Source organism: Patiria miniata, unplaced genomic scaffold (assembly GCF_015706575.1).
Source record: "Patiria miniata isolate m_02_andy unplaced genomic scaffold, ASM1570657v1 HiC_scaffold_7, whole genome shotgun sequence".
Lineage (NCBI taxonomy): Eukaryota > Metazoa > Echinodermata > Asteroidea > Valvatida > Asterinidae > Patiria > Patiria miniata.
In genome coordinates, this window is record NW_024037074.1 from 44,607,936 (window position 1) to 44,883,510 (window position 275,575).

Below are 275,575 nucleotides of genomic sequence, written 5' to 3' on the forward strand. Positions count from 1 at the left end.
GTGGGGTACATTTTGTTTTAAAGGGGTGTTATAGGTCAGCAGCATTCAGTTTTGTGCACTTTTAGAGTGGAAAATGGAGACTCCTCGATAGGGCCTTAATTGACAGCTAATTAGTGGACCGAATTGGCCCCCTCCAAAATTTGATCTTCCCAGTAGATGGATCAAATGGATTATGCAATAAAAAATCAAATTTATAAAACTATGTGGGGTACATTTTGTTTTAAAGGGGTGTTATAGGTCAGCAGCATTCAGTTTTGTGCACTTTTAGAGTGGAAAATGGAGACTCCTCGATAGGGCCTTAATTGACAGCTAATTAGTGGACCGAATTGGCCCCCTCCAAAATTTGATCTTCCAATTAGATGGATGAAATTGATTATGCAATAAAAATTCAAATTTATAAAACTATGTGGGGTACATTTTGTTTTAAAGGGGTGTTATAGGTCAAAGCATTCAGTTTTGTGCACTTTTAGAGTGGAAAATGGAGACTCCTCGATAGGGCCTTAATCGACAGCTAATTAGTGGACCGAATTGGCCCCCTCCAAAATTTGATCTTCCCAATAGATGGATGAAATGGATTATGCAATAAAAATTCAAATTTATAAAACTATGTGGGGTACATTTTGTTTTAAAGTGGTGTTATAGGTCATCAGCATTCAGTTTTGTGCACTTTTAGAGTGGAAAATGGAGACTCCTCATTAGGGCCTTAATTGACAGCTAATTAGTGGACCGAATTGGCCCCCTCCAAAATTTGATCTTCCCATTAGATGGATGAAATGGATTATGCAATAAAAATTCAAATTTATAAAACTATGTGGGGTACATTTTGTTTTAAAGGGGTGTTATAGGTCAGCAGCATTCAGTTTTGTGCACTTTTAGAGTGGAAAATGGAGACTCCTCGATAGGGCCTTAATTGACAGCTAATTAGTGGACCGAATTGGCCCCCTCCAAAATTTGATCTTCCAATTAGATGGATGAAATGGATTATGCAATAAAAATTCAAATTTATAAAACTATGTGGGGTACATTTTGTTTTAAAGGGGTGTTATAGGTCAGCAGCATTCAGTTTTGTGCACTTTTAGAGTGGAAAATGGAGACTCCTCGATAGGGCCTTAATTGACAGCTAATTAGTGGACCGAATTGGCCCCCTCCAAAATTTGATCTTCCCAGTAGATGGATCAAATGGATTATGCAATAAAAAATCAAATTTATAAAACTATGTGGGGTACATTTTGTTTTAAAGGGGTGTTATAGGTCAGCAGCATTCAGTTTTGTGCACTTTTAGAGTGGAAAATGGAGACTCCTCGATAGGGCCTTAATTGACAGCTAATTAGTGGACCGAATTGGCCCCCTCCAAAATTTGATCTTCCAATTAGATGGATGAAATTGATTATGCAATAAAAATTCAAATTTATAAAACTATGTGGGGTACATTTTGTTTTAAAGGGGTGTTATAGGTCAAAGCATTCAGTTTTGTGCACTTTTAGAGTGGAAAATGGAGACTCCTCGATAGGGCCTTAATCGACAGCTAATTAGTGGACCGAATTGGCACCCTCCAAAATTTGATCTTCCCAATAGATGGATGAAATGGATTATGCAATAAAAATTCAAATTTATAAAACTATGTGGGGTACATTTTGTTTTAAAGTGGTGTTATAGGTCATCAGCATTCAGTTTTGTGCACTTTTAGAGTGGAAAATGGAGACTCCTCATTAGGGCCTTAATTGACAGCTAATTAGTGGACCGAATTGGCCCCCTCCAAAATTTGATCTTCCCATTAGATGGATGAAATGGATTATGCAATAAAAATTCAAATTTATAAAACTATGTGGGGTACATTTTGTTTTAAAGGGGTGTTATAGGTCAGCAGCATTCCCTTTTGTGCACTTTTAGAGTGGAAAATGGAGACTCCTCATTAGGGCCTTAATTGACAGCTAATTAGTGGACCGAATTGGCCCCCTCCAAAATTTGATCTTCCCAATAGATGGATCAAATGGATTATGCAATAAAAATTCAAATTTATAAAACTATGTGGGGTACATTTTGTTTTAAAGGGGTGTTATAGGTCAGCAGCATTCCCTTTTGTGCACTTTTAGAGTGGAAAATGGAGACTCCTCGATAGGGCCTTAATTGACAGCTAATTAGTGGACCGAATTGGCCCCCTCCAAAATTTGATCTTCCCAATAGATGGATCAAATGGATTATGCAATAAAAATTCAAATTTATAAAACTATGTGGGGTACATTTTGTTTTAAAGGGGTGTTATAGGTCTGCAGCATTCAGTTTTGTGCACTTTTAGAGTGGAAAATGGAGACTCCTCGATAGGGCCTTAATTGACAGCTAATTAGTGGACCGAATTGGCCCCCTCCAAAATTTGATTTTCCCAATAGATGGATCAAATGGATTATGCAATAAAAATTCAAATTTATAAAATTTTGTAGGGTACATTTTGTTTTAAAGGGGTGTTATAGGTCTGCAGCATTCAGTTTTGTGCACTTTTAGAGTGGAAAATGGAGACTCCTCGATAGGGCCTTAATTGACAGCTAATTAGTGGACCGAATTGGTCCCCTCCAAAATTTGATCTTCCCATTAGATGGATGAAATGGATTATGCAATAAAAATTCAAATTTATAAAACTATGTGGGGTACATTTTGTTTTAAAGGGGTGTTATAGGTCAGCAGCATTCCCTTTTGTGCACTTTTAGAGTGGAAAATGGAGACTCCTCGATAGGGCCTTAATTGACAGCTAATTAGTGGACCGAATTGGCCCCCTCCAAAATTTGATCTTCCCAGTAGATGGATCAAATGGATTATGCAATAAAAAATCAAATTTATAAAACTATGTGGGGTACATTTTGTTTTAAAGGGGTGTTATAGGTCAGCAGCATTCAGTTTTGTGCACTTTTAGAGTTGAAAATGGAGACTCCTCGATAGGGCCTTAATTAGCAGCTAATTAGTGGACCGAATTCGCCCCCTCCAAAATTTGATCTTCCCATTAGATGGATGAAATGGATTATGCAATAAAAATTCAAATTTATAAAACTATGTGGGGTACATTTCGTTTTAAAGGGGTGTTATATGTCAGCAGCATTCAGTTTTGTGCACTTTTAGAGTGGAAAATGGAGACTCCTCGATAGGGCCTTAATTGACAGCTAATTAGTGGACCGAATTGGCCCCCTCCAAAATTTGATCTTCCCATTAGATGGATGAAATGGATTATGCAATAAAAATTCAAATTTATAAAACTATGTGGGGTACATTTTGTTTTAAAGGGGTGTTATAGGTCAGCAGCATTCCCTTTTGTGCACTTTTAGAGTGGAAAATGGAGACTCCTCATTAGGGCCTTAATTGACAGCTAATTAGTGGACCGAATTGGCCCCCTCCAAAATTTGATCTTCCCAATAGATGGATCAAATGGATTATGCAATAAAAATTCAAATTTATTAAACTATGTCGGGTACATTTTGTTTTAAAGGGGTGTTATAGGTCAGCAGCATTCCCTTTTGTGCACTTTTAGAGTGGAAAATGGAGACTCCTCGATAGGGCCTTAATTGACAGCTAATTAGTGGACCGAATTGGCCCCCTCCAAAATTTGATCTTCCCAATAGATGGATGAAATGGATTATGCAATAAAAATTTAAATTTATAAAACTATGTGGGGTACATTTTGTTTTAAAGGGGTGTTATAGGTCAGCAGCATTCCCTTTTGTGCACTTTTAGAGTGGAAAATGGAGACTCCTCGATAGGGCCTTAATTGACAGCTAATTAGTGGACCGAATTGGCCCCCTCCAAAATTTGATCTTCCCAGTAGATGGATCAAATGGATTATGCAATAAAAAATCAAATTTATAAAACTATGTGGGGTACATTTTGTTTTAAAGGGGTGTTATAGGTCAGCAGCATTCCCTTTTGTGCACTTTTAGAGTGGAAAATGGAGACTCCTCGATAGGGCCTTAATTAACAGCTAATTAGTGGACCGAATTGGCCCCCTCCAATATTATGACGTGCCCAATAGAAGGTTCGGTTAGATGAAAGCATAAAAAATAGTACATTTATTGTATAACTTTAACATTTCGTTGGGAAAGTCCAAGTAATCCTTTCATTACAAACAGAGAAGCAACCACCTTTTACTGTATGTGTTTGAGATTTTGATACCGCGGTTGAGAACGCGGCTAAGAACGCGGCTAAGAACGCGGCTAGGTTTTGGGCTCATAACGCGGCTAAGTTTAGTTTGGTACTAGAGGGCGCCCTGTAAACTTGCTGCTAAAACTGTCTGGCTGCAGACCCTTACCAATTTAAGTAAAATTGCAGGTAGACTGGTTGCGGCACCGGCATCGGATAAACACACCTTTACGACACAAATCGCTCAATCGTCGTCGTCGTGGGCGGAAGTCAATCGATGTAAAAAGAGAGTGTCAGATTCTCGCCAAAATTAATGGTAACCCTAAACTTAAAGAAAAACAGGTATTTTATTCGGTGAGTACAAGTCTCTGTATAATAGAATTTTTAGTAACACAATAGTGATCAATGAAATGAAAGTCTCTAAATCAGGTAGGCCCCTAGGCCTAGGCCTAATCTTATCTTGTGAAACTGTTGTTGTTGAACATGCTGAAAGCCTGAAGTTTTACTTTGGCAGTGGATATTTTGCCGGAGACGGCAAACCTTCAGTAAACGTTAGTTTGCCGGATATGCACTGAACATGCGCAGTTACTGTTTTTTTGTACTTAAACATTTTCCGGTGACAGATTTTAGTCTGGCTCCATGCCAATATTATCGTTGTATTTTTGTATTTACAACAAGATGGTAATCAGACCATTTTATAATTTCGGACTTTATTTCCCTTTAAAAAAAAATCCTCCAGAGCCACAAATCTGAAAAAGAAAAAGTAATACTCTGCAATAAAATGTTTGAGACATATTAAAATAATAAAAGAAGAATATTCTTATTTATTTGGGGATGGGAAAAAAACCCTTAAAATTGAGGCGGGGATCAGGATTCGAACTCGGGACATCCCACTCTCTAGAGCCATTGCTTAACCACTGCACCGACTTTGCTACACAACTTTGATGGGAATTTAATACATGTTATAATTCAACCCTATCTTAAAGAGTACAGCGCCCTCTATTGATATGGATTGCCGCCGGCAAACCTTTAGTAAACGTTAGTTTGCCGGCGTTACCTCCGGCAAAATATACACTACCTTTTACTTTAGCCTAGGCACGACTTGGTCATGTTTGTTCGTCATGATGATATACTGTTACTGTATGTTCGTCGGAAGGCACTGTTCGAGAACAACCAAAAGGACATCGTCATACATCATGAATATTGGATTTGATCTTGAATATTCAGAATTGGTGGATTCTGTTATTTTTTTTAGGCCAAAATGATGAAAAATATGCCCTTTCCGCACTGAGCCAACCTGACACTTGAAACTTGCACGCAGATATGATCGTCTTTATCGATCGATGGTTTTCGGTTCGCATGGTGCGCGCCGCAGGGGTTACGGTACTTGCACTTGTATGCAAGTGCAAACTATCATTTCGCATGTACCGTACCCCCGCAGCACGCGCCGAGCGAACTGAAAATCATCGATCGATCATTCTGCATGCACGTTTCAAGTGTCAGGTTGGCTCAGTGCGGAAAGGGCATATTTTTCATCACTTTGGCCTAAAAAAAACGACAGAATCCACCAATGTTTGTTAGGTGCAACTTGCGTGAGTATGTCAAGAGGTATAGTATGGAGTTAAAGGGCAAACTGTGCATCGGTTCTGTGGGAAATGTCTGTGTTTTGATGGACGTCTATTATAGTTCTAGGAGTCGTCACGGTTGAGTCCCCTGCACCACGTGAATAGACAATGCATTGCAAAAAAACAGCCACCACATTACTGAATGACCGCTGTATGATGTCTGATCGCTGTATGATGTCTGTAGGCCTTACGTTAGTAGAAGAAGCAAGCACAAGTTAGTACCCCGTTCCACTAAGGCCAATTTAAAAAAAAAAAACCCTGTTTGGTTAAGCATCCATTTTATCTCCATTTTCTGGGTTGGTCGTGTAGATTGTTTTTTTTTTACAAAGCTAAGATGTATTTCAACATTTTCCGATAAAATTACCACTGATTACTGGCAACACAGCTGAAACTGATAAAAGTACTGATAAAAAAACTTGATCTGTCAATATATCTGAATGCACTTCAAGTAATCCCTTGATAAACAAATGAGCGTCCTGTTTTATCTTCTGATGTACATATAATGATCCCAAACTCAATTTAGCCTTTGCATTCTCCATCCAATGCATTGGATATCTGCTCCAATCCTATGGTCTGACTTTAAATAATACAAAAACTTAGTCCTTGGTACTATACTTCATTTGTCATGTTTGTATTTACATGTATGAGTGTTTGTGTTTATTTGTCATGCTTGTTTTTGTATGAGTGTTTGTGGTTTCCAGTTTTGCTGAATATTTAAACAAACAAATTATGTAACTCGTGATTACATACACCACATGTATGACTTGTGTGTAGGTACATGTACATCCCACAGACTTCCTACATGACTGATAAAAATTATCAACTTAGAAATGAAACGCATGCATACCGGTACACCTTTATTTACAATTAGTATGTTGGTTTACATTGAGTACCGGTGAATGCCGTAATGTTCATAGGGGATGTGGGGCATACATGTAATCCACACATTATGCTGCTGCCAATATGTACACTATGAGAACTAACATTTCATACCACTGGCATTATACAGTTTGCACTATTCCGGTACCAGTAAGTGATGATGTGCTTTGGATCTGATTTTTTTGGCATTTTCATACAAGAACATAATACACGTGTAAACCAGAAAGATTGAATTTAAAAACATAGAGTGCAAAGAGCAATGTTTGTCATGATTGTTCTGTTGCCGCTTTTTCAGTCCATTATTCCAAATAGACACATTGACCCCACAGATTTGATGTACATGTACAATGTATTGTATGAAAGTTCATGATCCTAAGTTCTAGCATGAAGCTATTGCTCCATGGTTCAAGTCTTCTAATCCTATTTGTATCAAATTGTAGTTTGTTTATTCACAAAGTATTGAGTTACTTGTATAGTATGTACATGTATGCATGCAGAGAGATTCGGTTAAAAAAAATGGGGAAAAAAAGGAGTGAGAATCTGACCTCATTAGGCAGCCTTCAGAGAGGGGATTGTCATGATTGTTGTCAGTGCGCAAAGGCGGCCGTTATGTTGCTTTTTTGGTTGAACTTAAAACTTGTCCTGTGTGACTAGTGAAAATCACTAGTTGGTTGTGCGATAAAACGTGAAAACTATCAGACTCGTGACTATTTGCCATTTATCATGTTTGTTTTGTGAAATGCTCATTATTATAATGTTGCTATATGGAAATAAGTCAATTCAAATCAAATCAAATGGTTTTTTTAATTACAGATATATGTACATGTAAGTGTCCAACTCATCCTGTTTCTCGACTTTCTCTTCTGTTTTAGCAGTTTATTTTGTATTTTAAGAGCTCAGAATTAAATAAACCTGAATTTTTTTGTATATTTCAAATCTTATCCATCATCTACTAATGATCAAGAAGCTAACAGACTAGGAATTTTGGATCATTTCTCTGAATCATTGATTAGATATGGTTAATTACATAATGGAGGAATAAAAACACATCCTCCATGATTACATGTATGGTAGCTCTGTCATGGACATGGTGGAGTTACATTACATACATGTATGGCATGTACAATGTATACATGTTGGAATTGCCCAGATGTAAAAAAAAAAAAAATGAAAAGGGGTCATCTTTTACAGTATTTTACCCAATCCTAAAGAGTGTGACAAAAATAATGCATTACAAACATTCTGGTTGTTTTTGTGCTTTACACAGTACATACAGGTGATCTGGATGAAGTGTAATCATGTACTTTGGACGGTGAGTCACTGAAGCACTTAATGAGCAAGGCACCCCCTGTCACCACCACATGAATGCATTACCAATGCTTGCAGAGTGTCATCACAGAGAATGTGTGTGTAACTGCATCATCAGACTAAACAATGCTTCGTACTGATACTGCACATTACTCCATGTCACTCTTGTGATTCCATCAAGTCTATCTTCCTGCAGTGTATTTCTTGTCTTTTGCCGTGAAGAAGCCCATGAGGATCTGGATGCGTGAACTCCTTGAATGAGCAGCCTTTTCTTGCAAAATCATCGGTGAAGAGCATTTGGGTAGAGCATTTGTTTTGAGTGTTTGCCATTCTGAAGGATTCTTCTAATGAAAGACTTAGACTTTTTATGTTGGACGTATACATGTTAAACATCTTAACGTAGACTGTTTTTGTGGACGGAAGTGTCATGTCAATCAGTATGGAGCCACCAGTGAATACAACAATGGTACAAGCCAAATACGAATATGAGTACATGTCAGGTAGCGGGGAGCCGGCCAAAATGTTCCCTGGTGACCTCTTTATGCTACTGCGCAAGTCAAACTCAGACTGGTGGTACGTCAAGCGCGACGGAGACAAGAAACCAGTCTATCTCCCCGCCACGTATCTGGAGATCCAACCTGACAATGCGGTGTTGGGACAAGGGAACCTGACTACGAAGCGTGGCAGCCTGATTCCCCATGCTCACGTGGAGGGCTCGTCAGAACGATTACCATCGGTGCCCGCTACTAACACGGCTGCTTCACAGGTCCGGCATAACAACATGGTTAGCAAGATGTCGGGCCGTTTACGGAATCAAGTTATCATACCCAAGCCGGACTATGAGAACGTTGCACAGGAGCCTGCCTCTAAGCAACGTCCAACTCAGCTGAGTGTCAGGGATAGCAATGGAAGACAGGGTTTCGCTAAGGTGGTTACGCCAGTAGGGGGCGCTATGTCACCGATGACAGACAGTGAGCCGTCATCGCATTCAGAGGTAAGGCAAACATGCTATTTGTTAATTATGTAACAGACATGTACAAATGTACATCACACCTTGTGTTTAATGTCAGAATATGTGACTTGGCATGGCAGAATTAGCAAAAAGTCAGCAATTTTTATATGAATACTAGTGGCTGGATTAATATTGTTGAGAAATACAAGAATTTTTTGGGAAAAATATGTTTTGCCCCCCTCTAGAAAAAATCCGGGCGACGCCCATGCCTGTCACTTTTTGGCATGACTGAGAGCTGAATGGAAACTATACTGATGAAATCAGATAACCGTAATTCGGTTTGAAAAAAAAATAGGATAACCGGATTTTGAAATCTCTGATTTCTCCCACCACTAATTAATACCAAATTGAATAGACAGCCCCCTTGGGACGTTGTTTTTTTTTCTGGCCGATTACATTTCCTGAAATGTTTGTTTATCTTGTCCTGCCAATGTACATGTAGTTAACAGATGTGTTTAAAAATACATTTACTAAAGAATTTTCCAACATGTTTTTTGGAGGTTGTTATAACTTCCTCATACATTGATATTACCAGTAGAAGCAGCTGTAATCATGGCAGAGCAACGTGAGCAAGCGGTAAGCCTATTTACCATGTTTACTGAACTGGGGTTCTAACATTTGGTGGAAACATGGTTTTGATCCCAAACTGGGGACCAATCTTAACCATGCTCAATAGTACGTATCTAATGAACCCTTGAGGGTTAGTGTTCATAGAAAAATGTGTTGGAGGGCATGGGGTTAGCAACTTAAAATTGATTTCTGTCTTTGCTTGCCTTCACAGCAGTCCAGCGTAAATTCCCCTGAATACTTCCCGCCGCCACCCAACGCAGCGGAACTGCGATCACACTTCTCCAATTCCAACTTGCCGCAGCTGGCGGTCAGCGCTCAGCCGGTACCCAGCAGTGGTGAGGAGTGGGAGACACATAGAGACGAGAGAGGCAGGAAGTATTATTACAATCCCAGCACTAACGAGACTTCGTGGGATCCTCCTCCAACATTGACGGCGAAGAAACGATCCCCTAACATCAGTCCTAAGCCGCACAAGAAAGTGAGTACTTTTATTCATTTTGAAAACCTGTAACTTCAACGGTAGTTTTTTTTTAAAACATCCATTTCGAGTGACTATTGTAGCCTGATACATGTAGGCAGAAAATATGGATTAGAATCTTATCCTGAAAGCATGCCCTTTTTTCATCAAATATAAAACTCAATGATGGTTATTTTTACAAATACATTAGAAGTGAGCATCGGAACCAGGTACCCGACTGCTGATGTCGGGAACCGGTTCCAGATTATGGCATCGGGTACCAGTGACCAACTTAAAGGATTACTTAGTAACTTCTCGGACAATGAAAAGAAAGGTTTTGAATGTCAATTGTGGGGAATTTTCAAAATGAAAACCAAGCTACATGTACATGGAAAACCAAAACAGATTTGACGTCTACATGTATGTGCATTGTGAAGCATGACAGATGACGCTCCCAAAGTTGCAGCTTACAACGTAAAGCAAAAGCCCTACAGACAGCTTCTGGGACTCGAACACTGGGGTTTGGTTTCTGTTACAAGTACCTGGGTAGTAGGGTATCCTTGTTTTACTTCAATAGAGAACCGGGTTCCTGTAATACCAGTAAATGCACACAACTAAAATACAAAAAAAATTACATTTTACTATATTCATGACCAGTTTTGATAGAAAATACAAAGAACATCTTCACAACTCCCCATAACAGACTTTGTACCCAACCACTGAAGTGGCACCAGGATTCCTGGCTTTCAGCCGAAACTGCCTGAGGGGGCTTTTGTCCGACAATTGTGTTAAAGGAATTTGACTTTAGAAAGCTACCAAAAGTTGAGCATAGTGCACTTTGGAAATTGCTTCAAAGGCTGTATTCCATTATTCCATATCAAGCAGGAAAACCATCAGCCTCAACTTATGCACACTCTTTCAACATGTTCAAGCTTACATACATGTGTACGTGTATATGCCTACATTGTATGTATATCTAGTATAATTTTTGAGGCATTCTGACGAAATGAGACAGAACTGGGCAAAGGTCGAAATGACGGTTTGCAGGTAGTCGGAAAGAGAATACAATTCTCCTTTCAGTACCGTTTCCATACAATAGGACATTCCGTTGACAAGTTGTGGCAATTTTGTGTGGGCATTTATCGACAGGTCAAAAAAGGAAGATACTGAGAAAAAGGTCTTCAAAGTTTTGAGTTTTGAAGTCTTGAAAATAAAGATGCCAAATGTTTTTCCTTTTAACATACTTTTATTTCATGATTTTTATAGGCCTACTATCGTAAATTGAAATATGTGTAGTGGACATCCAATGTTACAAATCTGAAAATAGAAAAAAATCACCCCATTCATCAGAATTTTGGCAATTTATTTTTCCTCATATAGTTTGGAATATTCAACCGCTTCTAAACCAGACCTTTAATTGTACTATTCTACCACAGTACATGTATTATTCCTTTATTTCTGTATAGAGTACATGTACCAACTACATGTACGGTATATGCTTTCACTTGTGCAATTCCACATGAATACATGTACATGTGGAACTTTCATTACAACTACAATCCCACCTCAAACTACATGTACCTGTACCACCATAGAAAGGTGTTTGTTATTAGTTGCCACACTGAATCTGTTGACCTGTTAAACCATCAGATTGTTCAGCCTTTAAGCACACAATAAATGCATGCATGTGGACTGCATTCACTGCTTGCAAAAACCCTCTTCAGCCCAACCCTCATTTGAATAACTTCTTTTGTTACCACTTTGTGGTGATGTCATTGAACTGTGCCATGGAATGACTTTGTTCAAACTTCAATTAGATTTTACAGTGGACAGAGTTGAATATGTGCAAAAAATGCAAAAGTTTAATTAATTTGTTCAAAACAAATTGTTTCATTATTAATTTTTCTTTTTGGCAACATCCCCTGCAAGTAATTATACATACATAGTGTACATGATATGTATGTATTCATACACGTTTCTCAGTCAGAACTTCAAAAAAACTTTGAAAGTTCTGTTTCCCGTGTTACGGTATTTTCAAGTTTCATCTGTTCATCCAGAAAAATAGCTTCCTTTTCTAAATTGTTATTTTCTAGCAATAGGCCTATTACAAAAGTTATTCGCTTTTGATTGAGAAATCAACCCCCCAAAAATGGCCAGTGTTTAGTTATTGAAATATTACTTAACAATTCCTAATCATCAGCTGTTGTTCTTTTAGGGTAGGCTGGGTCCACCCGACAATCAGTATCGATAATGTACGGAGCCAGTCTGCTTGCAAAATTGATCTTTTTGAGCCCAAAACAATTTTTTTTTAAGAGGGTAATGTAATTGTATCCAAACAAAGAGTTTTTTTTGGTTGGAATAAAACATGTTGAAAATTTGTTCATTAGAAAAAAAATAAATGTGTTTTAGAGCACAGGAAACGCAAATTTATTTATTAAAACTAAATTATTGTTGGGCCGAAAATAACTCAATTTAAAAAAAAAAAGTAAGCGAACGTGGGCTGATATTTTTTTGTTCAATGTCTCATTAAAAAAACGAGATAAATATCAATTCAAAGTAAATTGTGTTGTTGGTTTTTTTCGGAGGGAGGGGGATCCAAAAAAAGCACAGACAGTTTTTAATAAATTGTTTCACGGAAAGTGAGGTTTTCTCTGTTTCCTGAAAAAGTATATTATTTCTGATAAACATCCTGTGTTGGAGTTTAAGTGCAGCTTTTCCTAAATATGGTGAACATTTGGATTGGAAATTAGCATCCTTTTAAAGGCTGGCCCATCCGATTAGTGTGACGTCAGTTCATTTTAAACCACGCCCACTGGAAATTAAGTAGCATTGGAACCATTGGAGCCGGAGGCTAACGTAACTTGAGTGTTTATCCAATGGGCGCTAGTAGTCAGTGGTGCGCTTTTTTTTACTAATGAACTGGATACTCGGTACAAAGAAAAATTGATTTTTTTTTTTTTTTATTAATATTTTTTTTAATTTTATTTTTTTAAATTTTTTTTTTACACGTTGTATGTATGTAGTTATGTTATTAAGAATTACATACTGGTACTGCTTACATAATATATTGATACTCTGCACACACACAAAAGAAAATTCAACATGTTCCAGCTTTATCTTAATTCCACATAGGCTACATGAACATGCATCAGTATCGCAACTGTGTTTTTTCCCCAGCTACACATATTTGAGATTCTTACCAACATGCCAAGTTTAGTGCTAACTCTAATATTATGACACGCAGTAAGTTTCCATAAATCACTTGGTAGTTTGTTTGGACTTTCCCCACTATTTTTTTGGCACAGTGTGCCATTACGCATGACGTTGGTGACTCAAAATTGATTGATGTTACTCCATATTCTTACTCTTGCTTACACTTTCAAGTGCAAAAATACAAGGATATACTATCCCGAGAAGTGCCGCTGGCATTGCTGGGATAGTGGTACTACTTAAGTTGCCGTGTGAAGAATTCACATTCATTATCACGTTGTTTCCTTGCGGAGTGTCAGCATACCGTGACATTTATCACTGAGTAAGGGATTATCAAGCTGATCAGATTTTGGACTTAACGGTATCATGCTGGTAAGAATGTTATTTCGTAGAAGAACGACATTATTGTACATGTAGTTTGATTTCGCTATAAATTCATGCCAATATCTTGGGTAAATCGGTCCTCTTCTGTGCTACAAGGATTTTTCACCGGGATTTTTTCTCCAGGTTCTCTGGTTTTTGGTCTGTTATGTCTGTGCTCAGCTGTCTAAGGCACCTGTACATGCCTCCGGCTCCACCATGTTGTACATGTAGCTGCGTCCCTTGCAATTCACTTCAGGTTCTGCTGCAAGTAAGTTAGCCCCCCCCCCCCCCCGACAATAATTATTGATATGTTTGCTTTTAATTTGTCTGTTCAGAGTGAGCCTACATTACAGCCCCTTCCCCCAGGCTGGAGGGAAGAAAAGACACCGAATGGTGGGGACGTCTTCATCAATGATCAATTCAAAGAAAAGGTAATATTACTGCCAAATCTGTCAAGGATAAATTTTGATTTACAATGTGTTCCTGTGTAGGCCAATGTAAAAATAAAAAGCACCTCGTGCTTATCAACGACACTGTGTACTATACCTGTGTACAGTCATTAGAACTGCAGTGAAAATCAATGTTTTTTTGTGTGTGGGTGTGCGTTTTTTCTCAAGTGTGGCCCATCAACTTCTTTGCTAAAACTTTTTGAAGCTCAGACCAAGTCACTTTTGCCTTGTAGTGAAAAGGTTACATGAAATGTAGATGGAATTGCTCATTGAGCTCTCACTCAATTTTACGTAGCATTTTTAGATGCACTGATTATGTGGTCATGAAAATTCCATACAGTAATTGACACTAGGCCAACCTTTTGCCTTGTCATATGCAATTAATCTTGTCACATCCACGACATAAACAGACATACGGGAGATAAATCCATAACAATTTGTGCGCAATAGAAAGTCACCTATGTCATGTTTTAACCCTAACCGCACCTAACGCTACAAAATACTACTAGTAGTAAACTGTAGTATGCAGTACTTTAGCATATAAGTGAGCACAGCACTCATAGTACTTTCTAGTATTTGGGTACCTGCATACATAATTTTTGTAGTACTTTGTAGTATGTGGTACTGTTCTCCAAATGAACTCTTAGGGGGTTAGGGTTAAAGTAGGTACAAAAGACACAGGTTTGGGAGTTATCTACATTGGTGTAATAATCTTATTTTCAAGTGAACATTTAGATTGAAAAGAGTGTTGCAAAAAAAATTAAAAATTGTGCACATCAGTGCACATGTACGCACATGTAAATTTGGGGACATAACATGTAATAAACATGTATGTTAAACAGGTTGTACATGTAAATTCGGGGACATTATATCACAGACATTCCAGGAAATATGGAAAACCTGTGTCGTTTGCCTCTTAAAGGGAAAATACAACATTTGCAAACATCAAAAAATAAAACTACCAAATCATTTTGAAATACCTTGCTGGACTGTTAGTGAATGACAGTGTAAAGCATCCTGTAAAATCATGGCACCTGGTATACTGTCATTTTCAAAAAAGTGGAATTTTTGTATCAATTTCCAACGCTGATCGGCCGATCAGCGTTGGAAAAAACTGGCTTTTTTTCAAATACTGGCCCCAATTGACCATCGCACTTGTTTGCAATCGATTACAAACCTATGAACGGGTACGAGCCAGCTAGACTGGTTCCCCGACCTTACAATTCCCAAATGTATGTAAACCGCTCTGTTTCTCCTTATATGGAGTCAGGGAACCAGACTACAGGAAAATGATTGTTTTTCTTGGTTTTTATAGCATTTTCGAACCCAAAACCTCAAAAAAGTCAGTGTAACTATATTTGCTATATATTTCCAACCCCCCAATTCCATCCATTTCTGAAAATTACAGTAAAAGCAAATGATGTATATTCCCTTTAAAGCCAAATTTGGTAAATTTATTTTTAGTGTTGAATTGTATACACATGTAGTTTCAATTAGTACATCCTCTTCCCTGTGCGCTACATGTCGAGGAAATATACAATACATTTCTGTGTTTGTATTCCTTTTTCTCAGAAGTTTTATTTTCTTAGTGTTTGTTGACTTGGGGGGGGGGGGGGGTGGGGTGGGGGATCAATTGCTACATGTACAATGGTACTCCCAGTAAAATACCGGTATGTAAAGTGTCCTTGATAGTTCACAAGTTAAAATCAGTTTCGGTATCAGTGCAACGGAATGGACAGTATGAAACATGCTGTATTTGCACAAAGACAAACTGGTAAGACTAAACATAGTGTAGCATTTCCTTTTGAGAGTAAATGAACCAGAATTTGGGGCACAAGTGTTATTCTAATGTTGTACTGGAGGAAAAAAAACCGTACATTTGTACAATCATGTCCCTTCCTTGACTCTATTTCAGTATTATTATTAATTACCGTTCAATAAAATGCACATCTACATGTATAATGTAAATACGCATTCAAACATAAAGTCCATGTGCATACCGGTACATGTGTTGAAATGTGTAAATTTATACGCTGTACCAAAATTTGGGGAAACGGGAAAATGTTGGGGAAACTTGTCCTGTAATTTGGGCTGACGTGACTATCTTCTTAGTTTGAAAGGAAAAAATGATTTCTCTTTTAATAGTGCATCACTACCGGTACTATACTATTAGTAAATACTATACACAGTACGTGTGCAACAGTGTTTGAGACAATTTATCACTGTATTCCTTGACAATGAAACTGAAAATGTCCATTGTATGAACTTCTTTGTGTTTGTGCTGTGCAATGGGTTTGATGTATACATATAGTACATGTATGTATGTGAGAGAGTTTACATTTAAATTTGAGGTCCGTTTTTTTCCTGTCCCTGTTACATGTACATCTGTCATCTATGATTTTATAATTCTGATGCACTCTAACCCTAACCCCCTAGGCCTTTTTGTTAGGAACCATCCTCAATCCTCCAAAATTTTACAACTACCTGCACATATCCAACAAATTAAAAAAAAAAATTGAAGTCGTTCTTATTAATACCAATGGCACATTACAAAGTTCGGAGGCAACAGGGACAGGAAAAATGTCAAACTTTGGACCCGAAATTGATAAAATGACTCATCTCCAGAACAAAATGCAGTTACATGGGTGGCAGGTTTGTAATATACTGACCCTCTACTGGAGCATGTCTTGTAATCATTTTATGTATACTTTGTATACATTGTATACATTGCAGTGGTATAAGTCCCAGAATGAGCAGGGTGAGACGTATTACTACAGCGGAGACCGTGAAGAGACAGGCTGGAGTCTACCTACTGTAAGTCATCACTAGTCTTGAAGATTGAACATGAAGACTTACAATTCAGATTTACCCAATAGCATCAAAATGCATACGAAAACAAATACAGTCGACTCTCGTTATAGCAAACTCAAACTCGGAACTAGCCAATTTGTTTGTTATATCAGAATTTTGTATTAAGAGGAACATCAGTCCCATTCATTGTGCACATAAATGCACAGTCGGGACCAAGGCTTTATGTTTGTTATAACCAGAATTTTGTATTAACAGAGTTTGTACTAACGAGAGTCGACTGTACAAGATGTTTCTTTATAAATATTTTGTTATTATAAGATGAACTTTTGCATCGGGGAGATGTAAATTTTATACTGATTTTTTTGCCCTTTGCCAATGTATTTTATAAACACTGTATTCTCAGTGCAGCTACATGTCCATTAGACTTGAACCGATTAGCCGACCTTGGCAAGCTCGGTGGTCGAGTGGTAAGACGTCTGCGCTGGCAAGCAGAAGGTTACTATGATTCCAAAGGATGGACTTGATTGGTTGGGTTACACCACAATTAACTGATTTTTAAAAAACTTTCAAGCGTTTCGATTTAATTCTCTGGGTATGCACTGAAGATGTGAATTACATTTGTTTCATCCTGTGATGTTGCTCTATGTACATACATGCAGCTCAGTTTCCATCTCCTGGCATTATGGGGGGGGGGGGGGGGGCAGTACCAGCTAGGGGGGCACACCACAAGAAATACATATATTTTTGATGCTTATGGTTTTTTGCCGGGGGGGGGGGGGGGACAATTAATTGCAGGGTTGGGAGGGGGGGGGGGGGCAGCCCGTCCGGGCCCCCCTTAGTGATGGGCCTGTACGTGATCATGTACACACAAATATGTGCATGAACAGTTGTTTTGCCAAAGGGTAAGAATGTGGGCATATGTTTCGCCCTGTCTTATATCCCAAACATGTAACCGTATGCATGTGGAATGTTCAGGCAAGCATGTGCACGTTGATGATGTATTTTTGGCCGAATTCTCATGATTGCAGCTGCAGACATTTTGTGTTGGCGCTGTGCTTACATTGGTGGACGATTATATGGACTCGCTTATTAACAGATATCTTTGCTTTTATAAGTTGGAAATATTCTGAAGAAGATGACCTCTCCTTTTTGTTACATGACTTACAGGAAACAGAGCTGAAGCATTGAGAAATTGATATCAACTGAATTTATAAGAAGCTTCAGCTTTGTAGTTCGTCTGGTTAAAAGACGTCTGCAATATCTCCCCATCCCAGCTACCTAGGTTTCCCCCGAAAAGTATTTGGCATTTGTTCTACATGTATACCTTTCACTATACATGTGGTATTTAAACAAGTTTTCTAATTGCAGTTGGAGAAAATTACAGTACGTTTGAATGTTGTGGGATTTGTGGTTCGTAAACGAAAAAAAAAAAAAAAATCACGCTCTCTTAGTAATTTGGAATGAAGACAGTCCTCACACTAAAGATCACCGGATATGATTACCAGTATGCCATTGTAGGATGCTGTTCAGCCTAGAATGTGATATGAATAGTTGATGTGTAGCCTGGTCCTGTTCTGTTCATGAAGCTGTAGAATTCTATCTTCTAGAACACCACCGTCTCAGGCCGCGTGTGATTGTTTTGTCAGTTTTCCACTAATTTGATTTAGTTCACAGGTTGTGATGCAAAGTTAAGCCGAGCTGCAGACATAAACTTTCTGATGGTCAGTGACACCCACAGTCCACATTTGGACTTGGCTATTCAGCATGCTTGCCAGATTTAGTTCAGCTACTGCAAACTCTTATTATTTGTTTTGTTTTAGTTTTTTTTTTAATTGTCTTAGTTTATAATAAAACTGCTTAATCAATATATTAAACCAATACAGGGGTGAGATTTATCAGAATTGTTATTATTATTGTTTATTATTATATAATTCTGGTAATGAAACAAAGATTCCTCGAAAGCACCCCAGGCACTGTAGCTCGCAAGCCTGAAGAAACCTGTAGAGAGAAGACAGTAAGAAGAAATTAAAGTTTTCGAGGCGGGAGGAAAAGCCCAGAAGAGTATTCTGGGGAAAACCTACAGAATCAGGCAGGGACTGAAAACCCAATCCACATGTTGACCCAGGCGGGATTCAAACCCGGGTCATAGCGGTGGAAGACGAGGGAAAGAACCGCTACAACAACCTGGCTCTCCATTTCCTGATTTGAGGATTTTTTTTGTCAGGATTTACCTGATTTCGGGATAAAAAACCTTATGAAACCTGTAATTCCTACAGTTTTATCGTCAGGCAAGTTAGGTGTTTTACCTACCGGTATACATAAAAGCAGAAACAATGGGTATTGTAAGGGGTGCCTTTAGGCCAATACAAACATAAACCGTAGACCCTACTCTAGGCCCTCGGTAGCCTCAAATCCTCCGCCAATTACTTCATGGATTTATTATTTCCCTCCAATCTCACCCCTGTATTTAGTATAAATGCTAATTTTCTGACATTTCTGTTATTTTTCCCTCTCCATTTGCATGTTTGTCTGTTCTCTGGTCTACCGTTTTGTTTTTAATAACCTAATTAGTACTGCCCACATTTCTGTAGGAGTCTCCTTCAATCCGTCGTAGGAAGTCGGAGGAAAGTGCTGCCGACGTGGAGGTTCAAAGGAGACCTAGGCGGGGCCTCAGCGAACGCGGCTCCAAAACCATGTCCGTTTTCCTGCCCTCAGAAAGTCGCTTTTTGATGGTTTGTTGACTCCCTCCCTCTATGGCTTATTCACGTATCGTGGGGCTGGCCTGTGTGTTTGTGTTGGCATCATTGTCTCTGTCTGTCTGGTTGTTTTGTCCATCACACCATGGTCATGTACTTCACTCATCACCACGTCTCTCAGATTCATTCACACTATATCCACAGTCATCTCTTCATCCTTTTAACACGTTTAAAGGTTTAAAGAATCATATTTATCCCAAATGTAACATACAAATTACTACACTAGGCCAAATAAATAAAGAACTAGTTTCTCACCTGAACTGTTTTAAAAAAGGAGGATGACGGCATTTAATTTTGCCAGTGACGGATCTTAGATGGTGGATGGTCTTTCTGCAGATGCTGTTTTTCTCAAAATTACCGGTACCTGTGCCATCACTGGTTTCCGCCCCACAATCAGTATGGGTAATGTACGGATTGGGAGCCAGTCTGCTCGCAAAGCGGATCTATTTGTACCCGGAATAAAAACCTTTGTTTTCTTCAGAGGGTTGCCGACGTCCACTGGGAAAAAAGGTTTTTGGGTTGGAACAAAACATACAAGTTGAAAATTTATTAATACTAATAGACAAAAAAAGTAGACTTTGTTGAAGATCAAGTGGAATGCAACTTTAATGTTGTGACATAGATAGTAGGATGACATGTACATAAGCAGGCCTGGTGATCATATTGCACACTCATGAGTCATTGCATGTTCAGCATTTGTTGGTATCTCATAGATCACTGGTGGCAGGAGCGTGATTCATTGCATGAAAATGTAGCCATGTAGTGTCATTGACTGGTTGTGGGGTATGTGTGGTATACTATAAACAGGCTTACACTGTGTGCAGTCAAGCATAGCAAATGTACAGTATTTTTAGACACATGTGAGAATAGAAGATCCATGTACTGGATTGAATTGTGCATTGTGTAGCATTTGGGGTCAGGTACTGGGTTCAAATCATTCTTGTCGTATCAGCCACAAAGTTGCATGTTTTGTGGATGGGAGCTTTGTTGTGTCTTGCTTCTATTTCCTGTTTTGAAGGGGAAATAAAACCAGGTGTGATGTAACTACACGTACATGATGTGTTCAGCTCTGCAATTGCAAAGGGAACAAAATAAAGGTTCATTTGGAATGCGGCCTTCAATCTATCCACCATATTTTATTGCACTTTTTTACATGATTCTTGAGTTCATTTTCATCAACCTAACCAAAAAAAAACGTTGCGATAAGAAAAACAAGCTTTGAAAAACAGCACATAACCAACTGTTAAGAAAAGCACCCCCCCCCAAAAAAATGCATTTCTGCTAAACCATCAACTCAAGAGCTCTCAGAAAATGACCTAAATTGGATGAAATTTTCACCCTTTCAAATGCTATAGAGGGAATACTTGTGGCTTGATTGAATAGACTATGTTTTTTGCAGATATGAGTCGCGTACACAGATTGGATGAAAGTAACTGAGTGCTTTGATCTAGCATCCTGCCACTCTAAACTACATGCATTGCAATTATTGTTTATAAGTTGCATGTAACAATTTCACAAATTACATGTTTGGCAGATCTGGTGGTGAAATACTTTCGTTTTTAATGAGTACAAGTAAATTACACAAAGTTGAAATTTCAAAGTTGTTTTTTCCTGGGACATTTTGAAGTTCCCGGTTATACAGCTTTTGTTTTTTCCCCCAAATTTTCTTTGTTTCTGTTTGGTTTCAACTTGAAAAGCTAAAATGTTGTACTTAGTGTTCATATTCCTGATATAAGTTACAATACTCTTTGTGTTTTTTTTGGTATCAACTCAACTTTCAAGATATATCAGTTGTCAAAATGAAAGTACCCATATGTTGCTCAACACCAGGAGACTGACGTTTTTTTGTTGTTTAAATAGTCATCTGAACTTCACTGAAACTTGGACAGCATTTCTTGGTTGTTAGTTTCCATCCTGTTTTATAATCAAGGCAGTTTCATGGACTTGCAATGCGGTCGTCAGAATGCATGTATATATGTATGGTGACGTGGTTGTACGTTTGTGTAGGATTGTCTTGGTATGGTTTAAAGGGCCGTGCAATTTTTTTTAATGCAGTCCTTGAAAATGCACCTTTGTATCCCATTTAACCTTATTTTCAATTTTCGTTTTGCCAGTTTCATGAGCAAAAATGTGATATCATTATGAAGACATTTGAGTCTGATTTGAGTACCAGAATTACTTCATTTTTGTACCTCATTGACAACTAGATATATTTGGCACTTTCGTGTATATGGTATCTCTTGATTAAAAAAAGTGGTGTAAGTTGTCAGGTTTGGTGTTGTAACAAAGACAAATATGTAGTCTTGACTGTCGTTTTGGTGATTGTAGTTAGTTACATGAATTTTAACCTTGTTTGTAACAGTAACCATAGCAACTGATGCATGATGTGCCAGGGTACAGATGGCCAAGGCAACTAACACACAATTCTAGGATGTACAAGTTCTTGCTAAGGACTCATCTGCTTTATATGTTTTGTTTTGTAAACTAATTTGCTGCAAACCCCCCCCTCCCTTTCCCACCCCCCCCCCCAAAAAAAAACCCCAGCTGCATGCATGCACTAGTTAACTAATAGTAAAAGTATTCAAGCTTGCGCCTATACCTGCAGCAAATGTCATGAATGCTTGTCAAAACAACTTTCATTTTGTTCAGCTGTGAGTGTATACTCAAGGCACATGCGATTGAAAATGATCCGTTTCTTTTTTTGGTTTTGTTTTTCTTCCAAAGAATGTTCACCGTCGTCATTCAGAGATAGAGTCGGGTGATATTCACCCTGAGACAGCCAGTAGTGAGAAGGAGGGATATCTTCAGCGGGCCAGGCCCGGCGAGGCAACGCGTAAAGTCAAATGGCAGACTGTCTACACTGTCATGACTGGCTCCTCACTGGCGTTCTTCAAGGACCACAAAGTGGTAATGCTAGATCCGATATTGTACATAACTGCACTGACAGCTATTGGATATACATGTACATGTATGTGGCTGGTGTAATGTACACATGTACCATACCAAACATTGATATTGGAATGTACTTCATGTTCACCAAGAATACTGAACTCAAACATGGTATAGTATATAATTCATGAATATATGACAGTTAGTTTACCCATTCCTATTGGTCGAGAGCCCATCACTTGGGTGGTTTGAAACCGCTGACAGAACACTGCAATCTGCGCCACATCGTGCAGTACGTGCTGCATGCGCGCCAATCTCCATATAAGGAGATATTTAGTGCTCCATGCGCAAGGCGCATAAACATTGCGAGTTGGGTGTTTCAGAAAACATGAAGTGAAATTGTCAAACAAAAATTTTGAAAATGTGTGAATTTTCGACTTGTTTTGACTGAAAAGGATGCAGATAATGACCCTTGCAAGTCGGTTTGACACATACAATCGGCCAAGCACATAATTCCCTCAGATTTAAACGTGTAACTACCAGAACACCATGCTGGCATTCTACCAACCAAGTTTTGCCCACTGTGTTTATATCGTCGTTCAGTATTTTTTTTCCAAGTTCAATCTATCGTTTGTAAATTCCTTGATTTGCCTGTGCGCTGTGGAATGTGTTGAGAAGTCTCTTCTTGTGTATTTATCTTGTCATTTAAGAAATCTGGTACGCCAGTCATGATGTTGGAACTATGGGGATCACACGTAGTGCTCCACAGTGAGAAGCAGTCCAAATATATCAAGAAAAGCTACATTGAGGTAGGCTGCTATTATTCAAACATTCAAACGTGTTGTCGTATATGTGATGTAGGATTCGTCAAGGATTGTGTTGTTTTTATATTGTCCGTATTTTGGACCCATACAGACCGTGGGCTGTGACACTGTTTAGGTTTTTAATGCAACTCGTACTCCAAATAATTGATTACATTTTTATCATTTATCTTTTTCTTTTGAATCCTTCTTTTAACTTAAACGCATATTTAAATTTGTTGTTGAAGTTTTTCAGTGAGGAGATGTAAATTAAAATAATTGTAGTGTTCTTGAAGACAAAACCCATAAGAGCCTTTTTTTTGTCTTCCCCTTTGTCACTCCGATGTATCATTATGATCATTTGACAATAGACCAAAAAATGGACAGACTTTTTTTTCTTCATTTTTTTTAAATTCGAAAAACTTATTTTTGATTTGAAAATTGTCTTGGCCATAGTGGATTAAATTCACCATTCACTGTTTTGTAAATCTTAACAAACTACAGTTTAAGACGCCATTGGATAAAGAATACTGGCTGATGGCTGATACAGAAGATGAGACACATCTATGGTATACAGCTATCAATGGTGCAGTACGCTCTATGGTAAGTCACCTTGACTCATTTATGGTATGGTCCATGGAAGTCACTCTGGCACATCTATGGTGTGGTCTATGGTAAGTCACTCTGACACATCTATGGTATGGTCTATTCTGACCAACAGAATTATTTAATCTCATTTTCCTTGTAAAAGTTTTGGTCAATATTTTTCTGTACAATGTCCCGAGCATACAAAATGTAATGGCATACTTAGTGTACACATATACAATGTATATTTAAAAGTCACACATTGATATTGTACATGTTAGGACATCTGAACAAACACGGATGCGAGACATTGTACATTTTGTTCTGTAAGACTTGTACAAACATGCCAGTGTAATATAAGGAAGATAAATTATCACAATAAACAGGATTAAATTAATAAGTACACTATTTAAACCAGGAACAAATCTTCAGATAACAATCAAGGGAATCAACAAGATCAGATTTGAATTGGTATTGTTTGATGAAACAACAAGAAGTGTATCGCTCCGGTAACCAAGCATAGGTCAAGCATTAAGCAGTGAACTGAATGTCCAATGATTTTTTCCAGTTAGAACAAAATAAAAAACCATACATAATATCAAAAATGAAAATAAATTGTAATTTACTGCCACTGGCCAGTTCATAATTGTTTTCATTTCACCTACATGTATGCCCAAGCAAATTCAGCATTTGTTCCTTTATCATCATGCAGCCTGCCGCATCACATCGCCCCCTCCGGAGACAGAACAGCGCTGACAATGCCTTTAGCCCGACCAATGACGGACCAAGCCTGCGACCGACCTCCCCAAATCCAGCCGCACGCCCTACGTCCCCTAGACCAAGTACGTCAAAAATGTCTGCTAGGTGTATAATCTTCATATTTGTAAAGAATTAATACCAAAAAGCACTTATGGATGCCTATATAGTTCCGATCGTATGGCGTCAAAAGACCTCATGACCATCCAGTTTCTTAATGATTGGCCACCATTGCAGTAGGCAAGTGTTTGGTTAGCAACCACATCGTGCATCGTAAAGTAGACAGGACTTATTTCATGTAAAATAACTGCAAGGTCTTTATCAAATGGCATAATGGTCACTACCTGTGCCGTGTACGCTTATCAAAATGGTGCCAACCCAGCACTGGTGTTGGATTTTTCTCACCGTTTTTTGGCCATCCATCACAGCTTTGAAGGCTTGCCTACTACCTACTGAGTGCGGCACTATACGATCCTTGCCTACTACAATGGCCATGCTGAATTTCCAGTACCCGGATGTAGGTCAGGTCACGACAGAGCCTTATACCAAGTTGACGCATTTGTGATCCCATTGTGTTTGTGTCCTAGGGCCAGAGAATCTGATCGAAATCAGCAGCAAGTCCAAACAAGACAAGAAGAAGATCAAGAACAAACTCAAGAGTTTTATCACCAAGAGACCGACCATAGAAAGCTTGCAGAAACAAGGCATTATGAAAGGTATTCCTTACCTCTGCAGTTTCTTGCATCGTTTAATCCGGGATTTTGAAAGTGTCTGTCCTGCAAATGCTTTTGCAAACTGCAAAGTGATTTTTGTTGATTATTATACATTTGTTCCATTTTTTCTTTTTCTTGTTTTTTTTTTGGGGGGGGGGGTTTGGCAAAATGTTGCCCATTGTTACTGATCGTCCTTTTTCCAAAGTGCCCATCCAAAATCATGATATTTCTGTTGGCAAAATAAACCAGTGTGCCTCACATAACGATATTGAAGAAAAATACAAGTACATTTAGTAGCAAATCTTCGCACTGCAGCAATTTAAAGTATTGTACTTCATTTACTAAATATTCTAAGAAATATTGGAATCAGCCAAGCGTACTTGTTACTAACTAACTGTTATTGACACTAACACTCTTCTATTGACTGTGTATGACAGAGGAGGATGTATTTGGCAGACATATCCAAACTCTATGCCAGCAGCAGGGAACTGTAGTACCACGCTTTGTCACTGATTGTATCACGCTGATTGAGAAGTCTGGTTTGCATGTGGACGGCATCTATCGAGTCAGCGGCAACTTGTCCCTCATCCAGAAACTACGCTTTCTTGTTGATCAAGGTACGACATAGGAAACTAAAAAGCACTACTGCATTTTTTAAAAATAAATCCATAAAAATGGTAATGAAGCGAATAATATGTGGGGTTAATACTATAGCGCTTTCCAGCAAAGCTAGGTCTCAAAACACTTCACAATTATTGCCCCTGTTCATCAGGCCATGAGCCCACTTTCCTGTGGCCGAGATCAGCACAATTTGGTCTCTACCTACACAGGTACCCATTGGGGAGAGAGGCAAATGTAGCAAAGTGTCCTGCACAAGGACACAAGGAACAGTTTGCCTGTCGGGTTCGAACCAATGTACCATAGTACAAGGTTGAAAACCGCAACCATTTGACCACAGCGCATATGAATGTACACATGTTATTGGTGTTTATAATGATTTTTCTTTCCCCCATGCAGAGAAGCCAGTAGATTTCAATTCTTCTCCCTGGAAGGAGGACATCCATGTGATCGCCGGAGCCCTCAAGCTGTACTTCCGTGAACTCCCGGAACCATTGGTAACATTTGATGGCTATGGTGGCTTCATGGAAGCTATGAGTAAGTCTGTTTGTCAGTCAGTACATCAGCTTGGCAAGCACAAATCATAGGAATGCCCCTAGTTATCTAGTTCTTCTCCATTGTGTGGCTTTTATAAGAACAAATTCAGAAATTGTACAAAATCGTAGGGTTCTGTTGCGTTCCCTGTGCTTTTCAACTAAGTCAATTTTTTTTTTCTATTAATAAATCTTTAACTTGTATCGTTTATTCTAACCCCCAAACCCCACCTTGATTTGATGTCTGCAACCTTGGATCCACTTTGCGAGCAGACTGGCTCCCGGTTTTTTTTTGTTTTGTTTTGTTGAATGTCTCATGTCATCATTTTTTGTTTTTGTTTAATGTCTCATTAAATAATTTTTGTATTGCTAGTTTTAAATAGGAATTTGGAAAAGAAAATTTCGAAATTCGAAAATATGGCATGGAAAAGGCAAGTTTAATATTTACAATGGCAAAGGAAGATAACATAGGATAATAAAGGGCAGCAAAGATTCTGAGGATTCTCTGACTGACTTCTCTTCATTGTTTGTGATGATTTCAGGGAAGCCAGATAGGAAGTCCCGGCTAAGAGCCTTCCAAGATGTACTGTCCACCCTCCCTCGTGTCAATCAGGAGACCATGAAGGTCCTCTTCAGACATCTTAATAGGTAGGTACTCGTCCTAACGACCCCAAACCCGAGGGCCATCCATAGTCGGCAATATTTAGAGTGTCCTAATCCAGTGGGTACGGTGTTCGACCCATGTGCCATGGTAAATGGGTTCGAACCCGGACGTGGAACACAGTGCTTGTGTCTTTGGGCAAGACACTTTACTACAATTGCCTCTCTCCACCCAGGAGAATAAATGGGTACCTGTGAGGGTAGAGACCTGATTGTGTCGATTGTGTTGAACAGGGTTAATATCTGTGAAGCGCTTTGTGATCTAGCTTTGGTGCTAATTACGCGACACACATTATTAATATAATTTTCTTTGGTCGAATCATTGAACTTTGGGTATTCTTTTTGATAAAGGTCAGGAAAATATAAGGTTAAGTAAATTACTTTTTTTTAAAGGGAATATACATCATTTGCTTTTGCTGTAATTTTCATAAATGGATGGAATTGGGGGGTTGGAAATATATAGCAAATATAGTTACACTGACTTTTTTGAGGTTTTGTGTTTGAAAATGCTATAAAAACCAAGAAAAACGATCATTTTCCTGTAGTCTGGTTCCCTGACTCCATATAAGAAGAAACAGAGCCTTTAACATACATTGGGGAATTGTAAGGTCAGGGAACCAGTCTAGCTGGCTCGTACCCGTTCATAGGTTTGTAATCGATTGCAAACAAGTGTGATGGTCAATTGGGGCCAGTATTTGAAAAAAAGCCAGTTGTTTCCAACGCTGATCGGCCGATCAGCGTTGGAAATTGATACAAAAATACCACTTTTCTTGAAAATGACAGTATACCAGGTGCCATGATTTTACAGGATGCTTTACACTGTCATTCACTAACAGTCCAGCAAGGTATTTCAAAATGATTTGGTAGTTTTATTTTTTGATGTTTGCAAATGTTGTATTTTCCCTTTAAGTGATTTTTAATCATTGTAAATTTGGATGTGGCATACTTTTGAACTGTAATTCTTAGACTGATCGCTGGAAATAAAAAAAAATCTTGACGGCCGCATTATAATGCATTATAACCATTCTCTTTGACCAGGAAAGCTACACTTTAATGACTTGATTATTATCAATCTTGACAGGGTCGTAGATCACAAGGACAAGAACCGAATGTTACCTCAGAACCTGGCCATCGTGTTTGGACCTACCCTGATGTGGCCCAGGCAGGAGAGCTTCAATGTGGCCTTGACGATGGTCTATCAGAACCAATGCATTGAGTTCATCCTCAATGAACATCTACAGCTGTGGAAGTAAGCCATTTGTATCACCACTAAACTCTTGAGACTTAACAAGTTAGCCATTATCGGGCCTGTTTCCAACAAAACTCCTACACTTGGCTTCATATCGCATGTTGAATTATTCCTCGCGCAATCTGCAAACCTTCAATGTGTGGAGTACAAAATACACATGCGCCTTGAATATAAGAGCAATGTCATCAGCGCTCAAGCATGGTAATAGTTTGCATGAACCTTTGATTGAAAGGTAGATTGGACCAGATTGGTGAAACTATTATAGGAGTTATGCAATGTATATGAGCACATCATGAGTCTCAAGAAGCAGTGAAGTAACGGTGCCAGCAATACACTGTTGAGACGTACATGTACAAGCGTTTGGTACATGTACATCAATCTCGCACAAAAGTTCTTCACCAGCTCAAAATACCTAAATATTAAAAATCAGTTGTACAGCAAGTAAAGTAACCATGGCAAGAAAGCCAATGAAGACTGAGGCATTTATATATTTATTATGCAAATCACTGTGAGGGGTGAAGTATCCACTTCAATTTCCTTCAGTGGACGGGCATCGAGTTGATCCATTTTCATAATTCTAACTGTAAATAGTCAGCATAATCGAGACAATTTATTAACCTTTGTAATAGAATGTTTTATTTTTTTCTGCAGAAGAAGAAATTGCATCTCAAATAATACGTTACACCTTTCTTGTGGGAGTATTTTTTTTTGTATTTGTAAATATACTGATAAAGTTGTCAATGATTTGGATATTTTGGCAAGTGAAAAGACAAATACATGGAGCGCATTATTTCTTTGCAGGTGTGTATTTCTAAATAATGTTTACGCTGTTGTGTTAATATCAGAGGGCATCTTATATATATGAAGACACTTTTATTATGTAAAGCATCTTTATTTTAATTCAGTAACAAATTTGTATCAATCCCTTGTTATTTTTGTTCAGCAAAAAAAATTATATTCTAGGCACCATATCACAAGACTTTAACATGATGACACTATCTACATTTATGACAGTTTCATCCAAGATAAATTATGGACATGTATATTCGCCTAATTGTTTCTTTCACAAAATGTCTTTAGCTGATGTGTATATAAATCAATAATACAGTTTATTTTCAATATTGTATATCCATAGAATTTTGTTAATTGTTGTAATTAATACTTGGTAATTTTTGTAACTGCAGTATTTTCAAGGCTGGATAACTGATTTTGAGAACGTCAAAATGCGATTCGTAAAAACGTTGGCTTTACTCCCTTTGTTAACCCTGACAAAATTTGCAATCATTTATTTTCTTCATTATGTCTTTCCAGAAAAAAATAGATGTTATAAGTTTATGTACAGCAAGACATAACATCTGTTTCAAGTATATTTTCAGTAAAAATTATTTTGGAATTTTTGTGTGTGTTTGTTTTTTTACATTTGATGATGCTTAATGTGTGTGTTTAGGCCATGCAAACTTGTATTTGTGTGTCTTCATATGGCCTTAGAGAACCAGCAAGCAAATTGAAGTTTACTTCCGACAAAATAAACCTTATGATGTTCGATGTGCTTCCGTTGTTGTGCCTCTGAACCTTCCTGGCCGATTTCACGTAGGAAATCACTTTTTTGCTTTGCAAGACAATTTGATGAGAGCATTTTTTTGCTATGAAATTGGCCCACCATCCAGTAGCCCCCACTTCACAGAGAAAAGAAAAAAATACTCGGCGTTTAGAGTATAGGCTATGAACACAAGGCCAACCGTCATTGCCAAGATTTATTTTAGGCAGCAGTGATGCATAATATCAATAGTGGGTCTGGCCTTATATTTAAACCCTCCCTCTCTGGCAGGCAACTTCAGCTACGCCATCACAGCAGTCAAAATTAATCAAGTGATTGTTTTTAACAGTTAAGAATTCACTTGTTAATTTGATATTGCCATACGTTGACTGAGGTGATTCATATGTCATCTGTAAGTATATGTACCAGTTACCTGTTTTGTCTATTGATGGAATGTGACTAGTGAAAACGTTAATGTGATCTGACTGTTTGTTACTAGTCTGTATACAAATGTATGGCAGAGGATGCGGAAGGAATTGTTAAGTTTACTATTAACTCGACATGTGATACATCACCATTTATCAATTCAATATATCTAGCAAACATGAGTCTTCTGTGCTGATTGGCAAAAATTAACCAACAATTCTGTGATATTTGACGTTGCATGTGGATTAATGTTCTTTAATATACACTTGCTATTTTTTTCTTACTTGATCTTCCCACTTTAGGTATTTTATCACCTAAATTTTGACATCTTAATAAACCAGCGTGTTTAAAAGTCCGTCCAGTACAACCAAAGATCAAACCATTCATAACTCCAAAACTTTTGATGGAACGGTTGGTTTTTGAGAAATTTATGAGACCAATTTCATAGGGCTTCATGTTTGCTAGATAGTTATTCCTCTTGGCTTCCTGACATAAAATGTTACCAGATTGTAGGTAACTTCCCAGTGACTTTGCCAGGCTATATTTTATTATTTATTATTTTATTATTTTAAATTTTTTTAATAGCAAAAGGGCGAAGTGAAAAACGATAGAGATTGTCTAACCCCAGGAAAAGCTGAATGCCACTTTCACTCCAGCAAGGAGTAAACTAATCTTTCTACCTGTATTGAATGGTATTTCAGTCAGAGTGCCTTCAGGAAATAAAAATGTAAACATTTATTCAATGTGTGAATAAATCCCTTTCATCTGATTGGTACATGTAGGTCGTTGATCACATGTCATTGACTTTATTCATCCCAACGAACAGCCCTGCCACACTGCAAAAAGAGAAGTTTATTCCACAGTAAAAAGAGCTTCCATTGCACGGTCGCAGGTTGGTGGCTCTGACCAATCAGATGAGAGGTTTTATTCAGGAGTTATTTATAGCAAATAATGAATGTTTCACTTTTTTTGCAATGGAAAGAATAACTTGGATTGGTGACGGATGGAATGTTCCATACCATGAGGTGAAGACATTCCATTAGTCCCCTCATGAAATTATTCTGACCATTGCACTCATAAACATACATTCATTTGTATAGAAATACACTCTGGCAGTTTATTGCTGTCTTTTTCCTAGTTTAAATACATAAAATTTCATATTTACTGTTTATTGTGTATTGGTCATTGGATTTAAAGAACAAGTTACAAAATATAGCAATTATAGCTTTGAAAATGATGGACATACTTATTTTACTGTTTTTGTTCTGTTGCAACTAATTTTGTAACTTTCTTTTTAAATGTGGACGTTATACTTCAAAATTGTTTTCTTCCTTGTGTTTATTGTTCCCACCAGTGTATAAAGCATATAAACAGCATTCTATTTCTTCCCAGTTTGTATATTTTTGGCTGGAAAGCGTTGAACACTTACTTTGCCATGTGCAGTTTTGGTGTACACAAAGTTTATGTACAGTTTTCACGTACAGTATATGCTTTGTATTAACAGATTTGTTTTGTATGTACATACTGGCACAGGCACATGAACATGTTGGAAGGCATGCTGTGAGCGTGTTGACAATGAGGGTTTATACACGTTCATAATAGTAATCAGGATGTTATGAACCCATATTTTCTACAACCCGATTTGATTACTTCGTTTTGCACACCGCCCCTCTGTATATATCCACAATTTAATCCTTTAATGCCACTTAAACAATTTTTTTTTTGCAGCATTGTACACAGATGAGTGTGCTGGATTATGAAGATTGTTTCTTATTACATGTAAAGCGATTTTATTTCAAACTGTCTCTATATATGTAAAATTATATTCTACTAATTGCACCTGTAGGGAGACACGATATCATCCTTAGTTATACCTCAGGGATATTTGACATTAGGATTTCAAGTCCTATTTAGATTTTAGAAGCAAAATGTTATTGTCGCAAATAGGATTGATCGATTGCTTGTGGTCCAAAACATAAGTGTACCAAAATTTGTTGGGGTAGGATCAGGTAAAATGGGGGGTTATATTAGGGGGCATACAATGTTGACAATTTTTGTGCACAATCCTATGGGAATTGTCTCCTTAAGGTTTAATGTACAGTAATTATTAAAGCCTTAACTATAATGTGTATTGGTTATCAAGTCTTTCTTTATACTTTCAGTTCTTGGTTTGTATATAATGTACCTGTATTATAATGAGATTTGGAGAAATAAAAGCATAACCTGGTGATAGCTGAACTACACTCCTTCATTGTGTTAAGTCCTACCTCGTGTTACTTTTACCAGGGGTATGAAATCTCGGCTTTAAAGCTGATTTCAGCTTTTCTGTTTTAAATTTCAGCTTGTTTCCCTCACTTGCTGTGTACAAAAGTATAGGAGATTTCCAAAGTTTAGCTTCTTTACACCTGTTTTCAGCTATTTTTATCAGTGGTCACTCACGCCCCTGTTTTACATTGGAAACTGTGTATGACCTAAGGCAACAGAATGCCTGTGGAGCAGTTGATGACAACTCAAAAAACTTATAATTATTAATCCAGTGTATTTTGAAGCTTCAACATTACAAACAAGTATAACGAGGCTTTGAACAATTTCTTTGCACAGTTCATTTGTTACTTCTAACTTCAATCACAAAAACGATTTCATACTATGTTCAAATTATGTTGTACATATTCACTAAATTATTGACACCATGATTTAACAAACAGCTGAAGTTGTCAATCATAATATACCATGGCAATATAAATTCATTTACAAATACATTCGAGCCTTGATCCTTATTGGTCAATCCATGGCAGTGCCTTGAGTACCTAATTGTTGGTAGATACGTGCGCTATATAAGATTCCGCGGTATTATTTATATTATTATTATTACACACACATGTAATGGGATAACTGCCAAAAAACAAAAGTTTGTGTGTAGCGTGCATGTTCCACCTCTATTAAGCGTCAAGTTTGCTCAAAGATATATTCGTTATCCTACTGGCTATAGTGGAACATATACCATTCAGCTTTCAGCCTCGCGGCATACGAGACACAGACGCACTACATTATTTCGTGCTTCACTCACGCTCCTCGTGAGACACAATTACAATCTGAATTTTGAGTGGAGGGTCTCCTTCAAAATGCTAGTTTTTCCCTGGGTGTGCGAGTGTAACCAGAAGGGTAGCGTGACTTGTCTTGTCTGGTTGGAACCCGTTGAGCAGGGCTGGCAGTCCTGGCCGCAGGTACGCGTCTTGCTTTACAAACATCCTGACACAAAACAAACAAAGAATGTTTGTAAATAACATACAGCCTCGGGTACAGAGTCACAATGTGGAAAAATGGGTATCAGTATTTGGCCGACATCACTTTGGATATAAAAATTCCAAATTGTGTGGATACATGTAAGACTGAAGATTAAGTCTTGTTCCTAAAACCATTTAAACGCACCAGGAGGTTTTTGGAGCAGTTTGCAGGATTGAAAGAAGTTTGACCAAGCTACACTTTACTAGCTTAGTGGTCTTTGGAATGTTGTATGGGCCCGATGAGCGGTAATAATGTGTACTTCTTTGAGTGCCTTACACACATGTACATAGGATATCTCATACCAACCTGGTTTGCTAGAATCGGTCTGGCGACACGGACCGGATGCCCTGGGCTTGACAGGCAGTGGACCTCGGTTACCAGATCAGAGTGCCATTGCAGATGAAGCGATCCTAAATGAAATAATTATAGAATATACATCCTGAATGAAATTGGAAATCACCTACATTTCTTGATTTCTTCTAAATGACAGCAAGCTAGACCGAATAACTTATCAGGGTGTTTAGTGCAAGTACCATCTTTAATCCAAGTCAGTTTTTGATAATTATTCGGTAGGTTACTTTAGGGAAAATGTGAATGACAATATCTACTGTTAACGCAGTCATTAAATTGTAAAGACAATTAATGTTGACCCACATCCCAATTCTGCTTGAGTAAATAGACTTGATGAAGGAAAACGACGCTTGAAATATAAATAAAGATCATTTGAATTGATATGAGCCAACCTTTGTGTGGTATTGGAGTAACCATGGGTGATGCGGCCACGCCCTGCAGGTTGTCATGGTGACTGTTTCTGATGGTATGCAAACGAGTCACTATATCCAGTTCCTGGTCTGTCTGCAAGTCCAATCAGAACAATTCACATTTTCAGTTAAACCTCATTTTACGTCCATTGAACAAAAACAAAAACAACAACCACCAATCTTTAAGGGTTACCAGTCTATGAGTTTGCAGTCTGTGTCGGAATGTCTTACCAGTGTTAGTGAGGAGATTCCTTGGCATCCTAAGCTGAGTAGATGCACAGGGATGTTGGTCTGTGATGTGTTGCTGTGTAGAGCAGCCTTCACCTCTTGCTTCATGGCAAAACACTGCAAATAAGACGAGAAACAGCTGGTTACTGGTACATCGGCTCAGATGTTGGTAATGGCTAGTGTTGGGATTAAAATCCAGATATTTAAAATTTTGAACACCATTCCCCACCATTTCATTTTCTGTCTTGAGTGTCTGCTTGAGTTCAGCTTTCTCAGCTCGCAGTCTGGCCAACTCTGCCCTCTTCTGCTCCAACAGTTCCACCTTGCGTCTCGCTGACTCGCAGCTTCGGGCCCCCGTAAATGGCGATGTTGTAATGCCAGGCCGCCCTCCGTATGCTGCCTCTAATCTGGAGGCGTTTGATGGGTCCGGCCGGCCTGTGGGGTGGGTCACAGGTACCGATTGTGTTGTGGTTTCTGGAGTGTCTCTGGTCATGACCAAGGGAGATGGAAAGAAATGACGGGATGGGCCCTTCTCCTGGGCTGTGCTGAGCTGCTGCCTGGGACCTTCATCAGCTATTGGCATGGTTTTGTATTCCATCTCGCATCTGGTACTATGAGACTTGGAATCTGATCTAGACGTATTTGGAAGGAGTGGAGAGTTTGGTGTGACTATTGCAACCTTTTGGGCAGACCTCAAGACACTTATATTTGGTGACACTGGCAAGGCGGCTAAGGGTGTCGACGAGGCAGTGAAACTGTCGAGGCAAGGACGAGCCTGATAGTCTAAATCCTGTCTCACTGAGTCTGCATTCCGAGCTGTAGGTTGACGAGTGTCAAAGTCAAATGCTAAATTGTGATTTTCTTTCTCTATTTCTTTCTGGGGTTTTTGGGATTCCGTTACTTTAGCACTGAAACTCTGACTCATCATTGTCTCTGAATGTTGATAATCCTGAACAGGAGTGTGATCGGAAATCTTCAGAGGAGAAAACAGCGCGGCTGAGGAGACTGACTGCTGTGGCTGCACGGCCTGAACGGTCACAGGAAACAGTCTGGGGCTGGAGAAGACTGTTGGGCTCTGAATCTGTTCATAAGTGACCTTTGGAAATGACGACAGGGTGCCCGACGTGTGAAGTTGTCGTAAAGGGGTGCGTTGGGGATATGATGCTGATGATTTCTCAACTTGCAGGAAGGGACTGTTGGTTGCATTGTGCTCAGTTTTTCTAAACTCCAAGGGTGTACCAACAAAGTGCTCTTCACTTACTGCATGTGCCTTCACATCTGACGCTACCTTAGAATATGCGGCATGGTAAAGAGTGCCTGCACTGGAAACTGATGTTACTTGACTAGCAGAGCCTGATTGTACAAAGCTAGGGGTAGAATACAGGCTGCTTTCAACCGATGCATTGGTTTTGCTCTGGTATGTCCCCTGCACATGCCGGTCGGGGGTATCGTAACTTTCCTGCTCTGCTGCTGAACAATTTGACTCTGAATCAGCTTTCGGTACCTCAGACTGAGCAGAAATCGACTCATCAAGTTTGACTGGGGAGAATGAGGCACTTCCTGACGTTGTAGTATCGATAGATTCGCTGTCATTAGTAGCATTGAAGATGACATTCGCGGTACTATCTGTGGAGAGCTGAGCTGGATTGAGTGATTGCTGCAGTGTAGTGACGTCATTGTCCTGCTGTGGGGATGTCTCGACTAGATGAAGTCTGTGACTTGGGACAATGACCATAGGTGAACTCGACGCTGTATCCAACCTCCCACCTACATGCATAATGAACACAACACAAATATAGACATAACCAAGCTGAAATAGTCTATGGATATATTTAATCATGTATTCAATTTCATAGCTAAATATTTTACCTTATTTAACACTTATTTAGTATCAGTGCTTTTTTATAGCTCAAACTGGGGATTTACACAACAGAGCTCAATAAAAGAGAAGCATTATAGGCCAAGTATGGTAAAGGAACGATTTGATTATTTTATAAGATGATATTTGCAAAACGAATCTATGATAGGTGCTAAATTCTAAAGTGCTATTTTCTACGTCTGTTGGTCTGACCTTGCTCAGGGGTGCTACACTGTTTTATTCTCTCCTTCTCTCGGCGTATTTTCTGGATGAAATCATCCGTCTTTGCCTCCAGGCGTTCCACCTCTCTCATGACCCCTTGATACTCCTGAGCTTGCCGAGTCAAGCGGAACCAAGTCTGAATCTTGGCAGCCGCCCGATGAGCCAAGACAGAGGGACTGTCTGTCGATGATGGTGCCATTCTCTCTAGATGAGACAGTTTTGGATGTTGGTGCATGGCTGCTACTTGCACAGAGAAAAAAAAAGAAGGAATTTAAGATATTTTATGTCTTTACATATTCCAAAATAAAACACTTCGTAATGACAGCAAGCCAGACGCAATAATTTCACAGGATGTTTAGTAACAGTACGATATTTAATCCAGGTAACTTTTTTGATAATAATTCCGTAGGTTACTTTTGGATAAATGCAAATGATTCCTTTAATTCCAAAGCAACACTTGAAATACCTGTTTCACCTGAAGAGTTGCAGCTAGCTGGAGATTCAGGTTCTGCGGAAGAAGAGATCACAACACTGGAGTCTTGAGACGACGTTGAATGATGCATTGAGCTGCTCTCATCCAAGCTGTCTGTTCCGCTCCCCGATGACGACACGTCCCGGAAGTTAGCCACAAAGACCTGGGTCTTGCGGCGTAGTTTGGCCATCTTGAATCTCTCCATGTCGGTGATGTCACCAAAGAACACTTCTTCATCTTCTTCGTTGTCTGATTCTTCGACAAAGGGCTCCATGTTCTCTTTGCTAAATATGACACAAACCACAAGCAACACTATGTTAGTTATTACAGGACCATGTCCCAGTGTTGAAGATGAGTCATTTAGTTCAAGTCCGAGTCATGAGTAAATGGACATGGACAAATCCGAGACGGACTTGAGTCCTGCATTTTTCTTCATATATCATTCCATTCATCATGTTCATTGCAAAAATGATTATAAGACATGAATCTGGGACTGAAGTAAAAGACATTTCCAATTTTGTTACTGTTAGAAAATAGGGCCTACTTTAAAAAAAATTCTTGACTCTCCATAGATTTTGTACATAACCGCTGAAGTAATTGAAGTAAACCTAAAGCAAGTAAAACCTAGGCTAAAGCAAGTTATTGTACCCTTCTCCAACAGCATTAACACTGTCTGGAAACGAGGTCCGAATCTCCGCGTTTTGACTTCTTCGTTTCATTGTTGACCGCCGTGTCGGTGATCGCTCTGCCGTGTTCACGGTGTTGCAATTGATGGTTGATAGCGGGCTTGACTTCACGCAAACGCCCACAGACATGCTCGAATTGGACGACATTTTGTCACGTTACAAGACAGCAACAACAATATCTGCTACACTGTAAATGATTTCACTCATTGTGTTGTAAATCATTTGAAAAAAGAGGTTCATTTTGTTTTCAAAATTGGCACTCAAACATACGCATGCGCATTTTTAATTTCAAGTCTGCACTTAACTTGTCCGCGTTTCGCTTACCGTTAATCTTACATAGCGCCCTCATATTTTTAGTGGCCTATTTGATTTTGAGAGATGCTTTTCAAAGTTGCCGTGCAGCTGCGGCTGGCTAGGCGGCTGCTGCTGGCACTTCGTATTTACAAAGATTTCTTGGGTTATTAAAGAATTTAAGAATTATGAAAGGATTTTTAAAAAGACTAAGCTGAAATTATTTCGCATGGACCACAAGTTCAAGTCGTTGGCACTTCGTAAAATAAACCCTGAAAATCGACCGGCCTATTTTTTTTTCTCAAAAAGTAACAAATTTGAAGTGACTCCCCGGTCCTGTGTTAAAATTTGTTTTTTCCTAAAGTATACAAATTGTAATTTGTATTGGCAAATAGAAATTGAAAACAAATATGTGTATTTCGGGTTAAAACAACAAATATATTATGGGGAGGTCAATTCAGTGATGATTGATGGCAATAAAGAATGATTTTCAAAATTTGTGATAGAATCATCCTGTGATGCGTTCAGTCAAAAGGTGGCGCCCTTCCCCCAACACGTGTTCCACGTGCGCGAGTCGAGTGCGAGTACGAGTACACACAAACCCCAGAGATTCTATAGAGGGGATGTTTACGTTGTATCCGCTGCGCATTATGCACGATGTACCGAGTGCTAGGTACAGCAACAATCAACAGGATGGAGGCTGGCCGGCCACGTTCGACAATCTGACACTTGTGACAGGGTTATTGTTGTGTGTGGAAAGTGTACAGGATATGCGATCAAGTTTGATATCATCATTTATTTGGGGCCGTATCTGTCCTCAGTCTTCGCTGGATTCGTATTTATGTGATTAAATTTCTCATCAACATGTGAACTGAAGATAATGTTTGTACTGTATCCTGAGCTCCTTGCCCTGTGGAAATGCCCGTCCGTAGGGGCCATGTGGCCCCCCAAAACACGTTTATTGACACCATCATTCGCAAGTTTGACGGACAGAGTGAGTATGGAATATTACGGAGGTCATGATAGGGCCTATGCCCTACTCGTTGTTGTCTATCCTGCTGTACCGCCTCCATGATTTCACTATTATTATTGGCTGATCATTTTGATCTTTCTGTCTCGTTAATTTTGATGCGATCAGGATGCTGTACCACTTATTTTGTTGGGTTTATTATGGGGAAATAATGTTGCAACCTGACGCCACTTTTTTCCTCATACAGTTGTCATAGGGACCTATATCATCTCAATGAAGGTCATTCATTGCAAAAATGACAATAAGACATGAATCTGGGACTCAGAAACATTTCCAATTTTGTGAGGAAATACTCTCCATAGACTTTGTACGCAACCGCCGTCAGTTCAGGTTGCATCATTCTTTCATATTATGGTGTCGTGTTATTGGTGTTCCTTCCTCCATGGTTGTGGTACCGGAAGGAGGAGAAATACCGAATGTGTGGGAAAAAAATAAATGTGAAATAAACAGGAACAGGGAGTTCCAGAATTCAAGGACTGACCACACATATTTCTTGGAATAAGGAGAGATATATATGCTAGGCCTACATACATTACATTAGCATGATTAGAGAAAGAGGGGGACTTTCACCTTTTGAGATATGAATAATGCAAACACATGATGTGTACAGACAAGATAGAAATAAACGTAAAATAATGCACAAAAAGTTGTATGGAGTGTCTGGTCTCCTAGTAGGAAGTACGTAAAAGGTGGCTAGTTCTATGCTGTATTGAGCCAGTTATATATTTCTGAGGAAGTTGGGTGGATTTGGAAAATATTGGGGGAATTGAAAATAAATGTGAATAAAAGAATCAATCCCATATGAAGTGTCAACTCTAATTAACCTTTGGCACCTTGACTTCATTGTACTATTACATTAATATATTCACCGAAAAATCAATAAAAGTATAAAGTGCTGGTGTAGTTTCTGGCACCAGACTACACAATGACTAATAGGCAGTATGGGACGGTATAGCTTCTAAATAAGATAATCAGGAAAGGTTTTTCATTCCTAAATTTATTGTTTTGTTCAACATAATTGTAGTGAGTTCACGCTTTACTGAATATGTGATTTGAGGCTAGTATACTGCATCCTACAGATATTGGTGGAAAAACCCTGAAATGTTGACATTGAGTAACCAAACTATTTGATTACTAAATATGCTGATTCCGCAAAGTGACATTTCATAAACCAAGAGATATGTAAATATGATGTACTGCATGCAGAGCCAATTGTTTTCCCCTGGGGAAAATGCCATCATGTGGGGGTGGGACTATGTCAGACAGTGAAAAGATGTAAACATCTGATATAATTTGCTAGCCATTTTTCACCAATCTGTTTTTCTAGACTTGTTAATTATGCTGTTTAAAAGAATAAAAGTTAGGCCTAAACCTTTTTCATCTGATATGGTGGCTTGAACTGTACATTTTTTTCCCGTTCTCCGTACACACCACTTATCGAATTTTCAAAATAGTAAAAATTTAAATTATGAGCTAATTTAAATTATGTAAAGACCACTGTCACCAAGAATGAGTTTGCACATAATACTTTAATAGTAGGCCAAGTAAAGAAATAAACCAGTTTCTTGTCCGTGTCTGCTTCCTTTTTTCCCGGCTGCCTCCCTTTTTTTTTTTAATTCATACATTTACAATAGGTATTGTGCACAATGTCCATATATTGTTGTCTGATTTGTTTCCAACAAAATTGTAGCTATGTAGAAAGGCTTATGGCTCCTGTGACACAATTTTGTATTTTCTATCAATCAGCAAAATAGTTGAGAAAATTGAAGAATCTATCAGAAATCTTTAAAAAATCAGCCATCTTGGGAATAAAAATTAAAATGCCCGCCTCCTTCATCAAAAGAAAAAAAGCCAAATGATACAATATAGGCCTACATATTTTTTTACTCGGCCTTACAAGATGAACTAAATTTGAAGCTTTACTAAATTATAATAATCATAAAATGATGATGAGATGATACAGCCTCCTGATGATTAATATATAATTATTGTACTTAATTTCACAGTGTGGCTGTGTGACTTGTTAGGCCTTGCATTGTCAGTTGATTAGCTCGTGACTCACACAGCTCGTTATACGGGACAAAGGATATTAAAGGCACGTAGGGACATTTGCAATTACCCGGAAACCTACCTACCGATTTAATGGGAAAATCTTTGCTCACCTAACATGCTGTCATCAGGAAGAAAACAATAATTGAAGGTGGTTTTTAGAAAATATGTCTGTGGCCACATTTTTTTTAATGTTGGTTAGCAACGGAATATAGTTACAATACCCCAAAAATTATTTATTTTCTCTGTTTTGTCACATGTATACGCTGAGCTGAAACTGTTCCACGTTATACAAAAGTGCACCCTTCAAAAGATTTTCAGAAATATTTTGCTTCAAACGAATATGCAGAAAAAGCAACTGTTCCGTCGCACCTTTAACAGCCTGTGGCTCAGCTCATAATTTTGTCCTGTCTATAAATATTGAGGGGAATTGGGCACGGTGTTGTTACTGACACATGTGAAAGGCACATAGAGATTTGTCATGGAAAATTTGTCACATTTAGTAGTAGAAAGTAAGGCAAGGCATCCACAGGTTGTTTGTGAAGGTTATTTGAACATGTATGGATACGTGCTACCAGTAATCCATTATAGGCCTGTAATTTTTTTTGTAAGATCTGTTTGATTGTCTTGTTTTTAATTATTGTTTATAAATTAAATTAAAGTTAATGTCGCATTATTATTTAGAATGGTTATGTCATACAGAAGAACTTGATAATGTTACTCAATTATGCTAAAGATCTGTTTTCGTCATTCTTTATTTGGTGAATAACTGTTTGTGTTGTTTAGAGTAATTGATTCCCTCAATTTCAGAAATCAGTTCAAGCACACTGAATGCTTGAAGGTACGAAAAATCGGCATGCAATCATAGTTTTTTTTATTAATTTGTTTGGTCTGAAAGGCAGCATAACCTGTTAGAGTTTCAGTGGATAATTACACTTTTTGAGAAAACAGTGGAAAACCAGGCACAGTAGCCTTTTGAGCATGAAACACAATTTTTGTCTATTTATTTCTAGAAATCAGTCAATTGATCATTGGAAATCACAATACACAATGTACATTTCTTGTTTTCTTCAAAATGACAGCAGGCCAGACAGAATAATCTCACAAGTTGTTAGTACCATTACCATCTTTAATTTAATCCAAGTAAGCTTTTTTGATAATAATTTGGTAGTTTAAATGCAAATGGTCTATGCCTTTAACCTATTGTAGGCCCTCTACCACAATACAAGTTCAACAACTTTTAGTTTGTTTGTTTTATTTGTGTAAAGTAAAGATGTTACTTCTCAAACCACAGATCGCAATTTCATCATCGCCAATGCCCTAGTGGAGAGCTGTGCCATCATCTTCTGCAACGATGGCTTCTGCGAACTCTCGGGCTACTCACGGGCCGAGCTCATGCAGCGACCATGCTCCTGTGTGTTCCTGCACGGGCAGGGAACCAGCCAAGAAGCCATAGAGGAGATACAGGAAGCGTTGGATCAGGGTGAGGAGCACCAGGTGGAAATCACCTACTATCGCAAGGATGGTAAGATCCTGACTCTCTCACACAAAAAGTGTTTTTGGGGTTTTAAAAAAGGTAGGCCTAGTGGTGGGATTGAAATCCAGATTTTTAAAATTTGGTTTGAATTCCTCTATTGATTGGATTATTGAACTGGATATTCAAAACTAACCATAAAAGGATTAAGTCGTCCATTTGTTGTGATGCAAGCTAAAAACAATATCTGGAACATCTCCCCATTCGCTCCAACAGATGTTTAATCCTTATGTGGATATTTCACTGTATTGTCACGAAGGATTCATTCCGTTATTTTTTTTATCAGTTTGGAAGAAAAGTGGGGAAAGGATTTCGAAATGGTTATATTTAAATTTCTTTCAGTGACATTTAAACCAAACAATCAGACAGGCACAAAAAAATGAAACAAATAAAACTCAAGTCCGAGAGTTGGATCAACTTTGTTCACCCTATTCAATATTGTATATATATCCAGCTTGAATTGATAGTGTGTTAAAGCCATTCATGTGGCCTATAGGGATTATTCTACCCTTTTCTCTTTAATGTTGACTGTGTCAGTGTGAGTAACTGCACTTAGTTCACGAATTGTTTTTCCCCAAGGTTTTATCCTTTCTGATTGTTTTCCCTCTTGATATATTTAAAGAGTGCATCATGTGGAAAGCGATTGGTTTTGCTCAAGATAAAAAGAAGCGGTTTGAGCTCATTACCATCTTCATCAAAAATCTGAAATCAGGTTCATACATACATGTTTTATTTAAAACACCTAAGTTGCACAACAGATGCTAAGTTCTGCTGATGAAAAGTGCTCATTAGAGCACTCAAATTTCAAATTAGTTAATGGGTTGGAAAATATTAATTGCTTCATCGACATTAACCTTTTGATATTTTAGATGGCACAAATAGCTCGTTACTGAGATCAGTTTCGCATAAGATTTTCAGAGTGATAGTGATGTGTATGTGTGCTCGGGACCATCCTCAGTAAATCATGTTAATTAGCCAATCTGCCTAATCGTTTATGGGGGACTAGCCAGCCGTCCTTAATGTAATGGATCTGCCGTAACATATGCCTCCATGATGAATTGCCAGTTTCACTGATTACAACTGAATAAATCATCTTGCCCATTTTGGCTGAATTTTTCCCCTTTTTTGAAAGCACGGTATTTCGGTTGAAACGAATTAGAGGTTTTTAAATTAAAGTGGGCTGTACAATAAACTTTTGTTAACTTCTTGGGATGTACCTTTTGAAAGGTCAAGAAAAACAAAATTAGAAGCCATCTAGTGACCAAGAAAACCCATCCTCAAATAAATGAGCAAAAAGAAATATCCAAACAGCTTCTGAAGGATCACTCAAATGAAAGTTATTGTCAAGAGGATTAATATTGTCTGACCACGTCCACCATCTGACCACAGTCTGACCACCGTTTTTTTATCTTGCAAGGATTCTCATTATGCACAGTTCATGTCCACCAAGAATCACTGCTTGCTCCAAAACGTTCAGAGTAAATAAATAAAAAAGTGTGCTGCTACCTTACTTGAATTTATTTGGCATCGGATCTACATATACAGCTGGTTATTATAATATTGCTGAAAATTGTAGCAGATGTCTTTTTTTTGTCCATATGCCTGCTGGATTGAACGAACTTGCAAAAGTGTACTAATGCAGAAAGGGAACTGCAGGCATCAGTGCTGTAGTCGTGGATATTTAGCAGGCTTTATTACACTGCACATCAACAGACTACAGTAGATGATTTACGCATCGTTCTTTCCGGTAACAGCCCAAGTCAGTTGTGCAGTAATGCATTTGAGCAAAGTCCAGTCTGGTTAAATATCACATCCGCTGTTCTGTCTTTTTTTTTTTTTGGGAGCGTCTTTTTTGTTTAGCATTAATGCATAATGATATCGGTACCATTCAATAATGAATACATTGATGTCAATTAGATACGTCAATGTTAATGAGAAGTTAACTTGCTCTTACTACCCGATACATAACAAGTAAGCCCAACTTGGCACTAGGTATGCCGTTGGAGGGATGATGTTTTGCCAATGTTAGACGTTCTGGCAAAATGAGACAGAACTGGGCAGAGGTCAAAATGAGGTCGTGTGAATATTACTTAATGGAGAGAGAATGAAATTCTCCTTTTTATACCGTTTGTTGCGCTTTAATCATACATTATGGCTGCTAGAAGTTTGCATTAATCAATTTGTCAGAAATGTAAAATACTGAGAAAAAGCCTTTAAATTTTTTCGACTGTTTTGTACTTGTTAAAATTAAAGATGTCAATTGTTTCTCCTTATTAAAAACAATTTTGTTTGATGAATTTTATACAATTTCCTTGTAGACATATCAAAGATGAAATTTCAATAAATCTGAAAATCACGGGAAAATATCATCCCAATCTTTTTGCGCCAGTAAATTATCTCATTTTGCCAGAACACTTCACACGATTTTGTAAAGCTCCAGAATTTTCGGGCCTGGACTGTCACTCGGATGACCTTGTTATTTCTGTACTGTAGTTAAGCTGCACTGCCACCACTGTTTACCGCATCCAGAACAAGTGATCAGTCTTGAATTTTACATGACATCCCTCTTAGGCAATAGATTATTGAAGAGCGTGCATCCCTAGCCTGTCCCCAGTCATTACACTTGCACCTTTCAACTTCTGTGCATCCCCATCCATAGAACGTGCAAGTTGACCGCAAAACCTGAACAAGCATGGATGTGGCTATTGCTATCAAAGTTCAGAGATGTGGCCAAGAATGAATATTAAATTTGAAAATACGCTCATAAAGCGATCATTTTGGTAACATGGGTGGCTAGTGCGTAAAGGTCTTGCCTCTCATCAGGGTGGCCCGGGTTCGATTCCCGGCTCGGACCATGAGTACCGTAGAGTTGTTCGTTGATTCTCTCCTGTGCGACGAGGGTTTTTCTCTGAGCTGTCTAGTTTTCCTCCCACAAAAATCAACACTTTCAATCTCTGGCTGTGCTCCGTGGTCAGACCATCATGGGTCATGTGGCAGCAGCCTAATATAATTTATAAGGCACCTTTACATGCCTTCAGCTCGACCACATTGTAGCCGTGTCCTTCGCAATTCAGCTTCTCAGCTGCGAGTAAGGGTGATTAGCCCCCCAAATTATTAATTATTATTATTAACACCTCAGAAAATGCTACAGAGCATCTACAATTCCCAAAATCTATAATTTCCACATAACATGTTATTTGTCGCATCATGGAGCATTACATGTACCGGTACATGTAGTTGTAATAGACGTCCAGTTATTATTGATTTGGTGTTAATGTATAAGATTTGGTCGATGAAAGAAACGCCTTTTTATAAAGTGAAGTTGTATTGCATTGAAGGAGGATGTCAACGTGCATTCATTGTGCTGCATTTACATACGGGTACTATGTACCTGCTTGACAATCGTTCGAAGCTATAGAATTGACAGATTTTGTATGATTGAGAAACAAATATAATGTTCATTAAACAAAGTTGAAAGAAGATGTTATTGTAAAATACAACCAAGCAACTCGCCACATTTGTACATTCAGGTGCACTAAAGGTGAGACAGTGGCTAGTTGCGTGATGACGTGAGTGTTTTCAAAATTTGAGTCTTTTGTGGAGAGAAAGATCAATTCAAGTCCGTTGTGGATCCCGCCAGGAATCAATATCAACTGTAATGGCTTCCTTTCATGCCCTGCTCTGGGTTTAGAGGCTGGATTGGACTGGACTATGCGCATGTTTTTGGCTGGAGTATTGATTATTGATTGAGACTTGTATCTTTTGCTGCACACCATTTGCTTAGGGTGTTATTCAGTATAGCCCACTAGATTCTACAGGTTTTGCAGCATTTGAGTGCTGGCATTTTGGTTTCTTCTGTGGAGGCAAATCGACAGTTGCGATCTCCTACGGAAATGTTCTATATCAACTTTGTGAGCTTGGAATCGTTGCTTGAAGACAGTACAGTTTGTGAGTATACATGTAGCACATCACCAAGGAGCAGTGCGTGGGAAACTACACCCTTTCTCTTGGAATATTCATCTGCTTGTTTTTAAAATTCCTGAAGTGACTTGTGTCAGAGAGCCTTGTGCAATGATGCTGTACAGCAGATGCTTTTGGAGATATTCTAATTTGTTTCTTCAACAAGTTGCCTCAACAATGAACTTCTACTCTCAATGAGGAATGGTTATATATTGGAGATACTTATTGTGTGAATTTAATGGGTACCATGGAATTCCAAGTCATCTTAGAGTGCTGTGTGCATTAATGCATACTGGTCATATAAAGTGGAAGGCTGAGTATTTCATGTGTGACAGACTCAATTGACATCATCAGGGATCTGAAGTGATCTTAAAGAGGGAAAAGCGCAGTCAAGTATCAGGACAACTCAGACAGGAGGCACAGATAAGGTACGGAAGGCGACGTTTAAGAAAGTGAAACTAATTTTTAAAATGTGTAGGTGTCACAATTACCCATTAGCACCTGTGTTGTATTACATTGTGTTTATTCACTGAAAAATCAATAAAACCATTGAGTGTTAATGTTTTGGGTGCTACAGTGAGTAATACATGTAGGCAGGGCGGTTTCGGACACAACTGTGGCCAAAAGGTTGATATAAATATAAATTTTTCTCCATATGGTTTTAAAATTTAGTTTAAAGTGTAAAAAGTTTTACATAATTTGTTTAAACATTCAACATTTAATTCAATACATTTTGCTACACAATTTTATTTTTAATTTCTCTATTTCTTTTTATACACTTTAATGTCTACACTGAAAACTTGTGAGATCCTCTAAGACCAGTTTTACTTATATATCCAGATCAAACATGCAGGAGTGAGGATACTGCCCCACATTAATATGACAGTTAGTTTTAAAGATCATACCGGTACCTGGCTCATGAAATATTCATTCCAGAATTGAGAAATCAAGAGCTTGTCAGCCGTAAGTCACTACATTTCACATGTTTTTTTTCTGAATTAATTTGCAGTTTGAGCATCCAATGTAGGAATCATAATGGAAAATCACTGGGGAAAAAAATCCAAAAGCACAGAGGAACATCGAAGTTTTTTACCTGATAACTTTATTAAATAATGTTTATTTAATCAGTGAACCCCAAAACCTCATAAATTGGTATCGATGTGAACTGTAATGTGAAAATTATACATGTGCATGATAAAAAGTTCATACATCTTCACACTGTAAACTCACAAATCGAGTAAATGTTTCCACAACTGTGGGTTTGGAATGCCGATTTGTACCTGTGACTTGCTTTTGCAAACTTTAAGCCTAATCATGGAGGTGACCTAATGCACTGCATCCAGCCCGGAGAAAAGGTCCTCAGTTTCTCTTCTCCAACCTGCATGATCCAGTCGATTACGGGCAAAGTCAAACATCGTCCTTGCCTCCCAATCAGCACTGCCAAGGGCTAGATCAAGGAGAAACAAACACTGTAGCCCTGGGGTCTGTGTACCACCTTGGCTCCAGGCCGGAGGCAACAAAATCTGTCCATGGCTTGCTGGAGATCATGCAAGGATTGATTCTGCTAGCTGTAATACCGTGGCTAATCTGATTAAGTTAGGGGCTACACATTGAGCTGTTGCTGTTCCTTTGCATTCCCCCCCCCTTTCCCTCAAGTTTCCTTCCCTGCTGATTGGAATTACATAGTGAATTGGGCAGCAGCAGCGATAATAATTTGACTTGGAATAGGGGAGAGCTCAGATCTTGTGTAGATTTCTTTTCTTTTATACTCACATGTCTGTTTTTGAGTAACTAGTAAATTTTGACAAAATGCTTTTGTGATTGACCATGAAATGTACTTTTGAGCAATTTGTTTGTTAAGTTTTGACATAACCTTCAGATAATAATTTGACTCAGAGTTGAGGAGAGCTCTGATATTGTGTCAATTTCTTTTTCTCCTTAAAATACTCACATGTCTGTTTTTGAGTAACAAGTACCGGTAAATTTTGAAAAATGGTTATTTGCATGAAATGTACTTTTGAGCAATTTTTTTGTTAAGTTTTGACATTCAGATAATAAGTGGACTCGGAATAGGGGAGAGCTTTAATATTGTGTCGATTTCTTTTTCTCCTTAAAATATACTCACAGCATTGTAAACATCTGTTTACATGTGCCGGTAGATCCAACAGTAGGCCCTATAATTTTTTATATTGTGAATGTGAAAAAGAGAATGAATTTTTTTCTTGTAAATTATAAATTTTCAGTTTTTTTTAACATGTACCGGTACATGATGTAATGTGTGCATAGATGTAGAGATGTCTACATAAACATTCCCCTGCAAACATGTTTGGTTTGAATTCCTTCCATGTTTTGCGCTGTCCACCATTTGCTGTATACACGCATGTTGATAATACGATATTTCTGATAGGTTTGCATGTACCCCCAGGTGTTTCATATAGAAATGAATTAGCGCAGGCTGTTGATATGGCAGGGTTATCATGGGAATTAATGGCAAAGTAATGAAGGTAACACCCTTAGGGGACCTGGCCAGAGTCATTATTGGGAGGTGTTAACATGCTGGAATGAGAAATGCTAGAACTGTCATCACCGGAGCGTGATGATGCCGAGCTTGGACATGTAAAACCCGGAGAACATGTACAGTGAGGATTCTATACTGTCAATTTGCTCTTAAGTTACCATACCAGAAGGAGGTCGGGTTGATTGGAAAAAGATAGTCCACAACGAAAGTGACATACAATTTTGTAATTACAAAGATTGAGTCACAGTTTTTTGTTAATCCATTCCCTTGTAGCGCCAGAGACAGCCTGAGAACTCCATGGTTGTATGGATTCTTCAGTGAATTAACACAATGTAATACAGTGTAGTACAATTGCTAATAAGTTAAACAGTACCGTATTTGTTTTAAATTTAAAAGGTGTTATATACATGTATTGCAGAGGAAAACGAATGAGCTTGCAAATTAATCCATTCATTTCACATAAAGATTCAAAGTCAACGAGAATCAGTCAGTCATTGATGAGAATTTATTAATGACTCGATCGATCTACGGTACCAATGTTTTTCTGTGTGATATTTGTGGAACAAAATTGGATTCCAAACGACAAAATTTGGTAACAATCGAAAAAATCAACTTCTTATTTACCTGTAGCTCTAAAAACCAGGGATGACATTTGTAAGGATTTTTCCATATTTCAGATTTTTTTGTCAGGTTCTTTCCTGATTTCAAGATTTTTATAAAGAATCTCTTTTGAAAGCCCTGATTTTTGTCACCACATGGAGGGCTCCCCACATTGCTTCACAATTGCGGTTAGATTATTTTAGTATACCGAGCTACTTGCTAATTCTCTAGTGGTGATCAAGGCTGCATCCCTCACAATGTAAATCTTCATGACCGCGTGAGCTCGTTTCGCGTACCATTGCTCTTTGCTCAAAAGAACATGCATGATAACAAAGAAAGAATGGACTCCAATTGTAAATACCCGGTAACCACAATGTGTAGTTGCAGCCACTTGTTGAAGAGGTTCACTAATAAATAATGTCACAGTGATATGCCTCAAGTTAAATTGTAGAGTTTGACTTCATTGAAGGCAAAGAACAATCATAGGCAGTGACAGTAGCCATCTGCTAGCGCTATCCTGTATACAGCCATGTTGAGATGGCCATCAATGTTTCATTATCACAGTCCAGACCCCTGCCCATTGCCTGGTGCTTTTGCTAGGCTCATCTGATTTCCTTAGGGAGATGGCGTTCTTGGCCAGAAAGACCAAGTCTTTCTGAATGTGTCTCCAAAATTATCGGAGAGGAAAATTGTTTTGGCTGTTGGAAATTTTGAACAAAATTGGAGAAGGGGAGTCCTGTAACTCCTTAGGGCTTCCACATAAGTGGCAGTGTCAGTGACCAGCCTTTTTAGGAAAGGAAATTGTATTCATAAATTTGAAAATGAGAGTGATGAGCCACAATCGTTACTATATGGACTAAATGGAAAGATTCTAATTTGAAGTATTATCCTTTTATACGTAAAGTAACTAAAGTCTAACCATGTCATTTTGTGTACTAGTACCTGAGGTAAATGTGCATAACGATGAGTGCGCTAGATCAATAAATATTGCAAGTGCTTTTTAAAGGCATAGTCACCAGTAGGATCATTTGTATTTATCCCAAAAGTAACCTGCTGAATTGTTATTAAAAGCTTTGCCGAAAAGGTCGTCCGACCATCGTTGGAAACAGATACAAAAATCCCACTTTTCTTGACAATGACAACACACCAGGTGCCATGATTTCACAGGATGCTTGAGACTATTATTCACTTACAGTCAAGTAAGGTACATTTCATAATAATTCGGTAGTTTTTTTTTTGGGCTGTTTGTAAATGTTTTAGGCCTACATTACTTCTGATGAAAATTGGCTTCGTGATGAAAGGCTAGTCAGTGGCTTGAGAAAAGTCTTTGAAGTCAGTGTACTGGTTAATCACTTCGCCAGTCCATGTGTGATGACATCGGCCAAGCGCATCAATCACTATAACGGTGGTATGCCAAATCCAGAAGCATGAAAAAGAATAGGCCAGAAGCATGAACAAAATAATAAATCCACACTGATTTTTCCATTTTAGAGATGATTTTGTGAAGTATATTTTTCTCATTATTATGCCACATACATGTATGGGCATTTCTGTCCAAAGTGTAGAAAAGTAAACATCACAATGAAACTCATATCTGTGAAATTTGCTCAAGTACCGGTATGAGTAAGCCCTATACATGTAGGTCGCATATATAACAAAATCAGGTAATAACCCTTTAGCTAATAACCATGAAGTCCTATTTAACTTTTTGATTAAACTACAGTTTACAAATTATGTCAGAAAAAGGTCTTTTTAAATTAAATGCAGACATTTTTTATGCATATTTTTTCAATGCATATTTTTTATGGCTGCGCAAAGACAATGAGTTTCCATATGGCCTGTTCGCTTCATTTCAAAATGTCAAAATATGAATGATGATTGGGTGCAAAGCTGCATGGAATGGCATTGGACTAGTTTGTTAATCACGCATGACACGGGCTGTGCATGTGAACTGGGTACCCTAGTATCCGACCGCTAATGTCAGGAACCGGTTCCAGATTATGGAATAGTAGGCCTAATTTTTCAGACGATGAAAAAGAGAGGTTTTGAATGTCATTTGTGGGAAATTTCTCAAAATGAAGAAACCTTGCGACAACACAGAATACTGGGCAATTGACTTATCAGGATCTAATCGCACCTGAGCTATAAACATTGGAACATATAGGCCTAATTGCTGATTTTTTTGTGTGACTTGAATGTAACTGTGACGATATTAAGACAATCAGCATCATTCGGCACTAAAAAAAACCAGCTTTGCAAGACTAGAAATATTTCAACTGCAATGCCACAGAACGTTTTCCCAACAGGCAGGAATCAATTGGTCGACATCGTGCGCACATCCGGATCATCAAATTTTACTCTGAATTGTCATCTCATCGTGGGTGACATGAGCATGGTTGGGATGACTCTGTGTCGAGATGCCACTTGTCCCACAATAATCACACATTTCCCCAGTTTTGTGACCTGTGCTCATGACTTTTGTGCTTGATGCTGATGGTTCCGTCGCGGCGCAAGCAATTCACAGGTTGACCTGAGGCCGGCTCCTGGGAGGGGAGGGTATCCGTCATGAATGGGAATACACCTCAAGGAGTATCACGGTGTCTTGAAAGATTTGATTTACCAGTAAGTTAATTCAAATTATGCAAAATGGCTAATTGGTTACCACTAAGTACCGGTAGGCCTATTCCTTTCAGATGCTATCCAAGCAGAAGTAGACCAACCAACAATATTCCTATCATAAATGGGTCACGCAGTAAGATGATGCATTTATTTATTCAACAACTGTATATGAAGTATGACGGTGTGCCTGGTTAATGAATGCAGAGACACGCGTCCGCTGGCCACAATGCCTAAGCATAGCTTTTATCGGGCTATTTCAAGCGATGTACATGAAGCGATAAATCATTGATTGGCACAGGTAGATCGCCGTGCAATGCCATGTTGGTAAAGGGATGAAGGTATATTATGGTTGTGATTTATTCACATGTACTGGTAGATTGGGGAATATCCTTGCTTGTGTTTTTGCAATCAATTTTTTTCATAGGAGAATGGACTTTCCTTTGTAAAGTTACTTACTTAAAAAATTGTTTTTGATTGTTTCTCCTTCAAAAGGAAAGTCCAATTCTCACACATTATAAACAATTCATTCAATTTGAAAATCAAAAATTATTGAGTTTAGCTATCAATTTCAGATTCAAGTAACCTCAAAAAACAGCATCAGTTTTCATCAAAAATCACCTGCAGTGCTAGGTGGTTTGAAACTGTCCAAAATCCAGATTGGATATAGGAATCCTCCCTAGGCTAGGATCTCAAGCACATTAATGCAGGAAATGCAACGGAAGCTGTCAGAGAGCAGACACTATATACTTTAGTTAAACAGCAAGGCCATTGAACCATATGCTGGAGGCTGTTTTTAGAAGCCTGCATGATAAGACAATATTGGCACCGAGACATTTGCTTGTCTATTCGGTATTTGTAATAATAACAATATGTTTATATTTCTCCTTGCTCAAAAGGTTTTGAAGAATTTTACCTTGTGAAGCGTATTTGAACAAATTTCTATGAAATTTCCGCTATGGGAAAATGAATAAATAATAATTATTATTAAGATATACAGTGCCGTATAATGAAATAAAATAAATGAAAATACTCAATAAACATACTGGTTCCGTCCCACAATGTAGAGACTGGGAGCCAGTTTAGGAAAAACTTTTTTTTATCAGAGGGTTTCAGATGCTAAAAAAAAAACCAACAAAAGGTATTTGGGGGTTGGAATTAAACATACAAGTTGAAACTTTATGAAGAATAAAAAATTGTTCATAAATGCATGAGCACAGGAAATGCAACATAAACAAATGATTTTCCTAAAAACTGACATGTTGTGTCTGACTTGCTGTTAATCATTAATGTGTACATGTACATCATTTATAAGCTATATTGACTCTGCCAGTATGGCCCATATGGATAGGCCTACTTACGGTATTTTTGTTTGTATTTTTTGTTTGTTTGTAAGTTGGGTTTTCTTCCAGTTTTTACTGTGGTGCTATATAGCACTTTATACCTAAGGTTTCAAAGCGCTATAAAATAATTTAATGTCCCTGTTCATCAGGAATGAGGCCATTTTTCTGTAGCAGCTCGAGATCTGAACAACTTTGTCGCTACCCTCACAGTTACCCATTAATACTGGTACTCCTGGGTGGAGAGAGGCAATCGTAGTAAAGTGTCTTGCCCAAGAACACAAGCACCGTGTTCCCATCAGGGTTCAGACCCAGTCAATCTAGTACCAGGGCACATGAGTCGAGCACTGTAACCATTAGACCACAGTGTCCCATGTTGGCAGAGGTACCGGTAGGCCTACCTTTATAGTCTCTGATGACAGGGTTAATCTTTGGAGAAGCACATACATGAACTTTTAACAGGAGGTAATCTCGCGCTATAAAAATAAACCCTACAAGTCTGTTGATTGGTTGGGAGCAGGCCCAGAGCAGCTGCGAATATGGCCGGCTATTGGTTGTCCTTCGTTACCTGGGCTCGGAGGAAATTACAACTGGAAAATGTGTTGCTTTGTGTCTGGGTACAGGGAAGATGGTGCCGGAAGTCAATTAGCTGTTATTGATGGATGGTCCCGGATACAGCTGCTACGGTATGTGCAGCATTCCAGGATCATCTGAGGTAGTGTGTGCATTAATGGTTGGCGTGGCTTGCAAACAGGAGACTCGGGTTTCAGTTAAAGAGCGAGTGCACGTCATATTCAAACAAGATGAAGTTTGCAGTTGCACCATGTAACAAATGTCTCTTTTATGAGTTTGTGAGGTTTTGAAAAGAAAAGGGAAACTCAACGTTTTGCTCTGCCTGTCGAAGAAAATTCAGAAATGTACCTGGTAATGGCGAGCATCACAATGAAACGTCAGTTGTTGACGTCATGAAATTTGCTTCGCTTTTGCTGTCGTGTGAAGAACGAATCAGCCTAGAAACATACCTCTTGACAATTGCGCATAAACTTTAGTAAGCATCTGTAAATGAACATATTATTTCCAAAATGAAAAAAAAAGCCATTATTTTACATACCGGGTATGCACCGTACAAATGTACGGTGCAGCCGTCAGTTTGACGGCTGTTAGATACGTGTAGCTAAACACAGTTTAAGAATACAGTAACAATGGTAAAACAAACAAAATGATGTTTAAAAACAGCTGTTCGTTTTTATTCTTTAAAAGTTTTTATAATCATGCAAATTTTGCACAGTTTTCAAATGGATATATCGTGCTTTGGAAATCAACTCTTCAAATCCAACAGGCAGACATGTAAATGTGACTGGCAGTGTTCATGTGCATATTGCCTGCTGATCCAGGTCTCTGTTTGCTATTCATTAGATTCAATGAGGACGAGGGAAGATCTAATTTTGGTCAATTCACCCACGGCTCTGGAGATGTCAAAACATGACAGGCACTTGATCAGACCACTGTGAAGACTTGAAATCAAATTAACATTGCTGATTTGTGTTCTATTTGTAGTTGGCCGCCCTTACATAGGCCTATATGAGCAATTCCTAACAAGAAAAAAAATGGGGAACTGCCAACATATTGCTGGATAGCTCAGTTGGTAGAGCACCGGAACGGGAATGCCGAGGTCGCAGGTTCAAACCCCGCTCCAGTTCAACTTTACATTTATCATGACGTACCTAGTCAGTTTTCCTTTGTGGTTTGTTTGATAATTTGTAATAAAAAGGCTGTATCCTCTGTGAGTGATCCCCGTTTGCTATTTCCCAGATTTGCAGCATTCTTGACTGTGATCCCTGGCTACATGGCATATGGTTTATCGCTTCTGACTAGCGCCCCTTGAAAAAAGACAGACAAAACATAGGGAACCGCCAACATAGGGTTGGATAGCTCAGTTGGTAGAGGTCCAGGTTGGAACCCCGCAACAGTCAATTTCTTTTTTCAACTTTACAATTATCAAGAAAAAACCTGTCAGCTGTAGGTGGCAGAAATTCAGTTTTTTTCAGTTGGTGTCTCATTCAAAAGTGAAAAGGTTTTGTATTGCTAGAAAAATAGGCCTAACAATTTGGAAAAGGAATCTTTTTGGGGGTGATGAAACTCAATAAAGTATTACCCACCAAAAAGTAACCAATCAAGAGGGTGCAATTCAAAATATGACTCAACTTTTGAACTGAAATCAACATCCAGCAAATTGTGTTTTCTCAATATACAGCATTCACAGAGCTAAAACGTCATCGGGTTAGTTGCTAAGCACCTGTACTTTTTGATCACTTTTTTTTTTAACTTCAAAAAAAAAAAAGGAAAAAAATGATCCAATCTAAACAGGAGACACATCAAAGACCTGTGAGGACTTTTGCTGCTTATTCACCCAGCTCTGTGCTCTAAACACCCACAGTGGTAGATTGTCTGATACATGCACATAACTGTTAACAGTTGAGTGTGCAGACATAATTTAGCAATTGTCAACAGTCAAGTGTGAAGGGACATGCTACACTGGTACTTAATCCCTGTCAGTGTACAGGGATTATCATCTCAACTAATCTGATAATCCTATCACACGGATTAACACCTTGTTATTAGGCAATTATTACAGTGGGTCTCGTTGGGGTATTGGCATGGAGGGACATTGTATGCGCTGAGGGCAATTCATGGCTGGATATAGAGGAGAAATGACACAAGTACAATGGTACAATCATTGAGGAATAAGAACGATTCATTCTTATTCCTCCATGGTACAATAAAACACTGGCACGAATTGAAAGGCCAAATTCCCCATTTTTGATAATGTTCCACTCAGGATAATTTCTTATTTGACCTCCGCTTTTAAAGCCAGTCACATTTCAGGGATTGTCACACATGTAAAGAGATGTCGTATCCTAGACAGCGTCATTTACGATTTAAAAATGAGTGAGGAATCATAATAATCTCAGACTGCCCTACTGCCGAGGAAAGTGATTTATGTGAAAACGACCTAAAAGCTTAATGGCATAGGTGCAAATGTGTCTGGGTATGTGGACATAATAGTTAATTATTTATGAAGACTTCGGACGAGATCCTTAGACATCTCACAGTCTGCATACATGTACATCATTGTTGACATTTGAAATGCACGCGCTACTAATTATCAGCCTTTGTATGCACATTTTTGTCGGTGCATAACTGGACTTTTTTACTGTCACAATTTTTATTATATGTATGGAAAATACTTGGAAGATGAAATTGGCTATGATAGTAATACAGAGCAGGGTTTTTTTTATTGTGACTAGATTCATTCAGAGGATTGTAATATGGGAGGATTATCTCACCAGCAGACACCTGTACATTTCTAAGAGTTCGTTTCCGAAATGTGGTAAACGCCATTTTGTTCTCTTTTAGAGGGGGGAGGGGGCTCTTCTGGTTGCCTAAAGTCAGTTTTGATGGCTGTTGTATAGTTCAACACAATTTAAGAATATAAAAAAATCACAAAATTGAAATCTAGAAACATTGTACTGTGTACGTTCTAGCTTTCATAACCGCGCAAATTTTCCACTTTTTTTAAAATTATGGATATATCGCGTTTTGGAATACTCTCTTCATATTGAGTACATACACAATAAGATCTTTATCATGTTTCAGCCATCTTGAGTTTTTCCCATTCAAATCAACGTAACCAAAACTTGGATACCTGGAACATGACTGAAATAGTGGCAGCATGATAAGGTCTAAAAGACCTTCAACTATTTGTGAAAGAAATGGCCAGTGTCTTGCATTATGTCTCATTCTTATGATCCACATTGCACAGCCTCGATCATACAGCTTTATATTAAAATTGTCGGCCTCCGCGAATGCCGCCTAAATTACGAAGTCGAGTTTTCATTAAAGTTTAATTTAAGCCTACCGGAGATATATTCTCATTTTTGTTTGGTATCATATCAGTGCAGTTTGGTAGAGAGCCACTTAGTCTCAAGCGTCTATGACTATTATTGACTCATCAATTAATTATGATTTCATAGACGGAGGGCTCCAAACTTCCAAGAACTATGACATCACTAAACACAAGGATGGTATGCGTCTGACGCAAGTGATTTTTTTTTTTGGAAGTAAGAGAAGGAGATGCGGTAAAATGTAGCTGAAGCCTTTTAATAACCTTCGCTAAGTACCTGGTATTAAACTGTGCAAGATAAATAGGGGAGTTTTCCAACAGGTTGTTCAACACTGCTTGTAAAAAAATCTTGTGAAAAGGTTTAAATTGCGATTGCCTGTTGCCACGTTTCATTATAATGTTGCATGATTTGCAGCTGATACAGTACACTAACCTTTGTCGTTACAAAAGCTTACAGGCCATGCAATTTGCTTTGCTACAGAGTCTTTTATGTTCTACACTCATTTTTGCCATTACTTTATGCACCTTGTATTATAATTTATCCCACTAATGTGGCTGTCTACACTAATCATACATTATTGAACCGTAGGTTGACGAGTGGCTGAGTTTTGTTGGACATATGCACATGTACGCAGGTCGTTAATGCTCGTTAGGATTGTACAGTCATCATGCTATATCATTCATGTAATTCATCATAACTTGGCCATTATTTAGGCTGCCAGACTGAAATCGGCCTAGCACAATTAAGGCAGAAATCCGCAGGATCATTGACTAAGTACGTATACATGTATTAAGATTGCTGATCAATTTAAAACCATTGATGTATCTGGCTTGTGCCAATTCTAATGAGCAATTATTTTTGCAAAGGTTATACATGAATTTCTCATTAGCTTTATGTCACTGAATAAAACTGTAAGCCTGTACCATATGTAACGTGACTTGATGCCAATGTTTCATGTCAAATACTATTTACGTAACATCAGCAAATTGCATAAAGTTGGTGCTGTATGTCTGTGTTTTTTATTTTTTTTATTTTTTAGCAACAGTTATAAACTACTCAGTGAGACAGCAAAAAAAATTCCCTTGATCTGGAGCACAAATCTGTAAAAAGATTTTTCTCCAAATTTTGAATCAGGAGGATTTGTTTCAAATTCCCTCAATACAAATAAATGAATCTGCATACGTGCAAACATAGTTATTGCAAACATCATTTTTTAGAAGACCCAATTGAGGGCAAGAGTGCAGCAAGTTCATAAAGTTACATTCAGAAAAGTACATTTAACCTACAGTTTTTGTCTACAAGTACTCATGAAAAATTTTCAGCACAGCACATACTGGACATATGAACCGTCAGATTAACTTACCATTTACCATTATATCCCTACCGTGAGAAAAGAAATGGGAAAATCAAGTTGACCACTTGTGATGAAAGCCGCTCTAAAAGTAGAACAAATGTGAAGAGTTTTCTGAAACTTATAATTGGATTTGGCAGGTTCACATTGAACTAGCTTGAAATTTTACATTTAGACCACTGGGTTTTGATGTTACCGCTAGCAATTTTCTAATGAATTTTCACCATCTCTTATTAATATTCATAAGTTTTATACCTTTCCTATAAGAGGAGTCTTTACTTGTCACACATTGTGTCTCTAAGTAGCAATTAGTATGCATAGCCTTTGCCTTTTTTTATCAGGGTGTCATGCTCATTTCTCTGTCAACAAAAAATGAATTTGATTAGCATTTACTGGGTTTATGTAAGTACACTTGAACAAATATTACAGTGAAAGATTGCAGCAAAGGTTCCTGGTAAAGTGAACAATGAGAATTAATTCTTAACGCAAATCACCCTGGTGTCTTTCTTAAATGTATACATGATTAAATGTTTTTAATTTTTTTGTATTTGATGTCAATATTTATGTAAAATGTGTTAGGCGGCGAGGTTCTTGAAAATAGGTTGTCAAATTATTGTATAGCTTGCTTGCATTGCATTTGTCCTAACACTTCAAATTAACAAGAAGAAGAAGTTCGTAGTTTTTCGATAGTTTTGAAGACTCTTTGCATGCCATTTGTTTATAAGCAATTTGCCGGATTTTAGTAGATAAAAAAGTCAAGTCACTTCCAATTGAAAATGCAGAAATAAAAAGAGAAGATGAGAATTGAAACGATCCAATCTTAATGCTTTGAAAAAAAAACGCTCCTTTAGTAAATTGTAAACGATATAGGAAAATTTAACAAAACACATTTTCTCCTTTAATTCTACATGTACGCCTGATTTTGGAAATTTTGTGATAATACCAGTACAGAGGGTTGAAATTGTAATAAATAATACAGACACATTATAGACTAATTATCATATTCTTGGGTGGCTGCTATTTGAACACATTTATTATGCATTCATACCGGATACAGGGCTAGGTACACATGCATTACTAGTGTCAACAAACTGGAGGCAACGTGTAGCGATAGACAGACACTGGTGCATTGGGGACAGTAGAGGGGGCTATACACACTACACTGGCGATCTTGCTGGCAACTGCAAGTACCCCACGTCCAAATCACTTGTTTTAGTCTAGGTCTTCGATAATTATAACTACTTGGGGAAATGCTGACAAGAATACTTTATCATGCTCTAAAAGCCTGTTTTAGACAAGGTCATATTTGGAGTATTTTGACAGATGAACATATTTTATGATTTTTTAACGTAATTCTTTTCTTCTGTTCTTCTCTTGGTTTATTGGTTTTAAACCTTGCTGCCTGTTGTCTTCCCCATAAATTACAGTTTTTCAACACGGCCCGTTTGTATACTGTTATCTGTTTTATAGTGCATTATGTACTGGTACTTTTAGCTAGATATTTGAATAACATAATTAAGAAAGAGAAACGAAAAATCACAACTTTTGTAAAAGCTTTTGTCTTGAATCAATTTCCTCTCATGATGACCTGAAGATGATGTTGCATGTTTGCATGCCTTTCAACATCCCAAGCCAGAGCATGATTAATTTTACGTAAACTGGAACGAGAATCTGCCTGGCCCAATTCAATATAGGCCGAAGCCTGCCATTGGTGCGCACAGTAATTGAATTGGAAGGACGTTGAGGTGAATGAGGTGTGGCAGTGATTGTTAGTGCCGTAACACCTGATCCATGAGGCATGGGCTGACATTTCAAAATCAACTGCGCAATGTTCGCATCGCTGGTAGTTGTGTACAGACATACGGGTAGTACGAGAACAGGGCACCCTATTGAATTAAAACACGGGTCCCTGAGTACCCATAAAGAAACAGACGCCAAAATTTAAATCACAGAAGTTGTCTGAAAAGAATGTAGCTTTATGGTGTAATCTGCAACTTTCCCGAGTTTAATCTGTTGCACAGAAATGTGAAATCGATCCCCCCTCCCCCTGCTGTAACCTCTCTGGATCAGCCCCTTGCCAGTTGAACAGAGATGCCGTCAACCGTCTTACGATTTCAACATCTAGTCTTTATGTATCTGTCCATATCCTCTAACATCCAACAGCTGGTAAATGACAGTACTCGGATTTATTCAGAGCCGCACAGCCTAACCCATCTGCAGCATGGGATTTGTTGTCTCAATTATACTTGGATTTTGGAGGATTCAGAGATCTTCGCAGCCTACCCAGGAGGGTTTGGGTTAAAGTTGCTTAATTTTTCGAATTTAATTTAAATGAAATTCTTTTGCAAAAAAAAAATAATGCTGTGTTTCCAGCAACTAGCTCAGCAGTTAATTTGTTTTATTTTTAAATTTATATATTTTATAGCTATAAAAAAATTGGAGGATCTTTCTTATTAATTCTGTTTTCATAAATTTTTTGGAAGTGATAAAATAATGTGATTGGAATGAAACATTCAAGTTGAAAAGCTATTAATAGAAAAATTGAATCTGTTGAATTGCACGGGGAATGCAACTTAAATGCAAATCATAAATAATGCATTATTTTGCCTGGAAGTTGGCTATGCATGCCTGTGCTGCCAGGCAAAACAGCTGCAAACTTATCTTGGTGCTGAGAAGCCTTCGACGATTGGAATCCAATTTCCCTCAAACTTACAGTAGAGTACCATCAAGAAACACTGACCACAAATATTAAGCAATTGTAGATGCAGGCAACAAATATGTAATGGGTTACAAAACAGGGAATTCATGACATCTTCATCTGCAATTAAAATCATACAAATTACAGGAACGGATGTTTCAGATGTTTTTCTTGTTATGTAAAGAAGAAGCAAAAACTGCAGATGTTCATGTATCGGTACAAGGTCGTTAAAGTGATGGTACCTCAATATGGTCTGAAATTGTTTTCTACTCATTAGATGTTGCATATTAGTGATGTATCACATTACCGCACATTAAGTGTCTGACATGTACGTCCAAATTTGCAGAATTGCCCTTTGACAAAAAGGATAACAGCAAAACATGTTACAAAACTATAGCTCATAAACAGTGGCCTGACTGCTACACTTTGATTTTAACCTCAAAATAAACTCCTAAGGACATGAATAAGCTTGCAATTCTTAGGCTTTGGGTACCGAGTGTCCTTATTCTGAATGCACCCCCAGTTGAGGACCAAGGCTTTCCTTGACCCAAAGGCAGCAGGCAATTCTCCTGCCATGTCCGTTAATAACTGGGGGAGATGGAGGTTGTTCTGTGTGGAGAGCTCTCGATGCTGCCATGTTTCTAACAAGCTCTTGATTCATCCTGGGGCGAGGTCTGTGTTTGCTGGACTTGACAGAAGTCTGACCTGCGGATACAAACTAGCAAGTGATTTCTTTAATCAGAGGCTGTTTGAGAAAAGAGGATGATGCGTGGGTAGATTGGCTTAGAATCGGCGCTATATTTAAAAAAAAAATCACAATTGTGACCTTTATGAAATCTCATGAGATATGTCCTTTTACATAGAAAGGTTGTGAAATGGCAGTTTTAAAATGGAATCCCTAGTGTTTCTTCTACATTTCAGGCTGAAAATGTGACTAGAATGTCAGAGGTGAGAATGCAATGTCAGGATTACTTTTTTTTACCGTTCTTTTATTGCAGAAATGTACTTAAAACCCAATGTGTGTAAGTGTAGCGTTTATTTCAAGGACCCTATAATGCAGATATGACTCGAAATCCGTTTCCAAATTTTCCAAATTTTTTTTAACGAAACCTAAATTATTAAAAAGGGATGTACAACTTTCACGCAATCAAGTACATAGCAGAAATAATTAGCAATGTTTTCAAACTCATAGAAGCACTGCATGACTTGGTTACATTTGGGGTGTACTTAGTTAAATTTTTACTTTTTCAATGACTTCCCGTCATTTATTATTCCAGTAGTTTTTTATTTTTCATGTCAATCACGCCGGTCTGCAGACATAATGGGCAGGGGTCAGCCTTTGTAAAATGGCTAAATGTTTAAATGGTGTAATAAAAAATAATTATGGAGGCACCGGCCCCATACATTATTCATGTTATTAAGACAATACAAGTTTTGCGTGCAATGTTTGAAAGCAGCAAAAAATAAAAAAAAGTTGAAACTAAAAAAAAGTCATCTTTGTATGCGTGCCCCTTTGTCAAAACAGTGATGTTATTATATCAACCCGCCCCCTATTCTCGAACATGAGTTGACTGTAGCATATTGAAAAAAAAACACGGAAATATCAAAGGTAGACATTTTTCCGGTGGCTGTGTCCAGATATTGTTGTTAGTGTCAAAAGTCATTTACACAATTGCACCCACTGGCGGAGGAACATCAAGTCTATCTCGCTTTGCTGGGGGGGAAAAAATGAAATTTCCCAACTTGCCAGAAATCAGTAGATGTATTCATGTTGAAAAACAGTGGATGCCTGAAGCTTACAATATGTACACAATATTTACTTGGCAAGTGCAGCGCAACATATGCAATATCTCCCTCCTCCGTCTTTCTATTAAGACGATCTTCATAAGTGCAGAACACCCTTCGACTGTGGACCTGAAGAAACCGATGATGAGCTTGAATAATTCATTGATTAATAACAAATTAAAGAGACAAGTTTTAGATATGCTGGGAAAGAACCAAAGCCAAGATAGACAACCTACCAGTGAGAGTTCAGTTAAGTGATTATTGAAAACTTATATTTTTCAAATTCTTAATTTGCCATTTTTTTTGACCTTCAGGAAGCAGTTTTCTCTGCAGTGTCCTGGTGGCCCCTGTCAAGAATGAGAATGAGGAGGTGATTATGGTGATCATGAACTTTGAAGATATCAGTGACATCAGCAAGGCACCGTCAACATCGTCAGTGCTCCCCAGTGAGACACCCTCAGCAGCCAGTCAAAGCTCCATGTCTCTGAATACACCTATGAATAAGTGGAAGAGGGCAAGAAGTGAGTATATCTTTGCTTTGTCCTTGTGCAGGTTAAGGTGTTCTCTTCTTTGTTTTCAGTAAGTTTCAAATCGAACAACAACTCTCAACTCACTTCTTGAATATATGTGAGGCGTTTTGGCAAAATGAGACGGAAGTGGGCAGAGGTCGAAACGAGGATTTTGGAGGTATTAGGAAAGAGAATAAAATTCTCCTCACAATACTGTTTGTTGCACTTCAATCAAACATTCCGTTGACAAGTTATGGCTGTTTAATTTCACATTTATTTATACTGAGAAAAGGGCCTGTATCAAGTTTCCACTGTTTTGTAGTCATGAAAAGGAAAGATGCCAATTGTTTTTCCTTAAAACATTTTTATTCCACAATAATTTCTTTAAAATATGTGCAGTAGAAGATTACAAATATCAATCAGTCTGGGAAAAAAATCACTCCCAGTAATTTTTTTTTTTGACATTTCTCGTCACATATGCCAACATTTGCAAATGAAAAAAAAATAATACAAATAGGTACATATATATATATGCTGAAAAAAAAAACATTAAAATTTACGTGTTTTATAAGAGTGTATAACAAAACTAAAATTGTTGACCTCAACTTCCATTCAATCAATCTCGCAGACATCAGTTAGATAAAATCAAAAACGGGAGCCAGTGACTAGACTAATCGTTTTGTACCAAGACGTTCACATGAAGAGTGAACGTGGACGGGCGAGACTTGCACACTCTTGTCAAACCTAGTTTGTTGACATTTGGTGACAGAGGGCGCTATTCATACATTACATACTATGCACATGATGAATGTCTAGGAAGTTTCTTGTCATTTTCCGAGCACTGTGACAGCTGTATTGAAAAAAAAAACCATCTAAAACTGTAAATGTTTGACCACAAGAGGGCATCCTAACAGACTGTCTATATCTGGGTTCAACTGAAAGGGACCGAAACCCTACTGCTGAGAAGTAGCTTTTTCCAAGAGTCTGTTTGTTTTTGTTGTTAACGCCCTTGTGTCCAAAAAAGGATTTTACAAAAAAGCCAAGATGAAATAATTGAGAACAGCTTTTAAAAACCTCTGTAAAGATCCAGTCAGTATGCTTGCAAGAAATTGATGATGATTTAAAACGCTTTAGGATTTGTTTTTGTTACATTAAAGCGACATAGTAATATTTATCAGCCTGTAATAATCTTGGGGTGTTTGAGCCTGGCCCATATTAAGTTTACTCCATCAGCAGCTCTTTCAGTTAAGGCCAAGTAAAAAAATACACTGGCAGTTTCTCATCCCCTCTTGCTTCCTTATTTCCTGCCCGCCTTTTTTTTATTTAACTGGGTTTTTTTAATCATACATTTGCAATTATTGTCTTTTGTTCGTTTCCCAGCAAAATTGTAGCCACAAGTGCAAGCTAAAAATCTGATAGAAAGGGCGAGGGCTCCTTTGGACTGAAAAGTATTGGCAAAAGAGTCGAGAAAATTGAAAAATCCATCTTGGAATATCTGCCAAAATTTAAATAGTCATTATTAAACTGAGAAAGATCATTGCACTGAATATTTGCTGAACTCCCAAACAAAATGGTTGCTTAGCAGCCCAACCACAGATCACTAGTCAAAATATTAACTGGCTTCTAAATCATAAATATGAAAAAATATATTGTTTGCTGAGAAGCTTTGTGACATTGACCCCAGGTCATCACATCGCTGGGACAGGCCAGAAAGTTTTCATTTGAACTTAAACTTTTCTCCCTTTTAAAAAAAATTCTCTGCAGATAACCACCGAACATTCCGTCTTCGCTTACCATCCCTCTACAAGCAGCAGAAACTGCAAATGGCAGACGAGGGGGTGAATGGGGACAGCGTGGATATGGAGAACTCTACATTCCTGTCCGAAGCCGAGGGTTCCATGCCTCTGATAGAACTCAGCCACAAGGACCTTAACGGCCAGCATGGTCTAGGTGCATCCCCTACCCAATCCACCCGATCCATTCACTCAGATTCCTTCCACGCAACCACCGAAGCCACAACCAGCTCCGCCGATTCTGGGATACGCAGAGACATGGCCCGGTTGCACCAATCCCAGTACTCGGTCGGGGACCGGCCATTAGAGGGTACCAGCCATTTTCAGGAAGATGAGTATCGAACCCCGAGAATTGAGTATCGCAACCCGGTTATCAGATCCCCATCCAATACGTCTTTCTCCAATCAAAGTGGGTGGAGCGTCCGGCGTGCTTCGTCCCTGGAAGGACTGGAAAGCCAGCGAGAAAAACAAAAGCAGATTCAAATGGAAGCATGTATGTATTCAAATTATTCATGACAACAGCTTTGACCTCTTAATAGCATACATCCAAGATGCTCATTGCAAGTTGTCTCTTTAATTAGCTAAGACAAGTTTATCTACAATGCTGATGACTTCATTGTAAGAAGATTCCAGTGAAAGTGTTCAGAATCTTGCAACTAGCAGTGTTGTAGGCCATGAGACCAGGACTCGATCCGACCCGAGTCCATCTTGAACTGCAATTTCTGTGACTCGGACTCCACTCAAATCACATTGGCAAAACACTCAGACTCGGACTCGACCATAATGTCTTGGAATTGAAGCTAATGACTCATGACTCGCGAGTCAAGTTTCCTTTTCTTACCAAAAATATTACCTTTTAAAAAACATTATTTGGATGTTATTTTTCAAAAATAACTTTGCAACGCTTAAGAAGGTTAAAGCACCACTCTTTAGGTGGTGTTGCAAATAATAATGTTTATTATACATTTATATTAAATATGCGTCCATCCCTGTATTCTGCGATGTCAGCGTATCGCTTACATATCACTTACATGTATACGTGTGGCCATGTCCATGCACTCGTGACTTGTGACTCGGACAAGTTCAATTTAAACATTGAAGTACATGCCAGGAATTGCTGATTATGGGATGGGTCAATACCCTGCAAAATCCTCTTGAGAAAAAAATACGTGGAAATTCCTGATCCAGCTCCAAGTTACCATGGCAACCAAGTTTAGAACTTCGTAGATCAGTGCATTGTTACTTTATGCACCATGATGTGTTGCTCTGCATTGACTATCCGTATTGAAAAGCTCAAACCATTCACAGCAAAGATGAGCAAGGTATGAAGTGTAAAAAGTGTAGAGCACACTGGGAAATTAATCTAGGAGTACAAATTAAATTTGTTGACACTTGAGAATCAAGGCGGGTAGTGTTAAAACGTTACCATGCAGGTGTAGGGAGTACGGGTAACTACATGTAAACAAGATGATCCGGTGACTCTAAGAGGCAAAGCTTGTCCCTGTTGGGATGGCAGGTGTTAACGTCCAAATCACCATGGCAACAGACTTTTGAAACTCAGCAACCTGTACCTATGGATGTGTCTGCCACTCCTTTTTTTTAAAAGTGTTACACCCTGGTGAACTCGCCCAGACAAGGGTTCACCCTTAACTCTTTTTTTTCACTAGCGAGCCGGACTAGTGAAACAGACTCTTATGTAGTCCACGGGCCTAATATTTTGATTAGTCCGCAATAGCAGTTTATAATTAAGCCGTCTTTAGCAACATTTAAAATAGTGGAAAGAGTTTTAAAAATGAAGACCCTTTTTATATTCTCTTCCACTTTTCTCTCTTTTGTATGAATCTGAAGTAGTTCCTGGATCTAGAGGAGGCTTTGCCATGTCGGACTCGGATCTAAGCAGATACAAGGGCGACCGTCTACTGAACGGTAGTAACATGTATGATAAAGATTCATCGCCTACAGCCAGCACAGCAGCACAAAATATCTACACCCCTGTGGCCTCAAAAGTTTCTCAAGTAAGTCCATTTTTTTTTTAAATTTCAGTTCAACCAAGAAATGTGTCATTCTGCCAGCAAACTCTAGGTAACCGTTGAAGGATTGTTCGTTTGAAACACAATTCAGATAGACCTATAGGTTTAAACCAAATAGAGACAAAACATAAAAAATGCATTAATTCTCAGTTTGATTTTCTGTTTGCATGTATTTACAGGCACTGCTGTGTCAGGCTTGTTTTTACAAGTCTTGAAAACAGTTTTTTAAGATTTCTGACAATCAGTGCTGCATTTCGGGTTTATTCCCTTGGCTGTGCAGTGAGCCGACCAACCCTGAATGGTTCCTTGGTACATCTTGTGTAACAGAAATACACCTGTTGTTTCAGAAACATTGAATTATCAATAGGGACCGAGGTTGAATTTTCGCATTCTAAAAGAAAGCTTCTCTAAAAAATGAAACTCTGTAGTCCAGTTGCTGCCTTTTTGCATGTTTTTACCCCTTCTAGCTCGTCAAGTGTTTCTTCAAATTAAAGATCATGTTTTGTTTTAGCAAATAGACAGATGAGATTAAAATTTAATCTAGCTATTTGCTTAAATGAAATAAATGTGATTGTTACTTTAGAGAACACACAACTCACCAAACATTGAGAACACAAAACTTTCAAACATTGAAATCTTTCAATGAATTATGTCATCATTCGGTTAATGAATATAGATATACCCAAGGCCATGTTAGAATCGTCGACTGAAATAGCTGTCCAGCTTTAACCACTAGCTACAAATGAACAGCTTTAGTACATGTGACACGGTCATCCTGAGATCAGTGCTCTCAGGAATGATTAGTTAAGATGGAACGGAAACTGATACCTCAGTTGAAATGCAAGAGAACCGATGGCAGGCAGCACTTTTCCAAAATTAACGTCACTGAAAGTGGATTGTATTCCCTATCTGTACAGTCAAGTGTGCAACGTAATCATCTATGACACTGACTTGTACTTTGCTTACATGTAGCATTTATATTTTCCAGCCCAGGAAGTGTGTAGATGGTATTGGCATTTTACATGTATGAGCATTTAAATCAATTATTTTTCAGGATTAGCCCTAACCCCTTGAGTGATTTGCTTGGATCCTTTCTCACTCAACACACAAACTGCTGGACTCTGATTATGGTGGTTATGCCTGACCCCATGTAAAGCATCATCAGTTTGAATTACTCTATCCAACAGATTCCAACAAAACATGCAGATTGATTTTGAAGGGTTGGTGGTGGTAAGGGTAAATTACATGTAAGGTACCACCTGAAATAACACAATTTTAGCAAAATATTACAATTAATTTTTTTTTTTATCAAAATGGGTCCACCACTGAGTAGGCTTACGTGATACATGAAACACAGTGTCCTATTTGTTCTCACTGATGCGGATATTTAACTTCAGTTGACCTCTGCATCATAGGTCGTTAGGCCAACGACATGCGCCATCCATTCTCAGAATCTAAAACTCTCGATAGAATTATTTATTTATTTTTAATTTTTATTTTGTACTACAGCGGTTAACTGCAACATACAGGTATCATAAAACATCAAGACATTAAAATTCATATACAAATATTATAAGATTCTTTAAAATTCATTGAATAATATACAAATAAAATACAGTTCTCACATAAAAAAATAAATAAAAAGACACCATACAACATCAGGAAATACAGGAGTTATAATGAGGAAGGTAAAATGCATTCAAAGACAAAAAAAAAAAAAACCACTCTAACAGACCGATAGACAGACAGACATCGGACATCCCGACAGATAGACATCCCGCCCAATACATGAACGACAGCTTGATAGACAAACAGACAACAATAACAACAACAACAACAATTGATTGAGGTCGAAAATATTTGACACTTCGATATAAAACACATGGAATAAAAGCTGCATGTGCAAGCTAGTCGTAGCCCGTTGTATGTGTTAACCTTTAATTCAGCAGGATTTGATTGCAGTCAATGCCCTGCGATACACTCCCGATCTGATAATGTTGCATCTCATCGCATCACCTGTTTTCTTTCAGACCTTGCAAGTGTGCTTAAGAGCCTCTTATATTGGCCTGCTGAAAGTATCATGAGCTGATTTCAGTATTGTGGTTACTGCATCATGAACAAGGATCGATCATAAACCTTTACTTTTTCTTTTGTCCCCCATGTCAACCATGTTTTTTTGTTTAGGTAGAATTTTTTAAAATGTGAACAATTTTATTTGTCACTGCTTGAGGCCAAATGAAAAAAATGCTTTGTTTCCTTTTTCCGACCCACCTGGGTACTCAAGCTTTTATTGTAAATATTCATAAATGTTCAATTTGTTTTATTTAAACAAAAAGGCTACTTTTCTTATTGTGGATTTTTTCAACACTAAATCTATTTTTAGAAGTGAAACTTGAAATAGCATGGGGAGACCAACTTGAAATCATTGGGTGCACAACTGAATGCCAAATAAGGATAGTTTTTCAGTCACTGCGAATTGACGGATCGTGCACAGACTTTGTGCACATGAAACATCACTCTATGGTTTACTAAAATATTCACTTTGATGTTGATTATATCTGGACTGATTCGAAGACAGAGAAAGTGACCAGAGTTTACTGGTAGAAATGACAAGAATCTACATCACCCACCCAGCTACAATGGGAGACATATATGAGCAGTGGCATTGCCAACAATGCAGCAAGATGGCTAGAAGGTGTCAAGATGTTGAATATTTCAAGATGATTACAAGACGGGCTGCAGCTGGGGCTCCCTGTCAGATGCCTGCTTCAAGTCAGGAGGCACCAAACTGCAGCCTAGTGTTGAAGTGACGTGGGGGGGAGGACTCCCCCCCCCCCTCTCCCCCCCCCCCAATAAAGGGGTGGGGAGAAGAGAGGTGGACAAAGGAGGGGGTTAACAGCGCTAATGATCAACACACTGAATATGTTCTCTGTACATGGCCTGCTTGCATGTGGCGGACTGTATATGGACGTGGTTGATACCGGTACCATCATCACGGCTGTCAGACATATTGAAAGTTTGGCAATATTTTTTTTGGTAAACCCTTTTTGGCAAACCCTTAATGCTCCTTGCAACCTATCCTTGAACATTTTAGCACATTAGAATGAAAACAAAAATACCACACCACATTGCATTTCGGGTCTGATAAAATATTTTGATACATTATGTATTGAAAACAACAGAAAAAGTGAAAGAGAAGTTGAAATAACACAACGAAAGCCTTTTCATTTTAAAGCCCTTTTGAAAAATTCTTCTGAAATGTAAAATATAATGTTAAGCAACTCTAAGTTCAGGCACCTGGGGTTTAGATTTCTTGCACAAATCAAGTTGTACATTTTTGATTTTCCCCTTGTACCGACGTCAAATTTGTCAATTATTCACACCTCGGGTTTTGAGCTTGTGGAGCATATTGAATTCCTAGGAATTAGGGCGTGCATGACGTCAGCCTCTGCAGTAAATCTCGGACCCCTAGCTACTTGGCCTTAATTGAATGTCTCCCTGCAACATCACCGGTGCTCCGACGTCATCGCATGCACAAACCCTTAATAGGAATTGTGGTCACCAATGAATGTTTAAAATCAAATGGATTTTGTGACTTGTAGTGCCGAAAAAAAAATCCAAGGTTTTTATGTGTGAACATTATCATTACATTGATACATGCAGGGACGGAATTTTCTTGGGTGACTGTCTTTTCAGTGTGTATTTTAACATGACAGAAGATTCTTAAATCTTGATGCTTACAAGCTTTGTTGTGGAAATATTCATATGTGGAAATATCTTTAAAAAAGAAATCCATTTTCAAGTTTAAAATTATTCATTGGATAAATTGTAGGAACAAGACCTTTCCACTGACGAATAAGCAACCCTTAATGCTCAGTCCTATAACGGGGAATTTTTTTTGAAAAGCTACATTAACACTTCCTCGCTGAAGGAATTTGTATGCAAATTTTAACTTTTCAATGAACATGTAACACAGAGAATTAAGATTTTTTTATGTTAGGAAATCATACTGCAAAGTGTACACTTACAACAAGCTGCATACTGTGACAGAAGTATTAAGGCATTGGAAAGTTGGCCAAAGCCAGAGACTAGCTTGACCAGAAACTCCACTGTGTTTAATGACATTCAAAGTGAGCTTTTAGTGTGTCATTAGGGATAATAATTTTATCAGACTCGTGGGTAATTTTGTTATCATTTCACGAAGAAGCTTTGTTGGTTACTCCAGCAGCTGTAAGTCATGTTCAAAGGCATCATTTATGATCATTTGCATTTTTCACAAAAGTAACCTACCAAATTATTATCAAAAGCTTACTTGGATTAAAGATTTACTACTACTGACGGCGTAAATTGCATTTTCGCAAGTGTCATTAACGCAAGAATCTGTTATGTTTTTCCATGTGGCCTGGTTTTCATTCTGAAAATTCTTCACAAATGATATTCAAAACCTTTCTTTTACATTGTCTGAGAAGTTCCCAAGTAGGCCTACTATGCAAAGTTGGTTATGGATGTTCTATAATCTGGAACCGGTTCCTGACATCAGCGGTCGGGTACTCGGGTACCTGGTTCCGATGCAAAGCCCTACATAATATGCACAAGTAAGGTCAGACATGTGCAAAAAGGTGAAGACCTTCTAGATAGCTGATTAACAGTACAGAGTTGATCAAGGACTGATCTATATATAATGCATGATTGCTCATTAACGATGCAGCTTTAAACAACTCGCTTGAGCTTTTGTTTCATACTAGAAGGGTAGATGGTGGAGGCGGCAACGCTTGTCCGTGCGGATGTCAGCCTACGCGTTGGTGACTTGAGACCTTCAGGAATAATTAATCTGTGTCCATCTGCGCTAAAGTATTGAATATCACCGGCCGGGGAGTTTGAGTAAGGTGAATTTCAGTACACCCCAGGCTCATAGGAATATTTTCAAGGTGCCGTTTGGCAAACCGGCGCGTCAAATTCACAAGGATTGAAGATCTTTCGAAATGCAGACTTTCAAATTGTCTTTTGAACCTGCGTACACCAGCAGCATCTGCGCAATTTTGAAAACGACGAAAATGCGTGAAGATATTAGTAGCCGATGTAGAATTTCTAAGGGTGTCTTAAGGAAATGCAGATTGCAAGAAATGTAAATATGCCGCTGGTTATTTCCTGGCTTTTTGATTGTCTAACCAGCAGTGACTAATTCTCTAATCTATGAGCCAGAGGTCACTGAAAATCTTTACAATTTGCTAGTTAAATTTGAATAACATCTGGTACAATTGCTCAGAATGCTTGGTACGTTTTAACTTTGAATTATCCAGACCAAAGACACTGTTGCTATATCACATGATTTGGGGCAACTTGCATAGTTACGTAAGAGACGCTCAGCATCAATACATTTTTCACAATGGGTGAGAATGGCACAAAGACACCAGACCATTCCCGGAGCTGGGGTTGCCAGCATAAGGCTTGCCCCGAATCACATGATATAGCAACAGTCTCTTGGGTCTGGAGAATTCAAAGTTAAAATGTGCCAAGCATTCGAGCAAGTCAGGGCACGATGTTACTCGAATTTAATTCACAAATTATGGCTTATTCCCCCCTCCCCTATACAGAACAGCAACCCTATTATGTATTACAGTGTACAGTGAAAGTCAATGGAAAAAAAAGTAATTATTGCAGAGATGGATGATCAAGTCTGTCTGATTAGCCATAGAGGTGTTGCAAGCAGCCATGCCCGTCCCATGAGATCAGCTACTGCCTGAACCTACTCAATATTTACAAGTCATCAACCCATGTCAGATATGAAAATTGGATGAGATGGCGATGCGCAACATCACTCAACCTGTAAATTGCATCCATGAATCATAATTTCTCACTCTGCATAACTTTCTCATTTTGGAGATTGTACTTGGCCTCATTCATGACTCGATTGTAAGAGATTCCTCACTACTGTAGCAGAAAAATCTGCACTAACAATTTGCATGTTTCACGTGCTAGCAAGGTTCCAGTAGTTTGCTTAGATACAAGTTATACGTCCCCAAACTATAACCTCGATACTTACATGGGATAGGCACAAAATTTATCGTCATGTAGAAAATGTCCAGTTCACGTAGTGCACGTCTTCTTTCAAACAACAACTGGAATACACTTGTCACAATTTAGTAGCAGAAACTAGCTCTTACTATTGTGTTGTTGTAATCAATCTATCGCATGTCCTCTGGTCTCAATTCAAGTCACAAGATATTCACATGAATTGTAACAATGACATTCACAATTGTTGACCCCTGTTGCTTGTGACTGGACTTGTGGTGAAAGTACTCAACTACAACGCTATTAAAGAGCCATTGTTTTCCCCCTCCCTTTCAGAAAATGATAATGTAACATATAAATCAAACATTTTTTTTGTTTCCCAAAGTACTACTTCTCACACTAAGCAGTCAAATGTGTGACTGTAGAAATATAGATGATGTCCATTTATCACAACATAACATACAACAACAGCTAGAATATACATGTAGGTGAGGTTCATGAATGGCCTATAGTCTTGCCTCCAGACTCCAGGGCTGTGGCCTGTTATTGCACGATTCCAACGCACGCCTTCAAAATTGAATTATTCTAGTTATTCCAAAATGTTAGCATTAGCTGTAGGGCAGTGAAACAAAAAGGTCGAAGAAGTTTGACTCTGTCAACAGTGCACATTTTGGGGGGCGGTTAAGTCCACAGTTATTCATACATTGGCCCTATCTGGACGTTGACACAAATCTAGTCGCTTCTGTAACATTTTGCTCATTTTGTTTTATTCAAGCCACTTCGTAGGGGAAATTCAACACGCCATGTGCACATGTCACCTGGCTTTTTTTTTCTGTTATCAGGGGCAGCAATAAATAACGCATGATGGCTACGGGGCATGAGTCCCTTCATATTGGAAATCAATGTGTAGTGGGCTGCAAAATAAGTGGAGTAGCCCAAGCAGGTATGGTGCGCGCTTGTGTGTGTGTGTGTGTGTTCCCGCACGGGCGTGCTGGATAATTCAATATCGGATTCACAGGGAGATAGTGTCTTTGTTTTTGTGCACAGATAGTGTTAATTACAAATCATCAAGAACCAGACTGAATGGAAAAAAGAGCAGCATAAAATAAATGTTGAGCTTTTATGACAGGATAATGAGTCTCTTCTCTGATCATAAGGCTGTGCCATTGTGGTTTTTGGGGTTTTTTTTCGTGAAAATCGCTTAGTTTTCTTCCTTTAAACGTTTTAATTAATGTGATCTTTAAAGTGCCATTAAAATGTTTAAATGTATTGATGCAGATGCTGTAGTTTGTATGTACCGGTAGCCAACTAAAAAAATAAAGCAGTTTTTTGTCGGCGCCCGCTTCCTTTTTCTTCTGGCCGCCTCTTTTTTTTCCCTCATTTTTTTTGTAATCATACATTTTCATTATATTTTGTCTTTGATATGCTTCCAGCAAAAGTATGGCTATGCATGTAAGTTTGGAATGTGGTAGAAAGGGTGATGGCTTCTTTGGACACAAAATTGTCAGCAAAAACAATTGAGAAAATGGAAGAATCCATCTTGGAAAATCCACCATCTTGGGGGGGGGGGGGGGAAGGCCGCCTCCTTTTTATTAAAAAGCCGAGGCGAAAAACTATTGCTTTGTTACATGTACTTGGCCTAACATTGCATATGTGAAAATGCTGAAACACATCAAATAACCACCTTTGTCTACTTTTTTAAACATTTAAAATATCCCTTGCTCTTTCTGATAACTGAGAGTGCTTTTACTCTGACATCACTTTAGGCACACACTCTTCAGTTTTCTGTTCAAATTGTGAATCCAAATTCTGGGTAATTGATAGACTTACTTTCATGTACTGATTCAACAATGCATCACCAAAGCCAAAAGATAACTTGGCAAAACCTCCAAAATTCTGGAAACTTTTAATGCTGGAGCAGCTGTAACAATAAATTTTCTGCCTAAAATGACATCACAGTTTTGCTCATAAATGTCATTTCACAAAATGAGCAGAAAAACCTAAGCTGTATTAAACACTCTTGAAAAAGGCAATATGTGATGAAGACTGAAAAGGAAGATAAGTAGGACATAAAGGGATCGGTACATTAAAAAAGATGGCAATAAAAAAATTGCATTACGCCCTTTATAAGTGCGTGGGAATGGCATGTTTTATAGTGAATGTGCTCAATGCTTCAGCATCTACATGTGTGAGAAGTACATAATGGAAATGCTGTTCAAAGCTTCCTTTATCATAAGACCTACAATGTTAAACTTAATGTTTAGCAATATTTAGTAGGATGTTCTGACAGATGGCATCCATAATGTTAGTGATTTTTTTACACGGCATTCTGCTTGAGAGTCCTACTGCATTGTATTTGTTTTTAATGCGTCTTTGTGTTTGCCATCCTCTGAATGTTTATGCACTTACTATTTATGCGTGACGCTCGTCGCTGATTGGCCAGAATTTCTCTGCATGTGCAGCGTTTCCGAATGCTATTTATATCTAGCAGTCACATGGGGGAGCGATATTTGTGAGTCGCTGACCCTAATACATCGCTGCCGGCACCCAGTCTGCCCGCTGGAGTGCACAGACATTAATTATATTTGTCGGCTGCTGTGTTTGCACGCTGCGGCACTTTCTTTTTTCCCCCTGTCAGTGACGTCAGTGGGGCTGGACGCTATTACGTAGGTACATTACTAATCAGCCTTCTTAGGCCCTTAATCTGATGGTTTGGAGTTGAACGTCGCAGCAGTTGCCATGGCGTTTCCAACCAAGATTTGGCCCCTGAAAATGCATTGAAATGGCTAAATACGCCGACTAAGTTGTAATGGATGTGTCATCCTGCAAAGTGAGGTGATTAAATCCTATCAAATTGATTATACATCATGAACAACTCAATCTACATGTATACATGTAACAATGCTATCGGTTTAAGATGGTGAAGTAAAAGGAGAAAAGAGCTTATGGTCTTTGAAAAGCTCTTCAGAAGAGTTTTTAGCTGAAAAACAGCAATTTGAAGAGCTCACAACCGTTAGTTCACATACACACAACTGCTTAAATGGCATTTTGCTGAAGAATGATGTACATACTGTACATTGTGGGTCTTGACCTTGTTTCAAGATCACTTATTTAAGATTACTGGAAATGAATCAAGCTTCTGCAAACTGCTTATGATCTGAATTGACCTGAAATTTACAAATTAAACAAATCAGAGGGCCTATTGTTCCGGATCTTGGCAGGACCTTTCTCAAAGCCAAATGAGGAAGGTCTGCCAGGATCCAAAATGTCAGGCCCACTGATTTCTTTTAAATTTAAGATTATGGTCTGATGCGGCTTCAAACTAGAGCACACAAGAAGACTAAGTAGATGGTTTATATTCATGTCATTAATTATGCTGAGTAGGTTTCACCTTCACAAGAAGTTGTCAGCCTGGTTAACAACTTCATGAAAATGAATCCACGAGTAATTTGCGGGGCCAAGCAAAACAGGTTTCCAATTACAGAGCTTGGCAGGCATCGATGTTGTTTTAAAAGTAGCAAATTTATGTCGTGTGGACTCAGAAGGCAGTCGCCTTAAATAACACATATTAATTCAGCAATCTACGCACTTGCTCTTACCGTGAATCTTGTTAACCGGGCAAATTATCATAGTGGAAGATTTGCCAGCAAGTTGCGAGGGGGGAGGATTGCGCTCCGTCCTGGAGATCCGTGTAATGGGCTGGCTTGTCTAATCAGATAATCAAATTCTCTTCCACTTTGAAGAGGTTAAGGCCAGGCCCAGTCAGGAGACACTACAAGACACTGTCTTCAATCTAGTCAGGCTGAGTGACTCCAGTCGCAGCTCTTTATCAGCCCTTTGAAATGTATTTTAAAAGATTTTCATTTTTTCTTCACAATTAAAAAACGCTGATCAAGATTGAGAATAAAATGCTGACGTCTTTTGCCGGAGAACCTTCACACTCGGTGGTTTTTTTTTCATTGAAAGCCAATATTGACAAATGTAATTATTGTTTGCAATAGAAACTGTCAAGTGGCCAATTCATTTTCAATATCCAACCGAAATTAGGGTTTGTGTGTTCTATGGAATTACATGTATAAAGGCTCCGCATAGGATTGAAGCTTGGCAGTTTAGACAACCAAATCATTGAGGGCAGAATGAAAATAAAATTGCTGTTCTGAACTGCTAGATTTATAAAATGTCTTTATCTTAATCAGAATTCAGAAATAAAATTCTCCTTTTTAAATTATAGCATACCTTCACTCTTGCCATTGTTGTACAATCACATGCACGATAGAGTAATTTGCGCAACCATTCCGATTGCTGAATGCTTACTTTCAAAGCTGGGATCATCTATTTCCAACTTATTGAAAACATTTCAAACCTTGAGCAGCTAGGCCAAGTTTAGATCACGTTAGCCAACTACCGAGTAGGTTGCAACTACATGTAGGCCAAGTTAATTGACCGCGTTAATCCTATGCATTGTGTTTTTAAGTTATGCTTTTTTTCTCCTTTTTCTCTGAAAAAAATTCTCTTAATAAAAAATAAACAAAGTTGTGGATTCAATATTCATCTACTCTGAAAATCATGTCCATCTATTTCCCTCTCCTATTTGAATAGAAAGGCACATCTGAGGGGAGCCCTACACACAAGTGCCAGGCAAGATATTGAACACAAAGAAATACTGTACGACTCGTAACAGAAATCAATTGCATATTTGCAGTCGAGTTATTGGCAGGTTTTTATTAAAACCTGGCCATAGTCTGCTGAATCGCCAAGTATACCTTATCACTAGCATGTTTCTCAAGCATTTGGCATTGTTAATCTCCGCGTACTGAAGATATAAAAACTGCATTGCTTGAAAAGCGATGTGTCAGCTCTGACATGCAGCTCGCACAAAACGTTCAATTTATTATTGATAATAACCTTAAAGCTTACGGACACCATTTGAAGGGGGGAAAAATATGAGTTTTTGCAGATTCGAAGGACAACAATGCAATAAATCTGAAGCAGGGTATAAAAAAGTAACCTGTCAAAATATCAGCTCAGTTGATATACTTCTTGAGATAACTGTAAAAATGCTCATTTTTCTCAACACAAAGCAGGGTTTCCATTTCATTCTTGAGATGGTTTGGTTTAGTCCTAACCATCGCGAGGAAATAATGGTGATTCCTCTTTTCTTGAAAACCGACAGCATGCTAGGCGTAACTATTTCACAGGATGCTTCATCCTGTTATTCACTTGCAATGAAGTAGGACATTTCATAATATTTTGGTTGTTTCATTTCCAATTGTTTGTGAAAAGTGTTCATTACCTTTAAACAACTGATACAACAATTTTTCAAAGCATCCGCAACCCGACTTATAAGATGCACCACCGTCTTGCAATAACATTTCACTAGTGTAAATAGTGACAGTGCTGTGCCAAGCACAATTTCCCGGCAAGTGTTCAAAAGCTACACTATATACCTATCAGGGTGTTTCAATATTGATTTGAGCAGACATAGTCGTTGAGCAGTAGGGAGCATACAGACCTTGATAATAGACAGCCTACTTATTGTAGTTACACCTGATGGCTTGGATGACCTAGAAAAAACTGTGTTAGTGACTCGATGAGTCAATGATGAACTCGAGACGCACACTCATCTTTGATTGCATGGACTGTATGTTTAACATTTTGCTTCACTGTAGTCGATGATTATAATTTGTATTGTGCATGTCACCACCAGATGTTAAAGATGGACTTAAAGGTAGCATACATGTACATCTTTTTTTTTTTTGCTGTAATTTTCAGAAATGGATGGATTTGGGGGTTAGTAATTTATAGCAATTATTGTTGTACTGACCTGTTTAAAGTTCTTTCCTTGCTTCCACCACTGTGACCCGGGTTCGAATCCCGCCTGGGCCAATATGTGGATTGGTTTTCAGTCCCTACCTGACTCCGTGAATTTTCCCAAGAATATTCCTCTGGGATTTTCCTCCCATCTCTAAATCTGTAATGTTGCCTGATGTTCTCTCTACGGGTTTCTTGAGGCTTGTGAGCTACAGTGCCTAGGGCGCTTTAATAGAGGAATCCGTGGTTTCATTACCAGAAGTAAATAATTAATAGTAATAAGTCATCGTAAAACCTGATGCAGACAAACTCCCTGAATCTATGTTCTTAATTAATAATCAAATTTCACCGCAGATCTTGTACTAGTTCAATCTAATTCAGTCTCAGGCTTTGCCTGGACGTCAGTCATCACGTAGAGATGCCAGCCTTCCAAACACTAAGATTGCCATATCCTATCATTTTGATAGCCCTTTTCTGTAATTATGTGGACAAAGTTGTGGCAAATAACACAGTGGTATGTCTGGCCAGGTACCGGCAGGTAACGCCCGAAGGATATTGCTGAACTGTGAGATCATCAAGTTGGGCCTGGTGAGGAAAATCTATGACTAAACCATGTCCCCTAGGATGTTGTCTTATGCTAAGCTTCATCAGAGCTGGTCTGTACCAGACCCTAGGCTCGCTCATAATCCCCATATGCATGGATTATCTCCATCTAATAATATCCCCTGTAACGGGTACCAAATAAAATCTGCTTCTCCCTTAATGTATAGCCCCTCTGAAGGACCTGCCGTGAATCCATGAAGTGGATTTGGCAACCCCCCTTCCAGTGGAATGGAATTGGCAAGATATGGAGAACAGTAATGAAAACATTTCAATTAAATTATTGATTTTCATATTGGCTGAGCCGTAGTGCACAAAAGCCTATCCTTTTGTGTGGCCGATGGGCACGTGTGGCGGTGGAGGCATATACATTTGGGTCATGCTGATCTGAGTTGAGCTGAAATGGAGACGAGGATGCAGGCATCATCATATTGGCTGACAGTGCCTGGCTATGCACACTGATAGTCAAGACCGGTTCAAGCTATCGGGGTATATCAGAGCGCCGAGTGTCGTGTGTCTCCCGTCTATGCATTGGTTATTGGCGTACGCCATACTCAGTTTCACCGTAGTGCTCCCATCGGAATGCCAATAGGGAAAGATACGAGTGAATACTTCCTTGCCTCAATGTCCATCGTGTCACTCTCAGTCTCATCAACATTGTAGGCTTGATTATAAACATCATCATCATCATCATCATCATCTTCTTCTGTGCTCACTGATGCCATTGTTAATGCCTCATCTAATGGATGATCCAATGCCGTGATGGAGCTACTTACTGTGCATCTCAGCATACACACACATCAAGGCCAAATACCTTAGCACTGCTGTCTGTCTAAATGAAAGACTCCATCTGCCAACGAACATGTCAGTACTCTGTGCGTGTTCATGCACATGGACATGTATATGATGAGTCTTTGTGTCGACATTGTGAAAATCATGATAGCTTAGAGTTAATTCAGTGCGAGTTTTGACATTGACTGCGACGAGAGGCTTACACAATGGAGTTTGTACGTAAAACGTTGGGCTTCCGTAAGGGGAAAAAACCAGACAAGGAACTACCTCCGACTATGACACAGAAAAAAGATAGCGTAAGTTGAATTTGTTATGTACGTTTTGTGTGTGGTGGGTGTATAAAAAGTCAGGAAATTCAGTCTCCAGATCAAGGATGTTTTCATAAAGATATTTTCACAGCCTAACATGAAGGTTATTGTAGCAGATGCCTTCAAGTTATTTTGACTTTGACATGTTCAGAAAATTGATTCATAGTACCGAGTCCAGAGATGCATCACAATATTTCATAGTAATTTGGTTAGATTCCCAATAGATTTACAAAATTAATGCTTCTGTTGACTAAAATGTTGCATGTACATGCACATGATGGAAAGTGAAATTACGTCAATTTTAGCTACGGTAAAGCAATTGAAAGTGTTCCATCCTTTTTTTCTTAAGAGTGGATCGAGGTACATATATACGTACATTATATTTGTGTCATTTGCCTCTGAAGAACATCTTGTTAAGATCGGAACTCGGGCCTTCTGAATGTTTGTGATTAGTATAAATTATATTTTATTTCATCAGCTTAGCTTATGCTTATGTGTTGATTGTGAGCATTGAACAAGCCAGCCAGTGCAATAAAAAAAATGCACACCATCTAAGAGCCTGTCCCACATAAATTGCCTACAGAAAATTATTTCTTTGTAAGCACAGTTCTCTCTGACCAAAATGTGTTTGTTTAGAAACACAAATCATGAAACTGGTCAATTGCATTTGTAGAAGTATCATGAACAACGGTCAATTCCACACATTCCCCCAAGTACACGGATGCTTGTAAAAAATGCAAATTGCTACTATTTTAACTGGGAGCTCTCTTCACTGATAATGCTAAACATGTGTATACGTGGTTTAGACTTGGTAGTATATGAGGGATTAAACGTGTCAATGCCTGTGATCCTCGCAGGCCCATGGTAAACTTGCCAGTAGTTGCCTCAGGCTGAGGTCAATTCTTTTACAAATCTTTTCTTCAATTCCCCCTGAGAGTTGTTCTACACCGGCATCTCAAATTAAGAGTCTTATATTTTCAGAAGGCTGTAGGGGGAAGGGTTCGTGTCACGAGAGAAATTACAGCACATGGAATATATTTTACTTTTCAATATCTGTCACACCATGGGCAAATAATCAGTAACACATTGTCATACATACATGTAGATATTAAAAAAATAAAAACAAAACTCTTTAAAAGTCGAATATTAAGAAGTTTTTTGAAAGTACCAGACCTACTTACTTTTAGCCTCAAGACTTAAAATGGTCTTATGATCAGCCATAATTTGCCCATTAATCATTTTTATTCTTTTAAAGCTTGACGTTGAAAAGCAATTTACATGTTAATTGCTCATTATTTGAGCCGTAACTGTTTTCTGAGTAGAGAGTAATAATTTCCGCTATAAATTGCTGATCATGAGTTCAAGAATTCTCTTCTGAAACGTCGAAAATTACATCAACATTACCTGTTTTCTTTGATAGAATATTGTTTTCTGGATTTATTTAATGGCAGAATTCATTCCTGTTTAATATAATTATTTGATGTCAACTGAATTTTGCATTATACAAAACGGTTACTTATTCACTTATTATAGATGGCCTGGTTGAGTGTTTTACCAGCGCTGTCTTATGTTTCATTGGAGTGTTTAGCTTTAGATGAGATCAGCATTAGTCCGAGTATGACATTGCTTCACAGCGAATATAATTGAATAATGTGCTGCAATGGCAACTATTCCAAGCCTTTAGATCACATGAACAGCTTATCGGAATGACATAAAACAGCTGTCAAAGTACAAGTACATAGACCTTAACGCACATTCACTCATAATGACCAATTATAATTCCCAAATTCATGGCTCTTCCATTTAAGGAATTCTGTACTTTATTCTGATAACAGTACTGTGCCTACAGAGCTAGTAAAGAATATTATCTTCAAGCAAACTTGAATCCTTGATCCTGATTGGTCGATCCATAGCAAGATTGGTCGATCCATATCAACAAACCATTACCACATGTACCGGTAGCACGGTCCATACTGCACTCCGCGTCTCACACTTTTCTAAGATGCGCGCGCCATTCCCACTGCACGCACATGTAATAGGATAAGCGATGAAAAGCTCGAGAACAGAGTGCGTGTTCCATCTTTGCTTGAAGATAAATTTGTTATCCCACTCGCGCTCGTGGAACATGGAAAATGTAGTGCGTCTGCGTCCCACATACCACCCTCGCGCTCATGGGATAACTAATATTCTGCACTTTCCCCTCTTAACATAAACTCTATAAATATGGGATGGACATGCATGTACACAGGTCTAAATTTCTTACTAACCATTGAAATACACTCACTGTAATTGCAGATATTTCTGTTGTAGTTGGCCAGGATTTTTTCCTAATTTACATTAAGCAGAACCATGAAATTGGATCCAACACTGAACAAACAAACAAAATCAAAGATCAGGGTGTTGTTTTTCATTTCAAAATGTATTCAGAAGGCGACAGAACCTTTCTGAATGTGGAAGGGCACGGTGCATATATCTCTGTAGCAGGGTATCTGTAAGTAGTCTGAGTATCACCCGTTGTCCAACGGAGCTTCTCTCCATAACCAACGTCTGACATTTGTGAGCAATGCCGATTTTATGCAAACCCGGTGCCTGCCAATCAGAGTCGACTTTAAAATTTGTGACGTCGTTTTGATCAGAAGTGTGAACTAAGCTGTTGATTGGACATATTGGCTGCCATGTTTTTGTAATGCAACGGGATACCGAAGACCAGATTATAGATAGAAGACACCCGCTGAGTGGTCAGAATCTGAGTGGGGCAAAGCCAAATTTGAAGGGGTCGTCCAATTTTTTTCAGGTAAACCTGGATCTGTGAGTCCATTTGACCTTTCTCCAGTTTTTTTGTTCTGTCAAACATCTTTAGAACTTATTTTTATCCTGTTTTATAAGTTGACTGTTCATTTACTGTAACACAACTGCAGGATTTTAAATGCCATTTTCTCAAGAATCAGTTTTACAACTTTAAGTAAGTTGGTGGTCTGTATATCCATTACTAAACTCGGTACCCCTAGACGTTACATGTCATTGGAAAGCTCTTGTAAACAAATAAATATCTCAGTTCTTAATAACCTGATTTGAAGCTCATTTTGTGATGACTGGTCACATATGAGAACACTATGGGCTATAAATGCATATCAAGTTGTAAGACGGTCAAGCACACCCTGTGTGATGTGAACCAGCGCATGCACGCGATGCGTTCCTTTTGGATGCTATCTGTGTGTCATTCATACAGTTCCTGCTGTGAATCATGGTCTGTTGAAACTTCATCAGATGTCTATATTGATTGATGCGGTGTAACCTTCACCCTCGGTGTGTGTAAGGGGTTACAGCGGACCTGTCATCGTATCACACAATACACAGCTAATCAATTGGATTATTCAGTTACGAACAATAACAAAAACCGTATGATACAGTTGATTCATAAATATGACACAGTTTTGCGAACGCAATGATGATGCATTGAACCGAAAACATTTTTAAAATTCTTCTTGTTGGAATTAATCGAGGTTGCAACATGAGGCATTGTGACCAAAGGCTTTATTATAATGCTTGAAGTAGTCATTTCTGCCACCCGGCTCAATTTTTGGTTGTCTCGGTCAAATACTGGAGTTTTATTTGCACTATTTTGCAGCCAGTTCCGTGAGAATTCGGTTAAATTGCCGCGGCGGTGGACATCTTTATCAAGAAGATGAGTCCCAGTCTTGGCAATATTGGTAGCACTTACCAGGAAATTCCGAGCATACATCATGTGCATGCATTAGCTTCAATACAGCATACGTGAGTACCGGTATATGCTTGGAATTGTCTGGGTAACGCTGCCAATATTCCCAAGACTGAATTTGATTCATCTTTAATAGAGACCTCGCTTGGCACGTACGGACGGGCTGTATGAGGGGAATGAAATAAACTCCAGTGTTGGATCAAGACTAAAGCGCCTGTGCAAGAATTCCCCCGATGCATACGTGTGGAGAGGTGGGATGGACTGCGTGATGAACCTTAATAGCTCACAGATTGTTCCGCTTCATCACCTAGAATGGCGCCATCCATGATGTGATTGAGCCAATCATCGGAATATATTACTTGTATCGTTCACATATCTCTATAAATGGAATAATGAAGGGAAATAATTTGGCACATGAATAATTTATTGCAACATGAACATTTCTCAACCAAATGTCATTTTAATTATTGGGTTTTGCCCTTCAATGACCTTTTTTAAGAATACTAAAATAATATTATACTTAACTAACGTCTCCCGATGCAAATTCCATCCTTTAACTGCCTTTCTTTCTTTTTTTGCATTTTGAGGGATGGTAAAATAATTTCAAAAATTATTTCAAAAAGCTACATGTACCTCTATGAAATAAATTCATACAATTGGCTTTTTCATAAATACCATAAAAGAAAGGATCAAAAAAACATTAGAGTTCCACACAATAATTTTTTTATAAATCACTTGAGGCATAATAGACCATTATCATGTTGCTGCCGTCTTGATTTTGTCCTGTTCAAATCAACGTAACCAAAGGGAGGCTTGAAGGAAAAATAGTCTGGTTCCTTTTTGCCCAGAAACCGTTATTATTCAGTATTGTTATTGGATACAGGGAACATGACTGAAATGGTGGCAGCATGATAAAGGTCGATATTATTCGTAAGCAGCTACCTTATTTTCAGCAGTAATATTGTGTAACCTCATAAATAACGTGAAAGAATTTCTCATCTTTGCTTGCGTGCGCTACATTTTCCTCGACAAATTTCTGACAAATTGTGAAAATTAATAACAGCACCTGTGCAACTGCTGTGCACTGTGTGCCTTGTAGAGAACCTTTATCTTGAGTGTGCACTCAATCCAGTTTGTTCTTATTAGCCTGAATGTGCAAGGGAAACAATCCACATGGACAGGAGACACACTTACATTGACAGATGGCTTAAAGAACTAGAAAATTGACGTGTTTTGACTTGAAGTAATTGAAATGGTCCAGTGGGATATAGGGTGAGGTATTCCGCGTGTTATAAATCACCAGCGCAGACTCAGAGGAGCGTAGGCTGTACATGTTAATATAGCTAAGAGCCCACTCATAGTCCACAGGAAAAACTGAAAGTGTTGACTTGAGTTTTGTCTTGTTTTTGACAAGATGATTCAAATTACATGTAAAATCGCATCACATTTTACCGGCAGAACTTGAAAAAAAAAGGATTCATTGAAACATTACTGTTAACAAATGTAACGAAATATAAAACAAATACTCAAAATCTCACAATTTTGGGAGTTCACAATTTTTTTTCTATGAAGAAAAAATATATCTGTATGTATGTATGTATATCTGTATACATGTATGTATACAGATATATATAAATCTGTATACATGTATGTATACAGATATGAAGCAAGTGTGTATAATTATATATTAATGCATATTTCATTGATGGCAAATTTATTGATTTTTCTGTGAAGAGGAATAGCACGTGTGATATTTTTTTATCCGTATTATTTTGATAGCAAATATATTGATTTGAGACGACAATGTATTTACAGTATATTTAATGGATTTGTTTGAGCTGTAGACTTTGACAATTTAGAATTGAACAGTTTTTTTTTTGCGGCGCGGCGCTGCTAAATTTGGGCCCGAGGGAGGTTTGCCATAGTGCAGGTTCATTTCATTTACGACGTTGAAATATTGGATGTGTCTTGGCATCACCGTCTAGATGTAGGCGCAGTGTGTTTTCAATTAAATGGCAAATGAGCCGGTGCTTGCAGGGCACCGGTGCTAGCAGGGCACCGGGCGGCAATCCTCAAATGGAATCCTGCACACTTTGCACTTTCCCCGTAATCAATAAATTTTAGAGAGTGATAATTTGGAAAGAGTTATTCCTTAAATGTTGTGGGTTTGTTTGCCTGAAAACATGTCAAGCTTGAAATGGTTTTCAATTCATAGGGAGGAACATTTAAGATTTTCACCGTAAATATAATTGTTGAAATTATGTGGATTTTCCATGACTGTGGGTCATGGAAAATTTCAATTATGGCCAGCAAACAACATGAAACACTAAATTTTGGTAATCGCTGGACAAAATGGTACCTTTAATGAAATGTTTGGTAACAATTTTCCTTGGGTAGTTTTCATATGTCCCTTGAACATAATATCCCTGGTCAAGTATTGGATGGCATTTTGGTTTGTAAAGTCACATAAAGTGGCTTATCAAGCTTTTGTTTTGTAGTCACTCACATATATGTATGCATCTCAGATTACAAAGTTTATTCTAACCGATTGACGTATCTACCATACACTTTGCACTTTTATTTTCCTTTTCTTGTCCATCAGTGAAAGAAGCAAGTAATCCTTTCATCAGAAGTGCATTGGAAAACATTTATTGACAGCTACCTAGGTAGAAAAAAGACTGCTTAGAAAATTAATGACATCATAAAACTATGACTGTCCATTCCATAATCTAGCATTGCAGCTTTTAACCATTGAAAGCTTTTGTCTGAACTGCAACCTGGCCAGACGTTTCATCACCGTATCCATGAAGGGGCTGGCATGTCCATTTTGAAGAAAAGCATTTATTTTAATTTTTTAGAAAATCACAATAGACGTTTTCTGTCATTCTAGAACTGCATTAAGTCCAACTTTGAAATGTTTGTTTTGGCAGTGAAACCCAATGATATGATTTTGTGAGAGGTAAATTTTGGTGTGACCCTATTTATCAAAACTATGATTAATGGCCAAAATTGATTTATAGTATTAAAAGATGTCTGTCCCTTCATGAAAATGGAAATTCCAGTTAATCCAGTTGAATGCCCTTTTTGTACTACTAAAAATGTGTTTGAAGGTGCACATTTTTATGTTTGCGCAGCTGAAAATGTATAAAGACGACCGTCCATTTCTAACAACGCAAAGCTCATGACTGTCAGTCCTTTTCATACATGTTTTTGTGTGCTTTCAAGAGGACATTCTTCATATTAATATCTTTGTGAAAATGCAAAAATCCAATGATTGAGATGTCTTCCCCTTGCATCCAGTAAGACACTAACAAATGTTGTTGTGAATGAAAGCCAAAATGGTTTTGTACGACATTTTAAAGCCAAATATTGATAAAATTAAAATCAAGGAAAAACAAAGTGACATAGCCACCCCATTGGGAAAGCTGTCAACAATTTATCCTCATTCACGTCATTATCATGTGTGTCCACTTTTTTTCTACAATTCAATAATATAACGCAAACACTCTATTGTGGTGTTTGAGACCTTCCCCCAATCCATCATTTACTGATTGTATCTTCTGAGATGTCTTCCGATGTCTATTCACTGAATAGCAAAGTACTGCAGATATATAACCGATAATCATTTGCCTCCTTTTGTGTGGGGGTACTGCCGTTAAGGTCACGTCCAAAAATAGTATGCATCACTGCCACTCACGATCAATAGTCACACCAAAATAGATACAGCTGGGTGGTGTAGAAAGCTCTAAACATAGACACGACTATTGGGAATTTGAGTACTTCAGGTGCTTTTTTCGTTATATTGGACGGCAATTCAGTTAAATCTAATTGTGTAGTCCTATCTGATCAGTCAGTACTCATGGTGAACGATACATCGTAAACACTGCATTTGCATCCAGTCATATTAAAGATATGTGTTATACTTGAATGTTTGAAATGATAGCGATTTATTTATGAAAATATGTCTGAAGTACTTGGATTTATAAACTCGTTCGTCGTTGTTTCACCAATGCACTTTTTCCTCCTGAACTTTACTTAGCTTAACCAGTTCACGCTGGGATTATTTCGACTTTGACCAGACCCAGGCACGGGATGGCTTTTCACAAACATATACAACCATAGAGTGCTTGGGGCGAGTAACAGGCAAGTCTGTTTGGGGCGAGTAAAAGACAAGTCTGTTTTAGGGCGAGTAGCAGGCAAATCTGTTTGGGGCGAGTAAAAGACAAGTCTGTGTGGGGCGAGTAACAGGCAAGGCTGTTTGGGGCAAGTAAAAGACAAGTCTGTTTGGGGCGAGTAACAGGCAAGGCTGTTTGGGGCAAGTTAAAGGCAAGGCGGTTTGGGGCAAGTAACAGGCAAGGCTGTTTGGGGCAAGAAACAGGCAAGGCGTTTTGGGGCAAGTAATAGGCAAGGCGGTTTTGGGCGGTACAGGGTATATTCCCACATAAGAGTGTTATTATTCATAAAGGACCGTCACAGGCCAATTCATGCTTGGCGCAAAAGCAAACGTGAACACAGAACACAAATTTGTGATGCAACAGCAAATTTGTAAAAGTTGAACACATTCCAACTCGGGTGAATTTTGTAGCGAATATTTATTTGCTTTGCATTAAAGTGAAGTACAAGCCAGCCTTTACATTGTGTATGTAGCATAATGTACATGTATGAACCAAAATTGCCGTTGTGCACACGTAATATTCTGCGATATATGAACTAAATTTGGGTATTACGACAAACCTAAAAAAAACCAGCAAGTTAATTTTAAATATGAGGTTCTCTCTCCCTCTCTCTCTCTCAAAAAAGAAAACATAAGAGGATCAACTCCCAGATTATCTCAAGAAACTAATTACTAATTAGTTAGTATCTTCCATCAGGAAATGTTATCTCCGGCTCTTGAGAAAAAATAACCTCGTTTAAAGTCATTACCAAATCATATGGTCTTTGAACATGTCCAATTTTCAGCCCTGGAGCTTTGGAATAATTATACTATACCTAAAAATATAATCAAGCAGACCAATCTATGGAACACTTCAAATCATACTTTAAGACTCACACCACATGTTTGCTGCCATATAGAGATTCTCAGTACATCACAAGTGTTTAGGTTATTTGATTTCTAACTTTATAGTGCTGTAGGTGTAAATGTATATATACATGCATTACATGATACTATAGGATATATTTATTTTACTTGAAATTAATTTGTTATTTACATAATGCAATAAAATTAATAAATTTACTTGAGGTCTTAAATATTTTTTGTATTTTTTGGGTATATAAAGCAGAGGATATTTGAAGTCACTCAAGATAATAATCACATTGCTGATTTGAATTGGAAGCATCTGGAGAAAAAAAAATTACCATGTTGTAGATTTCTGCAGAAACTGCTGAAGAATTGCTGGAGGCATTTCAATGTATCTAATGCCGGTCTTGGGAGCGTTGAGGGTAGAATGGCGGCACGCGGCACAGGGGGTGCCAGTAATGAAATTAAATTCATGCTTATGTGAATATGTGTCTGTTATTAAAAGTGTGCGGCGTGAAGTATTTGCAGGACTGCCAGGGAAAGTGGGGAGTAGTGACTTGCAGGGGAATGTATGGTGATTTAAACGTCTGTCAACAAAATCAGGCACTGTAATCTTGATTTGGGCCCGGTTGTGTGGTTGAGTGGAGAGCTTGGGAGTTAATACTAGCGCAGGAATACTGTGAGAATGTATATCAGAATAGTATAGCACACTGTGAGAATAACATATGAGAATAGTATAGCATGCTGTGAAAATAGTAATAGTATAGCATGCTGTGAGAACAGTATAGCATGCTGTGAGAATAGTATATGAGAATAGTATAGCATGCTGTGAGAATAGTGAGAATAGTATAGCATGCTGTGAGAAAAGTGAGAATAGTACAGCATGCTGTGATAATAGTATAGCATGCTGTGAGAAATAGTATATAACTAATGAAGTAATAGTGCCTGATGCAGAGAAACTTGACAAATACTGCACAGCACATGATATATCCTGCAAGTGAAGGCCGCTCATGAAACAAAAACACTGCATTTGTGTAGGAGTTCTGCATTATGCAGAAATATTTCACAGCGAAGGAATACTGTGCATTGAAGAAATACTACATTGTGTAGATTTAGTTGGCCCGTCTGTCCCTGTCAAGCATAGTGTTGGAAAGAGATGGTCCTCTCAGAATTACAGTGGAGCCCCTTGATCTTATCAGTGTCCTGTCCATTTCATCCCCCCCCCCTTCCTTCTGCAGATGAGTAACCATGAATAAGAAGGATTACAACTAATGCATCAACACTGCTGGTTAATAATATTCCCTGTATCCGAGGAAAAAAATATGGTGAACTTGATATTGCCATGCAATTACACAAGGCTTAGGTTGGGTATCTGGCATCAACCAGCCAGCATGCCAGCTGTAGTAAGCGAGTAATGTTAGATGGACATAGCCCTGGGTCATTCAGCCCCCAACACAGGCATGGTTTGCCTCCAGCCGCAGAATTATAAATCAGTTCATCATTTCATGACTGAGAAAGTATCATCTTGGGGTTTGTGCACTTTATTTTTAACCTCATGAAATACCCAAAATAATGATCACAGAGGCTACTGTGCTAATGAATTATTCATGAGCATTGCTCATTTTTAGTACTTAAATTTCCTTCAACTACAAAAACTGTTTCAATGAAAAGCGAGTATTGAAGATGGATCTTATATTTATTGCTGTTGAGGGGATATTGGCCCACCATCAACACGGCAAAGAATATCCCATTCATTTTCACTGTTTACTGGAAATCGTTGCCAAAGTGTCAGTGGGGCCATTTCACTTGATTGATCTGCGATGATTGATTGAGCAGTAGAAAGTAATATGAGACTGCATCTAAATCACATTTAACTGTGCCATGCTGAGCGTAGATATGTCAGAGTTGTTTTCTTTAGCTTCTGTCACAAACAAAATTGAATGCTTATTTTTTTTTAAGGTTAGTTTCGAATATCCGGTTTCCAACATCTTGAATCGGATGGTGGAATTCAATCCAAATTTGAATATATTCGAATGTTAAACCCCACCACTAAAACAAACATCAACGCATGTAGTTCACATTAGTCACTACGGTTGAGCGGTTCACAGACAGTCAATACATTACTGTGCCATATCAATCAGTCTGCACATCTATATTCATTTGGGTCGTCAGTCTTCTATCTGGGGAGGGCAGGTGGGAATGGTAGCTTCATACCCTGAATCATATTAGGAATCATTTGGAATGACGTCAGATGCCCCGACCTGTCGCAGAATGCATCATGTGTGCAGCTGGTTCCTCAATCATGTTGGGTAATTGGAAGGTGGAGGGCTTTGTTGGAGCTGAAGGGGGATCGGCAACTATATACTGAACCATAGAGATGGTTGTCCTGGTTTTAAAGTAGATGCAAATGCAATAATAAATGTGGCTGTGTCTCTATTATAATAGTAATGGTGTTGTAGACGTCTCTAAATTGAACATAGGTACTAGGATATAAATATACTTTCAATTATTCTTTTGTGAAACCTCAGTTGGACAAGGTGTGATAATGTTGGGTATTGTAAATTGAAGATAGGTACTAGGAAATATACTTTCAATTACTCATTTGTGAAAACTCAGTTGGACAAGTTGTGATGTAATAATATTGGGTATTGTAATTACCAAGAATGGTACCAAATAGATTGAAGTCAATTTTAATTACACTTGCGTGGCAAATTACAGAGATCAGGTGCAACAGGGACACCAAAATGTCAAAGTTTTGGACCCCAGATTTATGGAAATGACCTCTAATGAGCTTGGACATTTAAACAGTATTTGTACTGAATGTTTGCATCACTGTTTCATTAATGCTTCAGACTGTATCCTTTTTGCTCTGTTGATCTGTCTCCGGCAACCATCACATGACTACTGGCACCAGAAGCATGAAGCTAAAATAATTACATCATTGGAGCACTATGTATTAGAAAAAGAGTTTGCTCAGTTAGTGGAGTCAACTTGAAATTACGTCAAGACTGATACTTAAACCCCGTCATGTTCAATGTGTTATTTAATTGAGCGTTGTCTGCGAAGGACTAATGGCGTTGCCTGATAGTACACCCACCCACGCTTCAGTCTGATTCCTTTAACGCATGTCTCATTGTGAACCGTTGTGTCGGATTTCAAGTAAAGGAAAAAGAGTGATGTACTATGGTGTATCAAGTTACAAATGGTTCCCAACATGTAGGTTTAATTGTTTCATAGTGCTAACAGGTTTGTGTTGATACCGCAAAGGGATGCAAGAATATTCAGACATCCATTTGAGTGACTGTAAACCTATATTATTTCGCAGTTTTGTGAAAGTGTCTCTGAGAGACCTTTTTATCACATCAAATGGAATTAGCGACGGATAGAATTTACGAAAAATACTTCGGAAATCTATGACTCAAAGTAATTGCCTGTAATAACAAGTATATGAGAAATGCATTAAAAAATAAAAATACAGTGATGAATTATGTTCCATATGTGAATGAAAAAATGAGTTGCTGTAAGGCCTTTTAGATGAATTATTATTTTTATGATTTTCTTTTCCGAATTGTAACATGATCATTTCATAAATGTGTTTTGAAACAATCAATTTTCGTTTTTACTAATTTTCTTGAAAGAATTCAGATACTGGATGTACTAAACCAATATTGTAAAATGTTGAATTGTCCCGCCTGAAGTTTGGGCCTATCACATTCCTCCTATTATGTGTATTGCAAAACTTTGCAATGTCTTTAAGGAAGTGGTATTTTTCTTTTTAAAATTTCACACGCATGTAATTGCAACCACCAAAGAAATTTGTTTAAAATAAATAAAAAAGCAATTTGCATCACTACAATTTTTAAGCTTACCTACGGTACCTTTTATTATCAGAAACATTCTTTTTTTGGGGGGGGGGGGAGGGGAGGGGAGGAGGGAACAGAAAAAAACAAAACAATAAAGACCTGCTATTTTATGTTTTCACATTCATGTGTGTTTTACTCGTTCCGAATTTTTTCACCGACAAAAACTATTTTGATTTTATAACTCATTTCCTAAACAATTAAAAGTGTGATGCTTGAACACCGGGCCACTTTGTTTTTGGCAGAAGATCTATTTTGATGATTTCATGTCTTTTTTCCATTGTCTGTGTTGATTAGGTGCTTTCCCTGGGGCCCGATGTGCTTCCAGAGTATAAACTACAGTCACCGCGCATCCACAAATGGACTATTCTTCACTACTCCCCATTCAAGGCAGTATGGGATTGGATTATTCTTCTGTTAGTCATCTATACCGCTATTGTCACTCCATACAACGCAGCCTTCCTCCTCAAGCATCCAGGTATGTGCTCACACTGTATAGTCATTTATCATGCTGCCACCATTGCAGTCATGTTCCCTGTATCCAATAACAGTACTGAATGATAGTGTTTTTTGTGTGCTAAAAGGGACCAGACTATATTTTTCCTTCCAGCCTCGCTTTGGTTACATTAATTTAAATGGGTAAAAAATCATGTTGGCTGCAACATGATAATGGTCTATTGGGCTTCAGTCATTTAAATGTCACATTTATTATTCAGTTTAGTTTTTTTTTTTAAATTGCATCATTAACCCTCCTGCTGTCTGAACAGTGCCAGACAGTCAAGACATAAATCCTCTTTCCCTGCCATGCCTTTAAACACAGGCTAGTCACCAACAGTCAGATCATATTTCAAGCAAGGCTGTGACAAGTCAAATTTAGTCGACAGACGAAAGCAGACAAGTGGTAGGCACAGCCGTCTTATCAATCACCTACAGTCAAAGCATGTATCAAGTTATACAAAACAGTCACAGCCAGTCAATCCTGCTTTATGTAGGCTTGGAGCTCTTAACTGTTAAAGGCAGTCACTTGATTGATTTTAACTGAAAGGACAACTTTGTATAGAGCGATGTTTGCATAGGGGGGTTTGAGGCATATAGGATCATTTGTAAATTCTAAAAAAACAAAACTGCCAAAATATAAAAATAGCCCACTTGATTGTAACAATACCTGGTAGTGTGAAACATACTAGCCTGGTTTTGCTGTCATTCTCAAGAAAAGAGAAATTTTGTATCAGTACTAACGATGGTTAGGACATAACAATCGCTGAAAACAAATACCACATCTGTTAGATGGCAGGGAGCCAGATGTTTATTACATGTATGTACGGTATGCTTCAGTAAGCTAGCTAGGAACACTTTTGTATTACTTTCCCATGCTACAGCTAGCATTGGCACTCCCTGTGACCTATGGGTTCTATGCACGATGGATTCCTCGAGATGCACTTTCATGCTTGAAAATGAACGGACACAAAACATTGAACAGCTCACTGGAACGAATCGTCTGCTATAAATTAATAGCCTTTAAATCGGTCCATTTCATGCAATTGCAGCAACTGCAAAATAATGCCTTTGAAATCTACTCAAAACCATAAGATTACATTTGAATTAATTTTTACTAAGTTAAAAGGTCCATCCATATCATAACGTAAACATTATAATGTTTTTAATTAAGTTGAGATCAAAGTAATACATTGTTCAAATATGTGCACAGTACATGGACTTTCATAGCTTTAGGTAACTTATTATTGTACTTTGACATGAAAGCAAGTGTGCACGAGATGTTGAAAGGTCCATCCATGTCATAGAGTAATTCTCTATAAAGCTGTTGAGATCAAATTAATTACATTGGTTAAATACACATACTTTCAAAGCTTTTGTCTAACTTACTATAATCTGACATTAAAGCAAAGATGCACCAATTTGTTGCATCTTTCTACAGTGTTTAACTTGCTTGGGATGAAGTCTTCAAAATGTTACCATAGAAACGGACACCTAGCAATCACTTGGCTTATACACTTTGCAATTCGCAGACTTACCCACTGCGAGAATTTTGTGAAATGTTGCGCACTGTGAAATATTGCGCAACTTTCTTGTTTCATAAGTCGAGTTCACTGAATCGGCTGAAGACCTTTTTTTATACATACACAAAAGTCCAATGAATGTTGCACACAGGCCGGTGGGAGCAACATCGTTGATGCAGAACTGTCATCCCTTCAAGAAAGCAATTTTGATTTCTGTTTGCCGGAGGGCATTATGTGAAAAGAATTGGTCACATCCTGTTATTGTGCAGCGCGGGTGTTTTGTTGCAAAATCTGTTGTATAAACGTGTCTATTTAAGCGCGGGAAGGCGAAATGCTACATAATGCTAGTATGTAACATGACGACGTTACAATAACAGGAGGTATAGTCAAGCTTTGGTCATAAGAAGGAACGATTGAAATGGCTGCCCTCTGAACAACCTTGCCTGCTCATTGTCAAACTGGCTATTTGCATGGCTGCAAAATCCATCTTATTTCTACCGTATGTACAAAGATGTTTAACACATGAACCGCAAGATAACATTCAGCGTGTTTAACTCAATGCTGTGGGCTTTGACTCATGAAAATGTAGAGCTTTCTCACTGTATTGTGTAACATTATATGATATTAATACAGAGCCATTTTCCAATTTTATATCTAGGGTATTGGTTTTTGTACCCTTCGTCCCTAAATAAATTGGTTATTGTATTCTGGAAAATCCATTTGGATAAACCTGCATTAATCACTGATTAAGTAAAGCTGTCAGGTTATGCAAGTTCATAAGGAGTAGTGAATCATTGATCACAAAACTTATTTTAAGATCATGTCTTGAATTAAAGTTGCATTCAACGTGCTATATTCAAATTTCATTCTGAAAAATAGATTTCTATCTAAACTGCAATTTTTCCAGCAAAGCAAAAAATATTTGCTTTTGAGTGAGACATCAACCAAAAAAAATTTGGCCCATGATTAGTTTAATGAATTAGTAATTTACAATTTTGAATTATTGGTTGCCAGGCAACAATTCCATTCTCACGGGTGCCCAACCTGCAATCAGTATCTATAATGTACGGACAGGGAACCAATCTGCTTCAAAGCGGATCTAGCTGTTTGTGCCAAAAACAAAATACTTATTTTTTTTCAGAGGGTTGCAGATGTTAAAAAAAGTGGGGGAGGGAATGGAGGGTTTTTGGTTGGAATAAAACATACAAGTTGAAAATTTAGTAAGAAACAAAAAAATTTGAATTTGTTGATTAGCATGGGGAGTGTAACTTGAATATTGGGGGAACTGGAATCAACTACCTCATACAGTCGGCTCCTAGTAATAGTATGGGTGTCATTCCCAATCTTGGTTTGAATTCTGTTAACGCCACAAGCATTTTGGAATAAATTTTGGTCTGTGTAGCCTTGAAATCATATTACTTAAAGTGCACCCTCTTTTCTCTCCTCCAAAATTTGTAAAGTCGAGAAAGCCGAACTGGACAAAGACCCGGAATCCCGGAGCGGAACTGACCGCTACAATGACCCGCTGACTGTGATTGACCTGATGGTGGACGTCATGTTTATCATCGATATTCTCATCAATTTCCGCACCACCTACGTGAACAAGAATGACGAGGTGGTGTCCAATCCAGGCAAGATTGCCGTGCATTACTTCAAGGGCTGGTTTCTTATTGACGTGGTTGCTGCTATTCCATTTGATCTGCTCCTCTTTGGCGGTAATGACCAGGTATGTTACTCAAATTGTGGTTAATTTATTTAAATCTCAACATAAATCACTTTGAACCAGAAATGTATGAAATGCTTTGTTCTGGACAAAATGCCTGAAACATGGAAATTATCTGAGACTTTTGATTACCATTTCAGACATTTTTCATCCCCTCTTATGTTTCAGACATTTTTATGGTTTTAAACATGAACCTGTTAGAATCAATAATGTTTGTAAAGTTTCAGACACTTCCATGTGACTACCGGCCAGTGTTATTTGACGGGCTTACGGTTCAGACATACTAAATCATTAAATCAGTCCGTCTTGAATATATTGATTTTTATAATTTGCTACTTTTCCCCATTTCTGCTGTACAGCAATCAACGACACTCATCGGTCTTCTGAAAACGGCCCGACTTCTACGACTCGTCAGAGTTGCACGTAAACTGGATCGCTACTCCGAGTACGGAGCCGCAGTGCTGCTACTGCTCATGTGCACGTTTGCGCTGATAGCCCATTGGTTGGCTTGCATCTGGTTTGCCATTGGGCAAGCTGAAAAAGCCCTGGACAAAAATCACAACAACATTGGCTGGCTGGACGACCTAGCCAAAAAGACTAACTTGCCTTATAACGAAACGACGATAGAATCCAAGTACATTACAGCGTTGTATTTTACGTTCAGCAGTCTAACCAGCGTTGGCTTTGGGAACGTCTCCCCGAACACAAACTCAGAGAAAATATTTTCCATTTGTGTCATGTTGATCGGATGTAAGTATCAGTTCAACTTTGTAAAAACACTTTAGAAGGAGCTAACTTAAATTGAAAAAAAGTAATTAAACGTTGAACAAATGGGCAAACCGCCAAGATAGGGGTTGGATAGCTCAGTTTGGTGGAGCACCAGAACAACAATACAGAAGTCGTAGATTCACACCCCCCTCCAGTCAGTTTCTTTGTTCTACTTTACAATTATTAAATTAAAGTAGCTGAAAATAATAGCTGTTTGGTACAGATGTGGGTTTGTGTCACATACTTTGGGAATGATACATGTCACAGTTTTGTACAGTGCCAATCAAGGCACACAACCCAAATCACACACCAGCCAAATACTGGACATTTCAATTCACTTTGTTTCATTCCATTAAGTTATGTATTTGTTTTGAAGTATGTCTTGTTTTCACCCCCCCCCCCCAGCTCTGATGTATGCCAGCATCTTCGGTAACGTCTCAGCCATCATCCAGAGGTTATATTCAGGCACTGCTCGCTACCACACCCAGATGCTACGAGTCAAGGAGTTCATTCGCTTCCATCAGATCCCAAACCCTCTCCGGCAACGCTTGGAGGAATACTTCCAACATGCCTGGTCCTACACCAACGGCATTGATATGAACATGGTGAGATGCAAGCCCTTCTCATTCCATTCAGTTCATTATATGTTTCCAGTATGAATGATTGAGCAATTGTCCTGGAGGCATGGCAACAAGAAGTACCCACTCATCAGTAAAAATGCACAGCGTAACTGTTTGTGAAAGATACTTGAACTCCTTGGTCCTGGCACCGTGCTATATGCATCATGATGTGTGCGGCTATTGTAGCCAGTGATGCACCTGACTTCAGTATGCTTCTCCTAGTTAGTCAACCAGACTATGGCTGAATAGCATGGGTTCAAGCTTAATTGAACTACCATACACTAGGGACCAGAAAAGTCTGAATGCTTTTGTTCCAGACAAACTGTTTGAAACATGTACAATGGCGTTTGTATTTCAGACATTTGGGCTAAGACATTTTATGTCTGAAACAAAATCCCCTCTTACGTTTTCAGACATTTTGAATGTCTTAAAATGTATGATCTCCCATGTTCACGTTTCAGACACTTTGTCCAGAGCAAAATGTTTCAGACTTTTCTGGTTTATAGTGATACACGTAGTTCTCACTCAAACCTTCCTTGTGGTTGTGGGTATGTATAATGGAAAAAAAAATCCTTAGTAATTGTAAATTGGCTTTGCAGAGGACTATAATGTCGTCTGGACAAATCTGATCATTTTTCTTGCTGTAGCACAAGCACACACATTTTTCTTGTTTCCATTGACCAACATTGTTTGCATCTTTCATTTCTCCTCTGCTAGGTTCTCAAAAGCTTCCCAGAATGCTTGCAAGCGGATATCTGCCTTCACTTGAATCGCAATCTTCTCAATAACTGTGCAGCATTCAAAGGGGCTAGTCCGGGGTGTCTGCGAGCGTTCTCCATGAAGTTTAAGACAACCCACGCCCCACCAGGCGACACCTTAATTCACAGGGGCGATGTGTTGTCTGCGCTGTATTTCATCTGCCGGGGATCTATAGAGATTCTGAAAGATGACATGGTCTTGGCAATATTAGGTTGGTGTAAGAAATCTGTACAAAGGTTCCCGTGGTGAGAAGGAGGTGTGGCCTAGTGGTTAGGGTTCGTGACTCAAGATGAGAGGGTCAGAGGTTCGAATCCAGCTGCTGGTCATATGTTGTGTCCTTGGGCAATCCACTTCACCCCAAATTGCCTCTCTCCACCCAGGAGTATAAATGGGTACCGGCATTAGCTGGGGAGTAACCTGCGATGGACTAGCATCCCATCCAGGAGGAATAGAAATATTCTCAGTCATTTCATGCTACTGAAACCAGAGATAAACGTTGACCTAATGGGCCACATTGGCTCATGACAGACTTTACTTTTTTTGCACTAGTAATGGCCTGTGCCTAGTTCTGTCTCATTTTACCAGAATTTCTCACGTGCATATTTCTTTCTTTTTTTCAGGGAAAGACGACGTCTTTGGTGAAAATTTCTGTCAGTACGATACTGTAGGCAAGTCCAAGTGCAATGTGCGGGCCTTGACATACTGCGACTTGCACAAAATCCTGCGGGAAGATCTGCTAGAAATTCTAGACATGTATCCTGAGTTCTATCATCAGTTTGCTAAGAACCTAGAAATCACCTTTGTTCTTCGGGATGTAAGTATATTTTCCAGCGTAGTTTGAATACGCTTTTAATTATTATATTCACCCTGTCAGTTTCCCTGTGTTGATTATTTGAAGATTTCTTCTTTTTGGTTTAACAATTATTTAACAGGAAGATATTGCTGCAAAAGGTTTGGACAATGAGAATGAGAATTCTTCAGACGCGGAAGTGAAAAACCAGACGGGGAGTAAAAACGTGCAAGATAAAAACAGACAGAGGAAAGGCCGCTACCAGAAGAAGGGTAATTACAAAGTTATCCTGAGCATCTACAATGAGGAATATGTACTAAGCTTGTGCGGTATTGAATTTTGAGAGTCCATGGTATACGACCACAAAAAGTATGACGGTGTTCAGTAGTATAGGGTTTTGTTCTGAGTAGACAATTGTTATGGTATCATAATGCAAAAAGACACATGGTGGTAGGGAAACTGCAAACAGGCGGCGCGGGCAACTGACAGCTATCATGCTTCATCTTCAGTAACTCTTAAGTCTGATTACATTAACCTTAATCTTTTTCAGGATCTGGAAAGGATGCAACTTCTGTCATCGGGGCGCAGAACCGTCGCAAGAAGTTTTCCCAGAATCGCGGTGGCAGCTCAGCCACCTTAGATTCCAGTGACGAGGAGTGCGGCACAGGGATCCTTGAGTTCTCACCGGACATGGCGGGGCGCGACGTCACCCCGGCACCAGAGATTGTACTGCAGCTGGAAGACCACAAACGTAGCGGGGGGCATGGCGGTGTGGGACCATTCAGCGCCATTGCAGGTAGTTCCACCGAGAGTGAAATATATAGCAGCCATGGTAAGACTTCTCTGGTGTGGTTTCTTGTCTCCATGCAGTGGGGGTTGCACAGTTGATTGGAGGATGCAGTTAAAGTGAGACGGGCCACATCCGAATTACTTGGCTACGGCTAGCGGCAACACACATGTCTATGGGATGTGGCTGCAGCCGCTTCCCATAGGCTCATGTGTAATTGCAAGCCATAGGCATGTAGTTCACACACGCCCATAGTCTGTCTGGCCAGCTCTAGTAGACAGAAACATTTCCTAAACTTTTTTTTCCACCGAAATTTGTTAATCTGTCTTTTCATTCTGAGTTTTCAAACTGCAGTTTGCATTGAGAACTACCTTTTTCTTTTTTCAACAAATTCATAATTCAGACATTTTTATACACAGATTTATTACACTTCTGAATGTTTTGTTTTGGGGGGGATATCTCGAAATCTCAACTGGCCAGCCAATTATGTCTCACTTATAACACAGTTCCTCCAATGAATGATAATGCACATCATAAACTCTGAAATATTGTAAACTGACAAAAAAAGAAAGAAACTAAATTGGCACATCTGAAGAAAACATTCATGTACATCATTTCACCCTTCGCATAATGTGATGGAAACTTGATGAAAATGTACATTGACAGTATTGTCACAATACTGTAAACCTGAGGCTTACATCACTTTGGATATCCTTCTTCCGTGACTTTCTAAATCTAGAATCATTAATATTTTTTTCATGTGAACTAAAGCTTGTTAAGCTGATGAAGAATTCCCATCATATGCCAAAAATCGTTTGGTGAATAAAAATTGACATTATCTTTTGATAATTGACGTGTCTTTTTTGTTTGCAATATCCTATAACTTGAAATAATGTGTTGCACACTGATAGGCGGAAGCTGATTCAAGAAAAGTTCGTTTTAAACCATCGTATTTTTAAAGACTGGTTTCCATCACATTTGGCTGGTTCACTGCATCATCTTGTGCATCGTGTTATCTGCTATATCATGCCATGCATCAATGTGAACAAGTGATCTGTCGCCAGCAATTGGACATAAAATCATTCAAAAATATGGAGTTTGCACAAGTCCCCTCTCAAGAGTAAGAAAAATTGAGAAAGTGGTCCAATACCGAATACACTTGAATGCTATTATATTGCTCCTGCATATACGACTGCTCTGGTACTTTCATCCCGTGCACAGATGCTTTTGGTCTTCGGTTGTCCATTTCAAACTTGAGCAAAATTGTGTCCATGTCCAAAATTAACTAGTCCATGATTTTTTTTGTCCAAGAGAGGCTTTATTTTAAAGGTTAATAACAGCCAGTTCTGGTTGATACTAGGCCCAATTGATGGCGACAGATCTCACGCATTCAAAAAATTACCAAATCATGATGCAGCTCATCCAAAAGGAATGTCCTTGTAGCTGTGTGTATATTTGGAGCATCATGTCTTCATCCTTTGATACTGGAAACTTCAAAATTTTGGTCTAGATTTAAACAGACATGTATGGAGTTTATTCTGTTGTATTGAAGAAATCAGTACAAGAGAGAACTACATGTAAATTTGTTGAATAGGCTTGAAAAGATAATTAGTTGATTCCAGTGGTATAGACTAATCTGGTGACAGCCATTTTCTGAGGTGGCACCAGGCTTGCGCGAGTTGCACTCAGGTAGCACTCCGGGCTCCTGCGACCAACAGTGTTACCAAAATGCACGCGCGCCTCGTCATTAAGAATGGATGCAGCATGTGCGCGAGCATGGCACCACCAACCTCAAAAATGGCTTCTAATGTTGTTCACCGGATTACACTATACTTATTACATGGAACAAAACCAAAACCTGATGCGAACTGATGCACTAGATATACTACAGTTGTATGTAAATGTAGAATTTCATGTGGTGGGTATTGCTGTGCTTCATAATGCATCTCGTCATAAAATCACTGTGTCGGTATATTGTACTAATGAAAACACACACAAGAGTATGTTTCAGCATCCTGAGCACCATACTAACCTCAATAAAGTATTATTAGGAGAGATACTGCAGTTTGAAATGTGCACCACATCTCAGTACACACAGCTAGCTGCAGCTGGGTCCCACGTCCATTAGTACACAATTATCACGTAATGGTTATCCCATGTGCCGTATTGTAATTTGGGAAATCTTAGCTACTATATTATGTTCAGAACTCAAGACTAAAAGTTGTAGGAATGTTGGTACAATTTAGTATTTTAGTAATGTGGATCTGTAAGCTTGAGTTTTATTTGCATCTTTAGTGACGTGTTTCCTTTGTACAAGTAACACAAATACTTATAAAATAATGCAGGGTATGCAATCTTTAGGAAATAAAGCTTCTCACTTTATTAATCCCCGTAATTTGTAGCTTTGGGGTTTAAGCTTTGGATATTATGGATTGTTCTGGGCAGGGCAGGGAGGGGGGGGGGGCATGGTTGTTTTCTAGATTGCAGAGTCATTTTTCTAGTTTTACCCTCTAACCAATGATTTTCATAAGGCATCCAAGAACGATTGCTTGCTTGCTTGTCATGCTTGGAATTCAGCACCAAGGAGTTCTGTTTGCATGATTTGCATGCATGTTTCCTTTCATTAGATTAATTTGAATAGGCCTATCGTTTCATTTGATTAATTTGAATATTGCCATATAAGTCGTGAATCAAGCATTACATTACAAAGCATTTGAGCAAGGCTCTAGCAATCCTGAGCTGTGTTGTAGTACTCGTACTCCGTACTCATACTCGAACATAAAAATACTCGGACTGGATTTCACGGTACTCGTACTCAAGAAGCAAAGGACTTGGACTAGACTATTCGATATCGTACTCCCATCATCAAAGTACTTGAACTTGATTATAAGGACTAAGGGAAAAATCTGTTTCTTGGCAAATATTAGTTAATATTTCTTTCAAGAAGTCTCGCTCAAAAGTAGTCCATAACATCCATGTTGCTGAATTGGTGGTTTCAGATTCCACTCGGTACCGGTACTTGAGATTTTAATTGTTTTCACTTGAGTACTCTATTAAGAACTCGTACTCAGGGGTCCATTTGTACTCGCACTCAGCTTCACAAAACCTGTACTCAAAGTTCAAGTACTTCGACTTGGGAAGTGCGCCTCGTCTTTAAGAAAGCATGTGGCATACGTGTGCAAGTGGTTCCACCTCAAAAAGGCTTCTAATTTTGATCGCCGAATTAGTCTTTGGGTGTTGCATTCACTAAAATTGTTCACATTTCCAAGAATTGGAAGTTATAACCAGCCATATTTAAGATAAAAGCTATTTCTGATAGTCATTGATTAAGTCTGGATGGCAATCTGTCTATAGTTGTTCCTGGATGGAAAAGGGTTATCATTTTTGCCAATAGCTTGATGATTGGAGGATCATAAACTGTTGAGCCGTTGCATGTTATGCAGATGCATTAGTGTGAATCATCTAGATAAGTTGATGATTATACATAAGTTTTGTTGACGGTCCATTTCATTCATATTTTTTTTAAAATTTCTGTTAACTGCATGCCATACATATGCTTGCATTTTTTTTTATGCATGGAACCTTACTGCTTGTCAAATGTCCTGCATGCTTTGAATTTACATCAGACATCAACTTCATTTCTGCCAATTTGTTGATTACTTTGATGTTCATTTTGTTACCAAAAAACTAGAAAATGTTTTGAATTTGTAACCGATTTTTGGTTGAATTTTTTAAAAACGGATGATGTTGGTCCCTCCTTGCTGCATGGAGCAATGTCTACCAGCTAGTCAACAAACCAGACAAGTCGCCATGGATGAGTGTCTCTTCTTATTTCAGAAGGAATTTTTGTCTAATCATTTTTGATAAATTTGATTTTTGTTTTACTTGCCAATTTAGAAACCCTACCAGAATTCATTAATCTAAGGGGTTTGTTAGCAGTGTATGGTGAAGTTGTTTGTATAGTATTATTACGTTAAACAAGTTGCAAGGTTGCATCTGGAAATTTTCGAAAGAGCGTAGAATCGATCAAAACTACTGGAAATGGGTTAAATATTGTCAACTGTTGGGATTTGTTTACAAACTTGTCGTAACTCGATCTTGTGGTACTGGACACAGATGTGGTAAACACTGTCTTGAATTTCATCTAGAGATTTACAATTTGATAGGGGGCTTCATCATCATGAAGCTCAGAAACGGCTTTGTACCAAGATCAAGCAAGCTGAAGGAAGCATGTATCAAATGTAACGTAATATCAAACATTCAGATTGTATCATCTCTCAGAATTGAACAGAGGAGCATTCTTCATTAGATCGAGACACTGTTGTTAGAACCATCAAAATATAGGATTTTGTAGGATAGTAATATTGCCTTCTTCATTGGCTGTCCTAATAAGCTTGGAGCTAAGGATAGATGTTTTTAAAGCCAGCTGAAAATTCCTGCATGTGACTAAATTAAAAGGCGCTTAAAGGATATTTTTTTCTTTTTTATAAGCAGGACGCATTTGTTGAAATTTAAAATTGCACTAAATCATTTCCAGGATACACGTTGATTCAGTGACATGTTCATGACATATTCATAGACTTAAGAATGTTTTTATGCACCACAAAGTTAGTAGCTCAAGATGGCTTCATTAAGCTTGGTCAAGGCATTCGACGATAGTGTCCGATGACCGATGGTCGGCCCCTAACAAACAGTAGCCGCTTGCTATGCACTCACACGTAATGTACGAAGCACAAACAGCGACCTCACATGGCTAGGCTACAATATGCATATCAGTTGGTGCTGGTCAAACATCTTGGCAAAACTGTTCGCCTTAGCTTACGTTTTTCTTTATTTTGTCGCTGGATTTCAAGAAACGACCCCGTATCTGAATAAAAATGAGATTAATACTTCGTTGTGGAGGCTCATATTGTATGTTTACGCTTCAAACAGTATGTTTGAGTGCATACCACGCAGTCAATGTGCATGTTAGTGGCTGGCCATCGATCATCAGACACTATCGCTGAACACCTGGACCGTTAAGCTGCATAGACACCACATTGACGATTGTGAAAATTATGTTGTGTGTTACATTGACGATTTCATTAGTGTAAGATTTTGTAGCTAAGTTTCACAGTTTCAAGTTAGTGTATGGATTAGGACCAAGTTTGTAGATCAGAATTTGTATATACTTTTGTTCCAGTAACAAGACTTAAACTAATACTGAATGTTAAAAAACAAACTGGCAACACAATTCTTTTCACACAAAAAAACTTTGGAAACACATGTAATCTTCTCATAACTAATCATGATTTTGTGACATTATTTCAGACAGATTTACTCTTTTGTCTCCACCTTATTATTGGTTTTGCTTTCGATAGTTATTGTAACTTTATTTCCTGATATAAATTGCAACTGAGACATCAACTTGAGGAAATTGTCACAAGTCCAAACCAAAGCAAACTTTTACTTACAAGTCATGTGTATTCATCTCTCCATTCTAGGTGCCTTGTCTGGTGTCAATAGCATAGTGCATGCGGTGACTGGTGCCCGACGCTTCACATCTGAGCACCCTACTCATATGAAACGTAAAGCACGCCACTATACAGTCAATCCAGGAGCTACACTGTCCCCCATCAATCAGGAAACCAGTTACTCCCAATCCACACCCGACATGACTGGGAACCAGCCGGATATATTGGTGGAAGACGTCAGCAGTTTTGTTTTACCCAATTCAGACATAGAGCGAAGGCTGGACGACCTACAACACCAAATGACCAGACTGGAGTGTAAAGTCACCTCGGATATGGCCACCATCTTGGAATTGCTACGGAAGAACTACTCTCATTCCCTGTCAGGGCCAACGCCATTGCTGGCTAATCGACCACGCCAGGCAAGACCCACTCTGCCAAGGATGTGGTCTGGCCCCAGGCCCCACAGTCCCACTGCTACCGAACCTCCTAGTTCCAACAGAGCAGACTCTTCAACGTCAGCAGGAAGAACTGTGGCCGAGTCCGAACACACCAACAGCAGTGTGGATGGTTCGCGGCGTGGAAGCTTTCCAAAAGATTTAACTGGTACCGCCTCGTCTGACACTTCTAACACCCAAGTAGATGGACCGTTCAGACGAAGACATCCAGAGACACTGCTCTTGTCCTCCATGTCAGATATCTCAATCGACAGTCAGACCAGTCTGCACATAGATGATTTGGAAACTCCACCATTCTTGCAAAAAGGATCTTCCATTTCTAGGACTTCCACTAGTCCCTCCCCGCTTTCGTCGCCATGGCAGAGTGCTGGTACCCAGACTACCGAATTCCCTACCGTTAGAACATCGCCGGTTACAGAGTCGCCAGCCTCTTCGGTGCGCAACACTGATGTGTGAACGTGGTGGGCGGATTTTTTGGAACATACTTTTGTCCTTTCATCTTTTTGTCTCACCCAGTATCTCAACACGATGTGCTACAATGACTAAATTTTCATTCTGTATTAAAAAAAGCCATCTCATACATTGCAGTATTGTATATATATATTAATATTAGCCAGGGTGTGATCAGCACGTTAGAACAAGTACATGTTTTTTATACTTCTTTTTAGTTGAAAAAGACTGAAAAATGTTTTGCACTAGGTACAATATTCTTGAAGTACAATATACTTGTTTTTAAGTTTAAAAAAGACCAAGAGGTCTCAAAATAAAGCATTGAAAATATACATTGACATTGTACAAAGTATGAGATTTTTGGAAGAAAATCAGCTGATCTGAGGTCATTTTTGAATGTGTTTGAACAGTCATGCTAAATACTGCCACCTCAGTTGTACATGAGGCATGGGTTTGGTTTTTGAGACTTAACTGTCGTTCAGTGAATGAATGCTATTGAGACATGACTCTGTTGTGTCCAAGCTGTAATGATGAGCTGTGGATGTCGTCAGGCATTTGCAACAAGTACCCCCTCGCTGGCGACAGTAGGCAAGATAAATAGGCAGCCGTCTAAAGCCCACGTGAGACACAATATTTGGTTGTGCACATTCGCATGGAGAATATAGTCCATAGTTTGTGCCATATATCTGAGACGACTTGTCTTACTGAAAGATCTCAAAAGCTGTTCTCAGGTCGACCTTGTTACGACACAGATCAGTCGGCGACTGACTTTTCAGGATCAAGCTGCCCCTGAGCTACGACCGTCGGGAGCATTTTAGTCGCCAACTTTTTGCAACCTGAGTATAACAGCAGTTATATGAAGACGATCGGCATCAGGCAGTGCTAAAAAATAATCAATAGTCTCAAGAGCAGAAAAATGTCTGTGTCACAAAGGAACATGTTCCCCGACAGATGGGAATCAATTGCAGTCGACCTGTGTGAAGTTCCGATGTCATGTGCGCATCCGGATCATCTTATGTGAATCATCGTTGTGTCTTGGGTGAGGTGAGCATGGTGAGCAATTACACGATTTCTCAGATGCCGATGGTTCCGTTTCAGCGCAAGCAAATCGCAGGCGGAGCTGAGGGGTGGCCTTTTTGCATGGTCACAGAGTGCCATGGATTTCAGACAGTAATCCTATCCCAACTGGGGTAGATCTTACGCAACATTGAGATGGTCACTGATTCTCTCACTGTCCTACATTCTCGTTCCAATAAGGAGCAGAAAGCCAGTGGATTTAGAATCAATACGAGATACACATATGTGTAGTACGTAAAGGCAAACAACCTCAGCATTATTTAACGTCATGGTAATCTTGTTAGAACATGAATGACAATTTACGTTTATCGATTTTGAGATAACAAATCTATTAACTATATACCAGTGTATTTTTCTTAAATTTGTTATATTTATTATGGTTGAGATAGTTCAAATATTGACTTTTGAACATCCAAATGACCTGTGAATTGCGCTTCGACAATCTGATTTCCATTATTGATCGATTAGTGTCAAAACCGATGACCTCAATATAAATATTCAAGTCTAGAGGCTGAATGTACAGTATGTATAGAGGTACAGGTAGTTATATATTTGTTCAATTCAAGTTGCACAAATGGTTTATGTTTACAGCATACTAAAGACAGGTTGTTCTAGGATGTTTTGTTTTTATGAAAGATTTTATCCTTTGCCACATGAATTGCACTTTTATTCCGTAAACGAACACTTTTTAAAGTTTTGAAGTCTGAACAATGTAACTGCAGCAATCATGTTCAAAAGATGGACATTTTAATGAGATCAAATTTTGATTGATTTGAAGAGCTTTTTACTCTTGTGTGTACAGAGATGCTATCTTTCTTAACTATTAATGGTGATGCAAGTTTGTCTCAGCCCACCTTTGGAGCATTTTCATCATTTCCAATAGTCAGAGTAAGAGTTGCTTCATTATAGATATTGCTCTTGCGTTTCACAAGCAAATAGTCTCTAGTTAGTCTGTTGAAGCACTGGATGTATGTGTGGCTTTGAACAAAGCCGAGTGGCTTGACATAATGTAAGGAACCTCCAAGATACAGGGCTTTGCCCTGAAATGTTAGGCTTAATTGCCCCAAACCCTTCCGGATGAAATGGATTTTTAAGAATTGAGTATTTTAATTAGCTATGCTGTCCACTCCCACAGTATTGCTGTTCATGTTACATTTGGCGCTTCCTCTATATGATGCTTGCAATCAATATTGATGGAAGTATTGGCTTGGGCTATTTGTACATGACCAGTTGTGGATCTAGAGGGGGTGGGGGTCAAACCACTACCCCCCCCCCCCCCACCCTTCAGCCCCTGACTAATGTTATACATGTACTATTAAAATGGGGCCAAAATAATAAATGGAATGCTAAAGTTCCTCAATTTATTCTCAATTTGCCTTAGAATGCAGGAGAAATTTCAATTTTTATTTAATTTTCCGGGGCAAGTCCTGGCACACCTTCTCTCAACTCCCCCACCTTCATATCCCCACCCCCATACCCCCCCCCTACGTTTCCTGAAGGGTAGATACACCCCCAATGACAACTGTACATTGTATTGGTAAGTATTCTCGAGACATTTGATAAATCTTCCTATCTTACAAGCAGCTTGCTTTCGTTTTTGGCTTGTTTATTGGAGTAGTATATTTCACTTCACTGTACATTACCAGATTTGTATGCACATTAGAGGCCTTGACAATAAAATCACTCTCACAAGTGTACAGTCTGCATCATTTTGATAAACTAGGATTAAACATATCTAATTCTCTACTATTTACAGTGACTGCTGGCCCGTTCGTTACTGGTATCATTTTTAAAATTCGCAACACTGCTTTAGTAAGTTGCACTTTTCTATCCAGGTATGTGTTGACTTTTAATTAACAGTCCCTACAGTTTGTTGTTTACAAACCACCTGTCAACAAATAATAGTCACAGTACGATTTGCATAACAAATGCAGGCTAGAGGGCCTTTGCTCTGCATTTGATAAAACTTATGCATTCATCGGACTTCATCGATATTCCATTATTGTTAGTATGAAATTCAAGATCCGCAATTTATACCTTCGATATATTATTACCTTTTCTCTCTAATCACCATAAGCAATAAAAGTTGTGAAATACATGTACATGACTTGTACAGTATGCTGTCACTATGCTTGGCATTTTGTTACCTTAGATTCTTAACTAGGGTTGCTCATTGTAAGCTCCGAGTAAAAAAAGATTAGAAGGTTTGCTCGGTAAAGATGGCTATAAGATTAAGGTAATTTGCACCGCGTGACAACTCTCTTGTGAGTTTGCGAGGTTCAAGAACCGAGGGTAACTCAAGTAGACTCCTCGAAGACACACCAACATGCCTCACTGATCATCCAGCATCCTCTGCTCCAGCTACAATGTAGGACTCCACATTGCATCCTTCACGCGCTTCACCGCTTCCAGTCAAACACCCCTTCTCCGTTGGGATCCCTTCAGTCTCCTGACGACGGGCAGAGTATACTGCCCGAAACGTTGAATTCCCCCAGTTCTTTTCAGAACCTCACAAACCCTGAAAAGAGATTAGTCACATGGTGCTACTAGCCTAATTTATCTTAAAAACCTCAACTGAAGAACTTTCATTGAAGCAACTGCATATCATACTTTTACGGGTGGGTATTAATGGCTTGATTGGTCGATTGCTCAGTCGTCGGTCGGTCTGTTTGTAGTTCATCTTGCTTGCATGCTTTAGTCATTCGCAGGTCATAACAGTCAGTCGGCATTTGGATTGTTGCATGGATTTATTTTTCACCGGTGAAAATATTCAGGGAATAGACGTTATGCGTGTATAGCAGCCATCTTAGAGGGCAATGCCTTTGTTACTAAATTAAAATAACAAAAGATGCCCTCTAAAATGGCCGCTACGACTAACATCAATTTATCATTCGATCCATCAGTTAACGAATTGTTTGTTTATTATTGATGCATCAGTTAGTAGATCTATTAATCGATTGACTTTACAAATAATAATTGATTGATCAGTCAATCGCGTAAAATGTCATGAGTTTTGTTCCTATGTTGATTAAGATGCTTGTTATTCGCAAGTGGAGGGTGTACTGTTTCGATATAGACCTAATCTTTGGATGTTGCGAATCGCATTTTCCGATTTGCCACAATATTTGGGTTTATCAAAGTTGTTTGTCTTTGTACATTCTTCTCATGCAGTATGTATATTGGCAACAAAAATCAACATTGGTATTAAGTGTGTAATAAAAAGCAAAATACAGTACTATTCTGTAAATAGTGATACCTGTGTACAAGGGAATGTTTCCCCCTTGTTTTGCTGGTATGACCGACCACATACACGGAAGTTTAACACTTGACTAGATTTGGTTGACCTACGATTCTGATCTAGACATTGGATAACTGATAATCATGTTCTTAATTGTGATTTTTGTCCCTTAAAATGTTGAGTTGATTTGGTGTTATTGTAAATCTAAGGAAATCAGCCGGATAATAACATTTATATAATTAATGTATCGAGTATTCACCAGAAATGTAACCATTTATATGTGACAATTTTAGTTCAGTACTTCTCTGATTACTATTTGAGAAAATAACCCCCAAATGTTAAAACATTTTGGTGATTTTTATTTGTTTTTGACTGTCATTTTAAACGTCACCAAAATAAGCATTCAGCGTTTTTATCTGTAGCTTGCAAACTTTGAGTATTCATTTTTAATTTTTTGCTTTTGCATCGGTTACATTTTCATTAGACATGAACTTTTCAATATCCATTTTAGATGATATAACTTCTTCTTTGTTATGCAGCTATAGTAATTTCTTTATATCATAAGCTTCCCAATCAATGTCTACTTTTACCTGTTCGTGTTGTTTTAAACAGTAATAGCTGTCATTGGCTTTTATCATAACCACTCGTTTAAAGATTTTGACAATGGACATGAAGGCGAATACCAAATCACGACCTTTAGTCTAATTGGTCACAATGTTGATTCTTCATCATTCTTTTCACGAAGATCCAAAATAAAACGTAGGACATGTAAAATGCGAGTAAACCTGGCAAAGCACTATTTATTCATTACTGGACACCAAAACATGAACTTTTCTTAAATGTCACTTCAATTAGTGATAACGTGGACCAGTTTTAAGTTTCTTAAGATTAGTTTTAAAAAAAGTAATATATTTACAAATGTACCAACAATTTTCAACTAAGACCTATGAGAGATTACGACATGGGTCTCATTTTTGTGTGTGTATATCCGTGAAAGTTCTCGATTTACAGATTGTACATTATATGTATATAAAATGTTGTTTTCTTGCAAATATTGACGAGCTTGTAATAAGTGTAGAATTTGAAGCATTAAAAGACCGAGTCAAATCAACTTTTACACACGTATACCTCGATATGTTTTAAAGGCGTATAGTATCATTTCCTGCTTGTGCAGTTTGTTCGTGAACAGTATTAACACTCAGTATCCAAAGAAGAATGTTCAAAACCTCACCTGCTGAATTTTTAGCGCCATGGATGTTACACTTTTCGAGAAAACTGAAAAAAAACCTTTTGATCACGAAACAGAGGTATACCGTGGAAATTATTTTTGCATTTCGTGTAATTATCGCACGAAGACATTTCGGGGTGCAAAATGTTGCTCGAGAATGGAGCCGTTAGCTGACAAGTTTTCGGTATTAATGTTAACAACAAGTGGTTTCTGGTGACGCAGAATTTTGAAATGAAGTTACGTTAGGCCTGTAGGTAAACGATCTAAAGAAAAAAAATATTGGCGAACTCTGAATGAGGCCTGTGTACATTTAACTTTCCCTGCGCCAATTTTCTAGAAAAGTCACGTGTATGTGAGACATCGGGTTTTGAAAAAAACTCTGAACGCATGCCTCACTCCGATCTATATCTAGGATATGCCTGTAAAGTGTGCCGTTGCCAGCAAGTTTTCCTTGCGTAAAATAATATTTTATACATGTATGCTACAACAATACTATCATCTTTAAACCCCGACCGGCCGTAATACGATATAATATTGTAAATTTGTATACTGTAACTACAACCGTTAAACCTTATAGGGGGAAAAGGATTAAATAACATCACCCAAAAATAATTTGACTTTAGATTCCCGACTGTATTATCCATTAATATCGCATAAAGAGCCCTAGTATTATTATTAGATCGGACAGTATAAGGAAAAACGCTCTTCAGACGACTCGCACGAGAGATGACCCTTTCGTCTTCTCCTATTTCCCTTCACAGGCCTTTCTTTCTGTTTCGCAGTAACCCAATAATCAGCGGCAGGAGGCAGAGACTTGGTACCAGGCCAATCACGATAAACGCCAAGTCGTAGCTTCCTCTTGCTTCGTATATCCAGCCTATTGAATCAACAGAAACCAAAAAAATGATGATCATAAACTTTTACAAATCATAATACATGTATAGAAAAACAAACAAAACCTAGATATTTTGAAGGTACGTAGGGACGTTTGCAATTACCGGAAACGCACCTACCGATTGAATTTAACGAGAAAGTTTTCTTGCCACATGGTGGCGCCCTTGTCCTCACCGGTTGCATTAAGTTGTTTCCAATTCCAGAGTAGATTTCCTCAAATTGTGTTCTATCTTATTCTAGAATGATTGACTGGGTGAGTTTGACAAGCATCATGTCGGATACTATTGAAAAGACTCACTTCCGATATAGAATAAATGAAATAGGCCAGCAGCCACTGGCCCAGAAGTGGGTGAAGATCTTCCTGCACCTGTCCGCTCTGAACACCATCTACTTGTCACTCTCTCTTGCACAACAAAGTTTTCTCGAATCTGCACTTTGGCTCCGATGGGATCGTCAAAGTGATGAGGTGTACCAACTGGTACATTATTCACCTGATGGTGGATAGTGGGCAACACATACATCCCTATGTGAATTGTTTTCGTTTTGCTGAAAGAACACTTACCTTTTTGTGACGCGTGGGCAGAAGTTTAAAACGGTGTTTGTGTTTAAAATTCCCTAACTTGAAAAGTACATAAATGACTTGAATGATTCTTGTACCAAAAGAAAGCTTATGAATTGAGCTTTCATATCCTAGAATTTGAAAGAGCTATACATGCAGAACTAAAAAAATGATCCCAACATTTGGGTTGTTTTTTTGTGTGTGTGCTCAGCCTACATACTCACCAGGTACGAAACCAGCAAGAAGTCTTGGTATGAAGAGCCAGAAACGGACCCATCCGTAGGCGCTCACAAGTCGATCTTGTTTGAAGACGTCTCTGGTCATTACATCAACGAGTGTGTACAAAGCAGAGGCAAACAACCCACAGACGAAGGTGATGAACACATTGCCAGGAATGTCATTCACCCAGGGATCCACGAAAAACGACAGGCTCAGAGCTAAGCTGCTGACGATTATCGCCGTTGAACATTTCAAGATATCTCGATCAATGAACGGCGCCCAGATGATCCCTCCTATGGAATATCCGACGGCAGCTGCCGAACAAAGCACGGCAGCCACGTTGGGCGAGAAGCCCTTTACCAAAAGATGGGGAATATAATACAGCATCCAAGATTCGAACGCACACGTCGCTCCGAAGCGACACGTGGACACAGTCCAGAACTCGAACTCCAAATGTATCCCGAGATCTACAGCTTTGACGAGATGAAGAATAGATGTCTTACAACGACTGCAGCATCCTTCCTTGTCGATGTCATCCTGGTGGTTATCTGAGCTATCCGTAAGAGGCTCGTACTGTGCTTTGGTGACCCTGACAACGGCAGCACTTGCTATCTGATGCATACTGATTCCAGCAATAAGCAGCGCCGCTCCTCTCCAACCGTAGGTGTCGAGGAAAAGCTGCGTCATCGGTGCAAAAGCAAGAAGGGCAACTGCCAACCCGGTGCGGCCAATCCCGTTGGCCAAAGTGTATCGCTTTTGAAAGTGGCGTGTTAGTAGGACTTTATTGAGCACTGCCAAAACTCCCAGGCTGGGTCCTGAAAAAGAAAAAGAACACCTTTTATCAGATTTGGACGGTTGATGTCTCATTTTAAAGTGGAAAGGCGTATATCTTGGTTACACATTCGACGTCTGGCATTCCGTTATATTTTGTTTGCATTTTTTTAGACACACTGTAGATAGAGCTATAGTAAATTAATTTATAGGTCTATGGTTCTTACCTACTAGAACCGTCAAAGCCAGAGCAATGTGAATGGTGCTTGTTGAAAGAGGCACCAAAAGCAAGCCTGTGCTGAATACCACACTGCTAAAGATTAACAGAAGTCGACAGGAAAATCTCCTTTCCAAGGGCACGCTCAGGACACCTTGAATAAAGAAAGTAGTCGTGTGGTAAAATGTTTTAATTTGGTAAAATTTTGGTAACTGGTTCGGGGGCTACACTTTTGGATTTTAGGTAGTCCTTTTCGCACCTTGTTTTCACATGCAAAATGCAAGTGTTATTTGTGAGTTTTTTGTTTTTTAGGCATAGAGAAAGGTTCATAGTTTTTAGTGTATTTGTAAATTTCAGAAAAGCTGTCATTTTGTACAATCATTTGTGTGGGTAAACCGTTGGTCATTATGTAACGGTCACTCCATAACGCTTTACTCATTTACATTGTTTCATACTAACATATTTTTGACCGATCTTCAATTAAAAGGGTAGCATCTCAAAGCTAAACGAAGACAGAAAGACTAAGACTATGCTTAAAAAAAATGATGGCTTTTTGAAATGCCAAGAATACGATTGATTTGCATATTAAACAAAATGTCATGTCCATTTTGCTTCACTTCGTATATAGCAAATATGAAAATTTATATTTCATAAAATATGATGCATCAAGGGTGGAATTTCTGCGCCGTTTGTTTGTTGATGTACAAACTTCACTCTCTCGCTCGAGTGTTATTCAACTGTTTATGAAATATTTTTTGAAACTATGAAAACGGCTTGTGTTTGTCACTGTGTAACGCTTGAAACTGTCCCACGGTTCACGTTAGGATGTATGTGAATTGTTTTCGTTTTGCTGAAAGAACACTTACCTTTGCTGTGATCCTTGGACAGAAGTTTAAATCGGTGTTAGTGTTCAAAATTCCGTAACTTGAAAAGTACATTGAGTGATTTGAGTGATTCTTGTACTAAAAGAAAGCATATTAATTGGGCTTTAGAAAGTGCTTCATGTTGGTCCTGTCATTTGGGTTTCCTTTTTTTTTATACTCACCCTGTGTACTCTAGGGGGGAATACAGTGATTGTCGAGTCAGGCGTTTAGGAAAAGCTTTTAGTGAGACATTAACACACACGAAACGCTATTTTAACTGAATCTTTTTACGTTTAATTTGAATGATTCGTGCCATGCCATTACTATATTATTTAACAACAACAACAACAACAACAACAAAACACAACCACCTTACCTGCAACATCCGACATAACCCCCATGGCCGACGCAATGATTCCAATGACCCAGGTGTGTGTGGTGAATTGGTCCGTCAGCGTCGGCAACAAAACGCCCAGACCTTTGGCAACGCATCCCCACATCAGAGTGAAGGTAAACCACATCAGGACGAGGAAACAACCGGCAGTGTCGAACTCCATGGCCACACGATTGATAAAAGTAAGAAGATGAGCCAGACGAAAACTCTTGTCAGGTAAAATGATGCGCAAAACAGGGTGAAAAACTTCCAAGACACTCTAGTTCGCAACCCGGCATTTAAACGCCTTTTTTATAACCCGCCCAGGTCATGCAGCTATTATTATCGCCCGATCAAAAACGAATTTACACAATAAAGAAGAACGTGTCAGCAGTGAAATAGTTGTAAACGCGTATACAGTAGTTATCATTGTTGCACACCAGTTACATTTACCTACCAAACAGGAAATTATGAATTCAAAGTGGAATCTAGGTCAGTATGGCCTGTTTTCTGAACCGTATACTTGTCAACACGGATCTATTGGAAATACAGGTGGAATTCCACATGCATGCCTACCTAGACCGTCAATACGACCACGTATAAAAAAAAAGCCATTTTGATTTTCCTGGGCATTTAGTTTATTTTCTGCAAACTTATAAACTTAAATTAGGTTTTGCCATTCACCGACGTTTAAACACTATATTCTCAGTGTGTTACCTCCCGAATGAAAATTGGAAAAAAAATCACTCGGGTGGGAGTCGAACCCACGACTTCCTGCTTTTCTAGTGCAGATGTCTTACTACTCGACCACCGAGCTAACGGGATCGGTTGGCTGGTTCGAATCTGATGTACATAGCAGCGGGTACCGCATAAACTATTATAAGATGGAATTTTTGCGCCGGGGTGATATAAATCAAATTAGGTTTTGCCCTTCACCTACGTTTAAACCATAGGATTGTATTAGGGACGTGGCTAACTCGCAAACGGCGATAGGTCAATTGTATTTTCTGCAAACTTATAAACCTATAAACCTTTATATATTGCAGGTCATTTATTCAAGAGCATATGGTTTTCAGTAAAAGCGTGTGCTTATTTTTTATTCATACAGATGGTTGTAAATGCAAATGCCAGTTTTTTATAAATACTAATTATGGTATTATTTGTACTTTATGAGCTGTGTTAGTATTAATCTTTCGCGATTACAAATGCAGTTATTTTTGCGCAGAATATTATGTGTTTTATATTTTTAGGTAGCCGCAATTATGACAAGTAAATATTTGAAATCTTAAGCATTTACTAATTTTTATTCAAACGAAGTAAACGCTTATAGTAATCATTTTCAGCTTTTAGCAAATGGTTTTTAGTAAAATTGTTTGCTTAATTTGTATTCATACAGATGCGAGTAAAATAATGCTTAATAATTGGTATTAAATGCAAATGCCAGTTTTTATAAATACGAACTAAGGTATTATTTGTACTTTGTGGACTCTGTTAATATTAATTTTTCGCGATTAAAATTAATAAATGCAGTAATTTTTGCGTAGAATTAATTGCTTTATAATTTCAAGGCTGCCCCAACCCAGCCTTCAAAACGACAGGTGCATATTTGAAATCTAAAGCATTTAGTCCTTATAATTCATACCAAACGAAGTAAACGATCATTAAATTATTCATTTATTTCTGGTAATGAGCCAATGATTCCTCAAAAGTGCATGCCCCAGGCACTGTAGCTCGCAAGCCTGAAGAAACCTGTAGGGAGGAGCCAATGAGAAGAAAGTACAGTTTTAGAGGTGGGAGGAAAACCCCCAACAGAATATTCTGGGGAAAACCCACGGAATCAGGTAGGGACTGAAAACCCAATCCACATGTAGACCATGGTGCCGATGCACAGCGCATTGTGCGAGTAAACAGCATTGCATTCGTCACATTTGGCGCGCGTTTTTTGTGTCTGTCCTCCAGCACGTGACAAGGCCGCGCGAATGCACGCACTGCCTAGTATTTTATTCTATATCTACAACCTCGTCCCCAGGGTGCCGTGTCGAGCAGTACGTGCCCACCACTACTTGCTCTCTCACCCTGGTATTGGATCATTTGCATGTGCAAAATTTTTGAACACGTATGCAAATGAGGAATAGTGTGGTGCCTGCCTGTGCATGCGTTACATTTGCATTTGTTTCAGTATGCGGTGTCTGGGGTAAAAACAGCACCAATTCGTCGCGCCCGTGAGTTATGAATTCCCAATTCTATAACATTCAAAGTTATAGCACTGAGGATTCATGGATCGGGAGCCAGCCAAGCCCATGCTTCGTGTGTTCCCTCGCCGCTTCACGGTTACCATTTCGGGATTTTCCCCAAGCATCATCCTTGTCCCAGCGACATGTATTATCCGTTGCCTAGGGAAATCTCGGGAATTTTATAGAAATTATATTTCAGGTGATCGCAAAGCAGGCCCATGAAGCAATAATAACACACCCAAAAAAAAAACAATTAAAAAAATAATTGGCAATATTTATCTCTCAAACCTTTTCTCTATAGTGTAAAAATGCATTGCATTGGCGTTATCTACGAAATCGGTTTGCTAAAGTTGGTGGCTCTTTCAGCGATCCTTTAATTGCACTCATACAGACTGCGACCTCTGAGACATTTACATACAGAAATCAGAATTCTATGTTCCGCCATATTTATGGCATTTATGTAATAACAAACTTTGAATCCCTAAGAAAAAAATTAATAATCGCATCCGCCCAAGGAATAGACTTTAGACTCCCAAAGCATCCATAATAATTGCCTTCTTATTGCCCTCGTATAATTATTACACCATTGGTTCCGACAACATAAAAAACATCTTCAAAAGACTCGCACAAGAGAGGACCTGTTCGTCTTATACATTATGTCCCTTCACAAGCCGTTCGTTGTCTTCCTCAGTAACCCAATAATCAACGGCAGGAGGCAGAGAGTTGGTACCAGGCCAATCACGATAAACGCCAAGTCGTAGCTTCCTCTTGCTTCGTATATCCAGCCTATAAATAAACAGAAACCAATTGTCATAACCGAAACTTCTGTTTCAATCGTCACATACTAATTCATATTTTTCTTTCAGGTTTGGTTTTCCAATCAAGATTTGGCAGTAGCGTCGGTAATACTTGTCTTTCATTCGACGTTCATCTTTGAATTCAATAATTTTGCCGTTTCTTACAGAAAACAACTACATGTATTTGGAAGAAGATCCAGGTCAATCCCGAGCCCCTATCATGTACATCTCCATCAAATTATACAAATACAAAAAAGTCGGTTACTTCAAGGTAAATCATCCAAGGAGTGATCGACATTTAGGAATACCTACCAGGTAGGAACCCAGCAAGAATTCCGGGTGCGAAGAGGAGGACCCGACCCCAGACGAAGGCGCTCACAAGTCGATCCATTTCAAACATGTCTCTAGTCAAGACGTCCTGGAGCGTGTACAGAGCAGCGGTAAACAATCCACAGATGAAGGTGGCGACTGCATAGCTAGCAATGTCATTCACCCAGGGATCTACAACAAACGACAGAGACAGAAATAGGCTGCTGATGATGATCGCTGTTGAGCATTTCATGATGCCACGGTCGATGAGGGGTGCCCACATGATCGACCCAAGGAAATACCCAACAGCAGCTGCCGAGCAAAGAGCAGCTGCCACTTGGGGCGGGAAGCCCTTGGCTTCTAAGTGAGGAACGTAATATAGCACCCAAGCATTGAAGGTAAAAGACACTCCGAAACGACCCATGAACACAATCCAAAACTTGAACTCCAACAGTATTCCCAGATCTACAGCTTTGACGAGATGAAGAATAGATTTCTTGCCACGACTTCTGCATCCTTCCTTGTCGATGTCATCCTGGTGGTTATCTGAGCTATCCGTAAGAGGCTCGTACTGTGCTTTGGTGACCCTGACAACGGCAGCACTTGCAATCTGATGCATACTGATTCCAGCAAGAAGCAGCGCCGCTCCTCTCCAACCGTAGGTGTCGAGGAAAAGCTGCGTCATCGGTGCAAAAGCAAGAAGGGCAACTGCTTGCCCGGCATGGCCAATCCCACAGGCTAAAGTGAATCGCTCACGAAAGTGGCGTCCTAGTACGACTCTGTTGAAAACCATGATAATTCCAACGTTTGGTCCTGGGAAAAAAAGAAGTATCCGAGTGGTGCATTAAAGCTCTTATTCATTTTTTTACACAAGTGGTATTGTGTTACAACCAAATATATGATTTCAACGAACTAGTTAACTATTTGACAAATTAGTCAGATGGTGTTTACATTATTATAAATATGTTATTATACACAAGTCTTCACCTACTAATACTGCAAATGCCAGAGCAACGTGAATAGTGCTTCTTGCCAGAGGAAACAACAGCAACCCTATGCTTTCAACTGCGCTGGTGACGATCAACAAACGTCGACAGCTAAATCTTTCATCCAACGGCATGGTTAGAAGACCTTAAATCAAACAAAATAAATGAAGCTTTACTGTAGATTGCATTTTCTTTCTGATGAGTCTGATAGCGAAAACTAAATAATACATTTTATTATCAAATGACGAGCGTACGCTCCTGTACTACCTCCCAAATATGACGTTATTGTCAGGACTGATGCAATGATTCCAATGACCCAGGTGTGTGTGGTGAATTGGTCCGTCAGCGTCGGCAACAAAACGCCCAGGCTTTTGGTAACGCATCCCCACATCAGATTGCAGGTAAACGAAAACAGGACGAGGAAATAACCATCAGTGTCGAATTCCATGGTGATGTTTGCAGGTAATATGCACCGCAGTATAGGCGAGAGAGGCAGGAAGTTAGGGTTTAGGCCAATTTCGTTTAGGTATGACTATGATGATGTAGAAAGTGGTCATAGCAGCACAGCACGAGTGCGCCTCCGTATCAACCCGTTAGACAGACATTTGTGAAATAGAACCCGCTTTCAAAATTGTTGAGAATAGAATCCGACATGGGGCAGTAGCTTTCCAGAACATGTAGCTGGCTCAATGGATTTCGCTATTGAAGGAAGCCGAGTGTAGTGACCTCGTGCTCCGAGTTGTCTATGTCTATACATCGTAATACAATGGCTTGTATGTATCGACCTTGGTAATGGAACGAAGGGGGAAAACTACAGAGTATTTGTTGTTATATGTTCATGTATTTAATTGTGTATTTTTTCATAAATGCGCTGGATTTTCTTTACAGAGTTAAAATGATATATTTAAACTTCAACATGTGAACCCCTCAAACGTTCTACGTGTTTCTATTTTTAAGGCCCACATTAATGCGTACGTATTTGCAGTTGTGCATGTCAAGAATGGTACGTGTACTCGAGTTACCATTGTATCAAAAAAGAGCCATTGACTACTCAATGGCGGGAGATGACAAAGTACACAAAATATTATACACTTTTCTGAGGCAACTTTAGCCACTGAGACAATTGTGAGGCACTGAGTACTTTCGTTGGTAAAACGTTTTTACTTTAAATACAAAATATAAAGGAGGTTTAAGCTTACTGTACGGTTTCGTTACGTGACGTTTGATGATTTTGTAAAAATATGACAAAATAAATGCGATGTTAGTAGTAGTGGGGCTCACTCTTAACTCTGTTGCCATGATTATTGTATAAAGAGTTAGCTTATCACAATGCAGACAGCCTTTTTAACTCCCCGTTGTTGGTTGAACCGACTGTTATAATCAATTTTTTGTGAACATACGATACGATAAGCGTTACAGAGGCTTTGACCTAATTGAGGCTAATTGCTACATGGAATAATATTTAACTACATTGCGTGTCATTGTTAACACGTTAAATATTTTCCCACTTGAGTTCGTGTTTTGAAGAGATATATTTCCCTAGTTCCATCAGTTTTCTTTGTGAGTGCTCTTTGCATTAATTTCGGTTAAATAATGAAAGAAACTTGATTACTCCTTTTCGTTTGTGGAGCTTTGCAGGTTTTAAGGATATTATCCTAAAAAGGGATTAAAAAAAATTCTCGCCGTTTAATAGCTCCAAAATAGCGCCACATAGGCCTAATAGTTTCACCTTGGAAATATTATGGAGCAAAATTAGTTCTTATTCACATTTCACAACATATTTGAGTAATTTCAAACCTTCTCTCAATAGTGTAAAAATTCAGCCATTGGCGTTATCTACGAAATCGGTTTGTTAATTTGGTGGCTCTTTCAGCGATCCTTTATTGCTCTCATTTAGATAGCATAGAGAACATCTTAAATGTTTTGCGACATTTGAGACATTTACATACAGAAATCAAAATTCTATGTTCGCCATGTTTATGACATTTATGTAATTGCACACTTTAAATCCTAAGAAAAATATTGATAATCCCATCCGCCCAAGGGACAGACTTTAGATTCCCAAAGCATCCATGATTGCCTTCTTATTGCCCTCGTATTACACCATTGGTTCCGACAACTTAAAAACTATCTTCAAAAGACTCGCACAAGAGAGGACCTGTTCGTCTTATACATTATGTCCCTTCACAAGCCGCTCGTTGTCTTCCTCAGTAACCCAATAATCAACGGCAGGAGGCAGAGAGTTGGTCCCAGGCCAATCACGATAAACGCCAAGTCGTAGCTTCCTCTAGCTTCGTATATCCAGCCTATAAATAAACAGAAACCAATTGTCATAACCGAAACTTCTGTTTCAATCGTCGCATACTCATTCATATTTTTCCTTTCAGGTTTGGTTTTCCAATCAAGATTTGGCAGTAGCGTCGGTAATACTTGTCTTTCATTCGATGTTCATCTTTGAATTCAATAATTTTGTAGTTTCTTACAGAAAACAACTACATGTATTTGGAAGAAGATCCAGGTCAATCCCGAGCCCCTATCATGTATATCTCCATCAAATTATACAAATACAAAAAAGTCGGTTACTTCAAGGTAAATCATCCAAGGAGTGATCGACATTTTAGGAATACCTACCAGGTAGGAACCCAGCAAGAATTCCGGGTGCGAAGAGGAAGAGCCGACCCCAGACGAAGGCGCTCACAAGTCGATCCATTTCAAACATGTCTCTAGTCAAGACGTCCTGGAGCGTGTACAGAGCAGCGGTAAACAATCCACAGATGAAGGTGGCGACTGCATAGCTAGGGATGTCATTCACCCAGGGATCTACAACAAACGACAGAGACAGAAATAGGCTGCTGACGATGATCGCTGTTGAGCATTTCATGATGCCACGGTCGATGAGGGGTGCCCAGATGATCGACCCAAGGAAATACCCAACAGCAGCTGCCGAGCAAAGAGCAGCTGCCACCTGGGGCGAGAAGCCCTTGACTTCTAGATGAGGAACGTAATACAGCACCCAAGCATTGAAGGTAAAGGACACTCCGAAACGAATCATGAACACAATCCAAAACTTGAACTCCAATAGTATTCCCAGATCTACAGCTTTGACGAGATGAAGAATAGATTTCTTGCCACGACTTCTGCATCCTTCCTTGTCGATGTCATCCTGGTGGTTATCTAAGCTATCCGTAAGAGGCTTGTACTGTGCTTTGGTGACCCTGACAACGGCAGCACTTGCAATCTGATGCATACTGATTCCAGCAAGAAGCAGCGCCGCTCCTCTCCAACCGTAGGTGTCGAGGAAAAGCTGCGTCATCGGTGCAAAAGCAAGAAGGGCAACTGCTTGCCCGGCATGGCCAATCCCACAGGCTAAAGCGAATCGCTCACGAAAGTGGCGTGTTAGTACGACTTTGTTGAGAACCATGATAATTCCAACGTTTGGTCCTGGAAAAAAAGAAGTATCCGAGTGGTGCATTAAAGCTAGTCTTACTCATTTTTTAACACAAGTGGTATTGTGATACAACCAAATATATTATTTCAACGAACTATATATAGAGAACTGTTTGACAAATTAGTCAGATGGTGTTTACATTATTATAAATATGTTATTATACACAAGTCTTCACCTACTAATACTGCCAATGCCAGAGCAACGTGAATAGTGCTTCTTGCCAGAGGAAACAACAGCAACCCTATGCTTTCTACTGCGCTGGTGACGATCAACAAACGTCGACAGCTAAATCTTTCATCCAACGGCATGGTTAGAAGACCTTAAATCAAACAAAATAAATGAAGCTTTACTGTAGATTGCATTTTTCTTTCTGATGAGTATTATAGCGAAAACTAAATAATACATTTTATGATCAAATGATGAACGTACGCTCCTGTACTACCTCCCAAATGTGACGTTATTGTCAGGACTGATGCAATCATTCCAATGACCCAGGTGTGTGTGGTGAATTGGTACGTCAGCGTCGGCAACAAAACGCCCAGGCTTTTGGTAACGCATCCCCACATCAGATTGGAGGTAAATGAAAACAGGACGAGGAAATAACCATCAGTGTCGAATTCCATGGCTATGTTTTCAGGTTATACACCGCAGTACAAAGTTGCCATTCTTTCAGTTAGGCGAGTGAGGTAGGAAGTTAGGTTTAGGCCAACATCGTTTAGGTATGATGATGATGATGATGTAGAAAGTGGTTATAACAGCACAGCACAGCACAGCACAGCACGAGTGCGCCTCCGTATCAACCCGTTAGACAGACATTTGTGAAATAGAACCCGCTTACAATATTGTTGAGAATATAATCCGTCATGGGGCAGTAGCTTTCCAGAACATGCAGCTGGTAGAATGATTTCGCTATTAAAGAGCCTCGTATTGAGTGTACAAAAAAGTTATTCTCAATTTGCCTTAGAATGCAGGAGAAATTTCAATTTTATTTAATTTCCCCGGGGCAAGACCTGGCACACCTTCTCTCAACTCCCCCCCCTACCTTCATATCCCCACCCCCCGACTTTGTTGAAAACCATGATAATTCCAACGTTTGGTCCTGGAAAAAAAAAGTATCCGAGTGGTGCATTAAAGCTAGACTTACTCATTTTTGAACACAGGTGGTATTGCGTTACAACCAAATATATTATTTCAACGAACTAGTTAACTATTTGACAAATTAGTCAGATGGTGTTTACATTATTATAAATATGTTATTACACACGTCTTTACCTACTAATACTGCCAATGCCAGAGCAACGTGAATAGTGCTTCTTGCCAGAGGAAACAACAGCAACCCTATGCTTTCTACTGCGCTGGTGACGATCAACAAACGTCGACAGCTAAATCTTTCATCCAACGGCATGGTTAGAAGACCTTAAATCAAACAAAATAAATGAAGCTTTACTGTAGATTGCATTTTTTTTCTGATGAGTCTTATAGCGAAAACTAAATAATACATTTTATGATCATATGACGAACGTACGCTCCTGTACTACCTCCTAAATATGACGTTATTGTCAGGACTGATGCAATCATTCAAATGACCCAGGTGTGTGTGGTGAATTGGTACGTCAGCGTCGGCAACAAAACGCCCAGGCTTTTGGTAACGCATCCCCACATCAGATTGCAGGTAAACGAAAACAGGACGAGGAAATAACCATCAGTGTCGAATTCCATGGCTATGTTTTCAGGTTATACACCGCAGTACAAAGTTGCCATTCTTTCAGTTAGGCGAGTGAGGTAGGAAGTTAGGTTTAGGCCAACATCGTTTAGGTATGATGATGATGATGATGTAGAAAGTGGTTATAACAGCACAGCACAGCACAGCACAGCACAGCACAGCACAGCACAGCACGAGTGCGCCTCCGTATCAACCCGTTAGACAGACATTTGTGAAATAGAACCCGCTTACAAAATTGTTGAGAATAGAATCCTTCATGGGCAGTAGCTTTCTAGAACATGCAGCTGGTTTAATGATTTCGCTATTGAAGGAAGCCGTGTGTAGTGACCTCGTGCTCGAGTTGTCGATGTCTATACATTGTAAAACAATGGCTTGTTTGTATCAACCTTGGTAATGGAACGAAGGGAGAAAACTACCGATTATTTGTTGTTATATGTTCATGTATTTAATTGTGTATTTTCTCATAAATGCGCTGGGTTTTCTTTACAGAGTTAAAATGATATATTTAAACTTCAACATATGAACCCCTCAAACGTTCTACGTGTTTCTATTTTGAAGGCCCACATTAATACGTACGTATTTGCAGTTGTGCATTTCAAGAATGGCACGTGTACTCAAGTTACCATTGTATCAAAAAAGAGCCATTGACTACTCAATGGCGGGAGATGACAAAGTACTCAAAATATTATACACTTTTCTGAGGCAACTTTAGCCACTGAGACAATTGTGAGGCACTGAGTACTTTCGTTGGTAAAACGTTTTTACTTTAAATACAAAATATAAGGCCAAACAAAAAAAGTCTCCGGTTTCTGGTATGCGCGCGCGTCGCCGTAGCCATGCGCGTCGGCAAAATGAAAACGTTTTTTTTTCAATGAAAGATGATGTCTCAAAACCGCCACACTCACTCGTTTGACTGGAATCCTGCTGCTGCACAATTTTAACGTGTTTTTAGATTGGGTTATGGTCGAGAATAAGCTTTATGTGGCCTCTCTGGACTCCCATATATTTGCACTAAGATTAGTCGGGCACCATTTGCAGTCATCAGCCGACATTTGAAGCAAACAAATCAGGTAAAAAAAAAAAAAAAGCCGCGTCGCCGCACCACTTTTTGGGCAAGCTCCATACCAGAAACCGGAGACTTTTTTTTGGCCTAAAGGAGGCTTAAGCTTACTGTACGGGTTCATTGGGTGACGTTTGATGATTTTGTAAAAATATGACAAAATAATTGCGGTGTTAGTAGTAGTGGGGCTCATGCACTCTTAACTCTGTTGCCATGATTATTGTATAAAGAGTTAGCTTATCACAATGCAGACAGCCTTTTTAACTCCCCGTTGTTGGTTGAACCGACTGTTATATCAATTTTTTGTGAACATACGATACGATCAGCGTTACAGAGGCTTTGACCTAATTGAGGCTAATTGCTACATGGAATAATCTTTAACTACATTGCGTGGAATTATTAACACGTTGAATTTTTTTCCCACTTGAGTTCGTGTTTTGAATAGATATATTTCCCTAGTTCAATCAGTTTTCTTTTTGAGTGCTCTTTGCATTAATTTCGGTTAAATAATGAAAGAACTTGATTACTCCTTTTCGTTTGTGGAGCTTTGCAGGTTTTAAGGATATTATCCTTAAAAAGGATTTAAAAACATTTCCCACCGTTTAATAGCTCCAAAATAGCGCCGCATAATAGTTTCACCTTGGAAATATTATGGAGCAAAATTAGTTCTTATTCACATTTCACAACATATTAGAGGAATTTCAAACCTTCTCTCAATAGTGTAAAAAATCCAGCCATTGGCGTTATCTACGGAATCGGTTTGTTAATTTGGTGGCTCTTTCAGCGATCCTTTAATTGCGCTAATTTAGATAGCATAGAGAACATCTTAAATGTTTTGCGACATCTGAGACATTTACATACAGAAATCAGAATTCTATGTTCGCCATGTTTATGACATTTATATAATTATAAAAAAAAGGAAGACTGCTGCAAACTGCTAACTGACTGGGTGGACCTGAGATATATAAATCTAAAAATTAATGTGGCCTGACGTTGCGAACTTAGCAAGTTCTTCTTCAGAGGTGTTAGTCCCCTTAGAGTCATTCTGTGTTAGCCTCTGAAGAAGAACTTGCTAAGTTCGCAACGTCAGGCCACATTTATATAATTACACACTTTAAATCCTTAGAAAAATATTGATAATCCCATCCGCCCAAGGAATAGACTTTAGATTCCCAAAGCATCCATAGTTGCCTTCTTATTGTCCTCGTATTACACCATTGGTTCCGACAACATAATTAAAACTCTCTTCAAAAGACTCGCACAAGAGAGGACCCGTTCGTCTTATACATTATGTCCCTTCACAAGCCGTTCATTGTCTTCCTCAGTAACCCAATAATCAACGGCAGGAGGCAGAGAGTTGGTCCCAGGCCAATCACGATGAACGCCAAGTCGTAACTTCCCCTTGCTTCGTATATCCAGCCTATAAATAAACAGAAACCAATTGTCATAACCGAAACTTCTGTTTCAATCGTCGCATACTGATTCATATTTTTCCTTTCAGATTTGGTTTTCCAATCAAGATTTGGCTGTAGCGTCGGTAATACTTGTCTTTCATTCGATGTTCATCTTTGAATTCAATAATTTTGCAGTTTCTTTCAGAAAACAACTACAAGTATTTGGAAGAAGATCCAGGTCAATCCCGAGCCCCTATCATGTATATCTCCATCAAATTATACAAATACAAAAAAGTCGGTTACTTCAAGGTAAATCATCCAAGGAGTGATCGACATTTTAGGAAACCTACCGGGTAGGAACCCAGCAAGAATTCCGGGTGCGAAGAGGAAGAGCCGACCCCAGACGAAGGCGCTCACAAGTCGATCCATTTCAAACATGTCTCTAGTCAAGACGTCCTGGAGTGTGTACAGAGCAGCGGTAAACAATCCACAGATGAAGGTGGCGACTGCATAGCTAGCAATGTCATTCACCCAGGGATCTACAACAAACGACAGAGACAGAAATAGGCTGCTGACGATGATCGCTGTTGAGCATTTCATGATGCCACGGTCGATGAGGGGTGCCCACATGATCGACCCAAGGAAATACCCGACAGCAGCTGCCGAGCAAAGAGCAGCTGCCACTTGGGGCGAGAAGCCCTTGACTTCTAGATGAGGAACGAAATACAGCACCCAAGCACTAAAGGTAAAGGACACTCCGAAACGACTCATGAACACAATCCAAAACTTGAACTCCAATAGTATTCCCAGATCTACAGCTTTGACGAGATGAAGAATAGACTTCTTGCCACGACTTCTGCATCCTTCCTTGTCGATGTCATCCTGGTGGTTACCTAAGCTATCCGTAAGAGGCTCGTACTGTGCTTTGGTGACCCTGACAACGGCAGCACTTGCAATCTGATGCATACTGATTCCAGCAATAAGCAGCGCTGCTCCTCTCCAACCGTAGGTGTCGAGGAAAAGCTGCGTCATCGGTGCAAAAGCAAGAAGGGCAACTGCTAGCCCGGCATGGCCAATCCCACAGGCTAAAGTGTATCGCTCACGAAAGTGGCGTCCTAGTACGACTCTGTTGAGAACCATGATAATTCCAACGTTTGGTCCTGAAAAAAAAGAAGTATCCGAGTGGTGCATTAAAGCTAGTCTTACTCATTTTTGAACAAAAGTGGTAGTGTGTTACAACCCAATATATTATTCCAACGAACTAGTTAACTATTTGACAAATTAGTCAGATGGTGTTTACAAATTATAAATATGTTATTATACACACGTCTTTACCTACTAATACTGCAAATGCCAGAGCAACGTGAATAGTGCTTCTTGCCAGAGGAAACAACAGCAACCCTATGCTTTCTACTGCGCTGGTGACGATCAACAAACGTCGACAGCTAAATCTTTCATCCAACGGCATGGTTAGAAGACCTTAAATCAAACAAAATAAATGAAGCTAACACTAAATTTACATTGCATTTTTTTCCTGATGAGTCTTATAGCGAAAACTAAAGAATAAACTTGATTATCGAACACCTGTACTACCTCCAAAATATGACATTATTTCCATCACCGACGCAATGATTCCAATGACCCAGGTGTGTGTGGTGAATTGGTCCGTCAGCGTCGGCAACAAAACGCCCAGACTTTTGGCAACGCATCCGTACATCAGATTGGAGGTAAATGAAAACAGGACGAGGAAATATCCATCAGTATCGAATTCCATGGCGATGTTTTAAGATTATACACAGCGGTACAAGGTTCCTATTCTTTCAGTTAGGCGACTGCAGTAAGGCAATTAGGGTTTGGCTAACATCTGTTTGGTATGATGTAGAAAGTGAAGTGGTAATCTTGAGCAGCCTACCACAGCACGAGTGTGGCCCGTATCAAGCCGGACATTCCTTTAATTGAACCCGCTTACAAAATATCTTTGAAATAAAATCTGTGACGGGTCTATTAATTTCCTTTACACAATATTATGGAGTTGGCCCTTTGCTTCCGTATTGAATTAAACCTCTTGCATGATGAGTGTACATGACCTTTGACATGACCTTGGTCCCGGACGGCTTGTTTGCATTGAGCTGTGCAATGGCCAATAGAACGAAGGCAGATCCAGGAATTTTCGCATGGGGGTCGTGCCGACATTCATAAAAGGGCATACGCGAATCAAATAAATCAAGCCTTTGTGATATAACAATGATACATTTTACTATACACAATTGACCGTGAGCAGTTTGAGTGTATTGGTCGTAAAAATGTCGCCAGATCTGCAAACATGTCCCTGACGTTTAGAGAAGAAGTTAGAACCCCCATGTAACGGAATGAATGAGTCCTCATTTGCATAGCGGTGCACCATCGGATCTCACCGCAAAATGCCTGCATAATATTTCGCTGCTTGCATAATAATTATGAATAACGGTGGGAGGACGTAATCGTCAAGTCGTTAGATTTGTCGCAACCCGACCGATTACGTACTAGTCTTATACCAGCCGCGCCGATTGAGTTCGACTGAAGTTCGCGGACACAACGACTTGCCATCAAGTCTAGTTCTTTAGTAAAATCAAACGTCATACGCGCGCGCAGCACTGATTACTAGCGCCCATTGGATATACACTCAAGTGGCGTTACTCATGGCCAGTGGGCGTGGTTTACAATTAACTGACGTCACACTAACGAACCGGATTTTCTTAGCATGCGTGACGTCAATTCATTCCGAATTCAGGACTAACTTTTTGTGATTGGTCAATTTCGATGCCGCGTTTTGTAATACAACAACCTGTACAAAAATGATATTCCGTGATCGCGGGCGTGAGGTTTACGTACGCGGGGAACTCAAATTACGGGCGTATAGAAGGCGCCTGCTGATTGGTCATTTTCTCGAGGTTATTCGCAGTGGCCAGCTAGGGTCTATCTCATAGACTAGTCTTGATTGACGGGGGTGTCGCCAAACCGATTGAAGGCAGGGGTGGGGGGGGGGGGGGGTTAAAAACAACAAATTTCCTGCGACACACCATCCGTTGTAGATGTGGAAAGTAGGTTGGATTTCCCCCGGCCCCCGGTTATCAATCATGATCAGAGGCTGCCGCCAAAATAAATCACAAAGTTAGGGCATGGGGGATGGACAACATTTTACTATTGGGGGCGCTGTTCAAAACGACGGTCCTGGACATTGTCAGTCAGTAGGTGGCGCTTTCTTGTGGCATATACGGTTGCAGACCAGTAAATAAACTTCCATAGACCCCAATGGTAAATGCTCACACTTCAGAAATTCGGGGAAAATACTCACAACTCTCCAAGGTGTTCGGGACACACATCAACTTAAAGCTTATTTCATCATCTTTAATTTTCTTTTCAATTTCTGGGGGGTTAACTGATGACTTTTAGGAGAAATTTCCGCCCGAAGATGATCACCCCTGAAAATAGTCCTGAAGCCCGTCGCCATGTGAAAAACGATGCCTACACTCCATTGCAAAATAGAGCGCTTTAAGGGCCCTAATTTCATCGAAATTGAACGGAACTACAAGCTCACAGTTACGTGCACGGCTTCCACCCATATGCTCAAATACTGAAGATTTTGAGGGCATGCAAATCGTGATTTGGCCGGTGCAGGCAATTTCGGACCGATTTACTGGTCTGCAACCATACTTATACCGACTGGATGACGATTTTGCTTACCCCCGTACAAACCGGTTAATTGGGGGGTTTTTCACACCCACCCTGATAGGCTGATGCCCCGTCTCCCGGCCCTTAAATAATATGCATTTGCGTTCATAACATTACTTTCCTTTACAAAATTGGCAGACTTCAGGAGGGGTAAATAAAACGACTCGTTGCTCGACACAATGACTTTGTTCACTACTTAAGTTTGTGGTTTAAAGATAAATTTCTCTAGTTCAGTAACTTTTCTTGTCGAGTGTAATTCTTTACATTAAGTTCAATTAAAGGGAATATACAATATTTGCAAACATCGAAAAATAAAACTACCAAGTTGTTACGAAATACCTTACTAGGATGTTGGTAAATGACAGTCTCAAACATCTTGTAAAGTTATGGCACCTGGTGTGAAGTCATTTTCAAGAAAATGGTATTTTTGCACGACCAGCGTTGGAAAAACCTAACTATTTTTCAACTACTTGCTCCAAATTTACCATTTTTTCAGTCCAAATGTTGTTTGCTATTGGTTATATGTTCATGAACGGGTGCAGGCCAGCTAGACTGGTTCCCTTGCCTTACAATTTTCCATCATCTATAAATTGATCCATTTTATCTTTTGTGGAGTCATGGGAACCAGACTACTTGAAAATGTTTTTTTTTTTGGTTTTTCCAACCTTTTCGAACACAAAACTTCAAAAATGTCAGTGTAACAATATTTGATCTATTATACTAACCTCTCAAATAGTTCATTTCTGAAAATTACAGCAAAAGCTAATGATGTACATTCCGTTTAATGTAATTAATACAACTTGATTATTCCTTTTCGTTTATTCATAATTTGGTAGAGCTTCAGATAGGCTCTCCTCAGTTATAACTGACAAGCATTTAGCAGGATTTCTTGTGAGAATGCCACCAATAAATTCATTCACTGCGTCAAATACCTCTAATGTACATGATGTTGACTGAATTTGCACCAAGAAAGGAAACGAAAGGAAACTATACAAATTTAATTAGTAGAAATTATAATAAAACAAATTATTACAAAAATAAAAATATTTAAACAAACAGTATAGTAATTTTTAAGCATTCTGGGTAAAGTAAATGTCAATATTAACATTCTTACCGCCGTTTAATACCGGTAGCTCCAAAATAGCGACGCATAATTATTAGCTCCACCTTGGGAGTATTATGGAAACGAGTTATATCACTTTTCAAAAGATATTTTAGCGATTTGAGGACTGGAGGCATGATGCAATAATAGCCCTTCAATTACAAAATAACAAAATAGCAAACCTTTGCTCTGGTACTATTATATAGCGTATTACTGTCCAATATTACAAGCATTATACATAGGCACTATCAAGGAAATCTGTCTGCCAATGTTACTGGCTCATGATGCGGCGATCCTAGTGGCGCTCATAAGCGCCCAGAGAACATCTTACAAAGTTTGCAACATCTGAGACATTTCCATACAGAAGTCAGACTTCTATGTTCACCATGTTTCACACAGGATTGCTCCGACCGCAGCATTTGCTCCGTCTCACGGCCTTCAGAAAATCCGAGGGTTCCGGGATGTCGTCCCACTGGCGACTTACGATGCAGCGGAAGACGGTCTTGAAGTCACGGTGCTTGGTCGCATAGATCAAGGGGTTGATGCAACTGTTAAACACTAGGATTGCAGATGCATACTGACTGACAAGGACGAACTTAATGTCAGTAATTGCCGGTACCAGGCTTATGGCGTATGGACCCACGCACAGCACAAAGGCACAGACGACGTAGAACATGTTCTTGGTTATTTGGATCTGATGGCGACTCAGTTGGTCGTTACCGGTCGTCATTGCGGAATTCGACCTGGCTTGGGGTTGGGTGCTGTCAGTCGGGATGTCATCGAGTTGTGTCTCCGTAGAGTTGTGGGTTATGGGCTCATTGGATACCTCGGGTATATGGCTGGAGCTTGCCATGCTCCTCACCTGGCGGTTGATACGCCTCCAGATGAGAACGTAGCAGGCAATGATGACGGTCAGAGGGATCGGAAACATTGCAACTGCTAGCACTACGATGAAGTAACGCTTACCAAGCCCCGAATAACCTAAAGTAAGGACAAATACTATTGGTATCACCCAAACGAACATCAGGCACACGGCGATTTTCTTCGGCGTGTAGACCTTTTGATAGGTGGTAAGTGGTCGTGTGATCAGCAACCAGCGGTTAAGGGCGATGCATATCAATGTGAGGATGCTGCAGCCGAGAGTCGTGTATAAAATGAAACCGGTCACCAAGAGCAGAGTGAGCCCGACCTGTAGGTCACCGATCCCAAAATATAATGTACTTATGACATTGGCGTTTACCGGTATTAACACCAGACAGGTCAGTAGGTCCGCCACGCTGAGATTCACCACGAAGGTGTTGGTGGTCGTGCGGAGCTTTTTGGAGAGAAGCACGGCCAGGATCACCAGAGAGTTGCCTGGGGTCCCTGCTATGAAAGCGATCCCATACAGTACGCTGAGAAGGACTAAATGGACATCATGGAAAGGGAATAGGTCATAGACTGGGGCATCGTATGAGACATTCGACCGAGACATCTGGTGACAAAATAAAGGTATTAAAAACAATATGATGAACTGTAGACATCCTTCTAATCATGCAAAGACTTTTTTATGCCGTTTCAACCCTCCGGAATAGGCATCCCCTCCCCGAAGAGAAAGCCTATCAGATCAAGGTTGGAACCGTTACGATGATCAAGCTAGGATTGTATCGTTCAATAAATATTGCATTTTCAGTTATGTGATATTAATAGAATATATGCATGGTAAAGCACTATTTTTTTCACACAGTATCGGATGAGCTGAACTTGGACAGGTTTTTTTAAACAATGCATTAGAATAATAGGCGTTGGTCTCGGTAGAATGTACGATGTGTTATCAGTTTATTTACTCAAAGTATCCGTGGAATGAAATAGGAATCGACTTGAATCGAATCCAGCTGGAATAGACGAACACAAGAAATGCAATTGTTCCGGGGACGTTCGATATAAGACAGTCATCAGGAATAATCTTTGAGGCCCGCGACTGGCTGCAGAAGTTAGATCACGAGGTCGAGCTTTGATACTGTGACACTCGTGTTAAAAACTTTAGTCAGAATGGACGAGCAACTATACGGTCAAACTTGACCGGTATTTTAGAATCAGCTGGGGCTGAAACGATCGGCTTGCATTTCCTGAAAATTGCAGTTAAGTTCTTAAAATAAAAACAAAGAAACCGAAAAATAATTTGACACAGTTGTTTTTAAAGCTGGTACTTATAAGAAAGAGGACCTACCTTGAAGCCGTTGTATGCGGAGGATGCTAGCTATAGGCTTATGAAGGAAACGAAATCGAATTTAATGTACACAATTTCAGTACTTCGTTTCACACCACCAACTGTCTCACTGATTGGTTGCTCTTCAAATGAAATAAATAGCAACCGTGGGGCTTGAAATTTATCACGAAGTGTTAAACATATTTGCTAGTACATTAGCTTACAGCCACCGCCCCATCCGAGCTCACAGATGACTAATTAAGCCCCGCCCAGTGGTGTTTGACCAATCACAGCCCTGATTTAATGTCCGACAAGCGTGCACAACTGTTGGAAAAGGGAACTGGATTAGATATATTTATTTTGGATTTGCATATTTATTTAGAAAACACATGGCTGTTCTGGACAAAAGGTATTTCAATAAAGTTTTAACAAATATGTGGTCATAGTGTGTGTTTTTTTCCCTCAAACTTCCTCATTACGTGTATTTCACAAACAATACTGAGAAAACCTATGTTTTTGGAGTTTACTTTTTCGTGAAACAACCATGACTTCACTGGTTCTAAAATGGGCCTGTACTTCGTAAAGCACGGTTTGCACTTTAAATGTTGTCTTTGGGAAAGAGGAACTATGTGCTTCATATTTATTTTCTAAACACCTAGGCTTGTGCCGAACGAAGGTTTCAAAATAGAACGGAATCACCGTAAATCGTGTGGTCATGCATTAATTCATTTTTAAGCTTCCTCATTGTTTTCGCACACAGTTTTGTTCAACAACACGTGTTTTTCGAGAATATCAAGGTACAACCATGAAGTTCTTAAAGTTATCCACAAAGCCAAATTTGCACTTTGCAAGTGACGTACAGAGTAGATTTAATGAGGGAACCATATTTCCTATAAGATTTGAGGCTTTGCATGGTGGGGTATCGGTATCGTTTCGGTTTGCGGTAACACCATGTGGTAATAACTACTGCTTAGAAGATATTAGTTCTGAAAACAACTCGTCCTGCTTATTATCAACTTTGCTAAGTAGTCCTGCTGTAAGTTCTAAATGAGACCAAAGACAAGTTCGTTTAGAACTTACAGCAGGACTGTTCTTATCAGAACAAAAAAACTACTTAGCAAAGTTGATAATAAGCAGGACCAGTTCTTTTCAGAACTACTATCTTCTAAGCAGTAAATATTACCACATATTTCCTATGTTCAATTGTAAACACAGACGATGATGTTCTTGCAACATGTTCACAAAATAATCTTGTATTTTGTTGTACTCTCAAACCAGTCCTCATGTTTTCCGGGGCATTCGGGAACAACTAAACAACTAGACAGGTTCTAAATCATATGTACCGATCGAGTCATCATCGGCGACCAGCGCCCCCATGAAATGCGGCCATGATGACTCCGAATATCAACGTCTGCAGCACGGGGTCCCGCCGTTTCTGGGTATGGGGTGGGGCCCGCCTGGTAATGGGTTACTTTTTTTCTATAAAATCGGCACCAATCACGATTTGACTGCCCGCAAATTCTCTGCTACATTTGCCATGAAATGATGAACTTCAGAACATTTGCCATGAACTTGAGGGTCACAGTTAATTAAATAAATAGAGATGGAAGCCGTGAATAGGACTAGCATGTCACTTCTGCGTAATTTGGATGAATTGGGCCCTAAAAATTAATATTGCTCTATTTTGCAATGGAGTGTTGGCATCATTTGTCAAAATGGCGATGGGCTTCAGGACTACTTTTAGGGGTGTTTATCTTTGGATGGAAATGTCTCCCAAATATTGTCAGATTACCCCCCCCCCCCCAACAAAAAACCCACATAAAATGAAAAATGATGAAATAAGCTTTTTATTTGATGTATGTCTCAAAAACACCTTCTGGTCTGGTTCTGGTTGTTACTGTTGTTACTGTGCAAACACCTCTTAAGTGGTTATCTCGCACAGTTGGATATAATGAGTGTTTTTCCTGATTTTTGAAATTGTTTTTTTTTTTATTATCACTGGGGTCTGTGACACTTTATTTACTGGTCTGCAATCTTTAATAACCTTATCTGGTTAGACTAATTCCCAGTCCCTCCCTCATCCCTCTCCCATTCAGAATCGATGATGGAGAGGCTGGAAACTAGTCTATCCGCACAAGTCTGGTTCCCATACTGTCCGATATCGGTCTGAATTTGTATATCGAAGCGGTAACCAGTCTAACAATTGAACGGTAGTCAGCTTCGTGCACAAAAAAGGGACCGATTCCGGTCACATTTGTTGGACCGTATACTGGGTTTTCATTTTATCGATACAAGGATATTGTAGAACTATAGCGTACCGGCTTAGCTTAGATAAGACCAAGAACATGAAGAAGTAAGTAACAAACGCCAAAATACTGAGAATGACCTCCACAATCTCAAGAAAATCTTGTGGGCTACTTCTGTTTTTCTCTCGAACGTTTAGCGACGTATATAATATTTCCGTGTCCTACCAATTTCCAGTACTAGCCTACCACTGTACCGTCATGACAAATAGCCCTATATATGTGGCAAATACTGGACTACCTCCGCCATTCGTAAATAAAGGTCAGACTTGCAATTGTCAAGTATTTATTGGCATGGGCAGGCGCGGATCCAGAGGGGGTTTTTTGGGGATCAACCCCCCCCCCAGCTCTTTAAAAAAAAAAAAAATCATACAAATTCCTAAAAAATAAGTCGAACCCCCCCCCCCCCCCCCGCCGTGAGACACCCAAAAAAATTATACTGATGTTCTTATTCCTCCATGGTATAATGTCTGCCTATTCAAAATACAGTACACCATTCTGTAATCTAGTAGTTTTAATCGTTGAATTTGAACAGCACCCCCTATTGTAAAATGGTACAAGGCCCCCCCCCCCCCCCCCCCCCAGTTTTTTTATTTTTACAGAGGCCAAGTGTCCGGAAAAAAACCCTGTGTACAATTCAGATTTTGTTGCTGATGAAAAAAAAAAACCTGCAAAAATTCCTGGATCCGCTCCTGATGGGGGGTGCAAACGAAATGGAGAAAAAAAGGAAAGTAAAAGAATAGAAATTATCCACATTTACTCCATCATGTCCATAGGCTTACATGTTTACTGTGCAGTGTTTCTTCACTTTCTTTTTTTTTTTTTTTACTTTCAGGAAGAACAACCTGATGTTTTCGTCGATGGTTTTTTAACGCATGCATGTATTTGGACTAACAAATAACACACTTGGACTAACAGATACATGCATCACAACCCTCAACATGAATGCCACGTGCATCCAAACCCTTTTCTGAAAAGTCTAGATTCAATAAGAAAAAAAGAAAACTGACAAAAAGTCAGCAGGACTATTTCGCAAGTCACATGAGTATCAGTGGCGTTCTCTGGAACCAGATTTTTCGGCCTGTGGCTAAAGTTGGCTTGGCTGTCACGTGTGATGTGCTGGCGATCATGGGCTGCAACTGCACTAGGGAAAGGATCGAGTTCGAAGGACGACGATTCTACGTTTTGAGACGACTCGGAGAAGGGTAAGAAATCATCCACGGGCATTGATGTGGGGGGGGGGGGGGGGGGGGGGGGGGAAAGAGAAAGATTTCCATATACGAAGTTCACTCAACACCCTGTGTACAAACCCTATGAGATTGGAATGAAAAATTGTTTTCTAAGAAAATGCTTGTTTTTTCTCACTGCTCAAATTGACTTTGATGACATGAAATTGCTATCTGGGGGCTTGTTAGTCAATACAGAGGAAAACAAGTGAACTTCGTATATGGAAATCTTTACGGGGAGAGAAGGGGGGGGGGGAGTGGAGGGGGGGGGGGGGGGATGGTGTCCCCATTACCGTTTGTTGGTAAAATCACCCATGTGCAAAATTGTGTGTCTGTTGCCAATATGCCACAATGAAGTCTGTCAAACTACTTTAGTAGTGTCCAACATTGTATTTTGAACAGTGCCTCCAGTAATGAGATGATGTATAAACAACAGCCTCCCCCCCCCCTTTTTTTGACCCACACCCCCATTCAAACCCACAAGATGGTCTTGGGCGACTGGCAACATTTTTGGAAATCAATTTGATCACTCAGACACTATTACTTTAAAATTCTTCCATTAAACTTCTGGAGATTTTTTGAGCAGCTGGATCTTGCTAAATTAGGCGGGCTTCTCATTTTGAATGCCTGGGGTGTCAGGTTGATGCAGTGGTTACTTTTCTTGCCTTCTAGTAGGCAGGTCATTCGATGCACACAATTTTTCAGCCGAATCAGCGAGATCACCGTTGTTCTATTTTGACGATTCGTGCGGTTTTTAGTGACCTATGAACCCAATAATGCTATTTTTAGATCAAGAAAACACATACATGTAAAAACATGCTGTAACTTAGATTTTTCAAATATGGCGGAGAACAATGAAGAGTTAAAGTAGCTTTTTGGGCTTTTTCTCCCAAAAATAGCTGAAAAAAGGGCGAAAAACGACATCATCTTTTTGGCGTAGAAAGAGAACTGAAGGCTCAATTTTAAAATTCTTTCAGTTCCCTGTTTCTTTCAGCAAGCTGCATAATATGAGTGTAATTTCAACGGCATAGCTAATACTTGAACAAGTGTGACATGTCTACTTCTAGCCTTATGGCCCGGGTTCGATTCCTGCCCTGCTTCGATTCTTGCCCTGGTCCACATGTGGATGAGGTTTGCAGTCTCTACCTGATTCTGCAGGTTTTTCCCCCCGAATGTTCTGTTATCGTAACTTCTTCTCATTGCCTTCTCTCTTAGGTTTCTTCAGGCTTGTGAGCTACAGTACCTAGGGTACTTTGAAGCAATCCTTGGTTTCATTGCCAGAAATACATAACAATAATAGCAATAATGACAATTCAACATTGCATCAACTTTCAATCTTCAGCGGCTTCAGCGTCGTGGACCTCCTGGAGGACAACGACACCGGCAAGAAGTTTGCCCTGAAGCGAATCCAATGCCACTCCCGAGCGGAGGAGCAACTGGCTAAGGAGGAGGCGGAGTACCATCGCAAGGTGCACCACCCAAACCTCATACCACTGGAGGAGTGGAAGGTTACCAGTGGCCGGACGGGGGTCACCGAAGTGTTGCTCGTCCTTCCGTATTTCAGAGTGAGCAAAACATTTTCCCAGCTTTGATTTTGGTGTGCATTTGCTGGTGAATATCACGTCATAAAGTTGAACAACGAGATTGACCACAGCAGGATTCGAACCTGTGATCCTGGAACCGGTGAACGGTGCTCTACAAAAGGAGCTATATCCAGCCCTAATAGGCCCATATGTTTGTGGTTCTCAAATTTGTCAATGTGTTTATTCACAATAGGCACAAGTTAGAAGCTGTACAGTTTATGTGACATATATAATGCCAGCTAATGAACTGTTATTGTTCCTGACCTTTTCAGTGCCATTCTTCATTTTGTGACATGAATGTACATTATTTTAATTATTTATTTTGTTTTAGAGAGGCACATTACAAGAAGAGTTAGACAGACTAGCTTCCAAAGGCGAGAATATACCAGAGGCCAGACTACTCAGACTCTTCAGGCAATATGTGAGGGAGTCAGGGCACTACACCAGGCATCACCGGTGCCCCTCGCACATAGGTAAACCACACACGTTACAAGCAGGAAACCAGGGGTTCATTCACATACCTAGGCCCAGTTTCATGCAGCTGTGACGCAGCAAGTTAGAGCCAGTTACAAGCAGTACACATGACAGTACATTTTAGCTGGTATCCTGCTTGTGCTGAGTCCCTCCCACTTGAGTTCTTGTTAGTGGTAGCAGAGCGCCAACTTACTATTCGTGAGTCCGTATGCCAAGAGACACAATTGGTATATTGGATATAGACACAATACTTTAAGCCTTGTTTCACTTGGATCCCTGATCCTGATTGGTCAATGCCGCTTTTGCCGCGCTCCACTTATCGCGGTATTCTAAGGCCGCCCTCAGGTTGACCTTGTGACGACACAGAACAGCCGGCGGCTAACCTTTCAGGATCAAGCTGCGCCAGAGCTACGACCATTGTGAACATATCAGTTGCCAATTTCTTTTGTGACTGAGTGTATTACTGTGATGATATTAAGTTGATCAGAATCATTGGCGCTCAAACAAAATCAACAGTCGCAAGAGTAGCAAAATGTCAACTTCTGTGCCGCGAAGGTAATGTGTTCCCGGCAGGTGGGAATCCATCGCGCGTGCCATCCTGCTGCACACACGCGTAATAGGATGACCACTGAAAAGTTTATGTACAGCCTGCGTGTTCCATCTTTACTGTGTGTCAAGTTTTGTTTAAATTTCCCCCTTGTGCGTCTGCACCCCATAAATGATACCACTCGGCCTTCGGCCTCATAGCATGTGGGCCACAGATGCCCTACATTATCCTGCGTTCCCCTGGCTCTCTTGGGATAACTGGTATCGTCTACGCCTTTGCCCATACAGGGATATGAAGCCTGGTAACGTGGTGCTGTCTGACAACGGAACACCAGTCATCATGGACTTTGGTTCCATGGCACCAGCCAAGCTAGAGGTCAAAGGTCGATCAGAGGCCCTGTCTGTACAAGTAAGTGAGAAAATAAAATTAAAAAACCAATAATAAGGATTATAAATCTTTAAAGTTCTAAGAAGGCATCAAACCCTGTGTAAAGTTAACAGTAGTTGGACTCGACCTTTTCAATCCTGCAAAATACTGCAAAAATTCTAGGCAGATTTTGAGGAATGTGTGAAGTTTAGTGGTAATTCTTTTGAGAAAAAGTCAGTGACAATAACTTATGTTAAATGTTATATTTTCCTTTTTTCAGGATCTTGCTGCTGAGAAGTGCAGCATGTTGTTCCGAGCTCCAGAACTCTTCCATGTTGAAAGCCACACCATCATTGATGAAAGGTGGACGTTTGGGTGAGTTGAAATCCTGTCAATCACAAGCCAATAAAAAGTCAAGTCACAAGTCATGTTGTCATGTTACAAGACAAATCACAAGCCATGTCACAAGTCAATTCATTCATTATGTGACAAGTCATGTGACAAGTCAAGCCACTGGGGAGTAACCTTCAATGGACTAGCATTGCGTCCAGGGGGAATAGAAATATTCTCAGTCGTTTCATGCTACTGAAACCGGAGATAAAGGCTGGCCTGATGGGGCACATTGGCGAGTAACAGACTTTTCTTACCTGATTCAGTGGCATATGGGGTTTTCCTCCCACCTCTAAAACTGTAGTTTTCTTCTCATTGTCTTCTCTCTATGGGTTTCTTCTGGCGTGCGAGCTACAGTGCCTGGGCGCTTTTGAGGAATCTTTGGGTTTCATTTACCAGAAATAGATAATAATAATAATAATTTACTTGTGATGGACTTGACTACAACACCGGTCGGGCGCAAACGTAGAGGAACTCCTGGAGTGTTTTGTATTGTAAATGGGTGTTTATTCTTTTGTCTTGCAGTCATTAGGATGTACACTGTACGCCATGGCGTTCCTACAGTCACCCTTTGAACCAGTGTATCAACGTGGTGACAGCCTTCACCTTGCTGTCCTCGGACGCAATTTCAAATTCCCTGCCAACTCAAGGTAGGAGCCTAGAGAAAAAATTGAAGCGTAAATAACGATTGTCCTGGTTGCAGAGGCGGGGTTCTCAGCCACTCTGGATATTTGGGAAAACTGTGAAAATGAGTTTCCACATTTTGAAGCAAAAGGGAAAGGTTTTTGCCAGTTGGGTGTATGTGCGTCTTGTGCTACGTGTCCAAGTTGTGTCCGTTGACTGACTGGCTATGGTGGCTTTTTAGTGCTTATGTCAGTGTTGATATCACACACCTCTCCAGACAATAACAACTGGCTGTGCTGCACCACCTCTTGACTTCCCAGCACCTCGTTAAAGTGAAAATATTTCTCATGGAGTTTGGGAAATTTGTCGAGAAATATCAGGGTAAAATCAGGGAATGTTGTTTTCGTAAAGTGCCGGGAATCATTCAGAGGGCCAGCCTCCTGTCCTCTAATACCTACCTAACTGACTGACTGACTTAGACTTGCTTAAGTCTTACATTGACCCAAAAGTGTGACTCAGATGACTAGTTGGGTGAACGGTGGATATTCCATTCGCATAAATTTGGTGAACCACAGACTTGATCATATTCTTAAAAGCTCCATTTGTATACACTATGTGAACTGAAGCAGGTGTACGACATGACGATTGGGGCTGCAATTTGACTCAACCCCCCCCCCCCCCCCCCCCCCCCCCCCCCCCCCCCGAAGATCTGAAGTAGATATCCTAGAAGTTTTGAAGAAAATTGTTGACCGAGCGCATGAGGCGTAAGCTCACTTCAGTTCTGTTATGTTTCTGCAGGTACTCCACAGCTCTGCATGAACTCATTTCATCCGTTCTTGTTGTGGAGGTCATAGAAAGACCTTCAGTTACGTGGATTATAGAGCAGCTGGACATTATGCTACAACAGATGGAGCACAGGGTGTAAAAAGTCATGGTAGAAACGTAGCCCGTTGCAATAAACCGGTTGTTACCAAGCCTGCTTAAAAAAATATTCGCAAACAAACATTCCATGTTTACGGGCTGTGTTGCAACGCACCGTAATATCGTGGAGGCTGCGAAATTTTCAGCAGAAAGATTCAAATCAAATGCTAACTGTCATAAAATGTCAATGACCTGACTTTTAAAAATGAGACTGAAATCACCAGAGCTAGTTTTTGAGTTTGGACATATACAATTTTTGGACATATAAAAGCGACAGGAACTTTCAACGGTTTCGCCCACAAATGCAAAATTCAGGAAAATTTCAAACTTATGTGTTGCATCAAAATCAAGAGCTGAGTATGATCTTTATGGTGCATTATGAGAAAATAGGAAATGAAGATTTCTTGTTTTAAAGACTCAATTTGTAGCATCTGGTCACAAACAACCGATTGTTATTTTTACTTTTACTTGCTATTATTTTCCATATCTGTACATGTACTTGTAAATACTTGACTTGTGAAGCTACTGTTTGCAAGGATGTGATTGTGGGGGCGGGGCTTGTTGGGTTTGTAGGGGGGCAGGAAGTGATGGTGGTGGGTGATGTGTTTAAAAACTTGTGGATGCATTTATGACCCCATCTACGTATTCTCAATGAGACAATGCAGCGTTCTGCGCAATCTTATAATTTTCAATACAGTGGCACATTCAATTCACTTCAATGCTTTATTCTCATAATGTAAAATATAAAACTTGATTCTGCATAAAAGAAATCACATAAATATATCTAAGATTTACTTATCACCGTTACAACTATAAAATACAGCAGTGAAAAGGAAGCGGGTGAATGAAGTCGCCACGGCAAGGCCTTGTAAATAAAAAGAATAACTGCAAAGCCAATTTCAATAATGGTACTGCCATTTTATCTGAATGTTCACAGACCCTCAGCATCTGAGTGTCTGGTTTGTACATGTAACTGTGCATAAACCACTGATTAAGTGCCCATTGGCTAAACACTCCACCTTGCACTACCTCTGGTTCCTATGCTGCTTCAGGCGGGGCCTAGTGGGTTCAGTGGGCGGGGCCAAGTGCACAATGTAATTACATGCGCAATTGGCATAGCCTAGTGGGTGCAGTGGGCGAGGCCAAGTGCACAATGTAATAGCATGTGCAGCGGGCAGGACCTAGGTGGTGCAGTAGGCGGGGCCGAGTGTACTATGTAATAGCATGTGCAGTGGGCGGGGCCTAGCTGGTGCAGTAGGCTGGGCCGAGTGTACTATGTAATAGCATGTGCAGTGGGCGGAGCCTAGCAGGTGCAGTGGGCGGGGCAAAGTGCACAATGTAATTACATGTGCAATGGGCGGGGCCTAGTAGGTACAGTGGGTGGGGCCAAGTGCACAATGTGATTATATGCGCAGTGGGCGGGGCCTACAGGAATCAGTCTTCTGGTTCTTGTTCATGGTTCCTTTCAGTAAACACAATAGAACAAGAGACCCACAAGAAAGTCTTTAAAAATTTTCCCCATTTTAGAAAAATGCTCTGGAGTTTGAGATTTCAATTGGAACAAAAGTGAAAAAAATAAGGAAAACAAAGGTCTTCCCCACAAGAACCAGGAGGTACGACCTTGTGTGTTAACACCGCAATGACAATGTAATAACGAAGACAGAGCAAACACCGTTTTATTTTTATACATTATTTATTCTACTTTTGTTCTATACTTTCAAGCAATGTAGTTGGAATATTCGTTAGATGTATGATTAAATTCAAGTTTATTATATTGTATGTTTTTTCTTTTAATTGATGAATAATGCATTGTACATTTTATTTCTGCTTTGAATTCAAGGCTTTAGTGAAACATTGTCAAGAATGTATTGGCAAATAAAAATGAGATGAAAGGGCAAAAAAACGCTTTTCTTGGGTTGTTTGTGAAAAAAAATTGTGTATTAATAACATTATTTCCTACCCCTAAAATGGATGATTTTTGCCTAAATCTGCCAAAATTTGGGTGTTTGAGTATTGATTCATGCTCCACTCGTCTCCAGAGGTATTTCTGCGTTGTTTGGAGAAAAGTCAATTTTTGGCCAAATTTGGTGAAAAATGTAAGGCTAACCCCTTGTATTTTTTTCAATTTTGGCCAAAAAATGAAATTCCTTGAAACTTGCTGGAAAGATGCCTAAGGTAACCCTGAACACATCCCAATCTGATTTGGAAACAGATGTGCCTTTGAAAAGAAAATTTGGCCGAAATTTGGGGCAAAAACAGTCAAAATTTGGCTTTTTATTTACATGTATTTCCTAACGCAAAAACGGGTGATTTTTGCCTAAATCTGCCAAAATGTGGGTGTTTGAATATTGATTCATGCTCGTCTCCAAAGGTATTTCTGCGTTGTTTGGAGAAAAGTCAATTTTTGGCCAAATTTGGTTAAAAATGTAAAGCTAACCCCCTTGTATTTTTTTTCAATTTTGGCCAAAAAAATGAAATTCCTTGAAACTTGCTGGAAAGATGCCTAAGGTAACCCTGAACACATCCCAATCCGATTTGGGAACAGATGTGCCTTTGAAAAGAAAATTTGGCCGATTTGGGGTAAAAACAGTCAAAATTTGGCTTTTTATTTACATGTATTTCTTAACACAAAAAAGGATGATATTTGCCTAAATCTGCCAAAGTGTGGGTGTTTGAATATTGATTCATGGTCCCCTCGTCTCCAGAGGTATTTCTGCGTTGTTTGGAGAAAAGTCAATTTTTGGCCAAATTTGGTGAAAAATGTAAGGCTAACCCCTTGTATTTTTTTCAATTTTGGCCAAAAAATGAAATTCCTTGAAATTTGCTGGAAAGATGCCTAAGGTAACCCTGAACACATTCCAATGCGATTTGGGAACAGATGTGCCTTTGAAAAGAAAATTTGGCCGAAATTTGGGGTAAAACAGTCAAAATTTGGCTTTTTATTTACATGTATTTCCTACCATAAAAATGGATGATTTTTGCCCAAATCTGTTAAAATGTGGGTGTTTGAATATTGATTCATGCTCCCCTCGTCTCCAGAAGTATTTCTGCGATGTTTGGAGAAAAGTCAATTTTTGGCCAAATTTGGTGAAAAATGTAAGGCTAACCCCTTGTATTTTTTTCAATTTTGGCCAAAAAATGAAATTCCTTGAAATTTGCTGGAAAGATGCCTAAGGTAACCCTGAACACATTCCAATGCGATTTGGGAACAGATGTGCCTTTGAAAAGAAAATTTGGCCGAAATTTGGGGTAAAACAGTCAAAATTTGGCTTTTTATTTACATGTATTTCCTACCATAAAAATGGATGATTTTTGCCCAAATCTGTTAAAATGTGGGTGTTTGAATATTGATTCATGCTCCCCTCGTCTCCAGAGGTATTTCTGCGATGTTTGGAGAAAAGTCAATTTTTGGCCAAATTTGGTTAAAAATGTAAGGCTAACCCCTTGTATTTTTTTCAATTTTGGCCCAAAAATGAAATTCCTTGAAATTTGCTGGAAAGATGCCTAAGGTAACCCTAAAAACATTCCAATTCGATTTGGGAACAGATGTGCCTTTGAAAAGAAAAATTGGCCGAAATTTGGGGTAAAACAGTCAAAATTTGGCTTTTTATTTACATGTATTTCCTACCATAAAAATGGATGATTTTTGCCTAAATCTGCCAAAATGTGGGTGTTTGAATATTGATTCATGCTCCCCTCGTCTCCAGAGGTATTTCTGCGTTGTTTGGAGAAAAGTCAATTTTTGGCCAAATTTGGTTAAAAATGTAAGGCTAACCCCTTGTATTTTTTTCAATTTTGGCCAAAAAATGAAATTCCTTGAAACTTGCAGGAAAGATGCCTAAGGTAACCCTGAACACATTCCAATTCGATTTGGGAAGAGATGTGCCTTTGAAAAGAAAATTTGGCCGAAATTTGGGGTAAAAACAGTCAAAATTTGGCTTTTTATTTACATGTATTTCCTAACATAAAAATGGATGATATTTGCCTAAATCTGCCAAAATGTGGGTGTTTGAATATTGATTCATGCTCCCCTCGTCTCCAGAGGTATTTCTGCGTTGTTTGGAGAAAAGTCAATTTTTGGCCAAATTTGGTGAAAAATGTAAGGCTAACCCCTTGTATTTTTTTCAATTTTGGCCAAAAAATGAAATTCCTTGAAACTTGCAGGAAAGATGCCTAAGGTAACCCTGAACACATTCCAATTCGATTTGGGAACAGATGTGCCTTTGAAAGGAAAATTTGGCCGAAATTTGGGGTAAAACAGTCAAAATTTGGCTTTTTATTTACATGTATTTCCTTACACAAAAATGGATGATTTTTGCCTAAATCTGCCAAAATGTGGGTGTTTGAATATTGATTCATGCTCCCCTCGTCTCCAGAGGTATTTCTGCGTTGTTTGGAGAAAAGTCAATTTTTGGCCAAATTTGGTTAAAAATGTAAAGCTAACCCCTTGTATTTTTTTCAATTTTGGCCAAAAAATGAAATTCCTTGAAACTTGCAGGAAAGATGCCTAAGGTTACCCTGAACACATTCCAATTAGATTTGGGAACAGTTGTGCCTTTGAAAAGAAAATTTGGCCGAAATTTGGGGTAAAACAGTCAAAATTTGGCTTTTTATTTACATGTATTTCCTACCATAAAAATGGATGATTTTTGCCCAAATCTGTTAAAATGTGGGTGTTTGAATATTGATTCATGCTCCCCTCGTCTCCAGAGGTATTTCTGCGATGTTTGGAGAAAAGTCAATTTTTGGCCAAATTTGGTTAAGTGTGCGTTTATGAGAAGACCATGCAAAATCCTGAAAAATCGACAAGGTGGGGGGTCAGCGAATTAAGTTCAAATCTTGGCCATTTGATCCCCACCTGAGACGATACCACTCGGTGGAGTAGCTCGATAAATAATCACACGGTGGCCGAGTACGGGGCACCAACAATTTTGAGCAAAAAGGGTGACTTCCGGGGAGTAAATTTGTGTTGTTTCTGGTGTAAAGTTATAGCCTCGTTTATACCCTTAAACTAAATCGTTTACTGTCGACCTACATATCAAAGGAAAGGGTTTAATCTCCTCTAAACGATGAAATATAAATCTGTGATATGCAAGCATTCCCTGTGGAGATATAGGCGTAAGAAAAACACGTATCAGCTCTATTACGAAAAGAAGTCATTTACGCGGTAAACCATAACTTAATTAATGCAGGGCTGAGAGTCAACAAACTTGGAGGAAATATAGTTCAGATATCCGACTACAATAATAAAAAATAAAAAAACTGTCAGCTCTTCTTGTTTTTGTTTGCTCACGGTCAACAAAGTTGAAAAATTCCTAATTTTCAAGACCAAACCTACATAGACCCCTAGACAGTTCCGAGTGCAATTGGTTGCCCTTAATTGACATTTTGCAGGAGTTGTTGTAAGAGCATAACAAAATGTACATTTTGCAGACTTCACCTATTGGGTGGGTGGGTGAGTGGGCTACCTTTGGTGGTGCGCACTGATCCGGTAGGAGGGGAACGTCCTGTTGCCGCCTACCCAGTTAGCGCGCGGTATCGAAAGAGGGCGCCCTCGCATTACATTACCGTCAAAATGGACTTGCCGTCTGTGCGGCTGCAATGTGATTTTAGTAATTTTGAGAATAGCAAAGCCATCGAATGTGGTGTAAATCCCTCTTATCTGCGCGAACTAAATACAGTGCAACTTAATCGATGCACAAAGGACATACGGAGCCATTTGCAGAAAAGTTGCTGCATATGATGTGAATGTCGAGTGGAAACTGATCCTCCTGCGATGTGGTTTGTTCGACGTCGATGCATACACTGAGTGATAAGACAATATGTCCAGCGCAATCCGCATAGATACAAGTTAGGGTTGAGTTGGACATCATCAAGGAAATGTTGTCATCTACTCCATAAAGTGAAAGGCAAACCATTCCGTGGTGGGAATAAAGCAACTAGCCGTGAGATGTTTGATCGATGGGGTATCCTGATCACAGTTGGAACAGGTAAGAAGACAGAAATCAAACAAAAAACACATTTCTGAAATGAATCAATCATGGTCATGGTCCATTTCTGATCAACTGATTTTGTTTCTGGGAATGTCATATCAATTAAATCCCTTATCATGCAGTTGACTTGGGACCAGTGAAATGTATTATTGTGTGAAAAATTAATACTGGTTGTCACAGCTCTGGACCACACACATGGTTTTCGGCAGTGGACACACATGGTGGATATTTTGATTTTTTTTATATAAAGAAAGTTGGAGCTGCACTGAACATGCGCAGTTTGGGGAATAAAATAAATATTTGTTTTGCACTTACATTGTTGTTTTGACTTTAATTCACGAGATGTGACTCATCAGACCATTTACAAGAACAATTTCAGATTTGTTTCCCCTTTTATACAAATCCTCCAGAAAATGAAAAAGTAATAATTGTAAATAAATACAGTCAATCTAAAATAATAAAAGAAGATTTTTTATTTTTTATTTTTTATTTTTTTTTGGGGGGGGGGAATTTATGACATTGGTTTTGTTCAAGGGATCTATTGCTCAATATTGTTGGCTACATACGCCCCGCTTTATATCTTTTACGTTTAAAAAATATTAAGCCTGCTGCGGCCTTAACACTTTGTTAATTCTCACTGTTCATATGACTTTCAGGTATCTGTAGAGGTTGTCTATCTAAGCACAAACAAGCAGTTACGCACCAGACAGCGGAACAATTACCACCTAGCGATGTGCTCTCTAAGGAACAAGAAAAGCAGCAGTGTACAATCAGTGATTTCACATCGCCGGCTGGTGTACCATCTCTCCAACCCACCGACACAGAATGCACTTCAGTTCATGAGGTAATGAGAGTGAACTTAGAATGGACATAGTCATATTGCATCTCATTTATCACAGATGAATTGTAAGTACTCTTCTTTGAGTACATAAATTTGTATTTCAAACCCTGCTATATGTAGCACGCATCTCACTGTTTTTATTTTCCTCATGATTATTTCTAGCATACATCTGAGTCCTCATCAACTGATGGAGATATTACACAGGATGTAGGTGCACTTGACTCTTCTTGGGCTCCAGCCCCCGACCAAAAATGTGGAGCTGCAACCCCTGAACACTTTCCTTACTCAGGGTGGAATGTCTGCTGTTGATGGGCAGCTTCGTCTGTCATTAGAAGAAGCATCTGATAACACCATCCGTTATTATAGAAGGAAGGCAAAGGAAGCCTTTGGTTAATTCTTCATTGTTTAGCACCGGGTCAAGAAGATGGGCTCATGAAGAATTGAAGATTACAATCGGTGAAACAACTGCTGAATCATCACAAAGTAGTCAAGATTTTGATAGTAGTACCCGGTGTTTTTTTTTATTGCATCCTTTTTTACCAACATTTTTGCATTAGTGGTTCCATGTTCTCTTCCTTTACGTATTTTGTGTTTAAACAAAGGGTTATCATGGCTTGTTATTGGAAGACGGTGACTGTTCTTGTTTTTTAATGTTAATTTAAGAAGGAAAACGATTTTCTTGATTTATATTCAATTGTTTTTTTCGAGTTTGATCGTTAGGTTGTTCCATGTGTCATTCTATTTTGATACTGTGTTGGTTCAGTTTTCTTCTTTCAACTTCCATTTAAGTTTAAAGTTCAATTTAGTTTTGTACAGTTGACTCTCGTTATAGCAAGGTCGGTGAGACCGCCCAAACTACCTCTTTAAACAGAAATGTTGCTTTAAAAGGACAGCGAAACAAAGAGACACAAAGAGAACTAGAGATTTGAGACCTCAGAATTTGCTCTTTATAAGCAGACGTCGACTGTAGTACTACCATTTTACTTATTTGGTTGTGTGGATAACAGGTTTAAGGTTTGGGAAAAAGTAAATTTGGATCCTTTTTGATTATTGGTTTTTTTTTAATGGTTTTCTTCAAATTGTGGTTGGTAAAATAAATCATTCTTTTGTTTTGTCATTCTAAAAATATGTTTGTCATTGTTTCTATATATTCAAATTCCTTTCTACTTGTTCCTACCCCATCTAGGTCTATCTCATTTTTGACAGCGAGTACCCCAACATTTAGCGTTTTTCTCATTCAATTTATTATTTTCCAAGTTTATTAATTTTCCGGTTACATTAACAAGCCAAAAAATAACAGAATTGTCATCCAAGCCTCATCATTCCCACATTTGGTGCACGATATGTGGCAGGGTGTCCCCCCCCCCCCACCCCACCCCCATTGTGTCTGTTAACAAAAAGACAAGTGTGTGTTGAGTATTGGAACATTTGTGGGGACTTCCCTCTGCCACAAATCGGGCAGGGTATACATTCCATCCTGGACTCGGAAAGGTGGCGGCCATATTGATTTAAGATGAAACCCCCCCCCCCCCCCACCCTAAAAATGGGATTAATTAAGGGATTATAGCACCCCTAATGGCGTCTCCAGTATTAAAACAGGTTTTAATTTTATTGATCATGAAAAAATATACACGTTTGCCAATTTTCATAACGTTCAAGCAAAACAGTCAAAATTATGTGAAAAATACATTTTTTTGACCAAAAGGTGCCCAAAAAAACGCCCTCTATGAAAGATTTTTAAAAACATTTTTGACGTCATTATTTACAAATGGGAAAAATAAAAACTTGGTGGCAAATTTCATGAAAATTGGTTGTCGACTTTTGAAAATACAGAAAAGAGGGGGGGGGCACTGTATGCCCCTCCCCCGTCCCTTTACTACCGAAAAATAGGGGTAAAACAGGCTCCTGCCATTTCATACTAAAAACTGCTGACAATTTTTTTATTCTTGATACTTAAAGACCAGATGAATACTCTCTCTTCACCTGAGTGTCATTGTTCAAAGACCTGCACTAATGACGCTACGGCGACTTAAAAGATCGCTATTTCTATGACTCAACTTTGGGGGAACCCTTAGTGCCGTTGCCTCCTAAGAGCAATTTTTTTTCTAAATTTTGAGTTCCTGGTTTAGGTCAGGATACAACCTCAAGACCATGAAAATTTCATTTCTCTGCTGCTTTCCCCTGTTGAGCAGCAAGCGTTTAAACTTTTGTACCCCAAAATCATAAAAATCACCATTTTTCACTAATAAAAACACATTTTTGGCTCTTTTTTTCTGCTACGGAGGTCAGATTGGCCAATATTTTGTACAACCTCAAGGCTACCTATGACCCACCTACCCCCAAATTTTAACCAAATCCGCTGACCGACCCCCACCTTGTCACGGTCTGCATGGTCCTCTCGTGGACTACTCTTAAAAATGTTAGGCTAACTTGTATTTTTTTCAATTTTGGCCCAAAAATGAAATTCCTTGAAATTTGCTGGAAAGATGCCTAAGGTAACCCTGAACACATTCCAATTCGATTTGGGAACAGATGTGCCTTTGAAAAGAAAATTTGGCCGAAATTTGGGGTAAAACAGTCAAAATTTGGCTTTTTATTTACATGTATTTCCTACCATAAAAATGGATGATTTTTGCCTAAATCTGCCAAAATGTGGGTGTTTGAATATTGATTCATGCTCCCCTCGTCTCCAGAGGTATTTCTGCGTTGTTTGGAGAAAAGTCAATTTTTGGCCAAATTTGGTGAAAAATGTAAGGCTAACCCCTTGTATTTTTTCAATTTTGGCCAAAAAATGAAATTCCTTGAAACTTGCAGGAAAGATGCCTAAGGTAACCCTGAACACATTCCAATTCGATTTGGGAAGAGATGTGCCTTTGAAAAGAAAATTTGGCCGAAATTTGGGGTAAAACAGTCAAAATTTGGCTTTTTATTTACATGTATTTCCTACCATAAAAATGGATGATTTTTGCCCAAATCTGTTAAAATGTGGGTGTTTGAATATTGATTCATGCTCCCCTCGTCTCCAGAGGTATTTCTGCGATGTTTGGAGAAAAGTCAATTTTTGGCCAAATTTGGTTAAAAATGTTAGGCTAACTTGTATTTTTTTCAATTTTGGCCCAAAAATGAAATTCCTTGAAATTTGCTGGAAAGATGCCTAAGGTAACCCTGAACACATTCCAATTCGATTTGGGAACAGATGTGCCTTTGAAAAGAAAATTTGGCCGAAATTTGGGGTAAAACAGTCAAAATTTGGCTTTTTATTTACATGTATTTCCTACCATAAAAATGGATGATTTTTGCCTAAATCTGCCAAAATGTGGGTGTTTGAATATTGATTCATGCTCCCCTCGTCTCCAGAGGTATTTCTGCGTTGTTTGGAGAAAAGTCAATTTTTGGCCAAATTTGGTTAAAAATGTAAGGCTAACCCCTTGTATTTTTTTCAATTTTGGCCAAAAAATGAAATTCCTTGAAACTTGCAGGAAAGATGCCTAAGGTAACCCTGAACACATTCCAATTCGATTTGGGAACAGATGTGCCTTTGAAAAGAAAATTTGGCCGAAATTTGGGGTAAAAACAGTCAAAATTTGGCTTTTTATTTACATGTATTTCCTAACATAAAAATGGATGATATTTGCCTAAATCTGCCAAAATGTGGGTGTTTGAATATTGATTCATGCTCCCCTCGTCTCCAGAGGTATTTCTGCGTTGTTTGGAGAAAAGTCAATTTTTGGCCAAATTTGGTGAAAAATGTAAGGCTAACCCCTTGTATTTTTTTCAATTTTGGCCAAAAAATGAAATTCCTTGAAACTTGCAGGAAAGATGCCTAAGGTAACCCTGAACACATTCCAATTCGATTTGGGAACAGATGTGCCTTTGAAAAGAAAATTTGGCCGAAATTTGGGGTAAAACAGTCAAAATTTGGCTTTTTATTTACATGTATTTCCTACCATAAAATGGATGATTTTTGCCCAAATCTGCCAAAATGTGGGTGTTTGAATATTGATTCATGCTCCCCTCGTCTCCAGAGGTATTTCTGCGTTGTTTGGAGAAAAGTCAATTTTTGGCCAAATTTGGTTAAAAATGTAAGGCTAACTTGTATTTTTTTCAATTTTGGCCCAAAAATGAAATTCCTTGAAACTTGCTGGAAAGATGCCTAAGGTAACCCTGAACACATTCCAATTCGATTTGGGAACAGATGTGCCTTTGAAAAGAAAATTTGGCCGAAATTTGGGGTAAAACAGTCAAAATTTGGCTTTTTATTTACATGTATTTCCTACCATAAAAATGGATGATTTTTGCCTAAATCTGCCAAAATGTGGGTGTTTGAATATTGATTCATGCTCCCCTCGTCTCCAGAGGTATTTCTGCGTTGTTTGGAGAAAAGTCAATTTTTGGCCAAATTTGGTTAAAAATGTAAGGCTAACCCCTTGTATTTTTTTCAATTTTGGCCAAAAAATGAAATTCCTTGAAACTTGCAGGAAAGATGCCTAAGGTAACCCTGAACACATTCCAATTCGATTTGGGAACAGATGTGCCTTTGAAAAGAAAATTTGGCCGAAATTTGGGGTAAAAACAGTCAAAATTTGGCTTTTTATTTACATGTATTTCCTAACATAAAAATGGATGATATTTGCCTAAATCTGCCAAAATGTGGGTGTTTGAATATTGATTCATGCTCCCCTCGTCTCCAGAGGTATTTCTGCGTTGTTTGGAGAAAAGTCAATTTTTGGCCAAATTTGGTGAAAAATGTAAGGCTAACCCCTTGTATTTTTTTCAATTTTGGCCAAAAAATGAAATTCCTTGAAACTTGCAGGAAAGATGCCTAAGGTAACCCTGAACACATTCCAATTCGATTTGGGAACAGATGTGCCTTTGAAAAGAAAATTTGGCCGAAATTTGGGGTAAAACAGTCAAAATTTGGCTTTTTATTTACATGTATTTCCTACACAAAAATGGATGATTTTTGCCTAAATCTGCCAAAATGTGGGTGTTTGAATATTGATTCATGCTCCCCTCGTCTCCAGAGGTATTTCTGCGTTGTTTGGAGAAAAGTCAATTTTTGGCCAAATTTGGTGAAAAATGTAAAGCTAACCCCTTGTATTTTTTTCAATTTTGGCCAAAAAATGAAATTCCTTGAAACTTGCAGGAAAGATGCCTAAGGTTAACCTGAACACATTCCAATTAGATTTGGGATCAGTTGTGCCTTTGAAAAGAAAATTTGGCCGAAATTTGGGGTAAAACAGTCAAAATTTGGCTTTTTATTTACATGTATTTCCTAACATAAAAATGGATGATTTTTGCCTAAATCTGCCAAAATGTGGGTGTTTGAATATTGATTCATGCTCCCCTCGTCTCCAGAGGTATTTCTGCGTTGTTTGGAGAAAAGTCAATTTTTGGCCAAATTTGGTTAAAAATGTAAGGCTAACCCCTTGTATTTTTTTCAATTTTGGCCAAAAAATGAAATTCCTTGAAACTTGCAGGAAAGATGCCTAAGGTAACCCTGAACACATTCCAATTCGATTTGGGAACAGATGTGCCTTTGAAAAGAACATTTGGCCGAAATTTGGGGTAAAACAGTCAAAATTTGGCTTTTTATTTACATGTATTTCCTAACACAAAAATGGATGATTTTTGCCTAAATCTGCCAAAATGTGGGTGTTTGAATATTGATTCATGCTCCCCTCGTCTCCAGAGGTATTTCTGCGTTGTTTGGAGAAAAGTCAATTTTTGGCCAAATTTGGTAAAAAATGTAAGGCTAACCCCTTGTATTTTTTTCAATTTTGGCCAAAAAATGAAATTACTTGAAATTTGCTGGAAAGATGCCTAAGGTAACCCTGAACACATTCCAATTAGATTTGGGAACAGATGTGCCTTTGAAAAGAAAATTTGGCCGAAATTTGGGGTAAAACAGTCAAAATTTGGCTTTTTATTTACATGTATTTCCTACCAAAAATGGATGATTTTTGCCTAAATCTGCCAAAATGTGGGTGTTTGAATATTGATTCATGCTCCCCTCGTCTCCAGAGGTATTTCTGCGTTGTTTGGAGAAAAGTCAATTTTTGGCCAAATTTGGTTAAAAATGTAAGGCTAACCCCTTGTATTTTTTTCAATTTTGGCCAAAAAATGAAATTCCTTGAAACTTGCAGGAAAGATGCCTAAGGTACCCTGAACACATTCCAATTAGATTTGGGAACAGTTGTGCCTTTGAAAAGAAAATTTGGCCGAAATTTGGGGTAAAACAGTCAAAATTTGGCTTTTTATTTACATGTATTTCCTACCATAAAAATGGATGATTTTTGCCTAAATCTGCCAAAATGTGGGTGTTTGAATATTGATTCATGCTCCCCTCGTCTCCAGAGGTATTTCTGCGTTGTTTGGAGAAAAGTCAATTTTTGGCCAAATTTGGTTAAAAATGTTAGGCTAACTTGTATTTTTTTCAATTTTGGCCCAAAAATGAAATTCCTTGAAACTTGCAGGAAAGATGCCTAAGGTAACCCTGAACACATTCCAATTCGATTTGGGAACAGATGTGCCTTTGAAAAGAAAATTTGGCCGAAATTTGGGGTAAAACAGTCAAAATTTGGCTTTTTATTTACATGTATTTCCTACCATAAAAATGGATGATTTTTGCCTAAATCTGCCAAAATGTGGGTGTTTGAATATTGATTCATGCTCCCCTCGTCTCCAGAGGTATTTCTGCGTTGTTTGGAGAAAAGTCAATTTTTGGCCAAATTTGGTGAAAAATGTAAGGCTAACCCCTTGTATTTTTTTCAATTTTGGCCAAAAAATGAAATTCCTTGAAACTTGCAGGAAAGATGCCTAAGGTAACCCTGAACACATTCCAATTCGATTTGGGAACAGATGTGCCTTTGAAAAGAAAATTTGGCCGAAATTTGGGGTAAAACAGTCAAAATTTGGCTTTTTATTTACATGTATTTCCTACCATAAAAATGGATGATTTTTGCCTAAATCTGCCAAAATGTGGGTGTTTGAATATTGATTCATGCTCCCCTCGTCTCCAGAGGTATTTCTGCGTTGTTTGGAGAAAAGTCAATTTTTGGCCAAATTTGGTTAAAAATGTAAGGCTAACTTGTATTTTTTTCAATTTTGGCCAAAAAATGAAATTCCTTGAAACTTGCTGGAAAGATGCCTAAGGTAACCCTGAACACATTCCAATTCGATTTGGGAACAGATGTGCCTTTGAAAAGAAAATTTGGCCGAAATTTGGGGTAAAACAGTCAAAATTTGGCTTTTTATTTACATGTATTTCCTACCATAAAAATGGATGATTTTTGCCTAAATCTGCCAAAATGTGGGTGTTTGAATATTGATTCATGCTCCCCTCGTCTCCAGAGGTATTTCTGCGTTGTTTGGAGAAAAGTCAATTTTTGGCCAAATTTGGTTAAAAATGTAAGGCTAACCCCTTGTATTTTTTTCAATTTTGGCCAAAAAATGAAATTCCTTGAAACTTGCAGGAAAGATGCCTAAGGTAACCCTGAACACATTCCAATTCGATTTGGGAACAGATGTGCCTTTGAAAAGAAAATTTGGCCGAAATTTGGGGTAAAAACAGTCAAAATTTGGCTTTTTATTTACATGTATTTCCTAACATAAAAATGGATGATTTTTGCCTAAATCTGCCAAAATGTGGGTGTTTGAATATTGATTCATGCTCCCCTCGTCTCCAGAGGTATTTCTGCGTTGTTTGGAGAAAAGTCAATTTTTGGCCAAATTTGGTGAAAAATGTAAGGCTAACCCCTTGTATTTTTTTCAATTTTGGCCAAAAAATGAAATTCCTTGAAACTTGCAGGAAAGATGCCTAAGGTAACCCTGAACACATTCCAATTCGATTTGGGAACAGATGTGCCTTTGAAAAGAAAATTTGGCCGAAATTTGGGGTAAAACAGTCAAAATTTGGCTTTTTATTTACATGTATTTCCTAACATAAAAATGGATGATATTTGCCTAAATCTGCCAAAATGTGGGTGTTTGAATATTGATTCATGCTCCCCTCGTCTCCAGAGGTATTTCTGCGTTGTTTGGAGAAAAGTCAATTTTTGGCCAAATTTGGTGAAAAATGTAAGGCTAACCCCTTGTATTTTTTTCAATTTTGGCCAAAAAATGAAATTCCTTGAAACTTGCAGGAAAGATGCCTAAGGTAACCCTGAACACATTCCAATTCGATTTGGGAACAGATGTGCCTTTGAAAAGAAAATTTGGCCGAAATTTGGGGTAAAACAGTCAAAATTTGGCTTTTTATTTACATGTATTTCCTAACATAAAAATGGATGATTTTTGCCTAAATCTGCCAAAATGTGGGTGTTTGAATATTGATTCATGCTCCCCTCGTCTCCAGAGGTATTTCTGCGTTGTTTGGAGAAAAGTCAATTTTTGGCCAAATTTGGTGAAAAATGTAAAGCTAACCCCTTGTATTTTTTTCAATTTTGGCCAAAAAATGAAATTCCTTGAAACTTGCAGGAAAGATGCCTAAGGTTAACCTGAACACATTCCAATTAGATTTGGGAACAGTTGTGCCTTTGAAAAGAAAATTTGGCCGAAATTTGGGGTAAAACAGTCAAAATTTGGCTTTTTATTTACATGTATTTCCTAACATAAAAATGGATGATTTTTGCCTAAATCTGCCAAAATGTGGGTGTTTGAATATTGATTCATGCTCCCCTCGTCTCCAGAGGTATTTCTGCGTTGTTTGGAGAAAAGTCAATTTTTGGCCAAATTTGGTTAAAAATGTAAGGCTAACCCCTTGTATTTTTTTCAATTTTGGCCAAAAAATGAAATTCCTTGAAACTTGCAGGAAAGATGCCTAAGGTAACCCTGAACACATTCCAATTCGATTTGGGAACAGATGTGCCTTTGAAAAGAAAATTTGGCCGAAATTTGGGGTAAAACAGTCAAAATTTGGCTTTTTATTTACATGTATTTCCTAACACAAAAATGGATGATTTTTGCCTAAATCTGCCAAAATGTGGGTGTTTGAATATTGATTCATGCTCCCCTCGTCTCCAGAGGTATTTCTGCGTTGTTTGGAGAAAAGTCAATTTTTGGCCAAATTTGGTAAAAATGTAAGGCTAACCCCTTGTATTTTTTTCAATTTTGGCCAAAAAATGAAATTACTTGAAACTTGCTGGAAAGATGCCTAAGGTAACCCTGAACACATTCCAATTCGATTTGGGAACAGATGTGCCTTTGAAAAGAAAATTTGGCCGAAATTTGGGGTAAAACAGTCAAAATTTGGCTTTTTATTTACATGTATTTCCTAACATAAAAATGGATAATTTTTGCCTAAATCTGCCAAAATGTGGGTGTTTGAATATTGATTCATGCTCCCCTCGTCTCCAGAGGTATTTCTGCGTTGTTTGGAGAAAAGTCAATTTTTGGCCAAATTTGGTTAAAAATGTAAGGCTAACCCCTTGTATTTTTTTCAATTTTGGCCAAAAAATGAAATTCCTTGAAACTTGCAGGAAAGATGCCTAAGGTAACCCTGAACACATTCCAATTCGATTTGGGAACAGATGTGCCTTTGAAAAGAAAATTTGGCCGAAATTTGGGGTAAAACAGTCAAAATTTGGCTTTTTATTTACATGTATTTCCTAACATAAAAATGGATGATTTTTGCCTAAATCTGCCAAAATGTGGGTGTTTGAATATTGATTCATGCTCCCCTCGTCTCCAGAGGTATTTCTGCGTTGTTTGGAGAAAAGTCAATTTTTGGCCAAATTTGGTTAAAAATGTAAGGCTAACCCCTTGTATTTTTTTCAATTTTGGCCAAAAAATGAAATTCCTTGAAACTTGCAGGAAAGATGCCTAAGGTAACCCTGAACACATTCCAATTCGATTTGGGAACAGATGTGCCTTTGAAAAGAAAATTTGGCCGAAATTTGGGGTAAAACAGTCAAAATTTGGCTTTTTATTTACATGTATTTCCTAACATAAAAATGGATGATTTTTGCCTAAATCTGCCAAAATGTGGGTGTTTGAATATTGATTCATGCTCCCCTCGTCTCCAGAGGTATTTCTGCGTTGTTTGGAGAAAAGTCAATTTTTGGCCAAATTTGGTTAAAAATGTAAGGCTAACCCCTTGTATTTTTTTCATTTTTGGCCAAAAAATGAAATTCCTTGAAACTTGCAGGAAAGATGCCTAAGGTAACCCTGAACACATTCCAATTAGATTTGGGAACAGTTGTGCCTTTGAAAAGAAAATTTGGCCGAAATTTGGGGTAAAACAGTCAAAATTTGTCTTTTTATTTACATGTATTTCCTAACATAAAAATGGATAATTTTTGCCTAAATCTGCCAAAATGTGGGTGTTTGAATATTGATTCATGCTCCCCTCGTCTCCAGAGGTATTTCTGCGTTGTTTGGAGAAAAGTCAATTTTTGGCCAAATTTGGTTAAAAATGTAAGGCTAACCCCTTGTATTTTTTTCAATTTTGGCCAAAAAATGAAATTCCTTGAAATTTGCTGGAAAGATGCCTAAGGTAACCCTGAACACATTCCAATTCGATTTGGGAACAGATGTGCCTTTGAAAAGAAAATTTGGCCGAAATTTGGGGTAAAACAGTCAAAATTTGGCTTTTTATTTACATGTATTTCCTAACATAAAAATGGATGATTTTTGCCTAAATCTGCCAAAATGTGGGTGTTTGAATATTGATTCATGCTCCCCTCGTCTCCAGAGGTATTTCTGCGTTGTTTGGAGAAAAGTCAATTTTTGGCCAAATTTGGTTAAAAATGTAAGGCTAACCCCTTGTATTTTTTTCAATTTTGGCCAAAAAATGAAATTCCTTGAAACTTGCAGGAAAGATGCCTAAGGTAACCCTGAACACATTCCAATTCGATTTGGGAACAGATGTGCCTTTGAAAAGAAAATTTGGCCGAAATTTTGGGGTAAAACAGTCAAAATTTGGCTTTTTATTTACATGTATTTCCTAACATAAAAATGGATGATTTTTGCCTAAATCTGCCAAAATGTGGGTGTTTGAATATTGATTCATGCTCCCCTCGTCTCCAGAGGTATTTCTGCGTTGTTTGGAGAAAAGTCAATTTTTGGCCAAATTTGGTTAAAAATGTAAGGCTAACCCCTTGTATTTTTTTCAATTTTGGCCAAAAAATGAAATTCCTTGAAACTTGCAGGAAAGATGCCTAAGGTTACCCTGAACACATTCCAATTAGATTTGGGAACAGTTGTGCCTTTGAAAAGAAAATTTGGCCGAAATTTGGGGTAAAACAGTCAAAATTTGGCTTTTTATTTACATGTATTTCCTACCATAAAAATGGATGATTTTTGCCTAAATCTGCCAAAATGTGGGTGTTTGAATATTGATTCATGCTCCCCTCGTCTCCAGAGGTATTTCTGCGTTGTTTGGAGAAAAGTCAATTTTTGGCCAAATTTGGTGAAAAATGTAAGGCTAACCCCTTGTATTTTTTTCAATTTTGGCCAAAAAATGAAATTCCTTGAAACTTGCAGGAAAGATGCCTAAGGTAACCCTGAACACATTCCAATTCGATTTGGGAACAGATGTGCCTTTGAAAAGAAAATTTGGCCGAAATTTGGGGTAAAACAGTCAAAATTTGGCTTTTTATTTACATGTATTTCCTAACATAAAAATGGATGATATTTGCCTAAATCTGCCAAAATGTGGGTGTTTGAATATTGATTCATGCTCCCCTCGTCTCCAGAGGTATTTCTGCGTTGTTTGGAGAAAAGTCAATTTTTGGCCAAATTTGGTGAAAAATGTAAGGCTAACCCCTTGTATTTTTTTCAATTTTGGCCAAAAAATGAAATTCCTTGAAACTTGCAGGAAAGATGCCTAAGGTAACCCTGAACACATTCCAATTCGATTTGGGAACAGATGTGCCTTTGAAAAGAAAATTTGGCCGAAATTTGGGGTAAAACAGTCAAAATTTGGCTTTTTATTTACATGTATTTCCTAACACAAAAATGGATGATTTTTGCCTAAATCTGCCAAAATGTGGGTGTTTGAATATTGATTCATGCTCCCCTCGTCTCCAGAGGTATTTCTGCGTTGTTTGGAGAAAAGTCAATTTTTGGCCAAATTTGGTGAAAAATGTAAGGCTAACCCCTTGTATTTTTTTCAATTTTGGCCAAAAAATGAAATTCCTTGAAACTTGCAGGAAAGATGCCTAAGGTAACCCTGAACACATTCCAATTCGATTTGGGAACAGATGTGCCTTTGAAAAGAAAATTTGGCCGAAATTTGGGGTAAAACAGTCAAAATTTGGCTTTTTATTTACATGTATTTCCTAACATAAAAATGGATGATTTTTGCCTAAATCTGCCAAAATGTGGGTGTTTGAATATTGATTCATGCTCCCCTCGTCTCCAGAGGTATTTCTGCGTTGTTTGGAGAAAAGTCAATTTTTGGCCAAATTTGGTTAAAAATGTAAGGCTAACCCCTTGTATTTTTTTCAATTTTGGCCAAAAAATGAAATTCCTTGAAACTTGCAGGAAAGATGCCTAAGGTAACCCTGAACACATTCCAATTCGATTTGGGAACAGATGTGCCTTTGAAAAGAAAATTTGGCCGAAATTTGGGGTAAAACAGTCAAAATTTGGCTTTTTATTTACATGTATTTCCTAACACAAAAATGGATGATTTTTGCCTAAATCTGCCAAAATGTGGGTGTTTGAATATTGATTCATGCTCCCCTCGTCTCCAGAGGTATTTCTGCGTTGTTTGGAGAAAAGTCAATTTTTGGCCAAATTTGGTTAAAAATGTAAGGCTAACCCCTTGTATTTTTTTCAATTTTGGCCAAAAAATGAAATTCCTTGAAACTTGCAGGAAAGATGCCTAAGGTAACCCTGAACACATTCCAATTCGATTTGGGAACAGATGTGCCTTTGAAAAGAAAATTTGGCCGAAATTTGGGGTAAAACAGTCAAAATTTGGCTTTTTATTTACATGTATTTCCTAACATAAAAATGGATGATTTTTGCCTAAATCTGCCAAAATGTGGGTGTTTGAATATTGATTCATGCTCCCCTCGTCTCCAGAGGTATTTCTGCGTTGTTTGGAGAAAAGTCAATTTTTGGCCAAATTTGGTTAAAAATGTAAGGCTAACCCCTTGTATTTTTTTCAATTTTGGCCAAAAAATGAAATTCCTTGAAACTTGCAGGAAAGATGCCTAAGGTAACCCTGAACACATTCCAATTAGATTTGGGAACAGATGTGCCTTTGAAAAGAAAATTTGGCCGAAATTTGGGGTAAAACAGTCAAAATTTGGCTTTTTATTTACATGTATTTCCTAACATAAAAATGGATGATTTTTGCCTAAATCTGCCAAAATGTGGGTGTTTGAATATTGATTCATGCTCCCCTCGTCTCCAGAGGTATTTCTGCGTTGTTTGGAGAAAAGTCAATTTTTGGCCAAATTTGGTTAAAAATGTAAGGCTAACCCCTTGTATTTTTTTCAATTTTGGCCAAAAAATGAAATTCCTTGAAACTTGCAGGAAAGATGCCTAAGGTAACCCTGAACACATTCCAATTAGATTTGGGAACAGTTGTGCCTTTGAAAAGAAAATTTGGCCGAAATTTGGGGTAAAACAGTCAAAATTTGTCTTTTTATTTACATGTATTTCCTAACATAAAAATGGATGATTTTTGCCTAAATCTGCCAAAATGTGGGTGTTTGAATATTGATTCATGCTCCCCTCGTCTCCAGAGGTATTTCTGCGTTGTTTGGAGAAAAGTCAATTTTTGGCCAAATTTGGTAAAAAATGTAAGGCTAACCCCTTGTATTTTTTTCAATTTTGGCCAAAAAATGAAATTCCTTGAAACTTGCAGGAAAGATGCCTAAGGTAACCCTGAACACATTCCAATTCGATTTGGGAACAGATGTGCCTTTGAAAAGAAAATTTGGCCGAAATTTGGGGTAAAACAGTCAAAATTTGGCTTTTTATTTACATGTATTTCCTAACATAAAAATGGATGATTTTTGCCTAAATCTGCCAAAATGTGGGTGTTTGAATATTGATTCATGCTCCCCTCGTCTCCAGAGGTATTTCTGCGTTGTTTGGAGAAAAGTCAATTTTTGGCCAAATTTGGTTAAAAATGTAAGGCTAACCCCTTGTATTTTTTTCAATTTTGGCCAAAAAATGAAATTCCTTGAAACTTGCAGGAAAGATGCCTAAGGTAACCCTGAACACATTCCAATTCGATTTGGGAACAGATGTGCCTTTGAAAAGAAAATTTGGCCGAAATTTGGGGTAAAACAGTCAAAATTTGGCTTTTTATTTACATGTATTTCCTAACATAAAAATGGATGATTTTTGCCTAAATCTGCCAAAATGTGGGTGTTTGAATATTGATTCATGCTCCCCTCGTCTCCAGAGGTATTTCTGCGTTGTTTGGAGAAAAGTCAATTTTTGGCCAAATTTGGTTAAAAATGTAAGGCTAACCCCTTGTATTTTTTTCAATTTTGGCCAAAAAATGAAATTCCTTGAAACTTGCAGGAAAGATGCCTAAGGTAACCCTGAACACATTCCAATTCGATTTGGGAACAGATGTGCCTTTGAAAAGAAAATTTGGCCGAAATTTGGGGTAAAACAGTCAAAATTTGGCTTTTTATTTACATGTATTTCCTAACATAAAAATGGATGATTTTTGCCTAAATCTGCCAAAATGTGGGTGTTTGAATATTGATTCATGCTCCCCTCGTCTCCAGAGGTATTTCTGCGTTGTTTGGAGAAAAGTCAATTTTTGGCCAAATTTGGTGAAAAATGTAAGGCTAACCCCTTGTATTTTTTTCAATTTTGGCCAAAAAATGAAATTCCTTGAAACTTGCAGGAAAGATGCCTAAGGTAACCCTGAACACATTCCAATTCGATTTGGGAACAGATGTGCCTTTGAAAAGAAAATTTGGCCGAAATTTGGGGTAAAACAGTCAAAATTTGGCTTTTTATTTACATGTATTTCCTAACATAAAAATGGATGATTTTGCCTAAATCTGCCAAAATGTGGGTGTTTGAATATTGATTCATGCTCCCCTCGTCTCCAGAGGTATTTCTGCGTTGTTTGGAGAAAAGTCAATTTTTGGCCAAATTTGGTGAAAAATGTAAGGCTAACCCCTTGTATTTTTTTCAATTTTGGCCAAAAAATGAAATTCCTTGAAACTTGCAGGAAAGATGCCTAAGGTAACCCTGAACACATTCCAATTCGATTTGGGAACAGATGTGCCTTTGAAAAGAAAATTTGGCCGAAATTTGGGGTAAAACAGTCAAAATTTGGCTTTTTATTTACATGTATTTCCTAACATAAAAATGGATGATTTTTGCCTAAATCTGCCAAAATGTGGGTGTTTGAATATTGATTCATGCTCCCCTCGTCTCCAGAGGTATTTCTGCGTTGTTTGGAGAAAAGTCAATTTTTGGCCAAATTTGGTTAAAAATGTAAGGCTAACCCCTTGTATTTTTTTCAATTTTGGCCAAAAAATGAAATTCCTTGAAACTTGCAGGAAAGATGCCTAAGGTAACCCTGAACACATTCCAATTCGATTTGGGAACAGATGTGCCTTTGAAAAGAAAATTTGGCCGAAATTTGGGGTAAAACAGTCAAAATTTGGCTTTTTATTTACATGTATTTCCTAACATAAAAATGGATGATTTTTGCCTAAATCTGCCAAAATGTGGGTGTTTGAATATTGATTCATGCTCCCCTCGTCTCCAGAGGTATTTCTGCGTTGTTTGGAGAAAAGTCAATTTTTGGCCAAATTTGGTTAAAAATGTAAGGCTAACCCCTTGTATTTTTTTCAATTTTGGCCAAAAAATGAAATTCCTTGAAACTTGCAGGAAAGATGCCTAAGGTAACCCTGAACACATTCCAATTCGATTTGGGAACAGATGTGCCTTTGAAAAGAAAATTTGGCCGAAATTTGGGGTAAAACAGTCAAAATTTGGCTTTTTATTTACATGTATTTCCTAACATAAAAATGGATGATTTTTGCCTAAATCTGCCAAAATGTGGGTGTTTGAATATTGATTCATGCTCCCCTCGTCTCCAGAGGTATTTCTGCGTTGTTTGGAGAAAAGTCAATTTTTGGCCAAATTTGGTTAAAAATGTAAGGCTAACCCCTTGTATTTTTTTCAATTTTGGCCAAAAAATGAAATTCCTTGAAACTTGCTGGAAAGATGCCTAAGGTAACCCTGAACACATTCCAATTCGATTTGGGAACAGATGTGCCTTTGAAAAGAAAATTTGGCCGAAATTTGGGGTAAAACAGTCAAAATTTGGCTTTTTATTTACATGTATTTCCTAACATAAAAATGGATGATTTTTGCCTAAATCTGCCAAAATGTGGGTGTTTGAATATTGATTCATGCTCCCCTCGTCTCCAGAGGTATTTCTGCGTTGTTTGGAGAAAAGTCAATTTTTGGCCAAATTTGGTTAAAAATGTAAGGCTAACCCCTTGTATTTTTTTCAATTTTGGCCAAAAAATGAAATTCCTTGAAACTTGCAGGAAAGATGCCTAAGGTAACCCTGAACACATTCCAATTCGATTTGGGAACAGATGTGCCTTTGAAAAGAAAATTTGGCCGAAATTTGGGGTAAAACAGTCAAAATTTGGCTTTTTATTTACATGTATTTCCTAACATAAAAATGGATGATTTTTGCCTAAATCTGCCAAAATGTGGGTGTTTGAATATTGATTCATGCTCCCCTCGTCTCCAGAGGTATTTCTGCGTTGTTTGGAGAAAAGTCAATTTTTGGCCAAATTTGGTTAAAAATGTAAGGCTAACCCCTTGTATTTTTTTCAATTTTGGCCAAAAAATGAAATTCCTTGAAACTTGCAGGAAAGATGCCTAAGGTAACCCTGAACACATTCCAATTCGATTTGGGAACAGATGTGCCTTTGAAAAGAAAATTTGGCCGAAATTTGGGGTAAAACAGTCAAAATTTGGCTTTTTATTTACATGTATTTCCTAACATAAAAATGGATGATTTTTGCCTAAATCTGCCAAAATGTGGGTGTTTGAATATTGATTCATGCTCCCCTCGTCTCCAGAGGTATTTCTGCGTTGTTTGGAGAAAAGTCAATTTTTGGCCAAATTTGGTTAAAAATGTAAGGCTAACCCCTTGTATTTTTTTCAATTTTGGCCAAAAAATGAAATTCCTTGAAACTTGCAGGAAAGATGCCTAAGGTACCCTGAACACATTCCAATTAGATTTGGGAACAGTTGTGCCTTTGAAAAGAAAATTTGGCCGAAATTTGGGGTAAAACAGTCAAAATTTGGCTTTTTATTTACATGTATTTCCTACCATAAAAATGGATGATTTTTGCCTAAATCTGCCAAAATGTGGGTGTTTGAATATTGATTCATGCTCCCCTCGTCTCCAGAGGTATTTCTGCGTTGTTTGGAGAAAAGTCAATTTTTGGCCAAATTTGGTGAAAAATGTAAGGCTAACCCCTTGTATTTTTTTCAATTTTGGCCAAAAAATGAAATTCCTTGAAACTTGCAGGAAAGATGCCTAAGGTAACCCTGAACACATTCCAATTCGATTTGGGAACAGATGTGCCTTTGAAAAGAAAATTTGGCCGAAATTTGGGGTAAAAACAGTCAAAATTTGGCTTTTTATTTACATGTATTTCCTAACATAAAAATGGATGATATTTGCCTAAATCTGCCAAAATGTGGGTGTTTGAATATTGATTCATGCTCCCCTCGTCTCCAGAGGTATTTCTGCGTTGTTTGGAGAAAAGTCAATTTTTGGCCAAATTTGGTGAAAAATGTAAGGCTAACCCCTTGTATTTTTTTCAATTTTGGCCAAAAAATGAAATTCCTTGAAACTTGCAGGAAAGATGCCTAAGGTAACCTGAACACATTCCAATTCGATTTGGGAACAGATGTGCCTTTGAAAAGAAAATTTGGCCGAAATTTGGGGTAAAACAGTCAAAATTTGGCTTTTTATTTACATGTATTTCCTAACAAAAAATGGATGATTTTTGCCTAAATCTGCCAAAATGTGGGTGTTTGAATATTGATTCATGCTCCCCTCGTCTCCAGAGGTATTTCTGCGTTGTTTGGAGAAAAGTCAATTTTTGGCCAAATTTGGTGAAAAATGTAAGGCTAACCCCTTGTATTTTTTTCAATTTTGGCCAAAAAATGAAATTCCTTGAAACTTGCAGGAAAGATGCCTAAGGTTAACCTGAACACATTCCAATTAGATTTGGGAACAGTTGTGCCTTTGAAAAGAAAATTTGGCCGAAATTTGGGGTAAAACAGTCAAAATTTGGCTTTTTATTTACATGTATTTCCTAACATAAAAATGGATAATTTTTGCCTAAATCTGCCAAAATGTGGGTGTTTGAATATTGATTCATGCTCCCCTCGTCTCCAGAGGTATTTCTGCGTTGTTTGGAGAAAAGTCAATTTTTGGCCAAATTTGGTTAAAAATGTAAGGCTAACCCCTTGTATTTTTTTCAATTTTGGCCAAAAAATGAAATTCCTTGAAACTTGCAGGAAAGATGCCTAAGGTAACCCTGAACACATTCCAATTCGATTTGGGAACAGATGTGCCTTTGAAAAGAAAATTTGGCCGAAATTTGGGGTAAAACAGTCAAAATTTGGCTTTTTATTTACATGTATTTCCTAACACAAAAATGGATGATTTTTGCCTAAATCTGCCAAAATGTGGGTGTTTGAATATTGATTCATGCTCCCCTCGTCTCCAGAGGTATTTCTGCGTTGTTTGGAGAAAAGTCAATTTTTGGCCAAATTTGGTAAAAAATGTAAGGCTAACCCCTTGTATTTTTTTCAATTTTGGCCAAAAAATGAAATTACTTGAAATTTGCTGGAAAGATGCCTAAGGTAACCCTGAACACATTCCAATTAGATTTGGGAACAGATGTGCCTTTGAAAAGAAAATTTGGCCGAAATTTGGGGTAAAACAGTCAAAATTTGGCTTTTTATTTACATGTATTTCCTAACATAAAAATGGATAATTTTTGCCTAAATCTGCCAAAATGTGGGTGTTTGAATATTGATTCATGCTCCCCTCGTCTCCAGAGGTATTTCTGCGTTGTTTGGAGAAAAGTCAATTTTTGGCCAAATTTGGTTAAAAATGTAAGGCTAACCCCTTGTATTTTTTTCAATTTTGGCCAAAAAATGAAATTCCTTGAAACTTGCAGGAAAGATGCCTAAGGTAACCCTGAACACATTCCAATTCGATTTGGGAACAGATGTGCCTTTGAAAAGAAAATTTGGCCGAAATTTTGGGGTAAAACAGTCAAAATTTGGCTTTTTATTTACATGTATTTCCTAACATAAAAATGGATGATTTTTGCCTAAATCTGCCAAAATGTGGGTGTTTGAATATTGATTCATGCTCCCCTCGTCTCCAGAGGTATTTCTGCGTTGTTTGGAAAAAAGTCAATTTTTGGCCAAATTTGGTTAAAAATGTAAGGCTAACCCCTTGTATTTTTTTCAATTTTGGCCAAAAAATGAAATTCCTTGAAACTTGCAGGAAAGATGCCTAAGGTTACCCTGAACACATTCCAATTAGATTTGGGAACAGATGTGCCTTTGAAAAGAAAATTTGGCCGAAATTTTGGGGTAAAACAGTCAAAATTTGGCTTTTTATTTACATGTATTTCCTAACATAAAAATGGATGATTTTTGCCTAAATCTGCCAAAATGTGGGTGTTTGAATATTGATTCATGCTCCCCTCGTCTCCAGAGGTATTTCTGCGTTGTTTGGAGAAAAGTCAATTTTTGGCCAAATTTGGTTAAAAATGTAAGGCTAACCCCTTGTATTTTTTTCATTTTGGCCAAAAATTGAAATTCCTTGAAACTTGCAGGAAAGATGCCTAAGGTAACCCTGAACACATTCCAATTAGATTTGGGAACAGTTGTGCCTTTGAAAAGAAAATTTGGCCGAAATTTGGGGTAAAACAGTCAAATATGTCTTTTTATTTACATGTGTTTCCTAACATAAAAATGGATAATTTTTGCCTAAATCTGCCAAAATGTGGGTGTTTGAATATTGATTCATGCTCCCCTCGTCTCCAGAGGTATTTCTGCGTTGTTTGGAGAAAAGTCAATTTTTGGCCAAATTTGGTAAAAAATGTAAGGCTAACCCCTTGTATTTTTTTCAATTTTGGCCAAAAAATGAAATTCCTTGAAATTTGCTGGAAAGATGCCTAAGGTAACCCTGAACACATTCCAATTCGATTTGGGAACAGATGTGCCTTTGAAAAGAAAATTTGGCCGAAATTTTGGGGTAAAACAGTCAAAATTTGGCTTTTTATTTACATGTATTTCCTAACATAAAAATGGATGATTTTTGCCTAAATCTGCCAAAATGTGGGTGTTTGAATATTGATTCATGCTCCCCTCGTCTCCAGAGGTATTTCTGCGTTGTTTGGAGAAAAGTCAATTTTTGGCCAAATTTGGTTAAAAATGTAAGGCTAACCCCTTGTATTTTTTTCAATTTTGGCCAAAAAATGAAATTCCTTGAAACTTGCAGGAAAGATGCCTAAGGTAACCCAGAACACATTCCAATTCGATTTGGGAACAGATGTGCCTTTGAAAAGAAAATTTGGCCGAAATTTTGGGGTAAAACAGTCAAAATTTGGCTTTTTATTTACATGTATTTCCTAACATAAAAATGGATGATTTTTGCCTAAATCTGCCAAAATGTGGGTGTTTGAATATTGATTCATGCTCCCCTCGTCTCCAGAGGTATTTCTGCGTTGTTTGGAGAAAAGTCAATTTTTGGCCAAATTTGGTTAAAAATGTAAGGCTAACCCCTTGTATTTTTTTCAATTTTGGCCAAAAAATGAAATTCCTTGAAACTTGCAGGAAAGATGCCTAAGGTTACCCTGAACACATTCCAATTAGATTTGGGAACAGTTGTGCCTTTGAAAAGAAAATTTGGCCGAAATTTGGGGTAAAACAGTCAAAATTTGTCTTTTTATTTACATGTATTTCCTAACATAAAAATGGATAATTTTTGCCTAAATCTGCCAAAATGTGGGTGTTTGAATATTGATTCATGCTCCCCTCGTCTCCAGAGGTATTTCTGCGTTGTTTGGAGAAAAGTCAATTTTTGGCCAAATTTGGTAAAAAATGTAAGGCTAACCCCTTGTATTTTTTTCAATTTTGGCCAAAAAATGAAATTCCTTGAATTTTGCTGGAAAGATGCCTAAGGTAACCCTGAACACATTCCAATTCGATTTGGGAAAAGATGTGCCTTTGAAAAGAAAATTTGGCCGAAATTTGGGGTAAAACAGTCAAAATTTGGCTTTTTATTTACATGTATTTCCTAACATAAAAATGGATGATTTTTGCCTAAATCTGCCAAAATGTGGGTGTTTGAATATTGATTCATGCTCCCCTCGTCTCCAGAGGTATTTCTGCGTTGTTTGGAGAAAAGTCAATTTTTGGCCAAATTTGGTTAAAAATGTAAGGCTAACCCCTTGTATTTTTTTCAATTTTGGCCAAAAAATGAAATTCCTTGAAACTTGCAGGAAAGATGCCTAAGGTAACCCTGAACACATTCCAATAAGATTTGGGAACAGATGTGCCTTTGAAAAGAAAATTTGGCCGAAATTTTGGGGTAAAACAGTCAAAATTTGGCTTTTTATTTACATGTATTTCCTAACATAAAAATGGATGATTTTTGCCTAAATCTGCCAAAATGTGGGTGTTTGAATATTGATTCATGCTCCCCTCGTCTCCAGAGGTATTTCTGCGTTGTTTGGAGAAAAGTCAATTTTTGGCCAAATTTGGTTAAAAATGTAAGGCTAACCCCTTGTATTTTTTTCAATTTTGGCCAAAAAATGAAATTCCTTGAAACTTGCAGGAAAGATGCCTAAGGTAACCCAGAACACATTCCAATTCGATTTGGGAACAGATGTGCCTTTGAAAAGAAAATTTGGCCGAAATTTGGGGTAAAACAGTCAAAATTTGGCTTTTTATTTACATGTATTTCCTAACATAAAAATGGATGATTTTTGCCTAAATCTGCCAAAATGTGGGTGTTTGAATATTGATTCATGCTCCCCTCGTCTCCAGAGGTATTTCTGCGTTGTTTGGAGAAAAGTCAATTTTTGGCCAAATTTGGTTAAAAATGTAAGGCTAACCCCTTGTATTTTTTTCAATTTTGCCAAAAAATGAAATTCCTTGAAACTTGCAGGAAAGATGCCTAAGGTTACCCTGAACACATTCCAATTAGATTTGGGAACAGTTGTGCCTTTGAAAAGAAAATTTGGCCGAAATTTGGGGTAAAACAGTCAAAATTTGTCTTTTTATTTACATGTATTTCCTAACATAAAAATGGATAATTTTTGCCTAAATCTGCCAAAATGTGGGTGTTTGAATATTGATTCATGCTCCCCTCGTCTCCAGAGGTATTTCTGCGTTGTTTGGAGAAAAGTCAATTTTTGGCCAAATTTGGTAAAAAATGTAAGGCTAACCCCTTGTATTTTTTTCAATTTTGGCCAAAAAATGAAATTCCTTGAAATTTGCTGGAAAGATGCCTAAGGTAACCCTGAACACATTCCAATTCGATTTGGGAACAGATGTGCCTTTGAAAAGAAAATTTGGCCGAAATTTTGGGGTAAAACAGTCAAAATTTGGCTTTTTATTTACATGTATTTCCTAACATAAAAATGGATGATTTTTGCCTAAATCTGCCAAAATGTGGGTGTTTGAATATTGATTCATGCTCCCCTCGTCTCCAGAGGTATTTCTGCGTTGTTTGGAGAAAAGTCAATTTTTGGCCAAATTTGGTTAAAAATGTAAGGCTAACCCCTTGTATTTTTTTCAATTTTGGCCAAAAAATGAAATTCCTTGAAACTTGCAGGAAAGATGCCTAAGGTAACCCTGAACACATTCCAATTAGATTTGGGAACAGATGTGCCTTTGAAAAGAAAATTTGGCCGAAATTTTGGGGTAAAACAGTCAAAATTTGGCTTTTTATTTACATGTATTTCCTAACATAAAAATGGATGATTTTTGCCTAAATCTGCCAAAATGTGGGTGTTTGAATATTGATTCATGCTCCCCTCGTCTCCAGAGGTATTTCTGCGTTGTTTGGAGAAAAGTCAATTTTTGGCCAAATTTGGTTAAAAATGTAAGGCTAACCCCTTGTATTTTTTTCAATTTTGGCCAAAAAATGAAATTCCTTGAAACTTATAGGAAAGATGCCTAAGGTTACCCTGAACACATTCCAATTAGATTTGGGAACAGTTGTGCCTTTGAAAAGAAAATTTGGCCGAAATTTGGGGTAAAACAGTCAAAATTTGTCTTTTTATTTACATGTATTTCCTAACACAAAAATGGATAATTTTTGCCTAAATCTGCCAAAATGTGGGTGTTTGAATATTGATTCATGCTCCCCTCGTCTCCAGAGGTATTTCTGCGTTGTTTGGAGAAAAGTCAATTTTTGGCCAAATTTGGTTAAAAATGTAAGGCTAACCCCTTGTATTTTTTTCAATTTTGGCCAAAAAATGAAATTCCTTGAAATTTGCTGGAAAGATGCCTAAGGTAACCCTGAACACATTCCAATTCGATTTGGGAACAGATGTGCCTTCGAAAAGAAAATTTGGCCGAAATTTTGGGGTAAAACAGTCAAAATTTGGCTTTTTATTTACATGTATTTCCTAACATAAAAATGGATGATTTTTGCCTAAATCTGCCAAAATGTGGGTGTTTGAATATTGATTCATGCTCCCCTCGTCTCCAGAGGTATTTCTGCGTTGTTTGAAGAAAAGTCAATTTTTGGCCAAATTTGGTTAAAAATGTAAGGCTAACCCCTTGTATTTTTTTCAATTTTGGCCAAAAAATGAAATTCCTTGAAACTTGCAGGAAAGATGCCTAAGGTAACCCTGAACACATTCCAATTAGATTTGGGAACAGATATGCCTTTGAAAAGAAAATTTGGCCGAAATTTGGGGTAAAACAGTCAAAATTTGGCTTTTTATTTACATGTATTTCCTAACATAAAAATGGATGATTTTTGCCTAAATCTGCCAAAATGTGGGTGTTTGAATACTGATTCATGCTCCCCTCGTCTCCAGAGGTATTTCTGCGTTGTTTGGAGAAAAGTCAATTTTTGGCCAAATTTGGTTAAAAATGTAAGGCTAACCCCTTGTATTTTTTTCAATTTTGGCCAAAAAATGAAATTCCTTGAAATTTGCTGGAAAGATGCCTAAGGTAACCCTGAACAGATTCCAATTCGATTTGGGATCAGATGTGCCTTTGAAAAGAAAATTTGGCCGAATTTTGGGGTAAAACAGTCAAAATTTGGCTTTTTATTTACATGTATTTCCTACCATAAAAATGGATGATTTTTGCCTAAATCTGCCAAAATGTGGGTGTTTGAATATTGATTCATGCTCCCCTCGTCTCCAGAGGTATTTCTGCGTAGTTTGGAGAAAAGTCAATTTTTGGCCAAATTTGGTGAAAAATGTAAGGCTAACCCTTGTATTTTTTTCAATTTTGGCCAAAAAATGAAATTCCTTGAAACTTGCAGGAAAGATGCCTAAGGTAACCCTGAACATATTCCAATTAGATTTGGGAACAGTTGTGCCTTTGAAAAGAAAATTTGGCCGAAATTTGGGGTAAAACAGTCAAAATTTGGCTTTTTATTTACATGTATTTCCTAACATAAAAATGGATAATTTTTACCTAAATCTGCCAAAATGTGGGTGTTTGAATATTGATTCATGCTCCCCTCGTCTCCAGAGGTATTTCTGCGTTGTTTGGAGAAAAGTCAATTTTTGGCCAAATTTGGTGAAAAATGTAAGGCTAACCCTTGTATTTTTTTCAATTTTGGCCAAAAAATGAAATTCCTTGAAACTTGCAGGAAAGATGCCTAAGGTAACCCTGAACACATTCCAATTAGATTTGGGAACAGATGTGCCTTTGAAAAGAAAATTTGGCCGAAATTTGGGGTAAAACAGTCAAAATTTGGCTTTTTATTTACATGTATTTCCTACCATAAAAATGGATGATTTTTGTCTAAATCTGCCAAAATGTGGGTGTTTGAATATTGATTCATGCTCCCCTCGTCTCCAGAGGTATTTCTGCGTTGTTTGGAGAAAAGTCAATTTTTGGCCAAATTTGGTTAAAAATGTAAGGCTAACCCCTTGTATTTTTTTTAATTTTGGCCAAAAAATGAAATTCCTTGAAACTTGCAGGAAAGATGCCTAAGGTAACCCTGAACACATTCCAATTCGATTTGGGAACAGATGTGCCTTTGAAAAGAAAATTTGGCCGAAATTTTGGGGTAAAACAGTCAAAATTTGTCTTTTTATTTACATGTATTTCCTAACATAAAAATGGATAATATTTGCCTAAATCTGCCAAAAGTGGGTGTTTGAATATTGATTCATGCTCCCCTCGTCTCCAGAGGTATTTCTGCGTTGTTTGGAGAAAAGTCAATTTTTGGCCGAATTTGGTGAAAAATGTAAGGCTAACCCCTTGTATTTTTTTCAATTTTGGCCAAAAAATGAAATTCCTTGAAACTTGCTGGAAAGATGCCTAAGGTAACCCTGAACACATTCCAATGCGATTTGGGAACAGATGTGCCTTTGAAAAAAAAATTTGGCCGAAATTTGGGGTAAAACAGTCAAAATTTGGCTTTTTATTTACATGTATTTCCTACCATAAAAATGGATAATTTTTGCCTAAATCTGCCAAAATGTGGGTGTTTGAATATTGATTCATGCTCCCCTCGTCTCCAGAGGTATTTCTGCGTTGTTTGGAGAAAAGTCAATTTTTGGCCAAATTTGGTGAAAAATGCTTGTATTTTTTTCAATTTTGGCCAAAAAATGAAATTCCTTGAAACTTGCTGGAAAGATGCCTAAGGTAACCCTGAACACATTCCAATTCGATTTGGGAACTTATAAAGAAAATTTGGCCGAAATTTGGGGTAAAACAGTCAAAATTTGGCTTTTTATTTACATGTATTTCCTAACATAAAAATGGATGATTTTTGCCTAAATCTGCCAAAATGTGGGTGTTTGAATATTGATTCATGCTCCCCTCGTCTCCAGAGGTATTTCTGCGTTGTTTTTGAGAAAAGTCAATTTTTGGCCAAATTTGGTGAAAAATGTAAGGCTAACGCCTTGTATTTTTTTTGAATTTTGGCCAAAAAATGAAATTTCTTGAAACTTGCTGGAAAGATGCCTAAGGTAACCCTGAACACATTCCAATTCGATATGGGAACAGATGTGCCTTTAAAAAGAAAATTTGGCCGAAATTTTGGGTGAAAACAGTCAAAAAAATGTAAAGTACAATTTTTTATGTTTATTTTGGCCATTTTTAATGATTAAGTTATCAATTAAGTCATTTTTGTTAACATAAAGTACCATCTTACAAATCACAGCTCGCCTGATCAACATGTATTACATCACTCCTTGTTCAGTCAAATTCATACATGTTTACAGCTTTTGTACAGTACAATAAATTGATATAATACATTGATAGGTATCTATACACTTATAAATATTGATTTCCTACTATATAATGACAAATTAATTAAGACAAAGAAGGATTTTACCTACAAAGAAAGCAATTGTCCATCTAGAATTGTTCCTTATCTTAGATGGTAAGGCTTAAAAATATGCATGTATTTGCACTTACATGTATAGCTTGGGAAACCCCAGCTCCAATGCTCATTGCTTGCAGCTATCTGTGTTGTGGCGAAATTTGAAATCACAATACAGATTTCAAACTAGTCTGGTAATCACATCGTGTCTCCATTCAGTGCGGTGTATGTCTCCATGCAGTGGGGTGTATGAAGTTACCAGACTAGTTTCAGATGCGCGCTGTATATTTAGCCATAACACGGCTGCAATGCAACGGTTCTATCTGAAAAGACATTGCAATCATCAATTTTGTTCATATTTTAGTCAGTATGGTTTGTTTCAAGTCGATCCTTTGCTTCATGAATGACTGCTGCATGGTTTTAAGTGAGTTTAATCTCAACTGGGTTCGGATAATGGGAAAAGGGACTATTTTAGTTTAGGCCAAATTTCGCGGCCTCCGGCTTCTTTGATTGGCAGGCCTTCGTTGATGATGCTTTGCCATTGGTTATCATTTTATAAGCACAGCATACTCAGTGCAGTCTCAGAGCTAAAAAGAAATTGTCAAGATTACTAGGGTGGAACGTGAACCAATGACCTCCTGCAATGACTATCGCACTTGCCAGTATCAGCTTGACATAGTAGAGGGTTGCACAATCAGTGAACGTATGATAAACAAATTGCATCTCCTGATGCAACATTCCATTGTACAAGTTATAAAGGGACAATATGACATCCATGTACTGGCCATACATTACACATGTATCAGATTAGATATGACTAGCTGAATCAATCTTAGTTTCTATACAGAATTGTAATAAACTTGATTCCATCAAATCAGAGGCGACAAGTATTCCTGGACTTGTCTTTGAATTATCTTCCACAACAGAATGTCTGCAATGTTTCTAATGTTAAACATGATGCCATTTATCTGTCTGATTGCAGTCAGAGAATGTGGTCTGAATACAAAACAAAAAATTAACGGGACATGACAAGATGTTTACAGCATTCCTCTGAAATGAATGAAAACCAAGAGTCACCCCTTTTTGGTTAATTTCTGCAAAGTGCTTTTTTTAAACAAGTAAATAATTTCATGCTTTACCTGACAACAGAGGGCGCTTTTGCTGTGATGTCACTTTAGGAATCTGTAAAGGGGCTTTCTGTTCCAATTGGGAACCCAACATTTTCTTCCTTAGAAGTTTTCTAGGGGCTCTATAATCTTTTAAAGTGAAATCTGAGATAAAACGCCAAGGTTTGAAACTTCCCATGGACAACCCTCTTCTCTCAGTGCTCCATTTGTTCCTCCCCTTCCCTCGCCCCTTTCCTCTCCCCGTCCGTCGTCTTGCCCCCCTCCTGCTCGTCCTCTGAGCTCAGTACATCCTCCTCCGTGTCATCGCTGCCGGATGACTCGCCCTGATTCCGGGGCCAGGATTCGTCCAGCCCCTCCCCAGGGCCCAAGACGGTGAGGAGTTCCTCCGTGTGCATCAGGACCTGCTCGTCATCGCACTTGATCTTCTGATACAACTGGATGACAGAAAGAAAATACGACAATTAAGGAGCTAGCTTGGTTGTCAACGGTGCTTTTGTACCACTTTTCAAATCTCTAAATATGCGGAGTATGCACAACAAAACATATTTTGAGTGTGCACTAATCCACGGCTTCTTCACGTGAGTGTCAGACGCCGATGGCTGTGCGTTTGAATGTCACTTCCATTGGTCTGCCCCAACTCTCCATTGGCAACCGTTGAGGGGGTACTTGTGCACAGAGCTCATTATAGTTATTTGGTTGAAACAATAAATTTAATATAGACCTAAACCGCATGTCTTTTTCTTTAGTTTCCGAACCACAGCAAAACAACTATGCCACCCTTTACATGTCTAAATGGAATATTATTTTTGTTATATTAATCGTCCACTGATGAGTGTTTTATGTCAGATTTTCTCTTGATTTAAAAAAAATGATTTGTGACTTGGACTTGACGTTTGTGATGCATGACTCAATTCAACCCACTATTGGGTTGGGATGCTGACTCAGGCTTGATAGTGAGGACTCAGACTTGGACTCGGTCTTGATAGAGAAGACTAGGACTCTGACTCGATAGCTAGGACTCGGACTTGAACTTGAAAGTAAGGACTTGGCCTCTGACTCGACAGTGAAGACTCAGACTCGGTCCGAGTTGACGCATCAGAAGGCCCTACCTTCTTGGCCATATTCAGGAAGAATCTTGCGGGTGCTTTATGCTCCTCCCCGGTCTTCTCCACATTCATCAGGCCCAGCATGTACCAGACCTGCACCACCTGGTCATCCTCCTGAAGCAATCCTTCCAAGATCTCCTCCGCTTGCTGAAACGACAAAATAAGACATGTGCTTTCTGTTTGTCCACGTCTTAGCGATCCCGACATCATACAGGAAGAATGCAAAATGAAACAAGTCGTACCTCGAGGTTCAAACCTGAGGAACCCAGTTAAACCCTGTGGAATCTTGTAAAACCTCGAGGTCAACCCAGAGTTACCGCCTCCTTAAGTTTGCATTCTCCCCTGATCTTGTTACTGAATCTTTTTAGAGTAATACCTTGTGTCCAATTGTGTCCACTCCCATCAATGACTAATCATACATGAACCTGTTAAACACTTTGTCCAAGGCCCGCTTGTCAGAAACCCCAAAACTGCATGTGCCATGTGACAAGGCATTGCTTCCAAAGTCACTATGCTGTCAATACTAGCGATGCTGTAAATCTGGGAAATTTTAAGCAATAATCAACAAGTTTTAAGGAAAATATGTGCTTACTTCATTCATTTCCAGCTCCATCAGGATTTTAGCTGTTCCAATGCGATTCTGGTAGTTCAGTGGGCAGGGGTTGATGGGGTCAAGGGTCGGACCGTCCATGTTGACTTCCTCCTCTTCTAGGGCCTTCATCTTGGGTAACCATAGCGACAGGCTCTTCTCAATGGATTTCTTGGCTTGCTAAGAGACAACGCCAAGATAGAAAGGGCCATGTTAAGGCAAGTTTATATTCAACACGGAACCGAACACAAGTTTGTGACACCATGGCAAATATTTTTGCTGTAAATTTTTAAACAATATTTGTAAAACACACAAATTTGCAGCAAATAAATGTATTGTGTTATCACGTAAATTGAAGCTCTTCACATTCATAGACCATGTGACAACTTTTCTGAAACAGGATGATATGGTCAGGTACATGTGATGCCAACATTCAACAAACTACATGTACATGTAAGTTTTTAGTGTGCTAAATTTCAAGATTTTATGTAGTCATTTTGGCACCTTGTTTTCACATGCAAAATGCAAGTGGTATTGTGAGTTTTTAATTGTTTTACGACAGAGAGAAACGCTCATATTCTATGCCAAAAGAGTTTTCAGTTCTCAAAGACATGCATTTTTATCAGTGTAACTAAAAGAGATGACATTTGTTCATTAAAACTCACAAAACTTTAAATGATTTTGCTAATGGCTGTGTTATTAAGTCCTGGTCAGATGTATTGATGGTACGAAAATGGAGAATTGATAGCCACGCATGTTGATATAGAAGCTCAAAGAGCAGTGCTACATTGCTTAAAATGTATCCAAACTAATCATGAAATTAATTGCCCTAAGGGTTATATTAAACCCGAGAATAAGCCACAGCCATATCTAAACATGTTGACATCGGTCTAATTCCCTACCTCTTTGTCTTCCTTACTCAGCCAGTAGCTGGCCAGGATCTGGTAAGCCTCAGCACTGTCGCTGTCTGCATCAATGGCTTTGTCTATGTACTCTTTGCACTTCTGTTCGGCATCTTCGGCAAAACTAAGAGCAATGTAAAATAAAACAAGATACTTCTGACGTAAAATAGAACAAGATACTTATGACGTAAAATAGAACAAGGCAATTATGAAAATTCTACAAGCAAATTTAAAAAAAAACAAGAGCCTGATAATTACCGCATGACTGAATCAAGTACACATAAAACAAACAGGTTTTTCAAACATTTTCACCATAAATGTAAGATGCTACATGTATGTGGACTTATGTGACCTACACCTTTAAACTATAGCTGGTAAATAATATGAGAAACTATAGCAAGGAAACAAAATGAAACGCTAAACTTTCTGGCGATCTGCAATAGTTTCATCATTGCACACCGTGTTGAATTTTCATAAATAAAAAATGAACCACTCATTCACAAAAAAGAGGCTTTGTACCATGAGTCCGTGAGGTAAATTTCAGCCATGGAGCAATAGGCCCTTGCAATATCCCCGTCAGTCACTCGATCAGTTGAAGAATTGTTGTCAGCGCAGGCTGCTTCGGGCTGTCAACGATAAGCAGAACAAAAAAATATAATAATCTGCAAAAAAACTAGAAAATTATCATTAAAGCACGACGAAATCAAAACAGAGAAAGGGAATTCTAAACTTAACCACCCGCGAGTTTTTTTTTTTCCCTAGAATCAATCACTTTCTTCTCAGTGGAAAGTGTCTTGTGAAAACACAAGTTAAAAAAAAACAACGAAAAAAAACCCAGGAAAATTAGCATTAAAGCAAAACAAAATAAAAACACAGAAAGGAAATTCTAAACTTAACCTTCCAAGATGTCTTTGTCCCCTCAGATCAATCACTTTCTTCTGAAAGTGTCTCGTGAAAACGCGAGTAAAAAAAATGGAAAATCGGTCCCCAAGGGCGAAACAAAGGAGACAATTTCCTCGCTTGTTTACAGGAATGGAAGCAGGATCCACAAGACACAAACAAAGAACATCCAGGGGGAATCTCAACAGATTCTACCAGGGGAATATTGCTCGACTAATCTAGTCCATAATTATCCCTACAGCTAAATCTTAAAGGATGGACACATTTGATACAATGTATTACATATGCCTGGAGCTTGTTTATCAAAACCTGCTTTTTGCCTCAAGTTATTCATGAGATCTTACTAGCATTTCCCCATTCTGTTTCCTGTCTTTGCCGTGCACAATAAAAGACTGACTGTGGTGACAAACACACTTTTTGTACAATTGTGGCAAAAAGATGTCATTAAAGGAAACAATTTCATTTCCAAAGATTCTGACAATTTTTGACAACCCAGACTGTATGATTTTGATATTACAAATGTTCTAAGGGAAATAAACACTATTTAAATTCATGAAAGACCTCACCACTGAAATCAAAACACTCAAAATTGTTAAAAATAGCTTCTATTTCTAAGTTGTAAACATAATCATCTTCCGTATACATAACAAGAGCATGCACTGACGCATATTAAGCAATCACAATCAGGGTTTCGGATATAATTCCATCCCAAGAGTTTTAATTCCACTTTCGATTTTGGGGTTAAATTCTAAGTTTACTTGGAACAACATCCTGTTTTCAACGACATTATAATTTCATGAGGCAAGATCTTGTTTGATGTCAATTCCCCAAACACTTTTTTTCTGACAAGCGATAATTTAAATAGAATTTCCCCTGATCAATTGAAATGCAAAGAGAATTCTACTGATTCTAATTTTGTGTCTGTGGTTTATTTTTTTTTTGGGGGGGGGGATTTCGGATAAGAAATGGGGATTCTTCCTGAAAGTATACATAAGATTGCATTTTCCCCCACAAAATCTGACACCTTTTACAGTACATACACAGCCTATGTATCAGAGAAATAATCACAAACTCATAGTAAAATTTGAAGGATATACATGTACATGTAGCGTACAATCTACAATGACACTATCCAAATGACTAACAAGTTAATGAGTAGTAGGGGAGGTGGGGGAACCGGAGCAAAATGGAAAAAATCTGCGGCAAGCCTGAGCACGCCGCTCTCGATTCTAAAAATAGTTGGGGAAAAATATAGGGGAATCCCCCGATCTCAAAAAAAAAAATCTGACGCCGGGTGTGGGGAGAAAAAAAAAAAAAAAAAAAAAAAATCTGACGCCGAGAGAGAGAGAGAGAGAGAGAGAGAAAAATATATCTCTGACGTCGGGAGAAAAAAAAAAAAAAAAAAAAAAAAAAAAAATCCTGACGCCGGGAGAGAGAAAAAAAAAAAAAAAAAAAAAAAAAAAAATCTGACGCCGGGAGAGAAAAAAAAAAAAAAAAATCCTGACGCCGGGTTTGGGAGAGAGAGAGAGAAAAAAAAAAAAATCTGACTCCGGGAGAGAGAAAAAAAAAAAAAAAATCTGACGTCGCTAAAATGAGATGATGTCACCACCACGCGACCTTGAAAAATGTGTGAGTCACCACCACGTGACCTTGGGAATTTTTACTACAGTCAAGCTCTCATGGTTTATGAAATAATTGATCGCCCTCCAAAAAAAAATGAGAAAAAAAATATTATATTTCTTATAATAAAATGGAGAGTAATATGTTCAGACCGACCGTCAAAGGATATTCTAAATGGAACAAAGCTACGCTGCGTGATTACGTGCAGCGGTATAATATACCGCACAATGAAAATGTTTCTCTTACTCGTAAAGTCTACATCGAGGGGATAAAAAATTATGAAAGTCAATTTAAAAACTTGAGGAAAAAGAAACTTTATGAGCTCAAACAGATTGTAGACGAACAAAATCTAGAATACGTACCGACGGGTTATAAAGGACGAGTTTTGAAAAAAGATTTACTCTCGGCGATTAAAACATACAGACAACCCGAATACTTTACAGAGTCAGCTTTTAGAGAAACGAGAAGGTTTAGAAATTACTACAGAAACTGGGAATTAAATCCCAGACTTTATAACCACGATTTAATCAAGTTTTTTGATTCGCACAAGGAACAAATAGTCAATAAAATCAAGTCTGAATTGAGAGAGCTCAGAGGTTTAAAAGTAGAGCTTGTATTAAAAATAAGGTATCGAAAAATCAAACCGGATGGTACAATCGAAACGATCGAAGCTATTCATTATAGCAAACCGAAAGCCGTTTTAAATCAAAGTCAAATAAAACAGGTTTTAAAAGAGGAGATCGAAGAGCTATTCAAAAAGGATGAAAGGTATACGAATCAAGGATCGGGTTGGGCAGTCGATACAATACTCGCGTTATACATCAACATCAACAGATATAATCCAGCGAGAGGTAGTTCTTACATAAACCTACCCGAACATCTTAAAATTAAACAGGCGATGATCAACGTACAAAACAAAGACGACGAGTGTTTGAGATGGTGTTTGAGATCTGCCTTGGGGTTATACACGGACAAAGTAAAAAATCAAATAAGAAATAATCCTAAATATAAAATCAACGAAAGCAGACCGTCGATTTACACCAAAGACGACGGACTCAGTTTTAAAGGCGTTGACTTTCCGACACCGGTCGATCAGATACCCAAGATAGAAAGACAAAATAATTTATCGATAAACGTATACGGTTATGAGGGTGAGATATATCCATTATACGTGTCTAAAAACTATGGGTCACGAGAGATTGATCTGCTTTTGATTTCTAAAGGTGACAAGCATCACTATTGTTGGATAAAATATTTTACGAGGTTGATGTACGACGTTACGAAACATAAATGTAAGAAATATTTTTGTCGAAGATGTCTATGTCATTTTACCAATCAAAACAAATTAGACAGACATATCGCCGATTGTAAGGGTATAGATGCGCATCCATCAAAGATTGTATTTCCTCTGGGTAAACCAAAATACATAGACGGGCAACCAGGCGAAAGAGACGTACCGATATTAGAATTTAAAAACTATAGGCACAAACAAAAAGCACCATTTGTCATTTATGCTGACTTTGAATCCATACTACAAACAACAACACCCACAGATAAAGAGACAAACACAAAAAAGATTAACGTTCACAAAGCTAGCGGTTATTCGCTAGTTGTCGTTCGATGCGACGCTAAAAATGTGTATCAAGAGACTTATAGAGGCAAAGACGCTTCAACTAGATTTATAACGACGCTGTTACAATTACAAAGCGATATTAATTGCATATTTGAAAAACCCCAAACCATGAAATTTAACGAGCGAGCTAAAGACCATCACGATACAACAAACACGTGTTGGATTTGCGAAAAACCAATTTATCCCAATTACTCGAGCAACTGTCAGTGCCAGAAACCCAGGGAACCCAAGACGATAAAACAAAAGAAAGAATATCAGTACAAAAATAGTAAGGGATTTATCGAGTCTAAATGTCTCGACTGTAAAAAGAGCATTAATAAATTTAGAAAGGTGAGAGATCACTGCCACGTCACTGGTAAATATAGGGGTGCTGCACACGCTTATTGTAACCTCAAACTACAAATTAAACCCGGTTGTACACCGATACCAGTCTTTTTTCACAATTTACAAAATTACGACGCGCATTTAATCATGCAGGGAATGACAGAATACGATAGTCAAACAGAAATACAAGTGATCGCTAAAAATTCAGAAAAGTATATTTCGTTCTCGATAGGAAATCTACGATTTTTAGACTCGTTTAGTTTTATGGCATCGTCGTTGGATAAATTAGTGAAAGCTTGCCCAAAAGAGTCGTTTCAGCTACTCAAAAAGCATTTTAAACATCCTGACTTGCTATTACAAAAAGGAATTTATCCCTACGAATATATGAACTCGTTTGATAAGTTTCAAGAGACCAGCCTACCACCCATCGGCAAGTTTTACAGCAGACTAAAAGACGAACATATATCGCAACAAGACTACGACAGAGCTCAACGCGTGTGGAACGAGTTTAATATACAAAATCTAGGAGAATATCACGACTTGTACGTGACGACCGATACGTTATTACTTGCAGGCGTATTTGAAAACTTTAGAAGAACGTGCATTACAAACTACGGGTTAGATCCAGCCAATTATTTTACCGCACCCGGATTGTCGTGGGATGCTCTATTAAAACACTCGGAAGTTAAACTCGAACTATTGCAAGACGTAGACAAACATTTATTTTTTGAAAAAGCAAAACGAGGAGGCATATCGAGCGTGGGTGGAATGAGACATCACAAAGCCAATAATCAATATCTCGATGACTACGATTCAAACAAACCCTCGAGTTATATCGCTTATCTGGATGCCAACAATCTGTACGGTTGGGCTATGAGTCAATATCTACCGTACAGCGATTTTAAATGGACACCCTCGAAACCGTTTACCGAAGAAAGAATATTAACGCTTAAGAAAACGTCCAACACCGGTTATTTTTTCGAAGTAGACCTCGATTACCCGCACGATCTACACGCAAAGCACAACGATTATCCCCTAGCGCCAGAAAACATCGTCATACCCCAAGCTTGGATGTCTGATTATCAAAATGACTTATTGGATACCGAACCTAGTAGCGACGTACAAAAATTAACGTGTACGCTTAATCCAAAACAAAAATACGTGTTGCACTACGTTACGTTGCAGTCATACCTCAATCTAGGTTTGAAATTAAAAAAGGTGCATCGCGTGTTAAAATTTAAACAAGCGCCTTGGATGAAATCTTACATCGATAAAAACACGCAACTCCGAACCAAAGCAACCTCTGATTTTGAGAAAGACTTTTTTAAACTGATGAATAACAGCGTGTTTGGTAAGACGATGGAAAACGTCAGAAACAGGATTGACGGTTACCTACTGAGAGACAATAACGAGAGCGATCAAGAAAAATACAAAAAAATAATTCAAAAACCGAGCTATAAAACAACAACGCCGTTTTCAGAATGTAACCTGTCGTTTGTCGAAACGTATAAAACGACAACCGTGTTAAACAAACCCATTTACTGCGGAGTGAGCATCTTAGATCTCTCTAAGACGCTGATGTACGATTTTTATTACAACCGATTGAAAGACAAGTACGGAGATCAAATCAGGTTGATGTATACGGATACGGACAGTCTGTTGATTGTCGTTTACACGGATGACATATACAAAGACATGCAATCTCACGGGCAACACTACGACTTTTCGAATTACAATCTGGATCACGAGTTATACGATCCAACCAATAAGAAAGTGATTGGTAAATTTAAAGACGAATTTGGAGGTAAGGTCATTCAAGAAGCAGTTTGCATAAGACCTAAGATGTATTCGATTTTAGCGGATGACAACAACATCACTCTTAAAAAAGCCAAGGGGGTCACAAAATCGGTCACTGACAAAAAATTAAAACACCGGCACTACTACGACTGCATCTTTAAAAATAAATCTAAAACAGAAACGATGACTCACATTAGATCTGAAAAACACATCCTTTACACCATATCGCTAGATAAATTGTCGTTGAGTCCGTTGGATACCAAGAGGTACATTTTACCGGATGGAATACACACGCTCGCTTATGGTCACCGTAATCTAGATATTAATTAGGCGGTAATTGCGTGTCCTCGGGTACGACTTGAAGCTCTTGTCTCACAAAACTCCTTTTTGGGCCGTTTTGAAGGTAATAAAGAGTAGGACCCGTCGTGACTTTTTTACCGTTAATCATTTTAAATTGACTCGTTCTTTTTTCCACGTAATAAATGTCTACGCTCCAAATGGGATCCGTGGCTCTTCTCGAGGTTCCACCCTCTTGCTCGCCCGGGTAATATAAATATCTAACCATGGCATCTTGCGGTAATTGTTGCTCTTTTGTTTTAACGGGGTTAGCCGGCGATTGCCGGACCTGTTCTAGTTTAACCGCCTCTGACGGTGCTTTAGCTATTAATCTCGTCGTTTCGTCGTTTATAGCTTTGATCACGCTGGGTAATCGCTCGACCCATTGCGTGTTTCTACTCTCGGGATTTAACATTTCTTGAGCGTACTGATGACCAAACAGTCTCTCGGCTAGCGTTCGATTAAATCTTTCTACGATACCCTGCGACCGGTGGTTTCCGGGTTCGCCTACGATAATCTCGACGTTTTTTGAAGCCATCCATTTTTTAAATGCACCTTTAAATTCGGTACCGGCATCTACTCTCAACGTTTTAGGGTAACTCAAAGGCGACCTCGCGTAAATCTTGACGATAGCATCCTGGGTAGAATCTGCCGTTTTAGAAACCAAAGGTTCTGCTTCGTGGTATCGACTCGCTACGTCAACAACCGTCAAAGCGTATTTATAAGTCTTGCGTTTTACTTTATCCCAGGGTAGGTATAGCACATCCATTTGGTGAAAGTCGTTTGGTGTTTCAAACTCTCGCGAAGTACTCGTAGGCCTGGGTACATACGCGGGAGCCGGCAGATAAATTTGCCAGATCGCTTGTTTTTTAAGCCAATCCCTGATTACCTTTTTATCGAATTTGGTTTTATCGTGTAAATGGTCGACGGCGCTTTCACCTCTCCAATAACCGCTCGGGCCATAATACAGTTTTTGAAGTTTATCCATCATTTACTATAATAATAATTTAAAAGGCTTTATACATTAAATAGATGGCGTCAGCTGTTGTAATGATGGTTGGAGGTGCGATCATAAACGCCTTAGCTTTTTCGGGTTCAAACTTTTTATTTTCAAGTCTAAGGGATGATGGCAGCGAAGAGCGTAAGAGACACGATTTAGCGACAGAACAACTCTCGGCCGCCAGAGATCAGTGGCAACGAGAACGAACAAAACGACTCGATTTTCTCAACGAACGTATCAGAAAACAAAATGCCTCTAAACAAACATTTTCCAACGTAGACCAAGCGTTGCGTTACTACAACGAAATGACCGGAGAAAACGTCGAGTTACCCCGCGAACCCAAACTCGAAGATTTTTACGAGCCTAGCGACCAACAAATAGAAAAAGAACTGGTGTTTATTGCGGGAGGAACGCTTTTGGTGGGCTTCTTGGCTTACAGATATCTTTAAATTTAAAACTCGTATAAATAAAATGAATGCGTATGGAAAAAAGCTCAATCCCAGCAGGCTATTAAAAATACCCAGATCTATCAAGGGTGAGAGAAAAGAGGTGGTCATTACCCACAATCCTAGTAGTATATCGGCGGGGCAAACGCTGAGAGTTAAGTTTCCTCAATTGGGCGTAGACGACGTGATCGTACCCGGCACTTGTAAATTAGCTTTTAGTTTAGAACTCGACGGTGGAAGCGACGACAATAGAACCATTTTTGGCAATTTGGCCAGAAATTTAGTCAGCGAAATCAGCGTCAGGCTTCAAGGTCACGAAATCGTGAGTTATCGTAACGCCGACGTGTATCACAACTTTAAAGACAATTGGATCAACAGCTCGGCAACTCGAAACATGGCGTACTCGGGCATAGAAAAAGAAAACGTGTCTAAACTAAGAATTGGGGCTGGAGATGCTAACGCGGGCGCCAACAGCGGTAAAGATCAGGCTATCGCGGATGCCTATGGTAACAGATATTGTATTCCCCTAGACATTGACATACTGACTTCGCATCACCCTTTTTACCCCAGCGGTTTAAAACAACCTCTGACGTACGAGATAAAGTTTAACGATCACGAAAAAGTAGTCAACAGTTCAGATACGGCGGCGATGTACAGTATCTCAGACTTGTCTCTCGAATACGAAGTGGTGACCAACAGAGACCTAGCTATCACCATCAGGAATAAACACAGGGGGTTAATGCAATATCTGTTTGATAAAATCCACTCGCTAGAAGTTAGATCCGTCAACAAATCGGACACGCTTTGGAACGTCAGCGTCAATCAACCCATCAGGAGTCTCAAGGGTATTTTGTTTTTGTTTAAAGATCCCGCGGTCAAAAATCCGCAGCGATTTTACAATCCAAAAATAACCAAAACATCGGTGACTGTAGAAGGTAAACCCAATCAACTCTACAGTCAAGGCATGTTTCAGTATCAACACTGGAACGAAATCAACAAGTTCTTTGGAGACAGCGATACCGAAAGCGGGCGCGGAGTAGCTAAAGACTTGAATTTGACGGGTTTTGACCTCGGAGACTACCTAAAAGACAAGTACGGTCTGTGGCTCGATTTTAGAAGTAACGACGACAACTCCGCTCACGGATCCGGTAGGAAACTCGGAGACGGAGGAGGCATCAACATTCAATTTAACAGAGAAGCCGAAAGTCAAGGTGACCTCACGATGTACGTCTTTTTAGTCATGGATGCTCAATTGAACTTGGAAGACGGAAATTTTAAATCGCTGTTAAGTTAAAATGACACAACCGCATTGCGCTTTAATCGTCGGCAAAACAAATTCGGGTAAAACCAAATGGATTTTGGATCTGTTAGAGTCAGACTATAAAAACGTATTTGAAGTTATAGTCATCATTTGCCCTACCATATTTAAAAACAAAACGTACATCTCCAGAAAGTGGATTCAAGCAGATCCCGAGGTATACCTCTGCGATCCGGAATTGTACAAGATGACGCTCAACGAGGCGATCGATTTTTACAGTAAAATATTCGAAGGTGTTGCCACGCTGTTTATCGTGGACGATTGCTCTTCGGATCAAGAGATTAAATATCGTAAAAAGACGTGCGCGCTAAGCAAGATGGCGTTTAGCGGAAGACACGTAAATCACAGCTGTTGGTTATTGACCCAAAAGTACAACAGCGTTTTAAAAGATTATAGAGAAAACACGGCATGGTTAGCGTTATTTTACTGTAAAGATAAAACATCGTTTGATCAAGCGTTAGACGAAAATGACGTCGTACCCATTGAAGAACGAGATTATATAAAACGACGTTTGAGAGATGTGAAATATAGTAAATTAGTCGTGTACACCGAACCTCCAGTTAGTTACGAGCTACTTGAGTAGGTCAATAACCTAGCTTGTCAACAGATATGACCTAGCTTGTCAACAGATAGGACCTAGCTCGTCAACAGATTTGACCTAGCTGCTTAACTAAAATAACCTAGCTGAGTAATAACCTATTCAACAAGCTACACAGGTATTACAATTTGTTAATCAACAAACGTCAACAAAATACATTTTGCTGTTAGTAAATGATAGCAATATTCGAGTATTTGCAGTTTTTGGCTATTATCGTCATATCGATTAATTTATCGTTTTACACCTACGAGTACCTTTGCCTTTGTAACAAAGTTGCAAAAGCTACAACAAAATTAAATTCGTTTCTAATTAAATGGAAGACCTAAAACTTGCTTTAACAAACGAACAAGATCACAACGCAGAACATAAAGATCGTTTGTGCGGTGTCGTAGCAGCCGGAAACTCTAGAAAGTATTTGGGAAAGGAATACACCGTTAAACATATCGAAGCTCTTGACAGCAAAGAACTCGAAAAGCTGTATCATCTGTACGAAACTAAATTTGGAAATGAAATTGTTAAAACCGTTGGTAAATACACTTTAAGTCTATTTTCGAGAGTGTTAGCTGTGGTTACACCCGTACAAGTTTTAGGATATAACGTCACTATAGATTCTGAAGAAGAACTCACCAACGACTTGAGTTCCGATCCTATTATAAGCGCGAGTATGGCTGGTATGTTGAGCGACGTTTGTTACAAGTACGGAACTTTTATATCACCCCTAGTTGCTACGATTATCACAACAAAACATTTGAAATTTAATAAACCTAATATAATAAATGGAAGATCAACAAGCAGCGATCACAGCTCAACCAGCAGAGACAGAGACGCCCCAACCGATAAAAACAACGTCGTCACCGACGGTAACGAGAGTGACCAAGACTAAAAATCCTAAACGAATTCAGCAGGGTAAAGCTTTAGCCGAGCACAATAGACAGATGAAATTAAAATTAGCAAAAATGAACGTAACATCGGACGAAGCTACGAGCTCACCAGACTACAACTCTTGGGCGATGTGGGGAGCTATAGCGTCTATAATAGGAGTGGGGCTGCTGGTACTAAAAAGTAAGGTGACTGCGCCGGTAGTACAGCCAGTGCCGGTAGTCACGCAACCCACTACACCCATCGCCCCCAAAACGCTAGACATGGAATAGATCAGACCTTTTAGGTCTGTAGCTAAACCAGCAATTTAAAAATTGTTATATTAAAAACGATGAGTAACTTTGACACCAACGGAATAGCTAATACGATTTATCACGGAGCCGTCATATCGGGTCTGGTGATGGGATACGCCATGGTAGGAAATAAACTACTCAAAATGAAAGCGCCGGATTTAAACAAACTAAGCGTAGAAGATGCGGCTAAATTGACGGGTATTATAAGTGGAGCTCTGGCCACGCAAAATTGGTTGGTGACCCAGGGTATATTACCGGGTAGTATAATGAAAACGGCATAATTTAAATAGGTTTATTAAATAAATGGATGAGGGAGGATTTTATGATCCAGACTACGAAAGAACAGATGATTATGACGATGATGATGATGTAGCAGAGACCAATGTAGATGACGACTTTGATACTACTACACCACCGGTAGACACAGAAAGCGTCCTCGGCACGGGGACAATAAGCAGATTATCTATAAAAGTAATAAAAGAAGATGTTGATTCATTTTACAAAGAAAATAATATAGACCCCGCGTTTATCGACCCCAACGATTTTGAAATTGGTAAAGACAGAAATCTATACGTTAAAACATATAAAGGTCGAGAACCATTATCTTATAGACGAGGTGGTCAAAGAATATATTACAAATTAAGTACCTTACAAAATAAATATGGTACCGCATTTATTCGCGACACCCTCAAAATCGCTGACTATAAACCAACACTACTTGTCAAACTAAAAGATAAACTCGAAAAGGTACAACCCGAGAGTATCCCCATGACAGAACTACCCAGAGCCACCGATGAGGTAACCGAGATTATAGACGATTTACAACGCGACACCGGCGCTCAAACGGAAGGATTAAATTACAGAGAACTCCAGGGTTTAGACAAAAGTCTTCAGACGTTGAGAGGTAACCTAGAACTTAATTTAGCGCGTCTCACAGAACTAGACCAAGAGATATTTGATGCCGAACATGAATTAGGTGATCATAGGATCAGCGAAGAAGAACGACGAGAGTTAAACGATAAATTGAGCGACTTAGACGTCGAAAGATCCGCCAGATTAGAAACCGCAAAAACCAACGAACGAGGGCTCAAAAGTCAGATCGCTAGAATCAAAGAAACGATTAATAAAATATTAGGCAACGACACGACTCTGGCAGAAAAGATTAGAACTCTGTTTAGAGAACAAGGTGTGACCGTAGTGAGTATTTTAGCCGCTTTGAGTTTAGCCATCAGCACGATAGTGAGTAGCATCGTCGCTAGCGTGAGAGGTGCTGGTGCCCCACCCGCACCATCGCCAACACCAACACCAACACCAACACCACCAAAAGGCGGTATCAAAGAGTGGATTTCAAAACAACTCGCTAATTTTGCATCTGCTCTTCAAAAACTCGGAGTGAGCGCATTGGGTGCTCTGCCGGGTATCATAGGCAGCGTACTGAGTTGGATATTTAACGCGCTGAGTAAGTCCGTATCGTGGTTGGCCGAACACGTGTGGGCTTTGTTTTTGGGTGTGGGGGCCTTGGTGTTTGCGTACCTGCAAAAACGATGGTAGTAATAGTTGTAATCAAGTTTAAACAAAAAAATAAGCCTTACCAACTTTGTGCTGGTAAGGCTTTTTTTTTGTGTTGTGAGATTAGAGTGTGACTTATCGCGTTGCCTCGTAAGCTAAAATACCCATGCCAACGATAGCTAATATTCCTACCGTCAACGATAATTTTTCGTCTTGGTGAGTTTGTAGTTTCGTGGGTTGGGTTAAAACTGTTGGTGTTGGTGTTAGTGTTGGTGCAGGTGTTGGTGCTGGTGTGAGTGTTGGTGTTGGTGTTGGTGTTAGTGTTGGTGTTGGTGCTGGTGTTAGTGTTGGTGATACAACATCGGTCATAGGCTCTAGGGGTGTTGGTGGCGCGACGTCATCGGTGTCATCAAAAGAGTCGTCCGGTTGAGGTTGTGAGTTTAAATCTGGTACCAAACCAGTGTTCATACTCTGGGTAGCGATTTGAAGATTGTTGTTATAGCCGTCGTGCGTTCCAACCCTCAAGTTCATATCCGATGGAATTAAATATAACCCCGGTTTCACGACAAAATTTAAAGGCGTTCTGGCATACTGCAAAGAGTCTTGAAATTGATCGATACTCGTTTCCATGTCGTCTACTGCATTGATGATATCTTCAACGATGACGTTAAATTGTCTCTGAGCGTCTAATCCGGTGCCCGGTGATAATACGCTCGTTTTTGTTTGAGCCTGCGCACCGAGTAAAGCGTACACGTAAGATCTGATCGATTCGTTGATCTTTATGATTCCCGCGGAGGTAAACGAACTCTTGGCGGGTATAAAATCTAACCAAGCCATTTTGACGATGTCGTCTTGTTCGAGATAACCCTTCCAATGCTTAAAAAAAGCATCGTGTTTTTTTGGATCGTCTAAACCCCAATTTTTATCACCCGTGGGGTTGATAAAATCGTCGAGTGTGGTCGTGTTTTTATCATAGTCTAACGGCAAGAGTAAAAATGATTTTGTTTTTTCGTTCCAAAGAAAAAGCCGACCTAAGCCATAAGTCTTTTGATCTCTCGTCTGTTTAAAAGACTTATTTTGATCGATGGCAAACGTCCGACAGATGTTGGTAAATGCTCCACGATCATAGGTGTTGCTGAGAGCGTCAAACGAGTCTTCTCCCGGTATTGCTACGGCCATGTCGTTTAATATCCTTCTCACCGTAAAGTATAGATGAAAATTAAATAAGGCTTTAACGTAACGGTTGTTCGAGTTTAAAATATCGATTCCAACACCACAGCCCGTTGTAGCGCAATAGATCGCAAAGTTTAACTGATTTTGATAAAAAGACATGGGGTCTATTTTCCAACGAAGTACAGCATCGTTGGTATTGAGGCGAGATATTTTATAGTCCGAGATTAAGTCGGGAAACGGGGTTAAAAACGTGTTAGACGCGTTGACCGTAATCTCGAGTTCGCCAGTGAGATACGGACTGTCTAGTACATGCGCTGGGGTGGTAGCTTGTCGTTTAGCTACATTTTGATTTACTTGTTTCGTTACCTGATCAGCTATCGATTGTATCTGCTTTTTTAACGACTTAAAATCACTCATTATTTTAGTTTCAGTTTTAATATAAAAAGACTTTAAAATAAATGCATTCGTTTCACTTGTTTCAAAATGAGCAGACGTTTAAATTAGAAGACGTCGTAGATAATTTAAACGGTCAAAAATATATACGCGTAAAAAGGGTGTTGTTTAACGCCGGATATTTTAATATTTCCAGCGCCACGGAGATTGATTGGTTTACGCAAATAGATGGGAGACCCGCGTTTACCACGGATAAACCTCCCCTCATACCCGCGGAGTTTCTTTCAGATGTACACATAAGAACGCCGGATAGAGATTTTATAGAGCGATTGTTACCCGATATACCATACCACTTTTTAATTAACGATGAAAATGTTTTACAAAAAACTATAAACGATCTTATAAAAGCGTACGAAGACGATAGACTAGAATCCGTTTTAGAATCAAACAAAAGAAAAAGAGCTATTATAGCTGAACGGCGAGGGTTGATTTTAGCCGCCATGAATTCAGAAATACCAAAAACTGAATTAGAACTTAATACGCTTCAATCTTTAGTAAGAATATTATTTGTTAGAGAAAGAAAAATCTTTGAAGGTGAGGAATTGGCTTTAAAGTTTATTGAAGGAGAAATGGGTGCGAGCGAATTGAGCGAGTTGAGAGATAGTAGGGAAGCAGGGGTAATTATCAGGGGAAGTCTTATCGTGACGGGTGAGGATTTAGATTTTATTCCTCCGAGTCATTTAGAGCCGTTGCCACTCGGAGTCACCGGTTCGGTCATCATAGCACCGGGGTGGTACGACGTCGATTGGTTCGATTTCATTTTAAATTCTATACCCGGGGTAAGTTTTCGAATATTTAGAGAATCTAAAAAGGTGACATTGGTGATAACCGACGTAAATCTCAAATTGCGCTTGAACAGAGAAGTATCTCGATTACTCAATTTACCCAAAGGAAGACTGGTACCCAAAGTGGTGTATACGGGGTCTTACGACGTTAATCCGTTTAAATTTTTGTTTATTCACTGCCCGCAATTAAGTACGAGTGAAAACTTTTTTAATGGTCGTCCTTCTGACATCTTAAAAATCGTACCCGTGGCTACGCGCAAACCCGATATTGATAGAGCCGAGGGATTCAAAAATCTTAAAAACGGTATAATCGACAAACTGACATTTTCTATCAGCGGTGAAAAAGGACAGGTATTCAACAATAAGGGTGAGGGTATCATTATCGAGTTGGAGATCTTTTAATTTTAAAATCTTTTTATATTAAAAACATGAGTGTAGATGGTAAGGCGTTATACCCCGATATTTCTGGAGATGTACTCCGATTAAATAGTAACGAAGAAACAAAAGTGTACAGACTTAAAAAGATTGAAGAGATTCGATCTTTAATCTTGAAAGAGAGAGACCACCGAGAGCGCAGTTATAAAAAAATAAAGAGAGTGATCGACACTATTAATTACGTAGAGATAGGATTAGAAGGATTGGGGGCTATAGCGGGGGCTGTCAGTATTCCCGCTCTCTTGGGTGTTATATCAGCCCCCGTTGGATTGGTGCTAGAAGGAACGTTTATAGGCGCTTTTGGTGTAGATATTCTGCTTAGAATCGCGTCTAGGCGATTATCCGCCAAGCTAAAAAAGCACGACCAGATTAAGATATTAGCAGACTCCAAACTTAACACGATTGAAGAATACGTGTCTCAAGCCATCAACGACGGAGATATATCGCACGAAGAGTTCTTATTGATTACGAGAGAGCTCGCCAAATTTAACGAGCTTAAGCAGAAAATTAGAACAAAGACCAGCACAAAGCTTCAAAAGATTAAAAACGATACAGACTTTGAAAAAGAAGTTAAAAAACGGGTAGACGAACGGCTGGCAAAAGAAAAAAAATCTCTTATCGAAAAACTTACAAGTTCAAATTCTCGGTAAATAAACATTATGAAAGCGAACCACCGAGTTATACCTCTATTTCACCTCTTAGGGCTACGCCCTCGGCCCCGCCTTTATTGTAGTGGTCATCGTATATTTTTAGTGCTTTATTAAATTGATTTTGAGTCACTTTAAATAAATCTCTAACTCGTTCTTTGTCTAATCCAACGACGTGATGATAACACGCCGCTATTAATGACCGTTTGACGCAACCATTTCCCCTCAATGTTTTGTAATTAACGAGCTCGTTATATTTATTGATTGTTTCTTGGACATCTTCTGAGTCTTGCTCTGGACAAACAGACAAAATAAGTTTCTCCACAGTTTTTCTTTTGTTTCTCTTTAAAGTTGACCAATTGATACGATCTTCTTGCACATTTTCTGCCGAAAAATCAAAATAACGTGAAACTATTTCACCGCACGTTTCACAAATTAAAAAACCATTCTCGATGATTATATGATGATCGCACTTATCCCCAAGTTGTGACGTCCCAAAGTATTCCATCTATTTAATAAAAACCGATATTATTTTTTATTCATTTTTCAAATACTCGTCGGTCTAAACATATTACTCTCCATTTTTATATTAAAAAACAGCTCCTCACCTTTTACAGGGTAAGGAGCTAATTTTTTTTGTCTCGAGTTTCAAGGTCACGTTGTGGTGACTCACACACGTTTCAAGGTCACGTTGTGGTGACTCACATATTTTTCAAGGTCGCGTTGTTTACGCCAAATTTCTATCGTGCCTCAACACGTTTCAAGGTCACGTTGTGGTGACTCACATATTTTTCAAGGTCGCGTGGTGGTGACATCATCTCATTTTAGCGACGTCAGATTTTTTTTTTTTTTTTTTTTTTTTCTCTCCCGGCGTCAGGATTTTTTTTTTTTTTTTTTTTTTTTTTCTCCCGACGTCAGAGATATTTTTTTTCTCTCTCTCTCTCTCTCTCTCGGCGTCAGGATTTTTTTTTTTTTTTTTTTTTTTTTTTTTTTTTTTTTTCTCCCGGCGTCAGAGATATTTTTTTTCTCTCTCTCTCTCTCTCGGCGTCAGGATTTTTTTTTTTTTTTTTTTTTTTTTTTTTTCTCCCGGCGTCAGAGATATTTTTTTCTCTCTCTCTCTCTCTCTCTCTCTCGGCGTCAGGATTTTTTTTTTTTTTTTTTTTTTTTTTTTTTGAGATCGGGGGATTCCCCTATATTTTTCCCCAACTATTTTTAGAATCGAGAGCGGCGTGCTCAGGCTTGCCGCAGATTTTTTCCATTTTGCTCCGGTTCCCCCACCTCCCCTACTACTTAATGTCAATCAACTATGACGATAACAATAGTGACGATTTAATACACAACAAAACACATCTTTATTTCACTGTTTGCCCATGAACCCGTTTCTTACTTCTGCCAGCCCTCCCCAACACAATTTTCTTGAGATCCCATAATACATGTACAACCATGAAAATATGCTGGAAGAGGATACACAACTTTGAATAGGTTTAAATAGTTGAAGATGTTGAAGAGGTGAAAATCTTAATCTGTAACATGAAACCCCAGGGTATTTCAAGTACATCCAAGAATTCTGCCGTGCATTACTGCAATACTCCTCCTGATAAGACTATTTTTGGAAAAATGATTTGATTGGTTTTCCTCAAACTGTCATTATTTCTTTGTGTGATACAACACAATATTAAGAGTCCGCCCCACTTTTTTTTTTTTTGGGGGGGGGGGGACTTGTTTGCTGTATAAACTCCCAACTTTTCCTCATCCCTAAAATTCTGCCCTACCTTTGGAGCAAGAACATGAACCTTCCTCACAGATCACACACAAAATATATCGCTATCAAAATGCTTTTTAAGATTTATTTCGTTAAAGGTATATAGGATCATCTGCAGTTGTTCCAAAATTAACGAATTTTTATCAAACAGCATGTTTGGATTAATTAAGGATCGTACTGGTACTAAACATCCCCTGTAATTATTCCGCCTAGATTGCTGTCAAAGAAATCAAGAAATGTCAGTGATTTCCCAATGATCATTCAGTTGAATATCATTGAAAAAAAAAGGGTTTCAATGGCGGAATTGTGTTTTTTTTCAAAAGGTTGTGCATGTTTTTTCATTGTTTTTTTTTCTCAAAAAGTGGACATGTATGTCCACTGAGCTGAAACTTCACAGGTTTGGTTTTGAACATTCTTATTTGGATTTTGGGTGGTGTTATTAATGGAAATGAACAAAATACATAATAAGCAAATGATCCTATATGCAATTATTCTTCACCTGTTTATCTTGTTTCTCCTTCTCTTTCTTCATCAGCTCGATTCCCTTGACTAAGTATTGCACAGCCTCCTCGCCTTCAAACAACTGTCCCATGTACAGGTACTTGGAGTGACCAGCTTCGGGAGAGAGGGTGATAGCTCGACCCATACAGTGCATCCAGAAATTAAGGAAATAACAACAAAAAATACAAGCCACACTGATCCAAGTTTGGTGATTTAAAGCACTCATGACATGAATTTTTGTAAAGACTAGGGCACTTGTTTCAAACATTTAAGATGTTCCGTTCTTTTTTTCTGACAACTGAGGGTGCTGTTGCTGTGATGTCATTTAAGGCACTCACTCTTAAGTTAAGAAGTTTTGTGTTCTTATTGTGAACCAAAAAATGTGAAGATTTGAAAATAAAGATAAATGGGACACAAAGGTGCATTTTCAAGGGTTGCTTAAAAAAAAATTGAATTCATCGGCCCACCCTTAAATTAAATTGGCGTGCCATTCCAGTTTTGACGTAAGGATATTTGTTTAGCCTTCTCCAGTTCTCCGACCTCCACCAGCAGATTCCCGGTGACCTCCAGCACCCGAAGGTTGTCCGGTTCCATCTCTAGCGCCCTCTGGAGGAACTTCTGGGCCAGTTCATAGTTGAAGGTGTCCATGCAGTCTGTTGCCTAAAAACAAAAACAAAACTTAATGTGGCGGGTCATCAGTGTTTTCCATACGTAGCAACATACTCCATAGCAAAGGGGATGCAGTCCATCGCAGGTTACTCTCTACTGGTACTGGGGTAGGCATTCTCCTAGGTAGCTGGGTGTAGAGAGGCAAGTTGGAGTGATGTGTCTTGCCCAAGAACACAACATATGGCCAGCAGCTGGATTCGAACCCCCAACCTTTAGTCACAAATCCTAACCACCAGGCCACACTCCCCCCAAGTCACTAGTCATGGTAAACTGTAGGCCCAACTGATTGAGATTAGTCAAATTTTGGTACTTAAATCTTCAAATTCTTTAACCTGTTAGTCCTTCCACTGCTCTAAAGTGCCCCGCCTGTTCCCCTTGTACTGCCCCAAACTGCCCCATCACTCAAGGAGTAAGAATACTGTGGTAATGTAATGCAAGTGTTAAAGGGTTAATGTTTTTAAATCCATGAAGTCACAATCTTCTTCATTATTAGCTGATTCGGGGTGGGGGTGTACAAATTAGCAGAGCAGTAACATATGTGGACAGACTGGCAAAACTTTAGTGATGCAGCCAAATTGTGTTTGTTGAGAACAATGAACAAACTGACTGAATTTGGGAATATAAAAAAAAATGCCAAATTGCTCCTGATTGACTCACTTGGCCCAAGAGCTGTTGGACTGAGTACTTGGTGTGTGCATCTCCTGTCTCCCGCCCCTTATCGCTGCTTCTCCTTCGGCCTTCCTTGCCAGGACCAGACCTCTTGGGTTCCTTGGTCAATTCTTTGAGCCCTGCAGAAAAGTCAGGGTGTATTTGCTGTAATAGTTAATTTTTAGTTAAGTATATATGTGCATTTTGGCAACTCTACTTATTTGGCATGTTTGGTAAGAGAGGCAGTGCATTGAATGTGAGTGTATTCGACATGTGTGTGAGTGTTATTCCTTTTGTTTCTAACTTTTTCATCACAGACATTAAAACCAACACTTCAATTTTAGTAATCATCATGGCCTTTTTTATTGTCTGAGAAGTAACTACACGAAAGTAATTTATAAGTTGGTTATGGGTACCCGATCCCACAGTCTGAAACCTGTTCCTGACATCAGGGTTCAGGTACTCCCGGGTACCCGGCTCCAATGCACAGCCCATTTTCAGACCAGGTAACAGTCGGGAAGTCAGTCAGACAGTTAGTCAGACAGTCACGCATTCACAAAGAGGACTATAGGCTGACCTATCCGGGGCCAGCAAAAATGCTTTTCAAATAATCAATTAATAAGTCCCAGTCTTTGTTTGCCTGTACGATTCTTGATGCCTTTGGCCATTTGTCTGCTAACTCGATCCAAGGCTCAGGTGCCACTAAGCCAGTAATCTTTCCCATCAATAGTTGATGGTCTAATGGGCCTATCCTGAGACTGAAACAAACATCATTTCTGGCTTTCTAAGTACACAATCCACTGTGTGAGCGATAGAAATCTCAGAATCACTGTGAGATTGTCTGTCTCACCACCTGTCCGCTGTCAATAATTAACAGCACACTTTTGTCTGAAATGCAGCCATTTTGGCTTCTCAAACGCATTTCTCATGAAATGATAATCTTAAAAAAAAAGTAGAAAAAGAACGGTCACACAACTTCACCTTAAAAGTTACCAGTTTTCCTGTACGTAATTATCAAACAAAGGAACTGCTCTTCTACATGTAATTCCAGTAAGTAACGGTACAATCTGTGGCATGCTAAATTCGAAAAAGTGGGGGAAGGGGCTGAACTTTTTTTGGATGCTAGAGGGAGTTTTTTTTTCCTTACCAATTTATTCACATTTCAGAGGGTCAAGGGAATTAAGGGGACTGGAATAGAGTAAAAAATACTACATGTATGTTCCTCTTCTGTTTCATTATTTAAGAAGGATACGTTAAAAAGACACCTCCTTGGCAAGCGGCCCTTTTTTTTTTGGTAGGGGGGCATCTAGGGAGGGTCACTCGGAATTTGTTAGGGGGGGGCATGACCCCCCACCCCCTGGCTATGCCACCGCCCAGGGGAAATACATGTACATTGTATGTACATGTCCCTAGGTACATGAACAGTCTTCATTTTCCTAGACTAATCCGACAACTGCATGAAATGCTTGAGGGCACCCAACAAGCCTGTGACAGGTGCGTCTCTGCGGTATACAGTACCTGATTGATGGAGTTCTTAAACTTTCGCACAAAATCTGTTGAATTTTTTATAAAGATGTACAACATGACTGTCCGTGGTATTCAACATCTTTGATTTTTTTAATGAAAAATACATGTACATTGTACCTTTTGAGTGTTACTCTAAAGGGAAAAACCCACTGCTTCTTTAACCCTAACCGCCCTGAATCCTCCAAAATCCTTTTTGCAAATTGGAGGAATTTGCAGGATTGAGGTTACATGGCAAAAGTGCATTGCTGATTTCGGAGTACGCACTGTGTCAAGGTCTTGGGCCGGACCTTGTGTTGTTTATGCTCATCTGTGCATAAATTCAGTCCTTGATTATACTTGACAACCTCCGTACTGCTCCAGGATGTCACTGCCTCAGCCTATTGACAGTCATAGCCAGAGGATTTTGCAGGATTCAGGCAGTGGTCACCCCTCCATGGACCATATTCAAGAAATAACGGAGGAATTTGCAGGATTGAGGCTATATGCTATTTTTCCATGGGGCCAATTGGAGGATTTTGCAGGATTGAGGCTACATCCTAGCAAAAAGGCCTAGGGAGTTAGGGTTAATAGGCCACAAAAAGAAATACTTCTGCTGCCGATTACATGGCATTTGAAACACAGTAACAGGAAAGAATGCTGCATCCTGATGCCACTTTTTTCATCATATATTAATCTCAATGAAAGTCAGACAATGTAAAAATGTTTAAAAGACATGAAATGATGAATCTGGGACTGAGAAACATTTCAAATTTTGTTAGAAAATACTTTGAAAATGCACTCGACTCTCCATAGACGTTAACTTGTACACAACCAAATAAGTGGTGTCTGGATAGTACATTCTTTCCCAGTAAAACACTACTAATACTATAGTTTTGGAAAAAAAATATTCTTGACTGTAAGTGTAACTTAAACATGTTAAATGTAAATTGACTGTCACTCAGTGTAATATTGATTGCGCAATCATTATGTCATATTCGAGGAACAATATTCAACACTGACATGACTGATTTCACAATGATCTTAATAAATCAAGAAATGAAAACCAGGCAAACAGTTTTAACTGATGTCTTTACTTACCGAGCTAATCTGCATTGTACATGTACATGTACAATGCAATGACTTGTGAATGAAAGATCAGCACTCGACATCGTCTAGCAATGTCTAGAAAAAGTACTGAGCTCATTTATTCACTTTTACATCAAACTGGTGTACGCAATCCTACCTTTTCTTTCGCCTCGCGTACTCCCCCTCTTCGACCTTCTTCTTCCTTTGACCTTGCTCGTTCCTCCCATGATCTAAATCCGAGTGCAGAAATTAAAATTAAAAGTGAATATAAAAACACGACACACGGAAGATTTCTTCCACACGTCTTCCCTCTCCAACAACACGTGTGGAACTGACTTGACCTTTCGATTAGCTGAGTGACCGGGTCCTCGTCCAAAGTTGTAGAATTTCTCGTAATCTTGCCCGGGGCTGGAGGCTGCTAAAACGGTTCCCATTTCACTCTGAATGATATGAATACTAACATGATTGATTAAATGATGATTTTAAGTTTTCGTCATCGTTCTATTCTTGCGTGAAAGCATAATCCCTTTCTAGTTTTTCTTAATTGATCATCAACCTCCCTTTTGGTTTTTGGAACGATCTTTGGGAAAGACTATTTTTTACGGGTAGATTATTTCCATCAGGTATAATATTTTTATAATGTGAAAGCCGTATTTACCTTTTATGTTATTTTTATAATAATTTTTTTATTAATCTTATTTGTAGAGCTGTGGAAACAAATGTTCGGAATGTTATACTTTTTGCCACAGAAAAATACATGGCACTTCCAAGCACAAATCAACTACTAAAATAATGGACTCGTCGTTTAAAGGTCCAATGTTTCTATTTTTAGAACCACGATTCAGGCACGAAAAACACGTACGTAAACACGTTGTCAACAGTCTGGTCCCTGTAAAGTTTCATCCGAAAAGCAAAGAAACGTCTGGGTAACAAACACATGACCAAAACACACTTTTAATCCTGCAGAAAATCGTAAACAAAGATTTCATCATATCGCTTCAGTGAGGATCGAGTGGTGTTGTAGAAAAGGGTGCTCTATACATTTTGGCATAACGCACGGAAAGTACAGCTGCGCCCCCCATTTCTGATCAACCTTTCCGATAAAATCATGACTCTTCTTCTGAGAAACCTGCAGAAATCGGTGACTTTCGACTTGCCAAAGTTGAAGGCCGACATCAACCTGCTGCGGCGCATTGTTCGCGCTGAGCGGTACGACCTGGGCGTCATCTGCATGCAGGACAGCCAAGTGCGTGAAATGAACAAGATGTACCGGGGCAAGGATGAGGCAACGGATGTGCTGTCATTCCCAGCTCATGAAGTATAAATATGCTCTTGCCGTGTTATTTTCCCTTTCATCCTGAAAAAAACCCATATTTTGTTTTTAAAAATAAAAATTAAAGCAATTTTTCCATTTCCCCAATCCTGTCTATAATAATTCAAATGTTATTCAGCACAGTAACCTTTCAATGAGACTTTGATTTTTGAACCAAAAAATGTGTCCGCGTTTAGCTACAGAATAAATTATTTTCGAATTATATGCCGCCGGACAATATAAATTTTGCAACCCAAAAATAAGGGTATTTTTAGAAGGTTGAAGAGCACGAGTTGAACAACTTTGAAACATCATTACAGAAAATTAAATGGCCAATATGAATTTAAGTTTCAAATTTCATTGATGTATGTAATGTAGGCCTACATTAAATGTCCCTACCAGCAAAAACTCACGGATGGTTGACGGGCTGTTTCACAGGATGTGCCCAACGAATAAAATAGAGATTATGATGGTAGGCCTTTATACGTGAGATAGTGGCATGTTTAATTTTGGGTCACCACTTGCCCCAAAATTACGAAAAACAAAAAATATTTTTCACAAATTGGAAATTATTCTCAGTTTTACATTCTTTTTTTTTCCAACACATATTACTGACCATAACGGTAAAAAAAAGTGTCATCAAGATAATGCAGCCATCCCGATTGTGCAAGAAACCATTTTTTAAAATCTGGCAAGGATCTTTTCCATATTTTCTGGACCTGATGGAAAATGTCCATAAATCCAGATGATTTATTTGTCATAATGATGACAAATCCATATATTTGTTATTCCACAGAGCCTTGCCCCTGGCCGACTGCCTGACCCTTGGAGTGACCTTGCTGACCTAGGAGACATCTTCCTAGGGATGTCATACATACAGCAACAGTGTGAAAAAGATGGGACCAATGTGGACGACGTCTTGCCTGTGAGTTCGCAGACCAAGACCCTGAATGCAGAAAACTTGCAAAACAAAATACTGACAACTTTACTCACTCTTTAGCCAACAAACTTCTCCTGTACAGTTGGGACGACCCAAACCATAGTCGGGGCAATTACTATAATTGGGACGTAACAAGTGGATTGGATCCTTAGTGTCAAAATGGAGAAACACCAGCATAAGGCTGGATAAATCACTGACCAGTTACACGTGTACCTCAGTTGGTAAAGCACCGGAACGGCAATCTTGAGGTCCAAGGTTCAAACCCTGCTCCAGTCAATTTCTATGTTCAACTTGCAAAGAATTACACATACACTGATGACTGATACACAGTTATTGTCCTTTTTTTCCAGGTGATAGTGACACATGGACTCTGTCATCTCATTGGCTACAAACATGACACAGATGAGAGACTAAAACAGGTAAACCATTGTAATCAATCAAGACCCAACGATTGACCCTGACCCTCCCAAGTCAATCAAAATCCACCAGGACGTTTTGTAGGACTTTGTAGGATTAAGGATGGTTTTAAACCCCACCGTGTGAGATTTTGACCAATCACAGCAGTTGGAGATTAATGGAGCCAAAAAAAAGAAAAAAAGGAGCTATCAATCAAGGCCCAACGATTAACCCTGACCCTCCCAGGTCAATAAAAATCCATCAGGAAGTTTTGTAGGATTGTGTAGGATTGGGAATAGTATAAATACCAACCCTGTGATATTTTGACCAATTACAGCACTTGGAGACTAATGTCTGCAATGCATGCACAGAAGTTTGACATGCTCGCATGTGTATGATGCATGTGGCTAAAACATACAGTATGGCATTTGAGAGCCACAAGTGCTGTTCCAGTGCCCACATGTTCAGTGGGCATATGGATCGGTTTATTGATCCTTGAACATAATCATGTAAAAATGTAACATCTTTTTTTTTCGCATGGCAGATGCACAAGAGAGAACTGGATATCCTTACAGAGTACAACAAGCTCACTGATAGCAACCTGCGGCCCATGACAAACGGTCCGGCAGAAATGAGCAATTGAAGAATCGTGGGAGAGGAGGGGGGCGGGAGGGAAGGGGTGGGGGGAGGGGGGAGGAGGGGGGGGGGGTGGGGGGAGGCGAAGTGGGGGAGGATATTATTTGACACTTAGGGGTGATGCCCATTACTCACATAAGTATTGTAAGCCAGTTTTAAAGGCCTTCCAACCTGTCAAACTGTTATGGTATCGGCATAGAGTCTCATAAACAAGGTGTGGGGCAAATTTGGAGGGTTGGGCAAATTTGGAGGGTTGGGCAAATTTGGGGGTGGAGCAAACTGGGGCGGGGGGGGGGGGAATGCCCTATTTACCTCATCCTCGCCCGTATGGTTTGCAGGTACACATAATTCATTACCTCAAAATTATTTACTGAAATTCACTCAGTCTTTTGTATGCTTATGATATTTTCATGTTTGTGGAATGAGTTTTTGTAGCAAGAAGTAAATAGATGTGAGCAGGTGTAAAATGTTCTTTTTAATTACATAGTTTTAGAGAGCCATTTGTACTGTTAAAAATCATGAAAATGAAGTGTTGCTCTTGCAATATCTGTATGCGTATATTGGCACAAAGTCTAAATGTTGTCCTGTAACTTATTGTAATACGCGAGTATGTGGTTTCCCTACATTGGACAAGTTGAACAAAATCAAGAAAACACTGATTCTTTTGTGTCCACTCAAAAGTAAAGTGCTCATGACTAAAATTAGGCGATAAGTGATTTCATTGACAAATGATTTTCTTAATTTATGCAAAAAACAATGCAACAAAATTGTATATACATGTAGAGGTTACTCCAGATCTGTTAAATTTAACTACCATCCATTAGAACCGTATACGTCTGTCATTTTTTGGAGCTTTAATATGGAAAATACATGTAGAAACAAATGATTTAGAATAGTTCCTACTTTTTTAACCAATTTCTGTTGTTTTTTCATTTAGCATTTAGATTTTTTACGTAAAAAATTGAACATTCTTGTTAAAAATTTGTAAAATGCACCAAAGTGGACTGGTTGTGGGGACATCAAACCGAGATACCTTATTTTATTGTTAAATATATTGCAGATTTTTGTATTCATTAGGAAAAAAATTGCATTTAAAAAATCTTACCTATCAGTAATTGTGGCATGTTGATTTTGTCATTGTTCATTAGGTATTTTAGGTTAGATTTGTATAAATAGCAAAGTAGCTCTGGAAAGTACTTTTTTTTAGTGAAAACAATCTAATAAATTGCACAAAAAAAGTTATTGTCTGAGAAAACATCTGGTCCTACAACACAACACAGCACTGACATCCTCTCTTAACTAGCTTTTTAAAATTATTTTATTTCCTTTTTCAACATTTTTAAAATTCACAACAGTGGATGGCATAAGACAGAGAAATTTAAGACCACTGGACACAGGTTACACCATTTACATGTCAATCTGACCTATGGTTATAAATTGATGGTCCATCCTAAATATAATTGCCTTTGTTCACCAAAGGCATTATGTGTCGTAGTGATAATGGTACGTCCCATTTTATTGACCAATAAATAAAGCTCTTGGAGTCGGTGACTGCTCTATGTTCCGACACCCCTATGTTCCGACACCCCTATGTTCCTGCACATAAGATTGTGTTACTCCCGGCTAGGGTTAGGGTTAGGGTTGGGTTAGGAATATGTGCAGTCGGAACATAGGGGTGTCGGAACATAGCGGTGTAACCCTTTGAGTCGTGTGACTCAACCAGCAAGGGGTTGAGATCTTTATATAAGGATTTATTAACTGCGTTATCACATGTATACAATGATATCCTTAAAAAAACTCAAGGGAAAAAAAACATTCATCGTTAATTCAAATGCATTCAGAGAGGTTGTGAGTTGTGGAAATAAATGAAAATGAGTTTTGTAAGACGTCATGGTTCTGGACTTCCACTACTACCCCTTCCCAGTTACAAAGAGTTTGGGAGATCATTTACACGCATTGCCTCCCCTGCCTGATGCTCACATGTACACACGACGGTTTGTGCATATTCAGGATAAAATAAGTTGTGCCAACTTCGCACCATCCGTGCATGAACCAGAACATAATGCCGTGTGTCCCTTCCAACGCTGGACTTTGGAAGATTTCAGATCTGTAAATGTTCCTACAAGGGACCTATGAATGAAATACAACTTGGTCAGAATAGTCTACAGTATGATACAGTACAATCAGTGTTAATTTATTTAACACCAAAAAAAAAAATGTTGAATTAATAATTTACAAACCATTATTATCATAATTAAGAGAAGTTTAACCAAATTAAATAAATATTTGACCTGATAGGCAATTGATTAAGTTAACCAGGGCAAAAGGAAACTCGTGTTATAAGGCAAAGTAACTAAGGCAAATTATTTATAAAAAGGGAACAAATTACTTCAAGTCAACCCATTAGTCCATGCACCGCCCCTAATGCTTCATGATGGGACGTTATTTCAATGAAATGCCACCTTTAGTTTACCATGTGACCACGAAGATGGGGGTGTCCATGAAATTTTTGATGCATGGCTTGTACAATGTATTATCAATGGCAATTGAGTGAATGTGGTGTGGAGGGGCGGGGCTAAGTCAGAGAAAATGGGGGTCTAGTCTAGGTTTACTGTGGGTAGAGGAGGTATGGAGAATTGACATTCATTTCAGATTGGCATTCTCGAGTCACACCAAATGAAATTACTCTGAGCAGTGGAATTATAGGTTTGTGGGGGAAAGAATTGACTGCAGTCAATGGAAAATTAGTAGATCAGGTTTAATTGCCTGTCGGAAACCACTTTCTCTTTGGGTCGATTTGGGGTCAGGGTTACTCTGGAATAAACACCAGTATGAGATGGGTGTTTCAAAGTGTTGGTAGTCTGTTTGTCTCTTTTTTTTCTTCAAAACATTTAAATGCCTCGCTGTAATTTTCCCAACAACGGTGAACAAGCAGAAAGAATTTTGCTGAGTTTTGCTTTTTCAACATCTGGCAGGTAGTGGTATAATGGGGAAAGTAAAAACAAAACAAACATCTATATTACTAGAAGACATAATGTGTCATGAACCAATTAAGTTTTTGTCATCACAAGGACAAAACTACTGAAACAGATTTTATCATTGATCAAATTTGTTTTTTTAAATTCAACACCAATTGTCTATACCTAGCATTAAGTTTCTTAATATATGCACACACGTTACATGCTAGACTGCACAATATTGACAAAATTTTGTTTATATCGAATAATATAATATTAATATTTAACAACATTTTCCCCCGTCTTTTCTTATACTCAAATTAAGCAGTATTTAAAGCCGTGATCGTTAATCTTTTAACTCTTGACCACCATTTTACATTTCAAACATTTTCTAGCAGACAATATCCTTTAATAATAAGCTGTACAATATTAAGACTGAGCTGAATTTTTCAACAACTTTTTTTTCTTATTTTTACTGTTTGTAAACCTGATTCTTTTAATTTTTTTTTCTTAATATAACACATATCATGCCACACTCAAGCAGTTTTGTACACCTAGAACAATTGTCAAATTTTACAGCAGTTGTCGTTTAAATAGAACATCTAGAAGCATGGACTTACTTGTTGGACATCACCAGCACTTCTGAGGGAAAGCGAAACTACCGATACACTATTTATACAATTAGTCTCTTTGTTTTTTGTTGGATTTTTATCACACAAGACACTTACATATGGCATAGTTATTTACAGTTTTTATTGTCAGTAAGTTTCCTTTTGTTTTGGCTTTGCAATGAGTAAAACAATTGCAGGGTGTTCCAAAGATTCTCGATGATTAAAGAAAAGAATATAGTAACAATAATAAAATTTAATTATCCAAAAGAAAAAAAAAGAACCCATTGAACAGAATGATGTGGGCTTTGGAACCAGTTTTGCATTGTCTTGTTTCAAAGAAATATTTTTATAGTCCTACAATAAAAAAAAACTTTAACTAACCGAGTGGTTTTGAAACTATCTTCAAAGCCGGCAAAGTGACAACTTCATTGGACACCCTGTAATTGTTTTTACAAATTGCAAAGCCAACTGAATGTAGGGTATTGGATAAAGTCATCATCACTGATCATTATACTCTTCAATTTATACTTTGAAAAGAAATCTGGTCCTTTCTAACCAATCTGCAACTTTTTTCATCAAGATTAAACTTATTTATGTTTAGACTAACTTCCCGACTTCTCACCACTAAAATGTCTACCTACAAGACTTGTTTTTTCCCCTTCAAATGTTCCAAATTTTCATGCGGCCATGCTTTGCTACAATTAACAGTCCCAACATCAGTGCACTAACTGGAATTACAAATTCATTTAACACGTGAAAAGTTTGTTTTAAAAAAGTTGACACACGAGCTTGTAAGAACAAAAACAACGAAACACGAAGTTAAAATCATTCATTTCAGCATTCAGAAGCACCAAAAAAACTCAGATTTCATCTCAAGTCAAGAAAAAAATCTGAATTAAAACAGACAAATTGGAAATAGGTATGCAAAGAAAGAAAAACATCAGTTTCCACAAATATGGATCCCAGTCTAGTATCTTCTAAACTTCTGCTTTGATCTGTACTTTTTTTAAAGCATTTAATTTTATACGTGACAATTTATTTTGTAGAAATCGATCATGCAATATGGATAAATGCTCTCTTCTTTTCTTGTAGAGTTAGCTATCACACCTAATATGATGCAAACAGGGCTATAAATCTACAATGAATACAAAACCATGGGTTGGTTACTTTATGCTTGGCACTTCTACTCTACAACACCTCTGAGTGATTCTATCACAGGATACACAGATGTTCTTTAATTAACACGCTATCATTAAATCACATTAGTGGTTGACCAGAAAGGGTCTTCTAAGAAGAAGAAGAAGATTGCACACTGAGATAAGGTTGTCCAAGTACAATTTGCTGAAATCTCAACTCTCATCCGATTCAAAGATAACTTATTATCTTGTATCTGTAGCTGCGAATCGGGGGATTTTTAAAAGGGGACACTAATGTATAGTCTATGGAATAGACACTTGCGCATAGCAAGTGTCAATGATATGCGTGCAGGTTTTGCAAAATAAGACTGTGTCTTGACCTCAAGATTCTGACCATTCAGCGGGCGCCTTCTATCGTGTCTTCAGTAACCCGATGTTTTATGAGAAAAACATGACAGCTAGTGACAAATCAACAGCTACACTTTCTCTTTGCACTCTAAGCTTTTGTTGGACAGAGGTTAAATGTCAAAGGTCACATTTGCATTGAGGGTAGCAGGCTCTGGTACGACACACCTCACCAGACTGGGGGTATTTCACTGGAGCACTGCCAACCCACAACCTCAGTAACCATTAGTTTAACTGATAAGTTTCCTAAAAAGAAGATGGGGTGCTAGACGCAAACTGGTTGCAAAAATTTCAATCGGGCCCTAAGCAAATGTATGTGTTTAGCAAAAATCTAGGTTGGGCTCAAAACGACACCGAAGGCACGCTCTGGCAAGACATGTTAGTCCATAAAATGGAAACACTTCGCTGGAGCACTGCTTTCAGTGTGAAGTAAATAGAACTTTGCGGTGACACCATGTGACAATACATCTTTATGTGATTAACAAGTAAATCTGAAAAAGAACAAACGTAAATTTCAAATGGTATGTTCAGTTTGTAGCAATCTGTTTGAAATGAGGAGTGTATGCATGTTCTTTCCCAGAACCACACAAAACTCACAAAAGAGGCTAAATGTCTCTCAGGGTCGCTGCAAACGTCCAATTATTGCAGCCCTCCATTCTTCATTCAAAGTGAAATTCAATTGAGGCTATGCAAATGAGGAGGGGCGGATTAGGATATGCAAATGAGAGGGGCTGATTAGAATATGCAAATTAAAAGGGTGGATAAGGGTCAGTGTAGGGTAGGAATGATGGCAGGGAGTACAGTCATCACTTGATGCATGGTATTTATTTTTTTGTTTTCTGTTGTTGATTTTGATGATGTTGTTGTTGTTTTTGTAGTCATCGTTGCCGTTGTTGATATGTCGATGAAAAACAGCAGACCGTGGAGATATACTATCCTTTTTTTGTACCTGGACAACCAAATCTGCATTTTTTTCCTTCAAAAACGGACTTTTGGAATTTTTTAACTTGCTGCTAACAAACGAGTCCCTTTCTTTGTTTAACAAACATCAGAACGATGCATATATTAAATAAAAACAGGACTGGCATATTTACTGCCAAGTTAAACTTCCAAAGCCTTTCTTTTTTTCCTCTGAAAAAAAAAAATTACAAGTAACTACAACATTTATGTGCGCTTTTGACATCATTAATGTGCGTATCTGACCGACCAACAACTTTCCTGAGGAAAACAAAGTCGTCCTCACAACGAGACAGAAAGTTGATCTAGGCTACAATACACTACTGAACATTTTACAGTTACATATTACATAATTACATTTAAATTTGTAAGCCAAGACAAGATTTTCTTGCAGTTGGCCCTGCTGCTAATGCTAAACTGCAGCTACTGTGTAGGCCAGTCCGGGCACATGATGACTAGACGCTCAGAGAGGCCAAAGTACTGTTCAAAGTAACTGTCGTGGAGTGGTTGCTTTGGACAATGGCTGCCACCGCCATTAATGGGGGCCTCAGTGAGTCAAAGTGTACAATTATGTGCCCAGATTGGTCTACATCAATAAAGGACTGGAAAAATAGAAGAAAACTCTAGATTTAGAAGAAAAAAAACTTACCCATGATAATGAGTTCATGGATTTGGACAATGACCAAAACCGAAGTAAGTTGAAATACAGTTAATGCTATGTATGTGAATCAGTGTAGATAATTACATTGCCAAGAAAACAATTTCATCTTGCAAAAAAAAATAAACTGATTAAAAAAGTGACAAAATAATTGATAAAAGAAAACAAATTTTGTTCCAAAAAGAGACAAATGTCCATGGGGAAATGTCCATTTGGATTTACTTGTTAAAGATATATTGATATGCATGTACAATTCTCACACTACAAGTTACGGGTACAAAGCGTTTCGGTCACACTTTTTCAAGTCACAGTACAGAGAGCACTATTTCCACACGACCACAATATTTATAGAAAAGGTATTATTCAATAGTTTGTTTAAATTTATCCTTTAATAAATTATTAATTATTGTATATCTAGAGAGGACGTACACGATTCATTTTTTTTTACATGCATGTATGGAGATTTTGTAAAGTTTTTAAGATAATTTTACTCACATCAAAATGTTGCTGTTGCAGCATACAGGTACAAAGCTTCTACTAATCTAGGTCGATAGTTCTAACTGCCCACACGTCACTTGCCAAAACGATGATCAAATTTGTTACATTTTAGCATTTTTTACAATTAATATTCACTGACGAAAGGAAGAAATTCCTCTAACTGGGAGTTTGTGATTAATAAATAGGATGTTGCCATATTTAGTGCCTTTTCTGAAGTGTGTGTTTCTTTGCAGTTGTGAGCATTTTTTTGAAAGTTAAAATTTATTAATTTGAGTTCGGGTAAGGTGATATTTTTTTCTTACTTGGTATTCCCACAGGCGGCCATCTTGTGTTTTGCAAAAGATGAAATCTGGAGACTGACATTTGGGAACAGTACCTGACTAACAGCAATGAAAGTACCAGGGCATTAGGTTTGTGTAATGTAGTCAGGGAACATGACCAATGAAGTCATGCAGGCTCAATGCTATTATGCTTAACATGGGTTGTATCTGAATCCAGTCAGGGATCAAGACCAAGATGGCCGCCAGGTGCACACTGTTTTACAGTCGATGTTTCTCTGTGAGAATGAGACTATCTAGAGTCTAAAACTGCAGGTGCAGACTTGCTGTGTTTACGTTAAGATAATTTTTAATTACCAATCTTACCAGCGCTGGGTTTTACCCACTTAATAATCTTTTCCCCCTCACATTTTTTTTTTTTTTCTGGTTGTGTTGTGATGTATTTTTGACTGGCATTAGCTTGCTGGTTCGCTCGCTGTAAACAAAGGGGGAAAAAAGAAACAGAGATTCAACATGAATGACAATAGAGAAACAAAACCAAGTGTTACTTGGCCAAATCTGAAAATACCACTGATATTTTTGTAGTTTCATTTTCAGGCGTGACAAAATAATAAGCCCATCAAACTAAATCCCCAACCCCAGCCACACCCCCACCCATTCAATCAGACCAATGTATTAGCTTCTCATGTGATTGGTACCCACCCGTCATTGGTGTCTTGCTGGTGTTGTTAGTTGACGTCTTCTGTCGGCCCCGCGCCTTCATTGCCGCGATGTCCGCATCGGTAAGCTTAGAGTTGGCTACATCACAAAAACAAGACAAAGTCAGCCTAGTAAAACTGGTTCCCATCAAAAGTCCATCACAAGACATCAAAAGTCCATCACAAGACATTATAAGTCCATCACAAGACATCCTAAGTCAATCACAATACATCATAAGTCAATCGCAAGACATTGTAAGTCCATCATAGGACATCACAAGACATAATTTCGTTGGTCCTACCTCCAGGAAGTCTGGGTAGCCGTTTGGCTTTCCTTTCCATGTTCTCCACGTCGTTCTGGTTGGAGTTCAGATTATTGTAGCTGCTCGACCTGCACAAAATTCAACAAAGATCATTCAGTGTTATCCTCATTTCTTCATAATATCAACAAGCTCAACCTCCTTCAGAAATTACCTATAAAATAATTCAGTTTTTAGTTGAACCAGTTTCCGGGCTTGAAATAAAATAAGACTGATCCACTAGGCTCCGCCTACTACACACATGGCTCCGCCTACTACACACATGGGCTCCGCCCACTCTACACATGGGCATCCATTGGTATATCATGTAATTGGACAATATTTCACACGCTGCGTTGACGCGATTCCACCACAATAGGTTAATTGCTCAAAAAAACTCCAATGCACTAAATATATTATAAATAACAAATGAATAACTGAACAAAAAGTTTGACCAAAATTAGTTGTTTTTTTAATCTGTGAGTTTTTGGTCTGTCTTAAGAATTAACAATAAACGTATGTAATCATGTAGATTGGTTGTCACTAATTTTACCTTGCACTAGTGTAGGTTGTATAAAAGACACAAAATGAATAAACCCAACCTTTGACGTTTACCAGTTGTTAGTTTTTTTTTATTTCAGCACAAAAAGCAAAACAATTTTTCTGGGTTTTTTTACAGGCAAGGAACATACAGTCATGCAGAAAACAGAAGGAACAGAAATCGGACTTGTACAAAATTAAACAAAGAAGAGAACATAAACAAAACCAAAAAAAATACAAACGTTGACATTGGATCGGACTGTGCCCCTGTCGCCCCTTCAGGTGCATCCTGGGATATATGCCGTTGTTGGGGGGAGCTGGGACTGTCGTGGGAGTGGGCCCGGCCTCGGTGACCGTGGTGTTTTCTCCGGACCGGTTTTTCGCCCGTGCTGGACGCGTTTGGGAACGTGAAGGCCTCTGGCTTACTGTGGGTGCGGTTAATTAACACAAACAAAAAAGAAGCACATTGGACACAAAGCATGCAGCATGCAAACACAAAGGTTTTTGAGACCCTGCCAGTCAGTAGCCATCTTGGTCATGTTCCCTGACACCATTATGTACAGAACTTGTACAAAAATGATCGTCAGGCGAGCACCAGACTATTTTATTTGTAAGAACTGAATGAATGCCTGAACAGACTTTTGATGCCTGTAAGTTCATACAACAAATTATGTCATATCTATAGCCAATGGTGAAAGCTCAGTAACCCTCCCCCCCCAATCCTCCAAAAATGGAAAATCTGAAATTTTATATTGGCAGCTTCTTTGCTTTTCACTAAAAAGTGGTGGCTTAATGCTCCTCAAGTTTAGATCCAATAGCCTGAAGTTGAAGCCGATTTTTCATAAATAGCCAATGATCTTTTCAATGTTGAATTGTTGGTCATGTCCCCAAAACATGCAGGAAAAGATTCCTGTAAAAGTCCTTTAAACATTGGGTACCAATCTATGTTAGTTGAAACATATCTGTTAACTAAAATCACAAGATGGCTGCAAGACAGCAAACATGGTCCACATGTTAGCACATCCAGGTTTAACTTAACAACATACCACATAGCAGCAGATTCTATTCTCAACAAAAGCCATTCCCTCTCAAGCACTCTCTGTTCATTCCAAATACATACAAGAAGATGTGTACGTACTTTGCATACACCCCGAGACAGACAGACAGACAGACAGCCAGCCCGCCCGACAGACAGACAGACAGACAGACGGACAAAGGGAGAACAACAGATTCTTTGTTGTCCTTGAGAGTTCATCTTTTGTTAAAAACGGTCCTCAATCGTGAGTTTGTGTGCTTAGTCTATGCAAGAATATCATAATATAGGGACCAAGGGAAAGACAATAACTTGTCCTCGAGAGTTATGTTAAGTACAGCTGTATGGACACATATATTACATTGGAATCATGCAATATTGACCAACACACCTTGAACACATAAATAACAGTTTGCTTCTTTGCAGAAAACATGTATCCATTTTTTCCCAAGCAACACAGACATGAATTTGGAAAGGCGCACCATCATTTATTTGTTGTGAATACCAGGAACAACTCAGTGACAACACAACAGAAGCAAGACATAACCGAAATCCCCTCTCTGAAAGCAATTCTGCTTCCATATTTCTGCCTCTATGAGAATTTCCTTAAAAAGTAATAATTTGTGACTGGATGGCTTGTCAAGGCTCGACTAAACATTCTCCAACCGCCTCTCCTTGTTGCGTTGCCGCACACCCCTTCCCAAGAACCTACACACACCTCTCTCTCTAAACCCACTTACGATTTGTCCATGTTGGCCTGCCCAAACTGCTGGTTGGGGTTGACGTTACTGTCAGGACTCTGCTGGGGGCTGGAGCGGATGATGGGCCCCTGGCCACCACCCCCACGGATGCCTACCACGTGGCCACCACCGCGGATCCCGGCATGGCCGGGGGAGAGGGGAGGGTGGCCTGCACGGATCGCCTTGGCTGTGGAGGGGTTAAAAAGAAAAGTTTGTAAGGAATGCATTTAATGTTCAGACATTTTCAGATAGAAAGTTTGTTCAGTTAAAACTGCCTTGCAAGGGGCGTAGTGATCGATACACATCAACTAACCTATCTGTGGCGAGTTGCCTCTCCTTGCGCTGTTCCTCTGACGAACGGCTTCCTTGATTCTGTCTACCTCCTGTTGGTACCTGAACCCCAACAAACAAAAACATATGGAAATGATGTAGGAGCACCACACTAAACATTTTGTACACCTTCGAAATTGTACCCTGACTCACACTAATAGAAACGCTTAATAAAGAGGTATCAGCACCAGGCTAAAGATTTTGCAACCTTCAAAATTGTACCCCGACTCTCATCAATAGAAACTGCTTAATAAAGAGGTATGAAAATCAGACTAAAGATTTTGTACAAGCTCAAAATTGTACCCGGACTCATATCAATGGAAACGGCTTAACAAACAGATTGAGTGCATACCTCTTGCGATCCCGCATAGCGCCCTCTTTGGTCTCCTTGAGGGCAGCCTCCAGTGACTTGACTCGCTCGGAGGTCGCACGCAGACGCTTCTCCAGCTTGGGAAGCTCACAACGCAGGTCTGCGTTGTCACGCACCAGCTTTCAAAGACAAAAAGAGATAAAAAATGAATTGTAGACCCACCTATCAATAGGCCTTAAGTATCCAGCGCTTAATAATGAAAACATTTCATGCTGTCAGAGGGTTGTTTAAAAAATGTCAGGACACGAAGAGTTCAAGCTCTGAAAAAGACTGTCAGCTTGTATTGCTGAGATATTGGACAAAATTGGACCCAATGGTTAAAGGCATTTTCTTGGTCTTCCATTCCTCACCTGCTTGTGAACCTTGGTCAGTTGTTCCAGGTTGTTCTCCAGGAAGGAGATCTTCTGCTTCTGGGCCTGGCTGCCCCCGGCGTCGTCGTCCCGGTCGCTGCCTTCCAACGCCTTCTTGACCCTGTTCTGCAGATCCTGGACGAAGAGCTTACGCAGGTTGTGCAGGGTCTGGAGCTCCTTGGCCTGATGGGGAGGGAAGGTCAGAGGGTAGGGATCAAAGGTCAGATAGAGCTAGCAACATTTATCCAATGGTCGTTTTCTACTTAACAATTTGCATTCCCCCAAGTCTAACCACTGTTGTCAAATTGCACATTATGACTCGCATTTTTTCAATGTTGCGTTTAGTTGCTTCTCCCGTCTGTTTGTTGGATTTGGTACAATTATTTGTCGAGTCAGCGGTTTCCCCCATACTTAACAGCAATTAAAGGCTGGTACACTTCCAAAAGGTGACAGGAAAAGTTGAAAATCTTGCCTGGAATACATCTGTCAACTAATGGTCACCATAGTTTGTGCTTGGACGTGCTCAATATTCGCAACCAATTTTTGCAAAAACTCAAAATATTTTTGAGCTTAGGTAACTTTAAAGTTTTGACTGTATAAAACTTGAGCATACTTCTTTTTATTAAGAGTAATAACTGAAGAGAATTTGAAAAGCTGTACCACTGTCTCTTCCAATCCTTTGAGGTCCTGCTTAGCCTGTTCTCTTCTGTCGGCTTGTTGGCTGTGAGACAAATATACCAACAAGTGAACAATTGTCAATTGAAAGTTTTCGTGCTACTAGTATTGTTTTCATGATTTTTTGATGTCGGGATCACACTGCCAAAACAATGCAAGTGCAACACAACAAATGCACTGCTTGTGATTAATTTGTGATGGACTTGTAATGGACTTGTGATTGATTTGTGATTGATTTGTGATTGATTTGTGATTGATTTGTGATTGACTTGTGATTAACTTGTGAGGACTTGTGATGGACTTGCCTACAACAGACATTGTCAAAACTGGCAATGCCAACCATGAATTTTTCCAATAATTCATTTTCTGACATCTTTTTTTCAACAATCTGTCAAATCCTCACCTGAGTTCGTGGAGTTTGCGCGATTTCTCGGCTTCTTCCTGTTTCAGTTTCTCGTAGTCCAGCTGAAGTTTCTCCTGCTGCAGGGTCAGAGTTTGGTTCACACTGAAAAAAAAAGGCATCACAGACACCGTTAGACATTGGTTCGTACTGAATTCTGACAATTCTGAAACACAAACGCGGGGCACTTGCAAATATCTTGTCATCTTGGCAATGAAGCTTGACAGAATTGAACCACCGAAACGGAATGTTATATAGTAGCTGGAAAGATAGAACAAGCGTTTCAAGAATTCCATGAGAATACTTACTCCTTCAGTTCTTCAATGAGGTGTTCCTTCTCTGAGATCTCGGTCCGGAGGCTGGTCAGCAGCTGATGGTGGGCTTCCCGGTGCTTCTCCATCTGGGCTTCCATCTTGGCCTGAAATACACACACGGAAACAATCAGGGATCAGACCAATATAGAAATATTATAGTTATGTAATATTGGATGGCTTTGAGGGGGATACAAGACTATACTGCATGAGCTATAGCAATATTGCATGAGTCAAAGATGAGTGAAATATTGTTATAGCGAGTGCAATATTCCCTGTATTCCCTGAAGAAAATATCCAATATTATTATTATTTATATCAGGCTGCCTTCATCAGCAAGAAATAAATTTCAGGACACTGTCTTTATTTCCAGAATTTTGACGAATATTCTTCGCTCTCCGAAACAAATTTCCCACTGCTCAAAACTGCCATTGTGGTTGAAGACAACAATGCATGTGTAGCCTGCTGCGCGCTGCGTCCGTGTGCAACAGTACCGCCTGCTGGTGACTGGTTGACAGCTGTGAGTTTCTACATTATGACCGTTTTGGCTCTTGCGGGATCTTTTGGCTCAAGGCGAGCTCTTGTACCTGTAATAAGGACCTGGTGATAGGAAAAACTTAAAGATTTACCTGTAATTCCTTGGCTGACTCCTCGCTCTCTCTGGCCTTGTCCTCCAACGCCTTGCCCTCGTTGGCACGCTTTTTCTCAGCTGAAAGGAAAATCAAAGAATGAGAATGATTACTTAAAAAAAAGAAGATATATCACCGAGTGTCATTTCAACATTGGAAGTCAGGTTGACAGTGTGGTACTTTCTGCACCTTCCAGTACTGTTCTCTGGTTCGAATCCCACCAAGGCTGACCTGTGGACTGGGTTTCAGTCCCTGCCTGATTCGATAGGTCTCCATAATTTTTCGTCTTGGTGAGTTTGTGACCAGTGTTTTGTATCCTAGCTCTCACACTCTTTCTACATTGTCTATTTATTCTCTTGGTTTCATTAGCTTACAAGCATCAGTTATAACAATGCCAAGCTTAAGTAGCACTTAAAACCAAACTCTTAAAGCGCTCCGCAATTATTATCCCTGTTCATCAGGCTATGAGAACATATTTCTGCAGCAGCTCAAGATCAGCGCAATCTGGTCTCTACCCATTTTATAGGTACTCATCTATACTCCGGGTTGGAGAGAGACGATTGCAGTAAAGTGTCTTGCCCAAGAACACAAGCACCATGTTACCTGTCATGGTTCTAACCCAGGTACCATCGCACATGAGTCAAGTCCCGTAACAACTGGACAGTGGCTCTTCTATAAACAGTAGCTGTGCAATTAAAAAATGGTGCTCACGAGAAGGGGGAGAACAAGTACAACTAAACTGTCTGTTTTCAACTGTTGGCAAGATATGGTCTGGTTTCAGACTCACCATCAGCATTGACTTGCTCCAGCTGTTCATTCAAGATGTCCAGCTTGTCCTCCAGACTCTGTTTCTTCAGCTCCACCTCGCGCAGGTTCTCGTGGCCTGTTTTGATCTTGGCCTCGTGCTGTGAGGGAAACACCACTGACGTTATTATGACTACAATCTTAAGTCTAACAAGACAAGACAAGACTAGTACAGCTTGTCACTGAGGCCAATTGTTTTTCCTTATAACCACTTTTATTTTATGGTTTTTAACCTTTTTCTTTAAAACTTGTTTAGTAGACATATCAAAGATTACAAATATCAATAAATCTGTAAATCGAAAAAAAAATCACCAAATTCGGTTGTTTGCATTTTGCTCCACTCCAACCTGTGACCAATTCCGTCTCATTTTTTCAGAACATTTCACATATTGCCTGACTGACTGGGCACTATACTCAAGAAATAGCATCAAATGATATCTGGCACACACCACTTCATGCTCGATGCAAGTTACATGTACTGGGTCCCCAAGGAAACTCACCTGTGCAATTTGCATCCTGCAGGCATCCAGTTCCTTCTCATCTTCCTCTAGCTTCTTGGCGGTGGTGCTAGACGTGGCCTCCAGGTGCTTACAGCGTTGATGCAGCGTCTTCACCTCTGTCTTCATCTTACTGACATACAGCCTTGCCATGGTGAACTCCTCATCCACCTTGTCAGTGTTCTCCATGTTCAGCTGGCGTATAAAAAAAAGCAAGATACAAAATTTTGTATTGCTTTTTCCCCCTCGTATTTACAGTAAGAACATTTGCTATAAGTACAGAGTTAGGTCCTGAAAAGATTGTTCACTATAGAGGTAATTTAATTCACCTATTTTTGGCTGCATTTGTAAAAAAAAAAAAATTATTGTGTAAACCTTGTAAAGCTCGTCCCAGAGCACACAAGATTCGATTCAATTGACTCAGAATGACTCTTCACTGTTAGTCTTTTCATGTATCTGGTCTTCACAATGGGCCGGACGTAGCCCATTCATTCCTGCTACAGGCACATGTTCTCCTATATGATAGCACTGCCCGACTCGTCAGTGAGGACAAAGAGGACACCAGGCTGGCCCTCTGGGACCAGCAAACATTGAGGACTTTCTTACCTTCATATCGGCCACGTTGCCTCCCAGCACCCCTCCGATCTCTCCCAGGTCTTTCAGCAAGCTGGTCATCATCTCTGTGGTCCGTCGACGCTGGTGCTGCTCCATGTCCTGTACTTTCTCCAGCTGGGCCGTGATGGCATTCAGGGCATTCTGAAAAAGCCACGCAAATAGACAATATTAAACAAACACTCACACTAACACTAATACCAAGGGAGTTGCTGGACCAATCTTAATTTGAGGGGCGGGGGGAGGGGGGGGGGCAGTGACAAACACTCACCAGCTTCTCTCCGACTTCTTCCGTCAGTGACTCGTTGGTCCGAGCCCTGTCCTCCAACTCCTTGGACTTCTCGTCGTAGTTGACAGCCATCTCCTCCAGGGCCTGCAGGACCTCCTTGGCCTCCTCCTTGGCGGCGATGTTCTCCGTATCCAGCCGCGTCATCTGGGACTGCAGGTACTCGCATTCCCGGCGGATGGAGGAGAGAAGTTCCTCCTGGTCCAGCATCTGCTCTTTCAGCTTCTCGGTCAGGCGGGACTGGCTGTCAATCTCGCTGTCCTGTGAGGGGATTCGAAACAAGATTATTGTAAACCTAAATCGGAGGTGCTACAGACTCCAGTATGCTGGTGTTCCTTTTACCCCATTCCTACACAAATTCTGTACAAGATAGTGTAAAATCCGATGAAGCAAGTTTAGGTGAGGACCGTTAGTCGACTAGTGGTTGATTTGTGACGTACCTTACGCCTGTGCACTGATAGCAATGTGCAAACGTCTCTAGTCAAACGCTGGTCAAAACGTCATCATAAAACTTCTTGGTCGTGACTCCCCGTTCTGCTTTATGATGCGCGAGGCTATTGGTAACCAGTGCTGGAACCGTGCCTGGGCACCGCTTCCAAATAGTCGACTAGAGTCGTACAACCATCCTGTATTCAAGTGAAGCTGGTCAAACTATGGTTAACCACAGTCCTCGCTCAAACTTGCTCCTGGATGTGCTAACTTTGTACTCTTCTGATTCAATGTGAATAAGAAAGACAGTGCCTTTTGCTGTTCACACAAGGAAATCCTAGACCGGCTTAAGAAATCTCTGACTCGACCAGCACTGTCGAAAGAAGTCTCTAACTTCACAAGCACTGACGTAAGACGTCTTTGACTTCATCTAAATGGTCATAAGCACGGACCTTTTCATCCAGCTGCTCGTACAGCTTGGCCCTCTCCTCTTCCCATTTGTTTCTCTCTTCCTCCGAGACCGAGACGGTGACTGTCTGAGTGGGCGGAGCCACCTCCTTCAAGATGGTCACGTTCTTGGTGTTCTGCTCATTCTCTGGAACAGTCTCTCCTGAAAAACGAGGAAAAGATTATTTGTTAAACCTAAGCTCTTTGGGCTTCATTTTTGACCAGTCAGCTGAATATCCCAATATCATTTTCTTATGGATTATAATCATTATATTAATGTCTCATTCTTAAGTTTATGATTTTATGACTTTTTTCTGGATGTTAAAAGTGTTTACATTCTGTGACTACGTTACCTCCACGCCATCTGCGCAGTTCGGCCTCTGTGGCCTGCAGCTGGGCGCGTAGTTTCAACACTTTTTCTTTCTCCTTCTCGAATCTAGAGCGCCATTCCTCGGCAGTCAGCTCAATGTTCACTGTCACTGTGTTCTTGACTGTCTTCGCTCTGTGAAACACCAAAAAGACAAGGAAGATGTCGGGAAACTTAGACATAACTAACACATTTTGCAACTGTATCACATACCTAAACTATTAAACCAGCAAGAGTCCAGTAGTCTCCTGATGATGAATAGAGCACACTGTTCCAAACGTCGAGTTAAAACACACAACTCAAAAGTGGTAAGACGTCTGCACTAGTAAGCAGGAGGTCATGGGTTCGAGTCCCACCCAAGTAAGCTTGTGAATTTTTTTCTTGCAAGTCCTCAGACAACACTGAGCATACGGCGTTTAGAATATTGTAATTCATCAAGCAAAACATTTATTGCAATACGTTCTGCCGTATCAAATTGAAATCAGTGCTCTCCGATGTATTTTGAAAAAAATCAGTCCTGCGTATTTTCGCGCCATACAAGCAAAATCCTACATTCCAATCAAGTACTCACCTCTGTCCAAACATCAGTGTGGACTTGGTCTCAGAATCATTGAAGGAGGAAGGCGAGCAGCAAATGACAATGGTGGTCCTGGAGTTGCCTCCCAAAGACTCCTGTAGGATCCTCGTCATCTTACTGTCTCGGTACGGGATGTGAGTTTTCTGTGACAAAAAAACAAAAAAAACACAGAGAATTCAAAATCAGAGTAGACTTATATGAAAGATGACTTCCACACTCCTAACCGGCTGTAAGTTAAAATATAAGTGCAATATACACAGATTTGTTTCTTTGTTATCCAAGTCACCACAAGTCAATCATTACACAACGCCTGAATATATCCCCGTCTCCTGATTGGTAGTTCATAGATCACACATCATGAAGTACATGCCCCAATGCACGGCCAGGGTAAAGAGAACTTCCATTGCACTGTCACACGATTGGTGGCTCTGACCAGTCAGATGTTTTCTACTCACCTTTCCATCCGCCAGAGCTGAGATGACGTTACCAAGAGCTGACAGAGACCTGTTGATGTTCTTGGCCTCATCCAAGACTGTGCCCTCTGCTCCTGTCTTGCTCACCTAAAATAGTTTCAACAGTCAAATTTGTTAATATATCAAGAAATATATATTATTATATATTCAACTTATGCTCAACGAAGTCAAATTAAATTAGTCCTGCGTAAAAGATACACTTGTATGAAGGATGACTAAAAAAAAAAAAAAAAAAGTTGGTTCAGAAATGCCGCAATAAATTAACAGTGCATCCAGAACATTTCAATAGGACAAAAAACAGACACCCGCAAGAAAAAAAAAATGTGAGCCTCACAGACATTCAGCCCGCCTAACTGCCTGACAAAAATGACAAAGAAATAGACATGATAAAAATGAAGCTTTTCAAAACTCTGGTTCTGTCTGCAGCATCCGCTTTCTCTGGCTTCACAGCAGCTTATGACCTAAAGTCTCTTCAAACCCAAGCCCAAGTCAAGCCACAGTTTCAAAAACCCCTCAACTCTCAACAAACTGAACTGGGGACAATTTCATGAATCTGCTCGTCATAAAATTTGCTAAGCTCAGACAACTATTTGCTTAGCCAAGACCGGTTACCAGCCAATATTGCACAGGATGTCTGTTGCTTGTGACCGGTTCTCTGCTGAAAAATGCTTACTACAAACGAAATTGCTCAGCAGTACTGGAGATAAGAACAAGAGGGAGGCATCACCTTTTCACTGCCAGCTAAGTCCACCAAGTAGAGCTTGCCGCTGAGTTTCTTCTGCGTCTCCACGTTCTCCTGCTTGACTTGGATCAGGAAGATGCTGTGACTGCGGGAACTGTGCTCGTTCATGTCTGGGAAAACGAACACAAACAAAAAACATTGGTATAGAAAACAATCCTGATTCATTCTTGATTGAAACCTGTGGTTTAGACATTCCCTTGTCAATGGCTGAAAGTAATACAAGTGTTCATGTGAGGTGGACTCAGTTTGACGGAGACCAAAAGCTGCGAAATAATTGGTCCATCAATCCTTCAAACCTCCTGTCGAAGTGTGATGGAACTGGAAGGATAAATGATAATGACTTACATGTGGCAGCTATTGGATGCACCATCCTCAACCTTTCAAAATCTTTGAAAACCCTTCAAAATCTTTTAAACCTCTTGGAGGTGACAGCTATATGTCTGTCAGATGTGCCTTCATTGATGACCTCCATGATCTCCGGCTCTACCATCCTCAACCCTTCAAAACCTCTGAAAACCATTCTACACCCTTCAAATCCTTTCAATCCTTTTGTGGGATTCTGTAGTATCTGGGAGGGTCAAGGTTCATGACTTACTTGTGACAGCTATATGTCTGTTGGATTTGCCCTCGTCGATGACCTCCATGACCTCTTCCGGGCTGGAGACGAACCGCTCGGAGGCGCCCTTCACGTAGGGGACGCGATTCTTATCTTCGTGGACGGAGAGATTGGTCTTGGACACTGCACAGAAATCAAAGTTGGAATAAATTCTCCTACACGACATAGAACAGATAATTATAAGATGCTCATTTTAGGTGTTGAATTAATGTTTATTAGGAAAATGTTTACAAATGTACCGTAGGTCTAAAGCCAACAAGCTTCAAATGTACATGATTCAAAACCTCATACGCACTTCGAATTTCTTGGTAACAGGAGAAAGTCTTTGAGTGGGGAAGTTTGGAAAATGGAATAAAAGCCAGTCTATACTCGGCTGACTGCACTGTCTGTGCAAACGTGTGACATCACGACAGTCTTAGTGCTGCGAATGATGCAAAAGATGAACTCAAGTCACTTCCTGTGAATTTCACTGCATACATTCCCTGAAAATTTGTATTCACATGAAGCATGTGCAAGCGTTTTGACTGAAGCAGAATTTGGCCGAGTGTGATGTTTACGAGGTGTGGGATAGAATTAAACACAGATTGGAAATATAACTAACCATCCAGTAAATCTCGGATGCGATCCATGTAGATCTCGAAGTAGGAAACCTGTTGAACAAAAACAGGTGGGAAATCTTCAGACAAGCCAATCATAAATAAAAAAATAAAAAATGGTACATATTTATTGGTGTAGGTTGTAAACTAAAGTAAAAATACATTAGGCATATGTAGGATTCTGTTCATTTTGAATAATAACACCACTCAAAATCCAGAGAAGAAAGTTCAAAACCTAACCTGTTGAAATATCAGCTAAGTGAATATTACACTTTTCAAGAAAACAGTGAAAAACCATGCACAATCTTCGGATTACGAACATGATTTCGTTGATAGCAGTACCAGTATTTCCAGAAATCAGTCAACTGACTGATCGTTGGAAAGCACCGACATTTCTTGATTTCTTCTAAATGACAGCAAGCCAGATGGAATAATTCCACGGGGTGTTTAAAACCAGTACAACACTGATTCGGTACCATAGATTACTTTTGGGATGAAATACAAATGATCCTATATGCCTTTAATATTATCATACCTTGATATGGAACTCCAGGCTTTCGTCCATCTGGTAGATATGGTTGAAGATGTCTTGGACGATACGCGGAATGATCCCCATGTAGGTATCATCGTTGAGGACACCCTGTAGCAAAATAAACATTTAAACATGATGCTGAAGAACTCCCTTCCAAATCTGTAAATACAAAACTTCACTTACATGTAGGATATTTCTATGGCTATTGTGACTGAATTTTACCAATTGAGTCTTTCAAACCACTTGAGTCTTTCAATTGAGTATTTCATGTATATTGACATTGACAGCATCTGAACTAATACTTACATTTTGCAAAAGTAAAATATTTTGAAAATGTATATCTTCTTCCAGAAGAAAATGTAAATCATGCAAATCAGATTTACATCATCCTAGTTTATGCAACCTTCATGTACATGTTGTACATGTACAAATTCTGGAATTATTTTTTAAAAATAAAAATCTCTTTATGGAAAAGATAGTTGAATCACAAACAAGCAGCAGATGGTGGAGTGAGGAATGATTGTCAAATATCAACGCAAGTCAACGTCACGGCTCTGGCCAGGATTGCTTTGTGACATACAGATTACTAAGAATCCGTTCCACCGACGTAATTAGCTCCTCTGTCTTATTTTGGGGAATTTGTTCGCAGTTTGAGCTTGTAGTCTCCAGTATTGACAGACGGTATAATAAAGATAGTCAAGGGAGCACTTAAGAAGAAATATGAACTGTGTCCATACTTAAGAACGATTCATTTTACAGTAAATGTATTCACTAGGTAAAATATCTCATACAATAAGAAACAAAGGCCTGAGATTCTTTTATGCAAAGAAAGCGCCAATTTTTTTCCCCCATCACCCACTTCAAATTGTAATTTCAGAGAAGGCTGTGATAATGTACATATTAAATCACGGATTCTTGACTGTAAAACAATGCAAAATCTGTGAAAATTCTGATTTCTGAGCACAGCAATACAGTAAAATGCCGCAATAACAAGCACTGCTACCGGTACACTGAACATTTGGCCACAATGAAAATTTCTGTTCCCAAATTGTACTGTAGAGAGCATTAGTGCCAGAATAATACCGGTGTAGCGTGAATATCCGACTCCATGAAATGTGGACTCATTGGTAGTACTGCGCACGCGTGAGTACGATACCATGCTATTTTTAGGATCGTTTCGGGAGAGTGACCTGTCACGTGCGGGGGATCAACCAATAATAGGGAAAAAGGGGTCCGATTTTCAGAGGAGTCGGATTTTCATGTGACACCGGTACTGTAACAAATGACCACTATACTTTGAACAATCTTTGGTGGACCTCATTGTTTTCAATGGGTTGACAGCAAATTCGAAAAGAACGCCCTCTGTGTCAGCGTTATAACAAGGGAAGGACCATAGAGAGATGCCCCTCCCCCTCTCCTCAATTTGAGGAGAAGCACAATTTTCTGCTATGGTAAGCACAACTTTTCTGCTGTTAAGCAGCGCTATAAAAGTAGGCCCTATTGTCCTTCAGCGGAAAGCCCCTAGGATCACAGACAGAAGACATACACACCATAAAACATGCGTAGCCATGGCACTGACAGTGCATCAAGCACCATTACCGGTAGCTCAGTTATTAGCTCAGTCAAGCCAAGCGTGCCATAACCTGTATCCCCTCCCCCCCCCCCCCCCCAATTAATTATCACGTATGAGTACCTCCCTGCCCCCACATTCGTTTTTGAGATTTTACGCATCGCGCTGTATGTTGGCCCCTGGCTAATGCTTGAATGAAACACGGATAAACGCATGACTTTTCAACATGCACTGTACATGTACATGGTTTTCAGGGAATGCTGGCTTATTTCTGTGAGTTTGCTTGAATTGGTTATGCTTTATCTACTATTTATTTGATGTAATGACATTTGAATTTTGCTTACTTCCATAGTAAACGTTTTCCCACTTGACGTCTGTCCGTATGCAAATATTGTTCCATTGTAGCCTTCCAGAACATCTGTTGAGAAACAAAAAAAATGGAAAACAGTTCAAACATAAAACTGCAAAATTAAAATTAAAAGCAAAAATTTCATTTTTTTATTAATAAATTATTGGAATAAAAGAATAAAACAGTTGCTTACTGCTGCGAAGCAGCCATGTTTTGTTTCACCCTAAAGGATGTTTGATCGCACTCATTGTTTTAGCATGTTTAATTTCTCCCATCTCGCGAAAACACATGAATAACTCCTGGTAGTCCCCCTGTTGTGACACATTGTACATGTACATGTACATGATGAATTTGGTTCTGTACAATGTATGTATTCACACGTAAACTTATGTAGGTGTACGTGTACATACATGTACATACACGTACATTATGTTCAATGTTATATTATACACTCAGTATGAACAAATAGGTTTTTACATTGTTATAACATGAGGCATGATAAGCTCTATGCTTCGAGTTTTTTGTGAATGTTAGGTAGTCCATGACATTATCCAACCTCACATTACGTCAGAAGCCACACAAGGCAGGATGACTACTGGGCAGGCAAAGGTCCACGTTTGCGTCACGACAGTCTGTGCATTTTAAATGACTGGCAACATGCATGTTGTTTGCCTCCGAGAATTGTGGGAAAGTGGTTGAGTGGCGATGCATTAGGGCCCATTAGAACCGATTCAAGTGCAGAAGATGTACACACGTATACATGTACATGTGTAAGATTGACTGGGTGCATTCCGGTACAATACATGTACTTCTATTTGAAACATGTCAATGTTACATGTATGACACATTGAGAATGCTGCGCTGTCATTCATGTCATTAAAAAATATTGAAAATTATTCTGAATAATCTCATTCTGAATTGAGTCACGAAGTCCTGTCTTGATCCAGTCAGGTATTTTATGTTTTTCAAAATGGAAACTATTTCTACTTTGCTGCAATTTTGTTAAAAGCCAATTTTCGCGCATGCTTTTAAAGTTTCCACACAATGTTCATCCATTAGGAATATTAGCTCAATTTCCTCTTTGAAATCGGTCAAGTATCAGCCATTCCACTCCCTGGTCTTCACATTTTTTTAACCCTCCTGCTGTCTGAACAGTTTCAGACAGTCAAAATATCAATCCTCTTCCCCTGCCATACATTTTACACAGGCTAGTCACCAACAGTCAGATCATGTTTTTTGCAAGCACTGTGACTAGTCAAATTCAGTCAACAGACCAAAAAAGAGGCAAGTGGTAGCACAGCTGGCTTATCAATCACCTAAAGTCAAAGCACAGCTGTATCAAGTAACATAAACAGTCACAGCCAGTCAATCCTGCTTTATGCAGGCTGGGAGCTCTTAACTGTTGAAAATAGTCACTTGATTGATTTTTAGGAGGGTTAATAAGATCTATATCAATTTTCAACCAGCGCAGCGTCCATTTCAACAGTTCAAAAACAACTACCCCCCCCCTATTTGAATATTCAACCAAGTCCAAAGTCGGAATAATTAAATACTACATTTTTACAACATACACAGCCTTAATTTTAAGATTGTACGAGCTAGCATTGTGACAGTACATCAAACAATTAAATGTTCCAAGATATCTCATCTCAAATTGAAATCTTGCAGAGGCCCCCGCTTGAAATGTCACCTTTTGTTCAGTCAGTTTCTTGCAAGGAGCCGATTTTTTTTTCAGAAGGAAAAAGAGATCTAATCAGTCGGACAGCCTGGCTATGAGAAAGAAAGATATTGAGATGTGCTTGTGGCATTTGTCAGTACAACGATTCATTATTTATCCATGTCCTGTCAGTTCTGACATGTCTGCACCAACACGTTTCTGAAGCCTAGTTTATATCGCCGTTAAGCTTACACTGACTGTGCAGACAGTGCATGGAACCATAGGCAATCGTCTGTGAGATACATATAGTTTGGGTTGTCGGTGACATTTGCGGATGAAATGTTTTTATTAGTTTGGGTCTTGTTTTCATTTGCTCTCTGCCTTTCTTACCTCGATATGAAATCTGGGCTTAACAATCCAAAAAGGAAATCTGTTACGTATCTTGAACTAAGAATTGACTTCACTTTATGTACATGTACATTAATTTGAATGCGTAACGTCCAAAACGTGAGGCAAAAATCTCACTTCCGCAAAAATATTTAAAGGCAAGAAGACAAAACACTGTTATTTACCCGGAACACACCTAAGAATTTAATGAGAAAAACCTTGCTCAGAGTGAAGATAGGACTGGTACCAAAAACCCTGTGAAATTATTCCGCCTGAAATAGCATTGTTCGAAAGAAAACAATCGTTGAAGGTGGTTTAACAAGTGTGCCGATGGACATACTTTTTTACCTAACAGAATCCAGTATGGAGAACAAAAAGTTGTTGCATCCTGTTTTCCAAAAACGTAGAGTACGGTATTGCCACTGAGCTAAAACTTCAACATAGTCCTTGTTTTTTATGCACCCTTATACATGTTATACAAAAGATTTTGAGCAATTTTGTTGCTTCAAAAAAAAAAGGGAACAAAGTGGAAATGATCCTACCAGTACCGGTATGTAACTTTAAATACATGTACACATATGTATGAATGTATGCAGGCCATGAAGAGGCAATGTTATTGAAGAAAATAAAATTGGCAAAACAATGTATTGGATAATACTACTTTTCAAAGATTTGAGCAATGCACACCAACATGTACCGGTATTACATTTTTTCAAGCATGGATAATACATATTAAAATACACAATGTTCTCAGCATATGGCAGTGTGCAGATGATAATGAAGATTCACCACACATCCAGTTTGAAACATTGCTTCAAGTATTCTGTTTTGACTAAGCGAGGTCCCCCGTGACTCAGATTCACCCTGCGCCCCTTCCTTGTCAGTTGCCTCAGTGTTTTACCGGCGGCAGGCAAATAAAATTATCTGCCCATAATGGGGGAAAAGAAATCTAAAGCCATATGTACATGTAGCCAGCATTTACATGCCTACAGTCTACATTTTGTTAAGTGCATCATCTGATCCATTATTTATTGTTTGGGAATGAAGAAATAATGTGTTGATAAGAAACAGAGCACTGACATTTTCATGCACCGTACATTGTATGTATTGACTAACGCATGCATGTTGGTTTAAATCTGGGCATTTCCACACTCACAGGGTTCAATTGACTGGAAATTTGGGATTTGAGAGGGGGACACTGGGGCGCACAGCAAAGCGAGATATTTTGTTCAATTGTTTTACTACTAATTATAATAAAAATTTGGGGGACTAATCATCCTTACTCGCAGCCGAGGAGCTCAATTGCGAAGGACGTACAACGACGTGGTTGAGCTGAAGGCATGTACCCCCCAGTAAAGGCGCCTTTATCAGCCGCCATACGACCCATGTACGACCGTGGAGCACAGCCAGCATGGCCAGAGATAGAAAGTGTTAGATTTTTACAGAGGGAGGAAAACCGGAGAGCCTGGAAGAAAAAGCCTCCTGGCACAGGAGAGAATCACTCTACTCACACATGGTCCCAGCCGGGAATCGAACCTGGGCCACAGTGGTGACAGACAAGCGCTTTACACACTAGCCACCCATGCCACCCGCTTAGGCCCTATTGTTGGATTTTACGAAACTGCCCTTCAACAAATCAGACTTACATTTGTACACATTGTGTTCAAAAACCAGGTTCTGTGACTGGTTACCTCTCCTCTTTAATAAAGAACATTCTGTAAAAAAATTTCTTTTCAATTTGGCAAAAGCACGAACCGGCAGTAACATCATGGAGAAATTACATGTATTGCTTCACAGTAACATATATATATATATACAATGGTTCATACATGTGTATGTACAGACCTGTGTATTAGTGTGTGTGTAAAATTAGAGTACTAACCAAAACATTTTACAGAATGTATCAAAGGAGCAGTTTAAGATATTATTCAACCCGAAGATACCGGTAGATCTGTTTTCCTTGAAGTTGAATATTAACGACAGACTTAATTCACTGGGAAATGGCAAGGCTGAGACTAACATGCTGCTCAAGGATGCCTTTTGAAATTTCAACTTGACATTGGTTGGAGACGCAGCCAGAACCTGTTGATGATTAAGATATAACGATGAGTGTGAATCACCACGCCATGACGCCATTTAGAAGAGAGAATAAACCATCATGAATTATTAACTGACTACATGCATAGTCACACGTTCATTGGACATACTGTACGTACAGTGCACATAAAATGGTAAACTAGCGGTTTCTGGCATTACGTATGAGTCAGTAAAGTTTTAAAGGGGCAAATGGTGGATTTGCACTTGCAGACAGGCTAAGTTTTGATATTATACTTCATATTGACATTATGGTATTTAAAGGTAGACTATCAATTGCAGCTATCCAAAAAGTAACTGGCAAAATTATTGTTAAAAAGCATACTTGGTTTAAACTTAAAGATAGTAATGGGCCTAAACTCCCTGTGAAATTATTCTTTCTGGCATGCTGTTATTTTGAAGAAAACTATAATACAAAACATTGTAAAAGAAGGTCATTTCCAAAAATGCGTTTAAGATGCATTTTTGGAAATTTTGGTTAGTAGTTTGTGAATGGGTTTGCAAAGCCGTGAATGGGTGCGTGCAAGCGTTAACATGACACAAACGCCCACGCGGTTGCTTTAATTCATCATTTCAGTGCATGTCATCATGTAGCTACAATCGGCTGAACATGCTGAATGATAACGTGTCCCAGACGCTGATTTCAAGTGCAATTCAAAACATGACCTGGCAACTTTTGAATTGAAATTGAGAATATTAGTATTTTTTTTTGGAATATACAGCATTCACAGAACTACATTGTAAAACTTTATCAGGTTAGTTGTTAAACACCCTCGTTACATTTTTAGCACTTTTGCTGCTTTAAACGGAAAAAAAATGCACAAATGACAAATGATCTACAGATACTTTTAATGGACTATTGCTGTGCACTTTGTACTCCACCAATTACAATATAAGTTTTGAAAAGTCATTAACGGCTCTGCTGTGGATAACATAGTTCCTTGTGGCAGTATAACCATGATTAATACAATGGTGCAAATTATGACAGAAAAACCAGCAGGCTGCAATGGAAAATAAACAAACTATTACAGCGCAAGGCTTTATATTATGCTAACCTTTCCAGGGACCTTGGCATTGATATGACCATAATGTCTGTTGTTGATGCAATTTTTCTTCCGTTTTTTTTTCCGGACAGAAAAAGCACCAACCGCAGTCCAAATTAAGAAAATAGGAGAGTTTTAATTTGCCAGTTGCTCAATGGAATAGTTCAGTAGGAATGGATTAAATTTGGTACAGTTCCCCACAATACATGTATGATATGTGCACCAGTGTATGTACATGTACATGTACCAGCATGCTAGTACATGTAAAGTCGCAACTCACATGTACTACACGTAGATGTGTACGTGTACAAACGTAACAAACATGCACATACATTTTGTACGCACATGCACGTTTTGCAGAAATACATGTATGTATGTACATGTATATGCACATGTATGACATGTACATGATTCAGACCCCACTACCGACTACGCATTAGGATGCATCTTATGAATCTGATTTAAGTACATGCATTCCCACACACACACACACATACAGCCAGCTCCTCCAACTTCTCCCATAGCAAGATGAGCCAACGAAGATGACTCATCCTTGGTGCGCTTAATTAAAATACGACCTCCTCAGCCAGTACGTGACCTCTTGTTACGTCTGTGTCGGGGAAGCACGTACACATACTGTACATTTACATACATTTAAGCACATACATGGACACAGAGGGGTAAAATTTGGTTCAACTTTTCAGGCTACATTGTATTTTCCAAACAAATAATGTAACCAAACAAATAATGTAACCAACATTTTGTACATTTTGTACTCCATACCTGTGGTATTTTGTTTTGGATAGGAGCAGTGTGTATTTTTGTCCAAATTGTGTTCCATAAAATAACATTTGGATTATTCGATTACAAGCTAATCCGTTTGTCAAACACTAACAAAATCTCTATGGAGTTTCACTACAAATAAGAGATAATGGGGTTCTTTTACAATGTTCCTTTCTAGCTTTTACACCTTAGACTTCAAAAAACCATCCAGTTATTTCCAGAGTAAAATATCAGAAAAATCACAGACTTTTCTTGTCATTAAAATTCACTTCATCATCAATTGTCGGGCAGCAACATTTTATTGCCGTGGGCAGACTACGGTTGACGCCTGCCTGATATGAATAACGGAAGGTCTCAGAAAAAAGGCAGGGGCCCGCGACAACGATACGATATGAAACTCGCCTGAAACACTGTCTGCTTTTGCAGATCAATTTATGAAGGCAAGAGGGCTTGGCCTAAAGAAAATCAAATTATGACAGAAATGACATCAACAAGACCACTGACATACACGTACCCCAAAAAATGGGAAAAAAGAGGATGTTAATTGCTATACATTGAAGGATTGGAAAATGCATGAATGCAACCAACTTATATGGACTTGCAGATTTCTCATTTATTAAATGTACATGTTCACATGTTTTATTGATCGTGACTACATGTAATTTTGTCTTGTGCAAAATCTTAAAATTATTTTTACTGCCCTACAGAACTCATTCCAACAATTATGTTCTAAAATTTTCTATTTTATAATTCTCGTGGTTACGCATACAATGCAATGTGGATACGAATATGAAACCTAATTAAAATATAAATTGTGTGTGAAAGCGAAACATGTTTCACTTGCACCCAATGCATAAAAAGACATAAGGCCAAAAGTAATGAATCAAGATTTGTAATAAGGAAAATGGCAGCACTCAGAGAACTCTGGAATGTTATGCATTAATTAATTAACCAAATTAACATAGTCGGGGGGGGGGGGGGGGGGGGGGGGGGGGGAGGGGGGAGGGGTAGGGATGGGTAGGGGCGTTGAGGGGGGAGGGGGGTGAAGCCACCTCAACCACCCTCTTGGATCTGCCCTTGCCCTAGGAAGCCTAGATGAATTTAATTGGATTACAATTGAAAAGGGATAATCTGGTGATAATGATGATCCTTAATGCGCCTAATCCCTTAATCCCACCACCAAGGAATGACAGCCAGACAGAGTAACAGTTGTATGCAAATAAGGGATTTACAGTATCTGCCACATGTAGTGATGTTAGTAGTTGTGACCATGTTGTGACCTACCGGTATATGATCTTCAAATTTTGGTAAGAATTATTTTTCATGTTTTATGCAGATGAAAATTCACCAATATTATTGCTTTGAAAATAAATAGGCCTGCATAATACGTATCTTGAATTTACTTTTCCAATAAAGTGAGTAACAAGATGTTTCACATGTATGTCTTAAGAAAATAACAGGTAAATTCAATATTTGCAAATAGTGCCCCCTAGCATAAAAAAAAAATTCCCCTCCCCCTTTTTCAACGGAGCACCAACCTTTAACTTTCAAAGTTGGAGAACACTGTGTGTATACACCTGTCAGATTCCCTTGATGGTTTATTTGATAATTTTGATTCAAATTCTTTAAGCTCTGGCAGGAGTTCTACATGTCACTTGGTGGTCGGTCTGTCTGTCTGTCTGTCCCAAAAAAAATTGACCAAAATAAACCCCCTAAGTTTTTTATAAAATATAACTACCAAATTTTAATTTTCAAAAAAAAAAAAAAAAAAAATCAAAATAATTTAAATATTTAACAAAAATTGTTTGGAACAATTCGGATGTCAATCTAGGAATAAACCTTAAGTATGGTGTTCCATATGCGCCATTGGCTTCGCATTTTCAGGTGTCGCATTTTTAAGCTCTGGCAGGGATCATTTTGATAGATTTCACGCAAGACTTTCATGCAAGAGGACCAGAGCTTACTGTGCACTCGCACTTGTCTTTGCATAGCAATCGCTAATGGACCTAGTCTACCGGTACATGGCGAACCTCACCCTAGAATTAACCTACATGTACATGTACATTATGTAGATGAATACAAAAGGATGAATTCCTGTATTGTTTAGTTCAGCAGTGACCCTGTGCCTCAGACACAATACAATTGTGCATAGTTGATTCTAGCAGGGGCAGCTGCTGTTAGAGACAATAACACATGACAACTTCATTGTTATAAGCAGACATGTACATGTACATGAAGAACCCACAACAGCGATACTCAGTAATAATCTGTGTTGGTTACATGTATTTACATAGCATGAACAAAGGTTATTGTGTACTGTTCAATAAACACAATTTGGTCTTTAAACCAACAGCGTCATGAATGTGTAGCAATGAACAGTTTTTTGTTATTAACTGAAACTACAATGTAAGTATTCCAACACTGATGGATTTTTGTCTGAAACAGAGGAAGAAACAAACCTAATTTCCTGGTCATTTTGTTTACCGAACTTACCGTACGCGAATGTTACAATAATTTCTTTCCATAAAATAAAGAAAAAAGGCGATTGCAATAAATGTAAGTTACAAAGATACCCTCAGGAAAACAATGAAATAGAACAACGAAAAACAGTGATTGCCACATTTAAATTATAGGAATAACCTTTAGAAGACTAGAGGAAAAAATCATACATTTTATGGAGTGCGCATTTATGGAGGTACACGAATCGGGGAACCCGACTTAAAAGCCAACACCAAATTTAAATCTCGGAAGTTGCTGTACAGATTGTTCATAAAGGTCTGCAGGATACCACACCGATGCGCCAATACAGCAAAATACAAGTGTAGAGCAGCTCAATACAAGGTGTAAATCGCATTTTCGCAGACATCAATCGTTATTTGTCCATCAGCCTGACAGTGACATTGAAAACCTCCTTTTTCACTGTTTGACAATTTACAAATTAATATGTGAAGTTTATTACTGGTACCCGATCCCAAAATCTGGTCGGGCACTCGGATACCTGGTTCCAATCCACAGTCTACTATTGAATTCCATAGAAATGATCGTACCTTTGACTATGGCCTTGGCACATTTGTTGTAGACTTCCTCCTGTGTTGATATTGGCCGAAATACCCTGTCAAAGACAAAGACTCTCCCCTAAAGAGAAAACCAAACAAACAATAAATAGAATAAATAATCTAAGACATTTAAAATCATTGCTTTTATTCACCCATGTAAATTTTGAAAATAAAGTGGTTAGGCTTCGTGAGCCGTGATCAGAGGGTCAGGGGTTCGAATCCAGCTACTGGCCACATGTTGTGTCCTTGGGCAAGCCACTTCACTCCAACTTGCCTCTCTCCACCCAGGAGTATAAACAGGAACCTGGCATTAGCTGGGGAGTAATCTGCAATGGACAGGCATCCCATCCAGGGGGAATAGAAATATTCTCAGTCGTTTCATGCCAAGGAAACTGGAGATAAACAACGGCCTGATGGGCCATATTGGCTTGTGACAGACTTTACTTTTCATGCTTTTCCTCAAGCCTTGCAGGATCCTGCACAAGTGCAATGACGTTTTGAAATAAATTGTTCAAATGGGGGGGGGGGGGGGGGAGACGTATACAGATACCACACAATAGATTATGTCATCATTTCACCTGCACTGTTTGCATTAAATCATTCCTTGAAATAAATTTTAATAAAATGCTTGCTACGCTATTATCTCAGCTCAGAAATATTCACTGAAAAAAGCAGAGATTTTTTGATTGCAGTAAGCACAGCCTTGTAATTGGGCCCAGTACAGTACATTCTTACTGTTACAAATGTATTCCTTATATTTTATGTATAACTTGATAGAATCCAGAAATCTGCAATCATACACATTTCCTTGACTTGCAAGCAGGAAATATGACTTTCAAAGAATACAGAATTTTTTTTCGGAAAAAAATGTTGCAACCTGACGCCACTTTAGTGGTTGTTTACAAAGTCTATGGAAAGTCAAGTACATGCATTTCCTAACAAAATTGGAAATGTTTCTCAGTCCCAGATTCATGTCTTATCATTATTATTATTTATTCGGCCAAATTACAAAAAAACAACCAAGCAATCCACAAAAATTAAACAAAAACAACCCAATCCAAGCTGGCCAGCTATATAGTAAAACACTGTGACTCGAAAGCCTGCCAGTCCTATTTTCATCATTTTTGCAATGACTGACCTTCATTGAGATGATATATGAAGAAAAATGTGGCGTCAGGTTGCATCATTTTTTCCAACTTTTTCAATGCATTATCACACAAAATGCAAATGATTTTATCTACAGGCATTCAACTGGGAAGTAAGAAAAAGAGAGGGAAATCCAGGCTTTACAAGACTTTATACAGTGTGTTTCATTTCTTTTATGTCATTAATTGTGATGTGAAAAGTGAGGAAATAAGCTGATCAGAGGAAAAGTTGTATGCCCATATCTAAAAGTCACAAATTTGGAGGATTTAAAAAACTTATTTCAACAATAATAAGGGAATAAATGTTGGCTTGGCCGGTTTTAAATGAGTACGTTTAAGACCGGCTCAGGAGACTTGATGCCGAAAATGACCAGAGCCGAAGGTGTGGGACATTATATCGGTGACCAGGCCACTGAGCCGGTCGTAAACATACAGTTGTACATGTAGTTGCTTAATACACCACATATTTATTCCCATTCATAAATACCCTCGAGTCAAAAAGTCAAAACAAGTCAAAAATAATAAATTTCCAACGATTTTGTTCAACAACTTTATTTCATGTTTCGGAACAGTCCATTGATGACAGGATGGTGGCAAAGTACCAGTGACGTTGCTGTTCCACCCCAACTACAGTACTACCCCAACTACAGTTGGGACGACTCCAATGTCAGTTGTGGTACATGTCGGACAACTCCCAGAAAGAATGCAGTATCCATTTTTCTTCATATCATATATCATCGCAATAAATGTCAGTCGTTGCAAAAGCGTTCAAAAGACACGACTCTGGGAGTGGGACTGAGAAACATTTTCTTGACACTCCACAGACTTTGACAGTCTTTGTACATAACCGCTCAACTACCTGAAGTGGCATCTGGATGTATTCTGTCCCTAGTCTCCTAACTACATGTACATGTATAGTTAAAGAACTCTTCCAAAGTTGGGACAGTCTGGGTGGAGTGGTCAGGGGACATTTGACGGGTGCTTAACTGGAAAAATGTAAATCATTAACAATTAAACTGTAATTCATTTTCATCTCAAAAATATAATTGATGGGCGCAATCAGTGGACCTGCACTGTCAGTTGATTGTGCTTTGCTAGTATCTGTCAATCACGCTGCCATCAATTTATCGCAGTGTCATCAGTCAATCGCCTTTTCTAGGTACTCACCATGTTCACGGCTCTGGAGGATTGTTTTTTTTTAAAACATGAAAAACATGAACAACTCAAAAAGGGAAGTTAAGTGTGACATTTCCGACAGGGTAAACTGATCGTGCATGCGCATTTCTGCACAATCGAGTGATAGCGCAAATCTACCGATTGCACCCTGTGTATCTATACTTACCCCCATCGATACAGTGTCGTCATTTTGGAATTTTGTGGCAACGACTGACTTTGATGCCAACTCGGCGCTGTTCATTGGCCGCACCCGACACACCACTTTAATATTGCACTCATCAGCATCAGCCATGGTTAATCAGTCCAATTCCCCGTTTAATCGAGATCAAGGAATGTGTTTTCTACAGTTTTATTTGACGAATCTTCAGTCCAACATTAACATTTCACACAGACTCAGTGATGGTGATTGTCTGCTATAGTGCTAGTGCTGTGAGCCTGTGTTTATGCATGGACTTTGGAGAATGCACACAGCACAGCCGGCGACTTTGGATGTAAAATCATCAGACGAGAAAACATGGACTTACGCCACCAAATTACCACGATCGAAACAACAGGAGGATCTAAGTGCACCCTAAATATACAAATGGCAACATGGCAGAGAATCGGCGTCAAAATGTGGCAGTTTTGTGGATAAAATGTACTATTTACATGGTGAAGTTTTGCCCATTTTTACACGAAAAGTATCCACCTACTTCGTCCAGCAAAATCTATGACATCATGTGCTGTTTAACAATTCTCGCGATACTTTGAAAGTAGGACTTTGGATTTTTAATTGCCACCCTGTTTTAGTGCCTCAAACTGAATGTATTTCTAAAATAAAACTTTCAATAATCAATATCTATTGAGAGTTTTTATAAATGATGTAACTGAACTTAGACTTTAGGGAAATTTCCATGATCATTTGAGATCTCGTTTTGCTTTAGATCACGTGGTCAAATAAATTAAAGATGGCGGACCCCAAATACGCAAATTTACCGGGGATCGTAAGTAAACCGGCTTCAAAATTACGATGTAAAGAGCTCAGTACGAATTGTGTGTTATCAGCAAGTATTTCTTGACAATACCCATGTATAGAAGTAAAGTTTGGAGTTTATATATATTTTTTGTGCTTAAAAATTGCAAGTTTATTTTCTTGCGGGCGCGGCCGCAACGCCGCAACACGTAGGATAGGTTGCACATGTATGTGAATAGGGCCTATGTGTGTACGTACGTGCGTGTGTGTACATGTACATTACATGTACAGTACATGTTTACGTGTAGTTGTACACAGTCAATGCACATTTGGTACGTTGTGCATGTCATCATGCGTCTAGTATTATGGCCTCGTATAATTTTAATATAAGGAAATTTAGACATGTAAGATCATATTCCAATAAATTTTTACACAATAAAAATTAAAATGCTAAAACTAAGTGAAACAGTGAAAGTTTTGGCTTTTTTATTTAATTTTTGAAATTTTGAATGTTGACTTTTGTTTGGAAATGTTGGTTTTTGGGAATGATGTTTGCTCATAATATTGCAGGTTCTTCTAGTTCAAGCAGTAACTTGTAACTGTTTTCCTAGAAGAAGAAGAAGAATTACTGATGATTGTGTAGACTAGTTAGTACTTATGGACCCGTTTTTCATTTTCCTAATCAGACTCAACTTAAAAACTATTTTTAATCATTTCAAAATGACTTAACAATCTTTATCAATCTTTTCTTAGTTCTGAGTCTAGGTGAGTCCAATGCCCTATAATTTTATAAGTGGATTTTTCATTCTCCTATTGGAAAGATGCCCGTAACTTAATAACCACAAAAAGTTGTTGGTGTTTGTATTTTATTACATTGTACTATTATTATAAATTTATCATTTGTTGACACATATTCACTTGTAACTTACAGGATACCCAACCAGACGTATATGAGACCACTGACCTGCCAGAGGATGACCAACAACAAGAAGTGGTAAAAAAAACCAAGGCTTTGCTCATTTTATTAGTTGATGTTTAATTGATTTGTGTGATTCAATTCAGTGCCGACAACACTTGTTTTAATGTCTTCGATGTTCTACTTTCTCTGTCAAGGAGGAGCTTAAAAGTGAGAGTGTCGAGCAGCTAAGTGTGGACCCAAACACGGCCTTCGGCAAATTCAAGGACAAGAAGTTAGTGAGTGGAAAAATAGGTAAGATAAACTGTTGTACTTGTGTCCTTAAGCAGTATGGTTTGCTGTTAATGCACTGGTCATTGTATTCGAAGCTATTAAGTTAAGGGGTAATTATTGGTAGGCCTATCAGTTATAAAAAAAAAAAAAATTTACTGAGGAAAACCTGTGATTTGTTCCAGATTTTTCTGATCGAGTGAGCCACTCCAGAAGAACAGGTTATTACGTGCCCAGAACAGAGTATGAAATTGTAAGTATCAATTTTCAGAAGTATAGCCTGACCCTCACTTGAAAAAATAACCTAAAATTTCTGTGAAAAGAGGTACAGAGAGAAAGAATGCTTGTGTTCTTGCAGTAAATTGGACATCGTTAACCCTGGCTCATTGAGTATTATTTATTTATCTTTTTTTTTGGCATTTTTTTCCCCCATTTCATTAGCTGGAGGAAGGGACCGAAGTCAAGGAGACTCCGGTGCAAAAATTCCAGCGTCTTCAGCATGAGATCAGAGAGCTTTCAGACGAAGTGGAACAACTCAAAGTGAGTCTTCGACCCTTTCACGGGTAGATTGGAAGTGTGCAGTGAAGGTATCCTGCACGTTTCATCCTGAGACAGTTTGCTTTACGAACTGGGATCTTGTGCAGAATTTTGTGCAGTACCTTTGCTGCACATATCCTGTCTGGGGGTATCCCTAAAAAGGTCCATGCAAGTGAGGTTTTAGAGAAAAGCCTTTACAAACTATCATGGACTCTCAAACAAGAAACCACTACAATTCCTTTCCTACCCAAATCTCTCACTGTCACTGTTAACTGTCTTCTCTACCAGCAAACAGCGGAGGACTCCAAATCGCCGAGTGTGACGTCAATCTCCTTGATCCAGCAGGTGGGTGTGCTACAGGAGCAGCTATATGGCCTACACCTGGAGAAGATTCTGGGCTCAGATGCTATGATAGAAGCAGCTGACCCACAGGGAACGCTACCAAAGTAAGATAATGGACTATTGCTGTGTTATAGTAGTTTGCTGGTCCCAGAGGGCAAGCCTAAGGCGAAGTAAAAAACAAAACAAGTTTCTCGTCCCCGCCCGCTTCCTTTTTTGAGGCCGCCTAGATTTTTTTATTATTTTTTATTTTTGAAAAATGTAGTAGAAAAACACTCTAAATGACACTGTAAATATGTTCAGTTCTCTTGTCCAACTTGTCTTTTATCTTTAAAAGTGTTTCTTTGAACAGTGGAACACCAACGGTTGCAGGAAATTTTGAAAAGGCGGTCACCTTGAAAAAATAAAAAGCCCCGCTTCCTCCTTTTTAAAAAAAAACCCGGACGAGAAACTTTTTTTTTTTTACTCGGCCTAATGTCGTATTTGTACCTATTTGACTGACAGACTGACTGACTAACAGACTGACTGGCTCCCCGACTCTCTGACTCCCCGACTGACTCCCCGTCACTTGTAACTTAGACTACATTTGGACTGGGGGAGAGAGCTGGGCAGTGCTATCATGTAGGATTACTCTTAACACCAAGGAATTGGCTAAATCTGACCCACTGTGTAAATCGTCGCGGACGATCAACTCATGAACGATCAAATTGTGAATATACATGCATTCACATATATACACATACACCTGTTGTGCTTTATAGTATAGCAGTAATGCATCACAATGTTTTTACAATATTGCAGGAAGTTAGTCAGCCAGCTGGAGGCTTACAAGAATCTCAGTGTGCAATCGTCAGGGAAATCCCCTGCCAAGTCGGACCAGAAGGCCCAAGACGGCTGCATCACATACGAGCTGCACTACAACCCAGAACAGGCCAAGTTTGCCCAACTCTCCAAGGTAGACATAATCTTTATGTGACAGAATCATGTGATAATTATGATTTCAAATCATCCTTTCCCAGTATCGCCCTTTTCTAGCTCCTGAACCCCTCCTCCCCATCTTCTCTGGTCATCTGGGAAAAAAACTGGTGTTCTGTAAGAACTCTAGATAAGCACACTGGTTGCTCCCCTCACTGATACATATTTATACTCCTGAATGGAGAGACAATTGTAGTAAAGTACCTTGCTCAAGAACACAAATACCATAATCAATCGGGGTTCAAAGCAACGTACAGTTGCTCATAAATTGAACATTGTTTTCTTTTCTGTTTCTTTACAACATTGACAAAAACCAAACTTTCATTTTTTTGTAGAAGTAAAGTTTATTATTTCGTTTTTGATAGGCATCAGAGTTGGAACAAAGACTAGCAAGACTAGAGGCCGTCATTGGGCAAGACCCGCAAAAACTTGTAAGTTGAGTTACACTTCAGCAGATTGTATTTTTCATGATTGACTGGATTTTGTTTATTTTCTTTTTTCCTGTGACCGTCACTTTTGTTTTGTCCATTTGGACAGACTATATCTCTGTTTTGATCATTCTGTCATACTTAAATTTGTCATAACTCCGGTATTTGTAAAGCTTACTTTATGTGGGACTTCAACCCATAACTTCCTTCTTTTTAGACAAATGTCTTAGCATTGTTCGCCACCAAGCTCGCCATTTCAAAGCCTACAGTTTCAAAATTTGACTTACGCAGAATTTTGAGTTAAGCAGGGTTGTGTATCATTGTTATATTACTGAAGACAATGGATTCTTTGTTTGACTAAACAGTTGTGTTGAGTTTGACTTGACAAGTTTTCACTGTACATGGTATTGTCATCATTTGTAATAACTTCTTGTTTTCTTTCCCAGTCTTTCCTGACAGCAGACACAAGCTCCAAGTGTCTTACGGTAAGTCAGGGTTGTTAAAATGGTTGTGTTATTCAAGATTAATTACTTTTGCACACACTGTTGAATACTGATCTCTCTTATTTGTTTGACAGGCTCTACTCTGTGACCCTAGATTTCTAAACTTTGATGAAACAAATCCAACCATTCTCTTCTCTTCACAGGAAGCAGTAACCCAGTTGCAGGCTCAGATCAGCCTGCTGGATCCCATCCAGCTGGATCACGCTGATGCCCGCATCCAGGGACTCCTACAGCATCTCAGTCAGGTCAAGGAGAAGAAGAAGACGGCAGAGGATGCAGGCAAGGAGAGTAAGGTTAGTGGAACAACCCCCTCCAAACACACCCATCCCCCCACCCCAACCCCCGAAAAGTTTGGAGGTTTAGAAGACCAGGAGATTATTAAAGGTAATTGGTCAAGATGTAATGAACTTCGCTACAACTTTGAAAAACAACAACATTAAAGTGACCGGGCTCCATCCTCCTAAATTGTGTTAATTTTCGTTCATGCACGGTTTTGTTGTGTTCACAGATCTCGGAGTTGTATGACATGGTGGAGAAGTGGGACGGTATTGCAGACACAGTGCCTGCTGTCGTAGAACGACTACAAGCCCTGAAAGATCTGCATGAGCAAGGTACGTACCTAGACATCATTGATGAACAACAGTCAACATGTCAATCACACCTTAATCAAAATCAAAATGAATCATTCTTTTGTTTACCCAGTTTAACCTTGGGGGAGTGTGGCCAAGCGACGAGGGTACGCAACTCATGATCAGACGGTCAGGGGTTCGAATCCAGCTGCTAGCCATATGTTATGTCCTTCGGCAAGCCACTTCACCCCCACTTGCCTCTCTCCACCCAGGAGTATGGGTACCGGCATTAGCTGGGGAGTAACCTGCGATGGACTGACACCCCATCCAGGGACAGATACAAATATTCTCAGTCCTTTCAATCCAGAGATAAACATGGCCTGGTGGCCTATATTGGCTCTTGACAAACTCGACTGTTTTACTCTCGTGCGATTTGCTTTGTGATTGACTTCTTTATTTTCCCAAATAGCCCTACAGTTCAGTCAAGCCCTTAGTCATCTGGACACTGCTCAACAGCACCTGACTACAAACCTGAATGGCCAAGACACCCTGTTGAAAGAGGTATGTTGCATGCCGCACTACCAGCCTTGTTTCCTCTTTTGTTGTACTTTACTGACCGACTGTCACTTGTGAACTGAATGCCACTTGTGGCTCAGGCCGTGTCCGAAACGTGCTTCCAGAGCTACGGCTACGTCTATTGTCAGCGCGTCCCCACGTATTTTCAATGGGCACAGACCAAGACCTAGCTCTAGACAGCTGATTCCGATGCAGCCTTACACTGGTGTGGGACTAGCTCGCCAAGGCTTGCCGCTTCATGTTTGTTACGTAGCATCTACACCACATGTGCATTAGGCTGGCGTCACTTGTGTCATGTACTTTGATTAAACATGTGTAAACAGTAAAGTCAAGTCTTCATGCGGACGGCAAAAATAGAATTTTCATTCCCATCAAATACCATTACAGCTTACTACATATTCCGAAATGAGGTGCTATTCTGTTAATCTGACAACTTCACATCTCTTTTTCGTTTCTGTTTCTTTCTCCCACAGCTGCAGGGGTCCTTTGCAGCCAACATGGCCTGCATCCAGGCCAACTGTCAGTCTCTGGAAGAACGTATGAAGAAATTCCAGAAGTAAAAGTCTATCAAGAGATATTTGACTATTTATTGCAGTATAAAGATTGTGCTCATATTGTCTAACTGTTCACTCTGGATGATTTCAAAACCTTTTTGTCACTGGTTTTAAAGAGTCTATATAAAATAATTTTTGTTCGTGAAATGCATCCTTGTTTTCAATTTTCTCCACTTTTTGTCCATACGAGTTTGCATATTCATGAGCAAAACCGTGATGTCATTTAAGGCAGAGGCCGCAGTGTTACAGCTGCTGCAGCACCAACAATATGCCATTGTTAGTGAACTCATTGAAGAAGTCATAATATGAGCACAATCTGAAATGTACAAGCCAAGTGTTGCCATTTTGCTGTTATTTTCCTTATCATGTATTTAGGAAAACATTGGGTCCATCATTTGAATATTTGATAAATTATCTTGGGGCCCGTCTCGATTCATATCTGGGACGAGTTCCAGACAAGTTGCAGGTAGAGTCATTCACTTTGTCCGGAAGATGCTCTGTACTTGTCCTGGACATGTTCCGAGGAAATTTTCATTAGCAACTGCTTGACTCATCCATACTGATAACTTCATTGCGGGAAGATTGCGGGGAAGTTGTTCAGAACCCTGCAACTTCTACCCGATACAATGTCCGCAACTTGTCCGGAACTCATACTGCATATGAATTGAGACGAGCCCTTAGTTACTGGTTTAAGTTTCTTTGATTTGAAATTTTATTTCATTTTGCATTTTGCTATTTCATTTTTTTTTTTTTAATGTTTGAAACAAAGCTCACAACAATTTGAATTTTATCAGAAGACAAAACTGCAAAATGGTATTTTAATGGTATAAATTTTGTCATTTCTGGTCATGCAATTTTTACATAATTGATTTTTGTTCAGGGCTTAATAATTTATTTTCAGAATTGATTACTACTGATCTTCCAAATGTCAAGTTGTGCATAAGTGGTTAGCAATGAATCAATCAAACAGTAACTGTAGCTTCATGTGATTGTCAACAAGCTTGTAAAATTATGTAAATTGCATGAATGAAATGTGACTCAATGGAACAGCCATATTAACGTGTAAATAGTGTAGATCCCTGTATCCCAAGCCCCAGTCTTTGATGTAAAACCCATATGCACAAAACTAGACTTAAGCGCAGAAAGTCTGTACTTCGTGTACGTGTATACGCCTTCTCTGCAGTGGGTTAAGCAGTAACCAGCTTTTGTTTTTGTTTCACATTTTCAAATAAACTTCATGTATTATTTGGGGCAAAGTGATAACAGTTTCACGTTGTAATCATCATTCTCTGCAGATGTGTTAGTTTTTGACTTTATAATTAATTTCCATTTTGAACAAGGACATTGACTGGGGAGGTATTGGGACCTACGACCTTTCGATTACCGTACGGTGCTTTACCAACTGAACTGTCCTTGTTCAAGGATGCTAGTCAGAGTCCATAAACCCATACTTCAGATCCCAGTACCAGCACTTTTGTCTAAACATTCTAGATAACTGGCATGTTTATATCATCCCGAGAAGGCAAAATAATTCCTTTGCTCGAGTAAAATAGACAGGTCTGGAGTGAATGGTCGCGTAGACTTTCTGTCCAGTCGATCCTAATTGTCATCTGACTTGTAAATTTCTTTATTGAAGTTCACAAATTTACACACAGCACAAATGAGAGACACGTGAAGACCATACCATTTGTTTGCACTTTTTCAATGGTGCCCTTATTTTAATATCACTGACTCTTCATCTCAAAACCAGCATACTTAAACATATTTTACAGACGGCCAAAACAGGACATGCTTCCTCGGTGCTCAGAACCTCAGTTTGGTGAAAAACCACTTGTTCTTGCCAGTCTTGTATCTGCACGTCAGAGAAAAATACAGGAAAGAAAAGACAAAAAAAATGCCATGAACAGAAAACCGAAGCAAAATTTGGCGCACATACACCACTTCTGTTGGGCGCTGGTGTCATGCATATACCTGAATAGATACCAGACTTTTCTGCACTTTATAAGACCTAATCCAGAAAATCAAATCATCTGTTGTGTTATCCTACGTAAAAAAAAAAATCAACAAATTGTGAGGTGCACATGAGCAGCTGAAATACAACACAAGCCCATTTAATTCCGACAAGCCCCCCCCCCCCCCCAAAAAAAATATTATTGATTTTAGTGATTTTTTAATGATGGCCCTTTGAAAATCATCCCTGAGGTGACATGGTATCAATAAATAAAGCTATTATTATATATTACATAAAACAAGTGCGGGTAACGGTCACTGTCACAAACTCAAGAAATTGGACAAATTTAATTACTCAATGAATTTAAATACACAATGAAATGCATGCCCTCGCAATGCCCACACATGACTCTTCTGATTAGGACAGCACCCTCAGAGTCCTTGTAGGGAGAACTATAACTGACCTTTCCATGAACTTGGTCTTGACCTCTCTCTTGGCCTTGCGCCTGAGCGTTGGGTCCCGGAAGGCATCTTTGTTGACGACCTGCTTGTCGATGTTCACATCGACGGAGTACCTGCAAATGTAAAAAACAAATAACCAAATGTCAAATGACTTTAGTGGTGGGAGAAATCTGAGATTTCAAAATCCAGTTATATCTTTTTTTCCTCATTTTACTGGAAGTTCCCATTCACCTCACAGTCATGTCAACAAAAAGTGACAAGTGAGGTGCCACATGCAATGCCCTCCCAATGACTGGGTATAGTTTGCAGGATTCAATGACCACTGGGCCTTCAGAAAACCACTCACAGATGGACGGGAACTCTCAGATAAATCAAAAGGGAAGGCTATTCATAAACCAACAAGACCCCTAGCAAGTGAATGCAGTTACAATCAGGGACCATGAATCAAATTGGGGTATGTTTCAGTAGGTTTCTTTAGCTTGTGTCACAAAAAATATGGAAGCTCAAATTTTTTAAGGGTGTTTTGAATATCCAGTTTCCAAAGTAAAAGCAGAATAGCGGAATTCAAACTGCATGTTAAAAAATCCTCAAATGATTTAGCCTAGACTTGCAGCCTGTCAACACATTTTTTTCAGGCCTTGGAACTAAAAACCCAGTTTGAAAGGACTTGACTGACCGGGTTGGCATGAGGTGGTTGTAGTTGAACACCTTGACGAAGGACTTCAGCTTGGAGCGCTGCTTGATGCGCTTCTTGCTCATGCGCTTGGTCACCTTGCGTGGGTACCGGGCGACGCCCGCCACCAGGGCGTGGCCGTAGGTCCTGTCTGTGCTGCCATCATCGTGGTTCTAAGGGAATAAATGACACAAGGTAATTGAAATGATGAAAATCATAGAATGTGGAAACTGCTCCTACATAAACTAGACAAAGTTGAAATTTGTTTTTTTTGGGGGGGGGGGGGGGGTTGGGTGGTTTGGCAATTCAAATTCAAGAGGTTCTCAGCTTTTAAATAATATACATGTAGGTTCCCCACCCTATTTCCTCTGGGGGAAGGATTAAGTGATAAAATTCAAATTATGAGATAACAAAAACTTTAAAGTTCAGGCAACATGTGTAATTTCTATACACATTTTTATGACAAAATTGAATAAAAGACACAGTTCTGTATGATGGAATATATTTATGTTTTAAGAGATTGCAAATTTAAAGTTCTTGATTCAGATTTATAAAATTCAATGTAATAAAACAGTGCACACTGACCAATTAGATTGTGATTGGTGGTCTGGTGACCACAGATGCTCAGTCACAAACACTTTGTGAAATGTATACAAACCAAACGTGGCAGGACTTATGACCAAACACGAAGCGGTCAAAGTGTGACTTGCCAAATATTAAAGCTATGTCTACCAGTTTCAAAAACAGAAAATATATCATTTGTTTACCTTGACAATGAGAGCCTTGCGGCCGGCAAAACGCCCCGAGAGAACGAGAACCACTCTGCCTGGTTTCAGAAACTTGCCCATGGCTGCTCCTGTATATCAAAAGGACTTGGCGTTAACTGATGTGACAAAATGGTACAATGGTTCAGTTCCTGGAAGTCAGGCATCAAATACATCCATTGGATTACTTCCTGTTTTTCAATGTTTCAAAGGTCCTAATGCAACCTTCTCATTTTAAAATTTATTCAAAAAAGAGAAAGAAAAGAGCGCGCCTTCCCTTCCTTTGCGAGGAAATTAATATGGATATGGATGCTTCGTTCTCAAAAGAATTTTAGTCCTAAGATCATTCATATGGATATGGCTCCATCCAGTCATCATGGTTATGCCAGTGCCCCGTTCCACAAGCGCGCCCTCCCTTCAGAAGATCAAGACTTTACAGTTCAATCCAGATCCGAGGATCCGGGACTCCGCAATCCACTACCTGCAGACCTGCAAGTGCAACTTAAATACCTGCGCAGATAATCATGATGATGATAATGAAAGATCGAGGATACAGACTAGACACGCAGAATGGTAACTAAATTAACATTCCACAGACAAAGCATCATTAATTTTTTATGTGATAAAAACTAAATTGGGCCTACTAGCGACTGCATACACATGAAAATATAATTTATAATGAACATTGTCATTGATGAATTTAACAACACAGCTCAGTGACTCAACGTCTCCATGTCCAATACACGGGGGTAAAAACGTTATGTTCGGACAATGAAACTAGCATTATAAACAAAATTCACGAGATTTTATTGTTCATATACTCAATTGTAAATAAAATGTTACAATTTAAGTTCTTTTTATGTCTTTCGATAGGATGATAGGCGATCTTTTCGAGCAACTATTTCTATCCGTACCTCAGCTAAACGGCGAACCGGAAGAAAAGGTCGAGCATGAGGGATTGTGGGAAATATTTTGTGCTCAACGCCCCGACGACTATTTAGTGTTCGGCCATATCTGTGGGGAATCTTTTTATATGGGGGAAACTAATAATTGTAAGGAAATGAAAATACAAGATTGAAATTAAGGCAAATGTAAATTAAATGATGATTAAATTGCAGAAGGTACAAGCTAAACAAGGGGAAAAGAGAAAAATATGTGTAAGCTTTTTAAGTTTGCTGTTCATCGATTGTGCTGCCGTCGACTGTAAATAGCGCCCTCCAGAATTGTTTTCATGCCGGATCATGGGAGTGACCCGGGGGGGGGGGGGTTATCCACTTTGGAAATCGTGCTGTTTTCGACTTACATCCCGAAAAAAATAAGTGTTTTAAATTGCTTAATTTCATTAAATACGAAATTGACTGAGGCATCGAACGAAAATAATTTGTGAACGTTTATAGTGTGGGAATAATTGGTTCACATAACTCCTGTTATGTCACCTCAATAATTTTCGAATTCATTAAGCTACTTGCGGTCAAACAAATATATATTTAGGCCTCCTTAATTAACTTTTTTTGCGTTAGATAGATAGTGCATAGAGTTGCAAAGGCAACCCAAAATAAATGACTGTTATTCAGAGGGTTGCAAACGCTCGAATAAAACATTTACTATTGAAAATCCGTTTGAACACTTAAACGTTGGATTCTAAATTCCGAGAATTAAGAAATATATGGTTTAAAATCATTGTTATGACTGTGTACCAATTAAAAAAAGTGGTGCTTACTATACAGGAAGTGCTCCACCGGGAACTGTACGCTGCATGCCCTGAAATCTACAGGCCTAAAGGGATATTTTCAGATTTCCCGATGAAATGTCCCTAATATCAGAACTATCAGGGTGTCCACCAGATCCGTCCTGCACCTGTTACCAATTACTTACATAACTTAGAAAATAACTTATGTACTCGTTGAATGAGTAAGTTGAATGTTTTCAGTATCTGTATTAACTATTAATTCAGCAGCGAATTCAGAATACTAGTGTAATTTGGTTGCAGTTTGGTACAATCGATTGTTCTCAAGAACTTGCAGGACATTTTCAGAATTTTTTTCCGGTAATAATTGTAATTTAAAATCCTGACCCACTAAAATGGGGGCCGATGAATAAGGGAATAAATGTGTGCTCCGGAGGTTTTTATCACTCTGTTTAATACCACTTAGAGTCTGGGTGCTGATAATTACCCGAGCCGGAGGCGAGGGTAATTATCAGCGCCCAGACTCTAAGTGGTATTAAACAGAGTGATAAATACCGACGGAGTACATATTTATTCCCATTCATAAATACCTTTTCGGTAAAAAAAAAATCATATAATTCGTTCAAAACATCCCGATTTTGTTCAACAAATTCACTTTATGCTTTTTGAATCATCCCTCCTGCAAAATAATGGAGTGTTCAGCTGGCGAGTAAGATGAAAACAACCCTTTTATGGAGATTGACGCGCGCGTATCATGTTCTATGCGATGTCGCGCAGAACGCACCTGGCGCGTTGCGTTTTGAATTTAGAACTATAAAATTCTAACTCCCTGGTAGTGTTGCGCATGCCTACGTGAGGATTGTGAACGTTCAACCAATGAAACGATAAGAGGCACTGGATTTTTAGGAGTCCACATTTTATTGTGACACTGGAAAAGTGTTTAAGACCAGTTAGCCATGTCTTTATCATCCGTTTAATACCGGCCACGTGACGGGCTCTCGACCAATAGGAATGGCTAAACTGTCTGAGGTATTTATGAATATTATTTTTTAATTCATGGTAGCTGGGTATGTTGTTATACGGGTTCTGTTCCTATATTGGATCCTCTAAAATCCTTCATCTTGAGCAAATATTTTCTTTCGGTATTTTCTTCTCGAAAACGATATCGTGTATTTACAAGTGACTTTGTTGGTTTTGTAGACAAAGTATTGTACTGTCTTGAAAAATTCACCGTCCATTTTGTTTCTCGGACCCAAATTCATGATGTTTTAATAAGTTGACTCATTTTTAAGTTGACTCATGCAGTATCCTGAACATTGCGTCAGGATTATGCGTTCCTTCCGTCTACTTGCCATGTCATAATTTCATATTTTTTAATTGATCTTCCATCTTCCAAATACAGAAGGGGATCAGGGTGTTTGGTGGGTGGAGGGGGGGGGGGGGGGGGGGGCGGGGTACCGCCGGCCGGGTACGGGCGCGTTGAATAACTTGTCAAAGCAATTTCCCTGGTACTAAGCGCCCCGTAACCTGGCTTCCCTGTTCAAAAAAAATTAAGGACACCCGCGAAAACCTCGCGTGATGTGTACCGGTGACTAATACATGTGGTCAATGCGTGAATTCAAAGCGTGCAGATATTTAGTGTGCATTATTTTGTTACCAAACGTATTACAACAATGGCGGGCGGGTTATCGGCGTACGTCTTCAACGAGCGATTTTGGTTTCCAGCGAATGTTACTTGGGCCGATCTCCGAAGCACCGAGGATGTGAGATACCCACAGATTGAAGATGTCAAATATGTGGCCATGTTGGCGATCGCGCTCGTCATTATCAGATTATGCCTCGAGAGGTTAGTTCAGTTTTTTTGGGAGGTGTGTTACCGTATCTGTCAAATAATGACATGGGCACGGCACGGGGCATTCCGCATTGTGCTTGGCATGGTTGATGGCTGGCGCGTGTGAGCCTTATCTGCAGACGTAAACATGCATGATCAGACCATCAAATCAATGTGTACACAGTCAGTTACAATGCCTCGTACTCGTAGTCGTATCTTCCTTGCTCTATGCATTATTGCATATATCTCTATGCTAGTTTGAGTAGAGAATCTGTCATTTTATTTTGTTCAATTGTTGGTGTTTGTGTCATGGACTGGTTTAGCCCCATAAATGTGGCCTATTTACTGGACTGCCTCCGTAAACATAGGCCACACATCCACATGTACAAAAATCGTGTCGACTTTGCCAAATTTTGATTTTCACATTAAGGCTTAGTTTGTAGGATTTTTTTGCTTAAGAAGCATACTCACCCACTTTATAGGCTAGTCAGAAAGTGCTGCCTTTTTCAGATGTCTAATTTTTGTGAAATTTCATGTTGAAATTTTGATACGCAAACGTGTAAAAATGAATCTGGAAATTTCACGAAAAATATACATCTGAAAAAGGCAGCACTTTTCTGATTAGCCTATAAAGAGGGTGAGTATGCTTCTAAAGCAAAAAAACCCTACAAACTAAGCCTTAATGTGAAAATCAAAATTTGGCAAAGTCGACACGATTTTTGTACATGTGGATGTGTGGCCTATGTTTACGGAGGCAGTCCAGTAAATAGGCCACATTTATGGGGCTAGGACTGGTTGTGTCGAGTTTACTGTTTAGTTTTGCTGTGTTGTGTTTGCAATGGGCGTTGCTAATAATGTTATATTCCATAAAAATGGATGGTGCTACATGATAAACTAGAGATGGTTAACCATTTCCTTATTGTATCATGGCTTGGTTGATGATATCATTATCATGGAGGAAGGAATATACATGCATAACTATACGTTTGCAAAACTAAAATTGCATCCAGTATGGCAGTAAACATGGTAAAAACAAATTTAGGCCAACTTCACCCCCTTCTTTCCATGGGATATGTAGATTTCATGTCAGTAGTATAAAGAGTTCCTAGCTCCATGGTAGTATTGACCTATCACCATTTGCGAGTTAGCCACTCCCCTTAGACAACCCTGTGGAATTTTTGTACGTTACATGTTGTTTGTCACAGATTTTGCGCGTTGCGCGATTCTACCGCGATAGGTTAATTGTTATTGAATGAATAAAACTTAAAGCTTGCCCTCTTTTCATCAGAAAGAACAATTAAACACTGCCCACTCCCCTTTTTCCTTAAAACCCCTTCCGTCATTCATTAAGAAGACACCTTTATTATTGTATTGTAATCAGAATAGCTTAAATTGTTAGAAACCATGGAAAGAATGTTGCAACCTGACGCTACTACGGCTGTTGGGTACAAAGTCTATGGAGAGTAAAAAAAAAAAAATTCCTTTTTTTGGAAATGGAAATTTTTCTCAGTCCCAGATTCATGTCTTATCGTCATTTTTGCAATGACTGACCTTCATTGAGATGATATATGAAGAAAAAATCAGCGTCAGGTTGCAACATTCTTTCTGAAACCATCATGGAAAATTTTAACTAACTTTCTAAATTGAAAATCATTGGAATGTCAACTTTGAATTGTATACTATGGCAAGTTGCAGGTAAATTACTCGCCTACTTCATTCTGGGTTCAAACCATTTGAACCAATAGGCTACATTGTATGCCAATTCATGCTTGTTGAGCGTGTGCACAACGCATGACAAGCCACCTATATTCCAGTAATGAAGTGCGACTATTGTGGTGTCAAGCCACAAAGAAGACCATGTTATTACAATTAATAGAGAATTTATATCCAGAATTAGACTGGGTCAAAGGTGGTTGATAAATTGTTTCTCATCTGCCAGTATATATATATGCAAATTTGATGCAGGTGGTTGCTTGTATTTTTTACCATGTCTGCTGACATTTACAAACTTCACTGGTTGAGACTTTAATGTTGCAGACAAATGTTAAATTTCTTTGCATATTTCTTTCATGAATCGCTTTGCAAATGATGATGAATTGTTCAGAATGTGTAGCCCATGGCATGTTCACATTGTCCCATTGTTAGCACACTTCACATGATTACAGTCAGTTTTATCAAAGCCAGTTGAATTTGAGCTCTGTAGCGTTACAGGATGAACTTTTAAACTCTAGAACAAACAACGCCCAACAAGGTGTTTTTTATTCAATGAAATCAATTCATAAGATCGAGAAAAGAAATTGAATTGAAAGGGTTTGCAAAAGGTTCTGCACCTCTGAAACACGATACTTATTTGGGCCCTACTATGTATGCGTGGTCGTGGTCTTTCAATATGTCAATGTCTTTGTTGATTAGACTCTAGCCAAGAAAAGTATAAACGAACATGTGCCACGTGACCGTGGATCACGCCAGCCCAACGCCACTTAGTCATGATGATAGCAACATTAGCAATGCTGCAACGTTGGTGCAATGTTGTCACAACGTGAGCACTGAGCAACATTAGCAAACTTGCAAGCCTGGGAAATAGCAAACAGGGATCACACAGCGAAGATGTAGCTTTTAAAATTATTCTACAAATCATCTATCAAACTGGAAGCTAATGAGTCGCTTTTCCGTTCAAAAATTGAATTGTCAGGTATGGTTTCCACTGAAACAAAAACCAATCAGCCCAAATGTCTCTGGTTACGAACTTGCGAGTACATACATAAGGCCCCCCCCCCAAGGAGAACCAAACATGTTCAGCGTCCTGCCTTTTTGAAAAAAGGAAGGAGGAGGCCCCCCTTTTTTTTCAAAATGGCCGCCTGACCCATTTTCCAAAACGACCGGCCGGGCCTTTTTTTCAAAATGGCTGCCAGCTTTTTTTTTAAATGGCCGCCACTTGGAAATGGCATACCAGCTTTTTACAGTCTTAAAGTACGACCTTTTTTTCCCGAAAAAGATCATTAAACTTAGAATTTTTTTTTTTTACAATATAATAAAAAAGGAAAAGGAGGGGGCCTCCAAAAAGGAAGTGGGCGGATATGCTAAACTCAATTTTATTATTTCGCCTAATGCATTTAACATAATTGTATTACTTTCTACATGTACATGTAAGTAGTATGTAATTTGAGTAATTGAGATTGAATGACTCCATAATTCAAATGTCAATTAGTGTGGTCGTTGAATTACAAATTACACAATAATGTGTTCACTCCAACCTACGCAGTTTTGTGCTCTTTTTTTTTTTAATCTGTTTCATGTCAGATCGGTGCAATGATTGCACGCCTTTTCCCTCCAGACCTACATGGTAACATGTACAGTGTATAATTACATGAAAAATACTATTCTCTGAATTTATCGATGTAGACTTTAACGCCTAAACCCAAGAGTGGTGTTGGTTTTCCTGGCGTCTTGAGTTGCACTGTGTGACGTAAACATGGTAAATGCAGTGCCTACCGTGTATGCATAACATACAGTACACATTAGGCGAGTAACACAACTGATGTTGTGAATGGGGTCAACTTCCTAAACTACATCGGCTTGCTGCAGACAACATATATTTTTTTTAGAATGAGGTGGTTATTTAGTTAAAAAAAACCAGTTGATCGTCCCAGCCTGCAACCTTTTTTAAAGCCGCCTCCTTTTTAAAAAATTATTCTATTTTTATAAAAAAAATAAAAAATAAAAAGGCCCTCATCCTCCTCTTTTTGAAAAAGAAACCTGCACGATCAACTGGTGATTTTTTTTTTAGGTATTACCGAACTAGAAAGTGGAATTGAAGTGAGGGGTCATTTATCATGATAAATCCATTAATTTTAAGGAAATGAAACTCAACATGACAATCCCAAATTCTGACATATTTTCAAAGTTGCTCCAAGTAGCACAACACACTGTATGCAGTTAAACTGTTAATGTTTGGACTTTGTCACTTTTTGTTGGGGGGGGGGGTACACTGTATATCAATTACTATTTTCAGGCTCAAATAGAGGGAAACAGACGGGACGTCCTCCAGTACGCTGCCCTGACATCGACAGGTCACGGGAATATTTTAAAGGGATTTCGCAGTTTCCCCAAACATATCAGATCCATCAGGGTAACCTGAGCCACCTTTTACCGATAATTTACATAACTTACTCATTTAATTCAGCAGCCTTAATGCTCTTGTATTAACTGAACAGACATTTCCTTTTTTAGTTCAAGAAAAGACATTTTTCGTCCAAATAAAAATATGTATTTTACTGAATGTAATGAATACATCACAGAAATTGGATTTAACAAAGAAACATTAAGGGTTTTTCATGCATTGTTCTTGATTGCCTTATCATTTTCCATCTTGACCTTGGTCCATAGATCCTACGGTTGCTCTCTGGGACCCTCGGCAACCCTTAAATCTTCCGCGGATTATTTTGTGGATTTTTCATTTCCCCTAAATCTTACGTCAGGTCTGCTTATTATGATGACCCTTTCAGTTGTGAATGCGTCAATGGGGGTTTTCTGGCATTGACGCATAAATTGGCATAATATACCATAAGAGCGTGAATCATCTTAATTAATTATGCATAGTGTGTAGACTGTCCATTTAGTCTTCACGGTCACACAGCAGATGGTCCGCTAACCAACTATCTTCTCATGATTTATTCATGAGGATTTTAATCAATTCGGGTTTATGTTAATCACCTCTGAATCACCCCTCCAGCATTGTCATCTAAGGGGCTGAGCCAGCTCTTAAGGTGAAGCCCAAGCATTCAATTACAAAAACGGTCTTATATTGTGTAAATTAATGTACGTGTACCACTGCACATGTACATGTGCATACTGTGCACACTGTATACACATGTTATTTGTACATGTACATGTACATGTACATTTGTATGTACGATATGTACATGTGTGCAGTAACTAGATGTGTGTATAACAATATTTCACCCATACATTTATGGACTGGATGATTGAACACAATATTCAAAAATTAAATCGGCATATTTGCATGTCTCTGAAACCTAGAAAAGATGTCTAAATGTGGTGCAGATTTCAAGAGAAAATTAGTAATATTTTCATTATTAAAAAGTTTTTCATTTTTGGAATTTGCTGTAAATTAAAAATAAAATGAGGAGGGAAATTGTTTATTTACTCTTAACCGCACGACAAGTACAAATTTTTTTTTCCAAACATCTTTTCAAAACCGTGCAATTTTAAAAGTAGGATGCCCAGGTTATAAGGAATAATAGAAAAAAAATACCCAATTTTTTAAAATCAAGGAATTTATACATGTAAGTAGTTGATATTGTTACAGGCTTGGTCTACATGTTTGTGTACCAGCATATCATGCATATGCATCTATCTGATGGTATTACAGTCGAATCTCGTTAGTACAAACTCTGTTAATACAAAATTCTGGTTATAACAAACGTAAAGCCTTAGTCCCGACTGTGCATTTATGTGCACAATGAATGGGACTGATGTTCCTCTTAATACAAAATGCTGATATAACAAACAATTTGGCTAGGTCCGAACGAGTTTGTATTAACGAGACTCGACTGTACTTTGAAGGGTATGACACATGTCTATTCTATTCACTGCATCAAGGTCAAGTGTTTGTAAATTTGCTCTTCGCACTCCCAGTTGGTTTGTTTACATATTATTCATGATTAATCTACTCTATCCGTGATCTACTTGCAGTTATAAATATATTTTTTCTACATTCGCTGTGAACGATGCTCGTTATATAAATTTGGGTTCCATTTTTTTTTGCTGTTACATCTGACATCTACGATTGTATAATTCTGATGCACTTCTTAATGCAGTTGTCCAAGAATTACTATAAATAGGGCCTACCAGTAGAAAACTACCTGTACTAGCCGAACAGATAAGGTGCTACATAATGGGTCTCTTATTTCTCGTATACTTTATTTACCTTTCTTTAATAATAGACATAATTTTCAGCGCCTTGAGTACCTAATTGTTGGTAGATACGTGCGCTATATAAGACTCCGTTATTATTATTATTATATAAAAAAAAAAGTGTTTGAAGTCATTCTTATTGATACTAAAAAGTACAACGTAATAAGGAAGCAGGGACAGGGGGAAAAAGCCACACTTTGCACCCTTAATTAATGACCCATCTACATTTGTGAAACATCCTGTATTGAGGAAGAGGAGATTCCTCATTTTGTTGGACTGGGCCGTGAGTGATAGTCTTCAGTTTGATGATGACAACCTTGCCCTCCACCCAGCTTGAGAACCATTCCAGTTTGAGCATAGAGCTACATGTAGGACCCATTTTTGAGGCAGGGAAAAATTCCCCATGTTGACTGATTGTCATTGGGTTGATGAATGCAGTTTGACTGGCAGTTGTATCCCTTGGACACTGTAGCATAATGAGGCATTTCCTTCTATGGTATCTCAAGCCCAGCATGAATGCAGCCTTGATTAAGGAAGGAAGAGAGTGAATATAGTATTCTTCATGTTGTCATGGCACCGCCTTGAGAGTCCTTGGTTTGGTAGTGGTTTGACAAGCATTTTCAACCCCCTACTTTAATACAATTACAAAGCACAAAAGAGCCAAGTTTTCTATGGTCATATGACATGTACATGGGGAAAGCCCCCCCCCCCTTCCCTCTTCTGATATCAGAAATGCAATGACCAATTGTCATGAAATTTGGAATGCTAGTAGAAACATTAACATTACATTTTAGCTCAACTGAACAAAGTATTTTTCAGTTACGATCATTAATATTCCCAGTTTCTGTGAATGAGCGTGAACCAATGCATTTGATCATACACACAGTGAATGGAAAATAAAAGACTTTTGAGTTACCCATGTCTTTGTAAATGCTACATCTGATTTGTATAAAATTGGTGTCAATGTCTGCAGGCCATCAGTCTAAAATTTCGCAAAGGCTCTGCATGCATAATGAACCAAAAATAGCTGCACAGGATACTGGGGGAAAATGGGGGGGGGGGCAACTCAAGCTGGGAACCTTGACAAAGAGAGTATTCCTCATTTTGTGGTAGCTCAGTCGTAATTGATTGTCCTCAGTTTGACAGCATGACAGGCAGTGGCAACCCCCTGGGGTGTCTGTCCTTGGCCTTCATCGTTGTCCTGCCTGTTCTGTAAGCAGGGCTGCTTATTTCCTTATTACATGGAGGTTAGGCTTTGCCGATGATAAAGACAGGTGTGAAGTTACATCCATGTACATGTAAAAATGTCGATGGCTTCATGTGGGGCTGAGCCAATACACATGTGCAAGTAAATTTTCCTTTTTCTTGAAATTTTTCATAATGTACCGGTATGCAAGACCGTTTTATCGTCTTCTGTAAGTGCCAGTCAGTCAACAGTAATTAAAGTGTTCACTTGTCCTTCCTTTGTAACTGTTCAGCAGGAGCTCTGCCAGAATGACTAAAGCGCAATCCGTTTTTGGCTGTCATATTGAGAGTAACAAATTCTTATGCTACTGTAATTTGTACATGTATGCATTGTACAAATTACAAAACAGTAACTTAAACATGAAGGACATTTTGTACTAGCTCTTTGTTTGATTTGATTTAGCACAACCAGATTGTTTTTTTTCCCCATACCCAAACAAATACAGCTTAAAGCGCGAAAGTGTCCCGTGTCTGAACATACATGTGTTCATCCTCTGGATACATTACACTGATCGTCACGTACACGTGATGATAACCCCACCCAACCCTGCACATGTGGGCTGACTGGATTTGGATATTTCATTCCTAATCTTAGGGCTCTGCTGAATATACCAAATATGTGAGACGTTCTGGCAAAATGAGACAGAACTGGGCAGAGGTCGCAAGGGTTTGTAGATATTACATGTAGGACAGAGGATAAAGTTCTCCTTACAGTACTTCTTGCACTTCAGTCAAGCATTACAGTGAGAGTTTCCCTGAGGAATATCGGCTGAATTTGTGCCCTTAAAATCTGTCAAATATACCAGTTTCATGTTCCTTGTATTAAGGAAGAAAGCCTTTGAATTTTTGCTTTGAAATCATTATGCATGTGACGCACGTGTGCACATACAACGCTGCAATCCATTTACATTGAAATGGGATTTTGTAGCCTTGTGTTGCCGTGGAAACCCGCAAAGGCATCAATGCAGTTAGAGCTCCTTTCTGATGACAATCGCGTACCGGTAGTTAATGTGATTGCACTCAGGAAAAGTGCCCTTGTACACTGTATTTTTCTGTACATGTACACTATACATGTACATGTATGTGTTTTACCATGGTTGCTTGTTACCATGGCAACATGAAGTTCTCTTCTTAATGCGGCTGTACACTTGACTAATTTTTTACAGTAGTGGGTTAATGTTGAAGCTTTTTTTTTGGACAATTTCGAGGTTTTTATTTTCAAGAAGACCTTGAAATTTTTCCCTTGAAGATTCGGTTGTTACAGATGTACTGTCCAGCTATTGTTTGAGTTTTCCCATGAAACATGGAATTTTACAAATTCCAATTTTTAGCTCTACAAAACTTCTGCTCTTTTGTATGAGACTTCGAATGAAAACCTGCCCATGTGTGGTGATGGAATACTTACTTTATGAATTTTGAAATATTTGCGGCCCAACTATGATTCAGTCGTTTATGTTCTGCATAAGAGGCTCAAAAGTTACTCAAAATAAGAACTTTTTCAGAGGGTTACAGATGCCTGAAACAGAAAAAGTTTACCAATGGTTGTTGCAAGTTGGATAATTGTGTGCCACAGACGACGCAATTTATTTGACATCTATTTATCTCGCTGTTGTAGGTTAATATTTTCCCCGATCGGCGTTGCCATGGGGATTCGGGTCACCAGCGGTTACAAGCCGGTGTCCAACCTGATCCTGGAGAAAGCATTCCTGTCGGTCACACGCAACCCTGACCACAAGCGGCTTGAGGGACTGGGCAAGCAGTTGGACTGGTCAGTTCGCCGGGTGGAACGCTGGTTCCGCAGACGTCGCAACCAGGAGCGGCCGTCGCCGCTCAAGAAGTTCACTGAGAACTCGTGAGTTTGGATTTTTTTTCTGTATGAAGGTTGCCTGATAGATAAACAGGGCAACTGTAGATCCAGCTTCCCGAATCTGTCTTATACATTGTACGCCATTTAATGGGAAAAGCTCCAGACTATTATTATATATCTCACTCGGTATCAACTTCCAGCAAGTAAAACTTTGGCTCAGCAACTTTGTTTAGCTTACCACTATCTGTTCTTTCCTTCAATCTATTGAATTTTGTTCTTTTCTGTCTGTTTTTTCTTTGAAGGTGGCGTTGCGCATTCTACACATTTGTCTTTCTCTATGGGATCTATTACCACCCACAAGAGGATTGGTTCTGGTCATCCCAAATCTGTTGGCTCAACTTCCCGTACCATGTGAGTTTCGCCAGCCGTGAGAAAAGTCTGCATACACCTCCAACCTATGTTTAACTCTTAAAGTATGGAACTAATTGCCTGAATAGGACAGGGTGGAAACAATGCGCAATAGTGTTCAAGCTGATATATCAGCTTGCTCTTCAATGCCGTGTATAACAGGTGCTTATGGGTTAACGATACATAATATTGTTTCATTCCGCAGCCTTTGACAACCCCTCTCTTCAACTACTACCTTCTAGAGTGGTCCTTCTATATCTCCCTTCTCTTGTCGCTCTTCACAGACGTCCGGAGAAAGGTCAGTAGTACGCTGCATCGACCTATGGGCTCCGTGCACAAACATAGAGGGCGCCTTTCGAACACTTTATAGAGCCCAGGTAAAATCCAACCCTGGGCCCAATTTCATAGAGCTGCTTAAGCAGAAAATTTGCTTAAGCACGAAAAAACATTGCTTAGTAAAATTAGGTTACCGGCCAAAACTCCATGTGATGTACATTGCTTGTGACTGGTATTAAGCTGTTGTTTACATAGCATAACAATCGCATGGAGTTTTGGCCGGTAACCTGATTTTATTAAGCAAGACGTTTTTGTGCTTAAGCAAATTTTGTGCTTAAGCAGCTCTATGAAATTGGCCCCTGGTTGGGACCAGGGTAGAGGGGCGCTACCTGGGTGAAAAACCCACAATCTACTGGTGTAGCGTGAATGTTATTTGTGTGCCTTGCGTATCTGTTTTTCGATGTGATGTGGTTGTGCTTATGGTGGACCTAATTCCAGCGGACCTGATTAGGGTGGACCTGACTTCAGATGGGCCAGCGTGTTGTCCTCTTTGTACCTGATCTGACTGACTGACTCACTGACTGAAGGCCAGTCGATACTCGGCGTGAAAGCGAACATGAATTTGTGAAATCAGGGCAAGTTTTTGCGCTGCGAATTCGCAAATGTTGAACACATCAACTCCGGTTAATTTCGTAGCGAATTCTTCGTCGCGTCAAATTCGCTTCGTATTCACATGAAGTCTTAACCGGCTTTAACTCTCTGATTATCACTTGTGAATTAGCCTTATGGCTGGCAAAGGGTGTCGGGCAGTGCTGTCATATAGGAATACTCCGTAATGGGCATAATTTGGCCTATTGTGTAGACCAGATGCATGAAAAGACTTGCAGTGAATAGCCATTCTGTTTCAATTCAGTAGAATATTGTACACTCTGGTACCATATTTATTAGGTTTGCCTCGGCTTGTTTCCGTTTGTTTTGCAGGATTTCGTTGCCAATGTGATACACCATATCGCCACAGTGTTGTTGATATCCTTCTCGTATATCTGCAACTTCACCCGCATAGGTTCCCTAGTCATGGTCATACATGATATCTCAGATATCTTTCTGGAGGTAAGATCAGCTTCAGCTTTTAAACCAACTGTTTATTATCACAAATGTGTTGTCTGTGTTCTTTCATGAATTAATTTTTTTTTCTCCTGACAATTTTTTTTTTTTTTTTTTTTACAAATATTTTTTTTTTTAAATTTATCTACAACTCTTGACTAAAAAAGATTTTTATTTTGATGTGCCTCTGTGCACAAATAGATCAGCCCACAGAGTAGACTGGTTCCTGGTCCCTGCATTCTCAATTCTGATAGGGAGGCGAGAACCAGTCTACCCTTCAAGAACTGAATTATTGTCGGGCCAAAAGTAACTTAGATTTTTTTTTAAATAACTAAACTAACATTTAGGCCAATTTTTTTTGGTCAGTGTCTCATTCAAAAGTGAATTTTATTGCCCCCTCCCAAAAAATAATCTGGTTTTTTTTTTTTTTTTTTAACCCAGAAACAGCACAGGCGGTCCATCTCTAAGGGAGAAAACAACTTTCTTAAGAATTTTGACGCCTGTATAAAAACTCATTCCTGACCAAATTTTAACAAATTACCGAATTGATTTTTTTATTTGCTTTTTTGTGTGTATTTAAAAAAAGTATTTTTGCTTGACCTCAGGGTGCCAAGGTCGCTAACTATGCTGGGTTCGTCATTTTTGCACACATACTTTTTGTATGTTTTGGTGTCGTGTTCTTTCTCACTCGAGTGCTACTATTTCCTTACTGGTGAGTATTCAAGAAGTCAACTCTAAGTCTCAGTTATCAGATTTATTTACGGGCCAAAAGAAATCACATTGACCCATTAGACACTGTACCGCCCCAAACCACCCCGCCTATTACTCCCTGTAGCACCCAAAATCCACCCAGCACTCTAAGCCTTTTCAGACTACAGCCTCTCAGCCCGGGTTGAACTCAAGCCTGGGCGAACCCAGTGCCGCGACAGGTTGAGTTTTTTTTAAACATTTTTACCCCCACATCATCTTGTTTTGTGCAAACCAAGCTTGTTTCACAACTGTTTTGAACCCTGGTGAGAGTTTCAACCCGGGGTGAAAATCACAACCCTGGTCTGGAGCAGGGTTGAGTTCAACCCGGGGTGAAATCAATCTTGGGGTTGACGCAGGGATGGCATGGGGTTGAAAATGTTCAATTGTGAAATGCTGCATGTTTTCAACCTTGTGTCAACCCCGCATCAACCCCAAGATTTGGTGTGAATAGGCCTGTATATGGTTGGATGGATGCATCAGTAGATACAATGTAGTAAAAGTGCTACTTTAGATTGGAAACGTGACCTCACAAGACACATGTATGAGGACAGGCAACAGCCTCGTGCTTTTATTATCATATTGGTTGCCATGCGTTTTGGCTGTGCCGCCACCCCTGTAGTTTGATTGGCCTACTTCCCCTGCACAGCCACGAGTCAGGCTTAATCGCAGCACCCTATTGGTATATGCGTAGATATTTAAATTTAGGTTGACCCTCATGTCGTAGGTCAACCTGACTATCTACAGGCTGGCTGATCTCAGACTTCAAATGGCCCACCATTTTGCGTCCACGTTCAGACTGGGTTAAAGGTATTGCTGCCACGTCATAAATTTGCATTCTAACTCACGCTTGCTCAATATTTGAATTGGCCCTTCCTCTTTTCCACATATCCGATTTCTATTTTTGACCCTTTTCCCCACCCGTGCCCCCGTTCACAGGATACTGAGCAGTATAATCATTGATAGTCATATGTTGATCGGGGCCTACCCTTCCAAGTATTTCTTCACTGCATTGCTGTGCACACTGTACGCCCTCCATCTCTACTGGTTCAGTATTATCCTGTCCATGGTGTACACTGGCCTCACGAATGGGAAGGTAAGTGTTTTACAAAATTGGTTTGAGGTGGATATTATAAAATAGAACATGGTTTGAGGTGGAGAGTATAGCAATATAACATGGTATGAGGGTGGATAGTCTATGCTTTCAACCCTCAAAGCATGTTTACTTTGTATATTATATCCCCTATGTATTGGAAGTTGACAAACTAGTGTCCCAAGCCAGGCTGAGGGAACAACCTGTAGTTCGGTAATTTCCAATAGCGACGGGAGCTACTTTAACTTGTTGAAACATTGACCAATGAAATAAGTGCATTGGGCTTATGAATATGCATGAGGAAAATATTGCATATGGCTCCAGAATCTTTCACAACTGGACTGTCCTACCCAAATCTATTTGCAGAAAACAAAAACTTTTCTGCTTGAGTTCTCTTGAGAACATCCAAGTTTATGCGATGACCTAAATTGAGACATTTTTTTTTTATTAGCTGGAAAATGACTCCCGTAGTGACGTAGCCGAAGATACGGATTTGGAGAGCTCTGAGGACGGCAAGAGCGCAAAGAAAAACGGGGCCAAGACAAATTCGACCCATGGAAACAGCGTGGCCAATCACCATTGAGTACAGGGATCAGTTTACCGTAAAAAGGTACGCTTACACAGAACTTCACTAAGCGTAAAAAAGCATTTGCTTAGTGAAAACAGGTCACCAGCTAAAGTGCTATGTTATGTATATTGCGACTGACCGGCTTGCTGCTGGTTTGTGCTCAGCATTTAAACTTGCTAAGCTGCTTCGTAGCTCCATAAAAGTGGCCCTTGGGAACAGCGACTGAAATTTTTTATCAAGCTGAGGTAGTAACGTTTGGCCAACGTTACATAAATCTTAATTGAGCTGCATTTAGTTTGTAATTTCTGGTCGGTTAATTAACGCTTGCCCTCACAAATCCTTCAAATCCATGAAAGGTTTGGAGGATTTTGTAAGATTTAAGGAAGTTGTAGCCTATTAACTTTTAATTTACATGGCAATGGATACCCTGGAAACAGTGGGGGATGCTCCTAGCGAAAGTGAAACTCTGTGTGTTTATCGAGCGGTATTTGCCAGCTGGTTTCCATGAAAATGCCGATTGCTCCTGCATTAAGATGTAAATTGTAGTTTTTCTATTATTGTAGAGTCAAATCATATTCAGTTTTTTGGCCTAGTTTTTTTTCCAAAGTCTGTCAAGTATTTTGAAATGTAGGATTCTGAAAATTTCTCCAAAATCTTCCTGTAATGAATTCATCAGTTTGTCAGTAATGCTGATTACTTCATCGTAGGAGGACTCCAGGGAAATTGTTCAGGATCCTGCAACAAGTTCATTCGTTGCGAAGAAATGTTTCTGTAGCTTATCCCGGATACGGCTCCTAATAAGTAATAATTTTATATTTCAGCATTCTTCGAGGACTCTGAGAAGGACTGAAAATGCGACAATGGTGACAACTTCTAATTGGTGTTCTGCAAAACTTGCTTGCAGCTGTCACAGTAGCGTACTTTAGAATAATAATAAATTTATTTGAAACTGTAGCCTTGTCCATACTAGTTGTCGTAAACGTCGTAGGGTCAGACAGTGTTGTATACATGTAGGCAAGTCCTTCACAAGTCTGGTTAACAGTAAGTCTCAAGTCCGGTCAGAAGTAACACGGGATGAACAATGACAAAAGAATGTCCTCTGTGACGGATCATTTGACTAGCTTGTGGCTTGACTTGGGACTGCAGGACTTGTGAGGGACTTGTGATTGACTCGACTACAAAAATATGGTATTTAAGAAGCAGTTGTTGTAAATTGCGATACATACCCCAGGGTACATTATAAATGAATTGAACAGCAATTTGTACCTAGTTTTTTGTAATGACACCAGAGGCTTTAAGGTGGTGATAACAGAATTTCCTTTTTTTTCTTTCTCTCTTTTTTTTTTTTTTTAAAACTAAGTATCGTTATTTAACTTCATACTCTAGTCAAAGGTGCGTAGAATGAATTGAACAAAAGATGCCGTTGTTATGTGCAACGTCCAGTGTGTGAGTTCCCATTCTCCCCAGTATTACTGTTTTTTTCCCCCAGCTGGTATTCCTTGCGATGAAGGATAACAGTGCAATGTGAACACAAATAGAATATGCGACACTCAGTGGGTTTACATTGTGCTCTAAAGTTCTTGAGACAAACCTGAACCCTTAAAGGTAGAGTAGATCATTTGCAGTAATCCAAAAAGTAACTGACCGAATTATTGTTGAAAAGCTTACTCGGTTAGTCTGTCAAATCTTACAATAAGGATAATTCTGTCTTCAATGTTTTTAAATGTCTTCACACTTAACAGCAGGTATTGCTACAAGACTAACAGCTTTTATTTTTGTAAACAATTGCCATCTTATTTTCACCCTAAAAGGTTGGATCAGTACTTTGAATTTAAACCCCTTCTGTTTTGTATTTACTTTTTTTGTAAAAAGTTTTCTCTTCCATTTGAAAGAAAGGAAAACAGAAATCAAGTGAAACTTCTGCAGCTGCCCACTTTTTCTCACATTTGATTTTGGAGAGACATTTTTGAATTTTAGTGTTTTTTCAGACTTTTTGATGTCAGACTTTTTGTCTCAGAGTTAAATCATAGCCAAGTTTCTTGATAAGCTTTTCATGTTGTGATGGAGTATTGTGGCATTTTTGTTCACGATTTTTTTCTGAGATATTGCTGAACCGTTGCACCCTAGAAGTCAATGCCACTTCACTGCGCTGCAGTTTTTGTAAACAAATATCCCATCATATATATTCACATATTTATTGTTTATTTATTATTTGCAAATAAACTTGTACGTATGTAATATTCTTTAGCCTTTCTGACTTGGATAACTGAGGGCACTTTTGCCTTGAGAATTACTCTCCATTATATCTGTTAAAATATATATATATTTGTTGATCCATCCAAAGTATTGTACTGCCAGTATTTCTCTTGAACAGCGCCCTCTTGTGAATGTTTTGTAACTAACTCTTTAGATCAAAAGTGCATTACTTTTTTGTGTGATGTATGTGATACAACAGATCAGTTCAATTCATAAATTAAATTGAACAGTGATCCTATTTGAGAGCAAATACTTAGTTTAAGTTCTTGGAAAAATAGTATTTTGGTTCATCGGTGATACTCGCCACCCCCCCCCCCCCAATTCTTTGAATGCGGTTATTACCACTGTGGTGAGCCTGAAACTATTATGGGTGACCAAACTGGGTTTAAAAGTGTGTATATGTATGTACATGAGTTTTGATTGTATCTTTTGCTCTCTTTTTCTTCTGTATTGCCTTTCATGTAAACGTATCTTGCATTCTTGTGAGAAGAGTCACCTTTTTGTACAGTAAATCTTCATGGTTTTTGAAAAGTTAACCTTGGGTTAACACGGATTATGAATTGTTAACCAAAGTTTACATGCTTTATGAATTGTTAACCTAGAGTTAACTTGGTTTATGAATTGTTAACCTAGAGTTACCTTGGCTAATGAATTGTTAACCTAGAGTTAACTTGGCTTATGAATTGTTAACCTAGAGTTAACTTGGTTTATGAATTGTTAACCTAGATTTAACTTGGTTTATGAATTGTTTACTCACAGTTAACTTGGTTTATGAATTGTTAACCTAAGGTTTTCATGTTTATCTCCTCGGTATTAAAGAGGCACAAATAATGTGATGTAACATAGTGTTAGAAAATGTTGGAATGTAAGTATAACCTTGTAACATTTGAAGTTCATTCTGTAAAAGCAGAGATTTAGTCACTAAAATGTGGACATTATGCCAGCCGTGTCTCCCCGAAAAAAACCCCAAATGGGACAGTTAAAACAACGTTATGATGTTCTTAGGAATAATTGAAAAGGACTGATTACTGCTTTTACAGATTGACAACAAACACAATTTTAATTTAATTTGCATATTTGCAACTAAAATATCTTTCGGTTGTTCCTGCCTTGAATTTTTTAGATTTTTGCACAGAGGGCTGCTTTTATTTCGGACATTGTTCAAGAGTTGTCATGACATTTTAACTTTACATTACCACAATAGATAAATCTCTTGAATGTCTCACTATAACCCTGAACTGTTCAAATCAGGCCAAGTTCGGGCAAGGACCATTAGTCGACTAGTGGTTGATTTGTGACGTACCTTACGCCTGCGCACTGATAGCAACGTGCGAACGTCTCTAGTCAAACGCTGGTCAAAATATCATCGCAAAACTTCTAGATCCTGGCTCTCTGCTAGCGTTATAAATGCGCGCGGCCATTGGTTACCAGCGAAGCAACCAACCCCAGTAGGCTGGTTCCAAATAGTCGACTAGCGTAGTCAACCACCGTCGACTAGAGTTCGGGCAAACGTTAGTTAACCATTGGTCAACTATAGTCCTTGCGCGAACCTGGCCTCAGTTAACAATCCGGTTCGTTAGTGACTTTGTTAAACACGCGCACGTAGCACAGATTACTAGTGCCCATTGGCTAATCATTCAAGTTGCGTTAACTTCCGATTTCAAGTACGCGTGGCTAAGTTAAGATGACGTCACACTTTCGAAACGGATAGAGCACCGCAGGTTTTTCTTGCATACATGTATTCTGGTTCACGCGCATCAACATGATAACCAGCGCGTGAACCAAAACAAAGACAGATGACATCACATTTCGGTACTCTATCTTTAGTAAACAACATCGTGCATTCCTGTAAAATTTGCCACTTTCTTACACCTTTGCTTTTTGCTTGTTTGCATTTTGTTCTAACTTTGCAAAAAATGCCGCAGTTGAATACTTACGAGAAGATGATGCATGGAAAATGAACTTGCATTGAAATTTTGAATGCCATGAAAAATTTCAAAGTTTTGAATAAGATATATTTTGCAGGTGACAGTGTGACAAATCGGCCCAGTTTTCCAAACAAATCCCTGCTTAAAAAAGGTCTAAAATGATCCAAAGGTGTGTGTCATTGTAGAGTATTGTATTGTGTCCAGTATGTTGCTGAATTGCTCAAAGCTGTAAACATGTACAGAAAACGACATTCACTCTAAAGAAGTTTTTTTTCTTTGTGTGGGTTTGCAATAACTTTAAAACTTGTATTTACTCCTTTTCACGATTTTACCCTATTTGACACGTTAAATCCAACAAGTCTAGTCTTTCTTTTCACAAGTCCTTTACTGCACACTTTTATCTTAACTTCAGTTTAATTGTGCTTAAATGGCAAATAAACAGTCACAATTTTCAGATTTTTCTAAAAAGACAATTTCAACTGAACTTGCCGAAAGATGCAAAAACCAATGAAATTATGACAGACAGGATAAGATCTCAATTGAGTATGTTGCTATAATCTTTTAATGAACCGCATTACTAGTTAACCATTGTATGTTATGTAACACATGTTCATTTTTTTTGTATATTGTGGTATTGTACGATCTTCAGCATAATCACGAAGAAGTATTAAACAAAACTGTTATTGTGGAGTGATTAAACTTAAAGCTTTAATTATGTATGTTCAGTTGGGTTTAATTGTTTGTTGATTTTGGAGTAGAGAGACAGCAGAATTGTTAATTTTTCTAAAATGACCAGGGCTAAATCGTCTTCACTCAAGTCTTTTTGTGTTGACAGCAACGTCACCCCCCCCCCCTTCCCCCACCCTTGAACATTCTTGGACTTTCACACCCCTTTGGGGAAATCCTGTGCCCAACAGTGCACTGCGCACACTCGATTTTTTTCAAATAGCTTTTTTTTTCAGAGATTCATAATTAGAACCTGGTCTATATTCACTAAGCATCTTGGGTCTGGATGACAAACCAACCGGGGAATTTGTGCACAAACCTACGGGGCCGAGTACCAGTTACAACATTCATTTTATTTCTCATTATGTTTCAAGAATTTAGTGATTATCTTTTCACACATTGTTGCATTGGTAATTTGAAATATAGCTTTTCTGAAGTCAGTTTTAAAGCCTATTAGAATGAAGAAAGTTTTTGGGAATCCCTTTGTAGAGACCAGTGTCATTAGTCATGAATATTAATATCATGACCATCCCGAATCCCGATATTGGCCAAACACTTTAACACACCAAGCTCACGCTCCAACACTGACCAATCACAATTATTGTTCCACTAGGCCTCATGACTGGTACCCGGGAATAATTTTAAAGATAATTTCTCATTTTTTTTCTGAAGTATAAAAACTTAATTTTATGTACAAATTATTTTATCTTATATTCTATACATTTATAGCTGAATCGATGATTACTTAAATCTTGGGAAAATAATTAAGAAAAACAGTTTAAAGCTTGACTGGTTCCTATCCTCATATGTTTGTGCATAAACTGCATTGCTTGTCTGTCATCCATACCCATGATGCAATGCGTCAAAAAAGTTTATAGGCATGCGCAATACAACCCACGAATCCATGTTTGGTCCAAATTTTCACACCACACGTACACGTACGTACGTACACGTACACCGACATCAGTGTCATTGACCTACATTTCCCAGTCGATATGACCGATTATGGAGGCTGCAGGAAAGCTAATGATATTATAGGGAAACTCCCAACATTTGAGATCACATCACAACACGGATATTTCTGTTTCAAGGATTCAGTGTTCCCTTCCGGGTAAGTTGAAGTCAGTTGCAGACTGGTTAAAGTAACTTGACTTAAGTTAAGTTAATGTCCTACTCAGTCAATGTCATTTCCTTGCCAACTCGTTGTCAACACTTTTTTGCCAACCACGGCACGGGATGGCAAACTATGGAAGGTCAACGTTAAATGCAATAAAGAATGGTATTTCCAAGCTCATCGTTGGATTGTTGAAAATACCACCCAAAAACGTCAGGAAAGGCTTTTGGGTATGTTGCCAACCATGGACCATGGTATAAAGTGTGCCCTTGTGGCCTTTATATATCCTCGTGTGACCATTTTTCGCGCACTTAGTACTTTGACCGATTTTTTTCTTGCATAAACTAAATCCTACACAGTTATAGACTTTAATCTTGTAAGAATGACTAATAAACTACATGGACAAATAATTTGAACAATATCGAACGTCAAGGAAACACCTTGAACGTCGTCGTCTGCAGACGAGTCATATTGGCTGCCACAAAAGTTTCGTGCCCATAATTCGCGCACGAACGGAAAACGTCATTCTACGGAGTCTCCAATGTGTCCTACTTCTTAAAACAATGTGGATCGATGTTTGTTGAATACAACATGTACAAAATAGCGCTCAATGTTTACAACCACCTGTCGCGTGCCGGCCGCTTCTGGGTGACTATGGGTTAAGCTGTTCACCTGTAGCTGGACGCACTACAAATAATTTTAGTTGAACCGCTAGGTTCGTTTGGTTGAAATGTACAACCGGGCAGTAATAATTGCTCTTACTGGGGAGGGGTGTTTTTACACAGAAAAAGAGGAACGGAGGAAGACAATTTAACTTCTAAACTCTTTAATAAAACACCAACACTCCTTCAAAAGCATGTACAATATATATCAACCCTAATGTGCTTGCTTAGCAATTACGCAGTGCTTAATATTTTAAAGAAGCCTCGAATTATCATTCTCTATGAATTGATAGATTAAAA

The 275,575-nt window shown here is 38.8% G+C and overlaps 16 protein-coding genes across 28 annotated transcripts; 7 read left to right on the forward strand and 9 right to left on the reverse strand.

Moving 5' to 3' along the window:
* The first annotated feature begins 4,312 nt into the window (after positions 1-4,312).
* On the forward strand, positions 4,313-32,555 carry LOC119744273 (rho GTPase-activating protein 15-like). Of its 4 annotated transcripts, none has more exons than XM_038220141.1 (15): positions 4,313-4,473; positions 7,891-8,925; positions 9,725-9,991; positions 13,879-13,974; positions 16,726-16,806; positions 18,471-18,524; positions 22,284-22,466; positions 23,159-23,257; positions 23,753-23,851; positions 24,546-24,675; positions 25,177-25,305; positions 25,740-25,919; positions 26,320-26,457; positions 26,996-27,101; positions 28,195-32,555. In XM_038220141.1, exons 2-15 carry the CDS (start codon positions 8,359-8,361, stop codon positions 28,364-28,366), a joined length of 2,301 nt encoding a protein of 766 aa, XP_038076069.1. In that variant the 5' UTR covers positions 4,313-4,473; positions 7,891-8,358; the 3' UTR covers positions 28,367-32,555. The 4 variants fall into 4 exon arrangements, with proteins under 4 accessions (XP_038076069.1, XP_038076068.1, XP_038076070.1 ...); XM_038220140.1 differs by lacking the exon at positions 18,471-18,524 and adding an exon at positions 19,395-19,535 and having other exon boundaries at positions 9,728-9,991; XM_038220139.1 differs by lacking the exon at positions 18,471-18,524 and adding an exon at positions 19,395-19,535 and having other exon boundaries at positions 4,314-4,473.
* Positions 32,397-38,133, reverse strand: LOC119744272. Of its 5 annotated transcripts, none has more exons than XM_038220138.1 (8): positions 37,800-38,133; positions 37,155-37,435; positions 36,671-36,916; positions 34,829-36,366; positions 34,603-34,716; positions 34,354-34,465; positions 33,917-34,020; positions 32,397-33,574 (listed from the first exon to the last, which is right to left on the reverse strand). In XM_038220138.1, exons 1-8 carry the CDS (start codon positions 37,982-37,984, stop codon positions 33,443-33,445), a joined length of 2,712 nt encoding a protein of 903 aa, XP_038076066.1. In that variant the 5' UTR covers positions 37,985-38,133; the 3' UTR covers positions 32,397-33,442. The 5 variants fall into 5 exon arrangements, with proteins under 5 accessions (XP_038076066.1, XP_038076065.1, XP_038076064.1 ...); XM_038220137.1 differs by having other exon boundaries at positions 36,671-36,919; XM_038220136.1 differs by having other exon boundaries at positions 37,146-37,435.
* A 579-nt stretch (positions 38,134-38,712) lies between these two features.
* On the forward strand, positions 38,713-112,054 carry LOC119744535 (potassium voltage-gated channel subfamily H member 6-like). 4 transcript variants are annotated; one of them, XM_038220502.1, is made up of 14 exons: positions 38,713-39,122; positions 42,502-42,732; positions 63,829-64,035; positions 65,788-66,309; positions 67,665-67,831; positions 94,265-94,445; positions 97,446-97,711; positions 98,068-98,458; positions 98,882-99,081; positions 99,814-100,066; positions 100,476-100,669; positions 100,788-100,917; positions 101,196-101,477; positions 106,916-112,054. In XM_038220502.1, exons 1-14 carry the CDS (start codon positions 39,047-39,049, stop codon positions 107,794-107,796), a joined length of 3,981 nt encoding a protein of 1,326 aa, XP_038076430.1. In that variant the 5' UTR covers positions 38,713-39,046; the 3' UTR covers positions 107,797-112,054. The 4 variants fall into 4 exon arrangements, with proteins under 4 accessions (XP_038076430.1, XP_038076433.1, XP_038076431.1 ...); XM_038220505.1 differs by having other exon boundaries at positions 101,196-101,441; XM_038220503.1 differs by having other exon boundaries at positions 67,668-67,831.
* Positions 112,055-113,971: 1,917 nt separating this feature from the next.
* On the reverse strand, positions 113,972-117,413 carry LOC119744714 (monocarboxylate transporter 12-like). The gene is made up of 4 exons (XM_038220787.1): positions 117,233-117,413; positions 116,004-116,147; positions 115,011-115,820; positions 113,972-114,210 (listed from the first exon to the last, which is right to left on the reverse strand). The coding sequence occupies exons 1-4, from the start codon at positions 117,411-117,413 to the stop codon at positions 114,089-114,091; spliced, it is 1,257 nt and encodes a 418-aa protein (XP_038076715.1). The 3' UTR covers positions 113,972-114,088.
* A 2,305-nt stretch (positions 117,414-119,718) lies between these two features.
* On the reverse strand, positions 119,719-122,040 carry LOC119744715 (monocarboxylate transporter 12-like). Its single transcript, XM_038220789.1, has 4 exons — positions 121,823-122,040; positions 121,557-121,700; positions 120,573-121,382; positions 119,719-120,249 (listed from the first exon to the last, which is right to left on the reverse strand). Exons 1-4 carry the CDS (start codon positions 122,001-122,003, stop codon positions 120,128-120,130), a joined length of 1,257 nt encoding a protein of 418 aa, XP_038076717.1. The 5' UTR covers positions 122,004-122,040; the 3' UTR covers positions 119,719-120,127.
* Positions 122,041-123,628: 1,588 nt separating this feature from the next.
* On the reverse strand, positions 123,629-125,626 carry LOC119744282 (monocarboxylate transporter 13-like). The gene is made up of 4 exons (XM_038220151.1): positions 125,446-125,626; positions 125,179-125,322; positions 124,187-124,996; positions 123,629-123,861 (listed from the first exon to the last, which is right to left on the reverse strand). The coding sequence occupies exons 1-4, from the start codon at positions 125,624-125,626 to the stop codon at positions 123,740-123,742; spliced, it is 1,257 nt and encodes a 418-aa protein (XP_038076079.1). The 3' UTR covers positions 123,629-123,739.
* Positions 125,627-129,084: 3,458 nt separating this feature from the next.
* Positions 129,085-130,330, reverse strand: LOC119745213 (monocarboxylate transporter 12-like). Its single transcript, XM_038221436.1, has 2 exons — positions 129,531-130,330; positions 129,085-129,206 (listed from the first exon to the last, which is right to left on the reverse strand). Exons 1-2 carry the CDS (start codon positions 130,318-130,320, stop codon positions 129,085-129,087), a joined length of 912 nt encoding a protein of 303 aa, XP_038077364.1. The 5' UTR covers positions 130,321-130,330.
* A 4,054-nt stretch (positions 130,331-134,384) lies between these two features.
* Positions 134,385-135,467, reverse strand: LOC119745214 (octopamine receptor beta-1R-like). Its single transcript, XM_038221437.1, has one exon. It carries the CDS (start codon positions 135,465-135,467, stop codon positions 134,385-134,387), a length of 1,083 nt encoding a protein of 360 aa, XP_038077365.1.
* A 2,905-nt stretch (positions 135,468-138,372) lies between these two features.
* On the forward strand, positions 138,373-146,518 carry LOC119745941 (serine/threonine-protein kinase 16-like). The gene is given in 10 exon segments (XM_038222649.1): positions 138,373-138,534; positions 139,320-139,689; positions 141,053-141,275; positions 141,625-141,703; positions 141,706-141,766; positions 142,602-142,722; positions 142,961-143,036; positions 143,039-143,055; positions 143,596-143,720; positions 144,493-146,518. Coding segments are annotated over 9 exon segments (1,089 nt in total). The 5' UTR covers positions 138,373-138,534; positions 139,320-139,429; the 3' UTR covers positions 144,620-146,518.
* A 3,521-nt stretch (positions 146,519-150,039) lies between these two features.
* Positions 150,040-152,497, forward strand: LOC119718834. Its single transcript, XM_038188253.1, has 3 exons — positions 150,040-150,605; positions 151,265-151,452; positions 151,612-152,497. The coding sequence occupies exons 1-3, from the start codon at positions 150,566-150,568 to the stop codon at positions 151,756-151,758; spliced, it is 375 nt and encodes a 124-aa protein (XP_038044181.1). The 5' UTR covers positions 150,040-150,565; the 3' UTR covers positions 151,759-152,497.
* Positions 152,498-177,718: 25,221 nt separating this feature from the next.
* LOC119745882 (probable assembly chaperone of rpl4) lies at positions 177,719-204,367 on the reverse strand. The gene is made up of 9 exons (XM_038222536.1): positions 204,179-204,367; positions 201,439-201,569; positions 200,626-200,772; positions 200,111-200,260; positions 182,223-182,329; positions 181,704-181,827; positions 180,805-180,981; positions 180,216-180,359; positions 177,719-179,540 (listed from the first exon to the last, which is right to left on the reverse strand). Exons 1-9 carry the CDS (start codon positions 204,246-204,248, stop codon positions 179,301-179,303), a joined length of 1,290 nt encoding a protein of 429 aa, XP_038078464.1. The 5' UTR covers positions 204,249-204,367; the 3' UTR covers positions 177,719-179,300.
* A 529-nt stretch (positions 204,368-204,896) lies between these two features.
* On the forward strand, positions 204,897-207,336 carry LOC119718823 (endoribonuclease YbeY-like). 2 transcript variants are annotated; one of them, XM_038188243.1, is made up of 4 exons: positions 204,897-205,267; positions 206,130-206,258; positions 206,624-206,692; positions 207,214-207,336. In XM_038188243.1, exons 1-4 carry the CDS (start codon positions 205,130-205,132, stop codon positions 207,310-207,312), a joined length of 435 nt encoding a protein of 144 aa, XP_038044171.1. In that variant the 5' UTR covers positions 204,897-205,129; the 3' UTR covers positions 207,313-207,336. The 2 variants fall into 2 exon arrangements, with proteins under 2 accessions (XP_038044171.1, XP_038044170.1); XM_038188242.1 differs by having other exon boundaries at positions 204,913-205,339.
* A 1,264-nt stretch (positions 207,337-208,600) lies between these two features.
* LOC119744542 (kinesin heavy chain-like) lies at positions 208,601-242,323 on the reverse strand. 2 transcript variants are annotated; one of them, XM_038220513.1, is made up of 27 exons: positions 241,585-242,322; positions 239,089-239,176; positions 230,073-230,146; positions 228,162-228,266; positions 227,632-227,680; positions 227,010-227,153; positions 226,400-226,524; positions 225,655-225,759; positions 225,194-225,342; positions 224,609-224,757; positions 224,261-224,418; positions 223,365-223,640; positions 223,088-223,237; positions 222,485-222,676; positions 221,968-222,085; positions 221,181-221,260; positions 220,549-220,658; positions 220,244-220,345; positions 219,826-219,886; positions 219,166-219,348; positions 218,798-218,934; positions 218,429-218,508; positions 218,116-218,302; positions 216,585-216,767; positions 215,806-215,894; positions 215,508-215,603; positions 208,601-215,280 (listed from the first exon to the last, which is right to left on the reverse strand). In XM_038220513.1, exons 1-27 carry the CDS (start codon positions 241,708-241,710, stop codon positions 215,261-215,263), a joined length of 3,336 nt encoding a protein of 1,111 aa, XP_038076441.1. In that variant the 5' UTR covers positions 241,711-242,322; the 3' UTR covers positions 208,601-215,260. The 2 variants fall into 2 exon arrangements, with proteins under 2 accessions (XP_038076441.1, XP_038076442.1); XM_038220514.1 differs by lacking the exon at positions 216,585-216,767 and having other exon boundaries at positions 241,585-242,323.
* LOC119744543 (dynactin subunit 2-like) lies at positions 242,318-249,297 on the forward strand. The gene is made up of 13 exons (XM_038220516.1): positions 242,318-242,401; positions 243,302-243,364; positions 243,484-243,580; positions 243,742-243,809; positions 243,998-244,096; positions 244,382-244,539; positions 245,234-245,387; positions 245,773-245,838; positions 246,282-246,320; positions 246,482-246,631; positions 246,847-246,949; positions 247,377-247,468; positions 247,957-249,297. The coding sequence occupies exons 1-13, from the start codon at positions 242,366-242,368 to the stop codon at positions 248,041-248,043; spliced, it is 1,212 nt and encodes a 403-aa protein (XP_038076444.1). The 5' UTR covers positions 242,318-242,365; the 3' UTR covers positions 248,044-249,297.
* Positions 249,298-249,723: 426 nt separating this feature from the next.
* LOC119744545 (60S ribosomal protein L27-like) lies at positions 249,724-252,901 on the reverse strand. The gene is made up of 5 exons (XM_038220518.1): positions 252,801-252,901; positions 251,890-251,978; positions 251,126-251,295; positions 250,452-250,562; positions 249,724-249,889 (listed from the first exon to the last, which is right to left on the reverse strand). The coding sequence occupies exons 2-5, from the start codon at positions 251,968-251,970 to the stop codon at positions 249,841-249,843; spliced, it is 411 nt and encodes a 136-aa protein (XP_038076446.1). The 5' UTR covers positions 251,971-251,978; positions 252,801-252,901; the 3' UTR covers positions 249,724-249,840.
* Positions 252,902-255,160: 2,259 nt separating this feature from the next.
* On the forward strand, positions 255,161-271,934 carry LOC119744544 (ceramide synthase 6-like). The gene is made up of 9 exons (XM_038220517.1): positions 255,161-255,419; positions 264,202-264,438; positions 264,696-264,804; positions 265,007-265,099; positions 266,059-266,187; positions 266,787-266,893; positions 267,868-268,024; positions 268,473-268,631; positions 269,411-271,934. Exons 1-8 carry the CDS (start codon positions 255,247-255,249, stop codon positions 268,602-268,604), a joined length of 1,137 nt encoding a protein of 378 aa, XP_038076445.1. The 5' UTR covers positions 255,161-255,246; the 3' UTR covers positions 268,605-268,631; positions 269,411-271,934.
* Positions 271,935-275,575: the final 3,641 nt, after the last annotated feature.

Bases quoted from the DNA above. Each gene is read 5' to 3' on its own strand.
- LOC119744273 (XM_038220139.1), top strand. From the start codon at position 8,359: ATGTCAATCAGTATGGAGCCACCAGTGAATACAACAATGGTACAAGCC. The intron at 19,536-22,283 runs GTTTGTTGACTC...TTTCTTCCAAAG, and splicing joins CAGAAAGTCGCTTTTTGATG to AATGTTCACCGTCGTCATTC. The intron at 25,920-26,319 runs GTACGACATAGG...TCCCCCATGCAG, and splicing joins ACGCTTTCTTGTTGATCAAG to AGAAGCCAGTAGATTTCAAT.
- LOC119744272 (XM_038220133.1), bottom strand. From the start codon at position 37,984: ATGTCGTCCAATTCGAGCATGTCTGTGGGCGTTTGCGTGAAGTCAAGC. The intron at 36,923-37,145 runs GTATTTCAAGTG...TCTCTGTGCAAG, and splicing joins CAACTCTTCAGGTGAAACAG to TAGCAGCCATGCACCAACAT. The intron at 34,021-34,353 runs GTTGGCTCATAT...TATTTCATTTAG, and splicing joins TACTCCAATACCACACAAAG to GATCGCTTCATCTGCAATGG.
- LOC119744535 (XM_038220502.1), top strand. From the start codon at position 39,047: ATGCCCGTCCGTAGGGGCCATGTGGCCCCCCAAAACACGTTTATTGAC. The intron at 42,733-63,828 runs GTAAGATCCTGA...TTTGACCTTCAG, and splicing joins CACCTACTATCGCAAGGATG to GAAGCAGTTTTCTCTGCAGT. The intron at 97,712-98,067 runs GTATGTTACTCA...TCTGCTGTACAG, and splicing joins TCTTTGGCGGTAATGACCAG to CAATCAACGACACTCATCGG.
- LOC119744714 (XM_038220787.1), bottom strand. From the start codon at position 117,413: ATGGAGTTCGACACTGCCGGTTGTTTCCTCGTCCTGATGTGGTTTACC. The intron at 116,148-117,232 runs GTAAGGTGGTTG...TCTTTATTCAAG, and splicing joins GGTTATGTCGGATGTTGCAG to GTGTCCTGAGCGTGCCCTTG. The intron at 114,211-115,010 runs GTGAGTATGTAG...TTGATTCAATAG, and splicing joins TCTTGCTGGTTTCGTACCTG to GCTGGATATACGAAGCAAGA.
- LOC119744715 (XM_038220789.1), bottom strand. From the start codon at position 122,003: ATGGAATTCGACACTGATGGTTATTTCCTCGTCCTGTTTTCGTTTACC. The intron at 121,701-121,822 runs GTAGTACAGGAG...GTTTGATTTAAG, and splicing joins AATAACGTCATATTTGGGAG to GTCTTCTAACCATGCCGTTG. The intron at 120,250-120,572 runs GTAGGTATTCCT...GTTTATTTATAG, and splicing joins TCTTGCTGGGTTCCTACCTG to GCTGGATATACGAAGCAAGA.
- LOC119744282 (XM_038220151.1), bottom strand. From the start codon at position 125,626: ATGGAATTCGACACTGATGGTTATTTCCTCGTCCTGTTTTCATTTACC. The intron at 125,323-125,445 runs GTAGTACAGGAG...GTTTGATTTAAG, and splicing joins AATAACGTCACATTTGGGAG to GTCTTCTAACCATGCCGTTG. The intron at 124,997-125,178 runs GTGAAGACTTGT...CTTTTTTTCCAG, and splicing joins GGCATTGGCAGTATTAGTAG to GACCAAACGTTGGAATTATC.
- LOC119745213 (XM_038221436.1), bottom strand. From the start codon at position 130,320: ATGGTTCTCAACAGAGTCGTACTAGGACGCCACTTTCGTGAGCGATAC. The intron at 129,207-129,530 runs GTAGGTTTCCTA...GTTTATTTATAG, and splicing joins TCTTGCTGGGTTCCTACCCG to GCTGGATATACGAAGCAAGG.
- LOC119745214 (XM_038221437.1), bottom strand. From the start codon at position 135,467: ATGTCTCGGTCGAATGTCTCATACGATGCCCCAGTCTATGACCTATTC.
- LOC119718834 (XM_038188253.1), top strand. From the start codon at position 150,566: ATGTTTGATCGATGGGGTATCCTGATCACAGTTGGAACAG. The intron at 150,606-151,264 runs GTAAGAAGACAG...TATGACTTTCAG, and splicing joins CCTGATCACAGTTGGAACAG to GTATCTGTAGAGGTTGTCTA. The intron at 151,453-151,611 runs GTAATGAGAGTG...GATTATTTCTAG, and splicing joins AATGCACTTCAGTTCATGAG to CATACATCTGAGTCCTCATC.
- LOC119745882 (XM_038222536.1), bottom strand. From the start codon at position 204,248: ATGGGAGGAACGAGCAAGGTCAAAGGAAGAAGAAGGTCGAAGAGGGGG. The intron at 200,261-200,625 runs ATATCCTTACGT...TTCTGGATGCAC, and splicing joins AACTGGAGAAGGCTAAACAA to TGTATGGGTCGAGCTATCAC. The intron at 179,541-180,215 runs GTAGGGCCTTCT...TCTGTCATCCAG, and splicing joins TCCTGAATATGGCCAAGAAG to TTGTATCAGAAGATCAAGTG.
- LOC119718823 (XM_038188242.1), top strand. From the start codon at position 205,130: ATGACTCTTCTTCTGAGAAACCTGCAGAAATCGGTGACTTTCGACTTG. The intron at 205,340-206,129 runs GTATAAATATGC...GTTATTCCACAG, and splicing joins TGTCATTCCCAGCTCATGAA to AGCCTTGCCCCTGGCCGACT. The intron at 206,259-206,623 runs GTGAGTTCGCAG...CTTTTTTTCCAG, and splicing joins ATGTGGACGACGTCTTGCCT to GTGATAGTGACACATGGACT.
- LOC119744542 (XM_038220513.1), bottom strand. From the start codon at position 241,710: ATGGCTGATGCTGATGAGTGCAATATTAAAGTGGTGTGTCGGGTGCGG. The intron at 224,419-224,608 runs GTAACGTAGTCA...CTCGTTTTTCAG, and splicing joins ACTGCGCAGATGGCGTGGAG to GAGAGACTGTTCCAGAGAAT. The intron at 218,303-218,428 runs GTTAGTTGATGT...ACCCCTCCACAG, and splicing joins AGGCAACTCGCCACAGATAG to CCAAGGCGATCCGTGCAGGC.
- LOC119744543 (XM_038220516.1), top strand. From the start codon at position 242,366: ATGGCGGACCCCAAATACGCAAATTTACCGGGGATC. The intron at 243,581-243,741 runs GTAAGATAAACT...GATTTGTTCCAG, and splicing joins GTTAGTGAGTGGAAAAATAG to ATTTTTCTGATCGAGTGAGC. The intron at 244,540-245,233 runs GTAAGATAATGG...ACAATATTGCAG, and splicing joins CCACAGGGAACGCTACCAAA to GAAGTTAGTCAGCCAGCTGG.
- LOC119744545 (XM_038220518.1), bottom strand. From the start codon at position 251,970: ATGGGCAAGTTTCTGAAACCAGGCAGAGTGGTTCTCGTTCTCTCGGGG. The intron at 250,563-251,125 runs GTCAGTCAAGTC...TTACATTTGCAG, and splicing joins AACCACCTCATGCCAACCCG to GTACTCCGTCGATGTGAACA. The intron at 249,890-250,451 runs GTCAGTTATAGT...TCTGACGTGCAG, and splicing joins AAGACCAAGTTCATGGAAAG to ATACAAGACTGGCAAGAACA.
- LOC119744544 (XM_038220517.1), top strand. From the start codon at position 255,247: ATGGCGGGCGGGTTATCGGCGTACGTCTTCAACGAGCGATTTTGGTTT. The intron at 264,439-264,695 runs GTGAGTTTGGAT...TTTTCTTTGAAG, and splicing joins AAGAAGTTCACTGAGAACTC to GTGGCGTTGCGCATTCTACA. The intron at 264,805-265,006 runs GTGAGTTTCGCC...TTCATTCCGCAG, and splicing joins GGCTCAACTTCCCGTACCAT to CCTTTGACAACCCCTCTCTT.